The 288,358-nt window shown below is 28.9% G+C and overlaps 12 protein-coding genes and 4 long non-coding RNA genes across 23 annotated transcripts; 6 read left to right on the top strand and 10 right to left on the bottom strand.

Moving 5' to 3' along the window:
* The first annotated feature begins 38,795 nt into the window (after positions 1-38,795).
* On the top strand, positions 38,796-40,478 carry Nup58 (nuclear pore complex protein Nup58). The gene has a single exon (XM_075289823.1). The coding sequence runs from the start codon at positions 38,911-38,913 to the stop codon at positions 40,315-40,317; it is 1,407 nt and encodes a 468-aa protein (XP_075145938.1). The 5' UTR covers positions 38,796-38,910; the 3' UTR covers positions 40,318-40,478.
* Positions 40,479-46,933: 6,455 nt separating this feature from the next.
* LOC142220609 (developmentally-regulated GTP-binding protein 2) lies at positions 46,934-49,141 on the bottom strand. Its single transcript, XM_075289821.1, has 4 exons — positions 48,927-49,141; positions 48,462-48,769; positions 47,841-48,398; positions 46,934-47,404 (listed from the first exon to the last, which is right to left on the bottom strand). The coding sequence occupies exons 1-4, from the start codon at positions 48,988-48,990 to the stop codon at positions 47,243-47,245; spliced, it is 1,092 nt and encodes a 363-aa protein (XP_075145936.1). The 5' UTR covers positions 48,991-49,141; the 3' UTR covers positions 46,934-47,242.
* Positions 49,142-54,940: 5,799 nt separating this feature from the next.
* On the bottom strand, positions 54,941-66,310 carry LOC142220608 (uncharacterized). Its single transcript, XM_075289820.1, has 7 exons — positions 65,927-66,310; positions 65,184-65,846; positions 61,520-62,378; positions 61,333-61,458; positions 60,927-61,267; positions 60,134-60,803; positions 54,941-55,739 (listed from the first exon to the last, which is right to left on the bottom strand). Exons 1-7 carry the CDS (start codon positions 66,044-66,046, stop codon positions 55,492-55,494), a joined length of 3,027 nt encoding a protein of 1,008 aa, XP_075145935.1. The 5' UTR covers positions 66,047-66,310; the 3' UTR covers positions 54,941-55,491.
* Positions 66,311-77,250: 10,940 nt separating this feature from the next.
* Positions 77,251-79,438, bottom strand: ort (glycine receptor ora transientless). Its single transcript, XM_075309755.1, has 4 exons — positions 79,368-79,438; positions 78,846-79,300; positions 78,162-78,772; positions 77,251-77,806 (listed from the first exon to the last, which is right to left on the bottom strand). Exons 1-4 carry the CDS (start codon positions 79,436-79,438, stop codon positions 77,528-77,530), a joined length of 1,416 nt encoding a protein of 471 aa, XP_075165870.1. The 3' UTR covers positions 77,251-77,527.
* A 34,584-nt stretch (positions 79,439-114,022) lies between these two features.
* Positions 114,023-115,477, top strand: RpL6 (ribosomal protein L6). Its single transcript, XM_075289819.1, has 2 exons — positions 114,023-114,185; positions 114,637-115,477. The coding sequence occupies exons 1-2, from the start codon at positions 114,075-114,077 to the stop codon at positions 115,312-115,314; spliced, it is 789 nt and encodes a 262-aa protein (XP_075145934.1). The 5' UTR covers positions 114,023-114,074; the 3' UTR covers positions 115,315-115,477.
* Positions 115,478-117,774: 2,297 nt separating this feature from the next.
* On the bottom strand, positions 117,775-119,970 carry LOC142220605 (acyl-coenzyme A thioesterase 9, mitochondrial-like). Of its 2 annotated transcripts, XM_075289816.1 has the most exons (4): positions 119,841-119,970; positions 119,645-119,785; positions 119,506-119,576; positions 117,775-119,426 (listed from the first exon to the last, which is right to left on the bottom strand). In XM_075289816.1, exons 1-4 carry the CDS (start codon positions 119,864-119,866, stop codon positions 118,258-118,260), a joined length of 1,407 nt encoding a protein of 468 aa, XP_075145931.1. In that variant the 5' UTR covers positions 119,867-119,970; the 3' UTR covers positions 117,775-118,257. The 2 variants fall into 2 exon arrangements, with proteins under 2 accessions (XP_075145931.1, XP_075145932.1); XM_075289817.1 differs by having other exon boundaries at positions 119,645-119,861.
* A 326-nt stretch (positions 119,971-120,296) lies between these two features.
* LOC142220606 (JNK1/MAPK8-associated membrane protein) lies at positions 120,297-121,740 on the top strand. Its single transcript, XM_075289818.1, has 5 exons — positions 120,297-120,620; positions 120,683-120,895; positions 120,957-121,123; positions 121,297-121,431; positions 121,491-121,740. Exons 1-5 carry the CDS (start codon positions 120,385-120,387, stop codon positions 121,643-121,645), a joined length of 906 nt encoding a protein of 301 aa, XP_075145933.1. The 5' UTR covers positions 120,297-120,384; the 3' UTR covers positions 121,646-121,740.
* Positions 121,741-121,881: 141 nt separating this feature from the next.
* park (E3 ubiquitin-protein ligase parkin) lies at positions 121,882-123,600 on the bottom strand. Its single transcript, XM_075289815.1, has one exon. The coding sequence runs from the start codon at positions 123,549-123,551 to the stop codon at positions 122,109-122,111; it is 1,443 nt and encodes a 480-aa protein (XP_075145930.1). The 5' UTR covers positions 123,552-123,600; the 3' UTR covers positions 121,882-122,108.
* A 1,477-nt stretch (positions 123,601-125,077) lies between these two features.
* On the bottom strand, positions 125,078-132,598 carry sip3 (septin interacting protein 3). Its single transcript, XM_075289813.1, has 6 exons — positions 132,228-132,598; positions 132,013-132,069; positions 131,723-131,911; positions 128,482-129,286; positions 126,298-126,530; positions 125,078-126,235 (listed from the first exon to the last, which is right to left on the bottom strand). Exons 1-6 carry the CDS (start codon positions 132,351-132,353, stop codon positions 125,747-125,749), a joined length of 1,899 nt encoding a protein of 632 aa, XP_075145928.1. The 5' UTR covers positions 132,354-132,598; the 3' UTR covers positions 125,078-125,746.
* An 821-nt stretch (positions 132,599-133,419) lies between these two features.
* On the bottom strand, positions 133,420-134,133 carry LOC142238173 (uncharacterized). Its single transcript, XR_012722674.1, has 2 exons — positions 134,016-134,133; positions 133,420-133,950 (listed from the first exon to the last, which is right to left on the bottom strand). It is a non-coding gene; the product is annotated as an uncharacterized LOC142238173 (long non-coding RNA).
* Positions 134,134-136,011: 1,878 nt separating this feature from the next.
* LOC142220602 (uncharacterized) lies at positions 136,012-137,378 on the bottom strand. 2 transcript variants are annotated; one of them, XR_012717894.1, is made up of 4 exons: positions 137,023-137,378; positions 136,853-136,914; positions 136,361-136,787; positions 136,012-136,296 (listed from the first exon to the last, which is right to left on the bottom strand). It is a non-coding gene; the product is annotated as an uncharacterized LOC142220602 (long non-coding RNA). The 2 variants fall into 2 exon arrangements; XR_012717893.1 differs by having other exon boundaries at positions 136,853-137,376.
* A 2,439-nt stretch (positions 137,379-139,817) lies between these two features.
* LOC142238170 (uncharacterized) lies at positions 139,818-140,563 on the top strand. The gene is made up of 3 exons (XR_012722672.1): positions 139,818-139,921; positions 139,979-140,292; positions 140,350-140,563. It is a non-coding gene; the product is annotated as an uncharacterized LOC142238170 (long non-coding RNA).
* Positions 140,564-142,090: 1,527 nt separating this feature from the next.
* faf (ubiquitin carboxyl-terminal hydrolase-like faf) lies at positions 142,091-181,126 on the top strand. 5 transcript variants are annotated; one of them, XM_075289812.1, is made up of 20 exons: positions 142,091-142,212; positions 150,929-151,760; positions 157,031-157,179; positions 158,755-159,734; positions 159,809-160,066; positions 161,638-163,641; positions 163,711-165,082; positions 165,153-165,543; positions 165,607-165,922; positions 165,991-166,144; positions 166,227-166,377; positions 168,161-168,469; positions 168,549-168,660; positions 170,027-170,136; positions 170,202-170,553; positions 170,619-170,878; positions 170,944-171,520; positions 172,917-173,399; positions 175,407-175,506; positions 180,643-180,802. In XM_075289812.1, exons 2-20 carry the CDS (start codon positions 151,411-151,413, stop codon positions 180,660-180,662), a joined length of 8,448 nt encoding a protein of 2,815 aa, XP_075145927.1. In that variant the 5' UTR covers positions 142,091-142,212; positions 150,929-151,410; the 3' UTR covers positions 180,663-180,802. The 5 variants fall into 5 exon arrangements, with proteins under 5 accessions (XP_075145927.1, XP_075145926.1, XP_075145923.1 ...); XM_075289811.1 differs by having other exon boundaries at positions 175,407-175,545; positions 180,643-180,782; XM_075289808.1 differs by lacking the exon at positions 175,407-175,506 and having other exon boundaries at positions 180,643-181,126.
* Positions 181,127-185,066: 3,940 nt separating this feature from the next.
* Mccc1 (Methylcrotonoyl-CoA carboxylase 1) lies at positions 185,067-187,807 on the bottom strand. Its single transcript, XM_075289807.1, has 4 exons — positions 187,668-187,807; positions 186,739-187,504; positions 186,172-186,678; positions 185,067-186,103 (listed from the first exon to the last, which is right to left on the bottom strand). Exons 1-4 carry the CDS (start codon positions 187,703-187,705, stop codon positions 185,324-185,326), a joined length of 2,091 nt encoding a protein of 696 aa, XP_075145922.1. The 5' UTR covers positions 187,706-187,807; the 3' UTR covers positions 185,067-185,323.
* A 4,710-nt stretch (positions 187,808-192,517) lies between these two features.
* mtg (mind the gap) lies at positions 192,518-270,923 on the top strand. Of its 2 annotated transcripts, XM_075289804.1 has the most exons (7): positions 192,518-192,614; positions 197,120-197,492; positions 256,314-256,436; positions 264,466-264,593; positions 266,947-267,843; positions 267,904-268,059; positions 270,357-270,923. In XM_075289804.1, the coding sequence occupies exons 2-7, from the start codon at positions 197,450-197,452 to the stop codon at positions 270,738-270,740; spliced, it is 1,731 nt and encodes a 576-aa protein (XP_075145919.1). In that variant the 5' UTR covers positions 192,518-192,614; positions 197,120-197,449; the 3' UTR covers positions 270,741-270,923. The 2 variants fall into 2 exon arrangements, with proteins under 2 accessions (XP_075145919.1, XP_075145920.1); XM_075289805.1 differs by lacking the exon at positions 256,314-256,436.
* On the bottom strand, positions 245,846-247,263 carry LOC142238164 (uncharacterized). Its single transcript, XR_012722670.1, has 4 exons — positions 247,029-247,263; positions 246,318-246,391; positions 246,159-246,251; positions 245,846-246,088 (listed from the first exon to the last, which is right to left on the bottom strand). It is a non-coding gene; the product is annotated as an uncharacterized LOC142238164 (long non-coding RNA).
* Positions 270,924-288,358: the final 17,435 nt, after the last annotated feature.

Raw genomic sequence — 288,358 nt, 5'->3', positions numbered from 1 at the left:
AACATCACTGTGTATGTTCAAATCTTACTCCATTTTGTTTGCTTTTGCACCAGGCCATTTGTGGTCATTGAGGCTTTTATCGCCTGACTGAATTTTTTGAGTTAAGCGCAAATTTGTGCAAGTAACAGCAGCTGCAACTGTTTCAGCCTGGTTGAATATTCAAAAATGTTTTTGGAGAACATGGTGGATTTGCACGAAAAAAAAAACGAAAATAATTATCACGAGTAAACTGTATAATGATGATGATGACGGTGACGATGGTTGGGCACAAGATTTGAAATTGGTTTATAATGTATTCCATTGTTTTCAATAGAAAGTCAAAGGTGGGTAAGTATATACGAGGGCAGAGACTTAATTTTGGTTAGGGTATATTAATGCTTTGAAAATGTTATGATATTTGTTGTAGTTGTCGTATGGTTGACCTTTTAGTATAATTATTTGTAGAGTTTGTAAGGCTTGAGGTCATGTTGTAATAAAACAAAATAAAATCTTAGTTTTTATTTTTAATTCTTTCCAATATTTCGAACATTGTACAACAACGGTTCATCAACCCAATCTGCAAGATGTAGATATTTTAGCCCAGGAGAACATTCACAGAAGGAGATATATGTTAGAAATGCTACATATTATAAATGTACCGACGGAAAAATGAATAAATTATAAGACTGACTGACCGTACCACTCTGCGCACATATATAGAAATATACTTAAAAAATACAGTAAAAAGTAATAGTGTTTAGTGTAAACTAAAACGTAGTGGCGAGCAAGTCACTTTGTCTTATTAAAAAATGTAAATGTCCTAGTAAAAAATTTTGTAAAAGGTTCATTCGCCCGAACCGAAACATGTATAGTCCAGGCGTGTATAGATTTATATCTGGCGTTTTCTTTTCAATGACTCTATTAACCATGTTCCTTAATCTATCTGTCCATAAAGCTCGAAAAACAATTGTATAATTAGATAAAATGCATTTGGACGTCAATTGCCTGTTTCGGTATCAGGCTAACATGAAATATAATAAGCAACGATGAGCCCGTCGTAAAACTAGGAAAACCACGACTAATGTACGCGTTAGAATTGTTGTTGTATCCTGGAAACCAGTTTCTGTAAGTTGTCACATGATGTTGTAGTTGACTGTAGAAACAATAAGCATTGTTCGACTGTTCACCACTTAGGTGAATTCTAACAAATTAGTTTTCTAAAAATAAATTTCGTGTTGTTGCATTACTATGTAACAAAACGAAATAAAAATAAGATTAAGGGACTTGTGAGTTATATGAAAAGATGATGTACAGTGGGAGAAAAGATGATTCAATTTGTAAGAGGAAATTTCCCAAATGTTTTCTCCATAAGGAGTTAGCATAAAGGGCCCAAAATTGAGTTATCTCTCCCAGCCAGATCTATACTAAAGGCTGTGGAAAGGTTCATTCGCCCGAACCGAAACATGTACAGTCCAGGCGTGTATAGTTTTATATCTGGCGTTTTCTTTTCAATGACTCTAGTAACCATGTTCCTTAATCTATCTGTCCATAATGCTCGAAAAATAATTGTATAATTAGATATTTTGTAACATATTTTTTACATATTTGTCTTTTTGTTTGGTTAATTTGTGTTTATTTTCTTTTGTTAAAGTCAATTTCCCTGAGGACGGACAACGATGGTGTTCGAAATATTGGAAAGAATTACAAATAAAACACTATACAAACTAAGATTTTATTTTGTTTTATTACAACATGACCTCAAGCCTTACAAACTCTACAAATAGTTATGATATTTGTAAAGAAAACTGGTTTCAAATTCAACAAAATTTTTTCTCTATAGAACATTTTGTCAAAACTTTAATTTTATAGGAAAATTTGTCAAAATTTTATTTCTATAGAACATTATGTCAAAATTTTATTTGTATAGAAATTTTGTCAAAATTTTATTTGTACAGAAAATTTTGTCAAAATTTTATTTCTGTAGAAAATTCTATCAAAATTTTATTTCTATAGAAAATTTTTTCAAAATTTTACATCTATAGAAAATTTTGTCAAAATTTTATGTCTATAGAAAATTTTGTCAAAACTTTGACAAAAATTTCAAAGAAATTAAATTTTTACAAAATTTTATAGAAATACAAGTTTGACAAAAACTTTCTATAGAAATACAATCTTGACAAAATTTTCTATAGAAATACAATTTTGACAAAATTTTCTATAGAAAAAAACCTTAGGCAAATTATTCTATAGAAATACAATTTTGACAAAATTTTCTATAGAAATAAAATTTTGACAAAATTTTCTATAGAAATAAAATTTTGACAAAATTTTCTATAGAAATAAAATTTTGACAAAATTTTCTATAGAAATAAAATTTTGACAAAATTTTCTATAGAAATAAAATTTTGACAAAATTTCCTATAGAAATAAAATTTTAACAAAATTTTCTATAGAAATAATATTTTGTCTAAATTTTCTATAATAGAAATAAAATTGCGACAAAATTTTCAATAGAAGTGAAATTTTGACAACATTTTCTATAAAAATAAAATTTTCACAAAATTTTCTATAAAAATAAAATTTTCACAAAATTTTCTATAGAAATAACATTTTCACAAAATTTTCTATAGAATAAAATTTCGCCAAAAATTTCTATAGAATAAAATTTCGCCAAAAATTTCTAAAGAAATAACATTTTTACAAAATTTTCTATAGAAACACAATTTTGACAAAATTTTCTATAGAAATAAAATTTTGACAAAAATTTCTAAAGAAATAAAATTTTGACAAAATTTTCTCAAAATTTTGATTCTAAAAAAAAATGACAAAAATTTTTCAAAGAAATAAAAATTTGATAAAATTTTCAATAGAAATAAAAATTTTAAAAAATTTTCCATAAAAATAAAATGTTGATAAAAATTTCCATAGAAATAAAAAGTTGACAAAATTTTCTATAGAAATAAAAATTTGGCAAAAGTTTCTATAGAAATAAAACTTTGACAAAAATTTTTACAAAATTTAATTTCTTTTGACAAAATTTTGACAAAATTTTGACAACATTTTCTATAGAAATAAAATTTTGACAAAAATTTCTAAAGAAATAAAATTTTGACAAAATTTTCTCAAAATTTTGATTCTAAAAAAAATTACAAAAATTTTCCAAAGAAATAAAAATTTGATGAAATTTTCAATAGAAATAAAAATTTTAAAAAATTTTCCATAAAAATAAAATTTTGATAAAAATTTCCATAGAAATAAAAAGTTGACAAAATTTTCTATAGAAATAAAAATTTGGCAAAAGTTTCTATAGAAATAAAACTTTGACAAAAATTTCAAAAGAAATTAAATTTTTACAAAATTTAAAATTTTGACAAAATTTTCTCAAAATTTTGATTCTAAAAAAAATTACAAAAATTTTCCAAAGAAATAAAAATTTGATAAAATTTTCAATAGAAATAAAAATTTTAAAAAATTTTCCATAAAAATAAAATTTTGATAAAAATTTCCATAGAAATAAAAAGTTGACAAAATTTTCTAAAACTTAGACAAAATTTTCTATAGCAATAAAATTTTCTATAGAAATACAATTTTGACAAAATTTTCTCTAGAAATAAACTGTTGACAAAAATTTCTATAGAAATAAAATTTTGACAATATTTTCTATTGAAATAAAACTTTGACAAAAATTTCAAAAGAAATTAAATTTTTACAAAACTTTATAGAAATACAAGTTTGACAAAATATTCTATAGAAATACAATTTTGACAATATTTTCTATAGAAATAAAATTTTAACAAAATTTTCTATAGAAACAAAATTTAGGCAAAATATTCTATAGAAATAAAATTTTGACAAAATTTTCTATAGAAATAAAATGTAGACAAAATTTTCTATAGAAATACAACTTTGACAAAATTTTCTATAGAAATAAAATTTTGACAAAATTTCCTATAGAAATAAAACTTTGACAAAATTTCCTATAGAAATAAAACTTTGACAAAGTTTCGTATAGAAATAAAATTTTAACAAAATTTTCTATAAAAATAAAATTTTCACAGAATTTTCTATAAAAATAAAATTTTCACAAAATTTTCTATAGAAATAAAATTTCGCCAAAAATTTCTAAAGAAATAAAATTTTGACAAAAATTTCTAAAGAAATAAAATTTTGACAAAAATTTCTATATAAATAAATTTTTGACAAAAATTTCTATAGAAATAAAATTTTACAAAATTTTCTATAGAAACACAACTTTGACAAAATTTTCTATAGAAATAAAATTTTGGCAAAATTTTCTGTAGAAATAAAATTTTGAAAAAATGTTCTATACAAATAAAATTTTGACAAAATGATCTATACAAATAAAATTTTGACATAATGTTCTATAGAAATAAAATTTTGACAAAATGTTTAACTTAGTCTGAAATATCCGCCTAATATCACCTAACCTAAGGCTTGAACCTTATCAAGCAAAGAAATTCCCATCCATACTCTGTACATCGTTAACCCTTATCAAAAATACCCCGAAAAAAACTACTCTAAAATCAAGTTTGGTGGTCTTATGGGATTAGTTAGCAAAAAGTATGTGCTCTTGCTGATTTATTCAACTTCCTGTTAACTGATGTAGTTGCTCTTGGCACCGCTGTTAGACAACTCGAACAACAGTTCGTCCATTCATTTGTCAAAACAATATTCAGTTTTCCAAAAAAAAGAAAGCAACCATAAGAGTCTTGTGTTGCCATTTTTTCCAAGCAATTGCAATTGTGAACAATTTTGCAGGTTATTTACAATGGTCCTGCTTTAGCATTGTCACAGTTTATAGAGGATTTGGCCAGAGGACATATGTTGCCAACAGTGTAGGCAAACAGGAAAAAACACACAAATGTCCTTTTACATCCTTACATATGAGAGACATTTACTAGGGACCAAGTATATGTTCATAATTCTATGAACCAATTTTCCATACTTTGACTCACTCGTCTATTTTTTTTTTTTGTTTTTGTGTTGTTTTTGATTCCCAAATGTTGCACTGGCAAATGTTATGATAGCAAATGTAGGATAGAAAAAAAAAAAACAGAACAACGAATTACTCGAGATGTAAGCCGGATAAGGACTAAGAAAACAAAGCTAAATGTGAAGAGCATTGATTGTAACAGTGGCGTATCGAACATTATTTGTAGTTGTACTTGTCCGTGGTCCATACACGTACATAGATATAAATGCTTCTGGCATTGCCAAAGGTTATTGGCTCATTTTCACAATGAAATTTATGAAGGTGTTTACATCTTTTAGTTGCCAAAAAATATAAGTCATCAATGATAGTAATGGTGTTTTGGAATGGCTTCCAAGTTCAAAGGAACTAATAATATTCCAAGTACATCACGGAAAGACATGAGAACTAACGAATGTGAAGACATTGAACTTTAGGATATAAATATATAAAAATATAAATATCGTCCATCTTGGAATCTGGTGCTACGAACACGCACAGAAGGAATATGATCACCTATTTCAAGAGCACAATGTTAATTTTGTATAATGTACACGGTCATTTGTCAAATTTTATTTCTATAGAAAATTTTGTCAAAATTTAATTTCTATCGAAAATTTTGTCAAAATTTTATTTTGTCAACATTTCTATAGAGAATTTTGTCACAATTTTATTTCCATAGAAAATTTTGTCAAAATTTTAGTTCTATAGAAAATTTTGTCAAAATTTTAGTTCTATAGAAAATTTTGTCAAAATGTTATTTCTATAGAAAAGTTTGTCAAAATTTTATTTCTATACAAAATTTTGTCAAAATTTTATTTCTATAGAAAATTTTGTCAAAATTTTATTTCTATAGAAAATTTTGTGAAAATTTTATTTCTATAGAAAATTTAGACAAAATGTTATTTCTTTAGAAAATGTTGTCGAAATTTTATTTCTATAGAAAATTTTGTTAAATTTTTTATCTATAGAAAAGTTTGTCAAAATTTTATATCTATAGAAAATGTTGTCAAAATTTTATTTCTATAGTATAGTTTGTCAAAATTTCATTTCTATAGAAAATTTTATCAAAATTTTATTTCTATAGAAAATTTTGTTAACATTTTTTTCTATAGAAAATTTTGTCAAAATTTTAGTTCTATAGAAAATGTTCTCAAAATTTTATATCTTTGGAAATTTTCACAAAAGTTTATTTCTATAGAAAATTTCGTCAAAATTTTCTTTCTATAGAAAATTCTGTCAAAACTTTATTTCTATATAGTATAGTTTGGCACAATTTCATTTCTATAGAAAATTTAGACAAAAATTTATTTCTATAGAAAATTTTGTCAAAATTTTATTTCTATAGAAAATTTTGTCAAAATTTTATTTCTAAAGAAGATTTTGTCGAAATTTTCTTTCTGTAGAAAATTCTGTCAAAATTTTATTTCTATAGTATAATTTGTCAAAATTTCATTTCTATAGAATATTTAGACAAAATTTTATTTCTATAGAAAATTTTGTTAAAATTTTATTTCTATAGAAAATTTAGACAAAATGTTATTTCTATAGAAAATTTTGTTAAATTTTTTTTCTATAGAAAATTTTGTCAAAATTTTATATCTATAGAAAATGTCAAAATTTTATTTCTATAGTATAGTTTATCAAAATTTCATTTCTATAGAAAATTTTATCAACATTTTATTTCTATAGAAAATTTTGTTAAAATTTTTTTCTATAGAAAATTTATATCTTTGGAAATTTTCACAAAATTTTATTTCTATAGAAAATTGTGTCAAAACTTTATTTCTATATAGTATAGTTTGTCACAATTTCATTTCTAAAGAAAATTTTGTCAAAATTTTATTTCTACAGAAAATTTTGTCAAAATTTTATTTCTATAGAAAATTTTGTCAAAATTTTATATCTATAAAAATTTTTTTCAAAATTTTATTTCTATAAAAAATTGTGTCAAAATTTTCTTTCTATAGAAAATTCTGTCAAAATTTTGTTTCTATAGAAAATTCTGTCAAAACTTTATGTCTATAGTATAGATTGTCATAATTTCATTCCTATAGAAAATTTAGACAAAATTTTATTTCTATAGAAAATTTAGACAAAATTTTATTTCTATAGAAAATTTTGTTAATTTTTTTTTATAGAAAATTTTGTCAAAATTTTGTATCTATAGAAGATGTTGTAAAAATTTTATTTCTATGGAAAATTTTGTCAAAATTTTATTTCTATAGAAAATGTTGTCAAAATTTTATTTCTATAGAAAATTTAGACAAAATTTTATTTCTATAGAAAATTTTGTTAAATTTTTTTCTATAAAAAATTTTGTCAAAATTTTATATCTATAGAAAATGTTGTCAAAATTTTATTTTTATAGAAAATTTGTCCAATTTTCTTGAACCTTTCCGAAACAGCTGTACATCCAACCATCTTGCAGTCTATAGGGCTTTGCCCAAATAAATTTGACAAGCATACTTTTCCTCTGTTGCTTAAGCTACACATGTAGTTTAGTCAATGCATGGTTTTAAGCTGAGATCAAAAACGACAATAAAATTTTATTTCTATAAAATATTCTGTCAAAACTTTAATTATATAGTATAGTTTGTCAAAATTTCATTTCTATAGAAAATTTTACTTCAATAGAAAATTTTGCCAAATTTTATTTCTTTAGAAAATTTTGTCAAAAATTGTGTTTCTATAGAAAATTCTGTCCATATTTTATTTCTATAGAAATTTTTTTCAAATTTTATATCTATAGAAAATTTTGTCAAAATTTTATTTCCATGGAAAATTTTTTCATCATTTTATTTCCATAGAAAATTTTCTCAAAATTTTATTTCGATTGAAATTTTTCACAAAATTTTTTTTCTATATAAAATTTTGTCCATTTGTTTTTTCTATAGAAAATTTTCTCAAAATTTTATTTGTATAGAAAATATTTTCAAAATTTTATTTCTATAGAAAATTTTGTCAAAATTTTATTTCTATAGAAAATGTTGTCAAAATTTTATTTCTATAGAAAATGTTGTTAAAATTTTATTTCTATAGAAAATTTTGTTAAAATTTTATGTCGAAAGAAAATTTTGTAAAAAATTTAATGTCTAAAGAAACTTTTGTCAAAATTTTATTTCTATAGATAATTTTTTAAAAATTATATTTCTATAGAAATTTTCTTCTTTATTTCTATAGAAAGTTTTGTTAAAATTTTATGTCGAAACAAAATTTTGTCAAAATTTTATGTCTAAAGAAACTTTTGTCAAAATTTTATTTCTATAGATAATTTTATCAAAATTTTATTTCTATAGAAAATTTCTTCAAATTTTTTTTCTATAGAAAATTTCTTCAAATACAGTCTTCTGCTAGGATTACCAAGGAAATGCGAGTGTGTCGGCTGATATATGAATACTTCATCATAAATTTATGATGCTACAATGGAATGCACTTTACCAATTATAACACAACTTCAAAAAGTAAATTTTCACATTCCAAAATTCCACAACTCCGACACTGCTTATGAGAAATGCTCGAACCCATTCAACAACAAGCCCCTGGGGTAATTTAGTTATAGCAAATATCTTTCAAAAAAACAACCAATCGTAACTTCAACTTCCCCACCATAAGTCATAAGTACAGATTGGCTAAGCAATAACATAAGGTTGTTCTTTGATATCCGGTGTAATTTATGGAATTCAAACGACACGAATCACTCACATACACTTTATCATTTCCACACCAGAGGCTTTAGTTAAGTGACAACAACAGGAACTTGAAACAGGGAGCATCCGAAACAAGAGCAATATCCAAAAATATGAGAAATAATGAAGGCAACAGAGAAGACAGGCACACTACTACATGGCAATACACCCACTTCCTTGGAGCACACAAAGATGATAAAGTTAAGTGTATCAAGGATATTGGGTGACAAAATAAACAAGAAGGGTGACAAAAAAAAACCAACTAACTTCATGGGGGGATAGGGGAAATTCGTATCGCAATCTGAGTAAAGACAAAGGATAACAACACCATGCAATAATAATGAACTAAATCAGGCGCATATAATGCGATTTCAGGCGAATCACTCTATAGACCAAGACAATGAAAGGTGTCTGCCAACATCCAAAGTGTAACATAATGTGAAATCGTATGTCATGGGAAAAAGCAGCCTTTTTTTCTCTCCATAATCATTGAAGAATGAATCAAAAACAAGAAAAGGCTATGACACAGGACAAATATTGCAATGACTCTTTATTGATGGTGGTGGTGGTTGTTCGCATGGTTTGATGTCCTTTTCGTCTGATGATTGCCGCAGGCAGAGGCATTGTAGATTCCTTTTCTCTTTCCCTCTCCTCTCGCTTCCACCCACTATAATAAGTCCGTAAAAAAAGAGGTGTTGTATTGATAGGCAACAAATCCACTTTAATCTCTCTCTGTTTGTTTTTCCATGTTCATTTGATCCTGTGACGACAATGAAGTGACAGATATATTGCAGATTGATTAATTATTTAAGGGTAACACCTTCTGTCATCCGTCCATAGTCTAACTCTCGAGGGGGTGTTTATATAGTGTGTTTTCTTAGTTATGATGTGCGTATTTGTTTTTCCCAATCCACTTAAGTCTGCATCTGTGTGGATGGCCTTTTTTTTCGGGCGGTACCATTGACATTTGTTTGACAATTATCCTTGCACAGTGAGTGGTGGTATTTATAGAGTGTGATGCTTCTTTGTTTAGGATTTCCTAGCTCCTGGCTTATTGACTTTTTATTATGGTAAATATTGTCTTTGGGCTAATTTCGCACATATCGGCTAAGAATAATTGAACGACGGGCAGATGACTACCGTCTCAGCGGGAGATTAGCTGAACAAAGTCTTTCAGTGATCCAAGTAAAGATTCTAGTATCAGTGAATGAGCTGCAGATCGGGAGCATCCATTGTGTAATGGTTAGCACAACCCGCCTTGCAAAAACAAAAGAGTCATGGGTTCAATCCCAATTTTGAACAAGTACCAAAAAGTTTTTTAGCAATGGATCCGCTGTCAGTTCGCTGTCTGTATGCTGGTGACATTTCTGAGTATTTCAAAGCTTCTCTTAGTAGCTTCACCGTAATGTGGAATGCTGTTCGGACTAAAAAAAGAGGTCTATGAAATGACGCTATAAAAATGAGGTCCCTTGTCACAGAATCGGGTAGCAGAGTTATGTGCCTTGCAGACTATAAGATTATCCGGAATATATTTCATATATTGGTCACATTATAAGTTAAGTCCGAAGGCATAATCGATACTGCTGCATGTTTATGGGATCGATAACACATTTACCGATTATTTAATCATCAACGAATTGTCGTATTGATTGGACACACTGTAAGATTCTTTACAAACACAGACATTCCGTCCGGAAAAACTTATAGTCTGTAAGACGCATTAAGTTCACCACTGTGGTATCACAATGGACTGAATAGTCTAAGTGAGCCTGAAATATCGGGCTGCGGCCATACCTAACCAAACCCAACATCAAAAAGGAAGTCGCTATTGTTAAAAAATCCAGAATGAATTTTTTTCATAAGGATTCTAAACAGAATTAAGGCTCCAAGGCTCTCTTGAATATTTCAGTTTGGTAGAGTTAGACTGAAAAGAGCAGTTGCCACGCTGACACAAAAGTGGCCAGTTATCGAATTTGAGTTTCTCCGATGAGAAGCCCTACTAAATTGAGCAGTTCGTTAAAAAATAAAATGATTAGGATTACTTGCCAAAGAGGTCTGCTAAAAATTTATAATTCCGTTTGGCAACCACACCCATAGAAAAAATCATCAATGTTGTCAAACTGAGAACAGACGGGGATCAATCTGACAACGTAAAAATGACAACATGCGTTGTCAAAACAACAACCAGCGTTCATGAAATGAAAACGTAATGGTTACAAATTTATAAACAAAATTAAAAAAAGAAGATTTCCGCTGCCGTGTATCAAACCTGTGTTGTCTGCCCGTATGGGGCACATTGTACCACCAGCGGAGTTGCCATAACAACGTCTAACGATTATTTTAAGATTGTTCATGGCCAAAGAAAAACGAATGCCGTTCATGAAATCGTGAACGCCCGTAGACGAAATCGTGAGCATTCCGTTTTGATTTTTTGTTAACGTTTCCCTTTCATTTTGATACGGTCCGTTCACGATTGTGGAACGCAATTTTGTCTATTTGTGCAGAATTCAAGCAATGGCGATGGCAAAGATGTGGGCTACCGTAGCAGTCGCTCCCCGCTTGTATTCATCGATCGTGGAGTCGAAATAAATGCCAAATATTATGGGGGAAAATGTCCTAGACAGTCGTGAAGCCCTCGGCAGACAAACGTTTTGGCCGCAGACAATGGGCACCATTGCACTCAGCCCCCATCAACCAAAAATGGCTTTAAAAGGAGGTTTATCGCTTTATTTCTATTGCACAATGGCAACCAACATTTCCGAATCTCATTCCGTTGGACTTTTGCGCCAGGGGTATTTTGAAGAATAAAGTTGGTACTCAAAAATATCGTAGTGTCGATCGTCTCAAGACAGGACTTAGAAATAAAATTTTGAAAAAAGTTTCTATAGAAATAAAATTTTCAGAAAAGTTTTTATAGAAATAAAATTTTGACAAAATTTTCTGTAGAAATAAAATTTTGAAAAAATTTTATATAGAAAAAAAAATTTTGAGAAATTTTTCTTTAGAAATAAAATTTTGACAAAATTTTCTATGGACATAAAATTTTGACAAAATTTTCTATAGAAATAAAATTTTAACCAAATTTTCTATAGAAATATAATTTTGACCAAATTTTCTATAGAAATAAAATTTTGACAAAATTTTCGATAGAAATAAAATTTTGACAAAATTTTCGATAGAAATAAAATTTTGAGAAAAGTTTCTATAGAAATAAAATGTTAAGAAAATTTTCTATAGAAATAAAATTTTAACAAAATTTTCTACAGAAATAAAATTTTGACAAAATTTTCTATAGAAATAAAATTTTAACAAAATTTTCTATGGAAATAAAACTTTGACACAATTTTCTATAGAAATAAAATTTTGATGAAATTTTCTATAGAAATAAAATTTTGACCAAATTTTCAATAGAAATAAAATTTTGACAAATTTTTCTATAGAAATAAAATTTTGACTATATTTTACATACAAACAAAAAATGACAAAAGTTTCTATAGAAATAAAATTGAGACAAAATTTTCTATAAAAATAAGATTTTGACAAAATTTTCTATAGAAATAAAATTTTGACAAAATTTTCTATAAAAATAAGATTTTAACAAAATTTTCTACAGAAATAAAATTTTGACAAAATTTTCTATAGAAATAAAATTTTGACAAAATTTTCTATAGAAAAAAAAATTTGACAAAATTTTCTATAAAAAAAAAAATTGACAAAATTTCCTATAGAAAAAAAATTTGACAAAATTTTATAAAGAAATAAAATTTTTACAAAATTTTCTATAGAAATAAAATTTTGACAAAATTTTCTATAGAAATAAAATTTTGACAAAATTTTCTATAGAAATAAAATTTTGACAAAATTTTCTAAATACAATAAAATTATATATAGAAAAATTTTTTGACAAAATTTTCTATAGAAATAAAATGTTGACAAAATTTTTTATAGAAATAAAATGTTGACAAAATTTTATATAGAAATAAAATTTTCTATAGAAATAAAATTTTGAAAAAATTTTCTAGAGAAATAAAATTATGACAAAATTTTCTATAGAAATAAAATGTTGACAAAATTTTTTACAAAAATAAAATTTTGACAAAATTTTCTACAAAAATAAAACTTTGACAAAATTTTCTATAAAAATAAAATTTTGACAAAATTTTCTATGAAAATAAAATTTTGACAAAATTTTCTATAAAAATAAAACTTTGACAAAATTTTCTATAAAAATAAAATTTTGACAAAATTTTCTATAAAAATAAAATTTTGACAAAATTTTCTATAAAAATAAAATTTGGACAAAATTCTATAGAAATAAAATTTTGACAAAATTTTCTATAGAAATAAAATTTTGACCAAATTTTCAATAGAAATAAAATTTTGACAAATTTTTCTAAAATTTTCTATAGAAATAAAATTTTGACAAAATTTTTTTCAAAAATAAAATTTTGACAAAATTTTCTACAAAAATAAAATTTTGACAAAATTTTCTACAGAAATAAAATTTTGATAAAATTTTCTATAGAAATATAATTTTGACAAAATTTTCTATAGAAATAAAATTTCGACAAAATTTTCTACAGAAATAAAATTTTGATAAAATTTCTATAGAAATATAATTTTGACAAAATTTTCTATAGAAATAAAATTTCGACAAAATTTTCTATAGAAATAAAATGTTGAAAGAATTTTCTATAAAAATAAAATTGTGGCAAACTTTTCTATAGAAATAAAATGTTGACAAAATTTTCTATAGAAAAAAGAATTTGACAAAGTTTTCTACAGAAATTACATATCATCCACCTTTTGTATTAAATTCACTTTTTATTTCTGCTTTTTGATGTCATTCAACTGAGCTTTGATTTCATGGTTTTGTGGTATATACCTGACACCAAATACCATTAATTATATTGAATGGTGGACGATTTGTAGGATTTGATGTAAAACCAAAAAACAAATACGAAACAGTATAAAAACCTAAATCAGCATTAAAACCCTATGACACTTTACCATGATCATCATGTTTCATTTATATTTGAAGAGGATTCACATCGTACTCGATATTCGTCTTGTTCTGGCAGTGGGTGAGACAATTGCTGAAGTGTCAACGACACGGGTGAAAGAAAGCAAAACACTGTTATAATCGCTTAATTTTTATAGTGTTTACACGCAAAGATTAATGGTCTTTCAAGGGTTGATTATGTTTTTTTTTTTTTTGGTCAAAAACCAACCAAATTGTTGATGATGGTAATGATAATGAGGGCTGAAAACTTAAATGCTTGTTTAGTGTTGGGAGTTTCTTGGAAAATATCAAACAAAATTAAGGTAATTGTCAAATATTTTGGTGAACTCGCTGACAATAAATTTTGGAAAATTGGTATAATTTAGGTTTTTGGCAGATATGGTGGTTATGTGTTTTTACAGACTTTCTTATGGATGATTAATATTTCTTTTCGTACTCTAATCCGGAAATACATTCGTACGTTAGCTAATGCCTATAATCCTCTCTATATATTCATATCGCAGTTAGGAACTTAGCTAATAAACATTTTTCAATTAAAATTAATACGCAACGAAAATATCTTTTTATTAACTAAATGACCATAATTAAAAGTTCATAACATGTCATAAAAATCTAATCAAACTCCATACATCAATTAGAAATGTGTGTAAGAAACAAATTACCACAATCCTCCCCTCAAAAAGGAATATCAACTGGTGTTGATTTTGCGTGAAATCTGATTGCTAAATCATTTGATTTGAATAATTTCCTTAATTACGAGACCAATGAATCGAAAAATTCCTATCAGTTTCCAGTGTGAAAACAATTAATAATAGAAAAATCTGGAAAAGTTACAAGCCAGTGACAAGTAATTTGTCACAATGCTCATACGAAACAAATGCTCATACAATCGACATCGAAAAGTTTTCCCATAAAGTTCGAGGAAAAAATAAAATAAAACCAAGTAAATAGGGTTGTAGGCTTGGCCAGACAGAATCTTAAATACCCAACACCATGGATGAAATACAATAGTTTCATTGGAATACACCTCGTCGTAGTGGGTCACTTGATAATAAATTGAAGTTCAGGTAGAATTGATGAAACACACATTTAACAATTAACAAGAAAATGGGTTCAAATGATAAGATTCCCGAGGTAAAATTTAAAGTTTCCACGTATGGAGACTACTTCAGATTCTGGATTTATACATGGAAAAAAAATAATTCTTTCCTCCGAAAGAAAATTTTAGACAAACAAATATCTTCCCTCACATCTTTCTCACTGCCTCGAGGTGTTTTAGTTCTTAACTCCTTTTTCTGTAATACAAACAATATTGAAAAAATTATTCGATTTTATAATTTTTTTAAATTTTATCTTTCGCCTGGACGGAGAATCGAACCGCGGACCATACAGTTTGTAAGCCAACATACTAACCACTTGGCTACGTAATTGTATTGTCATCAACGAACAATTATCGTTATAGCCATCAACGCACAAGCAACGTAACCCGTCAGTTATATTTATGTAGCATAATTTTGGGCGCCCACGAGCCGATGTAACGAAACTTTATTTAACAGAAACATACATTTAGGGTTGTCGGTTCATCCCCTGCATCGACCGAAGACCAACAAGTTTTGTTTTACATATATTCCGAAAATGTTCGGAAGATTCCGAAAAGATGTTCGAAATTACCTACTAATATGAAATGTTTCTTATTAAAGACTTAAAGCCAGAAAATTACAGTGGTTGATATAAGCGAAATGCCCTGTATTTTTGGATCAAAGTTTTATTTTTTGTTTTTTATTGCAAATTTTAAAATTTTGTAACAAAAAGATTGTTGGTGATTAAAGTTTGAAATTTTTGAAGAAATTCCAAAAACTCTAACAAAAGAAACACATTTTCCAAAACGTTTTTTTCTTTGCTTGTAAGAACAAATTTTATTAAGGGTTTAGATGAATCTTATATATCTCATCTATGCGTGGAAGAAAATTGTACACTAAATAATACTGACAAAAAAAAAACTTAAATTAAGTACAAAATTCATTGAAATAAAGAAATTTTATTTCAAGGAAAGTTAAAAGATTTCTTCGTTTTAAAAATGCTTTTCTTTAAATTTAGAACACAAATCATTGAAATGTAAGTTCATCTGTTAAGTTCGTATGTGTTTGAAGTAAGGCAAATTTCCCTTAAATACATAATAATCTTTAAATTGCAATATTGAATCTTTAGTTTAAAAATAAAAAAGCTTCAAAATAGGCAAATACTTATTTTGAGAATTTTGAATCTTTGGTTTAATAGCCCATTCACATTAGGCTCAAAATCTACTACAAGTGGATTTGAAACCCCCTTTTTTATAAGGCAAATTACAGTTGAAATGTAGTAAGAGTGGATTTTGGAAAGGAATAAAGCTTTTATACCCTCCAGAAAAAAATATCACAAAAAATTTTTCCAATTAAAATTTTAATTGAGTTTTAAAAAATATTCAATTAAAAATTTAATTGAATCAACAAATTTTTTAATTGAAACAATAATCAATCACAAAAATTAATAGTATCAATTAATTTTTTAATTGGATCAATTAACTTTTTAATTGGATCAATTAATTTTTTAATTGATCTTCAATTAATTTTTTAATTGATACTATCATTTCTGTGATTGAAGATATTTCAATTAAAAAATTAATTGGATCGATTAATTTCGTAATTGAATCAAAAAAAAAATTTTTTTGTGTGTAGGATGGGGGGTATATTAACTTTGTCATTCCGTTTGTAACTCATAGCCCCTATATAAACCGACCCCTAGATTTGGCTTGCGGATCCTCTTGGACGAGCAAAATTCTTCTGATCCGGTTGAAATTTGGTACTTGGTGTTAGTATATGGTCTCTAACAACCATGCAAAAATTGGTCCATATCGGTCCATAATTATATATAGCCACCATATAAACCGATCCCCAGATTAGACCTCCGGAGCCTCTTGGAGGAGCAAACTTCATCCGATCCGGTTGAAATTTGGTACATTGCGCTAGCATATGACCGCTAGCAGCCATGCAAAATTGGTCCTTATCGGTCTATAGTTATACATAGCCGATCGCTAATCACACAAAAATTGGTCCATATAGCCGAAAATAATCTACCAAAATTGTATTTCTATAGAAAATTTTGTCAAAATTTTATTACTATAGAAAATTTTATCAAAATTTTATTTCTATAGAAAATTTTGTGTAAATTTTATTTCTATAGAAAATTTTGTCAAAATTTTATTTCTATAGAAAATTTTGTGTAAATTTTATTTCTATAGAAAATTTTGTCAAAATTTTATTTCTATAGAAAATTTTGTCAAAATTTTATTTCTATAGAAAATTTTGTCAAAATTTAATTTCTATAGAAAATTTTGTCAAAATTTTATTTCTATAGAAAATTTTGTCAATATTTTATTTCTATAGAAAATTTGTCAAAATTTTATTTCTATAGAAAATTTTGTCACAATTTTATTACAATAGAAAATTTTATCAAAATTGTATATCTATAGAAAATTTTGTCAAAATTTTATTTCTATAAAAAATTTTGTCAAAATTTTATTTATAGAAAATTTTGTAAAAATTTTATTTCTATAGCAAATTTTGTCAAAGTTTGATTTCTTAAGAAAATTTTGTCAAAATTTTATTACTATAGAAAATTTTATCAAAATTTTATTTCTATAGAAAATTTTGTCAAAATTTTATTTCTATAGAAAATTTTGTCAAAATTTTATTTCTCTTGAAAATTATGTCAAACTGAAGTATATACGTATTTTATCGAACTTTTTTGTTTAATATGGACTAACTTACAATTTAGAAGACGGTATTAAGAAGTTTTAAGATACCTTGCCATCGGCAAGTATTACCGTAACCCAGGTAATTCGATTGTGGATGACAGTCTTTAGTAAAAGTTTCTACGCAATCCATGGTGGAGGGTACATAAGATTCAGCCTGACCGAACTTACGGCCGTATATACTTGTTTTTTTTTTTATTAAGAAAATATTTTTTACTTTGAAGTATATGTTATAATTTGGATTTTTAAACTGACGTTTAGTTTTATGTGAATATCATTGTTACTATACTAAAAGATAATTTAAATACGATAAATGAGATTGCTATACTAATTTTACCTAATTATTAATTTTTATACCTAGATTCAAAGATACACTCAAAAAAAAAGTTTATTTGGATCCAAAGATTTTGACCTTCCCTTAAAGATTTTGGTATTGATTCCGAGTCAAAGATGCGGCATCTTTAAAATAAAAACATTTCTCGGATGGTATTGCAAATGGGCTATATCGGACCACTTTTACGTACAGCCCCCATATAAACCGACCCCTAGATTTGGCTTGCGGATCCTCTTGGACGAGCAAAATTCTTCTGATCCGGTTGAAATTTGGTACTTGGTGTTAGTATATGGTCTCTAACAACCATGCAAAAATTGGTCCATATCGGTCCATAATTATATATAGCCACCATATAAACCGATCCCCAGATTAGACCTCCGGAGCCTCTTGGAGGAGCAAACTTCATCCGATCCGGTTGAAATTTGGTACATTGCGCTAGCATATGACCGCTAGCAGCCATGCAAAATTGGTCTTTATCGGTCTATAGTTATACATAGCCGATCGCCAATCACACAAAAATTGGTCCATATAGCCGAAAATAATCTACCAAAATTGTATTTCTATAGAAAATTTTGTCAAAATTTTATTACTATAGAAAATTTTATCAAAATTTTATTTCTATAGAAAATTTTGTGTAAATTTTATTTCTATAGAAAATTTTGTCAAAATTTTATTTCTATAGAAAATTTTGTCAAAATTTTATTTCTATAAAAAATTTTGTCACAATTTTATTACAATAGAAAATTTTATCAAAATTTTATTTCTATAGAAAATTTTGTCAAAATTTTATTTCTATAGAAAATTTTGTCAAAATTTTATTTCTATAGAAAATTTTGTCAAAATTTTATTTCTATAGAAAATTTTCAAAGATTTTGACCTTCCCTTAAAAATTTTGGTATTGATTCCGAGTCAAAGATGCGGCATCTTTAAAATAAAAACACTTTTTAGCAACCTATTTGCCTTTAAATCTAGGATCTATAAAATTAAAATTAGGATACATATATCATTTATCGAATTTTCATTCTATTTTTCCGGTATATTAATAAGCTATTCACGTACAAGCAAATGCCAGTTTAAAAATCCAAATTATGACGGATACTTCGAAGTAAAAAATAATTTCTTAATCCAAAAAAAAATTTAAACCAAAGATGCTAAGTCCTCAAAATAAGTCGTAGCCTATATTTGAAGCGTTTTCATCGTAAATCTAAAGATTCAATATTTCAGTTAATTTAAGGATGATTTCTTTAAATGAAAAATGAGTTTCTTTACTTTAAGGAAAATTTGCCTTAGTTTAAAGACATGCAATTTTAACGAAGGGACGCAAATTTTCAAAATGTGTGTCCTAAATTTAACGAAACCAATTTTTGAAGCAAAGATTATAAACTGTAATTAAAATTTCATTATTTTATAAAGAAATTTGACCTTAATAATGTGTAACTTTCGCATCCTAAATTTGAGTTTGCGTAATCTTTAATACCATGTAAATATTTTTTTCAGTGTAGATAGCTTCTTAAAAAATTTCTAACCATTGCACCACAGTGACAGACGTATCTACACTGAAAAAACAGTGAACCCACCAGGAAGAAAAATTTCGGTTAATTTTAGAAAATTTTGAATATTTTTAGAAAATTTTAACTAAACAGTATAACAAACGCTGGCATCACGTCGATGTCTTCAAAATAAGTAAATATTTTTCGACAAATTCAAGAAAATTTATTAGACATAATTAAGTTTTTTCACTTGTTGAAGAAAATTTTGTAGTTAGAAGGAAAAAATTGGAGTTCAAAATTGCAAGAATGTCTTTAGTGACATACGAAGTTCATAATGGACGCATTTGTAGTAAAATTTACAAATTTAAAGAAATATTGAACTATTTTGTGGAAGACATGAATTTAGTTAATCTTTATCTTTCATTTGTGTATATTTTTTTCCTCGGTTTTAGTTAATTTAACTAACGTACACAAAAAATTATTAGAGTAGAGGAAACTTTCTCCAAACATAATAATTCCATGAACTAAACGAAAGTTAAATTGGCTTTAGTGAAATAGAGAGTTCACTTTTTTTTGAGTGTAGATCGTTATGATATGCCTTAATATGGTCCGAGAGATCTGTGAAAGGGAAAAAAACTAGAAAATTTGGACCGTTATCTATATAACAACCCTATAAAGGCACACTTCTCTCATACTAAAACTGTACAAGGTGATCACACGTGGCAACGGGTACAACAAGCAAAGATGTATTTACCCTTAGAAAGACAATTTCAAAAATAAAATAAAATTTATTTATTATTTATTTTTATTTAGAGGAATGAATCCCTTTGTAGGAAAATCTAATGAAAATTTCCACTACTATTCAAAATTAATATCAGGACGGCTATGGACCAGTCTCATAGATTTGGGATATTTCTTTAGGGACTCAAATGGACCTTAATGCACACAGAGAAGGAAAATGATCACCTCAAACATGTTTTAAGAGCAAAATGTTATTTTTGGGTGGTGACCATGTAACATGGTTTTCGCAACCATGTTATTTTCTCGGAAATCATGTATCTGATTTCGGCAAGCAGGGGGCTAATCACGGCATTCGATATCGAATTCATAATCGTATCGAAAAAATTGTCGATACGATTAAAAGTTTGGATCACGGCATTCGATCGAAATTTGATGCAATTTCTCTAGCATTGCCAACAGCAAAAAACGAAGCAAAACAAAATTAAATGACAAAATAAAGTTAGCGGAACAAAATAGAATGTAGAATAATACATTTTTTTGAAGATTTCAAAGTAAAAAGTAAATTGTATTGCATTATATCTTATGGACCCGTATCTCCTTTTACATTCCTCCGAATTCCTTCCTAATTGGAGGATGAGATGAATACAAAATAATTCGGCGACAAATAAGGAATAAAAGTGCACATTGTTATTGGTGTAAGTATATGGGTTTGAAATGGTCTGCACTGTTATAAAGTCACCTTTGGAGGCTCAATGGACGATTTCGGCTGACGAAGGTGGCATGTCGATCAAAAAAACTCGATATCGACTCCCGTGATCCGAAGAATTTAGATTTCGATCAAAAGTTCTCGATATCGAATGCAATACTTAGCCCCCAGGTTATATTTGACGAGAAAATAACATTTTAGTGACAAACATTTTACATGGTCACCATACAAAAATAACATTTTGCTCTTGAAACATGTTTGAGGTGATCATATTCCTTCTCTGCGTGTGGACATCATTTTCCATCGCTTACTTGTAACTATCCAAATTGCCTACAAAATTTGAAAACGCTTCTATACGAACTCTTCAATTTAATATAAGTTCGATGAGTAAAATGTGATCTTTCCAACAAGGCATTCCTTTTGTATTAATGGTCATTCATCTGTGGCTGCGTGAAAAAAACTGAATCAAGAAACTGTCATTAACATACCAAGATGGGAGGAAAAAAAGTAAAAGCCCAACAAAAGAAACATGCCCATCATTGATTGACATAATAAACCTCAATTAAATAACAATTTGTAAGCAATTTCCAATAACATAGGTTTTAAATGACGACACAAAAGTATTGAACAAATATCAACAACTACAAATCTATAATACCATAGTAATCAGAATGGGGAAACAGCATAGCATATGTTGAATGAACAAAATGTATAACACTTTGAAAAATGACAGAGGCAGATACAGATATAAAAAATTATATAGCAACATCGATAAAGCATAGCAATACACCACAGTGTGCAGCCAGAAAAGGAATACGATTACCTCTAAAATGTTTTAGGAGCATAATGTAATTTTTGGATGCGAAACATATTTAACTATTTAGTCAAAATTTTATTTCTAAGGAAAATTTTGTCAAAATTTTATTTGTATAGAACATTTTGTCAAAATTTTATTTCTATAGAAAATTTTGTCAAAATTTTATTTCTATAGAAAATTTTCTCAAAAGTTTATTTCTATTAAAATTTTTGTAAAAATTTTATTTCTATAGAAAATTTTGCTAAAATAGAAGTAATTCTAGAGAAAATTTTGTTAAAATTTTATTACTGTAGAAAATTTTGTCAAAATTTTATCGCCATAGAAATTTTTGTCAAAAATTTTTTTCTGTAGAAAATTTAGACAAAATTTTATTTCTATAGAAAATTTTGTCAACATTTGATTTCTATAGAAAATTTTGTCAAAATTTTATTTCTATAGAAAAATTTGTCAAAATTTTATTTCTCTAGAAAAACTTGGCCAAAAATTAGTTTCTATAGAAAATTTTGTCAATGTTTTATCGATATAGAAAAATTTGTCAAAATGTAGACAAATTTAAACAAAATTTCATTTTTATATAATATTTTATAAAAATTTTATTCTTATAGAAACTTTTATCATTATTATTTGCATAGAAAATTTTGTCAAAATTTTATTTCTATAGAAAATTTTGTCAAAAATTTTTTCTATAGAAAATTTTGTCAAAATCTTATTTCTATAGAAAATTGTATCAAAATATTATTTCTATAGAAAATTTAGAAAAAATTTTATTTCTTTAGAGAATTTTGTCAAAATTTTATTTTTATAGAAAATTTTGTCACAATTTTATTTCTATAGAAAATTTTGTCTAAATTTTATTTCTATAGAAAATTTCTTCATAATTTTATTTCTATAGAAAATGTGATGATTGTGGATGACAGTCTTTAGTAGAAGTTTTACGCAATCCATGGTGGAGGGTACATAAGATTCGGCCTGGCCGAACTTATATTACAATTCCTACGTAGAACTTTCTGGAGTGGTTATATTCACCCTTATTCCTAAAATCGCCCTCGCTCTCGCCGTCGCTTTTTGTCGTCTGTCGCTTCTAAGTCGTCTCGTCATTCATTTGGTATTTTGCCAAAATTTTATTTCTATAGACAATTTTGTCAAAATTTTTTTCCAATAGAAAATTTTGGCAAAATTATATTTTTACAGAAAATTTTGTCAACATTTTATTTCTATAGAAAATCTCTTCATAATTTTATTTCTACAGAAAATATTGTCAATGTTTTATTTCTATAGAAAAGTTTGTCAAAATTTTATTTCTATAGAAAAATTTGTCAAAATTTTATTTCTATAGAAAATTTTGTTATATAGAAAATTTTGTCAAAATCTTATTTCTATAGAAAAATTTATCAAAATTTTATTTCTATAGAAAATTTAGAAAATATTTTATTTCTTTAGAGAATTTTATCAAAATTTTATTTTTATTTTTATATAAATTTTGTCAACATTTTATTTCTATAGAAAATCTCTTCATAATTTTATTTCTATAGAAAATATTGTCAATGTTTTATTTCTATAGAAAATTTTGTCAAAATTTTATTTCTATATTTTCTAAATTTTGTCAAAATTTAACAAATTTAAACAAAATTTGATTTCCATATAATATTTTATAAAAAATGTTATTCCTATTGACAATTTTATCAAAATTTGATGTCTGTAGAAAGTTTTATCGTTATTATTATTTCTATAGAAAATGTCAACATTTTAGTTCAATAGAATATTTTGTCAGCATTTTATTTCTATAGAAAATGTTGTCAACATTTGATTTTTATAGAAAATTTTGTCAAAATTTTATTTCTATAGATAATTTTATCAAAATTTTATTTCTATAGAAAATTTTATCAAAATTCTATTTCTGTAGAAAGTTTTATCAAAATTTTATTTCTATAGAAAATTTTGTTAAAATGTTATTTCTATAGAAAATTTTCTCATAATTTTATTTCTATAGAAAATTTTGTCAAAAATTTATTTCTATAGAAAATTTTGTCAAAATTTTATATCTATAGATAATTTTATCAAAATTTTATTTCTATAGAAAATTTTATCAAAATTCTATTTCTGTAGAAAGTTTTATCAAAATTTTATTTCTATAGAAAATTTTGTTAAAATGTTATTTCTATAGAAGATTTTCTCAAAATTTTATTTCTATAGAAAATTTTGTCAAAAATTTATTTCTATAGAAAATTTTGTCAAAATTTTATTTCTATAGAAAATTTTGTCAAAATTTTATTTCTATAGAAAATTTTGTCAAAAATTTATTTCTATAGAAAATGTTGTCAATATTTGATTTCTATAGAAAATTTTGTTAAAATGTTATTTCTATAGAAGCTTTTCTCAAAATTTTATTTCTATAGAAAATTTTGTCAAAATTTTATTTCTATAGAAAATTTTGTCAAAATTTTATTTCTATAGAAAATGTTGTCAATATTTTATTTCTATAGAAAATTTTGTCAAAATTTATTTCTATAGAAAAATTTGTCAAAATTTAATTTCTATAGAAAATTTTGTTAAAATTTTATTTCTTTAGAAAATTTTGTCAATTTTCTATCTATATAGAAAATTTTGTCAAAATGTAGACAAAATTTTATTTCTATATAATATTTTATAAAAAAAAATTTTATTCCTATTGACAATTTTATCAAAATTTTATGCCTGTAGAAAGTTTTATCGTTATTATTTCTATAGAAAATTTTGTCAACATTTTATTTCAATAGAATATTTTGTCAGCATTTTATTTCTATAGAAAATTTTTTATTTTTATAGAAAATTTTGTTAAGATTTTATTTCTATATAAAAATTTTGGCAAAATTTTATTTCTATAGAAAATTTTGTCAAAATTTTATTTCCACAGAAAATTTTGTCAAAATTTTATTTCTATAGAATATTTTGTTAACATCTTATTTCTACAGAAAATTTTCTCAAAATTTTATTTCCACAGAAAATTTTGTCAAAATTTTATTTCTATAGAAAATTTTGTCAAAATTGTATTTCTATATGAAATTTTGTTAAAATTTTATTTCTGTAGAAACTTTTTGTCAGAATTTTAGTTCTATAGAAAATTTTGTCCCTAAATACTACCATGGGGGACATCCGATATAGCACTATATAAATAAGACCTCACACTATTGAAATGCACATAACATTGACTCGAAACAACTTATGACCAATGTATGAAAACCAAACTATTGTCAATTTCAATATTAGAAGTTCATGACTTAGTTTATCATATATGTATGCAATACCACAAGATAGTGACACACACAGATATATAATATAATGGCATATACGTAAACCAAAAGTCGATAAATTTCTACTAATTAAAGATTAAGATAGTATTGATTATTCATTCACTACTAAAAATATATAAATAAATACGTACGAAATATTCAGTTTTTGGTTGTTTTCATGGGAACATACAAATATCAAAATAGCACACAAAACAATTTCAAACATTTTTCTTTCAAACTCAATCAGCAAAGATATCCAACATACAGTGTTAACCTAATTTATGATAGAACTACCAGATGCCTGAAAGGGCATTGAGGTAGAAGATCTGCGCAAGCTATCATAATTATGATTATATCACAATCAGTTTTTGGGGAAATTTGCCAAAGCGGGTGGGGAGGGAGGTTGGACCAAAGATTAACTAAAGCTTCCAAACGATAGTAAAATCATTATGATAGCCATCATTTAATAGCGATTGTCTAGTAACATGAGAACTTCTACCATCACTGCTAGGCATTGACGATTCATTAGGCAAATCTCTATTGTATCTTTGCAAACATTTCTGGTGTGCAAATGTATTCGGTGTTAAATGGCTCGTAATAGAAGTGTGTTAAATTATGATTCATCGCTAATCCTGGCAATTATCATGAAAACAGCAACTAGGGTAGTTAATGTCTAATGCATTTGCTATGACTAAATGTTTCAATTAACCAACTGTAATAACCATATTTCGATATAGGATAAGAAACTCATTGTCAGGGTTTAAGCGAATGATATGCCTTTAACATTCCAGCAAAAAAAAGGGCAGGCAAAAAATTTGTGAAAACTTTCTTTTTGGAAGTGATGCAAAATTGGAGCAGACCCGATGAATTTAATATGAGGTTGTCATAGGACCAATGTCCATTAGGGATTTCCCCCAATAGGGGATATTCTTTGTGTGGATGGGGACAAAATTTTTAAGTTGGGTACTTGTTGGAAAATTTCCAAATCGGTTTAGTATGATAGTGTTTTACATGAAATTTCTACATTTTTATTTTGTAGAAAATTTTGTCGAAATTTTATTTTATAGAAAATTTTGTCAAAATTATATTTCTATAGAAAATTTTGTCAAAATTTTATTTCTATATAGAAAGTTTTGTTAAAATTTTATTTCTAATTTATTCCAAATTTTGTCTTGATCTTATTGCATTGCATAATTTTGTCTTGATATCTTGCTGGATTATTATTACTGAATTTCTACAGCAGAGACTTTTTTTCAAAAAATTTGTGAAAATGTTTAGGGATTTTTGTGAGGAATTTTTATTTGTTTATTTTATTTTTATACCTTCCATCATAGGGTGGGGCTATATTAAGTTTGTCATGCCGTTTGTAACACATCGAAATATTGCTCTAAGACCCCATAAAGTATATATATTCTGGGTCGTGGTGAAATTCTGAGTCGATCTAAGCATGTCCGTCCGTCCGTCCATCCGTCTGTTGAAATCACGCTAACTTCCGAACGAAACAAGCTATCGACTTGAAACTTGGCACAAGTCGTTGTTATCGATGTAGGTCGGATGGTATTGAAAATGGGCCATATCGGTCCACTTTTACGTATAGCCCCCATATAAACGGACCCCCAAATTTGGCTTGCGGGGACTCTAAGAGAAGCAAATTTCATCCGATCCAGCTGAAATTTGGTACATGGTGTAAGTATATGTCTCTAACAAATATGCAAAAATTGGTCCACATCGGTTAACAATTATATATAGCCCCCATATAAACCGGTCCCCCCATTTGGCTTGCGAGAAGCAAATTTTATCCGATCCGGCTGAAATTTGGTATATGCTGTTAGTATATGATCTCTAATGACCATGTAAAAAATGGTCCACATCGGTCCATAATTATATATAGCCCCCATATAAACCGGATAACCAGATTTGACCTCCGGAGCCTCTTGGAAGACCAAAATTCATCTGATTCAGTTGAAATTTGGTACGTGGTGTTAATATATGGCCTCAAACACCCATACAAAAATTGTTCGAAATCGGTCCATAATTATATATAGCCCCCATATAAACCGATCCCCAGATTTGACCTCCGGTGCCTTTTGGAGAAGCAAAATTCATCTGATTCAGTTGAAATTTGGTACGTGATGGTAGTATATGATATTTAACAGCCATGCCAAAAGTGGTCCATATCAGTCCATAATCATATATAGCCCCCATATAAACCGATCCCGAGATTTGGTTTTGGAGCCTCTTGGAGGAGCAAGTTTCATCCGAGTCAGTTGAAATTTAACCATGCCTAACTAGGTCCATATCGGTCTATAGTTATATATAGCCCACAGATAAATCGATCCCCAATCACACAAAAATTGGTCCATATCAAGTTCATAATTGTATATAGCTCCATATAAGCGACCCCCATATTTCAATTCTGGCTCTCTATAATTTATAATTTTAATTGGGGATTTTTAGGGACGAAAACATGATAATGTGGGGACAAGAGCCAGAAAAATACTGGCAACACTGGTCGAGAGTGTGCACAAAGATAATTGAGAAGAAGATGCAGTCTTGTCATAGCAAATCTGAAGCACCAGAGGACTCTGCCAACAAAATATCATAAAGTTTGCGTCGACGTGTCTCTCAAATGTACTGCCGTTTGCGTCGGAAAATATCATAACATTTGTGTTTTTCATAAATTTCTGAATAAAAACCCACAAAAGCAATACCAAAACGATTGTAGAAAATTAAAATAAAACGTATGTGTATTTTAAAGCGAATATTCATTATGGTTTTATGTGAATATTGCCGTTTTGAATTTATTCCTGGGCAGAGCTGCTTTGGAAAAAATTGACAAATAAAACAATTTTTTTTCATAGCCCTCTACACCTTGACATTTGTTTTCTCTTTATAAGAGCACAATGCTTAATCTTGTTATACTCAATCTTTGGTGTGCATGAGCACATACCACAAATGTGGTGACATTACTCATACGCGTATCTCTAGTCCATGGTTCAATACCAGCATCGGTCTTTTAAGCCAAATTTTCAATGGTACATATATTATTATTCTCTCAATAAAGCTGGTGGATTTTTTGAAAGGTTCACATCCATCGAAAGGGTTCTGTATTAATATGCCAAAAATAAAACCGAAGAATAATTTTTGATCTAACTAAAATTCAGAAATTATATAAGCTTTTATCGAAAGAAACAAATATTTTATTTGAAAATTCCTTCACTTTATATCATATCCTACTGGAGACATAGATAAACGTAACTTTTCTCTGCTCTTTTACAAAGGCTTTAGAGAGCTCAGTCCTAAACTTGAAACTCCACTCCCATTACCAGCATTCAGAAATCATAGGACAATAAAATATTTGCCATAAAGTGACATCAAAGGATTATTCGTATTCGCAGACCAGAAAATGGAGATAAATTTACAAATGTTTCAGATGTCGTAGAAAGCCAACCAAATTCATTGGCATATTACAATGGAGCTATCATCAGCCAAAGGATTACTATCAACAACTTGTCCTTACTCTATGGCCTAACGATTTATCAACAACATACCCATCATACCCCTCATATGAAATGATAACATGGACAACCAAATCTTCTATCCAGCCGAGACAATCTCAACCATATCGACTTAAGGCCAAAACAATAGGCCACATTTATTCTTACCAAAAAGTCCTGGTGAAGAAGTCCTTATTTATCCATTTCTTGTGGCTTTTGACGAACACCAAAACTAAACTACTCATTTAATGTAATGGTGGTCATTAAAGGTCGGAAGCAAAAACTGAGGAAATCATATTAAATTCGACGACAATAACAGTGGAGAGAGAGAGAGAGAGCTATTAAACGTAGACCATTGTGGAAGAATGAGACAATCAAAATGAAATAAAAATGATAGGCTTAAAATTTGGCTAATCTCCAGAAGACCAAGTTATGTTCGCTTGCTTGAATGCTGTCTTGGTGTCTATTGAGTTATAAATTTAATTTAAATATAACAAAAGTTTCCAAAAGACAATTATTTGGGTATTAATTTTATTAAACTTAAACTTTCATTAATAAAAATAAAGCCAAGCCATAAGAGGTTTATTTTTCGTTTAGGATTTATTATGGTAAAGGATATTTGATGAAAGGACAGAAAATTAGGGTCAAGCGATTAAGTAAGTAATATGAAAGCTTTTTCTCTAAAACGTGATTCAAAAAGCCATGTTATAGGCCTAAATATTAATTTTTTCTATGTACATAGTTTTCTATACAACTCGAGAAAGAATATATAAATGTCGATAACTGAGTCTTATGATTTAGGATGTGGGCACAACAATCGATATTTTTCAGATTTCTCTCTCGATATTTTTCAGATTTCTCTCGTGCTGCTAAGATAGTTGTCTAGACATCTCGAACGAGAATAGTCGATAACATCGTTTTACAATTTAAGAATGTGGGGTTATGGCCAGGGCTGTGAAGTCGAGTCAATTTTGCTCGACTCCGACTCCAGCATTTTTCATCAGCTCGACTCCGACTCCGGAGTCGACTCCGGGTAATATACCTAAATCTCATTTTAATACCACTAATTTGTAGTTCTATTGTGGGGGTACCGTAAGTGGATCGATATAAAGTATCGTATTTATTTATGTGTGCAAAAAAGGTCTTAATTTCACATTAGATGCCAATTGAACTCTATATTTTACCAAATATATAGAAATAAAATTTTGAATAAAATTTTTATAGAAATGAAATTTGGCAAAATTTTGTATAGAAATAAAAGTTTGAAAAATTATCAATAGAAATACAATTTAAAAAAAAAATTGTGTAGCAAACCAAATTTTGCAAAATAAATAAGAAATAAAATTTTGCAAAATATTCTATAGAAACAAAATTTTGACTAAATTTTCTATAGAAATAAAATTTTCACTAAATTTTATATAGAAAAAATATTTCTATAGTAATAAAATTTTGAATACATTTTTGTAGCAGTGAGTATCAGTGAGCATCAGTAAGAAAAAAAAATTTGAGAAAATTTTCTATAGAAATCAAATTTTGACCAAATATATAGAAATAAAATTTTGAATAAAACTTTTATAGAAATGAAATTTGGCAAAATTTTTATAGAAATGAAATTTGGCAAAATTTTGTATAGAAATTAAAGTTTGAAAAATTATCAATAGAAATACAATTTAAAAAAAAATTGTGTAGCAAACCAAATTTTGCAAAATTTTCTATAGAAATAAAATTTTGCAAAATATTCTATAGAAACAAAATTTTGACTAAATTTCCTATAGAAATAAAATTTTGACAAAATTTTATATAGAAAAAAATATTTCTATAGTAATAAAAATTTGAATACATTTTTGTAGCAGTGAGTATCAGTGAGCATCAGTAAGAAAAAAAATTTTGAGAAAATTTGCTATAGAAATAAAATTTGACAATTTTTTCTTATAGAAATAAAATTTTGAAAAAATTATCTATAAAAATACAATTTTAGAAAAATTTTTGTGTAGTAAATAAAATTCTGCAAAATATTCTTCAGAAAATTTTCTATAGAAATAAAATTTTGCAAAATATTCTATAGAAACAAAATTTTGACTAAATTTTCTATAGAAATAAAATTTTGACTAAATTTTATATAGAAAAAAATATTTCTATAGTAATAAAATTTTGAATACATTTTTGTAGCAGTGAGTATCAGTGAGCATCAGTAAGAAAAAAAATTTTGAGAAAATTTGCTATAGAAATAAAATTTGACAATTTTTTCTTATAGAAATAAAATTTTGAAAAAATTATCTATAAAAATACAATTTTAGAAAAATTTTTGTGTAGTAAATAAAATTCTGCAAAATATTCTTCAGAAACAAAATTTTGACCAAATTTTCTATAGAAATAAAATTTTGACAAAATTTTCTACAGAAATAAAATTTTGAACAAATTGTTTAATAAAAAAAATCTATTACTATAAAATTTTGGTAAAATTTTCTATGGAAAAAAATTGTTTACCAAACTTTGACCAAATTTTCTAATAAAAAAATTTATTACTATAAAATTTTGGCAAAATTTTGACTAAATTTTCTATAGAAAAAAATATTTCTATAGTAATAAAATTTTGAATACAATTTTTATAGAAATAAAATTTTGATAAAATTTGCTATAGAAATAAAATTTTGAAAAAACTTTTTATAGAAATAATATTTTGACAAAATTTTTCTATAAAAAAACAACTTTGAAAAAATTTTCTATCAATATTCCACATATGTATATGGCCTTAAAATATAATTAAAAAAAAATAATTTCGATTGTTCGAAATATTTCAAATAAATTGATATGGGCATTAAAATGTGGATCGATCCATAGCCCATCTGCTAGTCTAACATTCTAGGAAACATAAAAAGATAGCCGTAATTGGAAGTTGATTTTCATTTACAATCATACTGTACATTGATCGAATGAATAACGCAATGGAAACTAATTTGCGTAAAAACTTGCTTAGTTACAAAAATGTGAAGTGAAAAATTTGGTTTAGCCGGAGTCGGAGTCGAGCAAAATTTTTACGACTCCGACTCCAGTAAAATCTTCAGACTCCGACTCCAAGACTCCGACTCCAAGACTCCGACTCCGACTCCGGCTCCACAGCCCTGGTTATGGCACCATTTACACCCAGAGAAGGAATATAATCACCTCAAACATGTTTCTAAAGAACAAAATATTATTTTTGGACGGAGAACATAGAAAATATTTTGTTACAACCCAGCTATTTTCTACACTGTTTTTCATATGTTTGCCTATAAACATTATATGTTTGGAACACAAATTTTTAAACACAATATTTTTGAGTGCAAGCATATAATGTTCATAAACTAGCATAACATGTTTGGGACATATATGTTAATATGTTAGAACATATTATGTTTGGGACATAAAATGTTTGTAAATATAATATGCTTGGATGCAAACATATATTAATTTAGAAATAGCCTATAAACATATATGTGTTTAGTAGCTTGGAGCGCTATTAAACAGGGAGCGATATTGAATTAAGTTGGTGGTTGTTGCTTGTTATTACAAAATTAACATTTTATTTTTCCTTGGGCAATTGATCAGCTACTTCTTTGATCCTTCTACAATGTTTGTATTACAGAAAAAGGTGCTAAGAACTAAAAAATTTCGTGGAAGTGAGAAAGATGTGGGGGAATATACAATTGGGCAGAAACAAAATTTTGAGCATTCAGGTCGAAAACCTATGTTGTTAGCACCTATATTACCTGTTTATTTTCATAATTCATTATGATTGTAAATATATAAATAAATAAATAAAATTTTGAGCACAATACTGTTTGGGAGAATTTTTTTAAGCATATAATATTTTTGGGTGCAAAATGCTTCCAAACATATTATATGGTCACATAATAACATATTGTTTTTTGGAAGACAACATTATTGAATTTGGATGTAAAAATACAAAATGTTTGGAACTTAGACTACCCAAACATATATTGTTTAGACCAATATGCTTTCAAACATATTATATATTGGAAGAGATCAAACATATAAATGTTTGGGCATTTATATGTTTGATCTCTCAAACATATTTTGCTTGAAGCAAAATATGTTTGGGAGTATATGTTACAGAAGCGATTTTTTGTGAGCGTGTAGGAAATTAGATATCTGATTCCGGCAAGCATATTTATGTACGGAGAGAAAATTGTTGCCAAATGTTATTTCTATAGAAATTATTGTAAAAATTTTATTTCTCAAAAGAAAAGATGTTAACATTTTATTTCTATAGAAAATTTTCTCAATATTTTAGTTCTAAAGAAATTTTTGTTAAAATTTTATTTCTATAGAAAATTTTGCCAAAATTTTATTTCTATAGAAAATTTTGCCAAAATTTTATTTTTATAGAAAATTTTGCCAAAATTTTATTTCTATAGAAAATTTTGCCAAAATTTTATTTCTATAGAAAATTTTTCTAAAATTTTATTTCTATAGATAATTTTGCCAAAATTTTATTTCTATAGAAAATTTTCTAAAATTTTGTTTCTAAAGAAAAATTTTTCAAACTTTATTTCTATAGAAAATTTTGCCAAAATTTTATTTCTATAGAAAATTTTCTAAAATTTTGTTTCTAAAGAAAAATTTTTCAAAATTTTATTTCTATAGAAAATTTTGCCAACATTTTATTTCTATAGAAAATTTTGCCAAAATTTTATTTCTAAAGAAAATTTTATCAAAATTTTGTTTCTAAAGAAAATTTTATCAAAATGTTATTTCTATAGAAAATTTTGTCAAAATTTTATTTCTAGAGAAAATTTTATCAAAACTTTATTTCTATAGAAAATTTTGCCAAAATTTTATTTCTATAGAAAATTTTGCCAAAATTTTATTTCTATAGAAAATTTTATCAAAATTTTATTTCTATAGAAAATTTTGCCAACAATTTTTTTCTATATAAAATTTTACCAAAATTTTATTTCTATAGAAAAATTTGCCAAAATTTTATTTCTATATAAAATTTTACCTAAATTTTATTTCTATAGAAAAATTTGCCAAAATTTTATTTCTATAGAAAAATTGCCAAAATTTTATTTCTAAAGAAAATTTTATCAAAACTTTATTTCTAAAGAAAATTTTGTCAAAATTTTATTTCTATGGAAAAATTTTGCAAAATTTTATTTCTATAGAAAATTTTGCTAAAATTTTATTTCTATATAAAATTTTACCTAAATTTTATTTCTATAAAAAAATTTGCAAAAATTTTATTTTTATGGAAAAATTTTCCAAAATTTTATTTCTAAAGAAAATTTTATCAAAACTTTATTTCTATAGAAAATTTTGCCAAAATTTTATTTCCATAGAAAATTTTGCCAAAATTTCATTTCTAAAGAAAATTTTGTCAAAATTTTATTTCTATGAAACAATTTTCCAAAATATTATTTCTATAGAAAATTTTACCAAAATTTTTTTTTTTAAAGAAAATTTTGCCTAAATTTTATTTCTATGAAACAATTTTCCAAAATATTATTTCTATAGAAAATATTGTCAACATTTTATTTCTATAGAAAATTTTGCCAAGATTTTATTTCTAAAGAAAATTTTGCCAAAATTTTATTTCTATAGAAAATTTATCCAAAATTTTAGTTATATATTGTTAAAGAGCAAAATATTATTTTTGAACGGAGGACATTGAAAATATTTGTGATAACCAAGCTATTTTCTAGGAAATTATATATCTGATTTCGACAAGCATATTTATGTTTGTCGAGAAAACAAAATTTTCCAACATAAATATTCCATGTTCCCTGGTCAAAAATAACACTATGCTCTTGAAACATGTTTGCGGTAAACTTATTCCTTCTCTGCGTGTATGACTTATAAAGCATTACGACCTTGATAGAAATCTAAATATTACAAGAACAATAGATTCAAACCATCCTCCTTACATATAGGAATTGAATAAAATCTCTTGTCTGCAGCACATTTTTTTTTCATTTTTTAAATTCTGCCATGGCCATATGGCATTTTCTGGAATTTAATTCTTATCTTATAAAAATAAAAATTGCACCCTTCAATAACCACAACAATCATATGGAATTGTATATCACAACCACCATTGAGTGTAATATCTTTTATTGTGGGAGGATTTCCAAATGAAAAATTTTGTTTTGAAAAGAAAATCAATTATCCTACCTCACATCATTGTTTTAAGTAAGTAATAATATCGTCTTTATTGAACAATACCATGAAATGGAAGATAATAAAAATTCATACAATTGTGAGTACAAGTATTTTGCAATGTAATACCATCTTTCAATCTCTTTTTTTAAGAAAATATTAATATCGGTTTATGGTACATAGTGTGGCAAAGACTACGAACAAACGTGGCATATTCCTTTTTGTATTTTTTTTTTGGTCTTAAACCCGATAATACAAAATTACTGTTGTAACTGATGTTCATAGAGTGTACTCTGTTGAATTTGTGCGCTAAAACCACAACAATCATCATGTAATCCTCCTTGAAAAGGATGTTAAACAGGAGCATTTTACGCATTTATCTTTACACAGTTACGGAAAGAAGATATATTTGCAATAGATACTCTTCAAGGAAGTAAAAATACTTTCTTGTTAATCACTAATGGCAAAGAAATAGATTACAAAGCTGTTTAAAATTAAATCGGTTTTGAGTTACAAATATTGGTTGTTGTGGTTTGGAAGGAATTTCCTTAAATTGACGTTTAAAAATGAAATTTTAAGAACGTAAACTAACAGATTTTTATTTGAAAATTCCGTTTACTATACCCTTAAAAACAATTATACAAAATATTTTTTTATATTCTACGTAAAACCCTAAACTTAAATGAGACAGGACCACAAATATGGGGCAACCTTTCATTATGAATATGAGACCCAAAAATTTATTTCTATAGAAAATTTTCTAAAAATTTTATTTCTATAGAAAATTTTGTCCAAATTTTATTTCTATAAAAATTTTGTCAAATTTGTATTTCTATATTCTATATTTTCTCAAAATTTTAGTTCTAAAGAAAATTTCTAAAAATTTTATTTTTAAAGAAAGTTTTGTCAAAATTTTATTTCCATAGAAAATTTTGTAAAAATTCGTTTTGTTTGTTATTGTTTGTTTTCTCTTCAATCATTATTGGTGTTTTTGATTTCAGCTTAAAACCATGCATTGACTAAACTACAAGTGTAGCTTAACCAACGGAGGAAAAGTATGCTTGCCAAATTTATTTGGGCAAAGCCCTATAGACTGCAAGATGGTTGCATGTGCAGCTGTTTCGGAATTACCACATTCCTCATCAGCATCCTCTACTTGCAGCAAAACTATCAATTATCAGAATAAATTCGGGTAATTCACTCAACCCAAAGTGAACTATACTTGAACCTTCCGAAAAAAGGTTTAATAGTCGGCTACTGCCTAAATAAAATTCGCAAGCATATCTATTTTCCTTTGCCAAACTCAAATCATCGATTTGAATGTAATCGGCCGGGTTTGTTTCTGAGCATGCTTCCTCTATCCTCATTCGTCAAAATTTTATTTCTATTGAAAATTTTATCACAATTTTATTTCTATTGAAAATTTTGTCAAAATTTTATTTCTATTGAAAATTTGATCAAAATTTTATTTCTATAGAAAATTTTGTCAAAATTTTATTTCTATAGATAATTTTTTAAAAATTTTATTTCTATAGAAAATTTTCTAAAAATTTTGTTTCTATAGAAAATTTTCTAAAAATTTTATTTCTATAGAAAATTTTGTCAAAATTTTATTTCTATAGAAAATTTTGTCAAAATGTTATTTCTATAGAAAATTCTGTCAAAATTTTATTTCTTTAGAAAATTTTCTAAAAATTTTATTTCTATAGAATTTTTTTTAAAAATTCTATTTCTATTGAAAAATTTCTAAAAATTTTATTTCTATAGAAATTTTTCTAAAAATTTTATTTCTAGATTAATTTTGTCAAAATTTTGTTTCTATAGATAATTTTCTAAAAATTGTATTTCTATAGAAAATTTTCTAAAAATTTTATTTCTATAGAAAATTTTCTAAACATTTTATTTCTATAGAAAATTTTGTCAACATTTTATTTCGTTAGAAAATTTTGTTAAAATTTTATTTCTATAGAAAATTTTGTCAAAATTTTATTTCTATAGAAAATTTTGTCAAAATTTTATTTCTATAGAAAATTTTGTCAAAATTTTATTTCTAAAGAAAATTTTCTAAAAATTTTATTTCTATAGAAAATTTTCTAAAAATTTTATTTCTTTAGAAAATTTTTTAAAGATGTTATTTCTATAGAAAATATTGTCAAAATTTTATTTCTATAGAAAATTTTGTCAACATTTTAGTTCTATAGAAAATTTTAGTTGGAGAGGAATAACTTGCAAAATCTACCAAAACATCAAGAACTCTGCCAATCTAGAAAACAGTAAAAAATCTAACATTTTTGGTAGAATTCTACCAACTAAATATGACAACCGTGATTGCTTATGGGGCTAAATGTAAAAAATCGATAACAACTTCTCACGGAATTTTCCTTAGCATATATAGTAATGCATCTCCTATAGATAGCAAAAATTCATGTTGCATGGCGATATGCAAGCAAATTGTATAAATCGATAACAAAACCTCACGGAATTTTCGTTAGCAAACCCAGCAATGGATTTCTTATGTGTAGGGGGAAATTTCATTAGAAATATGCAGCCCTTGCGAAAATTCCTGTTGCATACCAATAATACAGTTTTGCTATGTATTTCTTATGGGTGCTAAATATAAAAATCGATAACAACGACGCATGGATTTTTTTTAGCAAATATAGCAATTATTCTTCTTATGGATACATTAATAATTCAATGCTACTGGGAACAAAAGAGTGTATAGTTAACACCATTGTCAAATCCTACAAAGCGAAAAAGGTCCTACATGAAAACAAAACACAATCCCAAAAAGGAAATTGGGTATAATTTTCCCTTGAAGTATTGGGGCTTATTTCCATAATGTAAACGGCTTCGAAAAATAAAGTAAAGCTGCTCTTAAAAAAGTATAAAAAAATTGGGGTTATTGTGTTTTATACAATATTTTGGAATCATACTTCATTTAGGTGTTGGGGCTAATTGTCAAGGGGTCTATATTGAAAGCGGCAAGTCCACTGGTCTGATATGCATTTTTAGCTGAATTTCGCACTCTTTGTATTCAAATGTCACATTTCCTATTACATACCAATATGAAAGATAAATGTGTTCTTAGTCGATAAAGCAGTTCATATATGTATTGCTCAGGAAATCCCGGTGTACACCCATAACGAAAATTTCGTTTGTGTCGTCCATTTCTTGTGGACACAAATTGTAAACAGTCGATAACATAGTATATCACTATGAAATTTTCATTAGCAAACACAACAATAGAATTCTTAGATCTAGCGGAACTTTCGTTAACACATATCGATAATGTAGTTTCATTAGAAAGTTTTGTTAAAAAGTTAGGTTAGACTGATAGCCCGATTTGATTTAGGCTCACTTAGACCATTCAGTCTATTGTGTTAGAGTGCTGAATGTAAAAAATCGATAACAACACCCCACAGATTTTTTCTCAGCAAATATAGCAATGTATTTTTATGAGTCGCGACATAAAAAATGCATTGCTTACATGACGATAAAGCAGTGTATTTTTATTAAATCTCCAAATTTTGTTTATTTGCCGATGACACAGTTATCGTCATTTCTTATGGAAAATATCGTAACAACGCCTCATGGAATTCTCATTGGCAAATATGGCAATACATATCTTATTGGTAGCGAGAATTTAACTAGAGGTTCATACCCGAATTTTTGGAAAAAATTAAAAAAAAAAAAACAGATAATATCGTCCTAACATAAATTTCTCTAGCAAGGTTTAGGTTAGATTAAGCTCACTGACAAAGTTCCTCCTTCGTATAGTCAAGTCTCAGCGGTCCACGTTACTGTGGAACCACTTCAGATAACCTTTGCTACACTCAAAAATGTGACTACCATTACTCAAAGGTGATAGCCCACTGACAAAAACCGACTATCATTATCATTGAGCTATGACTGGTCTGGATTGTCTAATGGCCAGTTTCTCATCGTCCGACTAATACTTAACCGGAGGATAGACCACCGGTTAGTAAATTTTTTGTATAGGATCAATTGTTTTATCGACAGATGAACAACAACAATTAGGCAACAACCGGTCCTAGGTGTGTCTGGAATGCAAAAGCACCTATACGTTTCGTATCGGTAGCAACAACTTCATTAGAGGAAAAAAATTAGTGAGTACGATATTATCGATTGTTTATATTTTTCCATATGAGAATAAATATCAGATAATCATCGGGCATTAATTAGCCAATAAAATTTCAAGTTTCAAAGCATTTAAAAGTGAAAACGCCCCATGCTCGCTCGTTGTTCACAATAACATTGCTATTGTGAATTTTGGCTTGGCGCAAACCAAAACAGCTGTGAATCAACAAATACGGTCGCGTGCAGTCTCAGTTTAGTGAAATTCGTGAAATATCTTTAAAATTTGTAAATACGTATAGAAAATTCTCTAGTAGGTTCTACAGAAATGTCTGGTTTTTCATTTGGAACACCAGCCGCGGGAACTGCAGGAGCCCAACAATCAGGGTTTTCTCTAGGAGCACCAAAAACATTGGCCACGGGAACACCAACGCTTGGAGGATTTGGTGCAGCCCCGTCCTTTGGTGCTGCCGCAACTAGCACTCCCGCATTTGGTGCTGCCGCTACGAGTACTCCATCATTTGGTGCACCCCAATCAGCGGCACCAACATTCGGTACTGCTGCCGCCCCAGCTTTTGGTTCAACTCCAGCGACATCAGCACCAGCGTTTGGATCTTCATTTAGCTTTGGAGCTCCAACGGCCGCATCCACTGCTCCAACGGGTACATCTTTTGGGTTTGGAGCAACTTCCACAGCTCCCACTTTATCGTTTGGTGCTCCAGCAGCTACTTCGGTCGCTGGTACAGCATCCGTACCAACATTAGGTTTGGGTAACACAGGAACAAATACAAATTTTTCATTTGGCAAGCCAGCAACAACAACATCAGCCAGTTTGAATTTTGGCACAACAACAACAACCACTTTAGGAGGTGGATTATTTGGTAAACCGGCAACTACAGCAGCGACGGCAACTGCACCGACACCTTTTGTAGGTTTAGGAGGTATCGATGTAAGCTCCAATAAACCCAAGCCAGGAGAATCCAAGCAAGATATTAAAGTAAAAGAAACACAAGTGCCAGATGAAATAGCACGAACTGTCGATGCTCTGAAAACACATATTAAGACCCAAAAAACCTTGTCATCGGACATAGGAAGAACTTCTACCTCCAAATTGACCAATGTATCCGGCGAAATAATGAATCTTCAATGGGCTCTACAAGAAATTGCCAACTCTGTAGAGGCTAACTACAATCAAATTAAACTTTTACGCAAAGAAACCTCAAAGACTATACAATCTGTGGAAATGGCCCAAAGGACACAAGACACACCAGTGGGTTTGCAATTCGAAAATAATGCTCCATTCCAATTTTTTCAAAATCTGGTTGCAAAATATGAACATGATCTTATAAATTTCCGCCAACAAATAGCACTCACCGAAAGACATATGCATTCTCTAACCAATCCACAAAATGTTGCTCCCGAAGATCTTAAGAGGGGTTTTCAACAGATCAATGAAAGTTTTATATCGTTAGCTGGCCGTCTGCATGAAATCCATCAAAAAGTCGAAGCCCAAAAGGAGCAGTATTTAAATCTACGTAAATATCGTTTAAGAGATAATACTGATGTCTTTGCCAAATTGGATAAGCCTGAAACAAAGGTGGATACATCACGCATAACAGCGGGACCAACACCATTCTCTAATATAACGGCCATAAGCAATTTTGGGAAATCTTTTGGTAATTCTACACTTTCGGGTACAGCACAAGGTGGTTCTTCAACGCAACAAGGAAAGTAAATCTAAATACTTGTACATAAGTGGAATATGGATAAAATTTGAAGTATGGATGATGAAGGCCATATGCAGTATGGATGATGATGCCGCGTTACCATAAATATTAAACAAACTTGTTTGTAATTTTTTTGTATTAATTAATAAAAAATGATTTTTAAATTAAATTTGTTACTACTTAGGTCTACAGGGGATCCAATAGCTTCGCAGGTAAATCGATCTCGCAGAGATATTGTGGAAATGTGAGGTTACTCATATAGAATCCAAATTAAAATATCTTGAAATTTTTTTGAAAATCTATCTTAAAAACAGTTCATTAAAGTTTTCTCAACCCATGCGAAATATTATTTTGCGAAAAATGTCTTTAGAAATAAAATTTTGACAAAATTTTTTCTATAGAAAACTTTGACAAAATTTTCTATAGAAATAAAATGTTAACAAAATTTTCTATAGAAATAAAATTTTGTCAAAATTTTCTACAGAAATTAAATGTTGACAAAATTTTCTATAGAAATAAAATGTTGACAAAATTTTTTATAGAAATAAAATTTTGACAAAAATTTTTATAGAAATAAAATTTTGATAACATTTTTTATAGAAATAAAATTTTAACAAAATTTTCTATAGAAATAAAATTTTGTCAAAGTTTTCTATAGAAAAAAAATTTTGACAAAATTTTCTATAGAAATGAAATTTTGACAAAATTTTCTACTGAAATAAAATTTTGCAAAATTTTTTCTATAGAAAACTTTGACAAAATTTTCTATAGAAATAAAATTTTCTACAGAAATTAAATGTTGACAAAATTTTCTATAGAAATAAAATGTTGACAAAATTTTTTATAGAAATAAAATTTTGACAAAATTTTTTATAGAAATAAAATTTTGACATTTTTTATAGAAATAAAATTTTAACAAAATTTTCTATAGAAATAAAATTTTGATAAAATGTTCTATAGAAATAAAATTTTGACAAAATTATCTATAGAAATGAAATTTTGACAAAATTATCTATAAAAATGAAATAATGACAAATTTTCTATAGAAATAAAATTTTGACAAAATGTTCTATAGAAATAACATTTTGACTAAATGTTCTATAGAAATAAAATTTTGACAAAATTTTCTATAGAAATAAAATTTTGACAAAATTTTCTATAGAAATAAAATTTTGACAAAATTTTCTACAGAAATAAAATTTTGACAAAATTATCTATAGAAATGAAATTTTGACAAAATTTTCTACAGAAATAAAATTTTGAAAAAATTTTTTATAGAAATAAAATTGACAAAATTTTCTATAAAAATAAAATTTTGACAAAATTTTCTATAGAAATAAAATTTTGTCAAAATTTTCAATAGAAATAAAATTTTGACAAAATTTTCTATAGAAAAAAAATTTTGGCAAAATTTTCTGGTTTGTTGGTTTTGTTCTTTAAGCATTGTTGTTGTTTTTTGATTTCAGCTTAAAACCATGCATTGACTAAACTACAAATGTAGCTTAACCAACAGAGGAAAAGAATGTTTGTCAAATTTATTTGGGCAAAGCCCTATAGACTGCAAGATGGTTGGATGGACGCACGTTTCAGAATTACCACATTCCTCATCAGCATCCTCTACTTGCAGCAAAATTATCAAAAAATAATCAGAATAAATTCAGGCATTTCATTAAACCCAACAACGAACCACATTTATTTTGACAAATTTTGACAAAATTTTCTATATAATATTTTGACAAAATTTTCTATAGAAATAAAATTTTGAAAAAAAAATTCTATAGAAATAAAATTTTGAGATAATTTTCTATAGAAATACAATTTTGAGAAAATATTCTATAGAAATAAAATTTTGACAAAATTTTCTATAGAAATACAATTTTGAGAAAATATTCTATAGAAATACAATTCTATAGAAATAAAAATAAAATCTTGACAAAATTTTCTACAGAAATAAAATTTTGACAAAATTATCTATAGAAATAAAATTTTCTATAGAAATAAAATTTTGACAAAATTTTCTATAGAAATAAAATTTTGACAAAATTTTCTATAGAAATAAAATTTTGACAAAATTTTCTACACAAATAAAATTTTGACAAAATTTTCTACACAAATAAAATTTTGACAAAATTTTCTAAAAAATTTACTATAGAAATAAAATTTTGTCAAAATTTTCTATAGAAATAAAAATTTGTCAAAATTTTTTATAGAAATAAAATTTTGTGAAAAATTTCTCTAGAAATGAAATTTTGAGAAAATTTTCTATAGAAATAAAATTTTGAGAAAATTTTCTATAGAAATAAAATTTTGGAAAAATTTTCTATAGAAATAAAATTTTGACAAAATATTCTATAGAAATAAAATTTTGAGAGAATTTTCTATAGAAATAAAATTTTGACAAAATTTTCTACAGAAATAAAATATTGACAAAATTATCTATAGAAATGAAATTTTGACAAAATTTTCTACAGAAATAAAATTTTGATAGAAGTGGAAATTTAAATTTTTTCTAAATTTTGACAAAATTTTCTATAGAAATAAAATGTTGGCAAAATTTTCTATAGGAATAAAATGTTGAGAAAATTTTCTATAGAAATAAAATTTTGACAAAATTTTATTTCTATAGAAAATTTAATTTTGACAAAATTTTCTATAGAAATAAAATTTTGACAAAATTTTCTATAGAAATAAAATTTTGTCAAAATTTTCTATAGATATAAAATTTTGTCAAAATTTTCTATAGAAATAAAATTTTGTCAAAATTTTCTATAGAAATAAAATTTTTAAAAAATTGTCTATAGAAATAAATTTTTGACGAAATATTCTAAGAAATAAAATGTTGACAAAATTTTCTCACACTTATTCATTATCTTTTTAGAAATGTGCATTGAGGATTTTGCTAGATTTTTAAGTTTTTTTGTACAGTTTTAGAATTTTTCGTGTTAGTGCCTTAGCAATTTTTGATGTATGTAATTAATACTTTAAATCTCATTATTGCTCTACTTTATATATCTATCAACATATGGCCCATGGGGGCTCAGTTTGATTAAATAAATAAATAAATAAAAAATAAAATTTTTAGAATATTTTCTATAGAAATAAAATGTTGACAAAATTTTCTATAGAAATAAAATTTTGACAAAGATAAGAGTGGTAACCGTATGTGTGACATGGCGATCGGACTAATTCAACAGCTCTAAAAAGGCACAGGCATTTAATTCGCCTTTCACACAAAGGATCATGTACTCTGTTCGACTAAACAACAAAAAAGATGCTAGAGACTTTTCAGAGTATTTTAAATTTAGGAAAGAATTTACCTCTGATTGAACTTAGCACAGAATGGTGTTGATGAGACAAAAGTATTCCAATGAAAGTCCATACTTGGAAAGATAAAGGCCACGATGGAAAATCCCATTAAAAACCGAATTCTAACCAAGTTTTTCTAAACTTACAAATTGGATTCTATATTTTTAATGTATAGACATTTTTGGTAATATTGTCTTTCGATTAATTTAATTTCCATTTAATAGTAATTACTTACCAATTTTTTATGGAGCTGCCAATTGCACAGGCCATAAACCGTATGGGGCCTACCATATATGGAGTTTAGCTTGCAGTTTTGTTTTATTATAGCAGAGCAGTATCTTGAAAAAATTATTTACTTCCAAATATAAATTGGGACTTTACTTTTCTATCTACCAACCGATATATTTCAACCTTTGATGTTCTTTTTTGTTTTTGTGTATAAAAATTGCAATTAACTCTTTGCGATGAAATCAATATTTCCATTTAATAGTAATTACTTACCTGTGTTGCTCTGGGTTACCTCCAAGATTATTTGGTAAGGAACGTTTTTGTCGCAATGTTATACTTTCTCAAAAAATTCCTCCACTATCTCCAATCATATCTTTCCCATAACTATTCCTGTTAATGAAAGTTTTCAATATTGATCATCTTATTATACAGGGCATAAACCAAATGGGGCCTACCATATTTTGAGCTTATCTTGTTTTCTTTATTATAGCAGAGCTGTTTCTTGAAAAACTTATTTACTTTCTTACTGTAAATTGGGTTACTTTGTTGTTTTTTGATTTCAGCTTAAAACCATGCATTGACTAAACTACAAATGTAGCTTAACCAACAGAGGAAAAGAATGTTTGTCAAATTTATTTGGGCAAAGCCCTATAGACTGCAAGATGGTTGGATGGACGCACGTTTCAGAATTACCACATTCCTCATCAGCATCCTCTACTTGCAGCAAAATTATCAAAAAATAATCAGAATAAATTCAGGCATTTCATTAAACCCAACAACGAACCACATTTATTTTGACAAATTTTGACAAAATTTTCTATATAATATTTTGACAAAATTTTCTATAGAAATAAAATTTTGAAAAAAAAATTCTATAGAAATAAAATTTTGAGATAATTTTCTATAGAAATACAATTTTGAGAAAATATTCTATAGAAATAAAATTTTGACAAAATTTTCTATAGAAATACAATTTTGAGAAAATATTCTATAGAAATACAATTCTATAGAAATAAAAATAAAATCTTGACAAAATTTTCTACAGAAATAAAATTTTGACAAAATTATCTATAGAAATAAAATTTTCTATAGAAATAAAATTTTGACAAAATTTTCTATAGAAATAAAATTTTGACAAAATTTTCTATAGAAATAAAATTTTGACAAAATTTTCTACACAAATAAAATTTTGACAAAATTTTCTACACAAATAAAATTTTGACAAAATTTTCTAAAAAATTTACTATAGAAATAAAATTTTGTCAAAATTTTCTATAGAAATAAAAATTTGTCAAAATTTTTTATAGAAATAAAATTTTGTGAAAAATTTCTCTAGAAATGAAATTTTGAGAAAATTTTCTATAGAAATAAAATTTTGAGAAAATTTTCTATAGAAATAAAATTTTGGAAAAATTTTCTATAGAAATAAAATTTTGACAAAATATTCTATAGAAATAAAATTTTGAGAGAATTTTCTATAGAAATAAAATTTTGACAAAATTTTCTACAGAAATAAAATATTGACAAAATTATCTATAGAAATGAAATTTTGACAAAATTTTCTACAGAAATAAAATTTTGATAGAAGTGGAAATTTAAATTTTTTCTAAATTTTGACAAAATTTTCTATAGAAATAAAATGTTGGCAAAATTTTCTATAGGAATAAAATGTTGAGAAAATTTTCTATAGAAATAAAATTTTGACAAAATTTTATTTCTATAGAAAATTTAATTTTGACAAAATTTTCTATAGAAATAAAATTTTGACAAAATTTTCTATAGAAATAAAATTTTGTCAAAATTTTCTATAGATATAAAATTTTGTCAAAATTTTCTATAGAAATAAAATTTTGTCAAAATTTTCTATAGAAATAAAATTTTTAAAAAATTGTCTATAGAAATAAATTTTTGACGAAATATTCTAAGAAATAAAATGTTGACAAAATTTTCTCACACTTATTCATTATCTTTTTAGAAATGTGCATTGAGGATTTTGCTAGATTTTTAAGTTTTTTTGTACAGTTTTAGAATTTTTCGTGTTAGTGCCTTAGCAATTTTTGATGTATGTAATTAATACTTTAAATCTCATTATTGCTCTACTTTATATATCTATCAACATATGGCCCATGGGGGCTCAGTTTGATTAAATAAATAAATAAATAAAAAATAAAATTTTTAGAATATTTTCTATAGAAATAAAATGTTGACAAAATTTTCTATAGAAATAAAATTTTGACAAAGATAAGAGTGGTAACCGTATGTGTGACATGGCGATCGGACTAATTCAACAGCTCTAAAAAGGCACAGGCATTTAATTCGCCTTTCACACAAAGGATCATGTACTCTGTTCGACTAAACAACAAAAAAGATGCTAGAGACTTTTCAGAGTATTTTAAATTTAGGAAAGAATTTACCTCTGATTGAACTTAGCACAGAATGGTGTTGATGAGACAAAAGTATTCCAATGAAAGTCCATACTTGGAAAGATAAAGGCCACGATGGAAAATCCCATTAAAAACCGAATTCTAACCAAGTTTTTCTAAACTTACAAATTGGATTCTATATTTTTAATGTATAGACATTTTTGGTAATATTGTCTTTCGATTAATTTAATTTCCATTTAATAGTAATTACTTACCAATTTTTTATGGAGCTGCCAATTGCACAGGCCATAAACCGTATGGGGCCTACCATATATGGAGTTTAGCTTGCAGTTTTGTTTTATTATAGCAGAGCAGTATCTTGAAAAAATTATTTACTTCCAAATATAAATTGGGACTTTACTTTTCTATCTACCAACCGATATATTTCAACCTTTGATGTTCTTTTTTGTTTTTGTGTATAAAAATTGCAATTAACTCTTTGCGATGAAATCAATATTTCCATTTAATAGTAATTACTTACCTGTGTTGCTCTGGGTTACCTCCAAGATTATTTGGTAAGGAACGTTTTTGTCGCAATGTTATACTTTCTCAAAAAATTCCTCCACTATCTCCAATCATATCTTTCCCATAACTATTCCTGTTAATGAAAGTTTTCAATATTGATCATCTTATTATACAGGGCATAAACCAAATGGGGCCTACCATATTTTGAGCTTATCTTGTTTTCTTTATTATAGCAGAGCTGTTTCTTGAAAAACTTATTTACTTTCTTACTGTAAATTGGGTTACTTTTGTATCTACCAACAGATATATTTCAACCTTTGATGTTCTTTTGTGTGTGTGTGTGTGTGTGTATAAAACTTGAAATTAACTCTTCGCGATGAATGTATATGACATTTCAACTAAATCATCAGGCTGTTTAATAAAATTAAATTTTAAAGTATAAAATATCCCAAAAAAATCAATTACAATGAACGAAAAATCTTTTTCGCTAATTAAACGTTCGACGTTTTTATCATTTTTTAACAATCTGTATGACATCCTCATCAGCCATAATGTGACTAATACCAACACGTTGTGGTGAATATTTGGTGGAAGTACCCCAAACTAAGGCATATTTAAATTGGGCCGCCAAAGTACGATGGATGGCATGACAGACATATTCAACGCTAACACCCTGAAAAGAAAGGAAAAAAGTTTTTAGTGAATATTATTTTTCTTAATTTAGTATATGGTAAATAGAAATATTAGAAGATAATCCTAAAAACAACTCTCGATGAATTAATTGATTAACTCGTAGTAAACGTCGTCAAGAATTTAATCTATTGTCCCATTCCGACATTTCGTACACAAGGGAGGAATGCATTTTTATTGATAAGAGAGATATTAACCACCCGTTTATGACAGTCCCATTGATTGGGACTCCGACAACATTTTGTACAGAAGCGAGAAATGCATTTTTATTGATAAGAAAGATATAACCCACCTGTTTATGACAGTCCCACTGGTTAGTTTTGTTTCTGATATAGACATATCACAACTATGTCCGTATAACTAGGACATCGTTCCCCCACTTTTTTGCAAGCATTTTAATATAAGCACTATAGTCTTACCTTTCTCAAAATCAAACCATCATCGAAATCTGGTGGTGCGCCTGGTTTCTTTGTATACACACGAATCAATTGAAGAGCATCCCATAAGGCTTCTAGCAAATAATCCAAATTCAATTTCATATTACAACTAACCACAATCGAATTAGGTTGTCTAGCCAATCGATCCACTTCTTCAATAGATATCTGATCGATTTTGTTATAGACATAAAGGCATGGTAGGTATACACGATTCGCCGTAACCACATCAATGAACTCATCTTCAGTACAATCTTCACGGAATAGAACTTCAGCATTGAATATTTTAAAAGAGTGCAATATCATTTGGACCATTTTCTCACTGCATCGAGTTAGGGTGCATGTTGAATTGAAACTCAAGCCACCGCCTTTCTTTTGTTTAAAATAAATATTCGGTTTACGTTTATTCAACCGTATGCCCACCGATTCCAATTCACGTTCCAACAATTCACGATGAACATTGGGTTTTGTGGCGTCCAACATCATTACGACCAAATCGGCAGTACGAGCAACAGCAATAACTTGACGACCTCTACCTTTACCCTGAAATATTGAATAAATATTTGAGATATACTTAAATGATTACCACCTGATAAATTTCCATACCTGAGCAGCACCTTCAATAATACCAGGCAAATCTAACAATTGAATATTTGCTCCTTTATATTCGATGACACCGGGAATACATGTCAACGTTGTGAATTCATAATTGGCAGCTTCAGATTCCGTTTTAGTTAATGTGGATAATAAAGTTGATTTACCCACTGAGGGAAAACCAATTAGAGCCACTCTAGCATCACCACTTTTTAAGACATCGAAGCCTTCACCTTTTTCACCCTTCTTGGCAGGTTCCAGCAATTGGGACCGATATTTTGCTAATTTAGCTTTAAGCAAACCCAAATGATATTCGGTGGCTAGAAATTTAAAAAAATGGGTATATTTAAGTTTTTTACTGTTCCAACATAATTATAATTAGACCCTCTTCCAATTTAGATTCTCTTCATGGATAACCTTGATTTCCGTAGGCATTAGAAGACACACACCGGGATTCCATACAATTCGTGAACTTACCTTTATTCTTTTGGGTTCTTGCAATTTCCCTTTCGATTTCAGCAATTTTATCCAAAATACCCATTATGAGTTTTTACTTTCTTCCTTTATTTATCTTTTAAACAATTTGCAGAATGTTCATAATAAAAATATTGGTTGATTTTCCAATTTTTATTAATTCTTCTCGTCTTTACACTGATCCGGCCAATATTGACAGCCAACAATGCTTTGCAAAATGTCAAAATTGTAAGCAATCAGTGTTGCTAACTTAGCGATGTTGTTATGTTTTTGTTTCTAAAATCATTCACAATACAGATAACTTGAAGGTTATTTGAATTCAATTGGAATATTAACACTGATATCACAATAAATCACATAAATAGTGGAATGCGGGCAAAGTAAAGCATTTTATGCAAATCTAGAAAATTTTCCGCTAAAGCACGGTGTGCGTAAATTTCGTCTGCGTGCCAATAACACAGTTTTCCACTGTAGGGAGCCACCGTGGTGCAATGGTTAGCATGCCCGCCTTGCATAAACCAAAAAGTTTTTCAGCGGTGGATTATCCCACATCAGTAATGCTGGTGACATTTCTGAGGGTTTCAAAGCTTCCCTAAGTGGTTTCACTGCAATGTGGAACGCCGTTCGAACTCGCCTATAAAAAGGAGATCCCTTGTAATTGAGCTTAACATAGAACCGGGCAGCACTCAGTGATAAGAGACAAGTTCATCAATGTGGTAGTCCAAGTGAGTCTAAGTGGACTGAATAGTCTAAGTGAGCCTGATACATCGGGCTGCCACCTAACATAACCTAACCTAACCTACTGTATTTGTTTTGGGAGCAAAATGTAAACAATCGATAATAAGGCCTCACTGACTTTTCATTAGCAATTATACAGCAATGCATTTTTAAGGGTATCGTATATATCCGCTAGAAGTACACACCGGCCTTAAGCATACGAATGGCAAAGCTATATTCGCTAATGAAAATTCCGCGAACGTTGTTATCGATTGTTTGTATAACATTCCCATAAGACATACATGGCAAAACTGTATTATTGAAATGCAAAATTTCGGGCTTAATAACACAAATTTTACGAATTGTTGATCAATAATGCTCTGTATACACCTCTAACAAAAATTTCCGCTTCTCATAAGAAATGTATAGCTATATTTACTAACAAAAAGTCCGTGAGCCATTATTATCGATTATTTTCATGTTGTTCCAGAGATGGAAACTACAATTTTTAAGAAAGCATATATTATTTTTTTAAGCGAATAAGTACTTTTCACTAAATCTCAATAAAAATTCCATTGGAAGATTATTGTCAAGAGCTTCTTTAGATTGAATTTTAAAGAAAATAAAATTTTGTTTGTCATCTCCTCAATTTTAAATATTTTTTTAGGTTTATATCCGCTTACAAAGACTACCGTAGTACTGTAATTACGGTTGCCACAGTTGTACTTCATGGTACTTCATACATTTTCTGTAGATAAATAAAAATACATTTTTGACAAAATTTTCTATAGAAATAAAATTTTTGAAAAAGTTTCTACAAAAATAAAATTTTGACAAAATTTTCTATAGAAATAAAATTTTGACAAATTTTTCTATGGAAATAAAATTTTGACAAAATTTTCTATAGAAATAAGATTTTGACAAAACTTTCTATAGAAATAAAATTTCGACAAAATTTTCTATAAAAAATAAAATGTTGACAAATTGTTCTATAGAAATAAATTTTTACACAAATAAAATTTACACAAAAATAAAATAAAATTTACACAAAATTTTCTATAGAAATAAAATTTCGGCAAAATTTTCTATAGAAATATAATTTTGACAAAATTTTCTATAAAAATAAAATTTTGACAAGATTTTCTATAGAAATAAAATTTTCACAAAATTTTTTTAGAAATAAAATTTTGACAAAATTTTCTATAGAAATAAAATTTACACAAAATTTTCTATAGGAATAAAATTGTGACAACATTTTCTATGAAAATAAAATTTCGACAAAATTTTCTATAGAAATAAAATTTTCTATAGAAATAAAATTTTCACAAAAATTTCTATAGAAATCAAATTTTGAAAAAATTTTCTATAGAAATAAAATTTTGACAAAATTTTTTTATAGAAATAAAATGTTGACAAAATTTTCTATAGAAATAAAATGGCTCTATTAACCATGTTCCTTAATCTATATCTGTCCATAAAGCTCGAAAAATAATTGTATAATTAGATATAATGCATTTGGACGTCAATTGCCTGTTTCGGTATCAGGCTAACATGTAATATAATAAGCAACGATGAGCCCGTCGTAAAACTAGGAAAAACACGACTAATGTACGCGTTAGAATTGTTGTTGTATCCTGGAAACCAGTTTCTGTTAATTGTCATATGTTGTAGTTGACTGTAGAAACAATAAGCATTGTTCGACTGTTCACCACTTAGGTGAATTCTAACAAATTAGCTTTCTAAAAATAAATTTCGTGTTGTTGCATTACTATGTAACAAAACGAAATAAAAATAGGATTAAGGGACTTGTAAGTCATATGAAAAGATGATGTACAGTGGGAGAAAAGATGATTCAATTTGTAAGAGGAAATTTCCCAAATGTTTTCTCCATAAGGAGTTAGCATAAAGGGCCCAAAATTGAGTTATCTCTCCCAGCCAGATCTATACTAAAGGCTGTGGAAAGGTTCATTCGCCCGAACCGAAACATGTACAGTCCAGGCGTGTATAGATTGGTATCTGGCGTTTTCTTTTCAATGGCTCTATTAACCATGTTCCTTAATCTATATCTGTCCATAAAGCTCGAAAAATAATTGTATAATTAGATATAATGCATTTGGACGTCAATTGCCTGTTTCGGTATCAGGCTAACATGTAATATAATAAGCAACGATGAGCCCGTCGTAAAACTAGGAAAAACACGACTAATGTACGCGTTAGAATTGTTGTTGTATCCTGGAAACCAGTTTCTGTTAATTGTCATATGTTGTAGTTGACTGTAGAAACAATAAGCATTGTTCGACTGTTCACCACTTAGGTGAATTCTAACAAATTAGCTTTCTAAAAATAAATTTCGTGTTGTTGCATTACTATGTAACAAAACGAAATAAAAATAGGATTAAGGGACTTGTAAGTTATATGAAAAGATGATGTACAGTGGGAGAAAAGATGATTCAATTTGTAAGAGGAAATTTCCCAAATGTTTTCTCCATAAGGAGTTAGCATAAAGGGCCCAAAATTGAGTTATCTCTCCCAGCCAGATCTATACTAAAGGCTGTGGAAAGGTTCATTCGCCCGAACCGAAACATGTACAGTCCAGGCGTGTATAGATTGGTATCTGGCGTTTTCTTTTCAATGGCTCTATTAACCATGTTCCTTAATCTATATCTGTCCATAAAGCTCGAAAAATAATTGTATAATTAGATATAATGCATTTGGACGTCAATTGCCTGTTTCGGTATCAGGCTAACATGTAATATAATAAGCAACGATGAGCCCGTCGTAAAACTAGGAAAAACACGACTAATGTACGCGTTAGAATTGTTGTTGTATCCTGGAAACCAGTTTCTGTTAATTGTCATATGTTGTAGTTGACTGTAGAAACAATAAGCATTGTTCGACTGTTCACCACTTAGGTGAATTCTAACAAATTAGCTTTCTAAAAATAAATTTCGTGTTGTTGCATTACTATGTAACAAAACGAAATAAAAATAGGATTAAGGGACTTGTAAGTTATATGAAAAGATGATGTACAGTGGGAGAAAAGATGATTCAATTTGTAAGAGGAAATTTCCCAAATGTTTTCTCCATAAGGAGTTAGCATAAAGGGCCCAAAATTGAGTTATCTCTCCCAGCCAGATCTATACTAAAGGCTGTGGAAAGGTTCATTCGCCCGAACCGAAACATGTACAGTCCAGGCGTGTATAGATTGGTATCTGGCGTTTTCTTTTCAATGGCTCTATTAACCATGTTCCTTAATCTATATCTGTCCATAAAGCTCGAAAAATAATTGTATAATTAGATATAATGCATTTGGACGTCAATTGCCTGTTTCGGTATCAGGCTAACATGTAATATAATTTTGACAAAATTTTCTATAGAAATAAAATTTTCTATGGAAATAACATTTTCACAAAATTTTCTATAGAAATAAAATTTTCACAAAATTTTCTATAGAAATATACTTTTGACAAAATTTTCTATAAAAATAAAATTTTGACAAAATTTTCTATAGAAATAAAATTTTCACAAAATTTTCTATAGAAATAAAATGTTGACAAAATTTTCAATAGAAATAAAATTTTGACAAAATTTTCTATAGAAATAAAATTTTCTATGGAAATAACATTTTCACAAAATTTTCTATAGAAATAAAATTTTTACAAAATTTTCTATAGAAATATAATTTTGACAAAATTTTCTATAAAAATAAAATTTTGACAAAATTTTCTATAGAAATAAAATTTTCACAAAATTTTCTATAGAAATAAAATGTTGACAAAATTTTCAATAAAAATAAAATTTTGACAAAATTTTCTATAGAAATAAAATTTTCACAAAATTTTCTATAGAAATATAATTTTGACAAAATTTTCTATAAAAATAAAATTTTGACAAAATTTTCTATAAAAATAAAATTTTCACAAAATTTTTTTAGAAATAAAATTTTGACGAAATTTTCTATAAAAAAAAAATTTGACAAAATTTTCTATAGAAATGAAATTTTCACAAAATTTTCTATAGAAATAAAATTTTGACATTTTCTAGGAAAATAAAATTTCGACAAAATTTTCTATAGAAATAAAATTTTCTATAGAAATAACATTTTCACAAAATTTTCTATAGAAATAACATTTTCACAAAATTTTTTATAGAAATAAAATTTTCAATAAAAATGAAATTTTGACAAAATTTTCTATAAAAATAAAATTTTGACAAAATTTTCTATAGATATACAATTTTGACAAAATTTTTTCTAGAAATAAAATTTTTACAAAATTTTCAATAAAAATAAAATTTTGACAAAATTTTCTAAGAAATCAAATTTGGACAAGATTTTCTATAGAAATAAAATGTTGACAAAATTTTCAATTGAATTCAAATTTTGACAAAATATTCTATAAAAATAAAATTTTGACAAAATTTTCTATAGAAATAAAATTTTGGCAAAATTTTCTATAGAAATAAAATTTTTGCAAAATTTTCTATAGAAATAAAATGTTGACGAAACTTTCTATAGAAATAAAATTTCGACAAAATTTTCAATACAAAATAAATTTTTATGACAAATTTTTCTATAGAAATAAAATGTTGACAAAATTTTCTATAGAAATAAAATTTCGACAAAATTTTCTATAGAAATAAATTTTTCACAAAATTTTTTTAGAAATAAAATTTTGACAACATTTTCTATAAAAAACAAGCTTTTGACAAAATTTTCTATAGAAATAAAATTTACACAAAATTTTCTATAGAAATAAAATTTTGACAACATTTTTTATAAAAATAAAATTTTGACAAAAATTTTTTAGAAATAAAATTTTGACAAAATTTTCTATAAAAATAAAATTTTCTATAAAAAAAAATTACACAAAATTTTCTATAAAAATATAATTTTGACAAAATTTTGTATAGAAATAAAATTTTCTATAGAAATAACATTTTCAAAAAATTTTCTATAAAAATAAAATTTTTACAAAATTTTCAATAAAAATAAAATTTTGACAACAGTTTCTAAGAAATTAAATTTGGACAAAATTTTCTATAGAAATCAAATTTTGGCAAAATTTTGTTTAGAAATAAAATTTTGACAAAATTTCCTATAAAAATAAAATTTTGACAACAAAATGTCCGTGAGGCACTATTATCGATTATTTTCATTTTGTTCCCATTTGAAACACTGTTTTAATGACAATGAAATGAAATTTTCACTGGAGGTGCTTATCGGCTTTTGAACCAAAAATTAAACAGCAGGCACTGTGTTTGTTTTCACTGTAACATTATACTAAAATCACAATTTAAGGTTTTGGGTTTATTAAAATTTTGAATTTATTATGTTACTTTTGTTTGAGAGGGGGGATACCTAGATAAATTCTTTGCAATCTTTTAATTTTACAGTGCTTACACATTTCTGGAAATGTTAAATCTATATTTCACAAAAACAATATACATATATAAAATCCGTAATAATACTCTTTACAACAAAATTATACAAATACATACGTACAATATAGCAAGATTCTATTAAACTTAATCCAAAAAGGTATAAATAAGTATAAAAGAAACATAAAAAATATTATGCTCATCTTTAATTGATAGTGGAAAGAATGGAACCCAAAGAAAAAAATCTTCGAATCTTGTGCTATCAGTTTTTTGAGCCTATTTGTCATAGAGTTAATGACCACAAAACGGGAATACATACATACAATACCATCAGCCTTTATACAAAGCAAGTTTCGGATACAAACTTTCTTAAGTAGACGTAATTAACATTTGCAACCTTTCGTTTTAAAAACACAAACATTCAAAATCGGTCTCTACAGGTAGATCTCTTCTAATTCCATCATCATCCTTTTCAGTTTCTATAGAATCCATTGCCATCGTTACCCATGAATTCAGTCCATCTTTGTGTTTGAATATCATCTAATTCGGAGCATACCTCACCTGGTTGTAGAGATCGACAGGTACAGGTTATACTTAATCGTGTGATAATCAATTGTGATTCATATTTTGGTAATTCGGGATTGATATTAACCAGGCGATCATTAAGGCATTGTTTCATAAACTGCCGTCGTAGGGCCCTTTGATTATCCATGGTATAACCTGAAAAAAAGTGATCAGTATTACAATCGTTCTTTAATTTGGTAAATTAAAGTTGGTATCTAACGTATCGACTAAAATAATATCTATAGCCTATACAACACATTTATGTTTGCTTAAAGTGTGGAGAATTAGGTTATCTGTCGATAACATAATCTTCATGGATTTCTTAACTCCGGTATGCAGCTCTGACGAACATATATTTTGAATGCCAATAAGACACTTTTGCCATTTGTTTCTTAAGCCCGGTTTGCAGCTACAAGTCCGGTATAGCACTCTAACAAAATTTCCGCTACCCATAATAAAATCCTCTACTATATTAGATGACGAAATTTTTCGTGAGTATTGTTATCGGTTGTTTACATTTTGGACCCATAAAAAATATATGGCAAAAATTTATTATATGCTGGGGAAGTTTCCCCTACCCCCACAAGAAATGCATTGTTACTGCTCCTAGTAAAATTTTCGGTATGATGATGTTATCGATTTTTTTTTGTTTTCTCCTTAATATACACACATATAGCAAAACTTTATTATTGGCATTCAACTAGAAGAGCCACATGCCAGTTTTTATGGAGAAAATATAATCAGTCGATAATGTCGTCCTTATGAAAATTGCTTATGCTAATGTACTTTTTAGGACTAGCCGAAATTTCGCAAGAACTGCATACCGAATTTTATATGGGAAAATGTAAAAATGCCCCACCAAATTTTTCCTCGCAGAAAAAGTCACACATTTCCCATGGAGGTGTATGACCGGTAAAACCTCAAACGAAATTTCCACTAGCCATAAGAAATGCATTGCTTTAATTGCTAACGAATTCCGTAAGAATTTATTATCGATAGTTTAGATTTTGCACCCATTAAAACTTTGTTGTTGGCTTGCAAACGAAATATTCGCTAGAGAGGAATTCCAGTATTTAAGGAAATTTTCGCTAGAACTACATAGCGGGTACAGAGCTAGAACTACATAGCGGGTACATGACCTAGCCGAATAATGGGCTTTATTTTAGTCGCAAATGTTGACAATATTAAAAAATGCATTGCAAATTTGCCAGTGAAACGAGGATGGTATTATCGACTATTTGTATTTTCTCCCATAAAAACAACTGGCATGGAGGGCCAGAGAGAATAAAAAGACAAGAGGACGAAACTGTGAAGCGAAACTGCATCAGTAGGCGGCAGTCATGAGGAAAATTTCTCTGATATCATGCAGTTTTTATCGGCGCTTCTCTCAAATATCATAGTTTGCGTCGGGATCACCCAGTTCAGTTCTCTGCCGACCTTACGGAAAATAGGATTTAGAACCTACTTTGGTGTAACAAATTTTCTTTTTTAAAAATGTTTTCATTCCATTAAATTTTTTGGCATACAATTTGAAATTATAACTGCCGATACCTTTATAAACAATTTATCAAAACAGCGCTTCGACCGCAACGTCGGTAATACTGCAAAAGCTGCAGGCATTGTGCGACATCTACACGGTTGACATTTGTTGTTTTTGTAGAAGAGAAATTTTCGTCCTCTTGTGTTTTTATTCTCTTTGGGAGAGCAACAAGCACGGTTGCCACAGTTGCTAGAATTCTACCAAATATGGTAGATTTTTTACTGTATGGTAGATTGGTAGAATTCTTTATGTTTTGGTAGATTTTGCAAAATATTCCTCTCCAACTAAGAATTTATAGCAAATTCTATAGAAATAAAATTTTTCAAAAATGTTCTATAGAGACAAAATTTTGCAAAAATTTTCCATAGAAACAAAATTTTGCAAAAATTTTCCATAGAAACAAAATTTTGAAAAAATTTTCTATAGAAATAAAATTTTGTAAATAGAAATAAAATTTTGCAAAAGTTTTCTATAGAGATAAAACTTTGCAACAATTTTCTATAGCGATAAAATTTTGAAAAAATTTTCTATAGATATAAAATTTTGGAAAATTTTTCTATAGAGATAAAATTATGGAAAAATTTTCTATAGACATAAAATTTTGGAAAAATTTTCTATAGAGTAAAATTTTTCAAAATTTTTCGATAGAGATAAAATTTTACAAAAATTTTCTATAAAGATAAAATTTTGCAATTTTTTTTTTTGTGGAGATAAAATTTTGCAAAATTTTTTTATAGATATAAAATTTTGCAAAAATTTTCTCTAGAGATAAAAATTTGACAAAATTTTCTATAAAGATACAATTTTGCAAATATTTTCTACAGAGATAAAATTTTTACAAAATTTTTTATAGAGATAAAATTGGGCAAAATACATTTTTTGTTTGGTAGTTTGTTGGTAAAGTGTTCTCCAAATATAGGTAGATTATTTTTGGCTCGTGGTGGCAACCGTGGCTACAATACCGGGTTTTATGGGTAGCGATATTTTTAAAATTTTGTTAGCCTAATTTTATCGATTTATCCCATAAGAAATGCAATGCATTTTTGTGTGTTATGGTTAATTTTCGCTAGAGGTGCATACCGGCTTTATACCCTGTGCTGCTTCCCGCCGATAAGGCAATTTTATCGTGTATTTCTTATGGGAGAAAATGAAAAAATCGACAATATCACCTTGGATTTTAAAAAATATCTGCCGATAAGGCAATTTTATCGTGTATTTCTTATGGGAGAAAATTAAAAAATCGACAATATTACCTTGGATTTGAAAAAATATCTTCTTTATTGACATAGAGAACTGCATAGAATTTTACCAAACGCATTACACACTAAAACGAAAATTACCCCTAGATATATATAGCGATGGCAGAAAGTAAACAGTCGATAATGTCGTCTCAGCGAATTTTCAATAGCAATAATAATTTGTTTCTTATGTGTAGAGTAACATTTCGATAGATACGCATATTGGGCGTATGTCTTGCAATGTTTCCCGCCGATAATGCAGTTCTATAATGTATTTCGTGTGGGAGAAATTGAAAAAAATGCAGAGTTTCACCAGCAAATGTAGGTAGATTGGTAGAATTCTCTATGTTTTGGTAGATTTTGCAAAATATTCCTCTCCAACTAAGAATTTATAGCAAACTCTATAGAGATAAAATTTTTCAAAAATGTTCTATAGAGACAAAATTTTGCAAAAATTTTCTATAGAGATAAAATTTTGCAAAAATTTTCCATAGAAACAAAATTTTTAAACATTTTCTATAGAAATAAAATTTTGAAAATAGAAATAAAATTTTTGCAAAAATTTTCTGTAGAGATAAAATTTTGCAAACATTTTCTATAGAGATACAATTTTGCAAAAATTTTCTATAGAGATAAAATTTTGCAAAAATTTTCTATAGAGATAAAATTTTGCAAATATTTTCTATAGAGATAAAATTTTGGAAAAATTTTCTATAGAGATAAAATTTTTCAAAAATTTTCTATAGAGGTAAAATTTTTCAAAATTTTTCTATAGAAGTAAAATTTTTCGATAGAGATAAAATTTTGGCTACATACGGGGTTTATGGGTACACACAAAAAATTTTTTTTCTGATTCAATCACGAAATTAATTGATCCAATTAGTTTTTAATTGAAATGTCTTCAATCACAGAAATGATAGTATCAATTAAAAAATTAATTGAAGGTCACTTAAAAAGTTAATTGATCCAATTAAAAAATTAATTGATACTATTATTTTTGTGATTGATTTTTGTTTCAGTTAAAGAATTTGTTGAACCGATTAAATTTTTAATTGAATATTTTTTAAAACTCAATTAAAATTTTAATTGGAAAATTTTTCGTGAAATTTCTTTGTGTGTAGCGATATTTCGAAAATTTCGTTAGCCTAATTTTATCGATTTATCCCATAAGAAATTCAATGAAATTTTGTGTGTTATGGTTAATTTTCGTTAAAGGTGCATACCGGCTTTATGCCCTGTGCGGCTTCCCGCCGATAAGGCAATTTTATCGTGTATTTCTTATGGGAGAAAAAGACAAAATCGACAATATCATCTTGGATTTGAAAAAATATCTGCCGATAAGGCAATTTTATCGTGTATTTCTTACCTTACCTTGGATTTGAAAAAAATATCTGCTTTATTGACATAGAGAGCTGCATAGAATTTTACCAAACGCATTAAACACTAAAACGAAAATTACCCCTAGATGTATATAGCGATGGCAAAAAGTAAACCGTCGATAATGTCGTCTCAGGGAATTTTCAATAGCAATAATAATTTGTTTCTTATGTGTAGAGTAACATTTCGATAGAGATGCATACCGGGCTTATGTCCTGCATTGTTTCCCGCCGATAATGCAGTTCTATAATGTATTTCTTATGGGAGCAAATGAAAAAATGCAGAGTTTCACAAAGAGCAAATGTGCCTATGCATTTCTATCAGGGCTTTAGATTCCACCTTGGTTTTCCATAAAAAAAAAATATCTTTATATATCAAAAATCATTCCAACTTACTTTTATAAGCGCTTATTTTCTCCTCAATGCAATTCAAATCTTGTGGTAGGAATAATGGTGGAAACGCCTCTGATTCACGTATATTCAAGACAAAAGAGAAATCTATTGAGGAACGGGTATTATTCAAAGATTTCATTAGAACTCCAGTAGATGAAATCGAAGACAAAAACCATTCATCATTGTCCAATTTTTCACTTTCATTTGGAGTATCGGATGCCTCTCTTCTCTTGCGTTTCATATTATCATCAACATTTATATCTTCAAATTGTTGCTGCTGCTGTTGTTGTTGTTGTTCCAACGATCCCTGATTATTCTCCTCTTCCAGTTGATTTGTTTGTGCTGCATCATAGTTCTGCTGTTGTTGACGTTGTTGTTTCATCAGGGCATCTCTTTCTTCTTTTTCTCTTTCCAAATCCCACAAACTTAAGGGTTCATCTTTATCCAGTTTATTACGTGGAACTCCACCAGTTGGAAGACTTGATGTTACATTAGAATCACTGTCATCAAATGTAGGAACATCACTTCGTATATCCCGATTACCGGGATATTTTGTGCGTAATCGTATGGGTTGATCATTCGGTGGTACTAGTTGGGGTAGTTCAGGATCTTGATAGGTGTTCTCATAGTCTTCGGGAACTCTTTGAGATTGTTCGATTTCGTAGTCTTTTGACTAAAAACAGAGAAGAAAAGGCTCAAATTTTAAAGACGAATTATTTTGGAGTTGAAAGTTTTGTTTGAATGTCGGCAAGTCAGTTTCTTTTGTTCCTATTGGAAGTCCTCCAAATTTACTTACATATTCCCTTAGTGGTGAATTTCCCACAAAACCACCATAGTATGGTGAATTTAATTGTTTCAAAGCTTCATAGGCATCCTCTGGAACTTCATTCTTTTCCAAAGCTTCTTGCATCAACTCAGGTGGCAACAGGCGATTACGAGCAGTCTCTTCACGGAATTGATTTTTGGACTTTTCCAGATTTTCAAGCTTTTCGGCTGCCACAACTTTTTCGAGTAATTCTTTATTGGCCAAAAGTTTCTTCAATAACTTGGGATGTTTCAGAGGTGACTTTGGAGTCTTATGTGGTATAGTAGCAATACTAGAGGGCAAAGTACGATTAAGATGGACTTCAAGATCATCTGGATAGGGAAAATTAAACAATATATCTAATAACGACTGAGGATTTTGTATAATGGAAAATTACCAGTGCTAAACAGTACTGCCCCTGGTGGCTCTATATGTCTGGCAATGGCATACAATTTAACAACGCTGGATGTGTTGTATCTTAAGCGACAAGTATCAGCTCGAGCTTGTAGTATGATATCACTATCTGAAAAATAAAATTCCATGTATTCCTTAACCCGTAATGGATCATTTTGAATTTTGCTTACCAGGAATAAATTCATAAGCATCCTTTGCATCCAATCTATCCCGACACTGCATTTGCCAGTGTAAAAAGAAATCTCCACCAAAGGTCTGTGATATCGAGACACCACCCAATAAACTATTGGATCCACCCGAATCTGTCATCATGGCATCCAGTAAAGGTTTTCCCGTTTTACCATCCAAGATTGTGGTCTGGGAATAATAATATACCGGAAAACCTGGTCCCGTATTATATTTAACCATAAAATCGGGAACATCATCATGATTGAAATGACCTGGTACTATGGCACTAACACTCTCACTTGAGGGAAATGTGAAATTCCACAACATGGAATGGTTGCGTCCATCAAAAGCCATAACCGTGGAATTGAAAGAAGACACCACTATATCTGCGATCTTATCACCCGTAATATCGGTTAAAACCGATGGAACCATTAAACCCGAACGCTTATGATGATACAACGGAGTGAAATCTTTTTCACTGGTAAATTTCATAAGTGATAATAAACGAATGGTATACACTCCTCCTGGAGTTGATTGACCACCAGTAATTATGAGTAACAGCTCAGTTCCATCTTCCTTAGTTATGATTTGTACGGGTACGAAAACTTCCTCCTTGTAGGGTGTTGGTATGGTCCTTATTACCTTACCCGTTTTCCCTGCAATCACTTTTATATGACCAGCTTTAGATTCTTCTCTTTCTTCTAAATGTACAGCCACAATTTCGGGTATTTCATCACCATCCAAATCACGTACGATATTAATGGTATAAAGATCCATGACTATGGGAGAATTTGTTTCAACCTCTATTTCACGGAATTCCCAAATATTGTTGCCATTACGACCATTTATTGCGAAAATCATCTGAAAACAAATTATAGACAAGACAACAAATGAGACATCAGAAATGAGACTGGATAAGTCAAATATGCGGTACGGATCTCCAGCTGAAGATCGAAATTTCCACTAATCGATTTGTGTAAAAAATTTCGAAGTAGAATTTTTGTTAACCTCAAACTTGGGATACAAAAATTGACCATTCGGTTAATCGACATTTTATAATGATTAAAATCGACTAATCGAATTTTAACCAAAAATCGAATTTAAAAATAAATGAAATATAGACCATCTAATTTAGCAAAACAAAAGTCGAATTTTTAAAATTATGAAAAATCGAAAAACATTTTTTTATTTGTCATATTTTAAGCATTATAATTTCAATTTTCCTCTTTTTATATATTTGAAAATTCGAGGTAGGTCGACTTTGGTGATGCCCGAAATCGGCCTTTGAGGGTATCCAAAAACGACATCAAATTCTGATCACGGTTGCCATTCGAGTCAAAATTTTACCAAAAATTTATGAAACAAAAAAATTTATTTTGCAATTTTTTCTATAGAAAATTTTGTAATTTTTTCTCTCGAATGTTTTGTCTAAAAAATCTATAAAAAGATTTGTTAAAATTTTATTTCTTTAGAAAAGTTTGTCAACATATTATTTCTGTAGAAAAATTTGTCAAAATTTTATTTCTTTAGAAAAATTTTTCAAAATTTTATTTCTATAGAAAATTTTCTTAAAATTTTATTTCCAATAAAAATTTTCTCAAACTTTAATTTCTATAGAAAATTTTCCTAAAATTTTATTTCTATAGAAAATTTTGTCAATATTTTTGTTTTCTACAGAAATTTTTCTCAAAATTTTATTTCTATAGAAAATTTTCTCAAAATTTTATTTCTATAGAAAATTTTCTCAAAATTTTATTTCTATAGAAAATTTTCTCAAAATTTTATTTCTATCGAAAATTTTCTCAAAATTATATTTCTATCGAAAATTTTCTCAAAATTTTATTTCTATTGAAAATTTTCTCAAAATTTTATTTCTATAGAAAATTTTCGCAAAATTTTATTTCTATAGAAAATTTTCTTAAAATTTTATTTATAAAGAAAATTTTGTCAAATTTTTTTCTACAGAAATTTTTCTCAAAATTTTGTTTCTATAGAAAATTTTATTTCTCTAGGAAATTTTGTCAAAATTTTATTTCTATTGAAAGTTTTCTCAAAATTTTATCTCTATTGAAAGTTTTCTCAAAATTTTATTTCTATAGAAATTTTTCGCAAAATTTTATTTCTATAGAAATTTTTCTTAAAATTTTATTTATATAGAAAATTTTGTCAAATTTTTTTCTACAGAAATTTTTCTCAAAATTTTATTTCTAATAAAAATTTTTTCAAAATTTTATTTCTATAGAAAATTTTCTTAAAATTTTATTTCTATAGAAAATTTTCTTAAAATTTTATTTCTATAGAAAATTTTGTCAAATTTTTTTTGCTACAGAAATTTTTTCTCAAAAATTTATTTCTATCGAAAATTTTCTCAAAATTTTATTTCTATAGAAAATTTTGTCAAAATATTATTTTTATAGAAATTTTTCTCCAAATTTTATTTCTATAGAAAATTTTGTCAAAACTTTATTTCTATAGAAAATTTTCTTAAAATTTTAATTCTATAGAAAATTTTCTTAAAATTTTATTTCAATAGGAAATTTTCTCAAAATTTTATTTCTATAGAAAATTTTGTCAAAATTTTATTTCCATAGAAAATTTTGTCAAAATTTTATTTCTATAGAACATTTTCTCAAAATTGTATTTCTCTTGAAAGTTTTCTCAAAACTTTATTTCTATAGAATATTTTATCATAATTTTATTTCTATAGATTTTTTTTTTTTTGATTCTCATTAAAAGTCCTACTGAATGACGAATGTGGTATAGATCATTTTATGGTGACAATTCCTCAAAGGAAATATTTTCAATTATCAGAAAAGTCGAAAAATCGACATTTACGAATTTCGTAACAGACGTAAGTTGACTTTTTCTTATTTTGAAAAATCAAAAGTTCGATTATTTTAAACAAGTTGACATTATGATTCCGATTTTAATCCCATCTTCAAATTCGATTTATAGAAGCTTGATTTGTTGTAAAAAATTCACTAATCAAATTTTAGCATTGACCCAAGTCGAAAAATCGATTTTACGAAATTTTGGAATGTTGCAAAAGTTAAAGTTTTTAAATTTTTAAAAAATCAAAAACTCGACTTGATGGTGACTAAATCTTCTAGTAGACTTTTAATGAAAAACTTGAAAAGTGAACTTTGAATTGAATAGTGAATGTGATGTGAATCTATTAATCGCGGCGATAATCAAACATTAAAAAATCGTTGAATTTTCAATAATCACAAAAGTCGATACATTCGATTTTTTCAATAGTCGGTAAGCCGGCTCGTTTTAAATGGAAAAAGTAAAGAATTCCACTTTCTCAAGTCGTTCTTTTTACAAAATTTTGAATATTCAAAGAAGTCGATAAGTCCACTTTTCCAAATTGGTAAACATTTTGAGTATTTATTAAAAAAAATTGAAAATTGATTTTTTATTCTGCAATCCTATGAACCAATTTTGAAAGCCGAAAAGTGTTTGTTTTTTATATCTGGAAGAAATTGACTTTTCCCAACTTGGTAAAATTCGATTTTAGTAAAAATCAAAAGTCAACATTTTCAGTATTAGAAAAAATAATCGACTTTTTCAAATCTTGACTTTTCATTCTTAGAAGCAAACTTATTCACAATCAACCTGTAACAAATTTGTCCTGAACGGTATAATTTTCCCCTATTCACTTACACCCAATCGTCCAGCAGCAACACAATCCGTATAACCATCACCATTAATATCCATTGTACACAACAAAGAGAAAACATTTGCCACACTCCATGTTTGCCACAACAATTCGCCGTTAACTCCATTCACAGCTATTACACCACCCTCACAAGGCACTTCGTCACCCTGTATGGGACTCTTACATTTAGGCAATGGATATCCTTCATATTGGATATTATCATCAACACCAAAACCAAAAATTATATCTGTGACATCATCACCATTGAGATCGGCCTTTCGCACAGGACTTTCACTGTTCATTCGTGGAAATGTACGTGACCATAACTTTTGGACACTGATTTGGGTACAGGGAACGAATTCACTACCCATACTGTCTCCATAGGATTTTTGACCATCATTTAGAGCCGATGGCATAGCGGGTATTTTCTGATGATGAAGCCATCCTTTGATTTTTTGCATGGATACAGGGACCATGGTTAATATAAGGGCAATCAGGCTGATTAAGGCTATGACTATAGTTAAGGCAGCTAGACCATAACAAAACGGTTCACAGCAACGCCAACAGCATCGGCGATGTTTTTTCATAATAGGCGAGGATGAATGTGATTTGCCATTTTTACGTCGCGGAGCCATGAGAGGCCGCTTAAGGCCCTTCTCTTCGCTCATCTGCAATTAGGGAAAAAAGAAGGGGGCATAACGAGAGTAAATTAAAGTGCATTTTTTCTACTTCCAAACATCTTGTATACCTTTGAGGTTTTGGAATCCTTGATGAAGACCTCATCATCTACATCATCACTGATATCTTCATCTATGGAATCCCGTATGGCTATGCGATTTGAGGGCACATATGGTCTCATATTTATCATTACCGGAAATTTTTAGATTGCGTATGATAACAAATATGGCGTATTAACTTTTCCGTTTTTTGTTTTTGGCACTTGTACACAGAAAAATTTCCACAAATCCCAAAAGTATGCTACATTTATGTTAAATTGTCTCACTCTTCACAATGCCTTGGACTTATGCTATGATTTTAGTTTTTTCTTTAGTTTCCTCAGTAGTTTATGTATTTCCTTGGCAAGCAACAAGAATTTCTGTGTCTGTTTTGTATTTATGGCCTCGCAAGCAAACAAAAAAATCGATACCTTTTTGCATTTTTATCTAAACTGTCATTTTGACAAATGGTGGTTGTTTAGCTCTTCTTCTCTTGTTGGTGTTATTCGAATGTCTTATCATTTTCAACGCATGCGCCCAAATGTAGTCCAGTGTTTTTGTCTTTTGTGTACATTTAGCGGGACTGTGGTTTCATGCATTCCAACCACGTGTTGATTATCACGCGCACCTTTGTTTACCAACAAACGAACGTCTTCGAGAAAAGCCGAAATATGATGATGACCGCTGTATGGTGGTGTTTTGTTTGACTAAAACCCTCTCAAAATATTCTTTGATGCTTATTTGTTATTAAATTTATGCTAGAGAAGAACAAGGGAGTTGTTTTGTTCACCAGATAGATTTTTCATGAATGAATTTCATTTCGAAATGAGAGAGAGATAGGGATGAATGAGGGTAATTTTTTCATTCATAATTTAATTAAATATATTGACAATTCTGGAATGACAGATTTTTAGTAATTTTAGGAAATTATTCTGTGTAAAAGAACAAGAACGGGTTTTGGATAAGCATAATAAATTTGGGCACTCAGCAAAGACTGCTTACAACACAGTCTGGAGCGCGACGTAGATAAATGAAACCAAACAAAATTATTATATCCGGCCGAATATTCGAAAATGCCCTCCATGCCCTTGATTGGTTTATATTGAGGAGTCTATAAATAATTATGAACTTATATGAACAAATTTTCGCATGATAATTAAAAGTCGAAATTTCATACGGATTGGATGAAATTTACTCCACCAAGAGTTTTCGCAAGTCCAATATGACGAAATTACACCCCCAAGAGGCCCCGGAAGTCAAATCAAAATTTTATTTCTATAAAAAAAATTTTGTCAAAATTTTATTTCTATAGAAAATTTTCTCAAAATTGTATTTCTATGGACAATGACTTCAAAATTGTATTTCTATGGACAATACCTTCAAAATTTTATTTCTATATTAATTTTTTTCAAAATTTTATTTCTATAGATAATTTTGTCAAAATGTTATTTCTATAGAAACTTTTCCCAAAATTTTATTTCTATAGAAAATTTTGTCAACATTTTATTTCTATACAAAATTTTGTCAAAATTTTATTTCTATAGAATATTTTGTCAAAATGTTATTCCTATAAAAATTTTCTCAAAATTTTACTTCTATAAAAAAAATTCTAACAATTTCATTTCTATAGAAAATTTTGATAAAATTTTATTTTTAAAGAAAATTTTGTCAAAATTTTATTTCTATACAATATTTTGTCAAAATTTTATTTCTATAGAAAATTTTGTCAAAATTTTATTTCTATAGAAAATGTTGTCAAAATTTTATTTCAATAGCAAATTTTGTAAAAATGTTATTTCTATAGAAACTTTTGTCAAAATTTTATTTCTATAGAAAATTTTGTCAAAACTTTATTTCTATAGAAAATTTTGTCAAAATTTTATTTCTATAGAAAATTTTGTCAAAATTTTATTTCTATAGAAAATTTTCTCAAAATTTTATTCCTATAGAAAATTTTGTCAAAATTTTATTTCTATAGAAAATTTTTTAAAAATTGTATTTCTATGGACAATACCTTCAAAATTTTATTTCTATATTTATTTTTTTCAAAATTTTATTTCTATAGATAATTTTGTCAAAATGTTATTTCTATAGAAACTTTTGTCAAAATTTTATTTCTATAGAAAATTTTGCCAAAATTTTATTTCTATAGAAAATATTGTCAAAATTTTATTTCTATAGAGAATTTTGTCAAAATTTTATTTCTATAAAAATTTTCTCAAAATTTTACTTCTATAAAAAAAAATTCTAACAATTTCATTTCTATAGAAAATTTTGATAAAATTTTATTTTTATAGAAAATTTTGTCAAAATTTTATTTCTATACAATATTTTGTCAAAATTTTATTTCAAAGAAAATTTTGTCAAAATTTTATTTCTATAGAAAATTTTGTCAAAATTTTATTTCTATAGAAAATGTTATCAAAATTTTATTTCTATAGAAAATTTTGTCAAAATTTTATTTCTGTAGAAAATTTTGTCACAATTTTATTTCTATAGAAAATTTTGTCAAAATTTTACTTCTTTAAAAAAATTCTAACAATTTCATTTCTATAAAAAATTTTGATAAAATGTTATTTCTATACAATATTTTGTCAAAATTTTATTTCTATAGAAAATTTTCTCAAAATTCTATTTCTATGGACAATATCTTCAGAATTTTATTTCTATATTATTTTTTTAATTTTATTTCTATAGATTAATTTGTCAAAATTTTATTTATACACACTAACGTCAACATTTTAGTTCTATTGTCATTTTTGTCAAAATTTTATTTCTATAGAAAATATTGTCAAAATTTTATATCTATAGAAAATTTTGTCAACAATTTATATCTATAGAAAATTTTGTCAAAATTTTATTTCTATAGAAATTTTGTCAAATTTTATTTCTATAGAAATTTTGTCAAAATTTTATTTCTATAGAAAATTTTGTCAAAATTGTATTTCTAAGAAAATTTCGTCAATGTTTTGTTTCTATAGAAAATGTTGTCAAAATTTTATTTCTATAGTGAATTTTGTCGAATTTTTTTCTATAGCAAATTTTATTTATACACATTTTTGTCAACATTTTAGTTCTATAGAAATTTTTTCAAAATTTTATTTCTATAAAAAGTTTCTCAAAATTTTATTTCTATAGAAAATTTGTCAAAATTTTATTTCTATAGAAAATTTTGTCAAAATTGTATTTTTATAGAAAATTTAGTCAAAATTGTATTTTTATAGAACATTTTGTCAAAATTGTATTTCTATAGAAAATTTGTCAAAATTTTATTTCTATAAAATATTTTGTCAAAGCTGTATATCTATAGAAAATTTAATCCAAATTTTTTTCTATAGCAAATTTTATCTAAATTTTTTTATACACATTTTTGTCAACATTTTAGTTCTATTGACATTTTTGTCAAAATGTTATTTCTATAGTAATTTTGTGAAAATTTTATTTCTATAGAAATTTTGTCAAAATTTTATTTTTGTAAAAAATTTTGTCAAAATTTCATTTCTATAGAAAATTTTGTCAACATTTTATTTCTATAAAAATTTTTCTCAAAATTTTATTTCTATAAAAAATTTTCTCAAAATTTTATTTCTATAAAAAATTTTCTCAAAATTTTATTTCTCTACAAAATTTTGTCCAAATTTTTTTTCTATCGAAAATTTTTCCAAAATCGTATTTCTATAAACATTTTTGTCAGCAGTTTATCACAATTTTATTTCTATAAAAATTTTTTCCAAAATTTTATTTCTATAGAAAATTTGTCAAAATTTTATTTCTATAGAAAAATTTGTCAAAATTTTATTTCAATAGAAAATGAAAGAAATTTAGAAAATAAGAAATTTTGTCAAAATTGTATTTCTATAGAAAATTGTTCTCAAAACTTTATTTCGGCGAGCCACCGTGGTGCAATGGTTAGCATGCCCGCCTTGCATACACAAGGTCGTGGGTTCGATTTCTGCTACGACCGAACACCAAAAAGTTTTTCAGCGGTGCATTATCCCACCTCAGTAATGCTGGTGACATTTCTGAGTGTTTCAAAGCTTCTCTAAGTGGTTTCACTGCAATGTGGAATGCCGTTCGGACTCGGCTATAAAAGGGAGGTCCCTTGTCATTGAGCTTAACATAGAATCGGGCAGCACTCAGTGATAAGAGGGAAGTTCACCAATGTGGTATCACAATGGACTGAATAGTCTAAGTGAGCCTGAAACATCGGGCTGCCACCTAACCTAGCCTAACCTTATTTCGGCAGAACATTTTAAATACATTTTAGTTTGAGAGGAATATTTGGCAAAATCTACCAAAACATCAAGACCAAACAGTAAAAATCTAACTGTCATTTTTGGTTGAATTCTACCAACTGCAGCAAACTTGAGATTCACATCCTATCAAAGATTCTATAGAATTTTGGAACATTTTGCTGCCATGAGTCTCTTAACACCACAAATTAAAATTTTTCGTCCATGTTTTTTCAGTGTGCGGTCCGAACGGCATTTCCAATTACAGCAAAAACGTTTATGTTTGCACATTCCAACACATAAAGAAAATTTTATTAAAATTTTCATTAAGATAACGAAAATTTTGCTTTTTAATGTAGAAGTAAAATGGAAAAAATATGTAAGCGAGTGTGGTAGCACATGACAAATATTTGACCAAAATGAGTTTCAAACATTTTTCTAGCAGCAATTTCGAACAAACCACTAACCATATTACATTTGAGCTGAAATTGTTTGCTGATATGAATGCGTTGACAAATCCTTTTAAAAATCTTTCAAATATTTTTCCGAAGTGACCATAACAGAAGTAAACGAATCCGAAGCCTTTGCTATTGACCTCAACCCAGATGGAATCCTTGATCCACTGCCGTGTGATGGCTCCCTTCAACGCATCCATAGTGATGCATTTTTAGTCGTAAAATAACCTAAATAGAAAAGTCCATCGGATTGGCATGTGATATATTGGTCATCAACCACTGTGAACCTGATCTTTTCAACCCTTTACATATGTTTTATGAGACATTTGCGAGGATTGTAGGTGCATCCATGGTCTATGGCGGTAATGTTTCAAAAAAGCCAAAAAAATTAACTGTATTTTTTAAATAGATTTTCTGGTTTATTTTTCTACTATATACAAATCTAAAACATCCAGTTACATATTATTCTGTGTTTTGTTTTGTGTTTTTTTTTATTATTTTAACAAATATTATATAATCCCTTAAGTCGACTACTTAAATGGTTTGAATGGATATTTGTATAGTTTTACAATTTCTAGAAAGAACATTCTTTCATTTTCTGTTAATTTTTAAGCTACAATATACTGTTGCTAAATTTCTTTAAAATTGAATTATTTATTTTAACAGCCAAACATTTTCTAATTAATTGTTTTTTAATAAATATATTTTTATTTACAGCAAATGTATTCCCCTTTAATTATGAATTTATGTATTTGAGCGCAATAGTTATTTCTGTTTTTATTATCGATATTATCGAATTTTTAGTTTAGTATTAATTTAAATATAGATGCTAATTAAAATTACTTAGATACGAATATGCATTGCATTGACGTGGTTTTAATTTGTATTGTTTACTGATAATTTCGTTTATTTTTTTGTTTTTTGAAATGAAAATGAGTTTAAGAAGATGTAGTGATAATTAGTAAATGTTTTATTGCTAAACTGGCAAAGTTTTAAAGATAATAGATGTTTACACAGTAGAGTCAATAGTTTCGTGTTGTCGATAATTAAGCCTTGCTGTGCAATTATTGAATTATTTCACAAACAAAAAATACTTTTCCCCGTAACGAAATTTTAAACAAATGAAATTACTCTTTATTATAAAGTATTTTTCTTAATATCAAATAAATTCGTATTTATGACAAGCATTACAACGATTGTGTCTAATATTTTGTATTTGCTTTAAAGAAATTTTATGGTGTCAAAAGAGAATAAAACTTTAGGATTCCAAAATTTCGTCTCTTGGAAACGAAAACGCTTTTTCAGTGTAAGAAAAAAATACAACAATTATATAAAATTTTTATTCAAACCTGAATAAATCATGAAACATGAGTTTCAATTGTAGGAATTATTCTCTATTCGATTCATTTTTACTGTCCTCTTGAAGTAACGAATAACTTCCAGCAGAAAATTTTGAATTTTTTTGCCTACACGAACCGAACATGTGCAATAAGTTGCGACAGAGAATGAAACCGAACCTCTTTTGCCAACGGCACTTGGCGTTGGTTTAAGTGGTAGCCCTATTTACTCCAGGCTCACTTAGACTTTACAGTCCATTGTGATGCCACATTAAGTATTAATACCTACACGCAAAAAAAAAAAATCTTTCCTCCCAAACGAAATTTTAAACAAACAAAGATCGTTTCTCACTTGCTTTTCGCTTTAAAGGAGTTTATTTGGAAGAAAGGTACATACTTTTTGTGATAAACGTTTATTCTTTTCCACACTGAAAAAAAACATACCGGTTCCAAAGATTTTGTCTTTACTTTAAAAAATTTGGTATTGATTCCGAGCCAAAGAAGCGGAGCATACAAGTAAGGATACTTTTAAGACACAATTCTCTTTTAAAATCGGGTTTTGTGTACTTGCTTCTAGGAAGCAAATTTTAATTTTTCGCTTTTTCAGCTTTTTTTCTTCATATGCTATCAAAGTCCTTTAAAAACAAGTTAACGACGACTTTATTTTCCAAATTAAGACTAGACTTCTAGTAGAAATTATGCTGTGTTTCAAGTAAAAACGTCTTTAAAATAAAGTGTTGAAAACATGTCCTATATTTGAACGATTTTTTCCTTTGTAGTCAAGATGCAAAAAAGACAACAAATTTAAAGACAATTTCATTAAATTTAAAGATTTTTTCTAAATTATTAAAGTCAAGTTGACCTTAGCCCAAACATTTTTTCTTTCATGTTATGATATCCATTTTTAAATCAAATCACTTAATTATAAGGACAATACGACTTCATTGAAAAGTTTATCGACCTTTGATCAAGGAAAAAACTTTATACTAGAGAAATGCGTCGTCTATGCTAAGCAAAATTTGCATTCGTATTTTAAAGACAATATTTTTTTCAGTGCAGAATGTAAAAACAATTTCATAAAGACTAACTCAAAGAACAATATTTTCTGGCTAATTGCATTTTCCCTCACATCTTTCTCATTTCCATGAAGTTTTTTACTTCTTATCACCTTTTTCTGTAATCAAAACAATGTAGAAGAAATTATTCGATTTTATAAATTTTACCTTTCGCCTGGACGGAGAATCGAACCGCGGACCATGCAATTTGTAAGCCAACACTCTATCCACTGAGCTATGTAGCCGTTGTTGTCATCAATAGACAATTACCCATATAAGTTATATTTATATAGCATAGCTTGCGGCGCCCACGAGCCGAGCAGTGGCTGCTACGTCCCCCTTGAATGCTAAGTGTCGTGGGTTCGATCTCAGCTTCGACCGAACACCAAACAGTTTTTTTCTGTTTTTTTTTTTTTCATATGTTCGCAAGATTCCGAAAATACCATACTACTATATTAAATTTTTACTATGAACTGTAAAATAAGTCTTATTAAAGGCTAAAAGTCAGAAAAGAACAGTACTTGATGAAAAAATAAAAATTTTGTAACAAACGATTTTTTTTTGGTGATAAAAGTTTAAAATTTTCGAAGCAATTCAAAAAACTCTAACAAAAGAAAAACGTTTTCAGTACACGTTTTCCAAACGTTTTTTTTCTTTGCGTGTATTACATATAGGATCTTCTAGATTTTACCCATTAAACCCATATGATTATTTTCTTCTGTTTAACCAACTAATCTAATGCCTCTAAAATCAGACCAATTGGTACCGACCACGGTTGTCATAGTTGGTAGAATTCTACCAAAAATGGTAGATGTTTTACAGCTTGGTAGATTCTTCATGTTTTGGTAGATTTTGCAAAGAGAAGAAATAAACTAGTGACAAAATTTTTTAAAGAAATAATTTTTTTACAACATTTTCTATATAAATAAAATTTTGACAAAATCTTCTATGGAAATAAAATGTTGACAAAATTTTCTATAGAAATAAAATGTTGACAAAATTTTCTATAGAATTGAAATGTTGACAAAATTTTCTATAAAAATAAAATTTTGACAAAATTTTCTATAAAAATAAAATTTTGACAAAATTTTCTATAAAAATAAAATTTGGACAAAATTTTCTATAAAAATAAAATTTTGACAAAATTTTCCAAAAAAATAAAATTTTGACAAAATTTTCTATAGAAATAAAATTTTGACAAAATTTTCTATGGAAATAAATTTTGTCAAAATTTTCTATAGAAATAAAATTTTGACAAAATTTTCGATAAAAATAAAAGTTTGACAAAATTTTCTATAGAAATAAAATGTTGACAAAATTTTCGATAGAAATAAAATTTTGACAAAATTTTGTGTAGAAATAAAATTTTGACAAAATTTTCTATAGAAATAAAATTTTGACAAAATGTTCTATAGAAAAAAAATTTAAAAAATTTTCTATAAAAATAAAATTTTGACAAAAGTTTCTATAGAAATAAAATTTTGACAAAATCTTCTATGGAAATAAATTTTTTCAAAATTTTCTATAGAAATAAAATTTTGACAAAATTTTCTGTAGAAATACAATTTTGACAAAATTTTCTATAAAAATAAAATTTTGACAAAATTTTCTATAGAAATAAAATTTTTACAAAATTTTCTATAGAAATAAAATTTTGACAAAATTTTCTATAGAAATAAAATTTTGACAAAATTTTCTATATAAATAAAATTTTGACAAAATCTTCTATGGAAATAAATTTTTTCAAAATTTTCTATGGAAATAAATTTTGTCAAAATTTTCTATAGAAATAAAATTTTGACAAAATTTTCTATAGAAATAAAATGTTGACAAAATTTTTTATAGAAATAAAATTTTGACAAAATTTTCTAAAAAAATAAAATTTTGACAAAATTTTCTATAAAAATAAAATTTTGACAAAATTTTCTATAGAAATAAAATTTTGACAAAATTTTCTGTAGAAATAAAATTTTGACAAAATTTTCCATAGAAATAAAATGTTGACAAAATTTTCTATAGAAATAAAATTTTGACAAAATGTTCTACATAAAAAAAATGTTGACAAAATTTTCTATAAAAATAAAATTTTGCAAAATAAGATTTTTTGGTAAAATTTTCTCCCAATTTTGGTAGATTATTTTCGCCCCGTTAATACTGATATCAGTTGTGATATCTGATATCTGTTGGTAGCCAGAGGCATACCAACAGATTCTAGTTCCCCTGGAATATGCAAAATATATCCTAGCCTTGCCAACTCATCCGCTTCACAATTCCCTGGAATGTTCCTCAGGTGAATATTGTACCCCTGATCCATCTCATTGAGAGATTTGATGTCGTTTTCGAGTTGAGAAGCACAGAATCCGAGAATTTTATTGCAAGTTGACTTTCTGAATATATATTTATGCCAACATTTATTGGGACATTACCTCTCTGCCAATTTGATAATATTTCAGACTGAAAAACACTACAGTGCAAAAAAAAAAAAAAAACTTTTCGCTATTTAAAGTTCCACGTCTTTAGAATATACTCCAAGCCCAAATATCAGAAAATTTTAATGAAATGTAAATTTGATTGTACGATCGTTTGTGCAACTAATCTCAATACCCTTCGGATAATTCAAATTCATTTTTTAATGGATAATTGCCCTCCGCCGAATGAACAAATTTATATAGGCTTAGCCGTCAAGCTGCCGGATGCAAAAATTTTGTGTCAGCCGCCGCTGACGAAAATGGGTCGGCTTCATTCTTTGTATCCGAGCCACTATGAGATTAATTGTACGACCCATCTTAAATCAAATTTTCATTTTATTCCTCTTTTGGTTGGCAGAATTTTTCAGATTTAGAAGAATATATTATGATTAATTGGTGGCTAGAGTTCAGTCGATATGAGCCGACGCAGATTGAGTCGACTGACCATAATTAATTGGGAAAATCGACGGCTTTGTTCTCTAAACCAAAGATTTAATATCTTCAAAATAAGCCCTAGCCTATATTTGAAACCTTTTTATTGTTAATCCAAAGATTCAATATGTCACTTCATTCGAAGTTTCTTTCGTTAAGTGAAAAATGTTTTTCTTGACTTTAAGGGACAATTTTTCTTATTTTAAAAACATACAACCTGAACGGAGGGATGGACATTTCAAAGATCCGTGTCCTAAATTATAAAAAAAAATATTTAAAGCAAAGATTACGAAGTCCTTTTAATTATCTTATTTAAAAAAAAATTATCCTTAATATTGTGCAAACTGCGTTTCCTAAACTTTAGGTTGCACAATATTTCATATTAGGTCAATATTTCTTACAGTTAAAATTTTTTGAAAAATCATTCAGTTCAAATTAATTTTAAAGCAAAGATTACGAAGTCCTTTTAATTATTTTATTTAAAAAAAATATCCTTTATATTGTACAAACGGCGTTTCCTAAACTTTAGGTTGCACAATATTTCATATTAGGTCAATATTTCTTACAGTTAAAATTTTTTGAATAATCATTCAGTTCAAATTAATTGTATAATTTTTTGAATAATAATTGCAAAATTATTACGCTGCCTTTATATCAAACGTTGTAAATTTAGGCTACATTATCAAAAGGTATACTCCCCAGCACTCTGTTTACACAGACAATTATTTTTTAAATCCAATCACTAAATTAATTGATCCAATTAATTTTTTAATTTTTTTAAAATGTCTTCAATCACGAAAATGATAGTATCAATTACAGTTTTAATTAATACTTGAATAAAAAATTAATTGATTGCATTAGCAATTTACAATCAATTTTTTAATTGATTCAATTAATTTTTTTTAATCTTAACTATATTAATTCACTATACTATATTTCAATCACTTCTTCAATCACAATTTTTAATTTTAGTTAGATTAAAATATTGATTGTTTCAAATAAAATTTTAATTAAATATTAAAAAAAAAATCTATAATTTTTCAACTGAAGACTAACTTCAGAGTTTGAATAAGGTAATTGTATAAATTAATTTTTTAATTGAAAATTAAAAAAAAATCAATCACAAACAACAACAAAAAAATCTGATTCAATTGTATTGTCTTTAATCAAAGAAATGATGGTATCAATTAAAAAATTAATTGAAAGTCAATTAAAAAATTAATTGACCCAATTAAAAAATTAATTGACACTATTAATTTGTGTGATTGATTTTTGTTTCAATTAAAAAATTTGTTGAAACAATTAAATTTTTAATTGAATATTTTTTAAAACTCCATTAAGATTTTAATTGGAAACATTTTCGTGGAATTATTTTCTGTGCGTTGACTTAATTGATTTAATGTTTCTAGTTTGATAAAAAAAAAGTTAATAGTATCAATTAATTTTTTCACTGAAAAAGTTTACAACTTCAATCAACTTTTTAATTGGGAATATTTTGGTTATATTTTTTCTGTGTATGTATGTCATAATGATACAGTGTAAATAGCTTGAAGATATTTTTTTCTGGTTTATCAATAAAATAGTTTACCACAATTTTTCCCTACTATTCCTAATTCGTGTGTAATATCTTAAATAATAGTGTCCAACGTTCACCTTAAAGATATTCATAAAATACAATCCAATAGATGCCATTTAAACTGGCAAATAACGCAGGAAATAGGACGCGTGATGTCCGATCGATATAAATAGCACGTTTGAGACGTTCTTGCTGTGGTGTCAACTTGGGTTTTGGAGGTTCTGGTGATGGGGGTTTTGGTGGTGGTGGTGGAGCAATGGTTGGTGTTAATATAATCCGTGATTCTTGACGAGGTATCCAAGGCCCATCAGCGTCGAGTGGTGGTCGCATTACACGTCGAGTGTGTGTATGGGGAATCTGAAAGGACACATTCTGACATTTAATTTTTGTGAAATATAATTAAAATTCAAAAAAATATTTATGGTTTTTTATGAAGTGCTGTACAACAATAGAAAATGATACTGCCTCAAACATTTTGGTTATATCTACTATACATCATATACAGTGAAACCTCCCAGAAGTGGACTCCCACGGTTATCTACATTTTATCCACATTTGGGAGTTGTCCACTTTCGAGACGGTAATTTTACTGTAGTAATATAACAAACGTTTTATGAAAATTTTCCACGTTTGAGAGGTGTACGCTTTTCAGAGTGAGAGGTTTCACTGTATATAGTGATAATTTTGACCTAATTAATATTCCTATACTCACTCTCTTATTTCGTGTCATTTCATCAAAAATCTTTTCAATTTTTTCATCTGTCAGTGGTGGTTTGGGTGCAGGCTCCGGTTCTGGTTTCTTTTCCGGTTCCTTTTTCTCATCTTCTGGTTTTGGTTTAGGCGGATATGCTATAGGCTTAGGTATAGGGGTATCACTCAGGACAATATTAATTAGGCAATATTCCATAAGAGCCATAAACACGAATACCGTACACACCGACATAAAAGCATCCACCGCCTTCAGATAGGAAACGGGTGGTAACGAGGATTGTGATTTCGCATGTTGCGTTGATAAAGTAAGTAAAGATGTTACACCAAGTGTGACACGAGCTGGTGCCGCTTCAGGTTTAATCCAAAATGATACCCATGACATTATGACAATCATACAAGTGGGTATATAGGTATTGAAGACATAGTAGACCAAGCGTCTTTTTAGAGTGAACACCACTTCGAGGCAGGTAAAATTACCGGTTGAATAGACTTGTGTACAATCGGCTGTCTCATTGCGTATCAAAGCCACTTGAGGCAATTCAATATTCTCATCCACCACCAAAGGTGTGGTGGGATCCCATTGAAAGATCATATCATCTGTGGTATGAGATACTGCGAAAAGAGAGAAATATTTTATCTTAGTTTGGATCTACAAATTTCTTTCTTTCGTTTGCCCAAAACTTACAACTCTCCATTTGTAGTTTACACTCTTGGGTATCATGTGGATATATGGCGAAATTCATAATACACGATAGCTTCAGTGTCAATTTCACCATATACAATATCGTCTTATCTTTGTATAACCACATATAATGATTGGGTATCGTCATTGTCTGGAATGTTACAGATTTGGCATTTTTGAAAAATGAATCGGGACGCCAAACATTTTTCAACCAATCCACTTCGAGCAGACGATATTCGGTTGTCATATTTTCCGGTAAACGCAAACGATGATCTTTCCACGTTTGTGCAAAGAATATATCGGCCACATAGGTCATGGAGTTCTCATCGATGGAATCCAAACCCATGACGGTAACATGAAAATATACTATGCATGGTTGTCCTTCTTTTTTGGGCGGACGCATTTTATCATAACGTTTTATGTCTTCGGGTAAAATATCTGTAATAGCTAAACTATGTCTGAAATTGAATTTATATTTTTGTTAAATTAGATTGCAGCCTGCTGTATTAGAGAGATGAAACTTACTGAAATTCGCCTTTAGCAAAATGTTCCAGACTTATTGAAAGTAGTACAAAAAGGACAATTTGGGCACTCATTGCTGTAATAAGAATAAAATTTAGATTAAAAATGAAAAAAGTACACAGTACAAGAAACTAAATAGACTTCAATTAAAAGTTTTATATGAAATTGGAAATAAAGGCTGGTTAAATTGTAAGGGCCGATGTTGAATGTGAACCACACCTAAACGCCAATTTTTTCCGAATTTTATTTGACATTTCTCTATTTCAGACTTACTCAATTTGAACCATGCACGTCGTGAACGGGCAGAATGGTTCCAAGAAATGGCAACAGTGGATGATCAATTTTCGAAGAAAATCATCTTCAGTGATGAGGCACATTTTCACCTCAGTGGATTCGTCAATAAACAGAATTGCCGCATTTGGGCGAATGAGAATCCAAGAGTGATTGTCGAAAAACCAATGCACCCACAAAGAGTGACTGTTTGGTGCGGTTTATGGGCTGGCGGCATCATCGGGCCGTATTTTTTCAAAAATGAGGCCGGTCAGGCAGTTACTGTGAATGGTGTTCGCTATCGTGAGATGATAACGAACTTTTTATGGCCCCAATTGGAAGATATGGATGTGGACGATATGTGGTTTCAGCAGGACGGTGCCACTTGTCACTTGCCACACAGCTAACGAAACAATGGCTCTTTTGCGCAACAAATTCAATGGCCGTGTTAACTCACGTAATGGCGATGTCAATTGGCCGTCATGATCATGTGATTTGACACCGTTGGACTTTTTTCTTTGGGGTTATTTGAAAGAAAAGGGGTACGTCGATAAGCCAGCAACAATTCAAGGGCTAAAGGATGAGATAATTAGGCACATTAACGGCATAGAACCTCCATTATGCCTCAGCGTCATCGAAAATTTGGACCATCGGATGAAGGTGTGCCACCGAGGTCGCGGCGCCCATTTGGCCGATATTTTGTTCCATACATAATTGAGTAATACCAATATATCATAATAAAATAAAATTACAATAATTTCCTAAATAGTTTGTGTTTTATTCAAAATCAACATCGGCCCTTGAAATTTTAACCACCCTTTAGATATAAAATTTTGACAAAATTTTCTATAGAAATAAAATTTTGACAAAATTTTCTATAAAAATAACATTTTGACAAAATTTTCTATAGAAATAAAAATTTGACACAATTTTCTATAGAAATAACATTTTAACAGATTTCTATAGAAATAAAATTTTAACTAAATTTTTCTATAGAAATCAACTTTTTACAAAATTTTCTATAGAAATAAAAATTTGAGATAATTTTCTATAGAAATTAAATTTTGACAAAATTTTCTATAGAAATAAAATTTTGACAAAATGTTGTATAGAAATAAAATTTTGACAAAATTTTTGTATAGAAATAAAATTTGACAACATTTTCTATAGAAATAAAAATTGGACAACATTTTTTATGGAAATAAAATTTTGACAATTTTTTTTTATAGAAATACATTTTTGACAAAATACTTGACGAATATGTACTTCTATATACTCAAGTAATAAAATAGGGTGGTATGAAGGTCACTACTATATTTATGGGCTATATCAAATCAGTAAGGAACACTGATGAGAGGGCAACATTTAGGGCCGAGACATCAGCAAATGTTTAAACAATAGCGGAAAAATGTCTTAGCCAAGCTGAGTAAAATGGTAAATTATCGCATAGGCCCCCGAAATAATATCCTGTGTCCGATTTTAGCTCAAATGCTCCAAATGCACCCTATTGTATACCGTGGAACATAGAGGAGCAAAGTTCTCATTTTAAAATGTTGATGATTCGCTATGCTTCTCTTCTAATAACGGTTATAAGTGATCGTTTGATCGTATTTTGAAATGCTTTTCGCACTAGGCTATAAAATGAAGGTTCCTTGCAGAAAATGAAGCCGACCCATTTTTTCGGCGGCGGCTGACAATAAAATTTTGTATCCGGCAGAGGCGGTTTCACCGCTAAGCCGATAAAAATTTGTCCATTCGGCGGCGGACAATTATCTATTATAAAATCAATTTGAAGTTATTCGAATGGTAATGAGATTAGTTGTACAACCAATCTTACAATCAAATTTATATTTCGTTAAAATTTTCTGAGCTAAATTTTTGCAAAACTATTATAGCAACTTGAAATTGATTGATTGTGGATGGAAGGTTCAAAATTTTGGCAAAAAATACGACAATTATTAATATATTTTTCTGATTTAAATCAATATTTGTGATTAATTGGCAGCCAAATTTGAATCGAGATGAGTCGGCATATTCGGCGGCCGCTTCGACTGACAAAAAGTGGTCGGCGCGATCCGGCGGCTTCATTCCCTGGTCCCTTGTCATTGATCGTAATGTTTGTGATTTCAGGTTCGATGGAACCAGTTTCTGTGGTCCAACCGATAATTTAAGATGAAAAATTACTTTGAGTGGCTTTATTTCTTCAATTTCCCCAATTTGGTTCAGGAATAGGGAAAACATAGTATCGTCCAGATTTGGTAAGCTAACATAAAGTTTAAAATATATCGGATCTGTCACGTTTGAGTTCGATGATTTCAGGAGTTTCAGATTTATTTATTTAATTTCTCTACTTGGTAATTTCAATTCATGTAATGTAATGTACATCAGTTAAGTAATCGATTTTATGGGGTCACCTTCCAGATATAAAAATTCATTTCCATTTTCATTTCAGACACTCCATTGACTCAGTTCGTACATGTTAAAAAAACACAGGTATAGAACAGATTTCCAATTACCTGACAATTGCGGCTTCCATGCCTGCAAGAAGTCATATCAGAAGATCGGTCAATATGGGAGCTATTCGAACTTAACTTGTCTGAAGCCAAAAGGCGAATTTGGGCAAAAATTTGAGCACGATAGGACCATTATTAAATACTATAGCGTGATTAGAATAGACAGGCACACAGCGAGACAGACAGACTGACATCGTTTTACACAAAAATTCGGAGCTCCCCAATATTTGATTTTTTTGAGTAAAATCATTCCTTTTTCTTGATTTTTATTCTTTTATAATAATACACTGAAACTCAATCTTCATCGCAGAATAAGACTATGGACTATTTTTAAAATTTTAATTTTTTTCTCCCCCACTGAAAATCCGTCTTAACAAAAGAACAGTGACTATCACAGCCTACACATACACTGATAAGGCATTTAAGGAGACTTTTTCCACACTAAAAGGGTTTTAATTGTAAATTAAGCCGCTATTGTGTGGTAAAAAGGAGGCAACCAAGAAAACAAAGGCCAGGTTTGCAAAACAAAACGACGAAAAAAATACGACAGATGCCGGAGGGAATGATATAAAATACAAGTACCAGACTATGGGTTGTAATGTTAAGCATCGACACAAGCATCATAAACAGGCAACCAGCAGTTTTTATTAGGCTTGTGGAAGAAGGAACCGTGTGGCATATTTTCTGGGTTACTATGTTGGTTAATGGTTTGCTTGGATTTTTCTTTTTTTTCATGAAATTTAAGATTTTTCCTCTTAATGAATTGACTAGTCGTCAAGGTGATTACAATTGACAATAACATTTTCCTCACTGTCTATCGCTTTTATTGCTCAGTGGCCCACATAAGTGCTTTCCTGTTTTCCATAACGTTTTTTTTTTTTTGTTTTTTTTCGAATAGTATATTATTGTATTTTTTATTTTTCGCCATATGCCATCTTTTATTGACATCGAGTATTTCAATGTTAAAGGCAAGGTGACAATGATGATTGTTTACTAATATTATCTTGGAGGTTTCCCAGTCTTGAAAATGTGAATAAATAAATGTTAAAGGACATTAGTATTAAGTATCATTCACATTGGTATTCACAATTGAATGATATTGAATTTTACGTTAAGGTCGCCACCCTTGCGTATGAGTGATGGTATTTAATGCGAAGCCTTCAAATGACAATTAATCATGCGCCACGTGGTCAAATGCTATTTTTGAATTTAAGAAAATTTTGGAAATACAGGAAAACCTCGTGGATAATCTGAAATGTGGACAATTTTTTAAGAACTTTGATATATTATCACATTAAAATTAGCTTATTATAAGGGGACATGTCCTATCTCGGGGACCGTATTCACAATTTGTTGAAATTTTCCAATACGATAGAACGTTTTTCATACCAAAAAGAATAAAGGTTGAAATACATATCCAAGCATGTCCGTTCACACGAAGACTTCCTCAGACGAAGGAGGTGGTCTTTCATTAACTTTTTGCCAGTAAAAAAACTTTTAAGAAATAACTGTGTATTCCAGGCTAAGCAAAATTGGCATACTTTTTTCGAGGACAAGAAATCTTTCTTTTTGTCATAATATTTTTTTTTTTTCAGTGTATAGGGATATCAATCGCTTGATCGTCTTAAAATTTCTCTTTATCAAATATGTCGATGTGTAAAAAACACATATCAAACATATTAAGCTTTTTATCCAATGGTGGACGGACAGATAGATAGACATACGTTCATTGCTAGATTCTCATATACTGAAAAAAGCATTTCCGGTTCCAAAGATTTTGTTTTTACACTAATGATTTTGATATTGCTTCCGCTATGTAAAATTTGTAGTTAAGATACAAAAATTCAATAAATTTTTAAGAATTTTGTAAAGCCAAGTTGACCTTAGTCTAATAAAATTTTCTTTCATGTGAAAACACCCAGTTTTAAGTCGAATCACTTAACAATAGTGGCAAAATAACTTCATTGAAAAATATATATCAGAGAAATGCACCTTATTTGCTAAACTAAATTCGCATTCGTATTTTAAGGACATGAAATCTTTAGATTTTTGTATACAAGGTGGATCTTTTCATTTTTTTAAATTGTATTGTTCAAAAGCAAAAGATATCGGAAATAGCAAGAAATTTTAAAATCAGTTTAGAAATGTTCGAATTCAAATCGCGGTTACCACAGTTGGTAGAATTCTAAAGGGTGGTTAAATTGTAAGGGCCGATATTGAATGTGAACCACACCTAAACGCCAATTTTTTTCCGAATTTTATTTGACATTTCTCTATTTCAGACTTACTCAATTTGAACCATAGAGAAATGCACAATCCAACAACGTGTTAAATGGTTCCAAGAAATGGCAACAGTGGATGATCAATTTTCGAAGAAAATCATCTTCAGTGATGAGGCACATTTTCACCTCAGTGGATACGCCAATAAACAGAATTGTCGCATTTGGGCGAATGAGAATCCAAGAGTGATTGTCGAGAAACCAATGCACCCACAAAGAGTGACTGTTTGGTGCGGTTTATGGGCTGGCGGCATCATCGGGCCGTATTTTTTCCAAAATGAGGCCGGTCAGGCAGTTACTGTGAATGGTGTTCGCTATCGTGAGATGATAACGAACTTTTTATGGCCCGAATTGGAAGATATGGATGTGGACGATATGTGGTTTCAGCAGGACGGTGCCACTTGCCACACAGCTAACGAAACAATGGCTCTTTTGCGCAACAAATTCAATGGCCGTGTTATCTCACGTAATGGTGATGTCAATTAGCCGTCAAGATCGTGTGATTTGACACCGTTGGACTTTTTTCTTTGGGGTTATTTGAAAGAAAAGGTGTACGTCGATAAGCCAGCAACAATTCAAGGGCTAAAGGATGAGATAATTCGGCATATTAACGGCATAGAACCTCCATTATGCCTCAGCGTCATCGAAAATTTGGACCATCGGATGAAGGTGTGCCACCGAGGTCGCGGCGCCCATTTGGTCGATATTTTGTTCCATACATAATTGAGTAATAATAAAATAAAATTACAATAATTTCCTAAATATTATATATATGTTTTATTCAAAATCAACATCGGCCCTTGAAATTTTAACCACCCTTTACCATAAATGGTAGATTGTTTTTCTGCTTGGTAGAATTCTTTATGTTTTGTTAGATTTTGCAAAATATTCCTCTTCAACGAAGAAGTAATTCATAAATTTTCCTTAAAAAATAAGTGTTGACTACATTTTCTATAAAAATAATATTTGGACAAAATTTTTCTATAGAAATAAAATTTTGACAAAATTCCCTATAAAAATAAAATTTTGACAACATTTTCTATAGGAAAAAAATTTCGACAAAATTTTCTATAGCAATAAAATTTTGACAAAATTTTCTATAGAAATAAAATTTTGACAAAATTTTCTATAGAAATAAAATTTTGACAAAATTTTCTATAAAAATAAATTTTTGACAAAAGTCCCTATAAAAATAAAACTTTTGATAAAATAAAATATTGCCCAATAAATGTATTTGTTTGTTAGCTTTTTGGTAAAATTTTCTCAAAATTGTATAAAAGTGAATTTCTCAAAATTTACTAAACAAAATTTGGTAAACAAAATTTCCATTCGTATTTTATAAAATATAAAATCTTTAGACCTTTTTTTATTGCTCTCTCCACCATATACAATGTGGATTTTTTCTTTTTTTTTAATTTTATTGTTCAAAAGCAAACAATATCGGAAATAACATCAAATTTTAAAATACATTTTGGATTTGTTCGAATTGGCTACCTTTTGCACGAATTATGGCCTTCAAACCACGGTTGCCACAGTTGATAGAATTCTACCATAAATGGTAAATATGTACTGCTTGGTACAATGGTACAATTTTTGATGTTTTGGTAGATTTTGCAAAATATTCCTCTTGAACGAAGAGGTACTTCATAAATATTCTATAAGAAAAATGTTGACAAAATTTTCTATAAAAATAAAATTTGATCAATTTTCTATAAAAATAAAATTTTGAATGAATTTTCTATAGAAATAAAATTTTGACAAAATTTTCTATAGAATTAACATTTTCACAAAATTTTCCATAGAAATAAAATTTTGACCGAATTTTCTATAGAAATAAAATTTTGACCGAATTTTCTATAGAAATAAAATTTTGACAATTAATTATAATTTTCTAAAAATAATCTAAATTTTCAAAAATTGACCAAAATCTTTATCCTGGTACCTTTTTCTGTACTAATTCCAATACAATGAAGCGAAGAATTGACATAAGGATAGATTTAAAATACAGTTCTCTTTTAAATTTGAATTTTGTGTTTATTATTCTAGGAAACAAAATTATTTGTTTTTTATGCTTTTTCTTCATGTGCTATAAAAGACCTTTAAAACATGTTAACGGCATTTGGATTCAGTCCATTATGATACCACAGTGGTGAATTTTTCTCTTATCACTGAGTGCTGCGCGATTCCATGTTAAGCTCAATGACAAGGGACCTCTTTTTATAGCCGAGTCCGAACGGCGTTCCACGTTGCAGTGAAACCACTTAGAAAAGCTTTAAAACACTCAGAAATGTCACCAGCATTACTGGGGTGGGATAATCCATCACTGAAAAACTTTTGGGTGTTCTGTCGAATCGAACCCACGACCTTGTGTATGCAAGGCGGGCATGTATCACGGTGGCTCCCATTCGTAGTTTAAGGACCTCACGACAATATTTGTTCAGTGTAGGTCAGTTTTCTTGTGCTTGTGTTAGTGTAATGGTTTTAAAAAATCTCAAAAAAAATGCAATATTAATTAAATATGCTTTAAATTCGATCATTTCTTGTATCTTGACTACAATGCTAAAAACGTTCAAAAATAGGAAACTTCTTTTAAGATTTTAATTTAAAGACTCTTTTACTTGAAAAATGTCATATTTTTTGAATTTCTAATTTTCAGTTGTGATTAACATGAATATGAAAGATTTTGATATTGCAAATCACAAATAAGAAGTTTAAATTCAAAATGGATTGAAGTTGAGAGTATCTTAGTTTATTCATTCAAAGAAAAATAAATTCTTTTAATTGCAATTTTTTGAAAATTGGATTAATGTTATCCTCTACGATTTATTTTAAATGTGCATATTTTTAGCTATATCGGTTTAAATTTAGATACAATTTACTTAAATATATATCGAGCGATCTTCAATTTATATTCAATATTCTTAAAACTCGCTAAAATACTTTATTTTTTAATACTTTGCTCATGTAAAGATAAAATATGTTTGTCATAACCATATTGATAGAACAAAATAAAAAAAAACTGGGAACATTTTTACGCTTGTAATGTAATATTTTCACGGCAATTATATTCGTCCAATGATATAATGCTAATAAAATCAATATGATCGTCACAAAGAAAAGAGATTTGGACAACTCAAAATAATATGGTATCAGTTTTATGATTAGAGATCAAATGGATTTCCCAGTTGAATTTCCCAGAAAATGTGCCAATAGACAGAAATGTCAAATTGCAAGTAAAAAGAAATGTGTTCCGGAGGAAACGGTGCAGTATAATATAAAAGTAAATATTTGTTCAGTGTACATTTTTTTTTTAACAAAAAACATCCAAAATGTGTATAATATTAAGAATATATTTCTATAAAAAATTTAATTTAATTAAAAGAAAGTTCATAATCTTTGTTTTAATTTTTTTGATTAATTTTAAAATCCATTTTTGTTATTAAAAACGTCTATTTTAAAGAAGCAGATTGAAACCCACAAAAAATTCTTAATTTAATGTCAAAATCTTTAGAACCGAGTAAACTTTTTTTGAGTGTATATTATGCCCAGCTTTACATTAAAGACCAACACCATGGCTTCAGCTAAGAAGAAAAGAGCGGTAGAGTTATTCACGGATTTTTTGAAATAATTTAACATTTTATTTATATTTATGGAACAAATATTTAAATTTTTATTGACACACTGAAAACAAAGCATGCCCATTACACTGATGATTTTGGTATTGTTTCCGAGTTGTTTTATTCGATTTGAAGATTTGTCCAGAAATATTAAAGCCACGTTGACCTTTTCGTTTAAATTTTCTTTCATGTTAGGACCACGGTTGCCACTCGAGTCAAAAATAATATACCAAATTTTGAAGAAAATTTAACTAAAAACTACGAAACCAAAATGTCTTGTTTTGCAAAATTTTATTTCTTACAAAATGTTGTCAAAATTTTAGTTGTATAGAAAATTTTGTCAAAATTTTAGTTCTATAGAAAATTTTATCAAAATTTTAGTTCTTTAGAAACATTTGTCAAAATTTTATTTCTATAGAAAATTTTGTCAACATTTTATTCTATGGAAAATTTTGTCAACATTTTATTTCTATAGAAAATGTTGTCAAAATTTTATTTCTATAATTTTTTTTTTCAGAATTTTATTTCTATAGAAAATTTTGTCAAAATTTTATTTCTATAGAAAATTATGTCAAAATTTTATTTCTATAGAAAATTTTGTCAAAATTTTATTTCTATAGAAAATTTTGATAACAATTTACTTTTATAGAAAATTTTGATAACATTTTATTTTTATAGAAAATTTTGTCAAAATGTTATTTCAAAAGAAAGTTTTGTGTAAATTTTATTTCAATAAAAAAAATTTCGTCAAAATTTTATTTCCATAGAAAATTTAGTCAAAATTTTATTTCTTTAAAAAGATTTGTAAAAATATTATTTCTATAGAAAATTTTGTCAAAATTTTATTTCTATAGAATATTTTGATAATATTCTATATAGAAAAATTTGCCAAATTTTTTATTTCTATAGACAATTTTCTAAAAATTTTATTTCTATAGAAAATTTTGTCAAAACTTTATTTCTATAGAAAATTTTGCCAAAATTTAATTTCTATAGAAAATTTTGCCAAAATTTTATTTCTATATAAAATTTTATCACAATTTCATTTCTATAAAAAATGTTGATAAAATATTATTTCTATAGAAAATTTTAATAACATTTTACTTCTATAGAAAATATTGATAACATTTTATTTCTATAGAAAATTTCGTCAAAATTTTATTTCTATAGAAAATTTTATCAAAATTTTATATCTATAGAAAATTTTGTCAAAATTTTACATATATAAAAATTTTGTCAAAATTTTATATCTATAAAAAATTTTGTCAAAATTTTATATCTATAAAAAAATTTTGTCAATATTTTATATCTATAGAAAATTTTGTCAAAATTTTATTTCTATAGAAAATTTTGCCAAAATTTTATTTTTTAAAAAATTTTGTCAAAATTTTATTTCTATAGAAAATTTTGTCAAAATTTTATTTCTATAGAAAATTTTGTCAAAATTTTATATCTATAGAAAATTTTGTCACAATTTTATTTCTATAGAAAATTTTGTCACAATTTTATTTCTATAGAAAATTTTGTTACAATTTTATTTCTATAGAAAATTTTGTCAAAATTTTATTTCTATAGAAAATTTTGTCAAAATTTTATTTCTATAGAAAATTTTGTCAAAATTTTATTTCTATAGAAAATTTTGTCAAAATTTTATATCTATAGAAAATTTTTCAAAATTTTATATATATAGAAAATTTTGTCACAATCTTTTTATTTCTATAGAAAATTTTATCACAATTTTATTTCTATAGAAAATTTTGTCAAAATTTTATATCTATTGAAAATTTTGTCAACATTTTATATCTATAGAAAATTTTTCAAAATTTTATATCTATAGAAAATTTTGTCACAATTTTTTCATTTCTATAGAAAATTTTGTCACAATTTTATTTCTATAGAAAATTTTGTCAAAATTTTATATTTATAGAAAATTTTATTTCTATAGAAAATTTTGTCAAAATTTTATATCTATAGAATATTTTGTCAAAATTTTATATCTTTAAAAATTTTTGTCAAAATGTTATATCTATAAAAAGTTTGGTCTAAATTTTATATCTATAGAAAATTTTGTCTAAATTTTATTTCTATAGAAAATTTTGTCAAAATTTTATTTCCATAGAAAATTTTGTCACAATTTTATTTCGATAGAAAATTTTGTCACAATTTTATTTCTTTAGAAAATTTTGTCAAAATTTTATATCTATAGACAATTTTGTCAAAATTTTATTTCTATAGAAAATTTTGTCAAAATTTTATTTCTATTGAAAAATAAAGATATAAAAAATTTTTGAAGTACCTTTTAATAGTAGAAGGATCTTTTACAAAATCTACCAAATCATCAGGATTTCTACCAATCAACCAAACAATAAAAAAATCTACCATTTTCAATAGAATTCTACCAACTGTGGCAACCGTGGTTAGGACATCAAATTTTAAGTCGAATCATTTAACTATAAGGAAAAACGACGTCATTGAAAAGATTATCGACTTTTGGACTAGGAAAGTAAAATTTATATAAGAGAAATGCGACTTCTATGCTAAGCAAAATTGGCATTCGAAATTTAAGGAAATTAAATCGTTGGCCTCATGACAATATTTTTTTTTTCAGTGTACTCAAGTGAAGATGTTTTTTGCTTCGTGTTGTTGATTTTTATAATATAAATAAAATTTTATTTTAATTAAAAACAACTTAAACTCACCAATTTTTTTTTTTTTATTTATAATTAGGACTATTGGAAAAATTCGTTTAAACTAAATAAAGTGATTTTTATGTTTGGGATAAAGAGGACCTCTAAAATTGATGTGGCAGCTATTTTCAACACTTTCAGTTCACCAATTATAATAATTTTCACATTATTATATAATAAGGATCATATTGATTTTTTGAGATTTTTTTTTTAATTTTTCCTGTACGATATCTGTGATAATTCTCTCCAATTTTCTTTCCAATTAACATAGACACACCATTTATGTATGAATTATTTAAAATATTTAAGATTTTTTTTTTAAATCAATTTTTTGTATCAGAAATTTTTCCCCAATTTTCTTTTTTGTTTTTATTGGTGTTCCTTGGCAAGAATTTTTAATTGCTATGACACACAAATGTTTCCGTTATTTTAAAATTTAACCAACTATCATCGTTGAATTTCCGCTACAAACTGGCAGTTGTCGAAATGGATTTTGAATTTGAAACCTTTGAAGAAAATGAGGCAAATCATGAGGCAACATCAGCACTGAAATCCATGCCAGCGACAAATGCAATTGTGCTACATGCATTCTATATGGAATGAAGGAAGGGTAAGAGAACACGATGCTCAAACCCAAGACACGGATTTTTGTCTATTCCCCAATGAGAGGAAAAGTATGATGCATTGCCAGTGTGATGATGACGACGAGTTATAATATTGACAATGATGATGCTAGTGATTAAGGGACGTTAGGGGTGAAAAAAAATGATTTTCCCCTTCTACCAACTTCTTCTTAGCCAGACAGAGGACAATGGTAGGGGGTTTGGGGTATGATATATCAGGCCCTCCAAAAATAAAATAAAATATATATATATATATATAAAAATATGTGTAAATCATGCTAAGGTTAATGTTAAGTGCTTTTTGCTTTTGTGGGTTATGTGAATTTTTTTTCTATTTTCAACGACAATTGAGGATAATGTTGCGCATGTTTCCAAAGACTAAGGAAATGTGAAAAACATCTCATTCCCCGAGGATAGCTTAATAGTAAATCCCAGCTAGGTCATCTTTGTGTGACACTTTCTTTAAAATGCCAGACGGTATTTAACGCAATGAGAAGTATTTAAGCTTTCATATCATTTAATCTTAAAATGTTGGAATTTTGTATGTTATCAAGTAAGTTAAATATTTGTATTTGTTGTTGCTCCCCCCACCGAAGGAAATATTTCGTTTATACAAAAGTATAGTGTGACCTTCAGAACAGAGTTTATATTTTTTGAAGTTTTTTTTTTATTGAAAAGGAAAAAAAAATTTATAGGAAATGAATTACCTCGTGCAAAAATGGAACTAATCCATATTTTTAAATTTCCATATGAGTTGTTAGAGGACCTACAATTTATTAATTTTTTTTTTGTTGTAAATTTCTTGTTAGAAAAGTAAAAATTTACTAAAAGTAAAAAAAAAAAACAAAATTTGGTGCCAAATCATTACCATCCACAGCAACACAAAATTGCAGGTTGGTCCACAAAATGTGGAATAAATAATGAAAATAAAATTTTTAATTTAAAATGGAAAAAATTATAACTACAAAAGTATACGCCAAAAATAACAAAATAAATACGATATACATAAAACACAAACTTTTGTTAAAAGACCAAAAAAATTTGCCTCTGGTAAGATTTGAACCTGTGTTCTTTATTATTATACCCTAAACCACATAGTGATCAGGGTATAATAACTTTGATCTGCCAAAAAATGTGCCTACCAGAAATATTGATTTTGGACCCCATAAAATATATACCGATCCACTCAGAATCCTGAGTCGATTTAGCCATTGGTGTCCGTCCGTCTGTCCACATATTTGTTGTTCGCAGGATTACGGTCGCCGTTTTTATACCCTCCACCATAGGATGGGGGTATATTATTTTTGTCATTCCGTTTGTAACACATCGAAATATTGCTCTAAGACCGCATAAAGTATATATATTCTGGGTCGTGGTGAAATTCTGAGTCGATCTGAGCATGTCCGTCCGTCCGTCCGTCTGTTGAAATCACGCTAACTTCCGAACGAAACAAGCTATCGACTTGAAACTTGGCACAAGTAGTTGTTATTGATGTAGGTTGGATGGTATTGCAAATGGGCCATATCGGTCCACTTTTACGTATAGCGCCCATATAAACGGACCCCCAAATTTGGCTTGCGATTGCTCTAAGAGAAGCAAATTTCATCCGATCTGGCTGAAATTTGGTACATGGTAATATTATATGGTCTCTAATAACCATGCAAAAATTGGTCCATATCGGTCCACTTTTACGTATAGCCCCCATATAAAGGGACCCCCAAAATTGGCTTGCGATTGCTCTAAGAGAAGCAAATTTCATGCGATCTGGCTGAAATTTGGTACATGGTGTTTGTATATGTTCTCTAATGACCATGCAAAAATTGGTCCACATCGACCCATAAATATATATAGCCCCCATATAAGCCGATCCCCAGATTTGACCTCCGGACATTTGCTAAAATATTGGAAAATTATGCACCCACTACGTTGGCTGCCAATTTCATGTAAATTTAAGTTCTTTACTAAAAATAAGTCTGGCAGAATCCTGTGCAAAATACATAAAATTATGTACCGAGTTCCCATTTATGGACAACCCTCTACTTTCAATTTAAGAAAAAAAACGAACAAAAGGGAACCCTCTGTCCACCTTTGCTCCACTCCGACCTGATATCGGACTATCACGTACCCTATATTAATTGCTCCACTCCGACCTGATATCGGACTATCACGTACCCTATATTAATTTCACAACTACTCAATGGTCCCTATAAATTCTATCGAAGTAAATCGACAAAGTTTATTTCAATTTTCCCCTTCCCCAACCAGATATCGAAAAATCATATCGTAACCTCTCCCCAGTCCTCTGTAAATTTCAAGTAACTCGGTAAAGTTTAATTGTTTCTCTGTGTGTACTTAAGAGAAGCGGATGTCTCCCTATGCTCTTTTATTTTTATTAAAAAATCAGGAACCTGATATAAATTTCATAATCTCACACATTTTTTCCGTAAAATTTCAGTGGGGGGAGTTTAGTTTTGTTTTCACTGTACTTTAAAAAAAAGTCGGGCAAAGGGGTGGTCCCCCTCCCCGACCAAATATCCAACCCTAACATTCAATGAAAATTTCAAGCAAGTCGCATAATTTGTTTCCAAGTTTCAAAAAGTAGGGCAAGGGGGAGGTCTCCTCCCCGTCCATATATGAAATCATCAAATACCCCATATTAATTCCATAACCTCACTGCATGTTCTCTGTAAATCTCAGATAATTTAGAGAATTTTAGTTTTTTTAACTGTACTTAAAAAAAACGTCGAACAAAGGGGAAGTCCCCCTCCGCCACAAAATATCGAAATATAAAGTAGCGGATCTTTGTGTAGATGCCAACCCCAACCTTCAATGAAAATTTCAAGCAAATTCGTCAACTTTGGTCCAATTTTCAAAAAGTCCGACAAAGGGGAGGTCCCCCTCCGCGACCAGGTGTCTAAAAATGAGGTACCCTATTTTCACCACATGGACGCCCCCTACGATCTCTGAAAGTTTCAAGTCAACTCGGAACATACAAATAAACAAACATAGATTGAATTTTATATATATAGATTTTGTCAAAATTTTATTTCTATAGAAAATTTTTTCCAAATTTTATTTCTATAGAAAATTTTGTCAAAATTTTACTTCTATAGAAAATGTTGTCAAAATTTTATTTCTATAGAAACTTTAAACTTAATTATATACGTATTTAATCGGCCCTTTTGTAGTTTAATATATACCACGTATGGACTATGTGGTATATATTACGTTGTTAGGAAGTTTTATGATACCGTGCCATCGGCTTCAGTATACGTTTCTACGCAATCCATGGTACATAAATAAGCTTCGACCTGGCCGAACTTACGGCCGTATATACTTGTTTTTTTTTTTTTTTTGTTCAAATAAATTTGTGTGAAATCCTGTAAGTACTACGAAAATCCAAATCTACCTTATTGGCATGCAAAAAATTTGCCAGTTCTACAAACCGATCTTAATATATAAACAATCGATAAAAACTTATTTTTATGCCGGTAAAGCAGTTATTTTGTATAGCTTATGGGCCTAAACTATAAATACTCAATAAAAATTTATTATGTTATTATATATATATATATATATATATATATATATATATATATATATATATATATATATATATATATATATATATATATATATATATATATATATATATATATATATATATATATATATATATATATATATATATATATATATATATATATATATATATATATATATATATAATATATATAATATATATATATATATATATATATATATATATATGTATATATATTTATATATATATATGTATATATATATATATATATATATATATATATATATATATATATATATATATATATATATATATATATATATATATATATATATATATATATATATATATATATATATATATATATATATATATATATATATATATATATATATATAATAACATAATAACATAATAAATTTTTATTGAGTATTTATAGTTTAGGCCCATAAGCTATACAAAATAACTGCTTTACCGGCATAAAAATAAGTTTTTATCGATTGTTTATATATTAAGATCGGTTTGTAGAACTGGCAAATTTTTTGCATGCCAATAAGGTAGATTTGGATTTTCGTAGTACTTACAGGATTTCACACAAATTTATTTGAACAAAAAAAAAAACAAGTATATACGGCCGTAAGTTCGGCCAGGTCGAAGCTTATTTATGTACCATGGATTGCGTAGAAACGTATACTGAAGCCGATGGCACGGTATCATAAAACTTCCTAACAACGTAATATATACCACATAGTCCATACGTGGTATATATTAAACTACAAAAGGGCCGATTAAATACGTATATAATTAAGTTTAAAGTTTCTATAGAAATAAAATTTTGACAACATTTTCTATAGAAGTAAAATTTTGACAAAATTTTCTATAGAAATAAAATTTGGAAAAAATTTTCTATAGAAATAAAATTTTGACAAAATCTATATATATAAAATTCAATCTATGTTTGTTTATTTGTATGTTCCGAGTTGACTTGAAACTTTCAGAGATCGTAGGGGGCGTCCATGTGGTGAAAATAGGGTACCTCATTTTTAGACACCTGGTCGCGGAGGGGGACCTCCCCTTTGTCGGACTTTTTGAAAATTGGACCAAAGTTGACGAATTTGCTTGAAATTTTCATTGAAGGTTGGGGTTGGCATCTACACAAAGATCCGCTACTTTATATTTCGATATTTTGTGGCGGAGGGGGACTTCCCCTTTGTTCGACGTTTTTTTTAAGTACAGTTAAAAAAACTAAAATTCTCTAAATTATCTGAGATTTACAGAGAACATGCAGTGAGGTTATGGAATTAATATGGGGTATTTGATGATTTCATATATGGACGGGGAGGAGACCTCCCCCTTGCCCTACTTTTTGAAACTTGGAAACAAATTATGCGACTTGCTTGAAATTTTCATTGAATGTTAGGGTTGGATATTTGGTCGGGGAGGGGGACCACCCCTTTGCCCGACTTTTTTTTAAAGTACAGTGAAAACAAAACTAAACTCCCCCCACTGAAATTTTACGGAAAAAATGTGTGAGATTATGAAATTTATATCAGGTTCCTGATTTTTTAATAAAAATAAAAGAGCATAGGGAGACATCCGCTTCTCTTAAGTACACACAGAGAAACAATTAAACTTTACCGAGTTACTTGAAATTTACAGAGGACTGGGGAGAGGTTACGATATGATTTTTCGATATCTGGTTGGGGAAGGGGAAAATTGAAATAAACTTTGTCGATTTACTTCGATAGAATTTATAGGGACCATTGAGTAGTTGTGAAATTAATATAGGGTACGTGATAGTCCGATATCAGGTCGGAGTGGAGCAATTAATATAGGGTACGTGATAGTCCGATATCAGGTCGGAGTGGAGCAAAGGTGGACAGAGGGTTCCCTTTTGTTCGTTTTTTTTTCTTAAATTGAAAGTAGAGGGTTGTCCATAAATGGGAACTCGGTACATAATTTTATGTATTTTGCACAGGATTCTGCCAGACTTCTTTTTAGTAAAGAACTAAATTTACATGAAATTGGCAGCCAACGTAGTGGGTGCATAATTTTCCAATATTTTAGCAAATGTCCGGAGGTCAAATCTGGGGATCGGCTTATATGGGGGCTATATATATTTATGGGTCGATGTGGACCAATTTTTGCATGGTCATTAGAGAACATATACAAACACCATGTACCAAATTTCAGCCAGATCGCATGAAATTATAAAGCAGTAAGTAAAGCAGTTATTTTGTATAGCTTATGGGCCTAAACTATAAATACTCAATAAAAATTTATTATGTTATTATGTTATTATATATATATATATATATATATATATATATATATATATATATATATATATATATATATATATATATATATATATATATATATATATATATATATATATATATATATATATATATATATATATATATATATATATATATATATATATATATATATATATATATATATATATATATATATATATATATATATATATATATATATATATTATATATTTTTATTATTATTATTTTATTATTATTTTATACCACAACCACTGCTAACGTCCTTATGCTTACGCCGATGACTACCCATGAAACAAATCAATCGATATACGTTGAAAAACCATCACTCAACGTGAATCTAAAAATATTTGAAAGCTTATTAGGAGACTTTTATTTTAAATTTCCTACTTTTTGTTATAGAATATCTTTCGAGGATTTCTTCGCAGTATTTTAACTGCAGCCACTTAACATATTTTCCCAGCTTTTCAATAACTTTTACAAGTACGGACAAACTCAAGTACTCAAGATGACATTGTCCAATTTAACTGGATGATCGGAAGGAAGGCTCATAATGTTCCTTCTCGCACATGCAGTATGTCTTTGGTTTTCGTTCGATTCATTCGTATGTTGAGAATTCAAGCAAAAGATGTCATTATGACGTTAGTGCACTTGTCGAGTGATGAGTTTAGGATGATGGTACTGCTTTGACTGTCATTGTTATTGGCTTCTATTGATGATGTAGGTATGTATGTATGTAACCACGTGCTATTTCCCCACTCTTTGCAGCAACATCGAGGACAGCTGATTTTGAACATTATAAGGATATTCCACTAAATTCAATGTTAATTTATTGACGATGTTTTTTTTGTTTTGATTTGCATTAATTATCGATTTTTTGGAATTCTTTGTGTTTGCTTGTTGTATTAATCGTCTATGGCATATTGAAATTTGTTTTCTTTTTTTTCAAGGGAATTCTAAGGGATCTACTAAGGTCGCTTGCTTATTTTCAGATTTTCCTTGCTATTTCAATTTCTTGGAATTTTCTTGTAAATATTGTTTGTTTGTACTATACAACATTGTGTTCTAAAATTGAATTAAATTGAGTAGCACCTCAGCATGTAGTAGTCCAAACGATTAAAATCAATATTCATGTGAAACTTGCTTATAGCAATAGATTTTATATAGTCTAAGAATAAAAATGTGTAGATTTCATTTTAATGATAACAAATATATCGGATAAAAAATTGATATATAATAATCTTAGTGAGGGTTTCCAATTCCAAGGTGATACCGACCAAGTAGGAAGTGCTGAACCAAGAGCTTGATATTCACGTTCGTGATATTCACGTCTGATATTCACGTCTTGATATTCACGTCTGAGAATCCCAGAATTATTGTCGTGATGTTTGATTAAATTGAAATTTTTAAAATTATTGTAGTGATGTTTGATGAAATTGAAATTTTTAAGATTTTTTTCAGAAATATTAAAGCCAAGTTGCTCTTAGTAAAACGAAATTTTCTTTCATGTTAGGATTCCAAATTTTAAGTCGAATCACTTAACTTTAAGGATATAACGACTCCATCGAACATTTTATCGACTTTTCGCAAAAAAAAAAAACTTTATATCAGATAATGGAGTCTTTTATTCTAGCAAAATTCGCATTCGTATTTTAAGAACATGAAATCTTTGGCCTCACGACAGCATTTTTTTCAGTGTAAAGATCTGAAACAGGAGCTGGATATTCACATATTCAAAAACATGGAATTGGTTGTCAAAAAAATTGAGAGCAGAAACAAGATCAAGAAAGCACGGAAGCCAATGGATAAACGCCCAGGCGGTACATAATACTGCGATGCGAATTACCAGCGATTGTCACTCCAAGACACCGGAAAAGCATCAGCACTATGGTTCACAAATGCTTCACATGTCGAATTGTTACCGGATCGAAAAACATTAGCGGCCCAAGGAGATTAAAGAGGAATCTGGTGGTTGCTATATGTTATTATCGACCGATTTTTGCATGGTATTTAAAGGGCTAATACCCACGGTCACCACAGTTGGTGGAATTCTACCAAAAATGGTAGATTGGTAGAATTCTCGATGTTTTGGTATATTTTAAATTTTTTATAGAAATAAAATTTTGTTGTTTTTTTTTTTTTTTGATTTCAGCTTAAAACTATGCATTGACTAAACTACAAGTGTAGCTTAAGCTGAACTCAAAAAAAAAAAACAACAACAATGATTAAAGAAAAAACCAGTAATAACAAAAACAAAACGAAATAAAATTTTGACAAAATCTTCTATAGAAATAAAATTTTGACTAAATTTTCTATAGAAATCAAATTTTGACAACATAGAAATAAAATTTTGCAAATATTTTCTATAGAAATACAATTTTGCAAAAATATTCTATAGAAATGAAATGCTTTAAAAATTTTCTATAGGAATAAAATTTTGGCAAATCTTTCTATGGAAATGCAATTTCCAAAAAAAAATTATACAAATAAAATTGTGACGAAATTTTCTACCGAAATAAAATTTTGACAAAATTTTCAATAGAAATAACATTTTGGCAAACATTTTACAAATTGTTTTAGAAATAAAATTGTGACCAAATTTTGTATTGAAATAAAATTTTGAAAATTTTGACAATTTTTTAGAAACAAAAATGTTGGCAAAAAATTGATCAAAAACTTTAAAAAAATTTTAGTTTGGTAGATTTTTGTTAAAATTTTCTTCAAATTTAGAACTAAAGGGCACAACATTAAAAGCACTTCCAAAATGCTCTCCCAAAGATGTTCTTTATTTTAACTACACAGGAAGTTCTTTTGAGTCAATTTTTTTAAAACTCGCTTTTTCATATTTTTAATAAGAAATTTTAAATTATTTTGTTTCAAATAGGTTAAAAAGAAAGTAAGAATTAATAAAATGGTACAAATTATTTAAAATTTCTCGAAAAGAAAAATCTAAATCCATTCTAGAAAAATTGCACATTTTTGAAAATATTTGAGGTGAAACGTTTTAGACAATAAAAATAATAAAAAAAATTATAAAAATTATTTGTTTGGCAACATATTACACAATTTTTTAATTCACATCCAAAACATTGAATTCGGACCCACCTCACCACACCTTAAAAAGTGATGCAAATTCAGTGCAACGGCTGTTGAAATGGTGGACATCCGACCTATGACAAGCCATGTTAAAATACATCGCTTCTGCGCCAATTTTGCACAACTTCCGAAAGAGAACATTTTCACTACGCACGCTCAAAAATAAACGCAGCCAACTGAATTCAAATCGATGATTTGACAGTTGGCATAGGAAAAGAGATATTGTTTTTTTTGAATTTATTTCGGCATAAGCCGGCTATCAATGTAAAGCCATTTTTCGGAGGGTTCAAGTGTGGTTTATTGTTGGGTTTAATGAACTGCCTGAATTTATTGTGATAATTGGTTGATAGTTTTGCTGCAGTAGAGGAGCTTATGAGGAATGTGGTAATTCCGAAACGTGCGTCCATCCAACCATCTTGCAGTCTATAGGCTTTGACCAAATAAATTTGACAAACATTCTTTTCCTCTGTTGGTTAAGCTACACTTGTAGTTTAGTCAATGTATGGTTTTAAGCTACAATAAAAAAACAACAACTATGCTTAAAGAACAAAACCAACAATAACAAAACAAAAAGAATGGAATTTTAGAAATATTTTCTATAGAATAAAAATTTTGCAAAAATTTCTTTAGAAATAAAATGTTTAAAAAATAATCTATAAAAATGAAATGCCGACAAAATTTTCTATAAATAGAAAATTTAGCAAAATTTTATATGAAAATAAATTTTTCAATATTTTTTATAGAAATAAAATTGTGACAAAATTTTCGATAGAAATAAAATTTGGGAAAGATTTTACAAACATTTTTTTAGAAATAAAATTATGACCAAATTTTCTATAGAAATAACATTTTGACAACATTTTCTATAGAAATAAAAATTTGGGAAAATTTTCTATAGAAATAAAATTTTACAAAAATTTACTATAGATATAAAATTATACCAAAATTTTGCTATAGAAAATAAAATTTTATTTCTATGGAATAAAATTTTAATAAAATTTTCCATAGAAATACAATTTAGCAAAATTTTCTGTAGAAATAAAAATGTTGAAAAAAAATGTATCAAAAACTTCAAAATAATTTGTATACCCTGCGCCACACTGTGGGACAGGGTATTATAAGTTAGTGCATATGTTTGCAACACCCAGAAGGAGAACGAGATAGACACATGGTGTCCTTGGCAAAAATGCTCAGGGGTGGGTCCTGAGTCGATATATCCATGTCCGTCTGTCCGTGAACACATTTTTGTATTCCAAGTCCTAGGTCGCAGTTTTAGTGCAATCAACTTCAAATTTGGCACAAGTATGTGCTTTGGCAAATAGAACCCTATTGATTTTTGGAGAAAATCGGTTCAGATTTAGATATAGCTCCCATATATATACTTCGTCCGATATGGACTTACATGGCACCAGAAGCCAGTTTTACTCTAATTTGCTTAAAATTTTGCACAAGAAGAACAATTAGTCAAGTGTGCCAAATTTTATTTAAATCGGTTCAGATTTAGATATAGCTCCCATATATATCTTTCGCCCGACAGGGACTAATACGGTCGCAGAAGCCAGAGTTTTACCCCAATTTGATTGAAATGTTGCACTAGGAGTACAATTAGTAGTATAGTCAAGTGTGCCAAATTTTTTTGAAATCGGTTCAGATTTAGATATAGCTCCCATATATATCGTTCGTCCGATTTACACTCATATGACCACAGTGGCCAATCTTTTACTCCGATTTAATTGAAATTTTTCACAGGGAGTAGAATTAGCATTGTAGCTATGCGTGCCAAATTTGGTTGAAATCGGTTCAGATTTAGATATAGCTCCCATATATAGCTTTCGCCCAATTTACACTCATATGACCACAGAGGCCAATTTTTAACTCCCTATTAGTTGAGATTTTTCACAGGGAGTAGAATTAGCATTGTAGCTATGCGTGCCAAATTTGGTTGAAATCGGTTCAGATTTATATATAGCTCCCATATATAGCTTTCGCCCAATTTACACTCATATGACCACAGAGGCCAATTTGTAACTCCGTATTAGTTGAGATTTTTCACAGGGAGTAGAATTAGCATTGTAGCTATGCGTGCCAAATTTGGTTGAAATCGGTTCAGATTTAGATAAAGCTGCTATATATATGGTTTTCTGATTTCGACAAAAATGGTCAAAATACCAACATTTTCCTTATAAAATAGCCACTACTTAGTCGAAAAATTGTAAAAATGACTCTAATTTTCCTAAACTTCTAATACATATATATCGAGCGATAAATCATAAATAAACTTTTGCGAAGTTTCCTTAAAATTGCTTCAGATTTAAATGTTTCCCATATTTTTTACTAACATTGTGTTCCAACCTAGTGCATTAGCCGACTTAAATTTTGAGTCTATAGATTTTGTAGAAGTCTACCAAATTCTGTCCAGATCGAGTGATATTTAAATGTATGTATTTGGGACAAACCTTTATAAATAGCCCCCAACACATTTGACGGATGTGATATGGTATCGAAAATGTAGATCTACAAAGTGGTGCAGGGTATAATATAGTCGGCCCCGCCCTACTTTAGACTTTCCTTACTTGTTTTAGAAATACAATTGTGACCAAATTTTCTATAGAAATAAAATTTTGACAAAATTTTCTATAGAAATAAAAATTTGGGAAAATTTTCTATAGAAATAAAATTTTATTATATAAATTTATTATATAAATTTATTATATAAAATTTACTATAGACATAAAATTATACCAAAATTTTGCTATAGAAATAAATTTTTGTAAATATTTTTTATGGAAATAAAATTTTGCTAAAATTTTCCATAGAAATACAATTTGGCAAAATTTTCTGTAGAAATAAAAATTTTGAAAAAAAATGTATCAAAAACTTCAAAATATTTTTTTTTTAAATTTGGTAGATTTTTGGTAAAATTTTCTTCAAATTTCGGTTGAATATTTTTGTACGAGTGGCAACACATCGGATTAATGTGAGCTATTGGTTCAGAGATGGCCCATTTTTAATATCATTTGATAACAACTAACTGTGCAAAGTTTCATGGCTATATCTTGTTTGGTTTGAAAGACAGGCGGACAAGGCTAGATGGACCCGAAAATTCACCAGGACCTTACGACCAATCTCTCGATTCGTTTCTATGGGGAGGATAAAACAAGCGTAGTATTAAGTACTTCAAATGATTTTATTTACTTTTTTTCAAAATTAATAATTAGATAAATATTTTAAATTAATATATGTAAGTAGTTTACCAGAGAATTTCTATAAAACAAACTTAATTATATTTATACATCAATATTATCTAAATAACCTTGTAATGCATAAAATTAATATTTTCAATTTCTTGGAAGACATAATCACCTATATTAAACAATACAGCCACAAACATTGTTATTTTCTTATTGAATTTCACTGAAAATACACACACATTCATGCAATTTACGTCATCATTAAGTCTACTATAAGCAGTAGTCCTCATCTATTTTTAAGATTTTTTTCCTTTCAATCCGTTTCATTGTGAATACATCTACCCTGTTTCCTCTTGTTCCGCCGACGTTTGTTCTATACCTCTTTTACATTTGCTATCGTTAACGAATTAAAAAACTTAAGTACTACACTTAACCTCGTCTTCATGGTGATGTCTTAATCTATAAAGGATTTTGTCTGTATATACCTATAGGTGGCTGTGTATGTTTGTATGTGTGAATAAAGTCGTTTCAGTAATATAAAATGTAGGAAATTTTCGACATAAAGTAACTCACTTATCGTCTATAGTATATTTCTTGAAAAGGAATGAAAATAATTTATACTTAATAATACACAGTTAGCTACAGTCCCACCACAACTAAACCCCATGGCCATACCAACTAACACCATGGTTAAATGCTTTTGAATATAACAGAATAATGGGGATATTGTAAAAAATACGGTAGTGGCAAATATTCGCTATAGGCACATAACGATCTGGTATGACCCCTCTAGCAAAAACATAGTTTACATGTCGATAAATCAGTTTTCCATGTGTTTCTCGTGAAAGAAAAATTGCTTCTGGGGATTATACTACAGAAAAAAAACTTCACAACACCACGTTGTTATCGACATCTTAATTTGAATAAAATTTGACAAAATTAAATTTTGACAAAATTTTCTACAGACATAAAATTTTACCAAAACTTTCTATAAAAATAAAATTTTTGGAAAATTATCTATAAAAATAAAATTTTTGGAAAATTATCTATAGAAATAAAATTTTTAGAAAGTTTCTATGGAGAAAATTTTTAGAACACTTTCTATAATAATAAAATTTTTAAAAAATTTTCTATAGTAATAAAATTTTTGGAAAATTTTCTAAGGAAATAAAATTTGACACAATTTTCTAAAGAAATAAGATTTTGACGAAAAAAAAATTGAGAAAATTTTTATAGAAATAAAATGTTGACAAAATTTTCTATAGAAATAAAATTTAGACAAAATTTTCTATAGAAATAAAATTTAGACAAAATTTTCTATAGAAATAAAATGTTGACAAAATATTCTATAGAAATAAAATTTCGAAAAAATTTCTTTAGAAATAAATTTTTAAGAAAATTACTATAGAAATAAAATTTTCTATAGAGATAACCAAATTTTTGTAGGAATATAAATAAATAAATAAAATTTTTTGGAAAAAATTTTCTTTAGAAATAAATTTTTAAGAAAATTACTATAGAAATAAAATTTTCTATAGAGATGTCCAAATTTTTATAGAAATAAAATTTTAACAATATTTTTGTAGAAATAAAATTTTAACAAAATTGTTATAGAAATAAAATTTTAACAAAATTTTTTATAGTAATAAAATTTTGACAAAATTTTCTATAGAAATTAAATTTTGAAAAAATTTTCTATAGAAATAAAATATTGACAAAATATTCTATACAAAAAAAATTTGAAAAAATTTTCTTTAGAAATAAATTTTTAATAAAATTACTATAGAAATAAAATTTCCTATAGAGATAACCAAATTTTTATTGAAATAAAATATTAACAAAATTTTTGTAGAAATAAAATTTTAACAAAATTGTTATAGAAATAAAATTTTAACAAAATTTTTATAGAAATAAAATTTTAACAAAATTTTCTATAGTAATAAAATTTTGACAAAATTTTCTATGGAAATAAAATTTTGACAAAATTTTCTATAGACATAAAATTTTGAAAAAATTTTCTCTATTTTAAATCCCGGACGAAATAAATAAATAAATAAATAAAGACGTAAATAAATCCCGAATCCCGAAATTTTTAAAAATCAATCTCGAATGACAACCATACAAAATAGCCATCATTAAACTAATGATATTGGAAAACTGATATTTGGTAAAAGCATTAATGGAAAAATTTCACTACATTTTCCACTGCATTATCAGAAAGGTACTGTCATTTCCCATGGGAATTGTATTGGTTTTATCGATCTCAGCACGAGGTGTAACCCTAAAATTTTGACCAATCGTTAGAATCAATGAATTTTTAAAATAAAACATTGAGACAGTTCTGTGTGCTACAAGTAATGTGTTGCATGTATCACCAATGTGTTGCAGTTTCAGTCATATCTTATGAGAACGGAATTTTCCTCAATCTTATCTCTAGATCGTAACCTTAAATTTCCATCAAACTTTATAGGTATCAAAAATTTCGTGAAGCGTTATTATCGACTGTTTATGCTTTTGTAAGTAATATATGCCAAAACTGTGTTATTGGCAAGCAAATGAAATTTCCGGTAGAGCTGCATACCGGCCCATAGACATACTCCACAGGTATTGAATTTTAAGTTAGGATGCAGTCCTAGCAAAATTTCCGAATCGCATAATTGTATTTGAGCTTTTCAAACAGAAAATTCCATGTTTTAAATAAAAGAAAATGAAATTTCAATATTTTAAAGAAATTTATCCTTAATATTGTATAAATTGCGTGTCCTACAATTTAGGTGGCATAATCTTTTATTTTAAGTCAAAATTTTGTTTCTGTGCATTACCGATGTATGTATTGAATTCTAAAAAACAAAACCCTGAGAAAGCAGCACCTTCAACATAGCTAGAAAGTTCCTTGAACATCTTCCTTCATTTCAGTTCAATTGAAAACCACAAAACCATCAACATAATAGAAAGCTGCCTGTAAAGACCATGAAGCTATGGCTGATTTCTAAAGTGTTATATCTCAAGTGTGTTATTATCGCATCAGAGATAATTTAATAACAACCTTTGGTTTTTGTAGCAAATATATATATAATATAAGACATGAAGGCTTTCCATAGCTCTAGCCCACCACCCTTTTATATTTCAATTTCATAGAGATTTTTAAAGCAAAATAAAAAAATAAAACAAATTGCTTTCACTTGGTTCATAAAAGAAGATGGCGAAAGCTAGACATTGTAAATGGAAAAAGTTTGTTTGTGGTGTTGTAATTTTTGCCTATACCAAATACACGGTGTTAATTTCTTATGGATTAATAAAAATTATTTTTTTTTATTTATTAGGTCAACAGGTAAAATTTGTATGATTTCCAGTCTCTCAAGAAATATTCTATAGCAAAAAAATATTTATATTTTTTTAGCATGGCAAATTCCCTGGATGTAATAGTGCTACCACGCATATGGAAGGAAATAGCGTTTCCATAGCAATAATGCAGGTATTTCTTATCAGACTTTACATATATGGCAAAGCATTTTCTAAATAAAATACAATTTCGATATTCACGGCATTATCGACTAAAGCATTCAAGCGAAAAATTCGCTTGCATTTCCAAGTACATCTTAATGGATAAGTACTTCTTAGTAGTATGAACTATCACTGAAATTAATTTGTCAGCCATTTCACAAGCGATTTAGAAATTATATAACCTGAACATATCAGCCACCCTGTATCTATATTCTATAACATTACGGAGAATAGCCCAAAAATACATCATTTCACATTTCCAAGGACAATTACCGTTTCCCTCTTCTCTTATTACCAGTGACTTATTCATCTGAGGATGACATCTACTATAATTGTATCATTGATATACGCTATTTACTTGTGATATGTTCGTACTGAATTCATTGATTACTTATCACATTTGTCACATCATTTAAAATCTCTAGAGTATCTATATGTTGCACGAAATCCATTATTAGAGGAGGTGGTGTGGCGGTAAGTAATACCTTATAGTATTGCCTGTAGCAGCAATGCAGGGAACAGATGACAGTTGAGGATGACGTGGTATGTTAGTTAAGTTCATTTTAGCCATGCTCATGCCGGGCTTAAACGAAGCCCTTAATTCTCCTTGGACGTTTATCGAAAAATGTATATAAATACACCCAAAGAAATGTGTTAGTTGAAACAGCGGAAAAGTCTGCTAAAACAACAAAAATTCTGTTGAAAAAGGGTAAAGCAGTCACTATTTGCTGAAATAACAAATATTTTCTGCAATTTTTAAACTCGATGACCAGGGTTGCCACTTTGGTCCGATGGGACCAAAATTGGTCCAAAAAATTATTAAATTTTATGTTTGGTCCAATGGTACGACCAAAGGGAATTTGGTTGATTTTGGTCCATTTTCGCCAAATCGGTATTTTTTCAAAATTTTGACAAAATTTTCTGTAGAAATAAAATTTTAACAAAATTTTCTATAGAAATAAAATTTTAACAAAATTTTCTATAGAAATAAAATTTTGCCAAAATGTTGCACTGAAATAAACTTAAAAAAAAAAATTTTGTATAAATACAAAATTATGCAAAAATTCTGTAAAAATTTTATATAGAAATAAAATGTTGCGATAACTTTCTATAGAAATGGAATTTTGACAACATTTCCTAAAGAAATACAAACATTTTTATGGATATAAAATTTTCACAAAAAATTTTATAGAAATAAAATTTGCACAAAAATTTTTATAGAAATAAAATTTGCACAAAATTTTCTATAGAAATAAAATTTTGACAAAATTTTCTATAGAAATAAAATTTGGACAAAATTTTCTATAGAAATAAAATTTGGACAAAATTTTCTATAAAAATAAAATTTGGACAAAATTTTCTATATAAATAAAATTTTTAGAAAATTTTGTATAGAAATAAATTTTAGATAAAATTTTCTATAGAAATAAAATTTTGACAAAATTTTCTATAGACATAAAATTTTGACAAAATTTTCTATAGAAATAAAATTTTGACAAAATTTTCTATAGAAATAAAATTTTGACAAAATTTTCTATAGAAATAAAATTTGGACAACATTTTCTATAGAAATAAAATTTGGACAACATTTTCTATAGAAATAAAATTTTGACAAAATTTTCTATAGAAAGAAAATCTTAACAAAATTTTCTATAGAAATAAATCTTTGTACTGAAATAAACTTTAAAAAAAATTTTGTATAAATACAAAATTATGCAAAAATTCTGTAAAAATTTTATATAGAAATACAATTTTGCGATAACTTTCTATAGAAATGGAATTTTGACAAAATTTCCTAAAGTAATAAAATTTTGACAAAATTTCCTAAAGTCATGGTGTTCCCCAGGGTAGTGTGCTAGGTCCACTTCTTTTTTTAATTTATATAAATGATATAGGTAGATTGCAGTTGTATGGGAGGATGTTTATTTACGCTGACGACATATGTCTACTATATCCATATAAACATGAAGACGGTATTAGGCCTTATATGGAGCGAGATTCCGCTCTAATATTGGAGTACGCTCGTCTTAACAGACTTTTCATAAATGCTTGCAAGACAAAATTAATACGTTTCAGGCCACGGTTTCGATTTAGTGACACGTTTAGAATAAATGTTGATGGGAAGGAATTAAAGGAGACAGGTTCACTGAAATATTTAGGATTGCAGTTACAAAGTAATCTAGCCTGGGATCAACATATACGATATGTGAAATCCAAAATTGCCCCAGCTGTAGGAATTTTGCGAAAATTTAGGAATAGATTTGACCAAAGGACTAAACTTTTGATTTACCAGGCTCTGATTCAAAGCCATTGTAACTATTTGGCTATAATTTATGCGCACAGGAAGAGTGCGGAGTTAAGGACTCTGCAAAGAATGCAGAATAAGGCATTAAAAGCAGTGGCAAATTTGCCTATAGGATACCCTACGCTTGCCCTGTATAAAGATGTTTCCCTCTTATTTTACCAATTCACGGAACTTATAACCTTCAACTATTGTTATATGTATACAAATGTTTGCATAAAATAGGACATCATACAATTTCGTTCTTGTCCAATAGTCACAACATAAACACTCGTAATAATAATATGCTAAATGTGGTTTTATGCAGAAGTGAAACAACTAAACAAAGAATTGAATATTCTGGCAGTTTAAGATTTAATAGTTTGCCCAGTGAAATCAAGTCTGTTTCAAGTATCTCTGTTTTTAAAGTGAGAATAAAGGAATTTTTGAAAACAAACATCGATGAACTCCTAATATAATTTTAGTTCTAACCTCGAGTTTTTTTTTTAAGTTAATGTATTGAATGATGAAATTTAAAAATCTAAGATTATATTATATGTTGCCAACGAGCCTCTACAATGCCTTAAGGCGCTGAGGCCATACTATGAAATTTGTAAATTTATAACGTTATAAAGAAACAATAAATAAAAAAAAAATAATAAAATTTTGACAAAATTTTTTATAGAAATAAAATTTGCACAAAATTTTCTATAGAAATAAAATTTTGACAAAATTTTCTGTAGAAATAAAATTTGGACAACATTTTCTATAGAAATAAAATTTGGACAATATTTTCTATAGAAATAAAATTTTGACAAAATTTTCTATAGAAATAAAATTTTGACAAAATTTTTTATAGAAATAAAATTTGCACAAAATTTTCTATTGAAATAAAATTTTGCCAAAATTTTCTATAGAAACAAAATCTTAATAAAATTTTCTATAGACATAAAATTTTGACAAAATTTTCTATAGAAAAAAAAATTACAAAATTTTGTAGAGAAATAAATTTTAGACAAAATTTTCTATAGAAATAAAATTTGGACAAAATTTTCTATAGAAATAAAATTTTGACAACATTTTCTATAGAAATAAAATTTTTAGAAAATGTTCTATAGAAATAAAATTTTAACAAAGTTTTCTATAGACATAAAATTTTGACAAAATTTTCTATAGACATAAAATTTTGACAAAATTTTCTATAGAAATAAAATTTTGACAAAATTTTCTATAGAAATAAAATTTGGACAAAATTTTCTATAGAAATAAAATTTGGACAACATTTTCTATAGAAATAAAATTTTGAAAAAAAATTTCTATAGAAACAAAATCTTAACAAAATTTTCTATAGACATAAAGTTTTGATAAAATTATCTATAGAAACAAAATTTTGACAGCATTTTCTATAGAAATAAAATTTTGACAACATTTTCTATAGAAATAAAATTTTTAGAAAATGTTCTATAGAAATAAAATTTTAACAAAGTTTTCTATAGAAATAAAATTTGGACAAAATTTTCTATAGAAATAAAATTTGGACAAAATTTTCTATAGAAATAAAAATTGGACAAAATTTTCTATAGAAATAAAATTTTGAAACAAATTTTCTATATAAATAAAAAGAAATAAAAATATTACAATATCTTCTTTCGAAGAAAAATTTTAACTTTTAAATTATATTAATTTAATTTGGAAAAATGGTCCGAATTTTGGTCCAATTTTGGAAAATTTTTGGTCCAAAATAAAAATTCGTTGTGGCAACACTATCGATGACACTAAAACATGCATTCGCTTGACTGAAACAAATAGTAACACAATTAAAACAATATTTTATGAATATCTATTGTATTTGCCCAAATATCTTAATATTTATCAAATTGGGGCATAACAGCAAACAAAATGTTTGCTGATCGTATTTAGGAGCTTGTAAGTATACACTCAAAAAAGGGGTCGCTAATGCCAAATTTATTTTAGTTCATGAAGATTAATTGAGTTTAGTTAAATTTTTCCCAATGTGAGCACATGTTCCTTATTTGAATAATTTTTTGCTAACTTTGATAACGTGAACTAAAAACAAGAAAACATTTATATACAAAAATAGTGCACAATTTTACTAAAAAATTAAGTAGTTCAAATGTTCCTAAAATGGGAGAAATTTACTTAAATAAATAATAAAATAAAATAGTTCATATGTTCCTAAAATGGGAGAAATTTACTTAAATTGAGTTCATAAGTTTCTCAAATGAGTAAATTTTACAAAAATTGTACATGTCTTGAACTTCGTACAGCGCTAAAGACATTTTAACAATTTTTAAATCCAATTTTTCCCTTTTTCTTAAACAACAGAAAACAGTTTGTTATTTTTAATAAATTTTCTTCAGTTTGACAAAGGTATCAACTTATTTTTATCATGTTGCAATTAGAAAAGTATTTTAGTTAAAATTTTCTAAAATAAACCTATATTTTTTTTCGTGGTGGGTTCACTATTTTTTGGTGTATTATGCGCTTTACAGACTATCAGTTATTCCGGCCGGAATGTCGGTGTTTGTAAAGAATCTTACAGTGTGTCGGATCGATACGACTTGTCGGCGATAACTTATGCCTTCGGACTTAACTTATAATGTCCACAATATATGGGATATGTTCGACACGAGCACTGTCGTCCGGAATAACTGATAGTCTGTAAAGCGCATTAGAGTGCAAAAAAAAATCTAAAAACTACTTTTGGTTCTTAAAAATGCTTTGGGGAAAAATTTATAACCTATAAGTTTTATAATTTGTTGTTCGTTAGAGCCTGAAGTACAAAAATATAACAGCAGACATCGACTGCTGTTTTTAGCATACTTTTTTCTATGAGTGTAGACGTACTTTACGTACTCAACAAACGATTTGCATTATCCAAATAAAGCATACTCCTAAGTGGTAAATATGCACTCGGTTTTGTTCCCCACTGTATATTGGCTAACGTGGCCGTTATTATCGATTATTTACATTTCGCTCCCATAAGAAATACGTTGCAAAACTGTGCTGTTGGCACGCAAACGAAATTTTCGCTAGAGGTACATACCTGGCTTACCCATAAGAAATGCGTTGACATGTATATACTCGAAACGGCACTATCGACATGTAAAACAGAGGTTCATTTCTAACTAAGTCAGTGTTTCTCTAGTGGAAATCAAATTAGCAACAGCAAAATAACATTAACGGCACAAAAAAGGATGAAATTGTACAAATGAACAATCAAATAAGTTTTTTCCTTAAGATATAAGTTTTAATAGTCAAAATTACTGGAGGTGGTCGGTAAGTACTTACCTTGCCACCATTTCAAAGATTGATTTTATACCCATCGCTACCATAGAATCTTTTTTAATTTCACGACACTTGAAATCCCCACCACGTCACATGTAATATCTAAATCTGAAGAACCAGATAGTGTTTTGAATCTTATTCGAGGCGGTATGTTTGAAAAATATCTAAAAACATATCTCTTTATTCCATTTTCAATTCCGACAATTTTTCACCAATTTATCTTTTATCTTTCATATATATATATATTTTTTTTTTTTCAATAATATATAAGTCGAACCTATATGTTCACCGAACCGATTTTTTATTAATCAAATAATTTTCATGAAAATTTATAAAGGGTGATTCTTTTGAGGTTAGGATTTTCATGCATTAGTATTTGACAGATCACGTGGGATTTCAGACATGGTGTCAAAGAGAAAGATGCTCAGTATGCTTTGACATTTCATCATGAATAGACTTACGATCTGCCACAACGTCGAATTTTCAGTGAATGGGCCCTAGAAAAGTTGGCAGAAAATCCGCTTTTTTATCGACAAATTTTGTTCAGCGATGAGGCTCATTTCTGGTTGAATGGCTACGTAAATAAGCAAAATTGCCGCATTTGGAGTGAAGAGCAACCAGAAGCCGTTCAAGAACTGCCCATGCATCCCGAAAAATGCACTGTTTGGTGTGGTTTGTACGCTGGTGGAATCATTGGACCGTATTTTTTCAAAGATGCTGTTGGACGCAACGTTACGGTGAATGGCGATCGCTATCGTTCGATGCTAACAAACTTTTTGTTGCCAACAATGGAAGAACTGAACTTGGTTGACATGTGGTTTCAACAAGATGGCGCTACATGCCACACAGCTCGCGATTCTATGGCCATTTTGAGGGAAAACTTCGGAGAACAATTCATCTCAAGAAATGGACCGGTAAGTTGGCCACCAAGATCATGCGATTTGACGCCTTTAGACTATTTTTTGTGGGGCTACGTCAAGTCTAAAGTCTACAGAAATAAGCCAGCAACTATTCCAGCTTTGGAAGACAACATTTCCGAAGAAATTCGGGCTATTCCGGCCGAAATGCTCGAAAAAGTTGCCCAAAATTGGACTTTCCGAATGGACCACCTAAGACGCAGCCGCGGTCAACATTTAAATGAAATTATCTTCAAAAAGTAAATGTCATGGACCAATCTAACGTTTCAAATAAAGAACCGATGAGATTTTGCAAATTTTATGCGTTTTTTTTTAAAAAAAAGTTATCAAGCTCTTAACAAATCACCCTTTATAGTAAACAGACGTAGTACCAGCATTTAGAATTTTATCACAATGATCTATTTATTGCGCAAACTTTACGTAATGCTTCGCTCACTAACTTTACAAAGCAAATTATATTCGCCTGGCAATGCTGATATCAAAATGTCACTTTTAATGAACCTTTTTATCTGGTAACGCCGTTATACCTAACCTTCCTTTTCACCATAATTTCTGTGCGGTGTACACGTGTTTTCCGATATGGCACCCGTCGAAAAAGCTAAAAAAGCCACTAAATCGGGCAAGAAAGTTGCCAAACATCCATTAAACACTTACCTCCATGGCGGTGTCTTGCGTTACTCCAAGAGCCAGGTAAAAAATCTAAGAAATTCCATTAGAAAACAATGAATTTTTGTCCGCTATGAACAAATCATTTGTGTGTGCGTGTATTAAAGTAACGAAAAAAAAAATATGTGAAAATTGTGGATTAAAATCATGGAAATATGCAAAACTGTATAGAATTATATGATTTAAAGTAAACAATCTTTGAGTATGAGGCTAAGAAATCTACATTTTCGGTATTTATAAGATATAGTTCCAAAGTTTGTGTAAATAATGTGTATCCCTCGGCCAATATATGCTGTCATCAAGAAGAAGCATATTCATCATGGCTCTATTGCAACTAATTGGAATCGACCATGTGTGCTTAACTCGTTACTGATTTTTTGCGTTCAATGAAATTTTTATTGGTTTTGTTTACATCTTCACTTCATAATTGTTTTGTTGGTATTTCATATGAATTTTTTTTTGTTTTCATTTACAGATGTACAAACGCCGTGCTCAATGGCGTTTGAAGGGAACCAAGCGTCCAGTGGTCAAGACCATCAAGAAGGATGTTAAACAGGTCAAGAAAATCGGTGGTCCCAAGAACGGTGGTGAACGTACCGTTTACCAAAACAAGCCTAAGGCCAACTTCCCAACCAAGCGTTTCGTCAAGAAGCGCCCATCCAAGGCCACCTTCAACACACACAAGCGTAATGTGCGCAGCAACTTGAAACCCGGCACTGTTCTCATCTTGTTGGCTGGCCGTCATCAAGGAAAGCGTGTTATTTTGCTTAAATCCTTGTCCTCTGGCCTTTTGTTGGTCACTGGCCCCTTCTGCTTGAACTCCTGCCCATTGCGCCGCGTTTCTCAACGTTTCGTTATTGGTACATCCACTAAAGTTGATTTGGGAGACTACAAGGTACCACAAAACTTGGATGATGCCTACTTCCGTCGCTTGAAGATCAACAAGCAAAAGAAGAGCGGTGAGGGTGACATTTTCGCCACCAAAAAGGAACGTTTCGTACCAAACGAACAACGCAAGAAGGACCAAAAGGAAGTTGATACCGCTGTTCTTAAGGCCATCAAGGCTCATCCCGATGGTAAATTCGTCGCCAAATACTTGAAGAGCATGTTCGCCTTGCACTCTTCCCAATACCCTCATCGCATGAAGTTCTAAGTTATTTTAAATTTAGAATTTCGTTAAGTGAAGATGTATTTTATCGATTTAGAGAAGAAGTTAATTCTTTTTTATTGTAATTTACCAAGTAAATGAAAATGGACAAAAACATGTTTTGTAAAATAAAGACTATTTACAAAATCACCCAAAAACAATGGAAAAACGTTTTGAAGAATAATTAATGGGAAATGAATGCTCAAAGTTATGGGAATTTTAATTTGAGTTATAGAATATTATGTCTGATACAATTTGTGATGGTGTTTGATTCCATGGAAAGTTGTATGCTCTGACCATCTGCTCAAATCTTCGCCATTTCTTTTAAAGATTAATAGCTGCAATTAACTGGGAAGATACTTAATATTATGGTTTACCATTATGGAACAACAATAGGTCCCTTTAAAAAATATTTGTGTAGAACGGGTGATGCTACTCTCGAATTGAAGCACCCTACATATATTTTCTCACTTTCTGCCAAAGGAAAGATATAGGAATATACTTTATGTAAAATTCTCCGGTAATACATTTATGAAAACATTCTAGGTTGGATGGTATAGCGGATTTAAATTGTTCATGAGCGCTTACTAGAGTAGATTAGTGGGGATTGCAATGAGTTCACCTATTTGCGTAGTACTTTTTTGCCCACAATGAGGATTCAGCCGACCTTTGAAATTAAAATTTTTTTTGGTGGGGCTGGTCGATTCCCACTTAGGAAATCCTCATTAAAACCCAATGGTCATTTGGATCAAATAATAATTTTAGTCTAACATTTAACTTGAAGCCGTTGAAGGTTCCATAACTGGAAAATGTAATGCTTTCTTGAATGCTTAAAATGCGCAGGAAAAGGAGATCCTAAAATCCTATTTTTAGAAAAGACCGTCTGAGTAAATGAGCTACCAACAAATCAGTATCAAAAACTGTCGTAATAGAACATCGAAGAAAATGTTCTATTTTTGCCGGTTAGGGAAATAGTACACCACCATAGGTAAGATTATTTTGGGAAAGTACACGCCCCCTTAAGTTAGGTAGCTGTTGTTACACTTTGCTTAATTTTTGAAAATCGAATTTTCATTTAACAGTAGGCTAGATTAGATGTATCTGTGTCTTCATCAGTTGACTGAATATTTTATAAGTGCAAACTGAGAAAAAAGGTCTTTACACACATTGAAACTAAAAGAAACCATCTGCAGTATCACTATGGACTGAATAGTCTGAAATAAAGGGCTGCCACTAATCTAACCTAACCACAGGTGTTAAAATTTTCTCTATACAAAATGAACCAATAAAAAAATTCAGAAATTTCTGAACATGTTTTTTGGTGTCTGCTTGTACTTCAAGGTCTAGCAAACTAGAAATCGTAGACACTTTTAGTTTTTAAATGTTATCCAAAGCATATACATATAAAGCTGAGTACTACGTTCAGTTTTCAAGCTGATAACCAGTTTTCGGAAAATCTATGCGAAGATATAGCTCTCTTTTATTATTATCCAGGAGATAATATATCCCCCATCATAGCCCTTAAATTTGAAAAATTTTTGAAATTTGAAAACGGGAAGCTACACATGAACAATTCCAAATTAGGGTAATACACAAAAAATTTTGGTTATACAAAAAAAATTAAATGCTTTAATTTAAAAAAAAATAATGGTTTTGATTTTGTTTGCAATTCTCAGATCCAGGTGATACAAGATTGAACGAAGACCGTTTAATTATATTTTTGGTTTTGGGGATCAGCGGTCAGTAGGTCAAAATTAACCTTTTGTCGAAAAAATAAAATCGACTTTTTTGCAATTATAATAATTGACTTTTGTTAATATACTTATTATGTTCGCCGACATACGAAATTTGAGAGTGTCCAAACATTAATGAATGAAACAAAAAGTAAGCCTTTATTTCAAAGGGGAATTTGATCTTTTTAAGCTGACACGTAGGCTATTTCTAGAATATATCGATGCCCTCATTCCAGAGTACGCTAAGTCGACTTAGCATGTTTTGATGGAGTTCGTTGTTTTTTATTCGGATTGATGTGAATTGCATCCTGTCAAAAGTTCGAATTTATTGGACACTTCTAAGCTTTGTTCAGTCTAAAATGGCCTAAATCATTTTTATCCATGTTCTATTATCACTATTATGAGTTCGTACATACTAAAAAAAATTAGAATTAATATGATTTTAAGACCGAAAATAAGGGAATTTCTATCTTATACGGTTTTTGAGAAATTCAACAAAAAAACTTTGAAGTTGTTTCCTGTAAAATTCACTTTTAGACTTAGCGTACTTTGGAATAAAGACATCGATATGTTTTTATATTTCCAAATTTATGTCATTCTTTACGGACGGACAAACAGTGGACATGCATGGTAAAAACTTAGTTTTTCATAATTTTTAAAAATATCGAGTTGCAATCATAACCATCCTATTCAGTTCTTCTCTTTTCCACCTACTCAAAAAAAGCAGAGAGCATTTGAATTTTTATTATTGAACGCATTGTTTTATTAGTTGCGGTGATATTTCTTAAAATTTTTTTATAAACAATAAATTTAAATAAATATTTAAGTATCTTTGAAGTAACATCATCAAGAGGTACCCTGGGTTCGTAAAAAATATATGAGAATTCAATAAATATAAAATACATAAAAAAACATAAAACGTAAATTCTTGCAATAATTTTCTATCTGTGAACTTATCTATATTTTACAATAGAAGTTAGATTCTATGTGGCCAATTATTTTATCGCTTTGAACTTTAATCTTAATCGTTAGTTTTTCTTTCAAATTGCATCAACATTCATACATAAAACAACAAATATATACTACAACTACAAAAACAATCCGACATAAATTAATACTCTTTGTAGATTCTATTATAGTAAAAGCTTTTGTAGTAATATCCATGATTGCTAAGTCCATCGATTAGCTTAATTTTTAGTTTGTTTTTACTTCAGGCTTATTCCAAACCCAAAGCATATTTAAATTTACGACGACCTTGTATGTACCACATAGTCTCATGATATGATCTTGGCAAGACCTCGGGAACTTCATCTTGTGCCGCAAAAGTATAGTAGAAAACATTCGAAGTCAATTGATCTCCCGTCATCATATCGATGACATCCGCTACAGTCATCATTTGGACATAATTTACTTCGGTGTAAACAACATAGGCTGTCATCTTTATGAATGAGTTTACACTCACAGGTTTCTCGAAACTAATATCACAAATATGTTCCAATTTCGGACGACTTTTACAATAGAGATTGGCACCAACCCAACTAATTTCCAAAGCGTTACGCATTAGGAAACCACCGAATACCTTATTGTGGGCATTACGGTTTTCTGGAAAGGAGGCCATTGTATTCGTTACATGAGATTCCGACATCCATCGGCAATGGGGTGGTAGAACACGTACATTCAGTTCCATTGTGGTTTGAGGGGTGGTCCTTTTGTATAGATCGTACATCAATGATTGCTCGTAATCATTTGGTTCAACCTTAAAAATGGAAGATGCTTGCAAAAGTTGTCTACGTTTTTTCCTCAAAACACCGCCATCTAAAATTTTCTTTTCCTCTTCAGTGGCAGGTTCAATTGGATTAACTGGGGAGGCCGCTGTATTCGTGGCATTACGTGCAGCCATTAGGAATAAAGCTCTGGTGATCTTATGCCAAGTGCCACCTTCCATTTGCTCCAACCAAACTACAATTTCCATTGAACTTTTGCCCACCCACGACACATGACCGGACAAGCGTATATCCTCGGTGGCTTTTGTTCTGAAATCGGTGAATGTTATCTTATCCACGAGTATAGTGACAAATGTATATGGCAGTGGTATATTTTCCGGAAGATTATTAACTTTAACATGTTGATGACAGACCCACACTGCAAACATGTCCATATCTTCCATTAGACGGCCCATGCGAACATGTCCCAAAAAAGCCACATATTTATCTTGTAGAGCTTTGTCAGAAGCCAAAGGTAAGATGGCAGATGTAAAAGAATCTTGCATAGATCGTGGCTCCAAATCCCCTAGTTTCGGTTCATATTTAAGCAAATGTTCGCGATGCTTTGGTATTGGTGTATATCCCTGCTCTAGGCCAAGACGTTCCATAATTTTAGATTTCACTGAAACACGTGAATAATTTAGTGGTATACATATTTTATTCATTTGCTGGCAATGTAACAAAATAGAATAATCTCTTACCCTCTGCCATAGTGCCTGCATATGATGGATCCGATTGGCCGTGTTGCAGTCCCACATTGCGTTTTGTCACCCTAAAAAAGTGCACACGAGACGTCAAATTTAGTTCTTGTAAATTTATTGGACATTAACCTTGACTTACAAAAAACTGGTTGATGACAGAGTAGATCGCTGTGACCATTTTGTTGAACTTAAAACTAAGTGGGCTCCGGTGGATTTTAGGAAATTTCTCAACATATCTCTCTTACAATTGTCAACTGGAAACTGTTTGCCCTGAAATAATCTAAAAACAAACCTTCTTATCTCGCTACTAAAATTTGCGACAACACCTCAGATACCTCCCCACAGTAAGTATTAACACCATTCCATTGGTGTGTGAGTATTTGTGTATTTCCACACCACTAACACCATCGGATACCAGATGACGATTTATTGTGACGTCATAGGTAAATATATATCAGCTGTTGTAATCCAGAGATGTTAAAAAATATGTGAGGTAATAACAGGGTGACACAAAGACACAAGTTTTTCTAAAGAGTTCGGTTTAGAGTTGTACGCAAAGGAAAATACATAATTTTATGTCCATGTAAGACTTCCATGAGATTCGTTATAGGTTTCCACCTATTTCTTTCGATACATTAGTCTCATAACAAACACATGATAAAACTGTTTTATTGCTCGAACAATTTTCCAAACACCTACATGCAGGCTTTACAAAATACATGACAAACTTCGTTATCGACGTAAAGTGCATACCTAGCTTTCAAGTAACCGGTAGTAAATATATCCGGTATAGATCATAACATCACAAAATACAGCCGATTGCGGGTAAACAAAACAAAACTGCGAAAAGGAATATGCATAAATTATTGCGATAAATTAATGATGTCGTCCCTTTTGGAACGCTGTCCTGGACAATATTGTGGCCGTGTACAATTAGAAGATGGGTGGAGTGAGTGTGGACCATGTCCCCGTGGCTTTCGAGTGAACGAAAGTTTTGCCTGTACACAGTGCGAAAATGAGTTGGACTCATATTCTTGGTTCTATATGGGATTTATGGCTATGTTACCCTTGATGATGCATTGCTTCTTTATTGATTTAGATGCCAAGGATAGAAAGTAAGATACTTGGGCCTGACTATGTTAAGTTATTCATGTGTATTGTTATTTGTTTTCAAAAGATTTTCCCGCAAACAAATTATACTAACAACTTGTGCATTGTTTGAAGTCACCATCTCTGCTATCCTATCCATACTATTAATGGAGCCCATGGGTGAATTTCGTTTATTTGCATGTCCTGTTAGAAAATTCTCCGATTGGTACACTTTATTTTTCAATCCTACACCGAATTATGAAAAATCACTGCATTGTACCCAGGAGGCTGTATATCCTTTGTGAGTTTAAAGGAACACTTTAAGTGTTTGATTCGTTTTAAGTTTTTTTTTCTGATTACAGGCAAACAATAATATTGGTTTTTTATTTCCTTTGCCTGGTTACCATGTTTATAATACGACCTGTGGTTAGTACGGCTTTAGATGTGAAGGGAAAAGCCCCCATATATGCGGCTCTATACTTTTTACCTTTAATAACTTTCATACATGCACTTGCATGTGGTCTTATTTGTAAGTATGATTCCTTAGTCGTGTAATATATTGTTACAATTGAGATAATGCTTGGGGAAAGGTCACATTGGAATTATATGACAAAAATGGGGAAAATTCGTTTCCCTTGTGACTTAAGCTTTAGCCGTCATGAAATTTGTCTTGTTCACATATAGTATTTACCTTCATTTCAGATTATGCATTTCCCTATATGAGCATTGCTATATCAATGATATCGAATGCTATACACTATTCCATGAAATTAGATCAATCTTTTAAAGCATTGGTCAAGTCTTCTTTGATGGAAATAAAAAATTTCGTTATAATTTGTAAGTATTCCCATTTATTGAGATATATTTAAATTTCTTACTATATTTGATTTTTATAGGTATTCAATGGCTTTTGTTAGCCTATGGAATAATAGCTTTAGGACATCATTACGCATTGCTGTTTTTGGTACCATTCCCTTCAATCTTTTATATTTTTACTGTACGTTTCACAGATCCAGCCGAATTTCGAGAAACTGAATCACGTAGTAATTAAAAATGATTCAACAAATATTAAAAGGCTACTAGTATAAGGACGACTATTTTTGTTCTCAATAAAAATGAGATGACTAATGGACATTTAAAATTCAACTCTAGAGGTATTGTATATTTTTACCAATACAACAATTGAATATTTTTAACTTAAAATCCGTTTGCCGAAAAAACTCGATACCACATCTTCGGCCTATCATATAAAAACCCTTTCTTTGGTATCCAAGAAACCAATCAAAATACACAATTATCTTATCCCTTTATTTCCAAATTGATATTAAATAACAAATTAACAATGAAATCAAGAACAATTGTCACAAATATTAAACAAAACTTTCTGTAACGAATACGCAAGAATTTAAAGAGCTGCAATTACAATGTTCACTTTTCAGTCTTGACTAGTATGTATGTATGTGACACCATTCATAAACTTATACATAGCTGTTTATCAAACACGCCGTGAATATTTAACCAAACCAATGGGCTCCCATACAATCTCTCGTCCATTCCGTTTGGCATACCCAACACCATTCAAATCCACAACCTGACCTCGTACAGACCATATGCATGCAGCCACCATCTCTTTCGGTTGGTGTACGACACTTTGGGCAAGGCTTTGTCGATACTTTAATTGTCACATTACTGGCCTCATCCCATCGAGCTTCAGCAGCTCGATTGGGATCGATTGTATATTCACATGAACCACCTGTGTTTGCATTTCCGTTTTCGGGTAAACATTCACCCAAATGATAGCCTTGAAGACAATTGCGACAAAACACATATCCACAGCCGTTTTGACATGTAACTTTTTTACAATCCGCTTCCACCAGCAGTCCCATACCACAACCTGGTTGCGGACATAAAACTCCACCGGCTTGTAGAACATATTCCTCCGTTGCAAATCTCTGATAACGTTCATATTCTTCTCGTGTCAACAATTTAAAATGATGTATTTCTTCGATAAACGAATTCTCACATCCTGCGGGACATGGTAAGGTATATCCAAATTCCGGATGAGGCATAAATTGTCTCTCCATTAGACGTGAACGACAATATTGCAAGAAACATTCAATACAGGTGACGTGCTTCGACTCACAGGGAAATACTAAAACCAACTCGCTTGTATCCGTACATGCCAAACAAGGGATATGGTTCATATTGTTCTTTATCAAACTCAAAGGAGCAGCAAAGTCCTTTTCTCCCCCTGAAATATGTTCACCACATTTGAAATAGAATTCGGCGTATGGAGGATCGCCATCTTGGTTATCCACACAGGCAATTTCCAATGACTCGCAATGTCCCGGAATCCGTCGAGGTTTAAGGACATCATCCCAGCATTCCGGATCACGATGTACTGTAAATGCACCGCCTTTACACAAAGAGCAACGAACTCGCAATTTACCTCTGCATAGTTTTCCACACTGAGAGCAATGGACAAAAAAGTGAGCTTTTCTACTTTCTCGATCTTCTTCACTGATATTAGTACGCTCCTCACTGGGCAATTGTAGGTCTACCAATGTTTCACATAACGGCTTAGAAGGTTGTTCTTCGGCATCTTCTTCTGCCACCGTCGAATGATTTAAGTGTTTCCTTGCTTTCAAAGGTCGTGCTCGTATGGCGTGCAATATACTCTGTTGTCCCAGGTCACATTCTTCAATAGTTGTAGCATCACTTAATTCTTTGCCAGCAAATATAATTTTCACCTCATCCGGTTGCAATCCCAACTGTGGAGCCACCAACTCTTTCACATTTTTAATATCCCATTGTGGTTCTAAATTGACCGATAGAGTTTTTCCCGTATTTGTCTTTACATAAATATTTAAAGTATTAGTGATTGTCTTTTTGCCGAATGACAATAATTCCAACATTTTATTTAAAAATGATCTTAAAAAATCAAAGAAAAAACTCATAATGTGCACGTAATTGAGCAAAACATTGAACAGCTGATTTGGAATTGCAATTTTCGGCCAACAACTAGTGTTGCGAAAAACCGGTGGGTATTCATTGGGTGGGTGGGTATATATCTTCTAAAGCACGATGTGCCCCATTAGCGAAATATCTACTACCCCTAAAAATGTTTTTCCACAAAAATGTCCGTTAGTACGTTGTTATCGATGTTCGTTGTTTTAAATAACACACGAAAATTACTAGTACCTGTCGATAATACTTATACAGCCTGTTTCTGTATGTCGATCGACTGAAATGGAAACAAACAGCTGAATTTACAACCAAAAACCAGCGGTTTCTGGGCATTTTAGTCGATCGATATACAGAAACAGACTGATAGGCGGCATTGTCGATATGAGAATACATTGCTGGTATTGCTACCAAAAAAGTTCGAGAGGTGTTTTGCCGTGCTTAAGAATATATTATCGACGGGTAATATGAATTTTCTCGAGTTGTTTAAAATACAGAGTATCGATAACACCGTCCTAACGGACATTTATTTATGGGTTTCGGTGCAAAAATCGAATATAGTACCCAGCTTAAGACCAATATGTAGCTCTCGCAAAAATGCCCATTGTATGCCAATAAAGGTATTTTGTATGCATTATAGGAGTAAAATTTAAACAATCGATAATGACCCCCGGTATCATTTTCGTTGCCAAAAAGATCCTATGCAGTTTTTTTGTGTATCAGGTGTAGTCGTTTGCTACTTGGACATGCTATCGAAAGTTGTATAAGGACAATGTGATCTATTGCTTACATTTTCTCCCATAAAAAATGCTATTAAAAACCCTCGCATCTCTAGTAAAAATTCCTGTTGCATACCAATAAGACAGTTTTGCTGTATTTCTCATGGGGGTGAAAACCCGATAATATTGTAGGACCTTTGGCGGAAATTTCGTTTGCGTGCCAATAACACTGCTTTGCAATTTATTTGTTATGGAAGCAAAACGTAAACAATCGATAACAACGCCTGCCTGAATTTTCATCATCAAATATATGGGCGGCAGAAATATCACTAGAGCTGCATACAAAACTTTACCGAAAATTTGGTTTGTAGGCCAGTAATAAATTTTTGCATGTATTCATTACAAAGTAGAAAAAATGACAGAATTGTCGGTACAAAAATTAAATTCTGTAAATTATGCATACCGATGTACTAGACAAACATTAAGTTCGATATTAAGCCATTGTCAAAAATTCCCTTTGTGTGTCGATAATAAAGTTTCACAACAAATCTTATCTCTGGTATCCAACCCACGGAAATTCCTGTTGAATACCGAAAAGGGAATTTTGAAATGTGTGTTAGCATGTAAACAATCGATAACATTATGCTAACAAAAATTTCGCTGCCATACATTTTCTTAGGTTTAGCTGAAATTTTGCTAAGTATGAAGTATCTAGCACCCTGTACACTTGTACATAATTGTGGCATATTTGCTGTCTTTAGCCTTTATAAGTATTTCTTTTTAATTATCAAAGAGTATAGTTATTATAGTTTTATAGTTATTTTTTTGTTTTATTTAAATTCTAAATATAATTATAAATTATTTAAATACATGTACATTAATAATATTTCTTTCTTTTCATATATCATATATTTAATTTAATTTCCCATTTGTCTTTGCTATCTTTGTTGTTGTTGTATGTTCCTTCCTTTCATTTGTTTATCATTCAAAGTTAGTGTTTTTGTCTTCTTAAATTTATACACAATATATGTTATCTACATACATCATACTGATTTTAAAATATATATATCGTTAGATTATTTTTTGTTTTTCATTCTTTACGATAGAATTTTTATCGGTTGTTGCAAAAAGTTTGCTCGTTTTCATATTTTTTAGATTTCATTTTTTGTTTGTTTAATTTAAGGAAATAAAAGTATTCAGACCAGATGTTTAATGCACAAAAAAAGAGAAAAAGACATTTTTTAACAAAAAAAAAAAAAAAAAAAAAAACAATTTCTACATATTCGATTTATGTAAAAAAGTGATTTAATTTCTACATTGAGGAAAATAATGCAAAAGAAAAAAACAAAAAAAAAAAATAAATGTATATATTTTTTTCGTTATAAAAAAACGTTTTCAGTCCACCTTCAAAATATAAGAGTTAAGTTTACGATAGATCGATCATATATAAAATTGAGCCTTAACATCCTTTATTCTGTAGACGTTTTATGTTCTTCTAGAAATTTTAGGCGCCTTTTACGAAGTGCTGCCAACGTGGTTTCTGTCGCATCAGATGATGTTGTTGGTGATGCTACATCATCATCTTCTCCACCCAAATCTTCTATGGTTACTTGATTGTGTTTGGCAACTGGAGTCTCTTCTTTAGTTTCTTCCTGTTTTGTTGTAGCTGTTTGTTGTGGTATTGATATCCCTGCTGCTGCTGCTGCCGCTGATGATGTGGATGGTAATTCTGGTGATTTGCTTTCAATGTTCACAACTTCATTGGGTGATTTATCTGTATTGGAATTTATACCAGAGGTCGATGGTACCTCACTACTTGTATTATTTGAAATAGTCGTAGCATCAGCCGTTGTACCTGTATTTGGAGCATTTGCAGATATACTACGAGGTGCCACTAGTTGATAATTAGTCATTAAGACATTCGCAGCATCTAGCATTAATTGAATATTACGCAGAAGCTATAATGGAGAAAAGAATTAGATACACTCATGGTTTGGATGATTTGAAACCAAAACAATACCTTTATACGTTCTTCAACATTTTTCCTTTCATTTCCTTCCATAGCCCTTAATTCTTCATCGGTAAAAGAGGTTAAATTTGGTGGCATTGGTGGTGGTGGCACCGCATATGGAGCCACAAAGGGAAATGGAGGTGGCATCATCAGTGGAGGTATCATAGGTAAACCAGAGAAATTCGGTAAGCCATTTGCCCCAGAACCGGCTAGATTTGGCAACGTAGGCATGGGTACTCCAGCTAAAAATAAAAACACAATAATCTGTTATATACAAAATTTTTTCTTTTGTCTTCACGGAAAACAAATATTACCAAAAATTTTCAATTAAAATGTTAATTGAATTAAAAAAAAATATTCATTAAAAATGATATTTGTTTAAAATTAATTTTTTAATTAAAACAAAAACCAAATAATTTTATAGTTGATATTATCATATCCGTGATTGACTGCATTAATTAATGGCCTGTTCCTGTATATCGAACGAAAGCTTTCTTTCGTATTCCAAACGAAAGAAAATTGATTTTTGTTATTTTATTTCGAAAGGCAAGTCACTTCATATTTTGTTGTCGAGTAATAAACGAACATATACAATAAGTGTCAAGAAAAAAGTAAAAGCATTGTTAACATTTGAATGAATTCTCAGGCCAAAAATTTAAAAATACTCATTTTTAATAATCAATGTATTCTCATACAAACGAATCGAACTTTCAAAAATCCAAATTCACTCGAATTCGAGTGACTGCCTTTCTTTCGAACTGGGTTTCGTTCGATATACAGGAACAGGGCATAATTTCGTGATTGAAGCCAAAGAAAATCTTTGTTCAAATTCAATAAAATTGAAATTGCTTTTACCATAGAACTAAAATTATCAATTAAAAAATTATTTCTGGCCTGTTCATGTATATCGAAAGAAAACTTTCTTTCGTATTCCAAACGAAAGAAAATTGATGGCCTGTTCCTGTATATCGAACGAAAACTCATTCGAAAGAAAGGCAGTCACTCGAATTCGAATGCATTTGGGTTTTTCTATTTTTGAAAGTTCGTTTCGTTTGTATGAGAATACATTGATTATCCAAAATGAGTATTTTCAAATTTTTGGCCTGAGAATTCAGTCAAATGTTAACAATGTTTTTACTTTTTTCTTGACACTTATTGTATATGTTGACACTTATTGTATAAAATATGAAGTGACTTGCCTTTGATATTCAATGTATTCTCATACAACCGAAACGAACTTTCAAAAATATAAAAACTCAAATTCATTCGAATTCGAGTGACTGCCTTTCTTTCGAATGGGTTTTCGTTCGATATACAGGAACAGGACATTCATGTAATTATAAAATTAATTATAGCCTGTTTCTGTATGTCAATTCGTATTTCAAAAGAAATTAATTTTGGTTTCTTTATGTCGAAAAGCAAGTTACTTCATATTTTGTTGTCGAGTTGGAAACGAACGTATATCATAGGTGTCAATGAAAAAGTAAAAACATTGTTAACATTTGAATGAAAGTTTGAAAATACTCATTTTTGATAATCAATGTATGTATTCTCATACAAACCAAACAAACTTTAAAAAATACAGAAACCCAAAATGATTCGAATTCGAGTTACTGCTTTTCTAACGACTGGGTTTTCGTTCAACATACAGAAACAGGGTGTGAATTTGAATCAGAGAACGGCTGCGATCTACCGCAACCGACCAGTGTATTTAGTAAACACGAATATTTGCAATCTTAAAACACCAATTAGTAAAAAAAAAATCAACCACTAATATCCAATGCAACCGACGACTGTCGGTGTTTGTTAGTATGAGTGTTGGTCCGTAGTAAAGCAATCACACAAATTGGTTACCCATATCTCAGCAGTTTGGTATTCTCTCATGTTTGTTACACTTAGGTGCCACACTCGTTTTTTGTTTACCGAGCGTTGTTACGATGTCGATTGGTTTAAGATTGCAAGACACTGCATACGAACATTGTTATATACCAGTGGTGTTTTTATTATCGCATTTGTATCAATGTAAAAGATTGCATGGTAATTGGTGTCTTACTCACAGCCACCGACATTTTGTGGGTATGATTGCAATACGAAAAAAAAGCCGCCGGTTGCAGTTCTCTGATGTGAATGGATTTGTTTTGCTTAACAATTAATGTTTTATTTGAATGATATTTTTGCCTTCATATTTCTTACCATTAGGGGTAAAAGCACTAGCATTTGTCGGAGGAATTGGTGGAGCATTTTCAGTTCCCGCCGTTGCATTTGGCGTAGGTACATTGGCCGCGTTGTTTACTACTGGATTAGCTGCTGCATTTACATTTCCATTATTATCATCTTGCCTTGGTAAGGCGGTAGAATTTGTAGCCGGCGCCCTTAAAATATTCAAACGGCACGTTGGACAAGTTTGTTGACGTTGGAACCATGATCTCAAACAGGTTGTGTGGAAAATATGACCACATGGCAATTTCTTCGAATGATTAACCATATCCTCTCGACAAATAATGCAAATATTATCCGATAATCTCAATTCTTCTGGTGTGGCATCTGGATACAAAGTATTCATATTGCGAATAGCTCTTCGTGACATTATAACATCACTCAAAGCCTTCTTAAAGTTGCGTATTGTAAAGAACATTGGTCGGAATACAAACATGGGTAGAGCATAGAATTTCGCCATTATCACCACAAACAACACATACAGAATAACCTTGATGAAACCAATAAATAGTTCGGTATATAACAAGAATACGGCTTTATTCTCCCATGGCGTGTCGGTACGCATTTCTGCTGCATGTAGTACATATTTAATAGCTGTACTAGCTACAACAGTCAAGAGAATGGCATACTCAAAACCAAATACCAATTGTACACTAGGACCGCGGGCCAAAGCAGAATTGTAGGCATGCATAAGCAGCATATAATCGAGGGAGCCTAATACCATTAATAGGCTGGCAACGCGTATATGAAATAGCCATCCAAGAACAGGAGAACGTTCCATCTAGAGAATTTTGGAGAGAGAGAGAGAGAAAGGGACTCTATTATATTTGACTTATTCTATATTTTATAATTTATTGTTTGTTTAGTGATCCGCGCAATTACACCCTTATATTTTTACAATTTGATTGTTCCAATACTTAATTAGCTTGCTTAAGTTAAGAACTGCTAATTCCTTAACTTCTCAAAGTATTCTAAAGCAATGCATTCCAATAGGTGATGATCGATTGTCCTGGATGCACTCTATGTAGAGTGATCAAAACTGGCGTAAAAACCTTTTACGAACGTCTATATCCTTTTGCACCGCTCGTCGGTTTTATTGAAATTTTAATTTTTGTTGGACCCGTAAAACAGGTCTCAACTAGCGTGTTTCGATTTTTGTAAATTACATGTTAAATTGCCAATTTAATGCGACAATAAAAAAATAAACTTTTTTAAACCGATGAAATCCGGTTAAAAAAACGGATTATCTCCAACCTAAGCATTCTGTAAACTCTGCTATCCGATAATGAGCTGTTATAATAGGTTGGTGAAACGAGGGTGGTACGATAAGTACTTAGCCGTAACGTTTGTAGTCAATATAATTCAAGCTTTGAGGTAAACCTATTTAAAAACAAGCAGGCAAAGTGAGTTTTTTCTGCAAACTTTGTACTAGCACAGCGGTGAGCGAAGTATGCTAAAAATCCTATCATTACTAGTCCACAAACAACTTCAAACCCTTTATGAGTTTTAAATTCCTTTTTACTATGTATAATAGGTTGGGCGTTTGGAGTTTGATTTTAAAATTTTTTCTTAATACTAGAGCTTTATTCGGCTTTTGCTGACTTTTTTAATGCCACGTGATAGTGATTGTAATCACAATCAAAATATTTGGTAAAGTTGACTTTTCCACTTTTTTTAAAATGTAGACACAAAAAAAAAATTTGTCTTCAATCACGAATTTAATTGATCCATTTAATTTTTAATTGAAATGTCTTCAATCACAGAAACGGTAGTATCAATTAAAAAATTAATTGAGTTAATTAAAAAATTAACACTGAAACATATGTATAGTCAGGCTTGTAAGATGGGTATCTGGCATTTTCTTTTCAATAGCATAATAATACAAATTCCTTAATCTTCAATTAGCCAATTAGTCCAATTAGCTCGCATTTAAAATTGTAATTAATGTAAAGTAATTGATTTGGACGAAAAACCAGCCTGCGTTGATATCAGGCTAACATAAAAAAAAATTGTTACTACTAATTTTTGTGATTGGTTTTTGTTTCAATTGAAACATTGAAACAATTAAATTTTTAATTGAATATTTTTTAAAACTCAGTTAAGACTTATTTTGGAAAATTTTCCGTGAAATTTTTTTCTGTGTATGTATAAATCTAGCTTTTGATTTTTTTTATTGGAAGGGACGAATATCCGACCTTTCGCCTTTTAAAACTTGGCAAACTCGATTCTTTTGAATACTCAAAAATTTGGAAAAATCGAATATTTAAAATCTTTTTTGAGTAGTATTTAAAATGTTGATTTAAGTAATTGTATAAGGCCTTTGTAAGGCTTAGTTACATATGAAAATAAAATAAATTAAATTAAATACACAATAATATTCACCATAAGTATACATATATCTTTTAAAATAATTTTAAAATTAATAATAAAATATACACTTACACTCTGAAAAAAAAAAAAAAACAGAAAAATTCGAATCTAATCCCTTTGTCAAAAGCCAATTAGCCGATTTTGGCCAATATCCGAATTTTAGGTAAATTTTCAAAAATATCAAAAATCGAATTTGAAGATTACAAATATCTAGGCTTTTTGACAAGAAGTCCACTTTTCGATCTTTTTATCAAAAATTCGATTAGTCGAAAGTTGGAATTTCGATTTTTGTATCCCCAGTTCGCTCTAAAGCTCTTAGGCATGTTTTCGTTGCCTTTGAAATAAAGGATTTATGTCATCAATAGCACACCCACTTTTTTCCATTTTGCCAATTAAAACTCCATGAGGGGGCTGACCAGATATTCATCTAAAGTTAAATCTAGATACACAGATGAGCCAATATTCAAATATTTGGGAGTAGATGCTTAAGAGCATTTTGAAGTTCCTTATGTACAAATACCATTGGACATTCATAAGATAAGAATATTTACGGTATAAATTGTATATGTACACAAGTTTCATTTTAGCAAAGATGATTTCATAATTAGCAATTATGTGCTTATGACGACAAATATCCCTCACATACGGTACGGCTAAGCAAATGTAAATAAACAAATTTTGAATGTACGAAAACCATTGTACACGTTATAATAAGAAATATTCACAACTACAAACAAATCCAATTGAGAACTTTAAAATCGGACTGATAACGTCACCTGACTTTATCTGAATATATAGAGCGACTTCTATATCTCCTTCAAAGGCATTAATGCCTAATAATACTTACAAAATCAACACGTTCTTCAGCCAACCAATGGAATGATTTTAGAAACAATAAAACTGTAAACAACGCCACAAATCTTGGATTGAAGTCATCACGAAATACCGTAAAGGCCAAACATGTTTCGGTAAGGGCATACCAAAAACGCTCCAACAAATGTTCAAACTCGGCTGCACGTAGAGTACCCAAGAAAATCTATAAAGGATAAAGAATATAGCATCATTATTATCATTTGACGGCTCTTATGAACGTTATACGTGTTTCATATAGATGCAGTGGAAGACACGATAACTTACCTTTCGCAATAATTTGCCAAACATAAATACAATTGCGAAAAATTGTATGTAAATTACCTAAAACGAAATTGAAACAGTATTTTGAAACAATGAGGTCATCTCGCAATATGTATGTTGTTATATATGAAACACCCGCCACCCACTTGCCCTGACCACTTTGTTGTTCCACAACAACATACATAGTACTACTCCCAGCCAAAAATATATACACTTACCGCCATGGAGGCATTCGATTTGGTGATATACACCACCGCCGGATAGAATTGTTTTTTCTGGTACCAGGCATTCCCAATGACGGTACTGGTCAATGCCATACAAATAGTGGAAAGCAAGAGTTGCATTATGGTACTGTTGTTTATTCGTACAGCCCAATTGCTTATCGAGACCAGAAAAATATTAATCTTGCCTTAACTTTTTTCACTTGGCAAATTTTAATCTGTAACGCACATATGCAAACTATTCTTTAGTTATCTCTAATGGGGACAACGTTATTTTGATATTTTTGACCACATACGACATGAAATTTAATTATTTTTCTTCTGTCGGGAAAATAAAATATATGAGACACGTACCCTCAGAGACCATCGATAGCACTATCGAAATTATCGATAGCCTTATTATTAGACTACAATCGATAGTTATTTTCCGATAGCGATACATCACACACAAAACATCGGTGGATAATTAGGGTAGGTAAAAACAAAATAAAATGCTAAATATCAGGTATTGTAAAAGGAGAACCATTATGGTCTACAACAGATGGTGTTATTTGCCAGTATCTCGCTTTCTATGAGTTCTAGAGCTCCGATGCACGGTTGCCATTCAATTCAAAAAAAAATTCCAAGAATATTCTACAAAAAATTTACCAAATTTTTAAAATCTCATTTTGAAGCAAGGTATGTTAATACTACGTTGGCACTAAACACGAAATCCCGCAATTTAGAACAAAATCTCTTTATGACCTTTACAGATTATCAGTTATTCCGGACGACAGTGCTTGTGTCGAACATATCCCATATATTGGCCACAATATAAGTTAAGTCCGAAGGCATAATCGATACTGCTGCATGTTTATGGGATCCCAATAAACACAAACGTTTGAAAAATGCTAAATTTCAACAAATTTTCAAACATTTTTTCAAAGGATTAGGGTAATATTCAAGTTGAGAAATTGTTGAGAAAATCGCGTTCTCAACAAAAAACAGACATTACCCTCAACAGTGAAATTCAACACATTAGCAATAATATCTCAAGTGTTATCCTCAAATTGAAATGCATCGCTACTCAATAATTTGTCAAACAATTTTCGATGCGAGTCAAATTCAAAATTAACATCGTTGCAAATGCTTTTCAACCTAAATTTGTATGAATGATATCCCCACTTCAAATTGAAAGTCAAAGGCAAAATTCTAAGAATTTTGTATAATTTATTCATTTTCATCAAAATAAAATATATAATAACACACTACACTACATAATACACTACAATACCAATTGATAAATAATAATCTTATTAAACATATCAACAAATAAGAAAAAAAAACAAACAAACAACAAAACTTTAAATATCTTAAACATTATTAGTAAACACTTTTGCATTGATAATTCGATTTCCTTCCTTTTGGTTCCTTCCTTTTATTAACATGCGGGCAATTTGAAATTAGGAACGTACTGAACCACGTGTTAGAATTGATTTCCAGCAGAAGGAATTCACAAAATATCAATTTTAAACTGATAATAGCATATGAATTAAACTGACGATGTGATGCACATTTTCATCCAGAAGCTGTTGATTTCAACAATTTGTTGTTTTTAACAATTTTAATTGGTTGCACTTGTAATGTTTCTGGAAACTTTTTCTTGTCGATAAGCCACTCATTTTTCATTAGCCAGCTTCTTATTGTTTGCAAGAATGTAGCATCCAAAGATTTTAGTTTTCTGCAAAGAGATTTAAATTTAGTGACTTCTTTAAAGTGTTGATTTAATTTTTCATATTGACGTACCAATTATTATAAACTATTTGAAGCAGTTTCAGTTTATTTTCCACCATTTTTCATTGGCCAGCTTTTAATGTTTTCAAGAACGTAGAATCCATAATTTTAGTTTTCTGCACAGAGATATAAATTTAGTGACTTCTTTAAAGTGTTGATTTAATTTTTCATATTGACGTACCAATTATTATAAACTATTTGAAGCAGTTTCAGTTTATTTTCCACCATTTTTCATTGGCCAGCTTTTAATGTTTTCAAGAACGTAGAATCCATAATTTTAGTTTTCTGCACAGAGATATAAATTTAGTGACTTCTTTAAAGTGTTGATTTAATTTTTCATATTGACGTACCAATTATTATAAACTATTTGAAGCAGTTTCAGTTTATTTTCCACCATTTTTCATTGGCCAGCTTTTAATGTTTTCAAGAACGTAGAATCCATAATTTTAGTTTTCTGCACAGAGATATAAATTTAGTGACTTCCTTAAAGTTTTATTTCATTTTTTATTTTCACTTACCTATTTTTATTACTATTTGGTTACATGTCTAAAATTTGGTTATATGTCTAAAATTTTCCATTTTTTTTATTTCTTGCAATTGACCACGAACTTCGTTGCACAAATAAGTATTGAAAACCACATGGTTTTTTCGTTGCATTTTAGGGTAGTGTTTTGTCAAAGTTTTCTCATATTAACTTCAACACCTTTTCAAAGATTTCGTCAATATTTTTGCAAATTGGAAGTAATTCGCAAACAATTTGAAAATGTATTGAAGATGAGCTATTTCAAGTCAAGTTGAATTTATGTTGAAAATTATATTTACCCTCAAACTGAAAAGTTGTTGCATTTGAAAAACGCTCATCCTGTGTTTATTGGGATCGATACCATAATTCGTATTGGCTACAATGTAAGTTCTCTACAAACACAGACATTACCCAATAAACACAAACGTTTGAAAAATACTAAAATGCAATAATTTTTCAAACATTTTTTCAAAGGATTAGGGTAATATTCAAGTTGAGAAATTGTTGAGAAAATCGCGTTCTCAACAAAAAACAGACATTACCCTCAACAGTAAAATTCAACACAATAGCAATAATCTCTCAATTGTAATCCTCAAATTGAAATGCATTGCTACTCAATAATTTCTCAAACAGTTTCCAATGTGAGACAAATTAAAAATTAATATTGCTGCGAATATTTTCTAACCACAATTTGCATGAAAGTCAATCCCAGTTCTTACTGACGTCAACACTAAATTTCTAGTGATTTTGTACATTTTATTAATTTTTTTCGTTAAAAATATAATAATATTAAAAATAACATTAACAATACATAAAAATAATAATATGTTATAATACCAATCAAAACATAATTATCTTATTAAAGGTATTAATAGCTAAAACTATCAATACAACTTTAAATAACTTAAACATTTTTCATGTATAATTTCCCCCATAATGTTGGTGTCACATAACTGTTAATTAATTAATTATTAATTAATATGCTCACAATTTCAAATAATTACTATCGAGGAACTTGATGGCCTGCGTGTTAGAATAGATTCCATCAAGAGGAATTCACAAAATATCAAACTGATGACGGAATGTAAATTGATGTAATGCACATTTTCATCCAGAAGTTCTTGATTTAGGAACTGTTGCACTTTGTTTTGTTGTTGTTGTAACAGTTTATTGTGATCTCATCCATTTCATGTTATACGCTTGGTACATCAGCTTGTTGGCAGATCAAGGAACTCTGCGACTAAGGTGGGGTGTGTCCAGAGTGATCTGGTGGTAAGTCGGGTTGGTTTGGCGGGGCAAAAGAAAAGATGACGCGTGTCGTGTGGCCCTTGGTTGCAAACTGGACAAACGTCAGCTACGCTGCTATCAATCACCGATATGTAGGAATTGAGGCGGCTGCACTTGCCGTGGGAGGTCTCTTTCCTCCGGTGCTATGGGCGGTGGTCGGACTCCAAGAACAGGATTAACCTTGTAGCTTCTCACCGCTTCAGCTACAGTATCCTCATGAATCCTGTTCAAACCTGCCTGGTACGCTGCTTGATCTAGAGGCTCTCTTTTATAGCGCTGGATCTCGCGCTCTAGATTATGTATATCAACCCTTACGTTCCTGGGTGGTGGTTGTGTATCCATAAGATGGTGGTTTGGATGATTACTTTGTTTTAATTGGTTGCACTTTGCAAGTTTTCTGGAATCTTTTCTTTGTTGTTTCCTTCATCATTTTTTCACCGGTCAACATCTTCCAAGAATATAACATCCAATGATTTTAGTTTTCTGCAAAACAATCGAGTTTTGTGATTTCCATTACGTTTTCATTTCACTTTTTATTTTGACTTACCAATTATAATTACCGTTTTGGATTAATTTCAGTTTTATGTCAATAAAAATAACTGACCACGTACTTCGTGGCACAAAATGTATTGAAAACCACAAAATTCCTCAAGAACGTTGGTGTCACAAAATTGTTGTAAAACTCATTAAAATTCGGGAAATTAGCAAGGAACTTGATGACTAGAGAGTTAGAATAAATTTCCAGCAATTTCAATTCACAAAATATCAAATTAAACCGATGATGCGATGTAAATTAAACTATAGGCGTGATGCGAATTATCACCCAGTAGTTGATATGGAAAAGCATAAATACCAAGTTTAATTCATTGTACTTTGATTTATGGAAACTTTCTCTTTTCGATAAGCCACCATCATTTTTCATTGGTCAACCTCTTAATGTTTCCAAGAATGCAGCATCCAAATATTTTAGTTTTCTGCAATGAGATTTAAACTTAGTGACTTCTCTAAAGTGTTGATTTAATTTTTCATATTGACTTACCAATTATTATAAACTATTTGAAGCAGTTCCAGTTACTTGTCCAACATTTTTTCATCGGTCAGCTTTTTAATGTTTTAAAGAACGTAGAATCCATAATTTTAGTTTTGGGCAAAGAGATATAATTTAGTGTCTTCCTTAAAGTTTCATATCATTTTTTTATTTTCACTTACGTATTATTAGAAACTATTTGGAGTAAATTCAGTTTTTTGTCTAAAATGTTTTTTATTTCTTTCAATTGACCACGAACTTCGTTGCACAAACAAGTATTGAAAACCACATGGTTTTTTCGTTGCATTTTAGGGTAGTGTTTTGTCAAAGTTTTCTCATATGATCTTCAACCCCTTTTCAAAGATTTCGTCAACATTTTGGCAAATTGGAAGTAATTCGCAAACAATTTGAAGATGTATTGAATATGAGCTGTTTCAAGTCAAGTTGAATTTATGTTGATAATTATAGTTACCCTCAAACTGAAAAGTTGTTGCATTTGAAAAACGCTCATCCTGTGTTTATTGGGTTCCGTCCGGAAAAACGTATACTCTGGACGACGCTTAATGCGCTTTACAGACTATCAGTTATTCCGGACGGAATGTCGGTGTTTGTAAAGAATCTTAAGGGCACCTTATACGGTCGGATAAACCCTGCGACACAACACGTTGCGGCGACAAATCCGATAGTATAAAGTCGTGTTCGGCTGTCGCGGGGACGTGTTGGCATAAAATCAAAACAACTTTGATTTTTTCTGGTTGGGTAGCATAAATCATTAGGTGTAAGGGGATGTTCGACAAAAATTATCAAAGACATATTTATTTTTACATTAAAAACAGGCATTTCTGCAATGAAATTAATGATGGATCGCCAATTCTGTTTGAAAATTAAAGAAATATATAAATCTAAATCAGTATTGTGGCAAAAACGTGGAAAATTCCACTTCCAATCAATGGAAAACCAGGCGACAAGTATTTTGAAATTCATAAAGTAATTTGTAATATATGAAATGTGGATTACTTCAGGAATCATTGTTTGGCACATATACCAGGATTTTCTTCCATTTTTTTAGTAAAAAATGGTTTCACCCATAAATCTTCATACAACTTCATTGTTTGTTTATGCTTCTTCTTATTGATTCATGTAGTCATCACATTTGTTCGTGCAGTGTAAGGGCAAAACTTGAACGAACACACAACAAATAGACGAACCTCTGTCGGAGTGTTTATCCGACCGTATAAAGTCCGCTTTACAGTGTGTCGAATCGACTTGTCGGCGATGACTAAATAATCGGTAATTGTGTTATCGATCCCATAAACATGCAGCAGTATCGATTGTGCCTTCGGACTTAACTTATATTGTGCACAATATATGGGATATGTTCGACACGAGCACTGTCGTCCGGAATAACTGATAGTCTGTAAAGCGCATAAGATGAATATAGTTCTACGTATACACTTCTACACACACTATAAAATATGATCCAAGACATAATCGATGATGAGTAAAAATCGATAAATGTGTTACGAATCACATTAACAAGCTACAGCATCGATTATAAATTATGGTCGAATATAAATTAGGGTGTCTCGAAAAGCAGGACACGGGCAATTTGAAGGGAGAACATATATTATGTGTGACCACCATGAGGGATATGTCTAGAACAGTTCGACATTATCGTACGGATAAACTTATAATTTGAACGATTATTTTAACATGAAGGACGCATTAAGCGAATTTATCGATATATTTGTTATCGCCGACAATTCTTATCATTTGAACACACTGTACTATTCTTTACAAACACAAACATTTCGTCCAGATAAACTTATATACACCCAGAGAAATGGTTGGTTGCAATTCGATCATTACAATGAGGAAATGATGTCAGTAACTTATTTTTTGTTACAAGAACAATGTTTTGATTATTTTCCCCATTATACATCCAACATGACCATAAAAAAGTTCACAGGATCAAAACGAAATTCCCATAACCATTCAATTGGTTACAATAACCAATGCCGATAAATTTGGTTGTATGCTGCATAAAATTGTTGAGCTAACCACCAGCATAGAGAGACCTACATCATGGGAATCAACAAATGGTTGGTACAACCAAAAGTTTAGTATACTAATAGAATCTTAGTTCAATTATTGGGCGGGCGTAAGGTAGTTGTTGCAACAAATAAATATTTATATCAACATCGAAATGGTAAATGGTATGACGCTACAAAATTTGCAAAACGGGGAACAACATTTACTTGATAATAGTCCGCAATACATTGAATAAAGTTTATCCCATAGAAAAGAAGTTGCCTTCAGGTAAGTATCGCACCGATTTATAAAAAAGGAATATTACAAAAGTTTCCATAAAAATTGCAGGCTTCATACACCAACAAACACAAATACTTTTTACGGCAAGCGAGCTTTTTTAATGTATTAAAAATACAGGAAGAATCTAAGTCGATCTGTATTTATATCTAGAGGCTTAAGGAAGAAATTTCTGGCAAGTATATATTGAATTAGGTTCTGTAGTTTGACCACATAATTGCAACCTAATAACCATCTGTCATTGATATACAAACATTACCTACAAAATATTGTAAATTGTAATGTAAATTGATCTCATGTATATGTAGATCAAAAGCCTTTGTTGTTAGCACCTTTTGTATTTATTTTCGTAGTTTATTATGATTGTAAATATTGTAATAAATTAATAAAATCCCAATATAATCTGCCCTTTTATTTAATATTGGAATTTGGTTAGGTACTATGTTCATTCGCAAGAATGAACATAGTACCGGCCTTAATATGATATAGCGACAACCAATGCAAAGTTGATCCAACCCTGCCAGCATTTCAAAGTTCCATTTCAACCTCATCGTTACCACAGACTCGTAAATGTCACTTCAACCATCATGAAAAGGTACATCAAAAAGTACATGCAAGTAATTTGCCATCCCTACTGTTAAAAAAGCCATTTTTTTGTGAAACGCCAAGCGCAAGCAGCTTGTTATATTTTAATTAAATAAAAACGAAAATAAAGTTCTGAAAACATAGATTATACGCTTAAAATTGTGAAAGGTATATTGGTGAACAATTTGGTGATTTTCCAAATGGAATAAAGTGATTGTTTTTCAGATATTTTACAGACACGCTGCCTCCATGGAATAAAAACACTGGTTGATAGACGCAGCAACATGTAACTCGCTACTTCCCTGCCAGCATTTCAAAGTTCCATTTCAACCTCATCGTTACCACAGACTCGTAAATGTCACTTCAACCATCATGAAAAGGTACATCAAAAAGTACATGCAAGTAATTTGCCATCCCTACTGTTAAAAAATCCATTTTTTTTGTGAAACGCCAAGCGCAACCAGCTTGTTATATTTTAATTAAATAAAAACGAAAATAAAGTTCTGAAAACATAGATTATACGCTTAAAATTGTGAAAGGTATATTGGTGAACAATTTGGTGATTTTCCAAATGGAATAAAGTGATTGTTTTTCAGATATTTTACAGACACGCTGCCTCCATGGAATAAAAACACTTGTTGATAGACGCAGCAACATGTAACTCGCTACTTGTAACTCAACATCATCATTAATGCCAAAAATTATGTTAAATGTAATGTGATAGTGGTATAAATGTTATATTTTGAAGAATTTGTAAATGTTTAATCAAATTAATAAATATCTAAACAAACGTGTTTTACTCGACCACAATGATTCTTTTACAACTATCTTAAAATGCACTTTTTCTGATTGTTTGGAGGGTCCCTTATTGGCGTCGTTCTAAATTGATCTATAAAGGCACCTAATAATTGCACTCATGCGAAACATTTTTGTAGTAACTTGGCGTGGTACAACTTCTCAATAGTGACGGCGCTTTTCCGACGAGTTTTTGATGTCGTATATGATTGTTTTCGACGTAGTGGGGATTCTCAAAAGAGTCCCCAAATTCAAAAAATGTTGGCAGGGAACATACTACCGTGCAGTTACAATTGTCAAATGTTAGTTGTGCTGACAGATATCATTGATAGTTGATGGAACCACCTGCTTTCGGTTGGCAAATCATTCGGTTGAGGCAACGAATTTGTTTTCTGGGTATACGGTGTCCTTACCAAGCATGTTTTGGAGTTTGAATTGTTTATATTTATAAGCATTTAAAAACGAGTCGTTTTCCCTATACGAAAAATTAAGTTCAAAACACGAGTTTTCCTCCAAAACACGTCAATTTTATAATGTAAATGCCTCTAATGTGGAATATGCACTGACTGAACATATTCTTTTCAAAATATATGTCAAATCAAGGCATATTATATGCCTTAATGTCAAATTATTAAAATTAATTTCATAGAAAAAACGAATAAATTCGGAACATAGGGAAAATAACTTAAAAAAATGTTCCCTTTGCAATCGCGATATTTATTTGAACAAAGGGTGCGTATATTTGAATTTAGAGTAATGCTATGTTCCCACTGACTCGTTTTCCTCATTCGTTTTTCCAAAACATTTCACCGTTCACACCGAGTTGAGATGTTTTAGTTTGACGGTTGCCATGGAATCTCGAAATTCCCATTTACTCTAAATTCACATATATGCAACGTATGTTCAAATAATTACCGCGAACGTAAAGGGAAACAAATTTTTAAGTTATTTTCACATGTCCATGTTCTTCAAAGCCTTTGTTTATCCTTTTTTTTCTATGAAATTTATTTCAATATTTTGACATATATTGTGAATAGGGTATGTTATTCGGGGTATATTCCAAACTAGGGGGGTTCACATTCTAAAATTGACGTGTTTTTGAGGAAAACTTGTGTTTTGTACTGGAGTTTTTATATGGGGAAAACGACTCGTTTTGAAGTGCTTATAAAGGGAAAACATTTCAAACCCCAAAAAATGCTTTGTGAGAACGCCATATAAATGGGAATTTCGAGTTTCCATGGCAGCCGTCAAATTAAAACATCTCAACTTGGTGTGAACGGTGAAATTTTTTGGGAAAACAAATGAGAAAAACGAGTCAGTAGGAACGTAGCATAACTGTCACACTAACACATTTCAACTCGGTGTGAACGGTGAAATGTTTTGGAAAAACGAGTATGGTACGAACGACCCATTGTCCATGTATCTCGCAATGCGATGATTTATTGTACAAATTATACTTAAATCTGAATGCCCCATGATAACATCAAGCAGAAAAAATGAGTACTCAGGGTTTAAGTAATCCATAATTAGAATCTAGTTAAAGTAGCCGCTAACCACTTTCCAGCGAATTTGCGAAAATCCAAGCAGCACGGCAAAACGCAATTTTTGGGAATATTTAATAAGAAAAATAACTGGAGAAATAAGTGATATAAATAGAAGAAAAAGTAAGAAAACATACACACATCAAGCTGACTTAAAGATTTTGCATGAAAAAGTTTTAAAGAACATACCAAATTGAATTGAATACATACAGATTAGAAGCAAAGATTCGCAATACGACGACAAAGAAAAAAGGTGAATGAAGTAATCAAGGGATCGGAGGAGAAGAAGCTAACATTTCATAAATTTAAATATGACCAGCAAAAGGTCGCCATTTTGTCTGAAACCCCTATTTCAATATCTTGGAAAAATGTAATAGTTTGAAAAAATTATCAATTTTATAGGTATGAATTTGACTTGTGAAAAAATCGCGAAATCTAGCCGAGCAAAAGACTGCAAATGTAAATAAGAACTATAGAGAAACGAACAAAATCCGAACAAAAGAAACCGTGTAAAACATATATATGGAAAATAAAAGAAGAGAGAAAACAAGAGAGTGAGTGCTTCAGTGATGACAAATTGTTAAACTATCGTACTATATTCCGTTCTCACATCGATACGGAGACCGTACAATTGTGTTGTGTTTCGAAAAATCTTTCTACATCGAGATTTGGAAGAAATTGTTTAAAGTATAATTTTTTAGGTAGATTAATTAGAAATGGTGAGTCCTATTTCGAAAATTCTATCCAAATATAGTAATTGAGTTGCTCGGAAAAATAGTGGTGTCGTCTTCCCAAGAATATAACATCTGTTGATACAGAGCAATTTTTTTTTCAATTTATTTGTTCGAAGTTTCACACACAATAAGATATTATAATCTTTTGATTGCAGTATGTGATTTGATGGGGAAGAGGTTCAAGTTTAAATAACTTATGCTATTAAATATATAACCCATAAAAGACGTTTCAATAGATTAACGACCTTATTCATAAAACCATTAACAATGGAGAACAACAATTATTGGTAAAAGAAACATTATTGAGAATAAAATATGTAAAGTGATTTTTTAAACATATTAGCGTTGTGAATGAATTGTATTGATGAAAGCAAAAAGTTCCATAGATGGCATTCTGTGAGAAAAAAGCGCTGTTCTGAAATTAGAAGTTGGTGTTGTTGAGGTATTAGAAGGATTCTCCGTTTAGTCCTTCGGAATCGTAATTTCTTATTCATTGTCAACATGAAGGATTATTTTTTTTTTGGAATAGATTGTTATGGAACCGGATGCGGCAAAGTAATCAAAATACCTTTACCAAAGTGGCACCACTAATGGAAATGCTGAAACAGCAGCATAATCTCGTAGTTTGCATTTGTAATGGTTAAAGCTTATATGTAGTTTTACTTGTAATTCGAGTAATTATGATCGCAATCTAACTGATAAAGGAAAGAAATTCTGCGCATTTTGTCATCCATATTATGCATTGACCGTTTTTTCAGAATGTCTCGTAAGTCCATTAATCAAAATAGATTTGAATAACAAAATTGTAATCAGAATTGAAAAGTTAAGTTTTTCAAAATTTGGAAAAGTCAAATTTTCAACTTTTTTACATTTGTAAAAGTCGACTTTTTGGACTTTCCATTTTTTAGAATTATTGATGTATGCAGATATGTATTCCTTTTAAAATAAATGATGTCATTTATAGACACTCTATGAGTTTCCATACACACAAAAAAATTTTTTTCTGATCCAATTAATTTTTTAATTGAAATGTCTGCAATCACAGAAATGATAATATCAATTATCAAATTATTTGATCCAATTAAAAAATTGATACTATTAATTTGAGTGATTGATTTTTGTTTCAATAAAAAAATTAGTTGACTCAATTAAAATTTTAATTGAATATTTTTAAAAACTCAACTAAGATTTTAATTGGAAAAATTTTCGTGAAATTTTTTCTGTGTAGAAATATTTCCATAATATTCCTCTTTTAATCCTATGTGAACTTTTCCAAAGGTCGGTTTATTTTACAAAAAAGTCGATTTTTGACATTTGCTTCCGTATTTTATACGGATACAATACGGATAAATTACTAAACAAATTAAATCATTTTTGAATCTAAAGAATAAAATAATAGTATACTATTCTTTCAAAACCGTAGTTTTACGAAAATAAGGTGGGTATTAAATTCCAGTTTAGCCGCTAAAGGTGGGTAATAAGTTCGAGATTAGCCGCTAAAATCGCTAAAGTGAAAACTAAATCAGTAAGAAAAAGGCATAAAATTATACATATTTGTTGCAAATATTTTTATAACTTGATGGGGAAAAGCCCAAATCAAATTTTCAAAAAGTTTGTATTCCTTAAAATGGATTATTAAAGAAAAGTAATCATGAAAAAAGGACGATTTTAGCGGCTAAACTCGAACTTAATACCCACCTTAAAATCGAAAATAAATCATTAAAAACAGTAAAAAATATACTTCTTTAATGCAAATTTTATTAAAAATTGATGGGGAATACCACAAAACAACTTTTCACAAAGTTTATATTCTTTAGAAGAGTAATCGTGAAAAATTTCGATTTTAACGGCTATACTCGAATTTAATACCCACCTTTAAATTTAAAAACATACGGGTGTGGAAATTGCTCAAAATTGTCGTATGTGACGCTTAAAAAAAGTGAATAATTGTTTCTCACTTAGACTATTCAGTCCATTGCGACACCAAAGTGTCTCGTGCCCGATTGCAGCTTCATACTAATTCCCCTCATTCTAAAATCCCATAATTTATTTGAAAATTACCAAAATTTTGTGAAAGTATGCAACAATATCTATAATTTGACCAAGTTTTAACCTTATGTATTCGATATAACCCAAATGAAATCTAGAAAACTAAAAGAAATTGTGCTTAAAAGTTTATGTATTGCAACGAAAACTTGAGGCAAAACTTATTTTTTTTATTACTGCCCTTACTTTGAGGTCTTTTTTAATGAAAGTTCGATTGTAATTGTACCATGGATAGTTCACATAGTTAATACATATATCTTGGATGAAGACAACGGTAATAAACGGGAATTCTCAGGTTAAGTAAATGAAAAACTACCAGCAATAAGTAGATGTGTCTAAAAAGTACTTTTTGGTGGTTTTCCATATTTGTACTTTTGTATTGTAATATTTACGACTTCTCATCACTGGAGTACGAATGAGCGAGTGAGAGTGTAGGAAAGAGAAGAAAACTCGAATTCTTATTGGGCGGATGCAAAAAAAATCGGTGTTTTCGGAATTGTATGCACAATACAAGAACAAACCGACGAAAAGAGAATTGCATTAAATGAAAGAAACAAGGAAAAAACGCAAAGAAAAATTTAAAAGAAAAAAATTGCAATCGTTCGTTCTGCTTGCTAGACGTTATAACTTCCGATGAAAATTTGGAAAATATCTTTGAAAATAGATACTTGGCGTGTTTAAAAACTTCTAAAACTAATAAATATTGTGTTTAACTAAAAGTGGTAATAAAATGCGATGCTGAAGTGAAAATAATTAAAACAATTCTGAATTTGCAAATTTAGCCCACAATTGTCGTCGGTGTACGGCAAATGATGTATGCGGTCAGTGTATATGAATGTGTGTGTGTGAATGTGTTCGTTATGAAAATCGATAATCGTCTCTGTTCACAATTTCTTTTGCATTTTTTTTTGTTATGTGGTTTAAGAAATTCCATTTCATTTGCCGATATTCTCATTTGAAAGACTTTAAAAAAGTAATAAAAGTGAAAATAATATAATTATTACACTTGCAATTCGCAAAATGGGAATAATATCTGTGTATGTCATAAGTAATACAGAAATGTGATATGCAGGGGACAGACAACGACATATGATGTTGGTCGATGAGACGAGAGCGATGATGGTGACGGTGGTGTAATATAGAAAGGGTTTTCCAAAAGCCCATCCGTCCATATATCTATATATTCTTATATATACATACATACTATATATGTACTAAATTTATATATACTGAAAGCCTATATACGTGGTATGTGTCTGGACATGTCTAGGAGTTCCTCGTAATATACCAGAGATCAAGAACACTGCACACACACACACACATAGTGGAAAATTAAAAAATCATATATATAGAATTTTCGTTGTAACATAGATTGTTTTAATAATAATCTACTAGCATTTGTTATTATTACCAACATGGCCGTATGGTCCGGTGTCAATGACACATATTTCCAGTAGAATTTGATTAGATCAATTTTCGCATACATAGAAAGTAACAGCAGCAGCAGCTTGTCAGTTTGTGAAAATCAGCTGATTTCTTAATCAATGCCTGCACATTTGTCACACCCGTTAGCAATACGAATGCAATTGCGTTTCGTGCGCCTTAATGAGAGCTATGCTTTAATTCTTTTTTTTGTTTTAAATTAATTTTCTGTATTCTACAAAAAATTAGAAATGTATTCACAATCATCTGTGTGTCTGTGTCACCAGACAATGGTCATGGAAAGAGCCGTCTAAATGTTTGAATGGCCGGTGGTGGTTATTATAGCCGCATATAAATATTCATTCAGATAACATACAATATTATGGTGGCATTGCTATAGCCGATTGTGTACGTGGATGGGTATAAGCGTCACCAATCAAAAAATCAAGTTATCTCACATAAATTGGTTTTGTTTTTCATGCATTCCACTGTAGGATGCAGAGTATAGCAACATTGCCATTCTGTTTGTAAGACATTATAATATTGACCTTAGGCACTATATATTATATATATACTCTTGGCTGTTTTTTGTACTTTAGTTAGTAGCATCCGTCGATTCGTAATTTTGGCGAATATTTTAATATTAGAAGAGAGTCATATTTAGTAACCATATAAACTCATCTTGGGAAGCATTGGATGCTATTCCTTTTTTCTGATTAAAAAAGATTTGGGGTCAATAGGCTTTGCTCTTGATATAATGGGTTCCAAAGGTTCCACCTTTCTTCGTTGATTAGCATTAAAGCGTTTTTATAACAATATTTCAGTCACCCTTGTAAATAATTGTTGATTAAATGGTTGAATAGCCTGTTGCTTTTGTATATCAAGTTACCTTAGGTTTTGTTCTGTCTGAAAATGTATGTTTAAACTAAACTTATGCCACCTTCTTTGGACTTGAGACTAGAACCTTTTGAAGCACATGAAAATAGATGATCGACATTGTGATCGAAATAACTAACAGATATTACAGTCTGTCGAAACCTCTGCAGGTATTAACTCTTGGTCATTGCCCGGTTTGGTAACTTTAGTAGTAATTCGTGTAGTAATATCTGTGGATTTTTCTAGATGGGTTGCCGTTCGTTTTTTATGAGCCTCTATAGTTTTTCGACTATGAAATGTCGACTTTACTACTATTTTTCAATTTTGAATAGTCGGCTTTCCACTGTATCTTTCAATTGAAAAGTCGTCTTCGGCTATATGCGAATTTCCCTTATAAGCTATGGGAAATGCAATTATGTCACAGGCTAACAATTGTGAAACGGTGACAAGTTCAACATTTGTGGGCAGAATAGTCTAGGTTAGGTTAGGTAAGGTGTCAACCCGATGTATCAGGCTCACTTAGACTATTCAGTCCATTGTGATACCACAGTGCTGAACTACTCTCTTATCACTGAGTGTTGCCCGATTCCATGTTGAGCTAAATGACAAGGAACCTCCTTTTTATAGCCGAGTCTGAACGGTGTTCCACATTACAGTGAAACCATTCAGAGATGCTTTGAAACACTCAGAAATGTCACCAGCATTACCGAGGTGGGATAATCTACCGCTGTGTCTCACGTACATACACGGTTGCACAGTTGCTAGAATTCTACAAAAAACGGTAGATTTTTTTAGTGTTTGGATTGGTAGAATTTCTTATGATTGTGTGGGTTTTGCATAAAATATTCATCTCCAACTAAAAGGTACTTCACAAATTTTTGTATTTTTATTTTCTTATAGAAATAAAATTTTGCCAAAATTTTTTAAAGAAATAAAATCTTACCAAATTTTCCTATAGAAATAAAATTTTGACAAAATTTTCTATGCTAATAAAATGTTGACAAAATTTTCTATAGAAATAAAAATTTTAACAAAATTTTCTATTAAAAAAAAAATTGACAAAATTTTCTATAGAAATAAAATTTTGACAAAATTTTCTATAGAAATAAAATTTTGACAAAATTTTCTATAAAAATATAATTTTGACAAAATTTTCTATAGAAATAAAATTTTGACAAAATTTTCTATAGAAATAAAATTTTGACAAAATTTTCTATAGAAATAAAATTTTAACAAAATTTTCTATAGAAATAAAATTTTCACAAAATTTTCTACAGAAATAAAATTTTTAACAAAATTTCCTAAAGAAATAAAATGTTGACAAATTTTTCTAAAGAAATAAAATTTTGACAAAACTTTCTAAAGAAACAAAATTTTCTATAGAAATAAAATTTTGACAAAATTTTCTATAGAAAAAAATTTTGACAAAATTTTCTATAGAAATAAAATTTTGACAAAATTTTCTATAGAAATAAAATTTTAATAAAACTTTCTATAGAAATAAAATGTTGACTAAATTTTCTATAGAAATAAAATGTTGACAAAATTTTCTAATGAAATAAAATTTTTAAAAAATTTTCTAAAGAAACAAAATTTTGATAAAATTTTCTAAAGAAATACAATTTTGACAAAATTGTCTAATACCTCGTTCACATTACACTTCCAAAATCAAATGTAACTAGCTTTCAACTGTCAATTGCCTTATAAAAAGGGATTTTAAATCCCGTTATAATAGATATCAAGTTTAATGTGTATAAGGTATAAAACATAAAATTTTCTTAAACAATATTTGATGGTTTGGTAATTTGTTGGTACATTTTTCTTCAAAATTTGGTAAGTGAATTATATGTCTTCTCTTGCAGTTACCAACATCGACTAATCTACATCAAAAGTCGACTTTTTGAGAAAAGAAAAGTCAATTTTCGACTTTTTATCACTAAAGGAACTTGAGCAAAGTAGTTACACTCATGCTAATAAGCGAAATAACTTTCTTCCTATTTGCATATTAAATTCAGATGAATTATTTTTTGTTGATATTTAGCATTTTCGTATATTTTATTCAAACTTTTTCTTTTTTTGCTATAGCTGGTATTCTAGTCTGATGATATCTTTATTTATGTTAGTGTTCTATTGTGTTTTCTTTCTCAAAGTTGTTATAAATTATTTTGTGATGTCATTATATTTGTGCCTTCTGGTTGGTGGGGGTGATTGCCTGTTATTCTCGTATTTGCTACACAGGCGTCTGAGCCGCATATAAGAACAACACAGAGAAATCGCATAAAATACCAATATGCATAAAACATTTAACTTGGTTTTTTAAATCGTAGGTATGACGGTTGAATGCAGAAAAAAGACACCCTCAATAAATGCCCATAAAACGATTGACTATGGTAATTCCCAATTTGTTTATTTGATGTACGATATTAATGTCTACAATTGTTGAGTTAGGTTAGGTTAGGGCTACTAATACCTCTAGGACCTTTGTGATACCAAAAGTGTTTCAAGAAAGCTGTACTTTATATTGAGAACAACTTTAGAGCTTGCCGCCAGTATGTGTGACACAATTTTATGAAATGAACCTTTCGTGAATATACAATCCATGGAATATCTGCAGCGTATATTTATTTATTTTCTTCCCACTACTACTTTGACTACATGTAGTTCGGTATTATTTGCACAGGGAGGATTTTGGTGCCCACATGAAGGTGGTTTACGGGGGCAGTATTCTGACAGGTCGTGACGCTTTTCTGCTGAATATCGATTGTTTCAAATGTGCTCCTTATGGATGACCACTGACATTCCAATTGTCTTAAAATAGTCAACAATTGTTTTGAGAGTACCCTGTTACTCCTGGGTTTTGTTTTATCAAGAGAGAGAGAGAGAGAGAGGGCATCGACGAACACAAGTTCATGGATTACAATCACGGTTGCCTCTCCAGCCAAAAATAATCAACCAAAATCTGGAGAAAATTTTACCAAAAACGAACAAATAAAAAAATCTTATTTTGTTTATAGAATTTTTTTTTTAATTTTTTTTTTCTATAAAAAATTTCGTGTTTTTTTTATAGAAATTTTTGTCACAATTTTATTTCTATAGAAAATTTCCTGTTTTTTTATAGAAAATTTTGTCAAAATTTTATTTCTATAAAAATTTTTGTCACAATTTTATTTCTGAAGAAAATTTTGTCAAAATTGTATTTCCCAAGAAAGTTTTGTCAAAATTTTATTTCCCAAGAAAATTTTGTCAAAATTTTATTTCTATAGAAAATTTTGTCAAAGTTTTATTTCTATAGAAAATTTTGTCAATTTTTTTCTATATTCCTAACATTTTTGTTATTTATTTATTATTTATTTATCCAACCACCAACCTCTGTTCCTGGTTAACTTTATGTTTTTGTGTGAAACGTAAAGCCACAGTAATCACAAATTCCCTCGAAACCTCTTTACAAAACAAAAATATATATGCATAACTAACACATGACTTTATGTGTCCCATGTTGTTGTTTTTATTCTACTTTTGTTGCTAGTTTCACTACCCATAATCAACGGCATGGTCACCACCCCTACAACCACCACCAACGTTTAAATTCTGGAAAGAGGATGTTGGACATCCTATATACCCCTTGTGATTTTTATTGGAGTAAATTATTTCTTGTTCTCCTTTTGGGGTACAATATTTGTTTTTGCCTGCCTTCCCATGTTGCCTTTGTACCAATTTTCTGCTTTATCTTTAATATTTTCTTTTTGTTCTTCTATTTGCAGTTTATGGATTTTTGATTTGCCTTTTGCCAGTGGAATATGTAATAACGCTTGCTTAGGAACCCTTTGCTGTTCCTAAGGCACTTCCTCGGAGCATACAAGAAGAGAAAAGAATTTCCCAGAGAATATAAAAATTCTTGGGGATACATAAGAGGAAGGAATAACATCTATTTGGTATCTAATAAAAGCTTTGCATTTTAATCCTAGTACTAGTTTTAGTTTGCTGAAAATAACCTAGAGTTTCACAGCGAAACCGTTTCCTCTTTTGAGTGAAAGAAAATCAGAGGGATATTTAACAGCGGCCGCGGCGTCGGGAGGATCGAAAAAGGAAGCAAAATTTTTGCTGCTTAGTCGTTAGTTTTTCATTACAGAAAAATATAACGTCCAACTGCTGCTTCCTTCTAACATAGAAAACCCCATTTCTTCGACTACCACCGTCATCATCGTCACCACCACCATCATTCCCATCATCACAGATCATAAGCATGAAATTTGAACCACGTCGGGCCCGGGCTCAGTCGTCTGCCTCGGGTAGTGGCAGTAGCGGTAATGATAATTCATCAACTACAAGCACTTCCTCAAATACCACTTCATCATCGTCGACATTAGTGGGTGGCAGCGGCGGTGGGAGTAGCATTGGTGGTGGCGAATCATCATCTTCGTTGTCGTCGGCCAACTTAAGTAATACAACAACGCCTAATCCTGCAGAGCCAAATATTTCTTCGGTGGTGCCCAATACTAACATCAATACCACCACCACCACCGCAACTTTAAGCACCAATAACATGATAGATCCCCAAACAGAGACTCCTGGCGCCTTAGTGTCGGACACAGTGTAAGTGTAACATGCACAAATGTTTTACTATTTCAAAATATCCTACAATGAAACATATACACACATCCATTTATAGTTGTTGGATAGTTGACGAGTGTATGTACATTTATACATGCGCTAAGTTTATTTTACATTGGTTATTGTCCGGTAGTAGTATACTTTCTCCGACCAACAACGACCACAAACAAATAACTCTTTTTTATTATTATTTTTTTGTGGCAATAACATTGCGTGTTTATTTGTTATGAAATGTTCTTTTTCTTTTGTTTAGTTGTGTTTCTTTCAAATTTTGTGCACGGCATTTTTAAGGTATAGGGCCTATTTGGGCATACGAAAGACATAAGGGCTAATGAAGTTGACGCATGAGTTTCTTTTATTATAAAAACAAAACTTAGTTTTTGTATTTTTGTTTTCTTTGTAAAAAATAGGATAATAATTAGCGACCAAACCGGTCAATACTTTCTTTTTTGTTTTTAAAATTTAGGTTAGGTTGAAAAAGGACCCAAATTGTCTCCGTTTCATGTAGACAGACATACATTTAAACGAGCATGCGGCATTAATACACGCTTGCCAAACTTTGGATAATTATGCGAGTGGGGTATTTATTAATTCTCCCTTAATTACCTCATAGAGGTATATAAACATATACGTCTATTTACCTTAACCCTGCGATGCATGAATGGTAAGCATGGTTGTCACTTGGACCATAAAAATTCTACCAAAATTTGGAGAAAAAAACTTCCAAACAAAAAAATTTTGTCAACATTTTATTTCTATAGAAAATTTTGTCAAAATTTTATTTCTATAAAAAATATTGTCAAAATTTTATTTCTATAAAAAATTTCGTCACAATTTTATTTCTATAGAAAATTTTGTCAAAATTTTATTTCTATAGAAAATGTTTTCAAAATTTTATTTTTATAGAGAATTTTGTCAAAATTTTATTTCGATAGAAAATTTTGTCAAAATTTTACTTCTATTGAAAATTTTGTCAAAATTTTACTCCTATTGAAAATTTTGTCAAAATTTTATTTCTATATAAAATTTCGTAAAAATTTTATTTCTATGTAAAAATTTGTCAACATTTTATTTCTATAGAAAATTTTGTCAAAATTTTATTTCTATAGAAAATTTTGTCAAAATTTTATTTCTATCGAAAATTTCGTAAAAATTTTATTTCTATGGAAAATTTTGTCAAAATTTTATTTCTATAGAAAATTTTGTCAAAATTTTATTTCTATAGAAAATTTTGTCAAAATTTTTTTTATGGAAAATTTTGTCAAATTTTATTTCTATGGAAAATTTTGTTAAATTTTATTTCTATAGAAAATTTTATTTCAATAGAAGATTTTGTCAACATTTTATTTCTATAAAAGTTTTGGTTAACATTTTATTTTTATAAAAATTTCTGAAGGACCTCTTAGTTGGAGAAAATATTCTGCAAAATCTACCAAACCATCAAGAATTTTAGCAATCAACCAAACAGTAAAAAATATACCATTTTTGGTAGAATTCTATCAACAGTGGCAACGGTGATGGTAAGGTCCCTATGAATTTTTTGGACTTTTATGTATGTATAAATCTGCCTGTAAAAATACAAAAGAAATCATTACTATAAATATATATAGGAACCTTGGATTAACTTTTATGTTATTCTAGCAATAATTTTATATTTTCTGGATTTTAATGAATATAAAAAATAAAATAAATAAAAATCTTAATTTCCAAACAAAAAATAATAATAATAATAAACAATGTAATAATTGACCCTACATTTGTACCGACAGCACATCTGTCGATTAAAATCAAAAATGTTTTTTGAAATGAAAATCGAAATTCCATTGCTCTCATTCTCATAACATTTTCAGGGTCTCATAGACTTGGTTAGGTTAGGTTATAGAGGATGACACCAAATCTGTAGAACGGATTTGCTTACATATAATTTGAAATAAATAATAAAAAAAGAAATAGTGAAATAGCATAACATTTCAAGCATTGAAACGAAATTAATGCACCAGATGTTTAAAGAATGACTTTCAGCCTATGACAATCCCGTGTAAAATCCATTGCGTTTGGTCCGATTTTGCACAACGTAACATGAATTTTCTCATGATGTATGTAAGAGTGTAGGATGACAACTTCTTCCACATGCCCAATATACAAAAAATATTGTGTAAAAATATTTAATTTTACTGTCGGTGTTTTCTTTTATTCCATTTATATTTTTTGAACAAAAAAAAAAAAAATACTACACTTGTGTTTGTTTTGGTTTACGTGTTACGAGGTATAAGGGATTGTATATATTGATGAAATTGCAACATCAAAAAATACAGAATTTCTTCTCATGTTTAAAATATTTTTTTTTTTCCTAATAAATATTAAAAACAAATTTGAAAATTTACGATACTTATACTAAACAAAATCTATTCTATTGTAAATTGTTTGTTTTTAAAAATATTAACTCATACAAAGGTGCACCTCCTATTGCGTTTTATCGTCTATCTTCGTTATCATTTCTTTTGTGTGCGTTTATTTTTGCATGTAGAAGCGGTTTTTGTTTTGTCTTGTCTTAGTTTTCACACACAGAACATTTCAATATATTTTAATGTGTATTATGAAAAGAGAAACATGCCAAATAAGTCCAAGTTTAAGGGCATAACGTCATAAACAATGACATATTGAAGAATGGATAGATTGTTTTTTTTTTCTAATTTCTTATCAATTACCTGGTTTCTAAGGGAAGAGAAAAATAATAATAAGATGATCAATCATTAGTGATCGAAAAATATATGCCAATAATCTGAATTCGATCTCCACTAAACCGCTTTTAACATCTTACAGTATAAATTTCGATATTCATAAATAATGTTTTCTTTTTTTCTAAACGAAATATTTATTTCTGTTTATGTTTATCTGTTATTTCTATATCGTACACCACTATGTGGTTAGGTTATAATCCCAGCAAAAAAAAAGGAGCACTATTTCAGCACGAATGTAAGGGAGAGAGGCAGTACTAACTACTTACAAAACAACCGAATCAGCGCTGATTTTTGTGGGTGATGTCCCGATTTAGAGCAGCTTCTACATAGCGCTGATATAATTGGTCATTTTAATAGAAATATTGCTCAGAAGTGATATATAATCTTGAGTATAGCATTATTAGCGTGAAGGAAAACAGCACTACCTTTCATGCATCTATACTGCATGAATTGGTTGCAATAACGTAAACGAATGATCATAAACTGGTTTGATTACTCGTTTACATTATTGCCACCGAATTCATGCAGCGTGGATGCACTGCCTACTTTATTGTATACCAAAAAGCGCAACTAAGCTCTTACTGCTAAAGTATTTTTTTCAGGGTATAGGTATTCACAATTATTATATAATAAAAAAAGCTGCAGAAGCCTTGATGAAGGCAAGTATATTCTTCAGATTGCAGACCCGTACATCAGTAATATCTTATTTTGCAAAATTTAATTTCGATAGAAAATTTTGTCATAAATCAGACCTTAAAGCTGTAGACAAATCAGTAGAGCAAAAAACAGCACTTGCAGCTCACTGTGCAACAACAGGACACAAGCCCAACTTCACAGACGTCGAGATTCTTGCTCAAGAGAATAATCATAGGCGTAGATACACTCTTGAGATGCTTAATATAATAGATCTCTCTCCTGACAAGAGAATGAATTTCAAAAAAGACACGGAAGAATGCGCGAGAATGTATCGACACATCATAAACAAGCATGGACACAAACGAAGCTTAGTGTACGGTGACTTGCAGAACGAACAGCATCACACAAACTCACGTTAGTTATTTTCAATATATTATATCTAAAATAATATTGTGATTTGTGAACATTAAAAGTAATTTAATTTTTGTAATTTATGTAGATACAAAATCCCAGAAGATGGTTAGTGGCACTAACCGAAATATTGGAAATAAATATTAAAACAAATCAATAATCGATTGTTTCTATGACCTCAAGCCGAACAAAATTAATAATCAGAATAAACATAAAATAGGTCAACAACACTCAAAAATATTTTTAAAATTTAATTTCGATAGAAAATTTTGTCAAAATTTTATTTCTATAGAAAATTTTGTCAAAATTTTATTTCAAAAGAAAATTTTGTCAAAATTTTATTTCCATAGAAAAATTTTGTCAAAATTTTATTTCCATAGAAATATTTTGTCAAAATTTTATTTCCATAGAAAATTTTGTCAAAATTTTATTTCTATAGAAAATTTTGTCAAAATTTTATTTCTATAGAAAATTTTGTCAAAATTTTATTTCTATAGGGAAATTTTGTCAAAATTTTATTTCTATAGAAAAATTTTATCAAAATTTTATTTCTATAGGAACATTTTGTCAAAATTTTATTTCTATAGAAAATGTTATTTCTATAGAAAATTTTATTTCTATAGGAACATTTTGTCAACATTTTATTTCTATAGGAACATTTTGTCAACATTTTATTTCTATAGAAAATGTTTGCCTTTAAAATTTAAGATGGAGATACCTTTATGATATATCTAGGCCGTTTAAATATAGCAAGCTATACTTTGATTTCATCCCGAATATACGCAATATGATTTAGGAAATATAATTTATTGAACAAGGTAGGAAATAAATGAATGGTTAGGTAGGTTATCATAGTCATTGCGCCCGACTTTTGTTCTTTCCTATGTGTTCGCTTATTTTGTTGCCTAATATTGTTTACACGTAATGACTAAGCGGCCTTTAAGTAAATAAATATAAATAAAATGTTTTGCTTATAGCCAAAAGAAAAAGAGCTACAATATCAAAACAACTCTACAAATAGATTTTTTGTTCCTCTCGCAACCCTCTCCAGCAGTATCTACCACCGAAGAAAACATCTGATAAGAAGTCTAATTATAATGCAAAACACTCGCGCTCATTCTTACTACATATTCTTGTTATTGTTTTATTGTATTCTTCCTTCATCACAAAATATGCGTTTAATATTTTTTACCCATTACACAGATTTTCTTTTGTGTGCGATTGTTTTTTGTTTTTGTGTTTATCAAACATTCTAATAAAAATAGATTTTGTTGTATTTAAATACACGTACAACAGCTATAATAGCTTAGAAATTCTTATTAATGATTCATTTAGTTTCGAGTGTGTGCATATGTAAGTTTGCAATTGTTGACAAATAATTGTTATTTTCCCCCGTTTGTGTGCTCATATTCCATATTTTCTTTTATTGTTTTATATGTGTATTTTTAATTGGTTTTATTTCAGATCGCCAGAGAAGCTGATATCATCATTTCCCACAAAATCGTTAACTTCATTAATCCAGAAAATATCCAGTCCACGATGGGTTGTTCCCGTTTTGCCAGAACAAGAGTTGGAAGTATTATTGAATGCTGCCATACAGCTAACAGCAGCTGGTAAGTTTTGATTTTTACTTGAAATCGAAATCTCTAAGGGGAAACATTGTGGGGAATAAAGGGAACTTTTCAAATTTTAAAATAAAATACCATATATAGCTATAAATGAGCAAGATTATAATCTTCCAATGGTGGAAAACGATTTGACTTTAACCAAAAGCTGGAAATACTTATTAATTTAAATTTCACGCGGAAATCCTTTCGAACAAAGAATCAAAGCATCGCATACTCGGTTGCCACTCCTACCAAAAATAATCTAACAAAATTTTAAGAAAATTTTATCAAGAATCTACTAAATAAAAATTTGTATTTTGAAGTTTTCGATCAAAATTTTGTGGCTAGTATGAAAAAATGTGTTTTCTTCGAAAGAATTGTTTTATTATTTTTTTTAGAAGTTTATTTTAGTTGCTACTTCTAGAAAAAGGGAGAATTTACTTACAATGGACTTTTATAGTAGGGCCTAACAAAAACGTAAAACTTTAAAAATATTGAATTTACAGAATATTTTGTTTTCTATAAAAAATTTTATCTAAATTTTATATCTTAAGAAATTTTGTAAAAAAATTATTTCTATAGAAAATTTTGTCAAAACTTTATTTCTATAGAAAATTTTGTGAAAATTTTATTTCTATAGAAAATTTTGCCAACATTTTATTTCTATAGAAAATTTTACCAAAATTTTATTTCTATAGAAAATTTTGTCAAAATTTTATTTCTATAGGAGATTTTGTCAAAATTTTATTTCTATAGAAAATTTTGTCTAAATTTTATTTCTATAGAAAATTTTGTCAAAGTTTTATTTCTATAGAAAATGTTGTCAAAATTTTATTTCTATAGACAATTTTGTCAAAATTTTATTTCATTCGTGTTTTGTTTTTTATTGTTGGTTTGTACTGTAATCATATTTGTTGTTTTGATCTCAACTTTAAAACCATTGTGTTGACTAAACTACAAGAGTAGCTTAACCAACAGAGGAAAATTTTTGCAAAATTTTATTTCTATAGAAAATTTTGTCAAAATTTTATTTCTATAGTCAAAATTTTATTTCTATAGAAAATTTTTTCAAATTTTTATTTCTGTAGAAAATTTTGTCAAAATTTTATTTCTATAGAAAATTTTATTTATATAGAAAATTTTGTCTAAATTTTATTTTTATAGAAAATTTTGTCAAAATTTTATTTTTATAGAAAATTTTGTCAAAATTTTATTTCTATAGAAAATTTTGTCAAAATTTTATTTCTATAGAAAATTTTATTTCTATAGAAAATTTTGTCAAAATTTTATTTCTATAGAAAATTTGGTCAAAATTTTATTTCTATAGAACATTTTGTCAAAATTTTATTTCTATAGAAAATTTTGTCAAAATTTTATTTCTATAGAAAATGTTGTCAAAATTTTATTTCTATAGAATAAATCTTTCAGCTGATGGTAACGTAAATCTGCATATGCCAGATAAAACAATATAGATTCTATAGACTTCCCTGTTGTATTACCCTTACATATGTATTTCGAAAATAAAGAATTTTCCATATTTATGCATTTGTTATAAACGTTTTACTTTACTCTCCTTTATAGGAGTGGATCATGATTGCGAGCCATGCGTTGAATTTTATCGCAGCGCATTGACAACATCATTTACGAAAATTCTCACAGATGAGGCTGTTAACTCCTGGAAATATACCATACATCATTGTATTTTGATCTCTTGTGGCAAACTATTACACTTGATTGCCATCCATATGACACGTGATAATCCGTATTTATTGGATTTATTGGCTTTAGTCTTTGATCCAGACAATAAATACAATAATTTTAATGCTGCTCGACATCCAGAATGCTATTCACCACCGGAACATTTATGGGGTGTATTAGATGGCAATAAAATGTTTGCTAAGTCACCACCAGAGCCAAAAAATCCACGTGGCTGGTTAGTGGATTTGATTAATCGCTTTGGCCAGCTAAAGGGTTTCGATAATCTACAGGAGCGTTTTAATCGGGGTCTATTGCTATTGCGTAAGCAACAAGAACAACAAGCTGCAGCAGTAGCCTCCGGTTGTGCCAAAGCTACGGGTTCTAGGGCCATGTTACAACCGGATCCTGAACAAGAGAATAAATTGACATTGGCCTTAATCTACAGTCTGCTGAGGCCATTCGGTCAGTGTTATGAGCTATTGACGCCAGCAACAATTTCGAAATATTTTATGCCCATATGGAATGTGGTCTTAGATTTACTCGATAGTTTTTCGGATGAAGAGTTAAAGCGAGAGGCCAAACCTGAGGGGCGTAATGACTATATTAATGGTATTGTAAAATCAGCACGTTATTTAGCTAGTCGTTTGCCTGGACAAGAGGAGCTGATAAGAACTCTGGAAATGTTTCGCCTCAAAATGATTTTACGATTATTGCAAGTGTCCAGTTTCAATGGCAAAATGAATGCCCTAAATGAAATAAATAAGGTACTCACATCAGTGTCATATTATTCGCATAGAACACCACAGATACAACATTGCATGTCCGATGATGATTTAGATTGGTTAACGGCAGAAAGAATGGCAGTAAGTAAATGAAAAACAAAAAACGAATGTATATAATAATTTTTTTTTATTTTTTTTGCTTTGTCCTCCATTAGGCCTGGATCAAGGAATCAGATGTTTTGGGCATAGTTCTTAAGGATTCTTTACATCAACCCCAATATGTAGAGAAATTGGAAAAGATAATTAGATTCTTAATTAAAGAACATGCTTTGACATTGGAAGATTTGGATGCAGTGTGGAAAGCCCAAGCTGGCAAGCATGAAGCAATTGTTAAGAATGTGCATGATTTATTGGCCAAATTAGCTTGGGATTTTACACCAGAACAGTTGGATCATTTATTTGAATCATTCCAGGTAAAAATAACATTAAGAAAAATCTAACAGAAAATCTAAATAACATTAATGCGAATGAAATTTTTTTTCCAATAATCGAAAATTCGACAATTGCAATGCTCAAAAAGTACAAAGTTATCTTTAGAACCTTTTTTACAATGCTTAAAAAGAAGAAAGTTACCTTTAGAACATTTTGAAGAATTAAGAAAAGTCGACTTTCCAAATTTTCAAAAAGTCGAAAAGTCGACATTTTGATTCTCGCGTTACAATCACCGTCGCCACAGTTGGTAGAATACAACCAAAAATGGAAGATTTTTTACTGTTTTGTAGATTGGTAGAATTTTTGATAATTTGGTAGATTTGGCAAAATATTCCTCTCCAACTAAGATGTACTTAATTTTGTTTTAGAAATACAATTTTGACAAAATTTTCTATAGATTTTTTTTTTCTATAGAAATAAAATTTTGACAAAATTTTCCAAAGAAATAAAATTGTGACAAAATTTTCTATAAAAAAAATTTGACAAAATATTCTATAGAAATAAAATTTTTACAAAATTTTCTATAGAAATAAAATTTTTACAAAATTTTCTATAGAAATAAAATTTTTACAAAATTTTCTATAGAAACAAAATTTTATCAAAATTTTTTATAGAAATAAAATTCTGACAAAATTTTCTATAGAAATAAAATTTGGACAAAATTTTCTATAGAAATAAAATTTTTACAAAATTTTCTATAGAAATAAAATTTTAAAAAAATTTTCTCTAGAAATAACATTTTGACAAAATTTTCTATAGAAATAAAATTTTGACAAAATTTTCTATAGAAATAAAATTCTGACATAATTTTCTATAGAAATAAAATTTTGAAAAAATTTTCTATAGAAATAAAATTTTGACAAAATTTTCTATAGAAATAAAATTTGGACAAAATTTTCTATAGAAATAAAATTTTGACAAAATTTTCCAAAGAAATAAAATTGTGACAAAATTTTCTATAAAAAAAATTTGACAAAATATTCTATAGAAATAAAATTTTGACAAAATTTTCTATAGAAATAAAATTTTGACAAAATTTTCTATAGAAATAAAATTTTGACAAAATTTTCTATAGAAATAAAATTTTGACAAAATTTTATATAGAAATAAAATTTTGACAAAATTTTCTATAGAAATAAAATTTTGACAATATTTTCTATAGAAATAAAATTTTGACAAAATTTTCTATAGAAATAAAATTTTGACAAATTTTTCTATAGAAATAAAATATTGACAAAATTTTCTATAGAAATAAAATTGTGATCAAGAACTTCAAAAAATTGTATTTTTTTTAGATTTGATAGATGTTTTGTAAAGTGTTCCTAAAATTTTGGTATATTATTTTTGGCACGATTGGCAACCGTGGTTATAATCCTTATTTGATACGCTGCTATCCTGAAACAGAATATACAAGATAAATTCCTCTTGCGATTCCATTTGAACACTACGTAATCGTTTAAATTTGGTCTTTTGTAAAATTTTCTATTGTGTTGTGCCCTTAATCTAGCGGCAAGTTTGTATCATGTATCACAATATCAATTCTCAATTATAGGCCAGCATGACAACAGCTAACAAACGACAAAGGGAACGACTTTTGGAATTGATAAGACGTTTGGCTGAAGATGACAAAAATGGTGTTATGGCCCAAAAAGTATTAAAACTATTCTGGACTTTGGCTCATAGCCATGAAATACAACCGGAAGTCTTGGATCAAGCATTAGCAGCGCATGTAAAAATATTAGACTATAGCTGCTCGCAGGAACGAGATGCACAAAAAATTGTATGGTTAGAAAAATGTGTGGCCGAACTTAAAACGGGAGAGGCATGGGTTTTGCCAGCACTTCGTTTAATACGAGAAATATGTTGCCTTTACGAATCGTCACCCAGCCATGCACCTCGGTCTCAGCAATCGTTGAATCGCCAACAGGTTATAGAAAGGCTACAAAATGACTATCTCTTAGTAATTTTAGTTACCAACAGTCTGACATCGTATATGGAAAAAATTCGAACTATGATTGCCGATATGCCCAATGTGGATCCTGCGGCTTTGTGTATAGATGGTCGATTCCCGCATAGTATGCAAATATCAGAACGTTTGGATTTTTTGAAATTTCTCCTAAAAGATGGTCAACTTTGGCTATGTGCCGATCAAGCCAATCAAATTTGGCATTGCTTGGCCGTTAATGCTGTATTTCCTTCAGATCGTGAAGAATGTTTCCGCTGGTTCGGCAAACTGATGGGTGAAGAACCGGATCTTGATCCCGGTATCAATAAAGACTTTTTCATAAATAACATTTTGCAATTGGATCCTCATCTGCTAACGGAATCGGGTATTAAGTGTTTCGAACGATTTTTCAAAGCTGTTAATTCCAAAGAAGACAAACTGAAGGCCATACATCGGGGTTACATATTGGACAATGAGGATTTAATAGGCAAAGATTATTTGTGGCGTGTCATAACGACAGGCGGCGAGGAGATTGCCAATAAAGCAATAGATTTGCTCAAAGAAGTTTCGACAGCCTTGGGACCGCGTCTGCAGGAGAATATTTGTGATTTCCATGAAATGTTTATTGGTGAATGCTGTGAACGTTTGCGGACTCATTACACTAACATAATGATAATTGGTAAATCATTGGGGGGCAGCAATAATTTGGCACCCATGGTGCCCGAGGACAACAACCAGGCCGATCAAAACGATTCGAAAGATTCCAAAATGCGTATTATTGAAGCCGAGAAAATGTGCCGTATTCTAAAGGTTCTGCAAGAATACATCAAGGAATGTGATCGTTCATTCAATGGTGATCGCACTCAACTACCTCTGGTACGTGCTACACGAGGAAAATATACTAGTCTCTATATACGATTTCAAACCCAAAGCCGACCCATTGATGATATTGAGATTACAACGCATAACAATGAAATGGTTTCTTCGTTTAAACGTAATCTGCTCAAACGCATAAAGGGATCCTCGACGGCCAATATTAAGGTAGACCTGCTCTATAACAATGGTGAAATGATAGAAATTGGTGATGAAATAAATCCCCTACTGCACTATTCGATAAGGGATAAAATGATTCTAACAGCAAAGCTGACACCAATTGGTGCCGGGCTGGCTAGCAGTCCGGATACCTCCAGTGATTCGAGTACTGGTTCTCCACCTAGACCTTGTCCCGATATGTCACGCGTAGAGTCGGAGAGTACATTGCCTGGTGTGATCATCTCACAAAATTATCAATATACGGAATTCTTTCTGAAACTATACCAAATGGGTAGTGATTTAGAGCATGGACGACTACGTGAAAGTGCAAAAACGTTGCTGCATTTATTACCCTGTGATCGTCAGACTGTTAAAATGTTACAAATTATGTGTGGTATGCCGGAATTGGCTTCGCCAGCTGCTGGGCCACCACTTTCTTCGGGCAACGGTGGAGGGGCGAATAGTGCAGCAAAAGATGAGGAGACTGGTTCTGGAAACATCAGCGGAAGTGGTAGTATTGGTCCAGCAAATGCAGATGGCGTAGGTGGACAACAGTCCCACAGTCCAGCAAATGACCAGGTAAGGGCTTTTTGATGCCATCCCATTTATATCAAGTATTTATGGGATTTTTTCGTTTTTTTTTTACAGATAAAACCAGAAGCCTGTACACCGGAAATGCTATTTTTACATCCCACCCCAGCTCAAGTTCACTATAATCTATGTGTGCTTAATAGTCTCTTGATACCCGCACTTGATCCATATGGTGAAAATGCTTTATTAATACAATCATCATGGCTGCATTCAGGTTGTGCCCATTTTATACTGGAACTATTGACCAAAAATAATTTCTTACCCAATGCTGACATGCACACCAAACGTGCTTCATTCCAGTGTGTGCTGAGACTAGCCAAACTTTTCCTATACATTGTCGGCTGTGTACTGTCACGCGTTGGCGATGAGCCAACACTGTGTGACTATGATGTAGGATCCCGTTCACAAGTGGAAATTCTTAAACAAATTCTAACCTCAATACCAAATACCTCAGAGATTACTTTAAGGGCCATCTCACAAAAGTTGGCTGAGAATTTGGCCAGCGAAATGCTGTCGGCTAGTCCTGAAGGTGAACGTTGTCGTGTATTATTTGCATCCACTTTGCAGTGGTCGTGTCCCGATATATCTACAATTAAGGCAGTAGTCCAATTGGCTTGGGCTTCGTCCTGTGGCAATCTCCAAGCATTGGGTACGAAAAATGATTTTGCCGATGACACCTCAATGCCGGATAGTCAAGATTTTATGGTGTGCAAAGAAGCCTTAGAGGTCCTAACAATTTCTTTGGTCTTGAATCCCAGTGCAAATGAAGCTCTTAATGGCGATACACTGTGGTCCAAATTCATAACATCACTGATTTTGAAAAATCAATCTAGGCATGTGCGCCAAGTAGCAGCCGAGCAGCTGTTTCTCACTTGCACTTATTGTGCCGGAGATCGGCGTCCATTTGCTTATATGGTTAACTTGTTGGTGAGTTCGCTAAAGATTTTGGTGCCCCAACATGAAGCCACTTGTGCTGATTTCTTCCAATTACTGTGTCGCACTCTATCCTATGGCTGTTTGGTAAATTGGCCTTTGAATGTGGGCGAAGGTTTGCTAGGAGAAGAAATCAAATGGCTACAAAAGATACGAGAGAATGTCACCAATACTGGTGACATACAAGTCCACGAGGATTTGCTTGAGGGTCATTTGTGTTTGGCAAAGGAATTGATGTTTTTCCTATTGCCCGAAACGAAAGCTCAACTCAACGATTTAATACATGAGCTAATCGATGCATTCTTATTCACCGCCTCCAGGGAGTATTTGCATTTACGTAAAAGTGGTAAATTAAAAACTGAAACTGCCCCCCCTCCGGTGTGTCGTAGTCCACACACAATAGCAGCTGCCTGTGAATTATTGATAGCATTATGCCAGAATTGCGTTCCTAATATGAAACTATTAACGAATACTCTAATAGATTTTGTTTGTACAGGTGCGTCCCATTAGCTAATTCCTTTTTTTGTGGGAGATAATTGATTTTATTTTCACTTTGTTTGCTATAGATACCGAGCCATTGCGTGAATGGGATTACTTGCCACCTGTAGGGGCCAGACCAACCAAAGGTTTTTGTGGTTTAAAAAATGCTGGAGCCACATGCTATATGAATTCGGTATTGCAACAACTCTATATGGTACCCTCGATACGTGTGGGTATTTTGAAAGCCGAAGGAGCAGCAACAAATGAAAATGAAGACTTTAGTGGAGAGCCTGAAACGAATGTATTGGGTGGTGGCGGTGGTGGTGGCTCATCGTTATTCAATACCAATGATGATGGCAATGATATGCGTAAAAACTATCATGTTGTCATATTAAAGCATGTACAGGCCATATTTGCCCATTTGGGTCATAGTGCATTACAATTTTATGTACCACGTGGTTTATGGACACATTTTAAGTGAGTTTTGAAAATGTGTCTATTAAAATTTCGTTTTACTTATTTGCTTATCTTATCTAATAGGCTTCAAGGTGAACCTGTTAATTTGCGTGAACAACAAGATGCTGTGGAATTTTTCATGTCACTTTTCGAGAGTCTTGATGAAGGTCTCAAGGCCTTGGGCCATACACAACTAATGAATGCTACACTGGGTGGATCATTTAGTGATCAAAAAATTTGCCAAGAATGTCCTCATCGTTATTCCAAAGAGGAGCCATTCAGTGTATTTAGTGTGGATATACGAAATCATAGTTCATTAACAGAATCTCTTGAACAGTACGTCAAAGGTGAACTCTTGGAGGGCGCTGATGCATACCATTGTGATAAATGTGATAAGAAAGTAAGTGTATAACTTTTTTCACATTTTTTTATATTTAAAATTAATTTTTGTCTTTTTCTAAAACATAGGTAGTTACAATTAAGCGGTTATGTGTAAAAAAATTACCGCCTGTATTAGCCATACAATTGAAACGTTTCGAGTATGATTACGAACGTGTTTGCGCTATTAAATTCAATGATTATTTTGAATTTCCCAGACTTTTAGACATGGAGCCCTATACAGGTATGAATAATTTGCCTTTATATAATAACCGGGTGGTCTATATGTATGATTAAATGTCTGTCATTATTGTTTTTTTTTTTAGTATCTGGCTTAGCCAAACTTGAAGGTGAAGTAATCGAAGTTGGTGACAATTGTCAAACGAATGATGAATGTACTAAATATGAATTGACTGGCATTGTTGTACATAGTGGTCAAGCTTCGGGTGGACATTACTTCAGTTATATTCTTTCAAAGTAAGTATTTTTTTCAGGAACAATATAACGGGGTAAATTATTATGTACACTACATACCCATATACCTTATATTTCGTTGTGGTATTTTATTATTTAACCTTTTTTAATTTTTAATTGAAAGTAAGAAAAGTGCGTAGCGTGAAAAGATAGAAATAAAAAAAAAGCTAGATTCAGAATTTTACCAACATTATTTTTTTTGAGAATATTTTCTATAGAAATAAAATTTTGAGAAAATTTTCTATGAAAATAAAATTTTGAGAAAATTTTCTGTAGAAATAAAATTTTGACAAAATTTTCTACAGAAATAAAATTTTGACAAAATTTTCTATAGAAATAAAATTTTGACATAATTTTCTATAGAAATAAAATTTTGACAAAATTTTCTATAGAAATAAAATTTTGACAAAATTTTCTATAGAAATAAAATTTTCTATGGAATTTTCTATAGAAATTAAATTGTGGCAAAATTTTCTATTGAAATAAAATTTTGACAAAATTTCCTTTGTAATAAATTTTAACAAAATTTTCTATAGAAATATAATTTAGACAACATTTTCTATAGAAATAAAATTTTGACAATATTTCTATAGAAATAAAATTTTGACAAAATTTTCTATAGAAATAAAATTTTGACAAAAGTTTTTATAGAAATAAAATATTGACAAATTTTTCTAAGGAAATAAAATTTGGCAAAAGTTTTTATAGAAATAAAATTTTGACAAAATTTTCTATAGAAATAAAATTTTAACAAAATTTTCTTCGGAATAAAATTTTAACAAAATTTTCTTCGGAATAAAATTTTAACAAAATTTTCTTCGGAATAAAATTTTAACAAAATTTTCTTCGGAATAAAATTTTGACAAAATGTTCTATAGAAATAAAATTTTGACAAAATTTTCTATAGAAATAAAATTTTGACAAAATTTTCTTCGGAATAAAATTTGGACAAAATAAATAAAATTGACAAAAGAAATAAAATTTTGACAAAATTTTCTATAGAAATAAAATTTTGACCAAATTTTACTATTTTACTTTGGTATCACAATGGACTGAATTTTCTAAGTGAGCCTGACATATCGGGTCGCCACTATACCAACCTAACTATAAAAATTTAATTTTGACCAAATTTCCTATTATTTCGATAAAAAACAATTTTGACAAAATTTTCTATAGAAATACAATTTTGATTAGAAACGTGAAAATAGGATTTTTTTAAATTTGGTAGATTTTTATATGTATATGACACCAATTCATGTAAAAAATCAACCTTTTTTCCCTCATTCCTTGATACGTTTGGTACGTTTTGTCAAATAGGCTAATCGTCGAAAAATCATACGTTGGCGTTACGTTACGACAACGTTACAGATTTAGATTTATATCCACAGGCTTTAAGTCAAAAAATCGATGTTACAAAATGTCGACATATCGAAGTCGATTTTGCATGAACATTTCGTACCTTTTGGTACATGTCCCCATCACAGTTGGCGTTTCTTGTAGTAGCGATGGGGATGGAATTGAAGTTTGAAATGCTGTCAGGGATAATGGCAAAAGTCGGAATCCTTTTTTAACATCCCAAAAAGTCTTAATCCCAAAAACAAAAGTGAAAAATTTGTCATTTCCTTTGAACTCCGAAAATTTGTTTTTTAATAGCTGTGCATTTACTACTACTACTTTTTCCAATTATTTAATATAATGCTGAAGTAATCCCTATATACAAGATAAAGCTTCGTACAAAAAGTCCAAAATATTCCTTAATATCACAAAATGTATTCTTCTTTTCTAGGAATCCCTCCACTGGCAAAGAACAATGGTATAAATTCGATGATGGTGAGGTTACCGAATGTAAAATGAACGAAGATGAAGAAATGAAAGCCCAGTGTTTCGGTGGTGATTATATGGGTGAGATATACGATAGTAATCTAAAACGCATGCAATATCGTCGACAAAAACGTTGGTGGAATGCCTATATGTTATTTTATACACGCTGTGATCAAAAGCCCATACAATTTGAGCCAAGTGTAGAACAACTTTCATTAGCCGAAAGTCGTAATTTTGTATTGCCATTGCCAAAACCCATTGAACGGAGTGTAAGGTAAATATTTGATTATTGTTCATATAATAGTTTGCTATTGTTCTATAATATATTTTTTTATTTCGTTATTACTTTACAGAAATCAAAATATACGCTTTCTACATTCGAGAAGTATATTTTCAGTAGAATTTTTTAATTTTATCAAAAAATTGGTTAGTTGCAGTATTCCTTCGATAAGAGCTGATAAAATGGTAAGTTGATAAGATATGCCTTATTTCTAGAGTAAAGTTGGTTATAATACAGTAAAATCTTTCAAATTTGGAATCTCAGAAAATCGGACTCCTCTGGGGTCAATTTCAAATTAACCTCTTATAAGTGGATACTGCCAGAATGTTGACAAAAGTTTAGGAGACCTTGAATATCCACTTCTATGTGGTTTCACTGTATTAATCTATAACAAAAAGTCGTATATCTATACTCTCAACTCTGTGATTTTGGTGTATATTTGTGACATTTGTAGTGTTCCCGCACTAATGGTGCCGGCGGGTCAAGAGTAGAGTGACAAAAAAAAAAAGAAAAACAGGGTTGTTGGAAAGTCGGGTTTTCTAAAACATTTTTTCAAAACCGTTGGACAGAATTTTTTGAAACAATTTATCGACATAAAAACGCGGTTTTCAGGAAACACCATTAAATTGGCAATTTTACAATGAAAATATAAAAACCGAAAGCTGGTTGTTAAGTCCTTGAAAACAACGGTTCTACCGGTACACCGAAAATGGGATTTTCACGAAAACCCACAATCGTTTTAAGAAGATAAACCGATCCACCGGTTTTGATCACTCTAGTCAAGAGGGTTCACTAAAAATGTCACAATTAGGTGAGAACCTGCCGAACAATCCACTCCATCAGGTGTGAGTTTAGGCGGAACTCAATGCATTATAAAAAAACAAGCCGGTAGCTCAGTTGGCAGAGACTTAATTTCAGCTCCTGGGTTCGTGTCCCACGTTGGGCGCCAATTGACCTTAGCTATTGCTAAGGTCAACTATTTTTCTGCTAAAAAAAAACATATTTTGGTCATCGAATGGCTTTAATCGCCTACTCAGGACGGATCTGGCCTAGCCTAAAAAGCGTAGTGCATGAGACTCTTAATTTCAGCTCCTGTATTCGCTACGTTGGGCGCCATATTACTAAGGTGAACTATATTTCTGCTGAAAACGATTATATCGGGCATCTAATGGCTCTAATAGCCTACTTAGGGCGGGTCCGCCCTAGCCCATAACGCGTAGTGCATGAGACCCTTTATTTCAGCTCCTGGGTTCGCGACGCACGTTGGGCGCCATATTGCTAAGGTGAACTATTTTTTTTTTGCTGGAAAAATGATTTCGGGCATCGAATCTCCAATCGCCTACTCAGGACTGGTCCGCCAATAAAGCGCATCGAGTTTGAAAGAGACTTTTGAAAAATAAATAAAGGCCAGGTACTTAATGCAAATCGTACACTGAAGCTATTGGATATCGCACTTGGATTTTTAATTGTTTTTACCCCATCTTTTGTTTCTTGAGATTTTATGCAGCAGATCCTTCACGGTGTATTAATTCTTATATATTTTTTTTTTAGACACCTGCCGCTGAAGAACTCTCTTTGCTGGGTGTCCAATTGGCTTCACAATTTCTATTTCATACAGGTTTTCGAACAAAGAAAACATTACGTGGACCAGTTATTGAATGGTAATATTTTTTTGTATTTTAAATTATTTTAAAACATTCATTTTAATGTTTTTCTTTTTCAATAGGTATGATACTCTATCACATCATATACGTTTCTCATCCACCGTTCGCAAATGGTTTGCCAGCAATGGACTGCTTAATCCACCAACACGTTTGGGCGAATATATATTGATAGCACCATCGCCGGAAGTTCGAACTGTTATTGTTAAATTAGTTGTATTCTTTTGTCATTTTGCCATCAACGATGAGCCGCTGGCTGGCTATGAGGGCAATAATTTATGTGAACAAATTCTCATAAGTGTTCTTAAGTTATTAAAATGTGAAGTAGCAGATTATGGTAAACATTTGCCACATTATTTTAGTTTATTTAGCATGTATGTTGGTTTAGGCATACATGAAAAGCAACAACTTTTAAAGGTAAATAGAATTCTTCGAAAGATGTAATACAAAACCTTATGGCTATTAAAATGTTTTTATTTCAGTTAAATGTTCCCGTTATATTTATGCAAGTGGCTTTGGATGAGGGACCAGGTCCTTCTATAAAATATCAATACCCCGAATTAAGCAAATTACATCAAGTTGTATCACAATTAATACGCTGCAGTGATATTGCCGATAGATGTCAATCATCTAATCCCAATGCTAGACCCCTACCGAATCCCTATAAGGATTCCAATATAAGCTATGATGATTTAATGCCTTTATCACCAGAATGTGTTGATATACTATTTAATAGAACGGGGTAAGAGTTTATCTCCTATGACCCTATGATTTTGATGACAATTTTGGTCTTTTTTCGTTTTCCAGTTACATTAAAAAATTAATCGAAGATACCAATGTCGGCGAAGAAGGTCTAAAACTTTTACAGTATTGCAGTTGGGAAAACCCACATTTCTCACGTGCCGTTCTCACCGAATTACTATGGCAATGTGGCTTTGCCTATTGTCATGATATGCGACATCACACCGAATTGCTACTTCATATTTTACTTATTGAGGACTCATGGCAACATCATCGCATTCATAATGCTTTAAATGGTGTCGCCGAAGAACGTGAAGGTCTACTCGAGACAATACAAAGATCAAAGACCCACTATCAAAAGCGCGCGTATCAAATTATAAAATGTCTTACCCAGTTATTCCATAAGTCTCCAGTAGCATTGCAAATGTTAAACTCAAATCCATCAGTGGGTAAACATTGGAATATTGCTGTGGAATGGTTGCAAGATGAATTAGATCGTCAGCGTGGTACAGTGTGTCAATACAATACGTATTCATGGTCACCGCCGGCACAAAGTAATGACAACACAAATGGCTATATGTTGGAGAGATCACATTCGGCGAAAAATACATGGTCCATGGCATATGAATTGTGTCCGGAGGAGGTAAGAGAAGAATAGAGATATATATTTGTGGTAGCTGATACAAAGTTTTATATAGTTTGCATTTATAGTTTAGTAGTTTGGCGAATATGAACCACGGTTGCCACTCTACCCAAAAATAATCTACAAAAATTTTCAGAATTTTACCAAACAAACAATTTGTTTTCATAAAAAATTTTGTGATAATTTTATTTCTATAGATTTTGTTAAGATTTTATTTCTATAGAAGATTTTTGTCAAAATTTTATTTCTATAGAAAATTTTGTCAAAATTTATTGTTCTATAGAAAATTTTACGAACATTTTATTTCTATTGAAAATTTTGTTAAAATTTTATTTCTGTAGAAAATCTTGTCACAATTTTTTATTTCTATAGAAAATTTTGTCAAAATTTTATTCCTATAGAAAATTTTGTCAAAATTTTATTTCTAGAGAAAATTTTGTCAAAATTTTATTTCTATAGAAATTTTTGTCAAAATTTTATTTCTATAGAAAATTTTGTCAAAATTTTATTTCTATAGAAAATTTTGTCAAAATTTTATTTCTATAGAAAATTTTGTCAAAATTTTATTTCTATAGAAAATTTTGTCCAAATTTTATTTCTATAGAAAATTTTGTCAAAATTTTATTTCTATAGAAAATTTTGTCAAAATTTTATTTCTTTAGAAAATTTTGTCAAAATTTTATTTCTATAGAAAATTTTGTCAAAATTTATTGTTCTATGGAAAATTTTACTAACATTTTATTTTTGTAGAAAATATTGTCACAATTTTTTATTTCTATAGGAAATTTTTTCATAATTTTATTTCTATAGAAAATTTTGTCAAAATTTTATTTCTATAGAAAATTTTGTTAAAATTTTATTTCTGTAGAAAATTTTGTCACATTTTTTTATTTCTATACGAAATTTTGTCAAAATTTTATTTCTATAGAAAATTTTTTCAAAATTTTATTTCTATAGAAAGTTTTGTTAAAATTTTATTTCTATGGAAAATGTTGTCAAAACTTTATTTCTATAGAAAATTTTGTCAAAATTTTATTTCTCTAGAAAATTTTGTCAACATTTTATTTCTATAGAAAATTTTGTCAAAATTTTATTTTTATAGAAAATTTTGTCAAAATTTTATTTCTATAGGAAATTTTGTCAAAATTGTATTTCTATAGGAAATTTTGTCAAAATTTTAGTTCTATGGAAAGTTTGTGAAGTTCCTCTTAGTTGGAGAGGAATATTTTGCAAAATCTCTCAAAACATCAAGAATTCTACCAATCTACCAAACAGTAAAAAATCTACCGTTTTTGGTAGAATTCTACCAACTGCGGCAACCGTAATGTGAACTCGCAAGCTTTTCTCTGTTTTGAATGATTTTGTTTTTAATTTTTTATACTTTTCTTCATATTAGGAACAAGAAGAAACCAATGAGTCAGATGCTGAAACAAATGAGGAACCTCCAAGACAACCACAGCAGCAGCAACAACAGACAAAGTCTGGCGATGAGGGACAAAAAGAACCCGATCTAAATGTTATAGCGGATTTAATACGCAAAAATATGTCAACTGAAGAGGAGTCCCAACAGCAACAACAAAAACCATCTATGGATTCATATTCCACAAATATACGCTATAAGAGAGCTGTTGGTGGTTTGGCACCAGTTCCTACCCAATCTTCCGATTGGGTAGGAAATACATTTGGTGGTGAATCTACAACAGCAGCAACAACAACAACGCTTAAATCCAATATAGATAGCAACACAACGTTAACAACAACATCAACGGGGTCGCCATCCTCCTCATCGGTGGCCATGACTGAAACACAAACAGAATCATTATCAAATATTAATGGCCTAAGTAGTAATCTAAAACAGATGTCACTATCACCAAAAACGGTAAGTTATGTAAAATGTATAAATGCTTGTTTTTGATGTGATTGTATTGTATTTATTGGAAATGTTTGAATTTAAGGATACATAAGATAATAATATCAAACTATTAGCATCACACATGGTTTATTAGTGTATAGGAATTAAGTAAACCGGAAAGTAAATTGCCAAGAGTTATTTTTATATATTTTTTAGGGTGCAGTTTGGGAACATTTGCATTAGTATAAGTCTATAAGGTTGCTCTATTAGCAAGTGACTTGAGACCTTGCTTCAACTACGAGCCACACGCAAACAGGAGCGAACGAATGACTTAAAAATTCTGTCGATTGTGAACCTCAGAATCTGTGGTAATTTCCTTTCGGCCTTTTAGATGCTTGGAAAAATATGCTAAAATAGAAACCGAACGTTTCTAAATTGTTAATTTTTTTTGTTTAACTGTATAAAGAAAATTACTGTAGGCAGTTTCAAGTTTTTACCATATTTGGTGTTGAACAGGATAACAAAATATTTATACCCTTCACCACTACTGTGGTACAGGATATAATAAGTTTGTGCATTTGTATGTAGCGCCAAGAAATAGTAGACCCATCTTTTAGTATACCGATCGGCTTAGAATTAAATTCTGAGTCGATTTAGCGATGTCCGTCTGTCTGTCATTCTGTCTGTCCGTCCGTCTGTCTGTATATGTAATTTTGTGCACAAAGTACAGCTCGCAATTTAAGTCCGATCGTCCTCAAATTTGGCATAGGGCCGTTTCTTGGGACAGAGACAATCGCTATTGTTTTTGGAAAAAATCGGTTCAGATTTAGATATAGCTGACATATATATTTATCTCCGATGTGGTCATAGTTAGCGTGTTTATCAACAGATTTTCTTGAAATACCGTACATCCAAATATTTTATGAATCTCGAAAATCTTGCAAAATATCAGCCAAATCGGTTCAGATTTAGATATAGCTCCCATATATATCTTTCGTCCGATTTAGACTCATATGACCACAGAGGCCAAAGTTTACTACCGATCTTCGTGAAATTTTGCACAGAGGGTAGAATTGACATTCTACCAATGCTTGGTAAATTTGATTGAAATCGGTTCAAATTTAGATATAGCTCCCATATATATCTTTCGTCCGATTTGAACTTATATGGCCTCAAAATCCAGGGTTTTGCCGTAATTTGCTTCAAATTTCGCACAAGGAGTACGTTTAGTAGTATCGGAATTGTGCCTAATTTGGTTGAAATTGGTTCAGGATTTAGATATGGCTCCCATATATATCTTCCGTCCGTTTTGCACTCATATGACCAGGGGGGCCAAAGTTATACTCCCATATACGTTAAATTTCGCATAGATAGCAGAATTATTATTCTAACTATACATGCCAAATTTTGTCAAAATCGGTTCAGATTATATATAGCTCCCATATATACGTACACCAGAGTTGGGGAAATATGGTCGACTGTTACACATTTTAGACCCATTTTCAGTGGAAGTTTCCTCCAATTAACTGGATAGCGTTAGTCGATTTAAATTTTAATTCTAGAGATTTTGTAGAAGTAAAAAAATTGTCTCCTTTATATAGCTTCCAGCAAATGTGAAGTAGTTGAGATGGTAACACAAATGTTGGCCTACATAGGGGTGAAGGGTATAATATAGTCGGCACTGCCCGACTTTAGACTTTACTTACTTGTTTTATTAGGTAGAAATTCATTATAAAGCTATTGGATATATACAGGTTTCATAAAATATTGCTCCAGTATCCTTAGAAATCTTTATTTGGAAACGATCAAGTAAAACATTTTTTTTTACAGTTTGGGGGGTGCGTTAGATTAGGAGTTGAGGCTATAAACCATGTTGTGATAAATGCTTCATACCATATAATTTCATTTCATTTACTTAAAAAACAAAAATCCTTAAACTTTTTCAAAATTTTATTTGTTTATGAAAAAAACAACAACATTAATTTTGGTGTTATTTGTTCAAATCACCAAAAACAAACAAAAACAAACCAATAGCGTACAATGGGCAACAGTAAACAGCAACAACTTCAACAACATCTTCATCAACAACAACTACTCCAACAGCAACAGCTACAACAAAAACAACAACAACGCGGTAACACTTCAAGCCGTTTAGTATGATTTGCTGTGCCAAGTTAGTTTTCTTTTTTCTTTTAGTTCCTTTGGTTTTTGGTAAATATTTTGTGATTTCATGATAACATGCAGAACCATTGCAGCCAGAGTCCATTATTTATGTGTTTACTACTACAATTTAACAACAAATATTCACTTTAGTGTTATTTCTTTTTGTACTTTTGCTTTGTATCGATCACATTATTTCAACTAAGGAATAGAGTAAAATGTGAAATTATTTGATTTTGCTTTTATGCCTTGTATTTAGAAATGCATTGTTATGAAGCACCCTGTGCCATGCACCAAAACTCCGGCATAGATGTTGTGTGTTAAAGATAGTCTTCTGTTAGGTGGTTTATATAAGGGATTTCGGTTATACTAGGTTGGAACCCCGTATATTTAGCTTGATAGCTAACTCTACCTAATCTCAAGAACCGATCTACCTAATTTCCATGTCCTACACCATTGGTCTACAGACAACATTTTCTTTAGATATAAAATTTTGTTAAAATTATATATAGAAATAACATTTATGGCAAAATTTTCTATAGAAATAAAATTTTGACAAAATTATCGATTGAAATAAAATTTTGAGAAAATTTTCTATAGAAATAACATTTTGAGAAAATTTTCTATAGAAATAAAATTTTGAGAAAATTTTCTATAGAAATAAAATTTTGAGAAAATTTTCTATAGAAATAAAATTTTGACAACATTTTCTATAGAAATAAAATTTTGAGAAAATTTTCTATAGAAATAAAATTTTGACAAAATTTTCTATAGAAATAAAATCTTGAGAAAATTTTCTATAGAAATAAAATTTTGACAAAATTTTCTATAGAAATAAAATTTTGACAAAATTTTCTATAGAAATAAAATTTTGAGAAAATTTTCTATAGAAATAAAATTTTGACAAAATTTTCTATAGAAATAAAATTTTGACAAAATTTTCTATAGAAATAAAATGTTGACAAAATTTTCGATAGAAATAAAATTTTGACAAAATTTTTGATAGAAATAAAATTTTGACAAAATTTTCTATAGAAATAAAATTTATAGAAAATTTTCTATAGAAATAAAATTTTTAGAAAATTTCTATAGAAATAAAATTTTGAGAAAATTTTCTATAGAAATAAAATTTTGACAAAATTTTCTATAGAAATAAAATTTTGAGAAAATTTTCTATAGAAATAAAATTTTGACAAAATTTTCTATAGAAATAAAATTTTGACAAAATTTTCTATAGAAATAAAATTTTGACAAAATTTTCTATAGAAATAAAATTTTGAGAAAATTTTCTATAGAAATTAAATTTTAACAAAATTTTCTATAGAAATAAAATTTTGACAAAATTTTCTATAGAAATAAAACTTTGACAAAATTTTCTATAGAAATAAAATTTTGACAAAATTTTCTATAGAAATAAAATTTTGACAAAATTTTCTATAGAAATAAAATTTTGACAAAATTTTCTATAGAAATAAAATGTTGACAAAATTTTCTATAGAAATAAAATTTTGACAAAATTTTCGATAGAAATAAAATTTTGACAAAATTTTTGATAGAAATAAAATTTTGACAAAATTTTCTATAGAAATAAAATTTATAGAAAATTTTCTATAGAAATTAAATTTTAACAAAATTTTCTATAGAAATAAAATTTTGACAAAATTTTCTATAGAAATAAAACTTTGACAAAATTTTCTATAGAAATAAAATTTTGACAAAATTTTCTATAGAAATAAAATTTTGACAAAATTTTCTATAGAAATAAAATTTTGACAAAATTTTCTATAGAAATAAAATGTTGACAAAATTTTCTATAGAAATAAAATTTTGACAAAATTTTCGATAGAAATAAAATTTTGACAAAATTTTTGATAGAAATAAAATTTTGACAAAATTTTCTATAGAAATAAAATTTATAGAAAATTTTCTATAGAAATAAAATTTTTAGAAAATTTCTATAGAAATAAAATTTTGAGAAAATTTTCTATAGAAATAAAATTTTAAGAAAATTTTCTATAGAAATAAAATTTTGACAAAATTTTCTATAGAAATAAAATTTTGACAAAATTTTCTATAGAAATAAAATTTTGACAAAATTTTCTATAGAAATAAAATTTTGACAAAATTTTCTATAGAAATAAAATTTTGACAAAATTTTCTATAGAAATAAAATGTTGACAAAATTTTCTATAGAAATAAAATTTTGACAAAATTTTCGATAGAAATAAAATTTTGACAAAATTTTTGATAGAAATAAAATTTTGACAAAATTTTCTATAGAAATAAAATTTATAGAAAATTTTCTATAGAAATAAAATTTTTAGAAAATTTCTATAGAAATAAAATTTTGAGAAAATTTTCTATAGAAATAAAATTTTAAGAAAATTTTCTATAGAAATAAAATTTTGAGAAAATTTTCTATAGAAATAAAATTTTGAGAAAATTTTCTATAGAAATAAAATTTTGACAAAATTTTCTATAGAAATAAAATTTTGACAAAATTTTCTATAGAAATAAAATTTTGACAAAATTTTCTATAGAAATAAAATTTTGAGAAAATTTTCTATAGAAATTAAATTTTAACAAAATTTTCTATAGAAATAAAATTTTGACAAAATTTTCTATAGAAATAAAATTTTGACAAAATTTTCTATAGAAATAAAATTTTGAGAAAATTTTCTATAGAAATAAAATTTTGACAAAATTTTCTATAGAAATAAGATTTTGACAAAATTTTCTATAGAAATAAAATTTTGAGAAAATTTTCTATAGAAATAAATTAAGGTTTTTAGTGTAGGTTGATACTTATCGGACCACTTTCGAAGGGAGGATGTTAGCGAAAAAGTCGGTTGTATCACTTCCTATAGCACAACAATTGTTCACTCACTTCCGTTGTGGAAATTTCGATGTGAAAGATACACTTCGTTCTGGTCGAGCAATCTTTTAAAAAGTCGAATGTTATGAAAAGGTTTGATCTGGGGATCATCACATAAGCAGCCAAGAAATTAAACATTCATAATCAAATAGTTGTGAACCCTTTAAATAGGCTGACTACAAATGATGCCTTTCGACATAAACTCGTACCATAGAATTACCATTTGTTTCGGCTAATACATAACAGGTTGGCTGATAAGTCCCCGGTCTAACAAAGAAAAACACATTTTTTTGTCAAAACTCCTTTTTATTATTCAACATAGTTCCCTTCGAGAGCGATACATCGATTATAACGACCTTCCAATTTGTTGATACCATTTTGGTAGTACTCCTTCGGTTTTGCCTCAAAATAGGCCTTAGTTTCGGCATCCAAATTTTTTCCCTGCGAGCATCCTTTTGAGGTCTGAGAACAAGAAAAAGTCGCTGGGGGACAGATCTGGAGAATACAGTGGGTGGTGAAGCAATTCGAAGCCCAATTCATGCATTTTTGCCATCGTTCTCAATGACTTGTAGCACGGTGCGTTGTCTTGTTGGAACAACACGTTTTTCTTTTTCATATGGGGCCGTTTTGCCGCGATTTCGACCTTCAAACGCTCCAATAACGCCATATAATAGTCACTGTTGATGGTTTTTCCTTTCTCAAGATAATCGATAAAAATTATTCCATGCGCATCCCAAAAAAAAACAGAGGCCATTACTTTGCCAGCGGACTTTTGAGTCTTTCCACGCTTCGGAGACGGTTCACCGGTCGCTGTCCACTCAGCCGACTATCGATTGGACTCAGGAGTGTAGTGATCCATTGTCACATATCGACGGAAAAACTAGGGTGTATTACGAGTTAACAGCTGCAAACACCGCTCAGAATCAACAACACGTTGTTGTTTGTGTTCAAATGTAAGCTCGCGCGGCACCCATTTTGCACAGAGCTTCCGCATATCCAAATATTGATGAATGATATGATCAACACGTTCCTTTGATATCTTTAGGGACTCTGCTATCTCAATCAACTTCATTTTACGGTCATTCAAAATCATTTTGTGGATTTTTTTGATGTTTTCGTCGGTAACCACCTCTTTCGGGCGTCCACTGCGTTCACCGTCCTCCGTGCTCAATTCACCACGCTTGAATTTTGCATACCAATCAATTATTGTTGATTTCCCTGGGGCAGAGTCCGGAAACACATTATCAAGCCAAGATTTTGCTTCCACCGTATTTTTCCCCTTCCGAAAACAGTATTTTATCAAAACACGAAATTCCTTTTTTCCATTTTTTTCACAATAACAAAAGTTGCTTCACAAAAGACGCTCTATCTCACAAACTAATTGACTTACAGACGTCAAATTTTGACACGAATCATTTGAAGGTTGGTACTATATAAAAATAATATGCATTTAATACTAGCGACGCCATCTATGTGTCAGACCGGGGACTTATCAGCCAACCTGTTAACTCCCTTAATGGAGTAAAGTTGGCTTGGAGTGCTGCCTATGAAAATTACTTTTCGCAGTTTTTCTCCTATCTTTAGAGGAAAAATGGTATATATTTGTTTCAGTAAAGTTCATTAGAAAAAATGAGTGTTTTTTTTATTAGAAATACGATTATTTTTCGATTTTTAATATTTTTGAAAGTTAGTCTTGAGGAAAAATTCTAAGCACATAATTCACTAATCATTTTAATTGTGGTTCTGTTATAGATTGTAGGGGTGCCAACTTTTGTTTTATTGTATTCGTTTTTTTCAATAGTTTTCTTTGATTTTTTTTGCAAACTGTAACGGCTTGAAAATGTAATAGTCTCTTGTTTCGATTAGATTAAACCATAAAGCATAATCAATAGAATTTTTAATTAAGGAAAAATGATAACACTTATACACATTAGTAAAAAAAAACATACACTAAATGAAAGCAGTTTCACATTTTCTTCACCAACATTTTGTTTGACCCAAAAAAATAAGCTTGTCACTGTTGCGCTTGGCATATATATGCATTTAACACCATATTGTGTCGTACGTTTTACGTTTTGTTGATTTTTTTGTTTCATTCTTAACCCCCAGCCTAATACACTCTTTATATTGCTAGCTTCCTTAAAAAAAAACATGAAAACAATTAGTATACCAATATAAAATAAAACAAAACATTTTGTTTTGTCTCTTTTTTTTATTTTATATTCCCGACTTTAGTCCGTCAGCGGCGACACTAGTTTTTGGGATGCGACAACATCAATGGATACAAATACCACAAATACTGTGACAACAACTACAACAAATGTGAAAAAGGACCACCCTTTTCCGACGCATATATTAAATGTATTAAATAATCCTGCAATGCGAAATTTAGGAACGATGACAAATGTGGGAGTGATGAATGCTGCTGATCAGCAACAATCTGTAAATACAATAATAAATGACCAAGAACAATTGCTGCAATCACAAGAACATAAACAGCAAAATATTGTAAACAATGAAGAAACGCAGCAGCAACAACAACAACCACAAGAACTTAATGCAACAACAAACACGTAGATGGAGTTTAAAAATATTGAAATATTATTTAAATTATATACAAAAAGAAAGAGTAAACGAAAGAAAAATAAACCATTTTTAAATAATATTAATTATAATTACAATTACAATAATAATAATAAAAAAACATAAAACAACAAAACCCCCAAAACCCATTTCAAACACAACAAAACAAAAAGAAAACAATGTTCTTTTTTTCATACTAAAGAATTAATTAATTATTAAAATATTATTAAATAATAATTACTATTAATTTAATATATAAAATAAAAAAAGTCCCTACCACATCCCCCTTATGATCCCCCTTTACTCCAACAAAGAAAAACAAAAAAAAAAACAACCATGGAAATATTCCCTTTCAGAAACCATACAAAAAAATTAAATAGAAATAAAAGAAATATTCGTAAACAAAAACAAAAAAACAAAAAACAATCAAAAGAAACTTTATATTAAACCTATTTTTTTAATTATTTAAATATGGAATGGTAGAGCTATGACACTACGTTGAGATTTCTTTTTATTTTTTTTAGTTTTAAAGAGTCTGATAGAAATTTTAAATTGCTTCTTCATTAGTTCTTATGAAGAAGGGAAGTGTGTTTATCCGCATATATAAAGAAGAAACTATTAAATGTAATTAAGCGCGATTATTATTTGATTTGATATTCCAAAGGAAACCATTTTTATTTATATTTTCTTTTTTTTTTTTGGTTTATTTCCATTTATTTATTTCGTTTATTGACATATATTCTTAATTTAAATAAACAAAATAAATAAAAGGCAAAAAATGGCTTATTCAAAGTAAAATACATTTGTTTTTGTTAATTAATATATTATGTTATATAGATAAAGGATGGCCCAATTATTAAAAGAAGTTTTGATATTGTGGTGTAAAATAGTCCTAGACCTCGCTTTCGCCGTCGCTTTTTGTCGACTGTCGCTTTTAAGTCGTCTCGTCATTCATTTGGTATTCCTGTAGAGTTGTCGACGGCGACGACAACGATTACTTTTTGTACCAATTACAATACTCGGTAATAAAAGGCCAATACCACTAGAAAACAATCAGCTGGTGGGCAAAAAATTAATTTTAATTTTTTCGGTTTAAAATATTTTTATTTCTGACGCAATTCTAAGTCGGAAAAAATGGATATATATGTTCGAGGACCGTGAAAACTTCCAAAACTATAAAACTGGCGACGAAGCTGAGATCAATGGCACAAGGATCATCGTGAAAAAAAAAACAAGCAGTTGATGTGCAAAACTGAATTTTAATTATTTGCGTTTAAAATGCTGTTTGTTTGTAACTCAATTTTGTTTTGGAAAATCAAAATAAATGATAAATTTGACTCGAGAAATGATTTACATTATCTATGTTTGGTGCTAAATAAAATACATAGGCCTTGAAGGGTTGAACTCGTGCCTGCTAAATGTTATTTATTGTTATCTTTATCTATATTATTTACCTTCTTCCTCATCTTCTTCCTCTTTGTCATTTTCATTGTCTTCATCATCCTCTTGTTCATCAACATCTTCGGGGGCATCGTCTTCAATTTCATCATTGACATCTTCAATGCCGTTTTGATTTTGCCCATTTTCTTTTGACTCAGAGAAGCTTTGATGCTGATGTTTCTTTGGTGGATATAGGAAATCAGCTGATGTGCAAAAAATGAATTTTAATTTTTTCGGTTTAAAATATTTTTATTTCTGACGCAATTCTGTGCCGGCAAGTCAAGAAAAAATATTTAATTTGACGCGGAAAAAAATGTGGATATATTCAAGGACAGTAAAAGCTTCCAAAACTATAAAAATGGCGACGACGCTGAGATCAATGGCACAAGGATCATCGTGAAAGAAAACAATTAGCTGATGTGCAAAACTGAATTTTAATTATTTGCTTTTAAAAATAATAAATGATAAATTTGACTCGGGAAATGATTTACATTATCTAAGTTTGGTGCTAAATAAAATACATTGGCCTTGAAGGGTTTCTATTAAAAATAAATGGAAAAATCAACACATTTACTTTAATTGTGCAGTTTTCTTTTCTATGATGTGAATGTGATGACCATAATTACTATATATACAGATCAATTCGGTATAAATAGCTCATTTTTATATCAATAGATTTGTGATCGCGGTCAGCTCAGAACATGACTTCCTCAAAGAGTGGAAGCTGGAATAAATACTTGAACAGTATAGATTTTTTAATAATAGTTACAGCTTTTCTACCATTTGCTACAATTTTTCTCTAAAGTTCAAAGGCATTAAACTACAAACCATTTGTTCCAACCGGTTTTAAATCGGTGGAGTCAGTCTAGCTCATCTAATGTCTGATCTCTAGTTCCTTTTATTCCCATTTTTTGTAATTGTTGAAGATTAGTCACCTCTTACCAATTTCCATTTATTAAATTTATTTTTCAATTATTCCATTAATAAAGTCTAAAAACTTCTTCAAAAATTAATCACTAAACTCGTCGCTGGTAAATTTAACGGCGACAAAAAGCGACACCAGGAATACCGATTTTCGTCGATAGCAGAATGTATCGACGAACGGAATACCAATTAGTGGCGACGGCGAGGGCGACTTCAGGAATAAGGGTGAATAAGTCAATTTTGGCCACCATTAAAAGTGGATTGATGATTTGCAAAAATATCAAATAGCGATTAGTAGAATTTACAGATTACAAATAGCCGATTTCGACGTTCTTTCGACAAAAACTCGATTGGTCGAAAATCCAATTGACGACTTTTGTAAGAAATAAAAATGCCCGTAAGAAAAAAGTGGGAATTTTCGAGCTTTTTTTGTTAAAATCATCTGGGGATTGCAATCAGAAGCAAGTTGACTTTTTCAAAATTTGGAAAAGTCGATTTTTAGTTTGGAAAATTTTATTTTTCTCTGGCGATTTTTGAAAAGTCGTCTTTCGATTTTTTGATGAGTTTGGAAGTATGAAAGTATGACAAAGTCAGACTTGATCTGATATCCGCGATCGCAAAATTTTCGTTTGGCTATAATTTCTTAACCCTGAAACTAATTAACTTATATCTTGTTAATATAAATAGTTCTCTTTAATGAGAAGTTAAAATTACAATTGGATTGGAGTCGGAGAGTATCTCAATTTTTGCGTTAAGCTGAGTACTATGTTCAGTTTTCAAGCTGAAAACCAGCTTGTTTTCACGGTTACTTTTTTTAATAAACTAATTTAGAAATATAAAATTATTTGCAATCAATTCCTTGGATCTTATCCATCCATTATTTGGCAAGATTCGATCAAAATATAATCGTCTTCATAAATATATTTGAACTTTTAATTTAGTGTTTTGGTGAAAAACCCGAACATAGTACTCACCTTTATAAGAAAAATAAATTTTTTCGATTTGCTATTCCGTATATCGGAATAGGGGAGTAAAATTCTTCAATTTATTGGAAAATTAGTAAGCTAGACTTTTTTACATATCGACTTTACGTTCAAATGTTAAATTATTTTATAGCCCATTCCCATTAGGCTCGAAATATACTAAAAGTGGATTTGAAACCCTTTTTTATAAGGAAAATGACAGTTGAAATCTGCTTAAAGTGGATTTTGAAAGTGTAATGTGTATGAGGTTTTAGTTTGATTTAAAAAATCCATTTAAAAAAGAAGAAAAAATGTCGAATTTGTAGAGCCAATGGATTGGGTTGACGTTTGTAGATAGGGTTATGATAATGTGTTTCGGCTATTAAAGCCTAGCCGGAAACAACCCCCTGCTAAGAGGAATTTCTAAGGTATCGTACACGAAGCAGTCGTTTGGTTTTTACCCACTAACCAAATTCCCCAGGTGAGGCAGAATTGTCCTGAAAAATCTCCAGGTTTGCCTATGAGCATGAATATAGCCATCGAAGGGGAAGAGTGGTATTTTGATTTTGTAACTTGATTTACTTTACAAAAATATTAGAGTCACCAATGTTCCTTTCCATTTTTTTAGAATGCATTGATATTAGCGCTTCCACAAGTGGTAAAACAAAAATATAATCCCGATTTGGATGAAAATTCGACGGGATGGTCGGGCTAAGCAGTTGTATATCAAATAATTTTTTATTGGGAAAATTTGCTTCTAAACTTTTGTCAATATTTTTTTTATTCTCAATTTTTTTTATTCACAATGATAACACTTTAAATACGCATATACAATCTGTATAATATAATAATAATAATAATAATAATTACTACAAAATAAATGCAACACTATTACATAAACGAAAATAGAAATAGGTAAAATTTTAAAACAAAATAAATGCAATATTTGCTCTGGTACTTGGTACATGGTTATTCTTATAGTCAATAAAATTCAATATTGTAATAATTTATTTCTCTGCTTCTTCCTCAAATGTAATAACAGCAGCACCCTTGGCTACATTAGAACCTTCGGCTCCTCCAATTGATTTAATAACTGCATCTCTGGGAGCTTTGAGAATATGCTCCATTTTCATGGCAATCAAGACAGCTAAATTGTCACCCTTTTTAACACTATCACCAGGTTTAACCAAAACCTTTTCCAATACACCAGGCATTGGAGCAATAACTTTGGAGCCTGAACTACCCGATTGATCAACAGCTGTATCAAGGAATTTTGGTTGGACCAGTTCAAAGGCAAGTTTACCATTATCCAAAAATATTGTCACTTCAGATTCATCAATGTGGGCATTATATGTGGAAATGTTATTGGCAATATTTGAGCGTATCTTCAAACGTTCTCCATCGAAAATACGATCTGCTTTCACGGAATACCATTGACCATTATCGATTTGGATTTGAATATTTTCGCCATTGTATTTAACATTGACTTGGTAGGTCTTGTCATTGGCCTTAAGTTTATAATGACGTACAAGATCATAATTTAAACGTAGATTTGGACAGGCAGCAAATGGATCATTGTAGAATAGACTATTGGCTTGGGTAGCTTGTAATTCATTGAAGACCAGGGAGAGGGCAGCTTTGCATAAGTCATCGTCACCAATTTTAATTTGTGGGAACAAAGTATCGAAATGTTGATCAATGAAGCCAGTATGGACATTGGCAGCTTGGAATTCGGGATGAGAGGCCAAATCAATCAGGAAATTAATATTGGTTTCAAGGCCAGTAATCTGAAAGGATAATGTATTGTCCATTTAATATAAATTTCAATTTCTGGATTATGCTATAATCATCTTACATGATATTCGCTGAGACGAGCAATTAAACTATTCAGAGCTTGGGCCCGATTTTCACCCCAAACAACCAATTTAGCAATCATAGGGTCATAGTGTACGGATACCTCATCACCTTCTCGAACACCAGTCTCAACACGTACCAAATCATTGGGTTGTGGGGTAGCCAAATAACGTAGTGGACCAGCTCCAGGTAAAAATCCACCACGAGGATTTTCAGCATAAATACGGGCCTCGAAAGCGTGACCTTTACGGATTATTTGTTCTTGAGTTACCGGCAAAGGCTCACCGGCAGCAATACGTATTTGCCATTCTACCAAATCGGTACCGGTAATCATTTCAGATATGGGATGCTCTACTTGAAGACGGGTATTCATTTCCATAAAATGGAAGCTTAGGTCTTCTTTGTCCATGATAAATTCTACGGTACCAGCCCCAACATAACCTACAGCTTTGGCAGCTCGCACAGCAGCTTCTCCCAATTCACGACGTAGCTCTTCCGAAAGACCAGGCTAGGGGGATGATATAAACACTATACTAATCAATATATATACTTATATTTCTATACTCACCGCTGGTGCTTCTTCTATGATTTTCTGATGACGTCTTTGCACTGAACAATCTCTTTCCCACAAATACACAGCATTTCCATATTGATCGGCAAAAACTTGCACTTCCACATGACGTGGGGAACGAACATAACGTTCCAAAAGCACAGAACTATCACCAAATGATTTTTGTGATTCCGTGCGTGCCGAATTTAGGGCATCCATGAAATCTTCTGCCTTATCAGCAATACGCATACCTTTGCCACCACCTCCTCTTACGGCCTTAATCATCAAAGGAAAGCCGATTTTTTTGGCCTCTTCTTGCAAACGTTCATCGGATTGGTCTTCGCCATGATAGCCATTGATAATGGGAACACCGGCTGCATCCATAATATGTTTACTTGTACTCTTGATACCCATATCACGAATAGCGGAACTAGGTGGTCCCATGAAAACGACACCCTCTTTTTGGCATAGTTCGGCAAATTCTACTGACTCCGATAGGAAACCATAGCCAGGATGAATGGCTTGGCATCCAGCCTTTTTGGCAATTTCTATAATACGATCACCACGTAAATATGACGATGCTGAGGCTGCTTCTCCCACACGATATGCTTCATCAGCATATTGGGTATGTAAAGATTTCTCATCAGGATCGGAGTAGACGGCCACTGTGCGAACACCTAATTTACGAGCTGTTTTTATTACACGGCAGGCAATTTCACCACGATTGGCTATAAGGATTTTATTGATTGGTCGGATGCCAGGTGCAGTTTTTGTCGAATAGCATCTACAAAAAGACAATTAAGAAATTAATAAAAAACATTACGTTCACGTTCCAGGTTTATGTAACCAAGAATTTTGCCAGATTGAGATTGCAAAATTTTTGCTCAGCGACCATCTCGCACATAATAACAGATATCCAAAAATTTGTCAATTTCCTCTATGCCTACCTTATGCTCCTTAAATTCCTTATTAACTGTGAATACATTTTATAATTATGTATTTCTTTGGCAAAAATCAACTGCACACACCTGTAAATTGGCAAAAACACTACGATCCATAGACGATAAGTTTGGAAATCGATAGTGATTATTTATATCGATTTCGATTTTTTTAGAATCAATTACGATTGTTATCGATTTCGATTAAAATAGTCTGGAGTCGATAGAGTTGTGTTGACGCGTTAACAACAGCCGTTATGTCGCTATCATTAAGGGCACCTTATACGGTCGGATAAACCCTGCGACACAACACGTTGCGGCGACAAATCCGATTGTATAAGGTCGTGTTCGGCTGTCGCGGGGATGTGTTGGCATAAAATCAAAACAACTTTGATTTTTTCTGGTTGGGTGGTACAAATCATTGAGTGTAAGGGGATGTTCGACAAACATTATCAAAGACAAATTTATTTTTACATTAAAAACAGGCATTTATGCAATGAAATTAATGATGGATCGCCAAATCTGGTTGAAAATTAAAGAAATATATAAATCTAAACCCGTATTATGGCAAAAACGTGGAAAAATTCCACTTCCAATCAAGGGAAACCAGGCGACAAGTATTTTGAAATTCAAGTAATTTGTAATATATTAAATGTGGATTACTTCAGGAATCATTGTTTTGACACATATACCAGGATTTTTTTTATTATCTTCTTCCAGTTTTTCAGTACAAAATGGTTTCACCCATAAATCTTCGTACAACTTCATTGTTTGTTTATGCTTCTTCTTATTTGTTCATGTTGTCATCACATTTGTTCGTGCAGTGTAAGGGCAAAACTTGAACGAACACACAACAAATAGACGAACCTCTGTCGGAGTGTTTATCCGACCGTCTAAGGTCCGCTTTACACTCTGTAGATATAACGGTAGGTAGCTCTGATTTGTATGTATGTGTTTATGTTTTAATTCCGTAAACGTTCGGATTACAATGCATTTATACAATTGTAGAGACGGCACAAAGATGTAGTTTTTGCAAAACAAATAAATGTCAATTCGAAAATGTATGGGATTGACTGAATTTAACTTTGAAACATCACCGGGAGGTAAGTAGAGGTGTGCACGTGAGTAGTATTTTACTCACGCTCACGCACACTCAAGATGGAAAAATCTTACTCACCCACACTCACGCACGATATTGTTTGGATATTGTTTTGGTGGTATTGTTTGGTATTGTTTGGCACGATATTGTTTGGTTTGGTCACGACTCACGCGTGAGTCACGACAATTTTCGTGAGTCACGAAAATTTCGTGTCACGTGCACAACTCTAGAGGTAAGTGATTCAAAACCATTTTTTTCAAAGGAATAGCCGGAATTCAAATTTTTTTTTATAAAAACCAAGTTTCGATGAAATTTTCCATAAAAACAATATTTCGATGAAATTTTCTATAAAAACAAAATTTCGATAAAATTTTTTACAAAAGCAAAATTTCGACGAAATTTTCTATAAAAACAAAAATTCAACGAAATTTTCTATAAAAACAAACTTTCGATCAAATTTCTTATAAAAACAAAATTTCGACGAAATTTTCTATAAAAACAAAATTTCAACGAAATTTTCTATAAAACCTAATTTTCCACAAAATTTTCTACAAAAAAAAATATCGACGAAATTTTCTATAAAGATAAACGTTCGACCAAATTTTTTTATAAAAACCAAATTTCAACGAAATTTTCTATAAAAAACAAAGTTTCGACGAATTTTTTTTTATAAAAACCAAGTTTCTATGAAATTTTCTATAAAAACAAAATGTCGTTGAAATTTTCTACAAAAACAAAATTTCGATGAAATTTTCTATAAAAACAAAATTTCGATGAAATTTTCTATAAAAGCAAAATTTCGACGAAATTTTCTATGAAAATAAAATTTCGACGAACTTTTCTATAAAAACAAACTTTCGACCAAATTTCTTATAAAAACAAAATTTCGACGAAATATTCTAAAAACAAAATATATACAAAATTTGTTATGAGAACTAAATTTCGACGATATTTTCTATAAAAACAAAATTTCGATGAAATTTTCTATAAAAACAAAATTTCTACGAAATTTTCTATAAAAAACAAAGTTTCGACGAAATTTTTTTATAAAAACCAAGTTTCTATGAAACTTTCTATAAAAACAAAATGTCGTTGAAATTTTCTATAAAAACAAAATTTCGATGAAATTTTCTATAAAAACCAAATTTTGATGAAATTTTCTATAAAAGCAAAATTTCGACGAAATTTTCTATGAAAATAAAATTTCGACGAACTTTTCTATAAAAACAAACTTTCGACCAAATTTCTTATAAAAACAAAATTTCGACGAAATTTTCTAAAAACAAAATGTATACAAAATTTGTTATGAGAACTAAATTTCGACGATATTTTCTATAAAAACAAAATTTCGATGAAATTTTCTATTAAAACAAAATTTCTACGAGATTTTCTATAAAAAAACAAAGTTTCGACGAATTTTTTTTTATAAAAACCAAGTTTCTATGAAACTTTCTATAAAAACAAAATGTCGTTGAAATTTTCTATAAAAACAAAATTTCGATGAAATTTTCTATAAAAACCAAATTTTGATGAAATTTTCTATAAAAGCAAAATTTCGACGAACTTTTCTATAAAAGCAAACTTTCGACCAAATTTCTTATAAAAACAAAATTTCGACGAAATATTCTAAAAACAAAATGTATACAAAATTTGTTATGAGAACTAAATTTCGACGAAATTTTCTATAAAAACAAAATTTCCATGAAATTTTCTATAAAAACAAAATTTCTACGAAATTTTCTATAAAAACAAAATTTCGACAAAACTTTCTATAAAAAAAAAATTCCGACGAAATTTTCTACAAAAATAAAACCAAATTTCGACGAAATGTTCTAAAAAACAAAATGTCTACAAAATTTCATATAAAAACAAAATTCCAACGAAATTTTCTATAAAGCCCAAATTTCGACGAAATTTTCTACTAAAACCAAAATATCTATGAAATGTTCTAAAAAAAATGTATACAAAATTTTCTATAAAAACAAAATTTCGACGAAATATTGTATAAAAACAACATTTTGACGAACTTTTCTACAAAACTCAAATTTCGACGAAATTTTCTATAAAAACAACATTTTCTATGAAAACAAAATTTCGACGAAATTTTCTATAAAAACAAAATGTTCTATAAAAGCAACATTTTGACAAAATTTTCTAAAAAATCTAAATTGTGGGGAAATTTTCAATAAAATCTAAATTATGGCGAAATTTTCTATAAACACAAATGTCGACAAAATTTTCTATATAAACAAAATTTCGAAGAAATTTAAATAAAAACCAAATTTCGACGAAATTTTCTATATAAACAAAATTTCGAAGAAATTTAAATAAAAACCAAATTTCGTTCTAAAAAACAAAATGTCTAAAAATTTCCTATAAAAACAAAATTTCGATGAAATTTTCTATAAAAATAAAATTTCGACGGAAATTTCTATAAAAACAAAATTCCGACGAAATGTTCTATATAAACAAAATTTATAAGAAATTTAAATAAAAACCAAATTTCACAGAAATTTCTAAAAAACAAAGTGTATACAAAATTTCTTATAAAAACATAGTTTCGATGAAATTTTCTATACGAACGAAATTTCCTATAAAAATAAAATTTAGACGAAATTTTTTGTAAGAGCAAAATTTCGACGAAATTTTCTATAAAATCCAAATTTCAACAAAATGTTCTAAAAAACAAAATGTCTACAAAATTTTCTATAAAATCATAATAATTTGTCACACCACACAAAGGTCGACGAAATTTTGTATATAAACAAAATTTCGAAGAAATTTAAATAAAAACCAAATTTTGACGAAATTTTCTATATAAACATAATTTCGAAGAAATTTAAATAAAAACCAAATTTCGACGAAATTTTCTATATAAACAAAATTTCGAAGAAATTTACATAAAAACCAAATTTCGACGAAATGTTCTAAAAAACAAAATGTCGACAAAATTTCGTATAAAAACAAAATTTCGATGAAATTTTCTATAAAAATAAAATTTCCTATAAAAATAAAACTTCGACGAAATTTTCTAAAAAAAAAACAAAATTTTCTACAATAAAATTTGACAAACTTTTATATAAAAAATTCGACGAAATGTTCAATAAACAAAAATTTCGACGAAATAAAAACTAAATTTTGACCGAATTTCAGTAGGAACAAAATTTCCATGAAAACTCGACAAAATTTTCTAAAAAATTTTAATTTCGACGAAATATTTCTATAAGAATAACGAATTATTTTATAAAATAAAATCATCTTCATGTTCGATGTATTGTTTTGTACAAATAATTTTACTTTGAAAATTTTCGCAGAAAACATATATTCTGTTAGTATTCTTATTATAAATCCTTTTATATATAATTCTAAATAAATTGGTGTTACAATTATAAAATCCAAACTCACAAAATGAAAAACAAGGGTAAAGATATACACCAAAAATTTTGTTTTTATTGAGGGCGCCTTGAAAATTTATAATTTCGTTTTCGGTTTTTTTGAATTTCTATTTCAAATTATACAAAAATATAAATATTTTATTAAAACGAGTGGTACAAAGTGGTTAAGATGAGAAAGATTGGCAAGAAGGTAATAAACAGCAAGAAGAGAGTACATTTTCTCCCATTCTCTCTATGGGAGATAATGAAATGTTTCGTTGCAAATGAATGGCAATGCCTTTGCTTATGGCCTAAGCTCAAGAAGCATGTGCGCATACCCAGCACAAGAAGCAGAAACATTATGCCGCTCATGCGTTTGGCCGTCTGTCGACCTGTCTAGAGTGGCTGAAAGGCGTCTTAAAGAGTTTTGCTTTAGTTTTATTTTAAACGTTAAAGCAACCACTTGAGCGATATTGAAAAGCGGTAAAAAACCAAAATATTTATTTGCAAAAAGTCGTGAAGTTTGTTTTACCACACAATATATGTAGCAAACCAATAACAAAATTCAAAATCAAAAGCGTAAAGTTGAATGGTTTTTTGAGGAGATTGGTTTGAATGAAAAATCAAAGAAAAAAACCAAACTTGTTGTAGTGTTTAGAAAAAATAAATTGCCATAAAAATATAACAAAAAAAAAACAAAACACAACACAAAATACGCCAAAAGTAAACGAGAAGTTGATTACACACGGATAGTGCTACATATGATTGAACCACAATAGCAAATTAGAATTGAAAACAACAACAAAATCAATAGACTTGCATACAAAACAAAATAATAACCTTCACTAAACTAAATATCTAAAGAAAATATACACAAAAAGATCTATTCAAAGTTTACAAAAAATACCAATAAATTTACTATAAGAAATTTCATATAAAAGTCAATAAGGGGAGTGGATATTTTGTTTAGTGACAAAATGTGATAGCATCAACCCAAAAGAAAAAGTTGTCATAAAAGTGAAATTGTTTGCTTTAGTTTTCAAATGCCAAAAAAGTATAAAACCTCAACCTCTACCAAAACCAATCACCATCACCACAGCCATAGTCATCAACCTGGTGCTAATTGAAAAGAAAAAGTGTTAATAAACTACTCGAGACAAATTGTTGGACCATCAATGTCCCACAGCAGACAAGGCATATTGGATGGTTGGTTATTCATTCATCCATTTAGCTATTATTGTGACAGTCCACGAGGCAACATAGATGAGATGATTTTTTTAGGATATGTCCAAATTTATTTTTCACCGAAATAAAAAAAATATTATGAAATATGGTTTGCGGTTAATTTTACAAAACAGCAACATTTCTAATGTAATCTTAATGATGTGTATAATTAATTCGCAGTATTTTTATGTAATCCTAATGTGTGTATGAGAATTTTTTTTATGAACATCACTAATTTGTTGTTATAATAAACAATTTAATATACAAAAAAGATGAAATATAAACCAGATTACACAGCCAAAGAGACAAACCCACCTGCTACACATGGAAAAGATTACTCATCCACACAAAAAAAAAATATACAAGAGCATGAACACACATCTTCAACTGGCCTATGTTAACAACAATGGTCAAAAGTAGTAAAAAAAAACCCACAGAAACTTTATACACCAACAACAATATATTATACTTTAGCCATAACCAACTATCGCACACACATACGCATACATATTTATGCATATACTCTCTCTCTGATGTCCATGGTTGTGTCCACTTTTACTTTAAGTCAATAAGTATATCACATTAAAGTAAAGGTAAAGGTTCAAGTCGAAGTTTTTAGACCCCTACTAAGACTATTTTAAAATAGAAATATAGTATTTCATAAAGATAAACAGTTTATAATAGATTTGGTACCAGAAAATATGATAATGTGTTGAAAAAACAAAAGACTTAAGACACAAACTTAGTAGTATTTTGTGCCACTAGCACATAAAAACAAGTTTGTTTCTTAAGTCTTTTTAATTATGATGTTCTTATGTACCTAAACGTAGCCGAAGTTTAGTGTCATTGAAACAAAAAACATAGTCGAAATTGTTTGGAATGCCACAGGGTTTCAGAGTGGATGCCTACGGTGGTCCAGAACTAGATATAACCACGGCCACCACTCGATCCAAAAAAAATCCACCAAATTTGGAGAAAAATATACCAAAAAATTATGTCAAAATTTTATTTCTATAGAAAATTATGTCAAAATTTTATTTTTATGGAAATTTTGTCAAAATTTTATTTCTACAGAAAATTTTGTCAAAATTTTATTTTTATGGAAATTTTGTCAAAATTTTATTTCTATAGAAATTTTTCGCAAAACTTTACTTTTATGCAGAATTTTTTCAAACACTTAATTCTATAGAAAATTTTTTCTAAATTTTATTTATGCAGAAAATTTTCTCAAAATTTAATTTCTATAGAAAATTTTCTCAAAATTTTATTTCTTTAGAGAATTGTGGTAAAACGTTATTTTTATAGAAAATTCTCTCAAAAATTTAATTATATAGAAAATTTTTTCAGATTTTTTTCTCAAAATTTTATTTCTATAGAAAAATGTTGTCAAAATTTTATATCTATAGAAAATTTTGTCAAAATTTTAGTTTTATAGAAAATTTTGTCAAAATTTTACTTTTATGGAAAATTTTGTCAAAATTTTAATTTTATAGAAAATTTTGTCAAAATTTTATTTCTGTAGAAAATTTTGTCAAAATTTTATTTCTATAGAAAATTTTGTCAAAATTTTATTTCTATAGAAAATTTTGTCAAAATTGTATTTAAATAAAAAATTTTGTCAAAATTTTATTTTTATGGAAAATTTTGTCAAAATTTTATTTTTATGGAAAATTTTTTCAAAATTTTAGTTTTATAGAAAATTTTGTCAAAATTTTATTTCTGTAGAAAATTTTGTCAAAATTTTATTTCTATAGAAAATTTTGTCAAAGTTTTATTTCAATAGAAAATTTTTTCAATATGTTATTTCTATACAAAATTTTCTCAAAATTGTATTTCTATAGAAAATTTTCTCAAATATTTATTTCTATAGAAAATTTTCTCAAAATTTTATTTTTATGGAAAATTTTGTCACAATTCTATTTCTATGGAAAATTTTCTCAAAATTTTATTTTTATGGAAAAATTTGTCAAAATTTTAGTTTTGTAGAAAATTTTGTCAAAATTTTATTTCTGTAGAAAATTTTGTCAAAATTTGATTTCTATTGAAAATTTTCTCAAAATTTTATTCTTATAGAAAATTTTCTCAAATTTTTATTTTTATAGAAAATTTTCTCAAAATTTTATTTTTATGGAAAATGTTGTCAAAATTTTATTGCTATAGAAAGTTTTGTCAAAAGTTTATTTCTATAGAAAATTTTGTCAAAATTTTATTTTTATAGAATTTTTTTTCAAAATATTATTTCTATACAAAATTTTCTCAAAATTGTATTTCTATAGAAAATTTTCTCAAATATTTATTTCTATAGAAAATTTTCTCAAAATTTTATTTTTATGGAAAATTTTGTCACAATTCTATTTCTATGGAAAATTTTCTCCATTTCTTTTTTTCTATAGAAAATTTTCTCAAAATTTTATTTTTGCCAAAATTTTATTTTTATAGAAAATTTTGTCAAAATTTTACTTCTATGGAAAATTTTCTCAAAATTTTATTTCTATAGAAAATTTTCTCAAAAATGTATTTCTATAGAAATTTTTCTCAAAAATTTAATTCTATAGAAAATTTTCTCTAAATTTTATTTATGTAGAAAATGTTCTCAAAATTTTATTTCTATAGAAAATTTTCTCAAAATTTTATTTATATAGAGAATTAACGTAAAACTTTATTTTTATAGAAAAATAATTCAAAATTCTATTTCGATAGACAAATTTGGTCAAAATGTTATATCTATAGAAAATTTTGTCAAAATTTTATTTCTATAGAAAATTTTGTCAAAATTTTATTTCTATAGAAAATTTTGTCAAAATTTTATTTCTATAGAAAATTTTGCCAAAAAATTTTTTCTGTAGAATATTTTGTCAACATTTTAGTTTCGTGAGCCAACATCGGTAGGGTTGATCCAAAAATAGATATAACCACATATAAGCCTTCCTCCGGAAGGGCCTCTTTGTTCATATTTATTTGCCCCTTCAAAAAAAAAAAAAAAAACGAAAGACTTAAGATACAAACCTCATATGTCTTGTCATTAGCAATAAGCCGTTGACTTAATTTATTAACCTCCCAAAGCTAGTACTTATTTCGTGTCTTGGAAAAATTTCGGTGATACGTTTTCTTTATATACAGGAGTATTCTGAAAACCTCACAATTGCGAAATTTTGCAGGAATTCGGTAAGCGATGTTAGCCTTCACCCTAGCATGTTGAAAATTGATCTGTATTACTTCATATTTGTTTTTTAAAGCTTCAATAATGATTTGTTGAAGACAATGTTATCATATTGACCAAGTGTAGAGTATACATAACCATAACGCTACGTATGGAAAGAGAGAGTGTTAAAGTTAGTAGTATTTTTTTAAATAAATTTGTACGCACACACAAGCATAAGCGTACATGCCAAAAGACATTTTATTGTTCGAACGACAACGATCAGCCGAAAATTCCACACCGGTTCTGCGTGCATTTAGTGGGACAAAAGCAAAAACAAAACAAAATAATTTTCTACGAAAAAAAAAATAAATAAAAAGAAAATAATTTACATATCATATTTAGAGGAGTGGGGTATTTTTTCAATGATAAGGCAAAGAAACTATAAATAAAATAAATCGAAGTCGTAAAATGTAAAATTCAAAATAAAACACAATCTGATTTAATCAAAACATTATTAAGTAATCTCTTTTTTTGTTTTTGAAATTTGGAAATATTTTCAGATTTCATTCATAAATTAAAATAGCAAATAGATTTTATTTCATAATAATTTCACTTTCTGTAGATATCTAGACTATTCGAAGGGGGAGAAAGAGAGAGCGAGTGAGATAGAAGTTGGCGCGCTTATATTTGAAATAAAAATTGGCACATACTTATAAGAGATAAAATCATAAAAGACCTCAATAGTCTTATATCTGCTAAATAAAAAAAACGAGATAATAAAAATATATTAATTTAACAATAATAAAATACTAAAGAAAATACAAAAAAAAATCGAAATCGTTTAATATAACAAAAGAGTAAAAATAGCAAAAAAAGAAATTACTTTTGAAGAGGAAACGCAACCACATTAATTTGCCACTGACAACAGCAACAACCTCTCTCCATAGCCAATATGAATTTCATTGTGATTGGCATGTTAATAATGCAAGCTGCAAGTAAGTATCACAAACATGTTTTATTTTTAACAAAAATACATATTGATTTTCATATAGATACACATTCTTATATAAAATCTATAACACTTCATTACATTAGTACACAACCATAACCATTATTCTCTATAAAAATTTATTATTTAATTAATTTATTGTAAATAATTTTGTATATATTCTATATAAAAAGTGTAAATATTTTAATTGGAAATTGTTAGAATTATCCACAATTTTTCCAGGTTTTAGATATCAACCTTTCAGAATTATAAACCTTTAAATCTACACTAAACAAAGGGAACGCTCTAGTACCCCAAAACCAATTTAACTTCAATATAGTTTATAGAATTATTACGTTTTGAGAAAGTTTCATTGACTTTAATAATTTTTTGAACACGTTAATTAAAATTAAATATTTACAAAATGCGTATTTTCCACAAAATAGTTCAGAAATTCTTAAAAATTGTAAATTCTAAAATAAATGCGCCCACTTTGAACTTCACATGGCGCTAAACACGTTTTTGCAATTTTTAACTTAAATTTTTTTCTTCAAACTATGAGATTTTCTTTAGCAAGCAAAACAATTGTGTCCAGTAATATTTTTTAAAATATCATTTATCGAATTTTCGTTCCATTTTCGCGGTATATTAATAAAGTTATTCACGTATAAACAAATGCAAGTTTAAAAATCCAAATTATAACGAATACTTCAAAGTAAAAACAATTCAAAAAAACTTTAAACCAAATCCTCAAAACAAGCCTTAGCCTATATTTGAAGCGTTTTTAACTTAAATTTAAAAATTCAAATTCACGATTTCTTTAAATCAAAAATGTGTTTCTTTACTTTAAGGGAAAATTGCCTTAGTTCAAAGACATGCGAATTTGATAGAGGGTCGCGAATTTAAATTTAATAAAAAAAAGTTTTGACGTAAAGATTATAAACTTTATTTTAATTAAAATTTCATTATTTTAAATATATTTGTTCTTAACATTTTGTAAATTGCGCATCCTAAACTTTAGATTGCGTGATCCTTAATATCACGTAAATATTTTTTCAGTGTAAAAAAACTTTAAACTAAAAATGCAAATGCAAATACCACTTCCTTAAATCTAAATTGTTTTTCTTAACTTCAAGGGTCATATGGAATGGAGGATCAAAGATATATGTTCTAAATTTTAAGAAAATAATTCTTAATGCAAAAATTATGAGTTTTCTTTTAATTAAAATTTAAACTTAATTAAAATTGAAATTAAAAAAGTATTTAATTTAAAGAAATTTGTCTTTAATATTGTGTAAATCCTAAAATGTAGCTTCCATAATTTTTCATATTGGGGCAATATTATTTTCAGTGTGGGGATTTGTGTCAAACAATGGCGTCGAAAGTTCCATTTTTGATTCTCATTTCAATTCCTACCAAGAGAATCATTATAAAATAGCGCGTTGTGTTTTTCCAGCGAAATATAGAACAATAACGCAATACTACCACGGTTGCCACTCATGCCACAAATAATCTACCAAAATGTGAAAGTTTTAACAAAAACCTACCAAATTAAAAAAAAAATATTTTGAAACTTTCAATCAAATTTTTGTGGTTAGCATGGAAAAAACGTTTGTTCTTCGAAAGAAATATTATTTTTTTTTTATTTCAGCACTTTATTTTAATATTTCCAATATTATCTATAAGCGACATTTTTTAGGGTGTATAAATGTCCCTTGAATTGTAAGTGATTTGAATTTTAAACGTTTTAACGACTTTAGCTTGCACCAAGGGAAAGTTACTACTTCTACAAAAAGGGAGAACTTAGAATGACCGAAATGATAGTATGACCAAAATTTTAAAAAATAAAATTTTTAAAGATATTGCATTTGTGGAAAACTTTATTTCTATGGAATATTTTGTAAAATTTTTATTTCTATAGAAATTTTGTCAAAATTTCTTTTCCATAGAAAATTTTGTCAAAATTTTATTTCTATAGAAAATTTTGTAAAAATTTTATTTCTATAGAAAATTTTGTCAAAATGTGGCTGCTGATGAGGAATGTGGTAATTCAGAAACAGCTGTACATCCAACCATATTGCAGTCTACAGGGCTTTGCCCAAATAAATTTGACAAGCATACTTTTCCTCTGTTGGTTTAGCTATCTACACTTGTAGTTTAGTTAATGCATGGTTTTAAGCTGAAATCAAAAACAACAACAATGATTAAAGAAAAAAAAAATAAAACCAACAATAGCAAAACAAAACGAAAAAATTTTATTTCCATAGAAAAAATTTTCAAAATTTTGTGTCGGTAGAAAATTTTGCCAAAATTTTATTTCTATAGAAAATATTGTCAAAATTTTATTTCTATAGAAAATTTTGTCAAATATTTATTTCCATAGAAAATTTTATTTCTGTAGAAAATTTTGTCAAAACTTTATGTCCTGTAGAAAATTTTGCCAACATTTTATTTCTATAGAAAATTTTGTCAAAATTGTATTTCTATAGAAGTTTTATCAAAATTTTAATTCTATAGAAAATTTTGTCAAAATTTTATGTTCTCTAGAAAAGTTTGCCAACATTTTATTTCTATAGAAAAGTTTGCCAACATTTTATTTCTATAGAAAATTTTGTCAAAATTTTATTTCCATAGAAAAATTTGTCAAAATTTTGCCAAAACTTTATTTCGATAGAAAATATTGTCAAAATTTTATTTCTATAGAAAATTGTGTCAAATATTTATTTCCATAGAAAATTTTGTTTCTGTAGAAAATTTTGCCCAAATTTTATTTCTATAGAAATTTTGTCAAAATTTTATGTCTGTAGAAAATTTTGCCAACATTTTATTTCTATAGAAAATTTTGTCAAAATTTTATTTCCATAGAAAAACTTGTCAAAATTTTGTGTCTGTAGAAAATTTTGCCAAAATTTTATTTCTATAGAAAATTGTGTCAAATATTTATTTCCATAGAAAATTTTGTGTCTGTAGAAAATTTTGTCAAAATTTTATTTCTATAGAAATTTTGTCAACATTTTAATTCTATAGAAAATTTTGTCAAAATTTTATTTCCATGGGAAAATTTGTCAAAATTTTTTGTCTGTAGAAAATTTTGCCAAAATTTTATTTCTATAGAAGTTTTATCAAAATTTTATTTCCATAGAAAAATTTGTCAAAATTTTGTGTCTGTAGAAAATTTTGCCAAAATTTTATTTCTATAGAAAATATTGTCAAAGTTTTATTTCTATAGAAAATTGTGTCAAATATTTATTTCCATTCCATTATTTTTATTCTAAAGAAAATTTTGTCAAAATTTTATTTCCATAGACAAATTTGTCAAAATGTTGTGTCTGTAGAAAATTTTTCCAAAATTTTATTTCTATAGAAAATATTGTCAAAGTTTTATTTCTATAGAAAATTGTGTCAAATATTTATTTCCATAGAAAATTTTGTGTCTGTAGAAAATTTTGCCCAAAGTTTATTTCTATAGAAATTTTGTCAAAATTTTATGTCTGTAGAAAATTTTGCCCAAATTTTATTTCTATAGAAATTTTGTCAAAATTTTATTTCTATAGAAATTTTGTCAACATTTTAATTCTATAGAAAATTCTGTCAAAATTTTATTTCTATAGAAATTTTGTCAAAATTTTAATTCTATAGAAGTTTTGTCAAAATTTTATTTTTATAGAAGATTTTGCAAAATTTTATTTCCATAGAAAAATTTGTCAAAATTTTGTGTCTGTAGAAAATTTTGCCAACATTTGATTTCTATAGAAATTTTGTCAAAATTTTATTTCTATAGAAATTTTGTCAAAATTTTAATTCAATAGGAAATTTTGTCAACATTTTATTTCTATAGAAAATTTTGTCAACATTTTAGTTCTATAGAAGTTTTATCAAAATTTTAATTCTATAGAAAACTTTGTCAAAATTTTATTTCTATAGAAAAATTTGTCAAAATGTTGTGTCTGTAGAAAATCTTGCCAAAATTTTATTTCTATAGAAAATATTGTCAAAATTTTATTTCTATAGAAAATTTTATCAAAATTTTATTTCCATAGAAAAATTTGCCAAAATTTTGTGTCTGTAGAAAATTTTACCCAAATTTTATTTCTATAGAAATTTTTTCAAAATTTTATTTCTATAGAAATTTTGTCAACATTTTAATTCTATAGAAATTTTGTCAAAATTTTATTTCTATAGAAGATTGTGCAAAATGTTATTTCCATAGAAAAATTTGTCAAAATGTTGCGTCTGTAGATAATTTTGCCAAAATTTGTTTTCTATAGAAATTTTGTCAAAATTTTATTGCTATAGCAATTTTGTCAAAATTTTAATTCAATAGAAAATTTTGTCAACATTTTATTTCTATAGAAATTTTGTCAAAATTTTATTTCTAGAGAAATTTTGTCAAAATTTTATTTCTATAGAAATTTTGTCAAAATTTTTTGCATATAGAAAATTTTGTGTCTGTAGAAAATTTTGACAAAATTTTATTTCTATAGAAATTTAGTCAACATTTTATTTCTATAGAAAATTTTGTCAAAAATTTATTTCCATAGAAAATTTTGTCAAAATATAGAAAATTAATGTACCTCTTAGTTGGTGAGATATATTTTGCAAAATCTACCAAAACATCAAGAATTCTACCAATCTACCAAATAGTAATTAGTCTTCCATTTTTGATAGAATTCTACCAACTGTGGCAATCGTGAATATTACCCTTGACTTCCATAGCGAAGTCAAAGGCGTTTGTAAACAATATAATGAACTGTCGTTAAAACAAATATCATGTAACTGTCTGTTCTACTTTGGCAGGTATACTAGTGCCAATTTGGCAATACTTCATGCCAGCTACCCTTTATTAAAGATGCTCTTATGCTCCTTTATAAAAATTTAAATCCAAACAAAAGCTTCCAATTCATAGGAGCTAGAGATTCAAATAAATCGTGATTTCAGTCTTTAAACCATTGTTTTGTCATACTACAAACCTGAATGTCAGTAGTTTGAATATTTCAAGGATTAAATGAATTAACATAAGACAGACGTTAGATTCGTGATCCACCTGTATATTCACCGGTGGTTTATTATGTAATGCTAGTTTTCTTCAGTTAGATAGAGAGATTTTTTTATACAAAATTTTAGAGGAAAATAAGCCTTCTCTCATGTCTGCCTATGATGACCACATTGTCCAACATTTTAACCTGTATAGTTGGTGTTAAATACTCGATTATCCCATACAATAGGTAATGGTATTAAAAGGCGATTTAATCTCAATTCAAGTCTATAATTGGCTAAAATGAAAACAAAAAGCGGTGAGAAGTAATAGCTAATAGCAAAGTAGAAGTAAAACGAACACGGGTAATAAATCAAAAAAAAAATCGTCAATGAATTCACTAAACATTGAGGTATATCTCTATTGTGTAAACATACTTCTTCATGCTACAAAAGAAGACAATGTCTTTTAATGCTGTCTGTAATAAAATTGGGATATTTAAAGACGAATTAGTTGGAAGTTCATACACTGAAACACATACCGGTAGTAATCTTTAGGAGACGTCCAACAAGCTTATATTTCTACAGAGATGAAGGAAAACTGTAAAACAATAGGAATATAGTTGGACAATACATGGAGACACAATGGAGACTTATATTATTATACGAGGTCTGATCAAAAAAATAATCGTTTTTTTTCGATATTGTTACATATGTTTGTTATACATCCAAACAAAATATGAATTTCTCTGGAACGAAATTTTAGATAAACGTAATTCCCTTTTCTTGCAAAGTAGTTTGTTTAAGGTCTAAAAAACTCGGCGATCACCTCTTCATTGCAGCCAAATTCTTTCCCTGCGAGCATCCTTTTGAGGTCTGAGAACAAGAAAAAGTCGCTGGGGGCCAGATCTGGAGAATACGGTGGGTGGGGAAGCAATTCGAAGGCCAATTCATGAATTTTTGCCATCGTTCTCAATGACTTGTGGCACGGTGCGTTGTCTTGGTGGAACAACACTTTTTTCTTCTTCATATGAGGGCCGTTTTGCCGCGATTTCGACCTTCAAACGCTCTAATAACACCATATAATAATCACTGTTGATGGTTTTTCCCTTCTCAAGATAATCGATAAAAATTATTCCATGCGCATCCCAAAAAACAGAGGCCATTACTTTGCCAGCGGACTTTTGAGTCTTTCCACGCTTCGGAGACGGTTCACCGGTCGCTGTCCACTCAGCCGACTATCGATTGGACTCAGGAGTGTAGTGATGGAGCCATGTTTCATCCATTGTCACATATCGACGGAAAAACTCGGGTGTATTACGTGTTAACAGCTGCAAACACCGCTCAGAATCATCAACACGTTGTTGTTTGTATTTAAATGTGAGCTCGCGCGGCACCCATTTTGCGCAGAGCTTCCTCATATCCAAATATTGATGAATGATATGACCGACACGTTCCATTGATATCTTTAAGGCCTCTGCTATCTCGATCAACGTCATTTTACGGTCATTCAAAATCATTTTGTGGATTTTTTTATGTTTTCGTCAGTAACCACCTCTTTCGGGCGTCCACTGCGTTCACCGTCCTCCGTGCTCATTTCACCACGCTTGAATTTTGCATACCAATCAATTATTGTTGATTTCCCTGGGGCAGAGTCCGGAAACTCATTATCAAGCCAAGTTTTTGGTTCCACCGTATTTTTTCCCTTAAGAAAACAGTATTTTACCAAAACACGAAATTCCTTTTTTTCCATATTTTTCACAATAACAAAAGTTGCTTCACAAAAGACGCTCTATCTCACTAACTAATTGACTTACAGACGTCAAATTTTGACACGAATCATTTGAAGGTTGGTACTATATAAAATATGAATTTAATACTAGCGACGCTATCTATGTGTCAGATCGGGGACTTATCAGCCAACCTGTTACAATAAAAACTTTGGACACTACACGCAGAGAAGAAACATGATTGTCACAATCATATTCGAAGAGCAAAATAATATGATAGGAGCTATTTTTGCGGCGACCATATAACATTTTAACCTGCAACCATGTTGGCTCAGTGAACATGGTTATAAGAAAAATATAATTGTCCTCATCTAAAATGTTATTATATTGATAAAAATTTTGTTTGAATGAAAAGACAATGGTCACGATTTAAAATGTTACGGTATTCATTCAAAATGTTTTCTTCTAGTTAAAAGAACATGGTCACAACCTAAAATGTTTTGATCTTTAAGAAAAAACTTTTTTCATCGTTGAAAAAAAGGACGCCACTTGCGAAAAGAAAACACAAAATTAACTTTATTTATTTGTTTTTATTTATTTATAAAATAATTCATTATTTATTTGTATTTATAATGCCATGCAAGCAAACATCATATATTTTTACACACACTTTTTATTTCAATTTCAACAATAAGTAATCATTCCATATTTACATCGTGTCCATCAAATGTACAAATGCAGACATCATATAACTGCATATAAAAATAAATGATCCATATAGCAAAATGCAGAACAAAAAACAGGTACATAAATGTAAATGGTCTTTATGGCCATGAAATGGTTCTAGACATGTCTATATACTCTTTTCCCTGTAAAAAAGTAAAAAAATTGAATGGTCAGGTACATGATTTTCCCGACCATTTAATGGTCTCAAATTCTATCATTTAAATAATAGAACATGTTTGCGGTATTTGAGAACCATTCAAATGCTTATTGCCACCATACATTTTTCTCCGGTCGAAAACTATTTTTACAAAGACAAAATACATGGTTTTCGCGGCAATTACATGCTCTAGATAAGCATTAAATGGATGCGGCAACCATGTCCAAACATGGTTTTTCTGTGCGTGTATGTTCCGCATCTCAAAAACGGACTGTCGCAAATTTTTCAACGAGATGGCTGAGCAGTTGAAGATTTGTCGAGAAAACCAAGATTGTAGTTTCTTGTAGCGGTTAAGCTAGTAAGACTAGGAACCACCCCACATATTCCAGGGGAACTAGAATCTTCGTACGACTCTAGGCCATAAGTCTATGAGAGAAATATAATAGTTGTAAAGACACTCAAACTAGATGTACTAATATTCTCAAGGCGTCCTGAAATTTTTAATAAGCGAACGTTGTAGCGAGTTTCCAAAAAAGGTTGTAGTATTGATGATCCAATTAAAAAATTAATTGTTACAGCTATTTTTTGTGTACTCAAAAAAAAAAAGTTTACTTGCATTCAAAAATTTTGACTTTCTCTTAAGGATTTTGGTATTCAATCCGAGCCAAAGATGCGGCGTCGTTGAAATAAAGACATTTTTTGGCGACCTATCTGGCTTTAAATCTAGAATCAATAAATTTAAAAATAGAATAAAAATCTGATTTATTGAATTTTTATTCTCTTTTCGCGATAGATTATTCACATACAAACAAATGCCTGTTTAAAAATCCAAATTATAACGTATACTTCAAAGTACAAAATGTTTTCGTAATTAAAAAAAAAAAAAAAAAAAACTTTAAACCAATGATCCTCAAATCAAATCTTCAAAATAATTCTTAGCCTATATTTGAAGCGTTTTTATCTTAAATATAAAGATTCAATATTTCAATTAATTTAAGGACGATTTCTGTAAATCAAAAACGTGTTTCTTTACTTTAAGGAAAATTTGCCTTTGTTCAAAGACATGCGTCTTTAACGGAGGGACGCAAATTCCCAAAATTTTAATGAAAAAATTTGAAGAAAACAATTTCATTATTTTTAAGGAAATTTGTCCTTAATATTTTGTAAATTCGGCATCCTAAAATTTAGATTGCATAATCTTTAATATCACGTAAAAATTTGTTCACTGTGGTTAATTTTTTAAACAAAAACATAAGATGAATATAAAATTTTTCATTAAAAAAAAATTGATTAATTTTTAAAATTTTTTTGATAATTTTTCACTGTGTATAATTAACAAAAACAATTTTGATCTTTCTTTTCCTGGTTTTGTTTTCAATGTATTCATTCGTAAACTCCGACCGTATAGAACTTACAGCATAATTTTCATAATTTGGCACTTAATATACATATGTATTTAGAATAGTTTACCCACAAATTCAAGCAATAGTGCACAAAAATTGAAATTGAGGTTTACAGATGCGTTAAATTGAAATGATGTCATCACCTCTGAATTAAGAGACAATGTGGAAATATTTAGTCTTCTTATGGAAATATCATCGAATTGCTGGTGTGACTAGTCTGCACAAACTGGCAAATTGTCATCTAAGAATAACATTAACTCATGGGTGGAATGGTGTTGGAATGGTTGACTGGTTATTTTGTGGTTAGTTTGGGAGTCTTCTATAGCATAACCAACTTAATGTTAACTCGTTGTTGGACGGTATTAAGATCCATGCTGGATTTATTAATAGAATTGTGTAATTATTAACACATTCGATTTATGTAATTTGTTGTTTTTGGAAGGATCGAGGTGAAAAGATTAAACAGATGATGGTAAGCAGTCATATTTTCTTAATCCAGGAATCACCTTGGAGTAAATATTACTACATGTCCAACTTGCATGTGGAAGGTCAATATTGACTAAATACCAACTTGATTGTTCAAAAAACATTAGTGGCAGGTTTAAGTTAAAATTGACTAGTACTGTCAATTTATTAGTCATATACCCCTCAAGGCGCTTGTGTGAGAGCCTTTATTCATTAATTGTTCTCATTTTAGTGATAACTCATGCCGAGGTCTTTGAATTTGTACCAAAGCTTTTTGGGAAAAATAAAAGTTTTGATGGGTCCCATTTACTTGGAGCCTTTGCGTTTCTCCATCATAATAAGTATGAGTAAAACATTAATTCCTGGTCTTGCTAACTCATCCACATATTATGTGAGTATTGAACTGCTGAATATCTCGTTGACAGAAGGTATGTCAATACCATATTGTTGTGTACACAACGATCCACTAATGTTTCAGCCATTACTATTAGGCTAAAATCGAACTATTCAGCCATATCGTCGAGAGATCGTTGCGACAGTTTGTAGTTTTCGAGTTGAGGGACACAGAGTCCAAGGATTGGATTTTATTACTGGATATATGTAGAAATTTAAGAAAAGTTTATTCTCGGGAGTCTTTGTAAACCACACATCACTTCATTGGTAATTAGTGCTTCAAATTTCAATAGAGAGTTTCGCCAGAGTATGATGGTCAGGGTTGGGTAATCGCCTGTGTACACGGGCTCTTTGTTCACTTTGTCTACAAAATTTTGCGTAAAAATGAAATTTTGACAATAATTTCTATAAAAATAAAATTTTAACAAAATTTTCTATAAAAATAAAATTTTGACAAAATTTTCTATAGAAATAAAATTTTGGCAAAATTTTCATTAGAAATAAAATTTTGACAAAATTTTCTATAAAAATAAAATTTTGACAAAATTTTCTAAAAATAAAATTTTGACAAAATTTTCTAAAAATAAAATTTTGACAAAATTTTCTATAAAAATAAAATTTTGACAATAATTTTTATAAACAAAATTTGACAAAATCTTCTTAGAAATAAAATTTTGACAAAATTTTCGATAAAAATAAAATTTTTACAAAATTTTCTATAAAATAAAATTTTGACAAAATTTTCTATAAAAATAAAATTTTTCACAAAATCTTCTATAAAAATAAAATTTTGACAAAATTTTCTTAGAAATAAAATTTTGACAAAATTTTCTTAGAAATAAAACTTTGACAAAATTTTCTATAGAAATAAAATTTTGACAAAATTTTCTTAGAAATAAAACTTTGACAAAATTTTCTATAGAAATAAAATTTTGACAAAATTTTCTATAGATATACAATTTTGACAAAATCTTCTATAAAAATACAATTTTGACAAAATTTTCTTAGAAATAAAACTTTGACAAAAGTTTCTATAGAAATAAAATTTTGACAAAATTTTCTATAGATATAAAATTTTGACAAAATTTTCTACAGAAATAAAATTTTGACAAAATCTTCTACAAAAATAAAATTTTGACAAAATTTTCTACAAAAATAAAATTTTGACAAAATTTTCTATAAAAATAAAATTTTGACAAAATTTTCTATAAAAATAAAATTTTGACAAAATTTTCTACAAAAATAAAATTTTGACAAAATTTTTTACAAAAATAAATTTTTGACAAAATTTTCTATAAAAATAAAATTTTGACAAAATTTTTTATAAAAATAAATTTTTGACAAAAATTTTCTATAAAAATAAAATTTTGAAAAAATTTTCTATAAATATAAAATGTTGACAAAATTTTCTGTAAATTTTTGACAAAATTTTCTATAAATATAAAATGTTGACAAAATTTTCTGTAAAAATAAAATGTTGACAAAATTTTCTATAAAAATAAAATTTTGACAACATTTTTTGTATAAAAATAAAATTTTGATAAAATTTTCTATAAAAATAAAATTTACTACAAAAATTAAATTTTGAAAAAATTTTCTATAAAACTAAAATTAAAAAAAATATAAAAATAAAATTTTCTATAAAAATAAAATTTTGACAAAATTTTCTATAAAAATAGAATTTTGACAAAATTTTCTATAAAAATAAAATTTTAATAAAACGCACGGTTTTAAAATATCCGTAAAAATTATTTGGAAAAACTCAAACGATAAGTCCTATCTCATCCGCCGAATAAACCTGACATTACTTCTTCTAACTACCACTGGTTCCAATCGATGGTACATGACCTAGCTGATCAGGATTTTCGATCTTATGAGAAAATCAAAAATTGGGTAGATTCACGGTTTGAGTGAAAAGGCTAGACGTTTTGGCAACACTGTATCTGTATGTTGCAAGAAAGATAGAAAAAAGTGGTAGTTAGTGATGGACAATATTTCCATTGATCAGTCTGTTATATTTTTTTCGGAATAAATTTTCAAATTCGAATGTTACATGTTCTATTTTCAAAAGTTACCTTTTAAACTAATAAACAAAATTTTGAACCTCAACAAACTAGTAGTTCGTCACATGATGTATTTCAATGGGATGAATGGTGAGCCTCAAAAATAACGGGCTGTCAAAAGTCTCCAATAATTCATGGAATCTTTAGTCCCTCCTTACACATATTGATTGTATCAAATTTTGTATACGCCTTCTCTTTCATGAGAGTGTAATAACAATACGATATTGTGTATTGTGTGCTGAACTATTCAGAAAATTCATTTAGATGAATTGAAAACAAAAGACTTAAGCAAAAAGCGGCATAAAAGAAAGCCAATTTTTTTGCAACATCCAGAAAGCTTGGATGATATCAGCTAATATGTTTAGTTTTTTTTATAGAGACAGAAAAATATAAGTATTTAATACCCAAAGGCATATTTATCATATTTTAAAAATCTTTTTTTTATTTTTTTTTGGTATTTCATCCAGGAGGATGAGCCATCATGTGTCCATCTTACTTGATGTTCAATAATACAACCTTTTGATCCCATCGATCAATAAAGACTATTATAAAAATTATTTTTGAAGAGTTTTTGCAATAAAATGAAAAGTTCACAGAGTCCAACAAAAGTTCAATGATTAAATGATGGTATTTATCGAAATATAGCCTTAAAATGGATATGAATATAATTACCACAAGAAAAATTCGATTATTCTTTTTTTTTGCTAAGTTAACAATATATTTCTAGATTAACTTAAAGTAGCTGAAAGGCCATGATACGTGATTTTTCACATCTCATTTCAATGTTATTGAAAATAAGATGCAAATGCAGAAACATGTACATGTACATGTGCATTTGGATATTACGAAAGTACTCGTAATTATGACAACACTTGCAAAACTGTGATGATTTGCAATAATGGCTAATCACAAAACCGAAATCTTAATTATATTAAAATAAATTTACAACCTCATTAGCAAACAACAACATTTTTATCCCTAAATTTATCCTCATTGCTTTACAAGGACGACAGATATCTATCTTACAATTAATATTGATTAAATGTTGCTCTCAAAACCACAACTTGCTTACCCTAATCTAAGGTCTACGGAGACCGCATTGCATGAACAAGTCGGTGTTCTTGGTGGGTCACTATCTTTAAATATGGTGGGGTTACACTAGCAGTTAGAAGAAACTTCCTAAATACAGGAAGGCCTCCTGATGACCGGATTGTAGATGAGAGAGAATGTTCTAAGAGTAAATCCTGAAAAGACAGAACTAGTACAACGAATTTATGATACCAACAGTAAAGCTCATTTCTTAAGGTGGCATTGAAATTCTCTTTGGCGGAAGAGTTCCATTAGACAGCAATTTAGACTTTAAACCCAATACAGAAGAAAGATTGAGGATATCCACAACGGCCGTGTAGTCATGCAAAAAGGCAATAGCGAGAACATGGAAGAAAACGACAGTGGTATGGTGGTCACCACATCACGAACCGAAGATTTTAAGTCTAGTGAATGGTGAAACGGGTTTTAAGCCAAGTGAATCGTGTCTTTGTAAGTCTCACGGTTGCCACTCAAGCCAAACTAATCTACAAAAAATTTGGAGCAAATTTTGCCAAAAAATACCAATCTTATTTTGTTAAAATTTTATTTCTATAAAAATTATGCCAGTCAAAATTTTTTTTCTATATAAAATTTTGTCGAAATTTTATTTTCATAGAAAATTTTGTCAACATTTTATTTTTATAGAAAATTTTATCTTTATAGAAAATTTTGTCTAAAGTTCATTTCCAAATTTTGTCTAAAGTTCATTTCCATAAATTTTGTCAAAATTTGATTTCTATAGAAATTTTGTCAAAATTTTATTTTTATAGAAAATTTTGTCAAAATTTGACTTCTATAGAAATTTTGTCAAAATTTTATATCTATAAAAAATTTTGTCAAAATTTGATTTCTAAAGGAACTTTGTCAAATTTTTATATTTATGGAAAATTTTATAATAATATAATTTTATATTTTTAAATAAAATGTTGTCAAAATTTCATTTCTATATAAAATTTTGTCAAAATTTTATTTCTTTAGAAAATTTTGTCAAAATTTAATTTCTATAGAAACTTTTGTCAAAATTTTATTTCTATAGAAAATTTTGCCACAATTTTATTTCTATAGAAAATTTTGTCAAAATTATATTCTATAGAAAATTTTGTAAAATTTTTATTTCTATAGAAAATTTTGTCAAAATTTGATTTCTAAAGAAAATTTTGTTAAAATTTTATATCCATTGAAAATTGTGTCAAAATTTTATTTCTATAGAAAATTGTGTCAACATTTTATTTCTATAGAAAATTTGTCAACATTTTATTTCTATAGAAAATTTTGTCAAAATTTTATTTCTATAGAAAATTTTGTCAAAATTTGATTTCTATAGAAATTTTGTCAAAATTTTATATCTATAGAAAATTTTGCCAAAATTTGATTTCTAAAGAAATTTTGTAAAAATTTTATATCTACAGAAAATTTTGTCAAAATTTTATATCTATGGAAAATTTTGTCAAATTTTCTATATAAAATTTTTTCAAAATGTTATTTCGATAGAACATTTTCTCAAAATTTTATTTCTTTAGAAAATTTTGTCAAAATTTCATTTCTACAGAAAATTTTGTTAAAATTTTATTTCTATACAAAATGTTGTAAAAATTTTAGATCTACAGAAAATTTTGTCAAATTCTTTCATAATTGGAATTGGGCACCCCTATCAATCGATTCCAAAGAGCCTCGTGTGTCGATTATTACCCATTAATCCACTTATTAATTCCAAATTGTATTATATAATGCATTACACCTTGAAACTATTATTTGAATTTCTAATTTCTTTTTCAAAAATTAGATGTATTTATGACAGAAAATTTGCAAATCAATTAATACAAAAAGTGGCCATAAATGTTTCTTACATTAGTCCAAATACGCTGAATAACTTAAAATGCTTTAACAAAAATAAATGGCTCAATTTAAAAGTTTAAACCTAGATTAATTTTATTGTTTATTAGAGGAGATAGTGAAAAAAATAAGAAACCTTTTTTTTGCTGCAAATAAATATTTATATTTTTTTATATTTATAGTTAACATTATTTTCTACTAAAGAACAATTAAGAAAACATTACTCAAAATCTTATGTCAAGTTTTTTTTTTTTTTTTTTTTTTTTTTTTTTTTAACAAAAGTTGCAAAAAACTGTTTTTTAAATATTCAACTTATTTATTTGAGGTGACTTGCTAAAATGAAACATGCGACATAAAGAAAGCCAATTGGGGTTACAAATTTGATATCAGTTAATCAGTTTTTATCCCATGTCATGTTAGATAAAAAATTATTACAATATATTAAATTAGCCTAGGGTAAGTAATAAATATTTTTGCTGTATCCAATATGTTGCCATCATTTCCTTTTGTCAACATCAATTCATTTAAGAGAAGCCGACACTTAAGTTTAAATAATGATTTTTGGCAAACGAAAAAAATTCTCTGGAAGCATATGATGACTAATGATAACGATTGTTAGTATTATGGAAGCAACTTTAAAGAAAATATGAAAAAAAACTCCCTTACTATGCTTTATGGTTTAATGGTATACAAGATTATCGATGAAACGAAAAAAAAATGAGTCAATGAATTGGTTTTACTAATTTCCAAAAAAAAACACTTATACACGCAAGAAAAATACATTTTTCAAAAACGAAGTCTTCGTTTGGAATTTTATTTTCGCGTTAAAAAAGTTTTTTTTTGTGGTAAACATTCACTTCTTTTATTGGATGTAATTTAATAATTATTAGCTCCAATTTTTGTTCATTTCTAAAAAATCCCTATGTATTCCTGACATCCTGTAATACAAAATAATGTAGAAGCAAATATCCGATTTTACAAACTATTTAAAATTTTTCTTTCTATAGAAAATTTGGTCAAAATTTTATTTCTATAGAAAAACTTGTTAAAATTTTGTTTTTATAGAAAATTTTGTCAAAATTTTTTTTATATAGAAATTTTGTCAAAATTTTATTTCTATAGAAAATTTTGTCAAAATTTTATTTCTATAGAAAATTTTGTCAAAATTTTATTTCTATAGAAAATTTTGTCAAAATTGTATTTCTATAGAAAATTTTGTCAAAATTTTATTTCTATAGAAAATTTTGTCAAAATTTTATTTCTATAGAAAATTTTGTCAAAATTTTATTGCTATAAAATGTTGTCAAAATTTTATTTCTATAGAAAATTTTGTCAAAATTTTATTTGTATAGAAAATTTTATTTCTATAGAAAAACTTGTCAAAATTTTATTTCTATAGAAAATTTTGTCAAAATTTATTTCTATAGAAAATTTTGTCAAAATTTTATTTCTATAGAAAATTTTGCAAAATTTTATTTCTATAGAAAATTTTGTCAAAATTTTATTTCTATAGAAAATTTTGTCAAAATTTTATTTCTATAGAAAATTTTGTCAAAATTTTATTTCTATAGAAAATTTTGTCAAAATTTTATTTCTATAGAAAAATTTGTCAAAATTTTATTTGTACAGAAAATTGTGTCAACATTTTATTTCTATAGAAAATTGTGTCAACATTTTATTTCTATAGAAAATTTTGTCAAAATTTTATTTCTACAAAAAATTTTGGTAAAATTTTATATCCATAGAAAATTTTGTCAAAATTTTAGTTCTATAGAAAATTGTGGCAACATTTTATTTCTATAGAAAATATTCTCAAAATTTTATTTCTATAGAAAATTGTGTCAAAATTTTATTTCTATAGAAAATTGTGTCAACATTTTATTTCTATAGAAAATTGCGTCAACATTTTATTTCTATAGAAAATTGCGTCAACATTTTATTTCTATAGAAAATATTCTCAAAATTTTATTTCTATAGAAAGTTGTGTGAAAATTTTATTTCTATTTGTGTCAACATTTTATTTCTATAGAAAATATTCTCCACAGTGGTGAACTTCTATCTCATCACTGAGTGCTGCCCGATTCTATGTTTAGCACAATGACAAGGGACCTACTTTTTATAGCTGCCCAGCAAAAACTCTCATTACCCGGTAATCTTGTAGGTAAGCCGTTTTAAAAAATAATAACCACTTATTAATTGGCATCGCTCCGGATTACATTTACATACGCATGTCCTAGGAGGAATGTACTTCTCCCCAGGCATACTTTCGGCCATGAAATAAGTAGTGCTTTTAAAGCATATAATAACATAATATGTAATCACTTATTCGTAGATACACCAAAGCTTGTAAAATAGCCACTTATTGTCTCAGACAACCAAATCACGAAAATATTGATTTCTATCGCCGATTACAATGGATCAAAATATGGCGAGTAATGGTGTAATAGGAGCACTACACCCAGAAAAAAGTGCCTTCGAAACTAAAGGAAAAAATATTCATCCATTTAGATTAGCCATTTTATTTGCATTAAGTTAAATTACACTAGTTTACACTGAAAATGTACACTTGATGAGAGCCGACCTTTTTTATGTATTTTGATCTGCTGAATTCGTTTTTGAGATATCCTGTTATTTTTATTTTTTCGCTCTTTTCTCTCTAAACAAATTATATCTCGAGTTAAAAATGTCCGATTATATCGTTGTTGGTACTTAAATGAAAGGTATTAAGATGACGAATAATCGGGTATAATTGTATCTGTGATAAGTTAAGTAGTTTAAAAATTTTCGATGCGAAAAGCCAAATTTTCAAAAAATTTACAAAGGACCTTTTCCGCCAAAAAAGTATAAACCATTGAAAAAACGTCTGGAAGAGAAGTTCATGATCGTATAGATGATACTCTAACGTAAGTAATAAGATCAACTAGAAGAAAATCGACCGAAAAATGTCGTTCCATAAAAAAAATTAAATTTTTTTTCGAATTCAGCAGATCAAAATACATAAGAAAATTTGCCTTTCATTAAGTGTACATGAATTTTTTATTTTTTTGTAAACTAGTGTTATTGTGTGAAATAATAAAATTTACTTGCTTCAGTAAAAAAATCCTAAACTGAAAGCAGTTAGGAATAGTTCATTAACTACCCACAAAAAAATTTTACGAAAATTTTTCCAATTAAAATTTTATTTGATTTTTAAAAAATATTCAATTAAAAATTTAATTTATTCAACAAATTTTTTAATTGAAATAAAAATCAATCACAAAAATAATAGTATCAATTAATTAATTAATAATATTTCTTTGATCAATTAAAAATTAATTGTATCAATTAATTTCGTGATTGAATCACAAAAAATTTATGGCATTTTACTAATACTGTTTTCTTCGCAGGGTATACGAATTTACTACTGAACAAGAAAATTTTATCCACTGATAAAGCATTCGTAAAAATGAAAAAAAAAAAAACGAACAAAAACTAAAACCAAATTTAGTAAAATTTCTTATAAAATGATAACTCTGACTTCCTTTAATATAGAAAGCTTATCATTCATACGAATAACACTTAGCATAGAAAAATATTTCAGTTCATTCGTACTAAGAAGTATTCAATCCTTTCAATTCTATTTTATTAAGCCAACTGCCTAAAAATTTGAGAATAACTATTCGAAAATTATTAGGCATTATATTTATTTTTGTCATTACAAGTAAGTCACTATAACTCACCGCAATGTAATGCAACGTGTAATGGCAGCATTACTCCTGGTAATGCGAATTGTAATGAGATGTGGTTACCTAGTTTTTGCTGGGTGAGTGTGAACGCCATTCCACATTGCGGTGAAACCATTTAGAGAAGCTTTTAAGCTAACAAAGTTTGTTACTCGGGTTTCCAAACGTTTTTTTGTGCGTGTAGCAATTTAAAAAATCATGATTCAGCTTTATTAGTTTCATCTTAATGCCATTAATGTATGACCAAGATATGGCGATTGCTCACATTTCCATATTACAAATGTGGTTATAAAGATATTCGATAAAGATGTGTTTTTTTATTTCACTTCCTCTACGAGAGTCTATTGGTTTAATCTTTAATGTTTAATCGAAATCATCGTAATGATAAATTAGTTTGTTGGGAATATTTAATTCGAGTAGCAAGAGATCACATTAATTACTATAGATTGCCATGCTTAAGATATATGTTGCCAGTTCTAAAAATATGCAGCACCCTAGTAAAAACAAAAGTCTTAAAATCAAGTGATTTTTATTATCTGTTAGATGTTAAAAACTGGGTTTCCATAATAAATTTTAGAATTTGTAGAATTTCGTTTTGTTAAGGGCCCAATTTCGTTTTTGTAAAAGTCCGGTGATGTTGTTAAAGTAAGCAAAAATAATTAAAATAAGGCAAATATTTTTACATTTAACAAAATTTAACGAAAATCACTAACACTTCATAAACTAAAAAAAAGTTAAATTGACTTTTCGACTAATCCTCCTTTCGTGTTCAAAATTTCAATGGCGACGTTTTGCAATCTTAAAGATCAGCTTTTGATTATTTGCAAATCGGGACAAATCGATTAATTGACTTTTGATCACGTTTGCCACTCGTGCAAAAAATAATCAACCAAATTTTATGAAAATTTAACCAAAAATCTAGCGAGTTAAAAAATCCTATTTTCAAGTTTTTATCAAAATCGTGTGGTTAATATATTATGATTTCTTCTATTAGCGATTATTTTTTTGGGTGTATAAATATGCCATTAATTGTAAATGCATCGAATTTTAAATGTTTTAACTTTCCTAACAAGGAAATTTACTACGGTTACAAAAAGGGAGAACTTACTGACAATGGGCTTACACGAAAATAACTTTGAAAAATATTGAATTTATAGAAAAATTTGTTTCAATTGTAAATTTTATTTCTATTGAAAATTTTGTCAAAATTTTTTTCCTATTCAAAATTTTATTTCTAAACAAAATTTTGTCAAAATTTTATTTTTATAGAAAATTTGTCAAAATTTTGTTTTTATAGAAAATTTGTCAAAATTTTGTTTTTATAGAAAGTTTTACCAAAATTTTATTTCTATAGAAATTTTAATCAAAATTTTAGTTTTATAGAAAATTTTGTCCATATATTATTTTTATAGAGAAATTTGTCAAAATTTTATTTTTATAGAAAAAATTGTCAAAATTTTATTTCTATAGAAATTTTAATCAAAATTTTAGTTTTATAGAAAATATTGTCAATATATTATTTTTATAAAAATTTTTGTCAAAATTTTATTTTTATAGAAAATTTTTTAGAAATTTTATTTCTTTAGAATCTTTTTTGCTATGCAAAATTTTGTCAACATTTTATTTTTATAGAAAATTTTGTTAAAATTTTATTTCTATAGAAAATATTGTAAAAATTTTATTTCTATAGAAAATTTTGTTAATTTTTTTTATAGAAAATTTTGTCAAAATTTTATTTTTATAGAAAATATTGTCAAAATTTTATTTCTATAGAAAATTTTGTTAATTTTTTTTTATAGAAAATTTTGTCAACATTTTATTTGTATAGAAAAATTTGTCAAAATTTTATTTCTATAGAAAATTTGTCCATACATTATTTTTATAGAAAATTTTGTCAAAATTGTATTTTTATAGAAAATTTGTCAAAATTTTGTTTTTATAGAAAGTTTTATCAAAATTTTATTTCTGTAGAAAATTTAATCAAAATTTTAGTTTATAGAAAATATTGTCAATGTATTAGTTTTGTAGAGATTTTTGTCAAAATTTTATTTTTATAGAAAATTTTGTCAAAATTTTATTTTTATAGAAAATTTTGTCAAAATTTTATTTTTATAGAAAAATTTGTCAAAATTTCATTTCTATAGAAAATATAATCAAAATTTTAGTTATATAGAAAATATTGGCCATATATTATTTTTATAGAAAATTTTATCAAAATTTTGTTTTTATAGAAAATTGTGTTGAAATTTTATTTCTTTAGATTTTTTTGCTATGCTAAATTTTGTCAAAATTTTAGTTTTATAGAAAATTTTGTCAAAATTTTAGTTTTATAGAAAATTTTGTCAAAATTTTATTTCTATAGAAAATTTTGGCACAATTTTATTTTTAAAGAAAATTTTGTCAAAATTTTATTTCTATAGAAAATATTGTCAAAATTTCATTTCTATAGAAAATTTAATCAAATTTTTAGTTTTATAGAAAATTTAATCAAATTTTTAGTTTTATAGAAAATATTGTCCATATACTATTTTTATAGAAAATTTTGTCAAAATTTTATTTCTATAGAAAATTGTGTCGAAATTTTATTTTTAAAGAAAATTTTGTCAAAATTTTATTTCTATAGAAAATTTTGGCATAATTTTATTTTTAAAGAAAATTTTGTCAAAATTTTATTTCTATAGAAAATATTGTCAAAATTTTATTTCTATAGAAAATTGTGTCAAAATTTTAGTTTTATAGAAAATTTTGTCAAAATTTTAGTTTTATAGAAAATTTTGTCAAAATTTTATTTTAATAGAAAATTTTGTCAAAATTTTATTTCTATAGAAAATTTTGTCAAAATTTTATTTCTATAGAAAATTTTGTCAAAATTTTATTTTTATAGAAAGTTTTGCCACAATTTTATTTCTATAGAAAATTTTGCCAAAATTTAATTTCTATAGAAAATTTTTGTCAATTTTTTTTGCTATCCGAAATTTTATCAAATTTTTTTTGCTATCCGAAATTTTGTCAAAATTTTTTTGCTATCCGAAATTGTGTCAAAATTTTATTTCTATAGAAAATTTGATCGAAATTTTATTTATTAGAAAATGTTGTCACAATTTGGTTTCTATAGGAAATTTTGCCAAATTTTATTTCTATAGAAAGTTTGTGAAATTCCACTTAGTTGGAGAGGAATATTTTGCAAAATCTACCAAAACATTAAGAATTATACCAATCTACCAAACGGTAGATTGGTATAATTCTTGATGTCTATCAATTGTGGCAACTGTGCTTTTGATGCTTGCCAAAAATGAACATCGATTCGTGATTATGTTACTAATCAAATTTTAACAAAAAATAAAAAGTCGATTTTTAATTGAAAGATAAATTGACTTTTTTCGAAATTGATTTTTTGCAATCTTCAAAATTAATATTGGCCAATATTGACCTATTTACTTTTGATAGTGTTCACAATCAACTAATCAACATTTGAAGAAAAAATCGAAAAGTCGTTTTTGAATTGAAATCAAAATAAGCCGAAAGTAACCTTTTTCAGAACTGTGAAAAAAGACGAAAAGTCGAACAAAAATATTGTCTTAATATGAAAGATTATAAAACCTTTATTTTAGGATGCGTAATTTACAAAATATTAAGGAAAAAAATCTATAAATTTCTATGGTTTTAAATAACATATTATACAGGGGAATTTAAGAAATTTGAAGCATTGTTGGTCCACTTACTAAATCAAAGGGAGACTATTGTGAAAAAATAAATCATCAATTTTCCAAAATTTTTGCTCTTTTTTTAAAGTAATTATCGACCTCGTTTACTGTATTCTTATTAGTTTTCGTAATTTTTTATCCATTATTTTTAATCCAGTTAACCTTCTATCCAGCTATACTTGATTTTATTTCAATTATGCAATTAAATCTTTAACCATTTATTGCCAAAATAGTTATAACCATTTAAAGATAAATAGGTATTATGTAAGGTATTTCGTTTTACACAAGAGGAAATTTTAATGCATCATGAATTGGACATTATAGCGTGGCTATTATCGCTTTGCCGTTATCGATACTTTGCAATAGTCGAATAATTCGTTATTTTATATTTTTGCAAGTATACATTTTTTGCAAAATTATGAATTGTTTGTAAAGTCTTAAACTAAGCTATAATCATATAATTTTCATGCATATCAGCCATATCTGTAAGGCCTACTATAGACATTTTTATGATAGAGGAGTATGCTTATTCAAGTGAATATTATACACGTAAAAATAATTATCATTACTTGGGTTTTGTTTGTGTTACTTCCTCTCCTCTTGTTTAGTGCAAAAGGAGAGTCAATTAAAATGTCAATAACTTAACTTTAAAGGAGTCTATCCATAGGCAAACGGATAGGATGTGTAAATAATTTAATGTTTGTACTTTCACTCATCGTAGGTATGTCTTAGGCATGGAAAATTTGCAAAACAAAAACAATTTTAATTATTAACTCGTTATGACTTTTTTGTAGCGTTTAACTTTTGCTCTTTTCCCATCAGCTTTGTATAGTGTGTTTCATGAAAAATTGGAAAATTCATTATGACTCTGTATCCCATTACACATAGAGGGAGATATTGGCCAAGCGGCTCCACCCATGTCTATGTATAAACACATATATCACTTGGTAATTTGCAAAGATTCCCCCCCCCCCCCCCATCGAATATTGACCTAATGGAAAGAAACATAGGTGAAACTCATCACTTGAAATAACTAAATAAATTAAAATATACTAAAATGCTAAGTCATCGGTATTTTTCCAAAAGTGGTTATCCATTAATAAATTTCAAATATTGTCTTAAAAAAATAGTGGCAGCCCGATATTTCGGGATCACTTAGATTATTCAGTCCACAGTTTTTAGCTTCTTTCCACTATTAACCCTACCATTCTTAAAAGGTGTATCGCTTTCATACAAACAATTTATGAATGATAGAAAAACGATTTCATCTCATAAATGATGCATAACATTTTGAAGACATTTACACATCAATATCTTTGGATTTCTTTGTTTAAATTTCAAGATTTCTTTCCGAGTACCTAAAATGCTAAATAACGCTTTATATAAAATTTTCTAATAAAAATGTGAAATATATTTTTGCACCTATTTTATATGACAGCCAAACGCATATTTCAAAGATGATGTTAAATGAAAGTTTTGTTTTGACATTTTGTAGGAAATTTCCATTTCTCTTCATTTAATTGTCATTTTCATCAGAGATGAAGTATAAAAACCGCAAAGATTTTTATATGCAATCATTGAGGTGTTACAAATTTTGCAGTGTTTTCTCTTAATAAAGGTTTGTGCCAAAAACAAGCAGCTCATCTAAAGATCATATCAGAATAAAAACCGTTGCTTGGATATAATGACAATTGTAGTAGAGGCGGCATGAATTTGGCAAAACGTTTGTGTCTTAAGTCTTTTGTTTATGTATGTTAATGCTTTTGAAATAAATTGTGAACATACACAAAAACGAAAGACTTAAGGCACAAGCGTTATATATGGTAGGCGATTTATATGAGGATTTCAGGAAAGATTGAAGTCAGTGCCACGATAGCCAACGTGACGCAATAATTGCATATAAAAGGTCATTAATTCCACCCTAATCGATTAGTTAGATTTGACTCGATTTTCAAAACAAAATTCAAAAGCCTATTTTTAAGATTTTAAGCGTATCCTCAAACATTATGTGCAGAACTTGTAAAACATAGTGCATTACACCCAGTTCATAGTCGACTATACAAATGAGGTCCTTTGTCATTAAGCTAAACATACACTCAGAGAAGGAATATGAATCACCTCAAATATGTTTTAAGAGCAAAATATTATTTTTGGGTGGTGACCATGTAACATGGTTTTCGCAACCATGTTATTTTCTCGTAAATCATGTATCTGATTTTGCAAGCAGGTTGTATTTGACGAGAAAATAACATTTTAGTGACATATATGTTACATGGTCACCATACAAAAATAACGTTTTGCTCTTGAAACATGTTTGAGGTGATCATATTCCTTCTCTGCGTGTAGATAAGAGAAATTCTCCGATTTTGAATACACTAGGTTCATAGTCTCCTGTAATAATGAGGTCCCTTGTCATTAAGGTAAATATATATAAGAGAAACGATCCACATCAGCCGCAGCGCAATGGACTTGCTGCCTTGGACCTATCTTAGTCCTGCGACAAAATTTCGGTATTTCATTTTTGATATTTTTCGATATGTTTTCCTGTTGATGAATTGTTTCCATTGTACTCTTCATTCTTTTTACCATAGGTCCATATGTTTTCATCGAAGGGGGCAGAGTGGTTCCAAATCGTTTTTACTGACCCCATTTTATTAAAATTTTGGAAAAAAAAATAAATTGTAAGGCCCATATCACGCGAACTATTAGAGATATTCGCACACGTTAACTTTTCATAGAGGTTTTATAAGTTCTTTCCAGCAAATAAAAAATCATGGAAACCCATCAATAATTGTGGATTTGGCTGCTAAAATAAAATTTAATATACCCGAGGTTACCAACTTTCAACGCCTATAGACCAGCTCGTGGATCAACTAGGGACCCACAAACTTGCAAACTTAGAGAAAATATTTCAGGTTTGACACAAAGAAAAAAATTGTCTTCACATCTTTATACATTCAAAAGTTGCAGAATTATATCCCAAAAACGATTTGGAACTACTATGCGGCGTTCTTCACGTTTTTGGCATGTCATTTACGGTTGCCATAATTGGTAGAATTCTAAGAAAAAATGGTAAATTTTTTACTGATTGGTAGATTGGTAGAATTCTTGATATTTTGGTAGATTTAGCAACATATTCCTAAGAGGTACTTTACAAATTTTCTATAGAAATAAAAAAATTTTATTGTAATAAAATTTTGAGAAAATTGTCTATAGAAATAAAATTTTGAGAAAAATTTCTATAGAAATAACATTTTTAGAAAATTTTCTATAAATAAAATTTTCTCAAAATTTTATTTCTATAGAAAATTTTCTATAGAAATAAAATTTTGAGAACAATTTCTATAGAAATAAAATGTTGAGAAAATTTTCTTTGGAAATAAAATTTTGAGAAGATTTTTATAGAAACAAAATTTTGAGAAAATTTTCTATAGAAATAAAATTTTGATAAAATTTTCTATAGAAATAAACGTTTGAGAACAATTTTTATAGAAATAAAATTTTGATAAAAAATTTGAGAACATCTTCTATAGAAATAAAACTTGGAGAAAATCTTCTATAGAAATAAAATTTTGAGAAATTTTTTATAGAAACCAAATTTTTTTTGTAGAAATACATTTTTCTATAAAAATAAAATTTTGGGAAAATTTTTCTATAAATAAAATGTTGACAAAAATTTTCTATAAATAAAATTTGACAACAATTTTCTATAAGAAAATTGTGATAAAATTTGGGGAAATGTTCTATAGAAATAAAAATTTTTGAGAACATTTTCTATAGAAATAAAATTTTGAGAAAATTTTCTATAGAAATAAAATTTTTAAAAAATTTTCTATAGAAATTAACTTTTGAGAAATTTTTCTATAGAAATAAAATTTTGAGAAAATTTTCTATAGAAATAAAATTTTGAGAAAAATTTCTACAGAAATAAGATTTTGAGAAAATTTTCTATAAATAATAGTTTAAGAAAAATTTCTATAGAAATAAAATTTTGAGAAAATTTTCTATAGAAATAAAATTTTGAGAAATTTTTCTATAGAAGTAAACATTTGAGAAAATTTTCTAAGGAAATAAAAATTTGAGAAAATTTTATAAGGAAATAAAATTTTGAGAAAATTTTCTATAGAAATAAAATTTTTAGAAAATTTTTATAGAAACAAAATTTTGAGAAAAATTTCTATAAAAATAAAATTTTGAGAAAATTTTCTATAGAAATAAAATTTGGGAAAATTTTCTATAGAAATAAAATTTTTAAAAAATTTTCTATATAAATAAACTTTTTAGAAAATTTTCTATAGAAATAAACTTTTGAGAAAATTTTCTATAGAAATAAAATTTTGGGAAAATTTTCAATAGAAATAAAATTTGGAGAAAATTTTTTATATAAACACAAATTTTTGAGAAAATTTTCTTTTAATAAAATTTTGAGAAAACTTTCTATAGAAATAAAATTTTGAGAAAACTTTTTATAGAAACAAAAGTTTGAGAAATTTTTCTATAGAAATAAAATTTTGAGAAAATTTTCTATGGAAATAAAATTTTGAGAAAATTTTCTATAGAAATAAAATTTTGAGAAAATTTTCTATAGAAATAAAATTTTGAGAAGACTTTTTATAGAAATAAACTTTTGAGAACAACTTTTATAGAAATAAAATTTTGATAAAATTTTCAATAGAAATAAAATTTGGAGAAAATTTTTTATATAAACACAAATTTTTGAGAAAATTTTCTTTTAATAAAATTTTGAGAAAACTTTCTATAGAAATAAAATTTTGAGAAAACTTTTTATAGAAACAAAAGTTTGAGAAATTTTTCTATAGAAATAAAATTTTGAGAAAATTTTCTATGGAAATAAAATTTTGAGAAAATTTTCTATAGAAATAAAATTTTGAGAAAATTTTCTATAGAAATAAAATTTTGAGAAGACTTTTATAGAAATAAACTTTTGAGAACAACTTTTATAGAAATAAAATTTTGATAAAAAATTTGAGAACATTTTCTATAGAAATAAAATTTGGAGAAAATCTTCTATAGAAATAAAATTTTGAGAAATTTTTTATAGAAACAACATTTTTTTGTAGAAATAAATTTTTCTATAGAAATAAAATTTTGGGAAAAATTTTCTATAAATAAAATGTTGACAAAAATTTTCTATAAATAAAATTTGACAACAATTTTCTATAAGAAAATTGTGATAAAATTTTGAGAAAATGTTCTATAGAAATAAAAATTTTTGAGAACATTTTCTATAGAAATAAAATTTTGAGAAAATTTTCTATAGAAATAAAATTTTTGAGAAAATTTTCTATAGAAATAAAATTTTTAAAAAATTTTCTATAGAAATGAACTTTTGAGAAATTTTTCTATAGAAATAAAATTTTGAGAAAATTTTCTATAGAAATAAAATTTTGAGAAAATTTTCTATAAATAATAGTTTAAGAAAAATTTCTATAGAAATAAAATTTTGAGAAAATTTTCTATAGAAATAAAATTTTTGAGAAAATTTTCTATAGAAATAAAATTTTGAGAAAATTTTCTATAGAAATAAAATTTTGAGAAATTTTTCTATAGAAGTAAAAATTTGAGAAAATTTTCTATGGAAATAAAATTTTGAGAAAATTTTCTATAGAAATAAAATTTTGAGAAAATTTTTATAGAAAAAAATTTTGAGAAAAATTTCTATAGAAATAAAATTTTGAGAAAATTTTCTATAGAAATAAAATTTTGAGAAAATTTTCTATAGAAATAAAATTTGGAGAAAATTTTTTATATAAACACAAATTTTTGATAAAATTTTCTTTAGAAATAAAATTTTGAGAAAACTTTCTATAGAAATAAAATTTTGAGAAAACTTTTTATAGAAACAAAAGTTTGAGAAATTTTTCTATAGAAATAAAATTTTGAGAAAATTTTCTATGGAAATAAAAGAAAAGAAAAGAAAATTTTCTATCCTACCGAATTAAACCTAATGTTAAAAACTTTAATTTTTCCGCTGTTTCTACTTCTACTAACAGTATGTAGAAAAAATATTTTGAAGGCCTATCTCAATTATTTATAAAGCTATATGTGTTTATTCTGAAAACTTAATTCTTGAATTGTGACCAAATGGTAATACGAAACTATACGCTATTTGGCCTGTAATATCTGTTGAAGTGTTGGAAAAAATCAAAAAAGAATCTAAAAGAATATAGGCTATAGTTCTTATATCAATATCCATTTACTAGAGACGTACAGTAGAAAAATTGTCTCAATATTGTGTATTTTTCGTTTACTGTCAACAAATGTTATGGAAATACATTTTAGTGTCCAGCAATATGGATAATATTTACAGCTTATTTAGATAAGAGCCACTACTTTAAAATATCTTCGATAAATAAATCGAAACTATGTGGGGAGTTAGAGTTTTTTGTCGCTTTCGAATGTCCTCTGTAGTGGACATCGGTAGTGAAAGGGATAGTAATAAAATTTTGAGAAAATTTTCTATATGAATAAAAATTTTTGAGAAAATTTTCTAAAGAAATAAATATTTTTGGGATGAATTCATTTTTAAATAAAATTTGACTGATAAAACTACAAGATTTATACAAGTTTTTCCAATCTCACTCGTTTTTCTCATTTACGTAAACGAAAGAGTTAAGACACAAACGTTTAACAAGTGAGCAATTCAAATGTGGGGATTTATTTGCTTTGTAGTGGCAGTCTATTTGGCAAATATATAAGCTTGATCTGGCCTCTTCTGGTATATTCCTGCAAATTATTTATTTCATACCCTAAAGTATATATTCTAGAAAACCTAAGTGTTAAACAATTTAATTTTTATTAAAAAAAAAAAAACACAATATTTCCATGCAAATTAAAATTTTTATAAGAGATAGGAAGCCATTTGAAAATTATAAAAAATTTAAACCAATAACAGCCTATACGAATATAGCCATCTCTTATTATATTGATAGTTTTGAACAGGTTAAAACTACCAGTTTTAGCATCTGTTTTTTCGTCTATTCTCTTAAAATTGCATTGTTATGCAAAACTAAGATTACACACTTAACAAATAAATAAACCAGTTTATTTGATAGCTGCAATTTAAGATGGAATTGTTTTAGATTTATGTTTTAGTGGTCTTGAGGTTCTCTACAACTGCAACAAAATATGGAATACAAAATAAAATATAAAGAAACCATGTGTTCATATGAATTACTATTTTTTGGTTGGAAAACAATAAAATCAACTGTGTTAGCAAAATTTAACCTATGATGGCCTTCTCTCTATCATACTGGTCAACAATACAAAGTCTATGGTATAGAAAACTTTGAAAGGCTACCATAATCTCAAGGATGATTGATGATAATCTCAAGAATTGTAAAATTTGTTGTCTGGTAGCTGATATGATTGGTAATATGTGAAAAAGATTTATTTCCTTAAATTAATGGGAGTATTTTTATACATATTTAAAAATGCATAATGAAATTAAATGAGAATCTCAAAGGTCACTCAAACAAATTAGGCATATCAATGATAATAAAATGTTCAGTCAATTGATTATTTCCGACCATTGATAGGTAAATGTTGATAGAGTTTGTAATGATCATTGAGATAATTACCATAAAATGCCTATGGGGCTACTTGGAAATATACACGGGCCCTTATGAATGAATTGTAAATGATTTTTTTATTTTGTATTTCACAAATAAGATAAGTGATAAAATATAAAGTGATAGAAATAATTTTATTTTTAATTTTTTTTTTTTTGATTTTTGAAAAAAAGTGATTATTGTTAATTTGTGTTACCGTTAACCCTTTCACTACCGAAATAAACCTAATGATAAAAACTTTTATTTTTCTTCTGTTTTTACTTGTACTAACAGCATGTAGAACAAAAATTGTCATTTTGAAAACCTACCTCAGTTACTTCAAGAGCTATATGAACTTGTTCTGAAAACTTGATTCTTGAATTGTGACCAAATGGCCTTACGAAAATAAGCGCTAGTTGGCCTATAATATCTTTCAAAGTGTAAGAAAAAATACAAAAAAGAACGCGTAAAAGTATCAGCTATAGGTTTTGTATAAGTGTCAATTTACTAGAAACATACAGTAAAAAAATTGTCTCAAATTTTCGTATTTTTCGTTTATTGTTAAAGAAGTTTATAAAAATGTATTTTAGATCTCACCAATATGGACAATATTTATAGCTTATGTAATGAGGCTGTAATGTACCTCTTCTTTAAAATAACATCGAGAAATAAATCGTAACTAAATGGGAAAATAGAATTTGGTGTCTTTTTCGAATGTCCTTATATGTGGACATCGGTAGTGAAAGGGTTAAAAGTTGACGTAAAATAAAAATTTGAAGTTATTTCGCTAAGTTCTTTGCCTAGAAAGAAATACCAAAGCTTTTGAAAAAGTGTCAATTTTGTTCCCAATACAGTATACTTTTCACTCGATAAACATTCCAAGGTGTTTGAATCATCCGAAATTTTCTTTTTCGTCAGGCCTGCCGAATGGTTTCTGCGGCAATGATTATCATTCGACGACATTTTGATCCTGCGTTTGACTTTTTTATATTTCATATTGGTCTAATTTTTTAGTACCAAATAATGGATATAAGGTGACGTTACCACTACTAGAGGTTTCTGAGGCGTTTTTTGCTACAGGGATCTATGAACACTAACTGATTATAAAATTATTGTAAATTACGGCTTTAATTTGTTGCCTAGTGTAAACATTATCACCCAATTGACAATCTTATTTATTTCATTTTATTTAACAATACAAATCTATTTCAAAAATTTGTTTAACATTCATGTAATTGCAAGTCATAAAGTCAAGTGTGTATGTATGCCAAAGTCTATATTTTTCTTTTGTCCAAAGACCAAACGAAAACTTCATTTCAAAATCATTGAGCATACCTACACAACTAAACACACAGAAAAAAACATTCCATTCTCCAGCTGTTAGGTATGATTGTCACACTGGACCATCGAGCAAATCTTGTTATTTTGACCGTTTTGTTTGTGGCATAACCACTAAATCAAGATATCATTTGAGTAGGCCACCCATAAAGAAAAAAGATGTGCCATCCAACGAAATGTTTTTTTATAAATAAAAACGTTAAAATTATTATAAAATTGCGGTATGGAGTAGAAGTTGCATTCAAAAACGCCTTCTGGTAGTTTTTTGTTAACAAATGTCATCATAGACATATTTTTTTGGGGGAGAAAACAAAAGAAATGCCTATTATTTTTCGAAACCATAAACATTGAAATGTCACAAATATTTAATGGCAACCACCATAGATGAGATAATTGAACTTTGTGGGCCGCCTGTGTAAAACACTTAAAAATGTCTCAATGAGATGTAATTTAAGACTATTTATAAATTATGGCAGTAGGTAGAGGTGTAACAATATTTTGTAGTTCCCTAGAATATTTCAGATATTTCCTAGTCTGCTTGCCTTAGTGTTGCAATCTGACAGTTCAATCGTAAAACTTGACAATTTTGAGTTTATATTGCATGAAAATTTGACCGTCAAAAAAATTTGTTCGCATTGGATCTCATGCAAGTTTTCAATCGCTCAAATAAAGGCTCGTGTCGAGTAATCGAAAGTAATGCTCTAAAAATGCTCGCGCTTCGAAACGTTGTGACAGGTGAGGAACCGTGGATTTACGTGGATTTCATATATGAACCTGAAAGTTAACCCTTGTGTATGTGATAACACTGGAAGCGATACCAGCGTGATGAGGTCCCGTGGGACCTACAATAAAAAAAAGGATGGTAGAGAGGTTATCCCTACGATATTTTTCGATCATTTACTGTAGGTGGACTCTTCTATAATGCACAAATTGCATATATAAACATTTGGTATAGAGTTTTATTTAATTTTTAATAGGATACAGATAATGTTAAAATTTTTGATTAGTATACTAGTGGCCCTGATGTTTGGCGCAGGCGTGGTACCTATAAGTATCCTTATACGTACCAAGCAACAATATATTGTGGCGTTCGTTTTGCTCGCAGTATTATGTGCACAGTGGTTGTTTCAAACTTGGTCCAAATTGAGGCAAATCTTGCCGAATTCCAGGAGCCGATAGGTCTGGAAAATGTATAGAAATATAAAAACTTATTTCGACCACGATTTCCATGAAGTTCAAATAACTTTTTTTTCACTTTTACTCTCACTATATTGGATATATCAACGGAAGACATAAAATTATGTACTACCAAGCAACGAAACCATGGAAACTTCAAAAATGACAAATTCTTACAAATAACGGTATTTTCTGAAAGGATGTTAGTGTTATTAATTGTTCCAAATACGAAAATCGCAATATCTTTACACTGCTTTTTAAACTGTGCTAAAACCACTAATGTAATTAGTAATAGGTCCCATTGGACCTCATCACGCAGAATCGCACTAAACTTTTTCAAATACCTATAAAAACCGATTTAATGATTCAATCACATAAAAATTTAAAGTTTTCAACTTAAAACACTTCAGTACAAGAAGTCATAAACCATCAAGCTGGAATTCATATAAAAGATAAAGTTATGTATGAATAAAAATCAAAAAGGTCCAGCGGGACCTCATCACGCACAGAAGGGTTAACAGTACTTCCAACCAAATGATCGCTTGGACATGTTGGAATATGGACATGTTGGATCTAGAACTACGCTGAACAATCAATTCTGAGTGGTATACAACCTTTGTTTTGCCAGTTGTCCAAAAAATCAAGAAAACCAATAGCCGAAGACGGATCACTCTTCACCACGACATTGCGAGCTCTCTAGTTGAAGTTATTTTTATGCACATAGTATCGAATTAAATATAAAATTTATTCTATAAGTCTAGTTATGAATAATTTAGTTTATAAAACAATTTTGAGTTGATTGCTGTTTGTATCTTAAGTCTTTTGTTATATCATCCACTTGCGATTTAAATACAAACTGCGTTGACATGTTAAATATAAGGTTGTGACCATATTTCTTCGAAAACTAATGATGTAATTTTAAAGCACGTTTTAAGGGTCTCTGTAGAAAATTGTTTTAAAAAATGAAAAGAATAAACACTTAGTCATCATACAGCCAATTATGAATAATTGACGAAAACTTAAAACACTAAATATATTGCAAAAAAACACAACCTATTTTTTTTAGCTTTGGGGAAAAGCTTTTTTTTTGTTTTATTTTTCATTAGCAAACATTTTTGTCCCACCACATTTGTGAACTTAAAATTTTTCGCAAAGTCTTTTAACTGAATTTATATCTAATAAGTGAAATTTTATCATATTCACTTGAAGTTTATTCTTCAAGCCAGACTGACTGTCCTAACCAAACGAAATATAAAAGTTTTCTATTACAAAGTTCTGATTAAAAAACTCCCATAAAAAAGTTCTGACTTGGCCATTGGGTTTGTTTCTTAAATCTTTTGTTATATCACCCCATCAAAATTTATTTTACAAAATTTTATTTCTTAAGAACATTTTATTCACATTTTATTTCTATTTTTATAGAAAATGTTGTCAAAATTTTATTTTTATAGAAAATTTTTCCAAAATTTTATTTCTATAGAAAATGTCAAAATTTTATTTCTATAAAAAATTTTGTCAAAATTTTATTTTTATAAAAAATTTTGTTAAAATTTTAGCCAGCTAGAAAATTTTGTCAAAATTTTATTTCTATAAACAATTTTGTCAAAATTTTAGCTCTATCGAAAATTTTGTCAAAATTTTATTTCTATAGAAAATTTTGTCAAAATTTGATTTCTATTGAAAATTTAGTCAAAATTTTATTTCTATAGAAATTTTTGCAAAAATTTTTTTCTATAGAAAATTTTGTCAAAATTTTATTTCTATAGAAAATTTTGTCAAAATTGTATTTCTATAGAAAATTTTGTCAAGATTTTATTTCTATAGATAATGTAGTCAAAATTTTATTTCTTTAGACATTTTTGCAAAAATTTTATTTCTATAGAATATTTTGTCAAAATTTTATTTCTTTAGAAAATTTTGTCAAAATTTTATTTCTATAGAAAATTTTGTCAAAATTTTATTTCTATAGAAAATTTTGTCAAAATTTTATTTATATAGAAAATTTTGTCAAAATTTTATTTATATAGAAAATTTTGTCAAAATTTTATTTTGATGGAAAATTTTGTCAAAATTTTATTTCTATAGAAAATTTTTTTCAAAGTTTTGTTTTTAAAGAAAACTTTGTCAAAATTTCATTTCTGTAGACAATTATTTGTAAAATATTATTTCTATAGATAATTTATGAAGTATTATGAAAAACCCACAGACTATTTATACCCTGCGCCACACTGTGGAACAGGGTATTATAAGTTAGTGCATATGTTTGTAACACCCAGAAGGAGACAAGATAGACACATGGTGTCTTTGGCAATAAAGCTCAGGGTGGGTCCCTGAGTCGATATAACCATGTCCGTCTGTCCGTCCGTCCGTCCGTCTGTCTGTGAACACATTTTTGTGATCAAAGTCTAGGTCGCAATTTAAGTCCAATCGCCTTCAAATTTGGCACATGTTCCTAATTTGGGTCAGAATAGAACCCTATTGATTTTGGAAGAAATCGGTTCAGATTTAGATATAGCTCCCATATATATCTTTCGCCCGATATGCACTAATATGGACCCAGCAGCCAGAGTTTCATACCGATTTGCTTGAAATTTTGTACAAACATAACACTTAGTTGTATAGTCAAGTGTGCAGAATTTGATTGAAATCGATTCAGATTTAGATATAGCTCCCATATATATCTTTCGCCCGATATGCACTTATATGGACCCAGAAACCAGAGTTTTATCCCGATTAGCTTGAAATTTTGCACAAGGAGTACAATTGGTAGTATAGTCATGTATGCCAAATTTGATTGAAATCGGTTCAGATTTAGATATAGTTTCGATATATATTTTTCGCCCGATATGGACTTATATGGCCCCAGATGCCAGAGGTTTGGCCCAATTTGGTTGAAATTTTGCACTAGGAGTTCAATTAGTAATATAGCCATGTGTGCCAAATTTGATTGAAATCGGTTCAGATTTAGATATAGCTCCCATATATATGTTTTTCTGATTTCGACTGCTTAGTCGAAAAGTTGTAAAAATGACTCTAATTTTCCTAAACTTCTAATACATATATATCGAGCGATAAATCATAAATAAACTTTTGTGAAGTTTCCTTAAAATTGCTTCAGATTTAAATGTTTCCCATATTTTTTACTAAAATTGTGTTCCACTCTAGTGCATTAGCCAACTTAAATTTTGAGTCTATAGATTTTGTAAAAGTCTATCAAATTCTGTCCAAATCGAGTGATATTTAAATGTATGTATTTGGAACAAACCTTTATATAGCCCCCAACACATTTGACTGATGTGATATGGTATCGAAAATTTAGATCTACAAAGTGGTGCAGGGTATAATATAGTCGGCCCCGCCCGACTTTAGACTTTCCTTACTTGTTTTTAGCTTAAAGAAATACTTAGTTAAGATTTTGTGGTTTGTTTTTAAAAAAGCCCTTTAATGAATATATAAAAGTATTGCACAATTCTTTTCCACTAAGGGAAATTTTGTTTTGAAAAATAATTACTAGTTGGCTTAAGCAGACATATCATAAATCATTGAAACCCCCATTCACTTTTCATTTTTTTCTTCCACCAAAATAAAAAAGTGTCAGCTAAAATGTCTACTTATATGACAAATGACTGTTTTATATCGCGTTTTTTTGATTGGCTTAAAAAATCGCAGATTGCAATAGGTTTTTTGCGACTTTTATTATAGCCTCATGCAACGGTTAAGGTTAAAATAATAACAGTCATCTGCTGACAATCAGCAAGGAAATCTGTTGGTTTTATGACTATAGTTTGCCCTCATTTTGACGGTTTGTTTTGGCAAATATCCATTGTTTTGTGTAAAACGGAGAAGTAACAGCAATTGATGCAGTGGTTAGTTGTTTAGTTATTTTGCTAAATTAATTAATTAAAAAAGTTGTGGAGATATAAGAAGTTAATGTACTTTAATTTAATATAATTTAAATTAAAAGAATTAATTGTTTTAATATATAACGAAATATTAAAAACGCATAACATGTTTAAAAATTGATTTATGTTTTCGATCAATATTCTCTTAATTATTCTAGCCAGAAAAATCTATGCGTAACCGGTATTTCTTGTTATATATATATTAGTAAAAAATAACAAAAAATATATAGGAAACTTCAAACGCATTTAACGCACGCACAAATGGCCAATTATAAAAATATTTTAAAAATGCTAAACTTTCAGAAATCCCAAAAACAATGCAAACCTGTAGCCTTTGCACGCGTTTTTATGTTAATCATATCACTCATTGATGCCATCTTGTCTTATTTATTATTCAATTGGCACTCTTTGTAACGATGCCTTTGTTTATAATAAGGTATCACATCATATCTTTGTTACCGCCTCTGTTGTTGGATCTCAAAGGTCTAGAAATTAAAGTTGATCTTTTAGCCACAATTAAAACCACATGATAGGTGGTAGCAAAAGACACTAAATGAAAACACCTTGAACTAGGCATAGATATTTATTCGTTCATTCGCTTTTTTTATATAAGTCTGTGTGTATATTTCATAATGAAAAAAATAGATCTATCTCACCTATGCTATATGTGCATTGGAGTTTCATGTGTAGTTTCTAGTTTTTCTTACTACAATTCTGAAATTTTGTAAAAAATTATAATCGAGCATTTAATTTGTGAAAAACAATGTGTATGAAGTGAAAATGAAATTTACTTTTTATGCCTTGGGCCAATTCAAAGCAATGGCAAGCTATTTATTGAAATATGTAGAACAGTAATTAAATATCAATAACATTGATTGTTAACAAGACATCTATATTTATTAAAATAAAAATACACTAAACAACATTTTATTCGAAATTGAGATACATCTCAAACTTGGGCACTCTGAAAAGTGGACACATTTCAAGAGTAGACAATTTTCTGGAAACTTTAATAAACACACTCAAAAAAAGATTATTTGGTTCGAAAGATTTTTAAATAAATCTAGCATTAATAAAATTAAAATTAGGATACAGACCTCATTTTTCAATATTTCAGTTACTTTAAGAACGATTCCTTTAAAATCAAAATGTGACCCTTTACTTTAAGGAAAAATAATCTTAGTTCAAAGGCATACGAAAATTAGCCTTAGTTCAAAGACAAATTCGAAACTTGTGTCCTAAATTTAATAAAAAAAAAATTTGTAGCAAAGATTTTAAACTTTCTTTGAATTAAAATTTCATTATTTTAAAGAAATTTGTAAATTGCGCATCCTAAAATTTTGGTTGCGTAATCTTTAATACCACAAAATATTCCTCTCCAACTAGGTTAGTTGGCAGCCCGATGTATCAGGCTCACTTAGACTATTCAGTCCATTGTGATACCACATTGGTGAACTTCTCTTTTATCACTGAGTGCTGCCCGATTCCATGTTAAGCTCAATGACAAGGGACCTCCTTGTTATAGCCGAGTTCGAACGCGTTCCACATTGCAGTGAAACCGCTTAAAGAAGCTTTGAAACCCTCAGAAATGTCACCAGCATTACTAAGGTGGGATAATCCGCCGCTGAAAAACTGTTTGGTGTTCGGTCGAAGCAGGAATCGAACCCACGACCTTGTGTATGCAAGGCGGGCATGCTAACCATTGTACCACGTTGGCTCCCTCCTCTCCAACTAAAAGGTACTTCAAAAGTTTTCTATAGAAATATTTTTTTTTCTATAGCAAGAAATACATTTTTACCAAATTTTGTAGAAATAAAAGTTTGCCAAATTTTGTAATAGAAATAAAATACTGACAAAATTTTCTAAAAAAATAAAATTTTGACAAAATTTCTATAGAAATAAAATATTGACAACATTTTTCTATAGACATAAAACTTGACAAAATTTTATATAGAAATAAAATTTTGATAAAATTTTCTATAGAAATAAAATCGTGACAACATTTTCTGTAGAAATAAAATTGTGACAAAATTTTATATAGAAATAAAATTTTGACAAAATTTTATATAGAAATAAAATTTTGACAACATTTTCAATAAAAATAAAATTGTGACAAAATTTTCTATAGAAATAAAACTATGAAAAAAATTTCTATAGAAATAAAATTTTGACAAAATTTTCTGTAGAAATTAAATTTTGACAAAATTTTCTATAGAAATAAAATCTTGACAAAATTTCCTATAGAAATAAAATCTTGACAAAATTTCCTGTAGAAATAAAATTTTGACAAAATTTTCTATAGAAATAAAATTTTGATAAAATTTTCTATAGTAATAAAATTTTGATAAAATTTTCTATAGAAATAAATTATTGATAAAATTTTCTATAGAAATAAAATTTTGATAAACTTTTCTAAAGAAATAAATTTTTCATAAAATTTTTAATAGAAATACAATTTTGACAAAATTTTCTATAGAACAACAATTTTGACAAAATTTTCTATAGAAATAAAATTTTGACAAAATTTTCTATAGAAATAAAATTTTGACAAAATTTTCTATAGAAATAAAATTTTGACAAAATTTTCTGTAGAAATTAAATTTTGACAAAATTTTCTATAGAAATAAAATTTTGACAAAATTTTCTTTAGAAATAGAATTTTGACAAAATTTTCTATAGAAATAAAATTTTGAGAAAATTTTCTATAGAAATAAAATATTGACAACATTTTCTATAGAAATAAAATATTGACAAAATGTTTCTATAGAAATAAAATTTTGAAAAAATTTCATATAGAATTTATTTCTTTTAACAAAATTTTATTTCAGTTTGTTAAAATTTTCTATAGAAATAAAATTGTGAAAACATTTTCTGTATAAATAAATTTTTGACAATATTTTCTATAGAAATAAAATTGTGCCAAAATTTTCTATAGAAATAAAATTTTGACAAAATTTTCTATAGAAATAAAATTTTGACAAAATTTTCGATAGAAATTAAACTTTGAAAAAAAAAATCTATAGGAATAAAATTTTCACAAAATTTTCTATACATATAATAAAATTTTTGTTTGGTATTTTTTTTTGTGAAATGTGTTCGACTTTCGATAGTTTTGAAAATCGATTTAAATCTATTTATCAACTTTTCAAGTTGGTCTAAATTTATTTGTTATTATTTCCTAAAATTGGCTAATTGAGTTTTGATGTTTTAGAAAAATCGAATAAACGACCTTTAGCCTAAAATGAAAAAAAAATTTTGACAAAATTTTCTATAGAAATAAAATTTTGATAAAATTTTCTATAGAAATAAAATTTTGACAAAATTTTCTATAGAAACAAAATTGTGACAAACTTTTCTACAGAAATAAAATTTTGACAAAGTTTTCTGTAGAAATAAAATTGTGACAAAATTTTCTATAGAAATAAAATTTTGACAAATTTTTCTATAGAAATAAAATTTTGACAAAATTTTCTATAGAAATAAAATTTTGACAACATTTTCTATAGAAATAAAATAATGACAAAATTTTTCTATAGAAATAAAACTTTGAAAATTTTTTCTATAGAATTTATTTCTTTTAACAACATCTTATTTCATTTTGTTAAAATTTTCTATAGAAATAAAATTGTGAAAATATTTTCTGTAGAAATAAAAGTTTGACAACATTTTCTATAGAAATAAAACTTTGAAAAATTTCTATAGAAATAAAATTTTGCCAAAATTTTCTATAGAAATAAAATTTTGACTAAATTTTCTATAGAAATAAAATTTTGACAAAATTGTCTATATAATAAAATTTTTGTTTGGTAATTTTTTTTGTAAAATTTGTTCGACTTTCGATAGTTTTGAAAATCGATTTAAATCTATTTATCAACTTTTCAAGTTGGTCTAAATTTATTTGTTATTTTTTCCTAAAATTGGCTAATTGAGTTTTGATGTTTTAGAAAAATCGACTATCAACATTTTGTAAAAAAAAAATAAAAAGTGAGAGTCGGCCTTTTGATTAATAAAAATCGACAAAATTGGGGAAGTTAGACTTACATTTTAATTTTAAAGAAAATTAAATTTTCGACTATCAAGATTTTGCAAAAAAAAAAAAAATAAACAGAATTGGGGAAATTCGAATTCGATTTGTTTAAAATATAAAAAAATCAATTTTTGTTGGAATTGGATAAATAATTAAAGATAAATAATAAATAAAAAATCTCAAAAATTGGTCCAATTTTCACACAATGTAGTTCATTTTTCTCAAGACTATTTACTTTTTTTCTGTGTAGGCAAAATTAGAACAGCTTAAAATTTCTACAGCAATAACATTCTCAATTTTATATCTTCCTATATTAACATATCTAATTAATTCATCTCGAAAAAAGATTAGCGACTACTGTAAGATAGTGTTATTGTTTCTATTCTATGCATAATGGTCACGACCTAGGTCAATATAGAAAAAAAAACCTGAAGTTGTTGAACTTGAAAACCATTGGCAAATATTGCAGAACGACAGCGTGGAAGAAAAAAACTGAAACGATTTCATTCGTATCGAATAAGCTATATTTTAGAAACATTTAAAAATTTTAAAAATGTAGCAGAAGTCGACTACATGATACCCTACACTGAACCAACTTAAGTATATAAGTCAATGGGCAATATTTCATGTAGGCAAATTTTCATCCATATCATATGACCACCTAATTTTGTAGTGTATACAGAGCTTTTCACACATTGGCAAATATAACTAAATATTTACTCAAGTGCATATAGTGCAACATACTGATTTATTTTTGGTTTAATAATATGCGATATACATTAATGAATTCTTTAAGAATATATCACTACCATTATTGGTTGTTCTAAAACAACTTCATAAAACAAAAGCGAACTACAATCACGAAACATTTATAGAATTTTTAATGAAAACGGAGGTTAAACATCAACTCCAACAAATAAAAATGCTAATTCATAAATATATAATGCGTTGTCCATAAGCAATTAAAAAACAATCAAGTCATAGATTTTCAGTTTTTTAATTATATGGACAAAGTTTACTTAGAGGTGGTTAAACACAAACACATTTCGCATGATTATTTGAGATTTAGTTAATATTGTTTCAAAGTTAATAATAAATCAAATCTTAAACATCACAAATATCTGTAGACTTTGACAGCATTAAACATAATCTTTAGTATGTATATTAAAACCATATGTTTTAATATAAAAAGTGGTTAAAGTGCAAGAAATCATAGACTGAAGAGAATATTGATTTAATTGGCACGTGTAGTACATTCACAGAAAAAATATCACCAAAATATTTTCAATTAAAGCAAATAATTGAATTTGAAAATGTTATCCATTAAAAAGTAAATAATTTGGGTTTTGAATCAAATTAAATTAAATTATCCAAATTATCATTTTAATTAAATAAAATATATTTCAAAGTAAAAATTTACTTTGATTTTAAATTAATTTTTTCCGGAATAATTAGTTTCCATATTCATTAAATTTTGACTCAAAATCCAATAAAAATCCAACTATAATTATTATCGGACAATGCATAAGAAAGTTGAACCGCCTATAAAATTAATAGAAAATTATTTCATCTAAAGGTAAACTAAAAATAAATATATAAATAATATCACAATTAATAATTGATTGCCTCAATTAAATAATAATTGAGTTCTCCGACCAACATCAATTAATTGATCCTATTATTATTTAATCGAATATATTTTTATTTATAATTATTTGTGTGATTTTGAAGTAAAAAGTTAATAATTTAGTTTTTAATTAAATTAATTTATCGCAATTGTCATTTTAAAATCTCCAAGTGAAAAGTTAATTTGATTTTAAACTTATGTTTTCCGGTTTAATTTTTTTTAGTTTCTATATTCATTAAATTTAGATTCAAAATCCAATAAAAATTCAACTATAATTATAATCGGACAATGCATAAGAAAGTTGAACTGACTTTAAAATTAATAGAAAATTATTTAATCTAAAGATACACTAAACATGAATAAATAAATAATATCAAAATAAATAATTGATTGCCTCATTTAAACAATAATTGAGTTTGCCGAGCAAAATCAATTAATTGAACCTACTATTATTATTATATTAATTGAGTATATTTTTTTGTAATTGTTTATGGGATTGATATGATCATTTTTCTGATTGAAGCATTTCCATTAAAAAATTATTAAAAAAAATTATTAAAAAAAATTATTAAAAATAATCGAGTATATTTTTATTTGTAATTATTTATGTGATTGATATTATCACTTTGGTGATTGAAGCATTTCAATTAAAAATGTTTAAAAAAATTGGATCAAATAATTTCGTGATTAAATCAAAAAAAAAAAAAAATGTTTTCTCTGTTCACAGAAAAAATTTCACGAAAAATTTTCCAATTAAAGTCTTAATTGAGTTTTAAAAAATATTCAATTAAAAATTTTATTGATTTAACAAATTTTTTAATTGAAACAAAAATCAATTACAAAAATTAATAACATCAATTCATTTTTTAATGGGATCAATTAATTTTTAATTGACTTTCAATTAATTTTTTAATTGATTCTATCATTTCTGTGATTGAAAACATTTCAAAAATTAATTGAATCAACTTATTTCGTGATTGAAGACAAACAATGTTTTTTGTGTGTTTTAATATAGGACTACAGTAGAAAATTCCTTCGATTTATATTTTGTCGAAATTTTAAAACATAACAATTAAAATTTTAATTGGAAAAATTATAGTGAAATATTTTTTCTGTGTATGTGGAATTTTAAATCGCTGAAGACTTTAATTTTAATGTTTTTTCTATAGAAAACCGTACATTTTCTTTGTAATATTTTCAGAGCTACTAGTAAACGTTTAATTTCCCACATAAATTATCTAAGCAAACGAAAGTGAAATATGGTCACTACTTCCAGGAAAAACATAATAATGATCCAACAAAACATACATTGACAATATAAACACTCATAAGCCAACAATTCAACGAGGAAGTATGAAAACCACAAAGTAATTGAGAAAAATACTAAAGACTTAAGAGACAAACTTTAGTAAATTTATTTTACACATTCGCTAAATATGTTTTTTTTTCTATCTTCATTGGATTAAATTGTGACTTATCAAGATCTATTCATCATCAGATCATTTAATTAAAATAACCTTATGCCGTTATATAAAAAAATTTGTTCATAGGGGCGTAATTACAAACTACTCTTAATGACAATTCACAATGGATGGGTGACAAAGTACTAAAAAACTTTAATTAAATCGTAAAAAAAAAATAAAAAAAACTTCATTCCCACAAAACATACATTGGTTTGAGATCACAATGAATAGGCCTAATAAAATTTGCCATAAAATAAAAAAAGAAAAAAACATTTTCTCTTAGATAAGGTTAAGGTCGTGTTTTAAGCAAATTGCCGAAGGAGAACCATTGAATTTTTAACACAAACTAATCACAATCTACCATGAGTAGTTTGTGGCTATGGACTATCATCATCGGAAGGCGGTAGATCACTACAAAAAAAAGAATGCTTAAAAGTTCAAAACTAAATTATACGCATAAATTACTAGCAACAAAAAACCATGACAAAATATAGAAGAAACCAAAAATGCGAGACAATACAAAACATGAACTGTATTAAATCTCAGATAACAACAAAAGAAATTTTACTAACAAATTGAAGATGGTAGATTAGTATGAAAACATGGTTTGTAGTGGTTTATTATTTATGCGTCTATACGAATTAAGGTCTCCAGATCGATATGATGATAAAAATACAAATCATAAAAAAAAACAAAAATTCTTGATGTGACCTACATTTGCCAAAATGAAATATTGACACTTCTATCAAAATGGAAAGTAAAGGGAAATATTTTAATTTAATAAAGGTTTAATAGTTTTACCCCCATTTTCATGAAGCTCAGTTAGTGCTACGTTAGCTAACGAACTTTTAAACCACACTATGGACATATCTGTCATTTTGCCTATATATTCCCTATGTCAGTTAAGAACTTAACTTCCGAAAATTTTTCTGTTAAACTTAACCGGAGAGAAGATATTGTCAGTTTGTTTTCTGTTAACTGGTAGTTAAAACGGAGCTACATGAAAATGGCCGTTAAAGAGATTTCATAACAAGAAACAAAATAAATTAATAACATCTCCTATAGTAACATAATTTTGAAGAATTTTAAAAATATTTCGAAAAAAAAATAAAAATAGATTCGAGAACTAAACTAAATTTTGAAAAAAAACTAAAAAAAAACTAAACTAAATTTTGAAAAAAAATTCTAAAAAACATTTTGACGATTTTTTTATTTAAAAAAAAACATCAATAATACTCATACACAGAAAAATATCACCAAAATATTTCCAATTAAAAAGTTGATTGACGTTGAAAATTGAAAATGAATAAATTAATTGATACAATTAACTTTTTAGTCAAGATAAAAACATTAAGTTAATTGAGTCAATGATAGAAAATTTTACAATTTTTAATTAAAAAATTAATTGATACAATTAACTTTTTAATCTAACAATAAATTTTTAATCAAACTAAAAATTTAGTCAATTGAAATATTAATTGAAATTTGTTAATGAAATCAATTAATTTTTTTTATCAAGTATTTTTACTGTCCAATTAAAAAAAATATATAAAAAAAATTTTTTCTATGGAAACAAAATTTTCTATAAAGCAAATGTTAAACCCAATTTTTTAAAGAGGACATTGTATATTTTGTAAAATAAATATATACTCTAAAAACAGTGAACCCACCAGGAATGAATGTTTTGGTTAATTTTTGAAATTTTAGTTCAATTTTAGAGGTAAAATTAAATACCCAGGACGTTTTTATAATTCAATTTTTTATAACTCACCTTTTTCATATTTTTAATGGGCAATTTTAACTTTTTATACCCTTCACCACTACTGTGGTGAACCCTGTATACCCTGTTTAATAAGTTTGTGCATTTGTATGTAACGCTGAGAAGGAGTAGTCATAGACCCATCTTTTAGTATACCGATCGGCTTAGAATTAAATTCTGAGTCGATTTAGCGATGTCCGTCTGTCTGTCTGGCTATCTCTTGATGTATTTTTGTGTGCAAAGACCAGCTAGCAGTTTAAGTCCGATCGTCCTGAAATTTGCCGTAGGGTCTTTCTTCGGCTCAAAGACGATCCCTATTGATTTTGTTATACCGATGGGCTTAGAATTAAATTCTGAGTCGATTTAGCGATGTCCGTCTGTCTGGCTGTCTCTTGATGTATTTTTGTGTGCAAAGTCCAGCTCGGAGTTTAAGTCCGATCGTCCTCAAATTTGTCATAGGGTCCTTTTCCGTCTCAAAGACGGTCCCTATTGATTTTGGAAAAAATCGCTTGAGATTTAGATATAGCTGTCATATATATTTATAACCGATCTGGTCAGAAATGACGTATTTATCAACCGATCCAATTTCGTATAATCGAATATTTTGTGAGTCTCGTAAATTTTGCAAAATATCAGTCAAATCGGTTCAGATTGAAATATAGTTCTCATATATAGCTTTCACCCGATTTACTCTCCTATGGCCTCAGAGGCCAATCTCTTGTTCCGATTTAGATGAAATTATAAATATGCGTACCGAATTTGGTTGAAATCGGTTTAGATTTAGATATAGCTCCTATGGGCCCAGAGGTCAATCTTTTGTTCCGATTTACGTGAAATTTTGCACAGGGAGTAGAATTAACATTATAAATATGCACATCGAAGTTCATTGTAATCGGTTCAGATTTAGATATAGCTCTCATATATAGCTTTCGCCCGATTTAAACTCCTATGGCACCAGAGGCCAAAGTTTTACCCCGAGTTACGTAAAATTTTGAACAAGGAGTAGAACAAGGAGTAGAAATCGGTTCAGATTTATATATAGCTCACATATATATCTGTCATCCGATTTACAGATATGACCACCGATTTACTTAAAATTGTGAACAGGGAATGGAAATAACATTTTTACTAGCATGCCAAATTTAGTTGAAATTGGTTCAGATTTAGATATATCTACTATATATCTACCAGAGGTGAAAATTTCACTCCAATTTACTTGAAGTTTTGCATAGACAGTAGGACTAACATTCTTGCAACACATGCCAAAGTTGGTTAAAATCGGTTCAAATTTAGATATAACTCCCATATATATCTTTCGTCCGATTTAGATTCATATGACAACGGAGGCCAAAGTTTCATTTCGAAAATTTTGATGTTTTGTAGTGAGAGTTCAATTAAAATTTTAGCAATGTATGCCAAATTTGATCAAAATCGGCTAAGAATTAGACAAAGCCCCCATATATATGTTCTTCCGATTTTTAACAAATATGGCCAAAATACCAACATGTTTCTTGTAAAATCGTCACTATTACTAAATTACTAAAATTTACCTTTACTCTATAAATCATAAATGAAGATTTGTGAAATTTTATGCAATTTAAATATTTCCAATATTTTTTTAAATTTTGAGTCTAGACATTTTGTGAAAGTTAAAAAACAAAAAAAAACAAAAAGGTTGATATTGAAATGTTTGTATATGGGAAAATACAGTCGACTCCGCTTTAGCGCAATGCGCTTTACTGAAAAACCTCGGATAACTGAAATCGATCGCATTCCCCAGTTGTTTTTTCTGTCCATTTCATTTAAATTACTCCGCTTTAGTGAAACTCCGCTTAACTGAAAAAATCGGATTACTGAAAAGTTTTTTGTGTTCAAATGAGTTTCGTCACATTAGTATGACTTCGCTTTACTGAAAATGCCACATTCTCGCTATTGAGAGAGAGTACATTTTCTTCTCCGTATTGAGAACGCTTTATTTCAAGTGAAGATGGCACTTTCAAAACAGTTTAAATCACTCTGTAAATAAAATCAACTGAAAGGTAAAATTGTAGATGGCACACACACGGAATCAAACACCTTGTTTTTATTATTTTATGTACATAGCATTGGTCATAAGTTCGGTTAACTGAAATTGAGTTGATTTTTTTCCAGTTATACGGAGTCCGCTTTACTGAAACTTTTTCAGTTATCCGAAGTTCGCATTACTGGAAGTTTTTTTCAGTTATCCGTAGTCCGCTTTAGCAAAAACTTCGGATAACTGAAATTAAATGGCTGCATTTTTAACGTTTCAGTAAAGCGGAGTCGACTGTAAACCTTTATACAGCTCCTAACAAATTTAAAGGTGTTAAGATCGGCTCCTTCCGACTTTAGGCTTTCCCTACCTGTTTTGTTTTAAATAGGTTAAAAACGGGGTAAAAATTAGTAATATGTTACAAGTTATTAAACTTTTGTCGAAAAAATGCTAAATATTGAGAATTTTTGAAAATATTTGAGGTCAAACGTTTCAGACAAGCGTTAGAATGCAAAAAAATCATAGAAAAATATTTGTTTGGCACATTTTTGTAATTCACATCCACACATTTTTGTAATTCACATCCAAAACACTGAGTTGGGATCACCTCTTAATTAGTGATGCAAATTTAGTACAACGGCTGTTGAAATAGAGGACATACGTCCTATGACAAGCCCATATTAAATTCATCGCTTCTGCGTCAATTTTGCACCACTTCCGGATCCAAAAAGCACATTTTCAGTACTTTTTTGGCGACGCTTTTTTTGCTGGGTATTTTTCGACAAATTTAAGAAAATTTACCACACCGAAAAAAAAGTTTACTATTGTTTACGAAAAATGAACTAACCCATAGTAAGAATGACCATGATTTGGCGCCAAAGATTTTTTTCATCTAAATAAGTTCATGATTTTCTTATAAATAAGTTTATGTATTGCATCGTATTTTAGTTCATTCTTACTACGCTGAGGGAAGAATGTACTTACACTCATTCAAAATATTCCTGCTATCCGGAAAAATGAACAAGTTTTTGGGAATCCTATATTTAGAAATTGGTTTCAAATAAACTATTTATCAGTATAATTTTCAAAGAAGTAAATAAATTGAGGAATTAAAGGTACAACAAGCCTGTATGCAACTAAGAAATTTTTCGTACAATATAAGACAATTTTTCATAACTACCAGTATTTTATTTTAAAAAAATATTATTATATTACATAAAACTATGGCTTATGATATACAATAAAAGAAATGTTTTTATTTGTACGCTGTATGTTGTTACTTTTCGGTAGTTAGTAATTGCTTCTTCAAAAGAGTAATATTCTATGTTAGTAGAATGAAACTAATTAATATCAATTTCCATTTTCTATCCATATGAAAGATATATGCCATAAGTTGCTATTTTCATTTCATTTTTGTCCAATTTCACCGATTTCGCTAGTTTTTGTTGTGTGGATTTGCGTCATAAGCCTCTGAAGTTAAAAAGGTATATGAAATATAAAAATATTATCAAATTCTATGGTATTTTGATCTTTAACTTACAAGAGAATTTTCTTAGAGCCAATAGGGATATCAGCTTAGTTAGCATTAAACAGTAAGAAGATTCCAAAAAATACCATTAGATTTGCTGTCATCCTGCAATGAAAATTATTTTTAATAAATAGAAATTTTGGCTTTATTACAAATGGACGAAAAACTTACCACATTGAAAAAAATCATCCAATTACTACATTAGTGGAATCATATCCATGCACAAATGGGACATTTTTGAAATCCTTCTCAGAATATAAATGAAATAAAAATATTATAAAATTAGATATAATTTCCACTTGTCAATATAGCATTTAGTATTTATGGTGGATATTAAGTTCGAGTTTAGTGGCTAAAATCCCAATTTTTCATGATTAGTTTTCTTTAGAAATACATGGGAACAAAATTGAACCGTTTTTGTGTTCATTTAAAATTTATATCAAATTTTTAGTAATTTGAGGTTGCTGAATCCAAATTTACACTTGTTTTTTTTAAGAGGTCGACTTTTTGAGATATACGGTTATGTTCAAAATTAAGGCACTTCCGCTATATATATTGGAATAACTTGAAAACAATTCATCATATTAAATTAAAAAACAGCGTTTTTTAATTTTAAAAACGATTTTCTGTTCTTAATCGTGTAATCCATTTAAAGAATATAAACTTTATAAAAAACTTGTTTCGAGCTATTCTCCATCAAGTTATATTTAAATTTGCATCGAAGGCGTATAATTTTATACTTTTCTTACTGATTTATTTCTGATTTTAGCACCTAAACTCGAACTTACTACACACCTTAAGGACTCGCTATAACATAAAAATATAGACTCAAAAAATTGTACTGTGATCCAGATGTAGAGTAAATATAGACCATTTTATTACCACTCATTATGAATATTTTTATGTAAACCAATTTAAAACCGCACTAATTTTAAATTATTAATAGAAATATACAGTTTCTTAATATGTGATTTATTTTAGAGTTATTTATTTTTTATCAATATAAAGTGTTTTTGTTTTCTCTAACATCACACCATTCACTTATCAGTTTCTAAAATGTTACGAAATAAATGTATTTTTATTAATAAACACAAATACCGCACGCAAGCGCACCACGTGTGCGCTTCATAAATGCATCAACAGAACTGAATGCACCAATAAAACTCAAAGACACAAATAGTCATAAAGGACACATATGTAAAGAAAAACAACTCCACACACACATGATCCCTTTCTGATCTCGCTATTGCAACAAAACAACTATCACCACAAAAGATACCAACAACACACATTCCATAACATCATCGCAATAACAAACACAAACAAAAAAAAGATGATGCAATAATTTCATAATTTCTTCTCACTTCAATTTCCAGTATCACGTTTATTGATTAGTTGGTATTCTATCTATAGGATAAGGTAAAATATATTCAAAATTTACGAGGAATCCATAAAAAATTATATACACCCGTCAAGGATTAAATTAACTACTTTTTATTCTACTTTATCTAAAATTTTCAATGTGAGGAAATATACTCCAACTTATAGTAAAAACCGAAATAAGCTGTAGGAAGCCGCCATACGAATCGGTACTGTGGTTAAGTTAATTTTTACTACAAAAATTTTTTTCCATACAAAAATTTTTCTTAGTAAATTGTCCACATTTCGTAGTAAGATTTTTATATTGCCTATGTCTTTTTATAATACAATCAACGATGCATTAACTATTGTATTGGAAATTTATTTATGGAAAAATCCGTCCCATTTCGTAGTTAATGAACTAAAAAACATTTACTGAATTTTTATAAGTTTTCCTTTAGCTAAGTTAATTTTCGCAGTGGTTACGAAAAATGAACTATATTACAGTAAATTTTTTGAACTATGTGGAAGTTAAACTGGTCCTAAAATTAACAAGACACCTTTTTTTCTGTGCAGACATAATTAATTTTGTATGCTTTGTAGTTTGAAGAACGTATTATTGGTAAAATATACAAAAAACACGAATTTGGGAAATCTTTATGCTTCGTTTGTGTATAATTTTTCCCACTTTTTTTGGTTCATTTAACTAACGTACACAAAAAAATTTTAAAGTCCAGTAAACTTTCTCAAAATATAATAACTCCATGAACTAAAATAGAATTAAATTGGTTTTAGTGCCATATAGGTTTCACTTTTTTTGAGTGTAGAAACTTTCTATAATGTAGCAAACAAAAAAAAAATATTAATAAATTTATAATAAAAATTTTATTCAAACCTGTCTATTTAATTAACTAAAATTTGTAGTGTGAATAAACTGGTTTCTGGCTGGGTGGCATCACACCTTGTTTTTGGTAGTTCACTTAGCTATTTATTAATAAATGACAGTGAAAGTAATAGAGAAAGGTAAATAAGCAAACTATTTGGATGCGAAATTTGAAATTTATTTATTTTTATTATTATCCTTTAATTTCGAATCGAAGAGTATATATAACAATTTTTCACATACTACGACGTGTTTATCTTTTGTGTAGTAAACCGCTTGTCTCTTAAGTCTTTTATGGGTATGTTAAGTATGACGTTCGTTTCTTAAGTCTTTTGATTTTAAAGTAGTTTCCGTATTGATTTGTAAAAAACTACCGCATATTCGCTGTGTTTTTATATCGATTGTCATTGAATTACTTTAAAAATATTTTTTTTACATCACATTTCAGTGGAATGAAAGGCAATATGTATACACCGAAAAAAAAAGTAAACTGCCGTGGAAATCAATTCAGTTTTTAATCAATTTTTTATTTCTACTTATTTATTTTTTATTCTAATTATTGCAATTAATCAGAATAAAAATAAAACACCTTTTGATTTCAATCAGCATTTTAAATGGAAATATTTTTATCGAATTTTTTTCTTTGAACATTCTTGAAGGGTTATTTTAATCTCCATTATGGATATCAATCAATCCTTCTATTATTTCCCTTTCATTATCAACTTCAATAAAATGGTTTCGCGTGTCAATAATAATAATAACCGCATTTAATAGCTAATTCATTATAAAATGTTTAAAAATGGCTATATCTAAAAATACACAATATTAAAACAAACAACCTGGAAAAACAACATTGTTCATTAATACCGCCAGTCTAAAAGATTAATTAATTTTTTTTATATTATATATTTCTTTTTCAAATTTTTGTAGGTTCAAAGATAATGATATCAACTATAATTGGGTATATGACAGTGAAATATTAGAGGCTGTATAAATAATGTGTGGGGAAAGAGATGGACAATTTAGATTGATAATTTGGCTTCAACTTCATTGTCTTATATTAATTACAATAATTAATGTTGGAAGCATATTAATTTTCAATGCGTGTAAAAAAAAACAAAATGCTGTATTTGGAGATAGTTAAGACCATGATTTTGGCATGATCGATGTTCAAGGAAATTTTGTTGAAGCGGCCACCAAAGAATTTCTAATTAAGGTCAAACAAAGCTAGCAACATTCCAATTTCATAATAAGTATCACTTAAAAAGCCCTTTGTATAGATAAAGGTGGAGAATCGTCAAAAATGACAGCTAATTTAGTTTTAGATACCCCCAGATGGAAACACCTAATCTAGTAATTATTTTATTTTAATTATATTTTGAATAGGTCACACCATCCGTTATTGGATTGTTTTGAGCCATAAAGTAAATTTTATCAAATTGACAAGATTATTATTAATTGCCCAACAACAAAACAAATAGGTAAATAAAGTAAGCCCCTTTTGATATGAGAGTAAAATATCAACACAAAACCAATCTTAAGCACTCCAAGACACTTTTTGTGTGATGATGATGATGCCTGTGGTGGTAGTGATGAGTTGTTGAGTGGACTATAATCAAAATTAATTTGTTTATAAAAAGTGTCCAAGCAGTCACTCATTCAAATGGTTTTTCATACATGTTGTGGCTTTTTCTGTGGGGTCTTTCAAAAAAAAAAGATATTTCTTTATAGTTGACTTGCTTGGGTGTTTGGGGTCACCCGGTAATTCTGTAATTTACATAAAACCCATTTTATTATTTTTTTTACAAACTCTGGATGCTTTTGTAAACCTTCAACGACATGTTGTGTTGCTTTATTCAAAACCTTCTAAGCTCCCAACATGCAAAACACCGATTGCGGTCGCCATTACATTTCAGTAATGTTGGGGCTACTATGCCAACAAAGCCATCGAGCTTTTCAATAGCAATTTAGTTGAGACGTTTAACCGGTAGCTGTGTTCCAGTATTCAAGCACTAGGCGCTATACCCCGAAGTATCATGACGTTTTGGCAAGTCAAGTTGCAAATTACCATGGCGTAGCATCGCCAAATGCCCAGTAGTTTGCATACTGTCATTCGTGATTTTAATAGGGCTTGTTTAAGATTTTTGGGGGTTAATACCATATTCGTGTCAATCTTTGTCTTGAAGCATGTTTGTTGTATAAGTTTTGACATTGATATTTTAGTGGCAAATTCAGTTATTAATTTAAAAAAAAAATATATTTTGAAAAAAAAAAATGTTCTCCCTTTTCCAGATATAAGAAACATTTCCACATATAAGAAACATCCAAATTCAATATTTTCGATGTGCATTAAAAACTATTGTGATATTTTGCCAAATAAATAATTTTTGTATTTTTTATGATTTTTAATACATTCTAATGCTTGTCTAAAATATTTTAAAAAATTATTATTATATTATTATTTGTAGATTTTATTAATTTTTACTCTGTTTTTGACCTATTTGCAACAAAAAAAGTTAAAATTACACATTAAAAATATGAAAAATAGCGAGTTATAAAAAAATGAATTAAAAGAACTTCTTATGTAGTTAAAATGAAGAACATCCTTGGGAGGACATTTCTGGAAGTGTTTTTAAAGTTGTGTCTTCAGAAGAACTTCTAATATTTTTTGCTGGGTGCTTAAACCCAACAGCATATATTTCACTTCCATGGAAGTTCTTTTGTAAAGGCTTTGGAAGTTTGAGTAAAAATAAGAAGATTTTTTTAACTATCCAATATATCAAAATTGAATACCTTAACATTTTCAAACCGTGTGACATTTAAATCAATTATTTAAAGTCATATTAATTTTATTTTGAAATTACACCCACACAATATCTTCAAATTTACACTCTTTAGTTATGCAATACATATGTCGTTGTGCCAACCAACCCATTATGGCATATAGTTCATGATCATAATTTTAGGACAGCGTAATATTTCTTAAGATGACATGAAGTTTTCCTTGAATTCAAATATTTAATTTGCTAAACGATTCATTAACACTTAGTTGATTTTCTATTTAAATCATCCTCTTTTAGCAGATAATAAACTTAACATGGTAATAAATGAATGTACTCAAAATATTTTTGTAAGAGACCGCAGAATGAGTACAACAAGTTTGTTTCTTAAGTCTTTTGATTTAAGAATGGTTTGCTTTGAGTTTCTATGGTAATTAAACAGTGTAAATATTTTTGTGGTAGACTAATGAATCAAAGATGTCCAAAAATTATAGCAAACCTACAGATTCAAAATTTAAATCAGCTAATGCCCTGAGTTGGAGTACAATATTAGTAAAATAATTAGAGAAATATTTAAAACTTAAGCCATTTTTATGCAATTTCGCAAAAGTGAATTTATAAGAAAATTTGAGTCAGTTTCACAAGTTTTCGACTTAGCAGCGCCGATTTTTAAATGAAAATGTGAGTATTTTAGCCATATTTGCCCAAATCGGAAAAATATATACATTACTAAAACATTAATTATACTTTTTTTTGCAAAATTTCAAGTAAAACGGAGTGAAATTTTGACCTTCGGTGGTCATATGAGTCTAAATCGGGCTATATGGTAGCTATATCTAATTGTGAACCGATTTCTTCCAAACTCAATAGGGTTCTATTCTGACACAAAACACATATTTGTGTGAAAGTTTAAGTCGATTGGACTAAAACCGCGACCCAGAGTTTGATCACAAAAATTTGCTTGCAGACCGACATGATTGCCAACACATGGTAGAATTCTACCAAAACTGATAGATTTTTTACAGTTTGGTAAATTAGTAAAATTCTAGATGTTTTGGTAGATTTTGCAAACAGTTCCTCTCCAAATAAGAGATACCTAAATTTTCTATAGAAATAAAATGTCTACAAAATTTTTTATAGAAGTAATATTTTGACAAAATTTCCTATAGAAATAAAATTTTTACAAAAGAAGTAAGTTCACTACAGAAATACAATTTTGCCAAAATTTTCTATAGAAATAAAATTTTGACTAAATTTTCTATAGAAATAAAATTTTGACAAAATTTTCTATAGAAATAAAATTTTGACTAAATTTTTTATAGAAATAAAATTTTAAAAAAATTTTTTATGGAAATAAAATTTTGACAAAATTTTCTATGAGAAATAAAATTTTGACAAAATTTTCTATGAGAAATAAAATTTTGACAAAATTTTCTATAGAAATAAAATGTTAAGAAAATTTTCTATAGAAATAAGGTTTTGACAAAATTTTCTATAGAAATAAAATTTTGACAAAATTTTCTATGAGAAATAAAATTTTGACAAAATTTTCTATGGAAATAAAATTTTGACAAAATTTTCTGTAGAAATAAAATTTCAAGAAAAATTTTCTATAGAAATAAGGTTTTGACAAAACTTTCTATAGAAATAAAATTTTGAGAACATTTTCTATAGAAATAAAATTTTGACAAAATTTTCTATAGAAATAAAATTTTGACAAAATTTTCTATGAGAAATAAAATTTTGACAAAATTTTCTATGGAAATAAAATTTTGACAAAATTTTCTATGGAAAAAATATTTTGACAAAATTTTCCATAGAAATAAAATTTTAAGAAATTTTTCTATAGAAATAAGGTTTTGGCAAAATTTTCTTTAGAATTAAAATTTAGATAAAATTTTCTACAGAAATAAAATTTTGACAAAATTTTCTATGGAATTCTAATTTTAAAAAAATTTTATATAGAAATAAAATTTTGAGAAAATTTCCTATAGAAATAGAATTATGACAAAATTGTCTATAGAAATAAAATTTTGACACAATTTCCTATAGAAATAAAATTTTGACAAATTTTTTTATGGAAATAAAATTTTGATAACATTTTCTATGGAAATTAAAATTTGACAAAATTTTCTATAGAAATAAAATTTTGACAAAATTTTCTATAGAAATAAAATTTTAACAAAATTTTCTATAGAAATAAAATTTTGACAACATTTTTATATGGAAATCTAATTTTGAAAAAAATTTTCTATAGAAATAAAATTTTGACAAAATTTTCTATAGAAATAATATTTTGACAAAATTTCCTATAGAAATAAAATTTTGACAAAATTGTCTATAGAGATAAAATTTTGACAAATTTTCCTATAGAAATAAAATTTTAACAAATTATTCTATAGTAATAAAATTGTGACAAATTTTCTATAAAAATAAAATTTTGAGAAAATGTCTGTAGAAAATTTTTTTTTGATAAATTTTTTTTAGCAAATTTATTTTAAATTCAATACCCTCAAAATTTTGAATTTTCGTGTTATTTCATACTATCAAGGTCCGTTGTGAGTAATTCCTCCCTTTTTGCGGAAGTAGTAATTTTCCCTTATTGATGCAAGTTAAAATCGTTAAAACAGTTAAAATTCGACACGTTTACAATACAAGGGATACTTATACACCCACGAATTTTTCGGATGGATCATTCATCCATCGAAGAAAAAACATGCTAACCACAAAAGTTTGATCAAATACTTCAAAATAAGATATTTTAATTTTGGTAGATTGTGCTAAAGTTTTCTTCAAATTTTGGTGGATTATTTTTAGCACGAGTGGCAACCGTGCTCAGGGGTCGCCATTTTTCAAAAATACCGTGTGTCTCTCTCGTCTTCTTCTGGGTGCAGCAAACATATACACTAACTTATAATACCCTGTGGCGCAGGGTATAAAAATAAATATCTAAAAAATATTCTAATACATCTCTGCTGTTTAATTCTAATATTGTCCTCACCCAACATACTTAACACTTTGTAAAATAGTAAATTGAAAATCATTATGCCTCATTAGCAACTGAATGCATATAATTTTGTAAATTTTTACAATTTACATATGTCAATAGAAATACAATTCTTATAGCTGATGATCTTTGTTTTTTTTCGGATGCATCTTTAGTTTGTTTTTGAATTTCAGCATACATTAAAAGTCTTTTAAGATTTAATAATGAATTGTAATTAGATAATGCCATCGATGGTTTTGCGCATCAGTTCTTAATTGTTGTCAAAAACTTCAATGATTAGCAATTACCAGCATAAGCGTAGAAAGGCTTCTGGTGGGGAGGGTTCCAGAAAAAATTTAGCCCCCAAAATTTGAAAACCTATTTACGATTTTAAATTTTAAAAATAATTCCATGAACTAAAATAAATTGGACAATAAAGCCAATTTATTTTAGTTCATTGAATTATTATGTTATGAAAAGGTTCCCTTTACTATAATTTTTTGCGTACGTTATTAAAATGAACTGAAAAAGGGAAGAATTATGCGCAAATGCGATTCGAAATAGTTCAGAATTTCATAAAATATATTTTACCATAAATTCGGCCAACTTGAACTTCGTATGGAGCTAAAGACATTTTTGCCATTTTTACGAAACTACGAAATTATCTTTAACAAAAAAAAAATTATTTATTTAATTCAAGAAAATTCATTAGACATTAATGAATTTTCTTAAATTTGTCGAAAAATATTTAATTACTCTTGTTTTAGAAATTTTCGTATATCGGAGGAAACAATTTTAGTTAAAATTTCTTAAAAAGACCTTAGCACCGTACAAAGTTCAACACGGACACAATTTAGGTAAAATTTACTCATTTTAGAAAATTATAAAATAGTTGGTGAGAAATTCGAATTTAGTAAAATTGTTTAGATTGTGTAAATTTTTTTCTCATTTTGAGGTTATATCGTTAAACATAACAAAAAATTTAAATCAAGAAAATTTTACTACAATCAACTGATTTCCAAGAACTATAATAATTTTAAAATTACAGCGGAATTTTTCGTTGACTTGTTTTGAGGATATTTCCCTCCTTTTTGGCTGTCTTTGACGCAAACCATTGCATATAATTAAAGAATTTGAATATTAACAAAATATGCCAACACTTCCACAAATGTTTACATTTTACAATGTCATATTCTATCAAACATTTAGTATTACTATACATATAGCATAGTAAATTAAAAGATGATTATGTGTTGTTAGCATCTGTCTGTATAGAAATATTTTATTAAAAATTTTAAAAATTTACATATGTCAATGGATATACCACATATGTGGGTTGATGATCTTTGTTTCCTTGTGAATGCATCTTTAATTTATTTTGGCTATTAGCACATGTGCATTTGTACCGGTCAACCTGTTGTGATGCAAATGAAAAATCTTGTTAGACTACCATTTTAAAAGTTAATATTATGCAATCAAAAAAAACTTAAAACCATTTGTGGTTCGATGGTAAGGTCAATTTTAATTAATGGGAAGATTAGATGGGCGATGCAGATATTAAAACGGAAAGAATAAATGTACGAATACTACTGTGCTGGATTTTCAAACGAAAATAAAATAATAAAAAAAAACATATAAAATAGACGAAAATAAACTAATAGATCATTGAATTCTAAATTAATTTTCAAAAAGGGTCTTTATTGTAAAAAAAAGTCTACTAAATTGATAGACAGATACGAAAAATAAATAAATTATTACCTTTTCTTTTCTTATGTAAAATTATTAAAGTTAAATGTGTACATCTAGCTGATGGCCTCAGTTGCTAAAGCTTCCCTTTTTTTCCCATACTCATCTTATATTTACTATATGTTTAGTATAGTTTTAAATAAATAAATATACAAAAATAAATGAATGTGTACATATTTCTCTATTCCCAAGAGAAAAAAAAAATAAAACACAGAATTACTCACCATTATTATCGTATTATAACATCACACTGATCATTCCTCATTTTGCATTTGTAAATTTTGCATTTTTCGATTATACCCTATATTGTAGATATCTTTATTGTATAAATATATAAAAAAATATCTTGGAAATAGTCTATAATATTATTCTGTGTTTGTTTCTCTTCCTTTTTCTTTTGTATCTATTTTTAGGATTGGCTTGCGGGACATGTGTTTTAGAATCCGATTTTGGTTTTATTCTCAATTGTAACTTCAAAAAATCTGGACTATTTCGTGTAAGAAATTTGGGAGGCCTTAAGGCACACTTTGGTTTAGGTAATTCCCCTCCTATAAATTGAAATATTTTAATATTAGTAAATTCAAAAATTCAATAATCTGTAGTATATATATTTTGCCTTAATATTACCTTGATTAAATAATATCAAACAAATATTTTGGTTGTTGTTTAGTAATTAGTTTTTGTATTTATTAGTTTTTTAGTTACTTCTATAATCCAAAATAAATGAAATAGTATTTTGTTAAATACTATTGTTTTTATATTATATTCTCCTATATTTTTTATATATCCTTTCCTATGATCTATATATTTAAACTAACAAATATTTTTTTAATAATTAAAAAAAAACTATGATAATCTAAAAAAAATAATTATTATACCCTCCACCATAGGATGGGGGTATATTAACTTTGTCATTCCGTTTGCCACACATCGAAATATTGCTCTAAAACCCCATAAAGTATATATATATATATATATATATATATATATATATATATATATATATATATATATATATATATATATATATATATATATATATATATATATATATATATATATATATATATATATATATATATATATATATATATATTCTGGGTCGTCGTGAAATTCTGAGCCGATATAAGCATGTCCGTCCGTCCGTCTGTTGAAATCACGCTAACTTCCGAACGAAACAAGCTATCGACTTGAAACTTGGCACAAGTAGTTGTTATTGATGTAGGTCGGATGGTATTGAAAATGGGCCATATCTGTCCACTTTTACGTATAGCCCCCATATAAACAGACCCTCAGATTTGGCTTGCGGAGCCTGTAACAGACGCATATTTCATCCGATCCGGCTGAAATTTAGTACATGCACTGAAAAAACAGTGAACCCACCAGGAAGAAAAATTTCGGTTAATTTTAGAAAATTTTTAATATTTTTAGAAAATTTTAACTAAACAGTATAACAAACGCTGGCATCACGCCGATGTCATAAAAATCAGCAAATATTTTTCGACAAATTCAAGAAAATTTATTAGACATAATGAAGTTTTTTCACTTGTTAAAGAAAATTTTGTAGTTTGAAGGAAAAAATTGGAGTTCAAAATTGCAAGAATGTCTTTAGTGACATACGAAGTTCATGATGAACGCGTTTGTAGTAAAATTTACAAATTTAAAGAAATATTGGACTATTTTGTGGAAGACACGAATTTAGTTAAACTTTATCCTTCATTTGTGTATATTTTTTTCCTCGGGTTTAGTTAATTTAACTAACGTACACAAAAACTTATTAGAGTAGAGGAAACTTTCTCCAAACATAATAATTCCATGAACTAAACGAATGTGAAATTGGCTTTAGTGAAATAGAGAGTTCACTTTTTTTTGGAGTGTGGTGTTGGTATATGGTCTCTAACAACCATGCAAAAGTTGGTCCAAATCGGTCCATAATTTTATATAGACCCCATATAAAACGATCCCCAGATTTGGCTTGCGGAGCCTCAAAGAGAAACAAATTTCATCCGATCCGGCTGAAATTTAGTACATGGTGTTGGTATATGGTCTCTAACAACAATGTAAAAATTGGTCCACATCGGTTCGCAATTATATGTAGCCCCCATATAAACCGATCCCCAGATTTGGCTTGCGGAGCCTCAAAGAGAAACAAATTTCACCCGATCCACCTGAAATTTGGTACATGATGTTGGTATATGGTCTCTAACAACCATGAAAAAATTGGTCCACATCGGTTCGCAATTATATATAGCCCTCATATAAACCGATCCCCCCATTTGGCTTGCGGAGCCTCTAAGAGAAGCAAATTTCATCCAATCCGGTTGAAATTTGGAACATGGTGTTAATATATGATCTCTAATAACCGTGCCAGAATTGGTCCATATCGGTCCATAATTATATATAGCCCCCATATAAAACGTTCTCCAGATTTGACCTCCGGAGCCTCTTGGGGGAGCAAAATTCATCCGATCCGGTTCAAATGTGGAACGTGGTGTTAATATATGGTCCCTAACATCCATGCAAAAATTGGTCCACAACGGTTCGCAATTATATATAGCCCCCATATAAACCGATCCCCAGATTTGGCTTGCGGAGTCTCTAAGAGAAGCGTATTTCATCCAATCCGGTTGAAATTTGGAACATGGTGTTAGTATATGGTGTCCAATAACCGTGCCAGAATTGGTCCATATCGGTCCATAATTATATATAGCCCCTATATAAACCGTTCTCCAGGTTTGACCTTCGGAGCATCTTGGAGGGGCAAAATTCATCCGATCCGGTTCAAATGTGGAACGTGGTGTTAATATATGGTCTCTAACAACCATGCAAAAATTGGTCCACATCGGTTCGCAATTATATATAGCCCCCATATAAACCGATCCCCCGATTTGGCTTGCGGAGCCTCTAAGAGAAGCAAATTTCATCCAATCCGGTTGAAATTTGGAATATGGTGTTACTATATGATCTCTAATAACCGTGCCAGAATTGGTCCATATCGGTGCATAATTATATATAGCCCCCATATAAAACGTTCTCCAGATTTGACCTCCGGAGTCTCTTGGGGGAGCAAACTTCATCCGATCCGGTTCAAATGTGGAACGTGGTGTTAATATATGGTCCCTAACAACCGTGCCAGATTTGGTCCATATCGGTCCATAATTATATATAGCCCCCATATAAACCGTTCTCCAGATTTGACCTCCGGAGCCTCTTGGAGGAGCAAAATTCATCCGATCTGGTTCAAATTTGAAAAGTGGTGTTAGCATATGGCCGCTAACAACCATACCAAAATTGTTCAATATCGGTCTATAGTTATATATAGCCGATCTTCAATCACACAAAAATTGGTCCATATCGGTTCATAATCATGGTTGCCACTCGAGCAACAAATAATCTACCAAAATTTTATTTCTATAGAAAATGTTGTCAAAATTTTATTTCTATAGAAAATTTTGTCAAAATTTAATTTCTATAGAAAATTTTGTCAAAATTTAATTTCTATAGAAAATTTTGTCAAAATTTAATTTCTATAGAAAATTTTGTCAAAACTTTATTGCTATAGAAATTTTTTCAAAATTTTATTTTTATAGGAAATTTTGTGAAAATTTTATTTCTATAGAAAATTTTGTGAAAATTGTATTTCTATAGAAAATGTTGTCAAAATTTTATTTCTATAGAAAATTTTAATTTCCATAGAAAATTTTGTCAAAACTTTATTGCAATAGAAATTTTTGTCAAAATTTTATTTCTATAGGAAATTTTGTGAAAATTTTATGTCTATAGAAAATTTTGTCAAACTGAATTATATACGTATTTAATCGATCTTTTTTGATTTAATATATACCACTTGGACTTACATAAAATTTAGAAGACGTTGTTAGGAGGTTTTAGGATACCTTGAGACTATTCATTTTTGTTTCAATTAAAAAATTTGTTGAATCAATTGAATTTTTAATTGAATATTTTTTAAAACTCAATTAAGACTTTAATTGGAAAATTTTTCGTGAATTTTTTTCTGTGTATCAAAATCGAATAAATTTGATTTTAAGTGATCGACTTGATATGAAGTGAGAAATATACATACACTCAAAAAAGTGAATCCTCTATTTCACTAAAGCCAATTTAACTTTATTTTAATTCATGGTATTATTAGGTTTGGAGAAAGTTTCCTTTAATAATAATTTTTTGCGTACATTAGTTATTAAATTATACCCAAATGAAGCATAAAGATTAACTAAATTCGTGTCTCCCACAAAATAGTTTAGAATTTTTTAAAATTTGTAAATTTTACCAATAATGCGCCCATCTTGAACTTCGTATGACACTAAAGACATTTTGAACTCCAATTTTTTCCTTCAAACTATAAAATTTTCTTTAACAAGTCTAATAAATTTTCTTGAAATTGTCGAAAATTATTAAATAAAAATATGAAAGATTAAGTTAATAAAGTTAATGGTTAAATTTTTTACTTTTTCAATTAAAAAATAATTGATATAATTCACTTTTTAATTAAACTCGCACACAAAAAATGTTTTTCTGATTCAATCACGAAATTAATTGATCCAATTAATGTTTTAATTGAAATGTCTTCAATCAAAGAAATTGTAGTATCAATTAAAAAATTAATTGATACTATTAATTTTTGTGATTGATGTTCGTTTCAATTAAAACATTTGTTGAATTGGAAAAATTTTCGTTAATTTTTCTAGGTCCGTTAAAAAAATTTAGATTTTTTTTAATTTTTAATTAAAAAATTATTTGAAACAATCAAGTTTTAAATCAAACTAAAACGTGATTACAAATAGTTATAGAAAGTCATTGAAATAGTTATTACGTTTTTAACTAAAAAATTAATTGAATTTTGCAATATAAACAAAATTTTGATAAAATTTTCTATAGAAATAAAATTTTGACAAAATTATATGTAGAAAAAAAATGTTGACTAAATTTTCTATAGAAATAAAATGTTGACAAATTTTCTATAGCAATAAAATTTTGACAAAATTTTCTATAGAAATAAAATTTTGACAAAATTTTCTATAGAAATAAAATTTTGACAAAATTTTCTATAGAAATAAAATTTTGTCAAAATTTTCTATAGAAATAAAATTTTGACAAAATTTTCTATAGAAATAAAATTTTGAAAAAAATTACTATAGAAATAAATTTCTTACAAAATTTTCTATAGAAATAATTTATATTAATAATAAATAATAAATTTTCTATAGAAATAAAATTTTGACAAATTTTCTATAGAAATAAAATTTTGACAAAATTTTCTATGGAAATAAAATTCTTACAAAATTTTCTATAGAAATATAATTTTGACCAAATTTTCTATAGAAATAAAATTTTGACAAAATTTTCTATATAAATAAAATTTTCACAAAATTTTCTACAGAAATAAAATTTTGACAAATTTTCTATAGAAATAAAATTTTGACAAAATTTTCTATATAAATAAAATTTTCACAAAATTTTCTATAAAAATAAAATTTTAACAAAATTTTCTATAGAAATAAAATTTTGTCAATATTTTTTATAGAAATAAAATTTTGACAAATTTTCTATAGAAATAAAATTTTGAAAAAATTTTCTATAGAAATAAAATTTTGACAAAATTTTCTATATAAATAAAATTTTCACAAAATTTTCTGTAGAAATAAAATTTTCACAAAATTTTCTGTAGAAATAAAATTTTGACAATTTTATTTTCTATAGAAATAAAATTTTGTCAATATTTTCTATAGAAATAAAATTTTTCAAATTTTCTATAGAAATAAAATTTTGACAAAATTTTCTAGAGAAATAAAATAAGAGAAATGAGAAAAAGAAGAAATAAAAGAAATTAGAAAATATCGCGTGGGAGCATTATTGCCAAAAAAATACCATGTTTTTATCTCGTATCCTTCTGGGTGCTGCAACATATACACTAACTTATAATACGCTGTTCCACATTGTGCCGCAGGGTATACAAATAAATCTCTAAAAAATCTAAAAAACATTCTAATACATCTCTGTTTTCTTTTTTTAATTTTAACATTTTAACATACTTAACACTATGTAAAATTCTAAATTGTTAGCAACTGAATGCATATAATTTTGTTTTATCAATTACAAAAATAATTGAAATTTGCTAATGATATCAGTTAATTGTTAAATCAAGTATTTTTTTTGATGACCAAATAAAACTGTGATTGATACTAATATTTTCTTGATTGAAGACATTTCAATTTAAAAATTAATTGGATCAAATAATTTTGTGATTGAATCAAAAAAAAAAAAAACATTTTTCTTTGTGTATTAGATCATATTACATAAGGGTTTTGGATCCATTTTCGTGCAAAGCCTATCTTCAGTGCATCCATACCGGCATATTTTTCTCAGAGTGCTTTTACCGTAATATAAAACGCCTTTCGGGCTCGTCTACAAAAAGGAGGTTCCTTATCATTGATCTAAATATGGAATCGTGCACCACTCAGTGATATCACACTGGACGGAATAGTCTAAGTGAGCCTGAAATCACGGAAAGCCTCTATACCTAACCTAGAATTCCCATGGTTCCAAAGCAGTTTCCAATATATTCCCCAAATACTCCCAAAGAAAAAATACTTTCCGGCGGAACGAAATTTTCGACAACCGAAATTTCCCTTTCTTATAAAATATTTTCTTTAAGAGCAAATAAATCCGAACTTATGATAAGCGAATCAACCATTATCTCTAATATTTTTTAAAGGGTGATTCTTTTGAGGTTAGGATTTTCATGCATTAGTATTTGACAGATCACGTGGGATTTCAGACATGGTGTCAAAGAGAAAGATGCTCAGTATGCTTTGACATTTCATCATGAATAGACTTACTAACGAGCAACGCTTGCAAATCATTGAATTTTATTACCAAAATCAGTGGCAGAAAATCCGCTTTTTTATCGATAAATTTTGTTCAGCGATGAGGCTCATTTCTGGTTGAATGGCTACGTAAATAAGCAAAATTGCCGCATTTGGAGTGAAGAGCAACCAGAAGCCGTTCAAGAACTGCCCATGCATCCCGAAAAATGCACTGTTTGGTGTGGTTTGTACGCTGGTGGAATCATTGGACCGTATTTTTTCAAAGATGCTGTTGGACGCAACGTTACGGTGAATGGCGATCGCTATCGTTCGATGCTAACAAACTTTTTGTTGCCAAAAATGGAAGAACTGAACTTGGTTGACATGTGGTTTCAACAAGATGGCGCTACATGCCACACAGCTCGCGATTCTATGGCCATTTTGAGGGAAAACTTCAGAGAACAATTCATCTCAAGAAATGGACCGGTAAGTTGGCCACCAAGATCATGCGATTTGACGCCTTTAGACTATTTTTTGTGGGGCTACGTCAAGTCTAAAGTCTACAGAAATAAGCCAGCAACTATTCCAGCTTTGGAAGACAACATTTCCGAAGAAATTCGGGCTATTCCGGCCGAAATGCTCGAAAAAGTTGCCCAAAATTGGACTTTCCGAATGGACCACCTAAGACGCAGCCGCGGTCAACATTTAAATGAAATTATCTTCAAAAAGTAAATGTCATGGACCAATCTAACGTTTCAAATAAAGAACCGATGAGATTTTGCAAATTTCATGCGTTTTTTTTTTTTTTTTAAAGTTATCAAGCTCTTAACAAATCACCCTTTATTTACTATTAAAGAAACTTTTTTTAGGGTCAAAAGAAAGCTTTGATTGTCTAAAATTTCGTTCATCTGAAAAGAAAGCTCTTCTTTCACTGTAATAAGCTGAATTTCTTTTGACGCCATGCTCGATACAACGCTTGAAGAGTGGCGATAGCCGGTCACAGCTGATCATACCGTTGCAAATATATTAGCATTTAATATTATTATTAACCTAACCTAACCTAGGCAAAATTTTTTCAGAATTTTCATAATTCTTTAAGCAGATAGGAATTTTAAACTCTTATTTTCTTGAAATTCCTCAAAAGAATATGATAGGTTACATTCCGTTAAACATCTCAGGATAAAATACTGTCCCAGTTTACAAGTCGAAAAATGTTTTCATCGATATGACTGAGACAGACTTCACATGGACAAATGAATTCAACTTCCTTTGCTTTAGTCTACGAACTTCTGACCGCAATATCCACAATAGCATCTTAATGCGTTGCAGATTCCCATGTCTATCAAATTTTGCTACAGCTAAATTACAAAGAAAATAAAAACAAATCAAAAAAAAAAAAAAACATATAACTCTAACTGTTGAAGATACGCAAATTGTTGATTCATTAACAATGTTGTTTAATATGACCACGAAATAGATATTTGCCATTAACATCAATTCGTGTTGGTTTTGATTGACTTCAATATTTATGGACATTGTTAAAATTTTGGCGTGTCCATTTGCAAAAAAAAAAAAAATAAATAAAAACAAAATGAAGATGAAATATTGTTTTGGATTATTATGTGAAAATTTGAATCAGCCAATTTATTAAAATTTTTATTCTTCGTTTACTACTTTTTTAACAACGAGTTGTAAAATAAATGTCTTTTTTATTTATTTATTTATTTTTATTTTTTAGGTTTTAGTTTAGGTGACGAATTGGGTTTCCCCGAATCCTTGGGTAATGTTGAAGGGGGACGTAGACGTTCAATTGGCTATAAAAATGGACCACCACCTACTGTGGGAGTGCTACCAGCAAATCAACAGGTGAGTTAAAGAATTTATTAATTTTTTTAAGTTAATTTTTTGTTTTATTTACAAAAATAAATAAATTTAAATTTATAAAATGCTTAATTTTAATTTATATTTAAAGTTTGAAATAGAAAAGAATTTATTAATTAAATTTTTATTTTATTTATTTTTATATTTGTTTTAATTTTTATTTATATTTAAAGTCTTAAAGTTTTAATGTTTGAAATAGAAAAGATTTTTGTCAAGCTCGAAATATTTTCTATTCAAAATATCAAATTATCTGTATTAATGTTTTTTCTCAATTTAAATTTATTTTTTAATTTTAAAATTATTTTTTTTTTTTAATTTATATTTAAAGTTTTAATCTTTGAAATAGAAAAGAAATGTTCAAGCTCGCGATCTTCTCTACTCAAAATATCAAATTATCTGTTTTAATGTTTGTTTCAATTTAATTTTTTTTTAAATTTTAATATTAATTTAAATTTTAAAATTGCATTTTTTAAATTTTAATTTATATTTAAAGTTTTAATGTTTGATATGGAAATTGAAATTAATTTTTCAAGCTCGAGATCTTTTCTATTTAAATTATCAAATTCTCTGTTTTAATGTTTGTTTCAATTTAAATTTAATTTTTAAATTATTTTTAATTTTATTTAAATTTTAAAATTAAATTTTTTAATCTTAATTTATATTTAAAGTTTTAACGTTTGAAATAGAAAAGATTTTTTCAAGCTCAAGATCTTTTCAATACAGAATATCAAATTATCTGTTTTAATGTTTGTTTCAATTTAAATTTATTTTTTAAATTGTTAATTAATTTTTAATTTTAATTTAAATTTTAAAATTACATTTTATAATTAATTTAATATTAAATTTTACTTTTGATATTAGGTTTATTTTTAAAATTTTTTATATTATTTTAAATTAAATTTCAATGTTTGATATAGAAAAGAATTTTTCAAGCTCGACATCTTTTCTAATTAAAATATCAAATTCTCTGATTTAATGTTTGTTTCAATTTAAATTTAATTTTTAATTTTAATTTAAATTGTTGTTGTTTTTTTGTTTTTAAATTTTAAAATTACATTTTTTTAATTTTAATTTATATTTAAAGTTTTAATGTTTGAAATAGAAAAGATTTTTTGAGCTAGACTCAAGATCTTTTCAATACAAAATATCAAATTATTTGTTTTAATGTTTGTTTCAATTTAAATTTAATTTTTTAAATTGTTGAATTAATTTTTAATTTTAATTTAAATTTTAAAATTACATTTTATAATTAATTTAATATTTAATTTTATTAATTTAAATTTATTTTTTAAATTGTTAATTAATTTTTAATATTAATTTAAATTTTAAAATTACATTTTATAATTAATTTTATATTAAATTTTACTTTTTATATGCGGTTTATTTTTATTTTTTTTGTATATTATTTTAAATTAAATTTCAATGTTTGATATTGAAAAGAATTTTTCAAGCTCGACATCTTTTCTAATTAAAACATCAAATTCTCTGTTTTAATGTTTGTTTCAATTTAAATTTAATTTTAATTTAAATTTTAAAATTACATTTTTTTTAATTTTAATTTATATTTAAAGTTTTAATGTTTGAAATAGAAAAGATTTTTTCTAGCTCAAGATCTTTTCAATACAAAATATCAAATTATCTGTTTTAATGTTTGTTTAAATTTAAAATTTAATTTTTTAAATTGTTGAATTAATTTTTAATTTTAATTTAAATTTTAAAATTACATTTTATAATCAATTTAATATTAAATTTTATTAATTTAAATTTATTTTTTAAATTGTTAATTAATTTTTCATTTTAATTTAAATTTTAAAATGACATTTCATAATTAATTTAATATTAAATTTTACTTAAATTTTACCTCATATCAAGGTTTATTTTTAAATTTTTTTTTTTGTATATTATTTTAAATTAAATTTCAATGTTTGATATAGAAAAGAATTTTCAAGCTCGACATCTGTTCTAATTAAAACATCAAATTCTCTGTTTTAACGTTTGTTTCAATTTAAATTTAATTTTAAATTTTAATTTAAATTCTAAAATTACATTTTTTTAATTTTAATTTATATTTAAAATTCTAGTGTTTGAAATAGAAAAGATTTTTTCTAGCTCAAGATCTTTTCAATACAAAACATCAAATTGTCTGTTTTAATGTTTTTTAAATTGTTGAATTAATTTTTAATTTTAATTTAATTTTTAAAATTACATTTTATAATTAATTTAATATTAATATTTACTTTTAATATGAGGTTTATTGTTAATTTTTTTTTGTATATAATTTTAAATTAAATTAAAATTTTACCTAAAATCTAACTTTTTATTTACCCACTTCCCCCAGCCATCTACGCAATCATTCAAGGACAAACGTATTATGTCTCGATCACCCATGGTTCTTAGTCCCGAACTGAGAGAATCTCTACAAAAACAAGCCAAAGCAGCACAAGCAGAAATGTTGCATAGACAAAATGTTGCAGCAACAGCGGACAACATGGCCAAACAGAATGCTCGCAACGAAATGTTGCTTCAACAAAAGCGTCAATCGGAATATTTAGCACAACAGGCTGCTCTACGGGAAATGGCCAAACAAAAGCCTCTAATGACCGAAGCTAGACCATTGCCTTTGGGTGTACCCGCATTTAAACCAATACCTCAGCAGAAACCCTCAAATACACAATGGCAGCAACAATTAGCCGCCGAACGGAGGTCAGCCATTTCGGTTGATTCTCCCAATTCTCGTATGAGTGTCAATAATAAATTGGTGGATTTATATACCCAACAACTAAATGCTAATCGTACATTCCATTCACACAGTCCCATGATAATTTCTAAACCTATGGCAGTACCCGCTTTCCAAGCTATGCCCAGTTCTGTGAATAGAATAACGGCGGTATTGAAGACACCTGCCGAAGCCTCACCAGCAATAGCTAATCATCCGAATTATTTACAATTTGAAGAACCAAAATTCGATATGAAGGACATAACAGTGGAAGAATTGGCCAAGGCAGCTAATGTTAGTGTGGATACCATTAAACATGCCATCTATGTAAGAGAACAACAATTGCGAGCCGAACATAGAGCCATGTTAGCCTCCAAATTACGAGAAGAATTTATAAGAACCTCAAGTAGTTCAACAACCACAACGACAACAAGTACAACAACGACGACGACTACTCCTAGACCCATACCCAATTTTGTGGAGGAAAATTCAGTGGCTCTTGAAACCAAAATGTCGAAGGTAAGAATGCCTCAAATAAAAAAGGACTGTTTTTAATTTCCACTTTTTTCATTTATATAGGTTATGAATGCCCCTAAGGAATATTATCCAGTAGGTTATGATAAAAATTTCGATGATAATTTCAAATCAAAAGTTGATTTACCTCCCACAACATTCTCATGTGCTAAACAAAAACATTTCCCTGGACTTTATGCTGATACAGATTTGGGCTGCATGGTAAGTTTTGGGGGATTTTATAGAATGAAAGGTATCGGAGAGAATTCCAATATTAAGAAAATCCAATAAAAAATTTGGATAGACAAACCAACTGAATAGATCTCAGAGAGGAATATAGATTAATTTTGCCCCGAAATATGATTACTTGAAAATTTGTGAGATAAATTCTAGATAGGTAGATTTTTTACTTGGTAGATTTGGCTTTGGTAGATTTAATTTTTTTAACTAAAATTTTTACCAAATTTTCTATATAAATAAAATTTTAACAAAATTTTCTATAGAAATAAAATTTTGACAATATTTTGACAAAATTTTCTATAGAAATAAAATTTTGACAAAATTTTCTATAGAAATAAAATTTTGACAAAATTTTCTATAGAAATAAAATTTTGACAAAATTTTCTATAGAAATAAAATTTTGACAAAATTGTCTATAGAAATAAAATTTTGACAACATTTTCTATAGAAATAAAATTTTGATAAAATTTTCTATAAAATAAAATTTTGACAAAATCTTCTATAGAAATAAAATTTTGACAAAATTTACTATAGAAATAAAATTTTGACAAAATTTTCCATAGAAATAAAACTTTGACCATATTTAAGTGAACCTGACATTTTGACAAAATTGTCTATAGAAATAAAATTTTGACAAAATTTTCCATAGAAATATTTTTTTATTTATTTATTGATAATAAATATAAGCTTGTGTATAATAGAATACTGGGATATATACAAATTTAAAGAGATTAGTCTTAGCGACTTTGCAACTTGAATATTTACAAAAGAGTTTGGTATTACAATCTTTAGTTTATAAATTAATAAATGATCGAAGGAGAAATCCCAAAACTTTTATAAAAAAATAAAATTTTGATAACATTTTCTATAGAAATAAAATATTGACAAAGTTTTCTATAGAAATACAATTATGACAAAATTATCCATAGAAATTAAATTTTGACAAATTTTTCAATAGAAATAAAATTTTTACAAAATTTTGATAAAATGTTCTATAGAAATAAAATTTTGACAAAATTGTCTATAGAAATAAAACTTTGACAAAATTGTCTATAGAAATAAAATTTTGACAAATTTTTCTAAAGAACTAAAATTTTGACAAAATTTTCTATATAAATAAAATTTTGTCAAAATTTTCCATAGAAATAAAATTCTGACAAACTTTTCTATAGAAATAAAATTTTGATAAAATTTTCGATAGAAATAAAATTTTGACAAAATTTTCTATAGAAATAAAATTTTGACAAAATTTTTTATAGAAATAAAATTTTGATCTCAGGAAAAGAATGTTTGACAAATTTATTTGGGCAAAGCCCTAGATGGTTGGATGGACGCACGTTTCGGAATTATCACATTCCTCATAAGCATCCTCTACTTGCAGCAAAACTATCAGCCAATTATAAAAACAAATTCTGGTAGTTCACCAAACCCAAAGTGAACCACACCTGAACCTTCCGAAAAAAGGTTTGTGATAGTGGGCTTTTCCCGAAATAATAAATAACAAAACAAAACGAATGAAAAAAAAATTCTATAGAAATAAAATTTTCTATAAAAATAAAATTTTGACAAAATTTTCTATGGATATAAAATATTGACTAAATGTTTCTAAAGAAATAAAATTTTGACAAATTGTCTATAGAAATAAAATTTTTACCAAATTTAAGTGAGTCTGACATTTTGACCAAATTTTCTATAGAAATAAAAATTTGATAAAATTTTCTATAGAAATACAATTTTGACAAAATTTTCTATAGAAATAAAATTTTGACAACATTTTCTGTAGAAATAAAATTTTGACAACATTTTCTATAGAAATAAAATTTTGACAAAATTTTCTATAGAAATAAAATTTTGACAACATTTTCTATAGAAATAAATTTTTGAGAAAAATTTTCTATATAAATAAAATTTTGACAAAATTTTTATAGAAATCAAATTTTGCAAAATTATATCAAAAATTTGTGTGTATCGGCCCATGCCTTGGTATTGGCCCCCATATAAAACAATTTTCCTATTTGATATCTTGGGCTTCTAGAAATCGAAATTTTGATCCGATGAGCTTGAAATTGGTAATCTAGAGGTAATATGGGACCACAAATACGTGTGCTGAATATGGTGTGTATCGATCCATATATTGGTAATAGCCCCCTTATTGACCGATTTGACTTCTTGATCTTCTAGAAGTCGCAATTTTTATCAACTATCTATCAAAATCCAGCGGTTGACATTTATAATGGTTTTTATTTACTCATTTTTATCTCACTTTTATTCAATTCCAGGTATTCCATGTGTGCGCACTAACCGATGACGGTATGGTGAGAAAATCATTTCTCTGTCCCGAAAATACACTCTTCGATCAAACTATATTGAAATGTAATTGGTGGTTCTATGTGGATTGTTCATCATCGAAAAGTGTTTACGACTCCAATATACCCATATCGAAAAGTTATCAATTAATGAAATCCCTAACATATTTCTCCAAATATTCGAAAACTGGAGAAAATGGTGAAACATCGTCCTCATCGAATGGTGGCTTGGATATACAAAATCTAAAAGATTCCATGGATGAAGAATATCGTAAAACCTCAACACCTAGTGATGTAGAAGCGACAGATGATAGGTATCCGCCCAACTACTTACAAGACGAGCAACAAGGGTCATAAAGAACAAGTCGGAAATAGATTTACCAAACTAATGTTTAGTCGATATTAATTTTAGTGAATGTATGTGTTTTGTTTTTAGGAAATTATGTTGGTCTAATCGAAATTTTGTGGTGAGCAGATAAATTCGATGCTCACTACCACTTCCAAAATGGGGAAAATTTTATAAAATTATAATTTATAAAATGTACTAGTAGTCACTTTGTTATTTTTTTTTTCAATCATTGCGATCAACGAATGAACGACAACAACAAGAACAAAGATACAACGAATTGTTAATGTTATCCCATTAAGCAAAGATTCCTAATTGAGTTTAGTTACATTTTTAGTTAATTCTTAACCCTATCTATAATTTTTTATTTACTGTCTATCCATAGTATTTTCTTAATTTTAATGGATTTCGTTTTTTTTTTATACGATGTACAATGTATGTATATGTTCTAAGAGTGTGTGTTAATTCTTCTTGTGGATATTATTAAATTATTTATTATTTTTTAAATAAAAACAAAAATTAAAATAAAAAATATTTTTTAGTCGTAAGAATTGTTTTTTTGGCAACAGGAAAAAGATTTATCGATTCAGGAAAACCATAAAAAATTGTGACAAAAGGATGTACACACAAAAAAAATATAATTCTTTCCTCCCAAACGAAATTTTAGACAAACAAAGATCGTTTCTCATTTGCTTTTCGCTGTAAGGAGCTGCCATGGTGCAATGGTTAGCATGTCAGCCTTGCATACATAGGGTCGTGGGTTCAAACCCAGTTTCGACCAAACACCAAAAAGTTTTTCAGTGGTGGATTATCCCACCTCAGTAATGCTGGTGACATTTCTGAGTGTTTCACAGCTTCTCTAAGTGGTTTCACTGCACGCAAAGAAAAAAACGTTTGGAAAACGTGTACCGAAAACGTTAGAGTTTTTTGAATTTCTTCGAAAATTTTAAACTTTTATCACCAAAAAAATTCGTCTGTTACAAAATTTTTATTTTTTCAATAAAAAAATTTATTGTTGAACCAACAACACAGTCCATTTCGTTTATATCAAGCATTGTTCTTTTCTGACTTTAAGTCTTTAATAAGACATACTTTACAGTTTCATAGTAAAAATTTAATATAGTAGTATGTAATGTTGAACACCTTTTCGGAATCTTCCGAACATATCTGGAATATATGTTAAAAAAAAGAAATAAATAAACTTTTTGATGTTCGGTCAAAGCAGGGATCGAACCCTGGACCCTAGGCATGCAAGGCGGACGTACCAACCACTGCTCCACGGTGCCCAACTAAATGTATGTTTCTGTTAAATTAAATTTGTTTAATCGGCTGGTGGGCGCCGCAAACTATGCTATATAAATATTTGACTATTTGCGTCGCTTGTGTGGTGATGGCTATAACGATAATTGCCTGCTACATAACATACGTAACCCAGTGTATAGTGTGTTGGTTTACAAATTGCATGGTCCGCGGTTCGATTCTCCCTCCGCCCATGCGAAAGTAAAATTTAAAAAAAATTGAATACTTTCATCTACATTGTTTGTATTACAGAAAAAGGTACCAACGGTCGTGGGTTCGATCCCTGCTTCGACCGAACACCAATTTTTTTTTATACCCTCCACCATAGGATGGGGGTATATTAACTTTGTCATTCCGTTTGTAACACATCGAAATATTGCTCTAAGACCCCATAAAGTATATATATTCTGAGTCGTGGTGAAATTCTGAGTCGATCTGAGCATGTCCGTGCATCCGTCCGTCTGTTGAAATCACGCTAACTTCCGAACGAAACAAGCTATCGACTTGAAACTTGGCACAAGTAGTTGTTATTGACGTAGGTCGGATGGTATTGCAAATGGGCCATATCGGTCCACTTTTACGTATAGCCCCCATATAAACGGACCCCTTAATTTGGCTTGCGATTGCTCTAAGAGAAGCAAATTTCATCCGATCCGGCTGAAATTTTGTACATGGTGTTAGTATATGGTCTTTAACAACCATGAAAAAATTGGTTCACATCGGTCCATAATTATATATAGTCCCATATAAACCGATCCCCCAATTTGGCTTGCGGAGCCTCTAAGAGAAGCAAATTTCATCCGATCCGACTGAAATTTGGCACATGGTGTTAGTATATTGTTACGTTTTTATATTTAGGCGTTTTTAATTACCCGACAATTAAAACACAGTTCTTTTAAATAACGACAATCTACAATTTATTTACTATGACTTCACACTTTACAATTCGTTCACACTGAAGTTATTCGTTTGACGCTTTAATTAAGACTGACTCGTTAGCCGCATGCGAGCGCTTTTATATATGACGGTGTGGCAATACGAGAACATTCTGGTAGCACTACAATATTCTGGCAACGCCAGAACATTCTTAGACAATGCTAGAAGTATCTACGACCATTAAGTTATTCGTCTGGTGGCTGCCAAACACATACACACTCACATAGATATACGCTCGCATTACTACAACAACAATGACAATAGACAATGAGATGAAATGAAATGAGAATGCAGAATAACAAAGCAAAGCAAAGAGAGTAAGAACTAACATTTCGGTAAGCAAACAAAAGAACATGAAAGAAATTCAGGAAAATACTAGAAAATGAATAGATGATTCCAACAAGTGATAGAGAAATTTTATCGTTACAATTTGAAATTTTAAATTAACGGAAACTAATTTAAATAAACTTATGTCTATAATTATCAAATTCGTAACACTGCCTCCCGCTTAAGCCTGTTCGTCCCGAACAGGCACAGAACCTGTTCCGTAAGGAGCCAATCGTTCCAGATGTTCAACTTTCATCTTTGATCTAGGGCTGTCGTCCTTCTGAATCCGGTATACAACATCATTGATCTTCTTGATGACTTTGTATGGGCCTTCCCACTGTGTTTGCAGTTTAGGACACAATCCTTTCTTTCGTTGCGGGTTAAATAGCAGAACCAATTCTTCTTCTTGGAAGCCCTCAGTATTTACAGCACGATCGTATCTCGCCTTCATTCTGTTGCTGACCATTTTTATTTTGTTGCGCACTGATTCGTGAACTTCACCGAAAGTGTTTGGGATGTCGTTTCTGTTTTCTTCCATGGCGAGCTCATTAGGTTTAGCGCCGAATATCAGATCTCCAGGCAACTTCAACTCAGTTCCGAATAGAACATTGGCCGGTGTTCGAGAGGTGGAATCATGAATGGCAGATCTATACGACAGCAAAAACTTTGGTATATGCTCGTCCCAGTCCCTCTGACCGTTGTCCACTACTTTTCGAAGATGTTCCTCCAGAGTGCGATTAAACCTTTCTACCATGCCATCGGATTGTGGATGTAATGGCGTAGTCCTCGTTTTCTTGATACCAAGGGATTCACACATCTCTTTGAATATGGCCGATTCAAAATTTCTTCCCTGGTCTGAGTGAATCTCGGACGGCACACCGTAGCGACATATCCAGTTTTTGTTGACCACATCCACAATCGTTTTTGCCTCTTGGTTTGGAATTGCATACACCTCCGGCCATTTGCTGAAGTAATCCATGACCACAAGGACATAACGGTTTCCAGAATCACTTACTGGGAAAGGGCCTGCCACGTCCATTGCTATTCTTTCAAACGGGGCTCCTGGTATATACTCTTGCATAGGACCTCGACTTCTCCTTGTTGGACCTTTCGCCTTCATGCACTTCTCGCAATTGGCTACCCATTCAGCAATTGATTTCTGGCATCCAACCCAGTAGAATCGTTGCTTCACTTTCTCGGCTGTTTTGGTTATTCCCAGATGACCTCCACTGGGACCATTATGGAACTCCGCCAAAACGTCTCTTATTTTGGAATCCGGTACGATGATCAAATTTCGGCTGCTCTTGCCATCTTGGCTTTCCCATTTACGTTGCAGGGATCCATTGACTAGAACTAAACTATCCCATTGAGCCCAGTATGATTTCATAAGTGGACTTTCGGCTGCGATGTCTTTCTTACTGGGCTTCTTGTTCTCTTCCTTTGCCGAAATAATTTTGTTCAAAATGGGATCTTTACGCTGTTCTGTTGGCCAGTCCACTCCAGATTCGATGTGTAACAGCCGAATATCAACAATATCCTCCTTATGTTCAGCTTTCGAGCAGTGCTTGCATTCTATACTGCAAGGTCGACGTGACAAAGCGTCAGCGTTACCGTGTTTTCCACCTTTTCTATGCTCGATACTGAAATCATAGCTTTGGAGCCTCTCGATCCAACGTGCCAGTTGAGCTTCCGGATTCTTGAATTGGAGCAACCATCGTAGAGCTGAGTGATCAGTCCTGAGCAAGAAGTGTTGTCCATACAAATATTTATGATAATGTTTTACACTCTCTATGACGGCTAGCAGCTCTCGTCGCGTTACACAGTAGTTCTTTTCGGGCTTGGACAACGTTCGGCTGAAATATCCGATGACCTTCTCCTTGCCGTCTATCTGTTGGGATAGCACACCTCCAATACCATGCGCGCTAGCATCTGTATCCAAAACAAATTTTTCGCCCGGAATAGGATACGCTAGAACAGGAGCTGAACATAAAAGTTCTTTTAAATGTTGGAATGAATCCTCCTGTTCGTCGCTCCACTGGAACTTCTGACCTTTTTGCGTCAATTTATGGAGACTAGCGGCGATGCTGGCGAAGTTTGGGACGAATCGTCGGTAATATGTACATAACCCAAGGAAACTTCTTAATTCGTGGAGATTTCGGGGTCGTGCCCAATCTCTGACAGCTTGGATTTTGTCTTCATCGGTGGATATGCCCTCTGCAGTCACATGATGACCCAGGTATTTAACTTCCCGCTGGAAAAGGGAGCATTTCTTGGCGTTAAGGCGTAGACCAGCGGCTGACAATTGCTGGATAACGTCTTTCAAGTTCTTAAGGTGCTCGTCAAATGTTTTGCCCATCACTATGATGTCGTCCAAGTATATCAAGCACGATTTCCAGTGCAACCCCTTCAGTACCCGCTCCATCAATCTTTCGAAGGTAGCCGGAGCGTTGCAGAGCCCGAACGGCATTACATTGAATTGCCAGAGACCGCCATTAACGCCAAAAGCCGTCTTTTCCTTGTCTTTCTCGGCGATCTCTACTTGCCAATATCCACTCTGCAAATCAAGCGTAGAAAACCATGTTGTTCCGGCTAGTGTGTCCAACGTGTCATCAATGCGTGGAAGCGGATAACTGTCCTTTTTGGTGACATCATTCAGTTTTCTGTAGTCCACGCAGAATCGGGTACTTCCATCTTTCTTTTTGACCAGCACAACTGGGGAACACCAAGGACTTGATGACGGCTCGATCACACCACTCTCCGCCATTTCCTTTATGAGCTTTTGAACTTCATCTCTTTTTGCCAGGGGAACACTTCGTGGTGCCTGTTTTATGGGCCTTTCTTCTGCGGTTTTAATTTCATGTTTCACTACAGATGTTCTTCCTTGATTTCCCTTTTCAGAAGCAAAAGCAGAGGCGTTTTTCCACAACAATTGCTTGGCTTTATTTCTCTCTGACGGCGATAGATGACGTGTCCAAGCCTCGACATACCCTTCTAGATGTTTTCTCACTGCTCCATGTGTCTTTGATGAGTTGCCTTCCAAATTGACTATTGCCTCAGCTGGTGTACATTTGCCAATGTCAGAAAATTTTACAATTTGCTCGTGATTGTCAGACAAGTTCAAGACACGAACTGGTATTAGTCTCTCTTCGTTCGTTGTTACCAGGGCATTTGCTATCAAGATGTTGTTGCTTTTGTTTTCTGCTGGTTCAACAACCCACAATTGGCCGACTTCACAATCTCCATTCATAGAAACCCATATAATTGCTTCGGCATTCGGTGGTATAGACTCTGACTGGCTCGTTGTCAAACGTCTGACAGGTGTATTCTCGTCGTATCCCACGTTTACCGTTATTTCGGCATCGCACCATGTCATTACACGACGCTTCATATCCAAATTGAGACCAAAAGCAATCATGAAATCCGCTCCAATTATAACTTCGTCTACTATATCGGCCACAATGAAATCATAAGTAACGGATTTGTTAGCAATAGTTAATTTTACGGCGACCTTTCCATATACGGTTGCGGGTTCCCCTGTAGCCGTGCGTAGCTTGACTCCAATCAGTGGTGTAACTTTTCCTTTTACTAAAACAGATCTAATGATAGACTTTGATGCACCAGTATCCAACGTCAAAGTACGCTTGTCGCCATTAATAACACCCGCAATAGTTAAATTGTTATTTTTCTGTTGAACTATTGCTATGGAGATGGTGGGGCCATCGTCTGTGGGAGCCAGCTCTTGCCCCGCTGAACTAGCTCGATTTAGTTTAAAGGTGACTCACTTGACTGTGGGGTCACCTTCTTATGGCTATTGTTTGATGGGGATGGCGATTTCGATCTTGATCGCTTACGACGTGCTTTACATTCCCGAGCAACATGTCCAGGCTTATCACAGTTATAGCACTTCATTCTGGATTTTGTTGTCTCCTGCTTCATTTCTTGCATTGCCTGCTTAACGGCTTCTTTCACTGAATCAATCACGGAATTTGATTCGTCATTCTCAGTCTCCACCTTACGTACTTTGTGAACTTGAGGACGTGCTAGTACTCTCGCTGTCTCTTGTGCAAGGGCAAATGTTACAGTTTCCACATATGTAGCTTTTTGTGACGCATATGTTGCACATTTTATGTCTGGGTCCCGAATGCCATTCACAAAGGTCTCAATTTTGATGCGGTCCACAAGTGGGTGACTCTCTCCTGGATATGCCAAAAGCACCAACCGCTCAACCTCTGTTGCAAAGTCTTGTAGAGTCTCATTTGACTTCTGGACTCTTCCTCTTAATTCCATTCTGAAGATGTCTTGCTTATGTTCTCCGCCGTACTTACGTTGAAGTGCCGCTATTACTTCATTATAATTATTTCTAGAGGCAGCGGGAATGCTTTGTATCACATCAGCGGCGTTGCCCTTTAATGCCAATAGAAGTTCAATGGCGTTGTCATTGTCGTTCCATAAATTTCTAGAAGCAACCATTTCAAATTGGAATTTGAATACATCAAATGAAGTTGAGCCATCGAAAACAGGAGGTTTGGTTTTCGAGCCCTCGATAACGCGCACTGGTCCACCTTTAATTTCCAGCTCTGACATTTTTCTTTCAATGTGTAGAAACCTCTCATCATGAACCATAATTTTCTCATCCACAGAAATAATCTTTTTATCCAGCTCCCCAATTTGGCTTTCGATATGGTCCACACGTTTTTCCATGCCTTCAGCAATTTGTTGAATATTCTCATTTAGAATTCTAGAATTTTCGTCCATCTTTTTTGAATTTTCGTCGAATTTTTCTTCCAATTTTCTAGAATTAGCTTCCATCATTTTGCTCAAAATATTGACCATCGATGTGTAATCAACAACATTAGGAGCTACAGATGGAGTTTCCAAGGCGCTGGCTACTACTGATTCGTCAAGATCTTCCTTATAATCGAACTCATGTGTTTCGATATCAATATTGCGCCGCTCGAACTCTTCCAGTAGACGCTTTTGAAGCTGGGCCTTATTGCCTGTTGTCGGCAGCTCCAGTTTGCTCAATTCCTTTTTTAAGTCTTCCACACGAAGCTCATTAAACTTCATTGTAGATTTTTTTTTTGTTATTTCACTTCCGACACCAATTGTTACGTTTTTATATTTAGGCGTTTTTAATTACCCGACAATTAAAACACAGTTCTTTTAAATAACGACAATCTACAATTTATTTACTATGACTTCACACTTTACAATTCGTTCACACTGAAGTTATTCGTTTGACGCTTTAATTAAGACTGACTCGTTAGCCGCATGCGAGCGCTTTTATATATGACGGTGTGGCAATACGAGAACATTCTGGTAGCACTACAATATTCTGGCAACGCCAGAACATTCTTAGACAATGCTAGAAGTATCTACGACCATTAAGTTATTCGTCTGGTGGCTGCCAAACACATACACACTCACATAGATATACGCTCGCATTACTACAACAACAATGACAATAGACAATGAGATGAAATGAAATGAGAATGCAGAATAACAAAGCAAAGCAAAGAGAGTAAGAACTAACATTTCGGTAAGCAAACAAAAGAACATGAAAGAAATTCAGGAAAATACTAGAAAATGAATAGATGATTCCAACAAGTGATAGAGAAATTTTATCGTTACAATTTGAAATTTTAAATTAACGGAAACTAATTTAAATAAACTTATGTCTATAATTATCAAATTCGTAACAATATGATCTCTAACAACCATGCAAAAATTGGTCCACATCGGTCCATAATTATATATAGCCCCCATATAAACTGATCACCAGATTTGACCTCCGGAGCCCCTTGGAAGAGCAAAATTCATCCGATTCGGTTGAAATTTGGTACGTGGTCCAAAAGTGGTCCATATCAGTCCATAACCATATATATAGCCCCCATATAAACCGATCCCGAGATTTGGTTTTGGAGCCACTTGGAGGAGCAAATTTTATCCGAGTCAGTTGAAATTTGGTACAGTGTGCTAGTATATGGCCGTTAACAACCATGCCTAACTAGGTCCATATCGGTCTATAGTTATATATAGCCCTCAGATAAATAAAGATAAATCGATCCCCAATCACACAAAAATTGGCCCATATCAAGTTCATAATTGTATATAGCCCACATATAAGCGATCCCCATATTTCAATTCTGGCTCTCCACGTACCGTGCATAAGTCCATATCGATTCGTAATTATTTGTAGACTTACCTATACATACCTTTTTTGTCTAATATATACCACGTATGGACTAACTCACAATTTAGAAAACGATGTTAAGACGTTTTAAGACACACACACAACCGAATTAATTCGATTGTGGATGACAGTCTTTCGTAGAAGTTTCTACTCAATCCATGGTGGAGGGTACATAAGATTCGGCCTGGCCGAACTTACGGCCATATAACATATACTTGTTTTTTTGTTTGTTTTTTTATACCCACCACCATAGAATGGTGATGGGGATATAATAAGTTTGTCATTCCGTGTGTAACACATCGAAATATCGATTTCCGACTATACAAAGTATATATATTTTTGATCAGGGAGAAATTCTAAGACGATATAAGCATGTCCGTCTGGCTATCTGTCTGTTGTAATCACGCTACAGCCTTCAATAATGGCGCTATCGTCTTGAAATTTGGCACAGATTCGTTTTTTGTTTGCAGGTCAAGTTCGAAGATGGGCTATATCGGTCCAAGTTTTGATATAGTCCCGATATAAACCGATTTCCCGATTTGGGGTCTTAGGCTTATAAAAGCCGTAGTTTTTATCTAATTTGCCTGAAATTGAAAATCTAGAGGTACTTGAGGATCATAAAAAGGTGTGCCGAAAATTTTGCCCATCTGTCCATGTTTTGATGTAGCCCCCATATAGACCGATTTCCCGATTTTGCTTCTTGGGCGTCTAGAAACTGTATTTTCTATCCGATTTGCCTGAAATTGCAAATCTAGAGGTATTTTAGGACCATAAAGAGGTGCGTCGAAAATGGTCCGTATCGGTCCATGTTTTGGTATAGCCCCCATATAGACCCATCTCCCGAGTTTGCTTCTTGGGCTTCTAGAAACTGTATTTTCTATCCGATTTGCCTGAAACTGGAAATCTAGAGGTATTTTGTGACCATAAAGAGGTGTGTCGAAAATGGTCCATATCGGTCCATGGTTTGATATAGCCCCCTATATAGACCGATCTCCCGATTTTGCATCTTGGGCGTCTATAAATTGTATTTTCTATCCGATTTGCCGGAAATTGAAAATCTAGAAGTATTTTAGGACCACAAAGAGGTGTGTCGAAAATGTTCCGTATCGGTCCATGTTTTGGTATAGTCGCCATATAGACCGATCTCCCGATTTTTATTTTTGGGCTTCTATAAACTGTATTTATTACCCGATTTGACTGAAATTGAAAATCTAGAGGTATTTTGGGACTCAAAATATGTGTGCCGAAATTGAGGTGTATCGGTCCATTTTTTGGTATAACCGCTATATAGACCGATCTCTCGATTTTACTTCTTGGGCGTCTAGAGACTATATTTTCTAGACGATTTGCTTGAAATTGAAAATCTAGAGGTATTTTAAGATCACAAATAGGTGTGTCTCAAATGGTGCCTATTGGTCCATATTTTGGTGTAGCCTCCATATAGACCGATCTCCCGACTTTATTTCTTGGGCTTCTAGAATCCCTAGTTTTTATCCAATTTGCCGGAAATTAGAAATATAGACGTATCTTAGGACCATAAAGAGGTGTGTCGAAAATGGTCCGTATCGGTCCATGTTTTGGTATAGCCCCGTAGATTTTATCCGATTTACACAAAAATGTAAATATACTGGGATTTTACACCCTCAAAAATATGTATCGTATTTATTTTTACCGGTCCATTTGGAAGGCATCGATATAGACCGATTTAACTTCTTGAGGGTACACCCAAAGAAAAAACATTTTCCTCCGGAATGAAATTTTAGACAAACGAAATTCCCCTTCCGTATAAAGTATTTTCGTTTAGAGCAAGGTTAGGTTAGGTTAGGTGGCAGCCCGATGTATCAGGCTCACTTAGACTATTCAGTCCATTGTGATACCACATTGGTGAACTTCTCTCTTATCAGTGAGTGCTGTCCGATTCCATGTTAAGCTCAATGACAAGGGACCTCCTTTTTATAGCCGAGTCCGAACGGCGTTCCACATTGCAGTGAAACCACTTAGAGAAGCTTTGAAACCCTCAGAAATGTCATCAGCATTACTGAGGTGGGATAATCCACCGCTGAAAAACTTTTTGGTGTTCGGTCGATGCAGGAATCGAACCCACGACCTTGTGTATGCAAGGCGGGCATGCTATCCATTGCACCACTGTGGTTTGCTCGTTTAGAGCAAACTAATCCGAATTTTTGATAAGCGACTCAACGATTGTCTCTAAAATTTGTGTCAAAAGAAAATTTTGCTCGTCTAAAATTTTGTTCCTCCGAAAAGAAAACACTTCTTTCAGGGTATAGCAGGCACACTGATCATGAAAATTGTTTGAAAGTGAAAGTAAAATTTCCAAATTTTACTCATCGTATTCGTTTAAATAATGGCAGAAAAAAATTATAGATTTAAGATTTCATATCAAGGCGTTCTTTCATCATATACACGATATGTTTATGATTTCTCTAAAACTCAAACAAAATTGGTTCTCATAGATGCAGAATCTGATCTAGTTTTTATAGGTAGAATCTTTAAATTTTTTCTTCGGGAAGCGTACTGGTAGAACTGATTTGTTTGGGAGAAGATTTGTCATCATATATTATTAAGTAACCCGCTACCACGAAGAGTTTTCAAAGTAAAGTATTATATTTGATTCATGGCGGTGGGTATTTAAGATTCGGCCCGGCCGAACTTACAGCTTTATATACTTGGTTTTAATCTACTTTGTTTAAACACTTAAAATATAATGAAGCGAGTTATAAATAAATTAAAATAAAAAATAAAAAAATTTCGGAGGCCATTTTTGGAAGTTATTTTAATGTTGTGCCTTGGAACAACTTCTAATTTTTTTTTGCTGGGTCATTTTAGAACTTGACCTGATTGCAGAAAAAAACGAGTTAGTGTAAAATTTAAGTATGATAGGATTATTGAAGGCTGTAGCATGACAGAGAAAAAAAAAATACTCCAAATGGATTTCCAAATGAAATTTAAATGAAAAGAATAAAAATATAGGTATCGCATGATACACATTATGGGATCTACACTCATAAATCGGTGGACCCACCCACATTTGGCTTACTTTAATTTTTTTTTATTATTTTTAGAAAATTCTAGCTGTTTTAAAAACTCCACTATCACGCCTATTTCACAAAAATAAGTAAATATTTTGTCGACAAATTAAAAAAAAAACATAATTATTTGTTTTCTTGTTAAAAGAAAATTTTTCGCACACTGAAAAAAAATCATGGCCGGTTCTAAAGATTTTACCTTTACACTAATAATTTTGGTATTGATTCCGAGTCAAAAAAGCGGAGAATTGGAGTAAGAATAAATTTAAATTTAAGTTTCGCGTACTTAATACTAAAAACCAACATTTTAATTTATTCGTATTTTCTGCTTTTTTCTTCATGTGCTATCAAAATGATTTAAAAACGTGTTAATCAAAACTTAAATTTCCAAGTTCGGACTCGGCTTCAATTAGAAATTAGGCTATGTTTTAAATAAAAAAATGGTCTTTAAAATAAAATTTTTGAAAACATCTCAAATTTTTGAACCCTTTTTTGCTTTGCAATCAAGATAACAACTTTAAGGACAATTTCATTGATTTTGGAGAATGTTTCAGAATTATTAAAGCCAAGTTGACCTTAGTCAAATATTTCTTTCATGTGAGGATAACTATTTTTAAGTCGAGTCACTTATCTATAAGGATAAAACTACTTCAAAAGTTACATCCTCTATTTTGCAATGCAGACATGGATTGTCGGGTGGAGTAAAGATACTACTGACAGACGGACGCAATTCCAATGTTGGTTTAGAATTTTAAGCTGAGCAAATCTCATTTTTTTTCCAAAAAAAATTAACCACTATTTATCCCATTATATAGGGAATAGTATAAACATTTACTATTCCAATTAATTTTATTATTGTTGTCATCTTATCGATATTTGCATCAGCCAACCAACAAGGAAATACCCATAGAAAGTGAAATGAAAACTCACTAAACAAATGGGTAATAAATAAACAAAAAAGATAACATTTAATTTCTTCAAGAAAAAACAATACAAAGTTTATAATGAAAAATACACAAAGGAAACTCATAACTCCCCAAGAAGTTGCCCCGATTGCACATCAAGCGAAAAAACATTTACCGTTGTAAATTTGTCTCAAAATGACATGGTCATGGACGTGAAAAAAAAAAACAAAGGAGAGGAAACTAATGGACTATGGACTAATGGCTAAACACTTTCCTAATAGCAATTTTAATGGCTATTTAACTTCATTATCAAGGGCACAGTGAATATTTTCCATTAAAGAGTTGTGGAGTAAGTAAAACTTAAAGCAGACCCCTATTTTGATTTAAGGACATAATCTTTAACGAGCTGATGTATAGAATATTTTACAAAAAAAATTGGTTTCAATCACGAAATAAATTGATCGAAAGTTGTATCAATTACGGAATTGATAATATCAATCACCGACACTTATTAAACAATTAATTAATCCAATTAAAAATACAATTGATCCAAGTACTTTTTTGTGAATCAATTTTATTTCGATTAAAAAATTTATTGCACCACTTTTTAGTTTAAATTATTTTTAAATTCAATAAAAATTTTAATTGAAAGAATGTTCTAGATTTTTTTCTGTGTTGTATATAAGTTAATAAAAAGACTTCAAATATAGGTATGATTTATTTTGATGTAGTTGCATCCTTGAATTAATATTTATTTTCAATTAGAGAAATCGGTTCTGCTATGCAAATCGTCAGATACAAATCCGAGTTAGAACTAAAATATATGTCAATATCTATAAACAGAGTATATTTTTATACCCACCATCATAGAATGGTGATGGGGGTATAATAAGTTTGTCATTCTGTTTGTAACACATCGAAATATCGATTTCCGACTATATAAAGTATATATATTCTTGATCAGGGAGAAATTCTAAGACGATATAACGATGTCCGTCTGTCTGTCTGTTGTAATCACGCTACAGTCTTCAATAATGAAGCAATCGTACTGAAATTTTGCACAAACTCATCTTTTGTCTGCAGGCAGGTCAAGTTCGAAGATGGGCTATATCGGTCTAGGTTTTGATATAGTCCCCATATAAACCGACCTCCCGATTTGGGGTCTTGGGCTTATAGAAATCGAAGTTTTTATCCAATTTGCCTGAAATTTGAAATCTAGAGGTATTTTATGACCATAAAGAGGTGTTCCAAAAATGGTGAGTATCGGTCCATGTTTTGGTATAGCCCCCATATAGACCGATCTCCCGATTTTACTTCTTGGGCTTATAGAAACCGCAGTTTTTATTCAATTTACCTGAAATTGGAAATCTAGAGGTATTGTAGGACCACAAATGCCAAAAATTTTGAGTATCGGTCCATATTTTGGTATAGCCCCCATATAGCCCCCATATAGACCGATCTCCCGATTTCACTCCTTGGGTTTCTAGAAACCGTAGTTTTTATCTGATTTGCCTGAAATTGTAAATATTCTGGTATTTTAGGCTCACAAAAACGTGTATCGGATTAAGTTTTTATCGGTCCATTTGGTAATGCCTCCATATAGACCGACTGCACTTCTTGAGGGTGTAGAAATGGTTCTTATAAATCCAGAATCTGATATAGTCCTCATAGGTGAAATCTTTAAATTTATCTTCGGGAAGTGTCCTCAAGCCCTCCTGAAATTTCAAAGGAAACCCTAATATTTGGTCCTTGGTGGTGGGTATTTAAGATTCGGCCCGGCTGTATATACTTGTTTATTATTAGTTTTTAATTTCTCAAATAACATCAATTTTTAAAATCACTTTAGATTTTTTAATTAGCTGCCTTTGGCAAGAGTTATGGCCTTCAAACGGCCGACAACGCGATCATACGCTGCCGAAAAGTGGCTCTTCAGTATTGTAGCCACGGTTGCCACAATTGGTAGAATTCTACTAACAATGGTAGATTTTTTACTGCTTGGTAGATTGGTAGAATTCCTGATGTTTTGGTAGATTTTGAGAAACATTCCTCTCCAACTAAGAGGCACTTCAATTCTCTATAGAAATAACATTTTGACAAAATTAGAAATAAAATGTTGACAAAATTTTCTATTGAATTAAAATTTTTGACGAAGTTTTCTATAGAAATAAAATTATGGCAACATTTTATATAGAATTAAAATGTTGACAAAATTTTCTATAGAAATAAAATGTTGACAAAAGTTTCTATTGAAATAAAATTTAGAAACATTTTCTATAGAAATAAAATTTTGACAAAATTTTCTATAGAAATAAAAAAAAAATAAAAAAAATCTATAGAATAAAACTATGACAAAACTTTCTATAGAAATAAAATTTTGACAGAATTGTCTATAGAAATAAAATTGTGATAAAATTTTCTATAGAAATAAAATTTTGACAAAACTTTCTATAGAAAAAAATGTTGCAAAATTTTCTATAGAAATAAATTTTTGACAAAATTCTCTATAGAACAGAGTAGGAATTTATAAAATGGTACAAATTATTTTAATTTTGTCGTAAACAAAAATGCTAAATCCATTCTAGAAAAAGAGCGAATTTTTGAAAACACACGAGATCAAACGTTTCAGATTAGCGTTAGAATGCATTAAAAATTATAAAAAAAAAAATATAAAAACTATTAATTTGGCAAAATATTACAATTATTTTTAATTCACTTCCAAAACACTAAATTCTAATCACACCTAAGAGAGTGATGCAAATTTAGTTCAATTTGTTGAAATGGTAGACATCCAGCATATGGCAAGCCCATGTTAAATTCATCGTTTCTCCACCAATGTTGCACCACTTTCGAATCACAAAAGAACATTTTCATTATTTTTTTTGGCGACGCCTTATTTGCTGAAGCCTTTGGACATTTTCCTGTTAATATTTGTCCTTTATTTTGACTCCACGGTTGATGAACACGAGCAGGGAGCAACCATCGGTTGTTACAGCGGCCCAACCATTACCTTGGGCGCTGCTTCTGCTTTGATAGACATCTACAAAATCTATAGACTCAAAATTTAAGGAACACAGTGTTAGTAAAAAAAATATAGGAAACATTTAAATCTGAAGCAATTTTAAGGAAACTTCTCAAGAGTTTATTTATGATTTATCGCTCGATATATGTATTAGAAGTTTAGGAAAATTAGAGTCATTTTTACAACTTTTCGACTAAGCAGTGGGGATTTTACAAGGAAAATGTTGGTATTTTGACCATTTATGTCGAAATCAGAAAAACATATATATGGGATCTGTATCTAAATCTGAACCGATTTCAACCAAATTTGGTACGCATAGCTACAATGCTACTTCCACTCCCTGTGCAAAATTTCAATTAAATCGGTGTAAAAGATTGGCCACTGTGGTCATTTGAGTGTAAATCGGGCGAACGATATATATGAGAGCTATATCTAAATCTGAACCGATTTCAATAAAATTTGGCACACTTGACAACACTAATAATTGTACTCCTAGTGCAAAACAAATTCGGGTAAAAGTCTAACCTCTGGGACCGTATTAGTACATATCGGGCGAAAGATATATATGGGAGCTATATCTAAATCTGAACCGATTTCAATAAAATTTGGCACACTTGACAATAGTACTAATTGTTCTTCTTGTGCAAAATTTTATGCAAATTAGGGTAAAACTCTCGCTTCTGGGGCCATATAAGTCCATATCGGGCGATATATATATATATATATATATATATATATATATATATATATATATATATATATATATATATATATATATATATATATATATATATATATATATATATATATATATATATATATATATATATATATATATATATATATATATATATATATATATATATATATATATATATATTATATATATATATATATATATATATATATATATATATATATATATATATATATATATTATATATATATATATATATGTATATATATATATATAGATATATATATATATATATATATATATATATATTATATATATATATATATATATATATATATATATATATATATATATATATATATATATATATATATATATATATATATATATATATATATATATATATAATATATATATATATATATATATATATATATATATATATATATATATGGGAGCTATATCTAAGTCTAAACCGATTTCTTCCAAAATCAATAGGGTTCTATTCTGAGCCAAAACACATACTTGTGCCAAATTTGAAGTCGATTGGACTAAAACTGCCACCTAGACGTTGATCACAAAAATGTGTTCACGGACAGACGGACAGACGGCTATATCGACTCAGGAGCCCACCCTGAGCATTTTTGCCAAAGACACCATGTGTCTATCTCGTCTCCTTCTGGGTGTTGCAAACATATGCACTAACTTATAATACCCTGTTCCACAGTGTGACGCAGGGTATTAAAAATATAATATTGACAAAATTTTCTATAGAAATTTTTTATAGAAAAAATAATTTTTTTTAGAAACAAAAATGAACTGTCATTGGAATAAATTTGTCATCTATCAGAAGACCGGTTTAGAAATGATCCGGTTCTGTATTGGTTCATTCACGAGAATGAACCAAAATACTGGGAAATACCAATCATGCAGCTAGCATCTCGTTTTTCATCAAGCAAAAGTGAAAGGATTCAGATTTAGATTACTTCCATAGATTCATAAAAAGAAATTCACTCACACCAAAACAATCATGCCAATATTTATATATCAGATTTAGTTTTAACCAAATACTTAGACGAAACACTGTAACTATAGCGAAGATTCCAGCTATGCGAGCATGCTTAGCGAACAGGGAATGTACATAAATGACTTAACTTTTAGACCATACAAATAACGCAGGTGTTGAAATGAGGAGTGATTATTGCA

Source organism: Haematobia irritans, chromosome 1 (assembly GCF_050003625.1).
Source record: "Haematobia irritans isolate KBUSLIRL chromosome 1, ASM5000362v1, whole genome shotgun sequence".
In the NCBI taxonomy this organism is placed as follows: domain Eukaryota; kingdom Metazoa; phylum Arthropoda; class Insecta; order Diptera; family Muscidae; genus Haematobia; species Haematobia irritans.
Note: the sequence above shows the minus strand (reverse complement) of the source record. Positions and strands in the feature narration are given on the sequence as shown.

Coding starts and splice junctions, on each gene's coding strand:
- LOC142220605 (XM_075289816.1), bottom strand. CDS start 119,866: ATGGTGTTAATACTTACTGTGGGGAG. Junction 119,577..119,644: donor CTGTCATCAACCAGTTTTTT/GTAAGTCAAGGT, acceptor GCACTTTTTTAG/GGTGACAAAACGCAATGTGG. Junction 119,427..119,505: donor TGCAGGCACTATGGCAGAGG/GTAAGAGATTAT, acceptor CACGTGTTTCAG/TGAAATCTAAAATTATGGAA.
- Mccc1 (XM_075289807.1), bottom strand. CDS start 187,705: ATGTATTCACAGTTAATAAGGAATTTAAGGAGCATAAG. Junction 186,679..186,738: donor TCATAGAAGAAGCACCAGCG/GTGAGTATAGAA, acceptor TCATCCCCCTAG/CCTGGTCTTTCGGAAGAGCT. Junction 186,104..186,171: donor CTCGTCTCAGCGAATATCAT/GTAAGATGATTA, acceptor TTATCCTTTCAG/ATTACTGGCCTTGAAACCAA.
- mtg (XM_075289804.1), top strand. CDS start 197,450: ATGAATTTCATTGTGATTGGCATGTTAATAATGCAAGCTGCAA. Junction 197,493..256,313: donor GTTAATAATGCAAGCTGCAA/GTAAGTATCACA, acceptor ATCTATTTTTAG/GATTGGCTTGCGGGACATGT. Junction 256,437..264,465: donor TAAGGCACACTTTGGTTTAG/GTAATTCCCCTC, acceptor TTTATTTTTTAG/GTTTTAGTTTAGGTGACGAA.
- LOC142220609 (XM_075289821.1), bottom strand. CDS start 48,990: ATGGGTATTTTGGATAAAATTGCTGAAATCGAAAGGGAAATTGCAAGA. Junction 48,770..48,926: donor AAGAACCCAAAAGAATAAAG/GTAAGTTCACGA, acceptor TTAAATTTCTAG/CCACCGAATATCATTTGGGT. Junction 47,405..47,840: donor ATGGTTTGATTTTGAGAAAG/GTAAGACTATAG, acceptor CTTTCTTTTCAG/GGTGTTAGCGTTGAATATGT.
- park (XM_075289815.1), bottom strand. CDS start 123,551: ATGAGTTTTTTCTTTGATTTTTTAAGATCATTTTTAAATAAAATGTTG.
- Nup58 (XM_075289823.1), top strand. CDS start 38,911: ATGTCTGGTTTTTCATTTGGAACACCAGCCGCGGGAACTGCAGGAGCC.
- faf (XM_075289808.1), top strand. CDS start 151,411: ATGAAATTTGAACCACGTCGGGCCCGGGCTCAGTCGTCTGCCTCGGGT. Junction 151,761..157,030: donor GCCTTAGTGTCGGACACAGT/GTAAGTGTAACA, acceptor GTTTTATTTCAG/ATCGCCAGAGAAGCTGATAT. Junction 165,083..165,152: donor AATAGATTTTGTTTGTACAG/GTGCGTCCCATT, acceptor TGTTTGCTATAG/ATACCGAGCCATTGCGTGAA.
- LOC142220606 (XM_075289818.1), top strand. CDS start 120,385: ATGATGTCGTCCCTTTTGGAACGCTGTCCTGGACAATATTGTGGCCGT. Junction 120,621..120,682: donor TTAGATGCCAAGGATAGAAA/GTAAGATACTTG, acceptor TGTTTTCAAAAG/ATTTTCCCGCAAACAAATTA. Junction 120,896..120,956: donor CAGGAGGCTGTATATCCTTT/GTGAGTTTAAAG, acceptor TTCTGATTACAG/GCAAACAATAATATTGGTTT.
- LOC142220608 (XM_075289820.1), bottom strand. CDS start 66,046: ATGATAAATATGAGACCATATGTGCCCTCAAATCGCATAGCCATACGG. Junction 65,847..65,926: donor AGGATTCCAAAACCTCAAAG/GTATACAAGATG, acceptor CCCTAATTGCAG/ATGAGCGAAGAGAAGGGCCT. Junction 55,740..60,133: donor GAAAATAAGCGCTTATAAAA/GTAAGTTGGAAT, acceptor ACTTTTTTTCAG/GTTATACCATGGATAATCAA.
- sip3 (XM_075289813.1), bottom strand. CDS start 132,353: ATGCAACTCTTGCTTTCCACTATTTGTATGGCATTGACCAGTACCGTC. Junction 132,070..132,227: donor AATCGAATGCCTCCATGGCG/GTAAGTGTATAT, acceptor ATTTCGTTTTAG/GTAATTTACATACAATTTTT. Junction 126,236..126,297: donor ATGTTGAAGAACGTATAAAG/GTATTGTTTTGG, acceptor TCTCCATTATAG/CTTCTGCGTAATATTCAATT.
- ort (XM_075309755.1), bottom strand. CDS start 79,438: ATGAGTGCCCAAATTGTCCTTTTTGTACTACTTTCAATAAGTCTGGAA. Junction 79,301..79,367: donor TTTGCTAAAGGCGAATTTCA/GTAAGTTTCATC, acceptor ATTCAATTTCAG/ACATAGTTTAGCTATTACAG. Junction 77,807..78,161: donor AAATGACACGAAATAAGAGA/GTGAGTATAGGA, acceptor GTGTCCTTTCAG/ATTCCCCATACACACACTCG.
- RpL6 (XM_075289819.1), top strand. CDS start 114,075: ATGGCACCCGTCGAAAAAGCTAAAAAAGCCACTAAATCGGGCAAGAAA. Junction 114,186..114,636: donor TGCGTTACTCCAAGAGCCAG/GTAAAAAATCTA, acceptor TTTCATTTACAG/ATGTACAAACGCCGTGCTCA.